The sequence below is a fragment of the Alligator mississippiensis genome, chromosome 2 (assembly GCF_030867095.1).
Source record: "Alligator mississippiensis isolate rAllMis1 chromosome 2, rAllMis1, whole genome shotgun sequence".
NCBI lineage: Eukaryota > Metazoa > Chordata > Crocodylia > Alligatoridae > Alligator > Alligator mississippiensis.
In genome coordinates this window covers 132,737,679-133,026,036 of record NC_081825.1, presented here as the reverse complement: position 1 = coordinate 133,026,036, position 288,358 = coordinate 132,737,679, and the positions used below count along the sequence as shown (strand labels likewise).

Here is a 288,358-nt window from a genome sequence, read left to right as displayed (position 1 = left end):
AGGAGGCTTCAATCACAGGGACCCCAGAGAGTGTGGGGTGCCCTAGCACCAAGAGGGCGCATTATTTGAATAGCGCCAGGGAAGGCGCAGCTCGCACGCCAGTGCGTGAGCGACTGGTGGCGAGGAGCGCGGCCAGCGGGTCACGGGCTCAACCGGTGGGTTGCAGACGGGGGACCGAGACCCCAGATTGCGTGCGGGGTACATAGACCCCAGCCCCAGAGAGGGGTGATTGAGCCCAAGTGGGGGCATAGGACTTATAGGGACCTGCAGCAGTGTGCGGGGACCCCGACGCCCAGGAGGGCGCAGCATACAGGGTGTATAGACCCAGCCCTAGGGAGGGGCATTTCTGAAGCCCCAGCGTGGGCGGGGCAAGCTCCCAGGACGGGGGCCATTTTGTAAGCCCAAGCAGGGCACAGCCAGATGCTAGTGAGGGCGCAGTTTATAGGGGCATAGACCCTGGCCCCAGAGAGGGGCGATTGAGCCCAGGTGGGCATAGGGAGCCCCAAAAAGGGGGCAGCATAGTGAGTCTCCAAAAGGGGGCAGAAGAGAGATGACAGCACTTACATCTGCGAGGCTTGGGCTGCGGTATTAGGGGAGGTTGGAGCCGCAGAGCGCCCCCCCGGCATCGGGGCATTATAATGGGCAGCCTCCTGCTAATTAATTAATTAACATCAAGATGTGGCAGGCGAGAAGGAGGGCGGTTGCCGCAGGAACAGGTGAGCGGGCCACAACTTGGCTCGGAAGCGATGCCTGTTACAGGCAGTAATGTTAGAGGCCATCAGTGAACACGCAGGAAGCCCACTGCTATGTGTAGTGCATACAATGAGTAGACAGCCTTGAAACCATTTACGATCTAAGTACAAGGCAAATGAGAGAGTTTCTCTCTGGTCTGCCCCAAGTTACTAAGGGCAGCTTTGCTCAGTCTATGTTTTTGCAAAGCAACGGGAAAAGTTACCCTCTGCTCTTCTAGAGCAGCAAGGCTGGATTTCCGGAAACAATTGGAGCCCAGAGCAGAAGTTGCTCAAGACTGGGGACCTGCAAATGATTTCTAGGGAGGAGGAAGTCTTATCAGAAGGTGGTGGGGTGGGAAGAGATTGTAAGAGGAGATATCACCAGAAAGAATCTTTGAAAACAAGTGAATAAGCACCTGATAGACAGCCAAGCTCTTATCTCAATATACCAGAACCTTCAAACAAAAGTACCATCATCAGAAGGTGCCCTTGACCTTCCAAGAGATTTGGATCAGGCCTCTTCTACATGCTAACCCAGAATCATTGAGCAATTTACTTTGTGAAGATGTTTCGTGTAATTCCCTGCCATTTTCTCAATCCCTGCCACCATGAATTTTAGGCCAAAGACTGATCAGTCATTACTTTATAATATGAAAAGTTGATCTCCCACATGCCCCATTTAACTGCAGTCACAGACCTGTGCGTGGTAAAATATGAACCACAACCTGACTGATAGCACTGGTCTAGCAGAGAGCAAAATGCATGTCCCTGAAGACAGACTTATTTTCCTTCATTCATTAGCTCATTCTTAGGAAGTAGACACAACTTCCTGTCTTTCCCTCTGAAAACCAGGCCCATACAAAGTGTCTCGAGTTAAGAACTGCAAAATCAAAAGCCCCCCCATACTGTTAGTTTTTGTGGAAAACATTAGCTTGGCATTTCTTCCTGTACCTGACTACACATAGAAAACACAGCTGGTGCTTGTTCTACCATCAATGAAATGTGCCTTCAACAGAGCTCTGTACTCAGGATCTTGGTGGTATGCCTTAGCCCCACCCCCACCCACCCAAGTTCTGGTCCTCCAACAACCCTAGGAGCTGGATGACCAAGCTCCACATTCAGCCCATGGGCTAAATCTTTGACACCCCAGCCTTAGAGGAAGAGTATAAGAAACAAAACATGAATAGAGTTATCCGTTCTCTGTCCTCTCCTCCCAACGATCAACAGGATAACATCTTTAACTCTTGTGTTGAACAGCCTCCTCCTCCCCCTGATGGCCCTGTCCTCCATAAATGTGTCTATCCAGTGGTCCACAAATGGGGTATCATGGCACAGGTGTCACCATCAGATGGAACTGCCCCACACATCTCATGGAGCCAGAAACCCCCCCAGCGAAAACACATGGATAAATGTCCAGGCTGCTGCACTCATTTCTCAACCTGCCTCCATATGAGGTGCATGGGACATTTCCACAAGGTGGTGGCAGCATCACCCAGGTTGAGACCACTGAAGTGAGCTGAGGCAGCACAAAAGTGGTTCTCAAATGGGGTCCCAGTAATTCAGAAAAATTATGGAGGGGTGCCCTGAACCTAAAAAGGCACTGAACCACTGGTCTAATCCCTTTTTTTAACCCAGTTTTCCAACTGGCCTCTACAATATCCTGTGGCAATGAGTTCTATGAGTTCATTTACTATAAACATAACAATAAGCCCAACATTTTCTGCCACTCCCTCACCAAAAAAAAATTCCCAGAATGAGCTTTCCATTTGGGGAGAAAGAACAGAGATTCCAGGAAAAAAGGCAGGACAGCCCAGTGGTAAGAACATGTGGTTGGGCAGTAGGAGACTTGGATTCAATTCCTTGTTCTGCCACAGGCTTCTTGTATGACATCAGGTAAGTCAATCAAGGCCATACTTTTAATGTGCATAACTTGCACAGATTTCATATTCACCGAGCATTACACAGCCCAGCAATATGGTCAGGGTAGGGTCAAGTAGGGTCAAGCCCTGCAGTATGTTAGATCCTACCGTGGATGGTTTCCAAACATTTCTTCTTTCCAAGACATGGAATAATCCCTTTAAACAGAAATTGCTCCTACACCTGCAGGATGGCAGGACCAGAAGGATCTCCCCATAGTAAATGATCAATGCTCTTGGACAAAAGAAATCCCATATGTCACTGGAATCTGTGAAAAGAAAGTCACAGCTGGGGTTGGCAAAAGGTCTTTGCATTCAATGAAAAACAGTTTATGGAGTCTCCTTCAGTACAGGGTACCTGCCTACCCAGAGCTCCAGCAAGGAAAGTAAAACAGGCAAAACAGCCCTTACCTTCAGGTGTTGGCTGATAGTCAGGACAAGAACCCCTTGTGTCCACCCTACAGGCTGCTCTGTCACTTGCAATTGGATGTGTGACATTTCAGCAGAGATATGAGGTTTTATGAGCTGGATCAGGGTTTTAGAAAAGGAGTCATCAACCTGTCAAGGAAAAAAGAAAAACAAGTCCAACCAGTCTCAGGGCTGTACTATCAAGCAAGGGAACAGTAAAAAGCTTAAATGTTTTTGTAAGAAAAATAACTTCCTTGTGCTGGCCAATCACAGCAAATAGGAAAGCAATGATGTCAATTCTCATTACAGAAAAAGCAGTGAGAATTTTCAAGAGGAATCTGTGGAGAACTACCAACCATTTGTCAGTGGAAACTGAAGGCAGTGCCCAAGAATATTGTCTGTGTTTTATTGCACATTGTTAGAGGTGGTTAGTCATCCTTTTGTTTATGCTGCTACTGGTCCTTTTGGTTGCAGAGCTAAAAAGCTTTGTAGAAGATAACTAATTCCAGGTTGTGAAAGCATTTTCTGCCACAAGGTGCTGCATTATGGACAACCGGAGCCATTTGGCACCAGAATGCCAGGTAAGAAAGAGGCTCTGGGATAATATGCAAACCCCTGCTGTGAAGGGAAAATGTCTCTTGAGCAAATCCATTACCCATTGTGCCATCATAATTATATTTGTGGCACTAGGTAGCAAAACAGAATTAACTTGTTCCAGGCACAGGATTATGGTCCTAAAGCCATTTCACCTCTGGCTGTAGTTTTGTCAGATTTCAGGGTCAGACTCAGTTGGTAATTAGATGGGAAACCTCTCCAGGAAACCCAGGAGAGGTCACCCTTTCCTCTGAGACTACATGGAACTTGTGTCTATGCACCTGTGGGGTTGGTTATAGAAGAAGCCAAGAAACTGATGTCCTGGCCTCTTGTCAGCACTAAGGGACAAGAGTAAAGGTTTTAGTTTTGATACCCTGGAGGAATTCAAGCCTTGGTAACCAGCTCCCTTCACCCTTGTGGCATCACTGTGTACATTAGACTTTTGCACCTCTTTGGTGCCACAGCAGCAAGGAGAGGACCCAAATATCAGGATGCCATTAGGTTGGGCCCTGCAGAGACAGAGACATCCCTTCTCAGTCTGACATTTTGCCATGTTTTACCCCACAGGCAGCTGCATTTCAGGTAGCAAGGTGTGATCGCTGTACATGCAATGTCAGATGCACTGAAGCTGTCACAGAGGTGCCAACCACATGTCTCAGTGCTGCCCAGGCCCCTACCTCCCAGGGGAGATTCCCCTCCCCTCCAAGGAATGACAGAAATCACTGTCACTCTCCTGTGGGCCTGCTGCTGTTGAGGGGGGTCACAGATTCTCCAGAGGAGCATTTGCATCAGACCCATAACATCATATAGTCTCTTGGATCATGGGTGACTGGTGCCTCCTGACTCTGGGGGCAGGAGGGGAGGGGGCACCAGCAGCTGATTGCTGACTGGGTGGTCCCCCAGCAGCCAGTCACCAACCCCAGAAGCTCCAGTGGCAAACCAGAAGTGCTGCTGGGAAAACTGGACATGCCGTCGGTGCTCCTCAGGGGGGGCACCAGCCACCGCTCCCCACTCCCCGGCTGGCAAGGGCCAATTTCAAGGGGGGCACATGTTCGACATGCCTCCCCCTATGCATCACCTGTGCCCTGAAGCCAGCCTCAGTGCAGCTTTTAGAAACCCTAAGAACCAACCTTTTAGTTTCTGACTCCCCCAGTTATCTGGGCTAGGTACAGAAGTTACACATAAACTGGTTTAGCTGATCAGAAACTGGTTTAAACCTGTAACAGAACATAAGTTCAGTGCACATAAACCAGTTTCAAAATGGCCGAAACTGGTTTAAGATAAACTGGGTTGAAAGTAGTATCACACTTAACTGATTTGGGTCAAACCAGTTTATCTGTCGTGGACCCTTTCCTAGTTTAAGTTAAATCAGTCCCCTAAGCATCCCAGCATGCTTTTTAGCCCTGGGCTGTGCAATCTGCTCTGATGGAGCAGGGCTGACCCTGCCTCCAGCTGCCAGCTGGGACTTTTCCATCCCCAGCAGCCAGGAACCAGGCAGATTCCTCTGCCCCAACCCCTCCTCTACTGGGGAATTGATCCAGCTCCCAGCTGAGGTGTGGGAGTTAAGCCCCCAATGCTGGCTTCCCACTTCTGCTGGGCATGGGGTGGGCATTTCCCCCACCACTCTTCCTCCTCAGCTGCCCCACAGGACCTGCCAGGCTGCAGGCTGCACTCACCCCACGCTGCAGCACAATCTGGAGTGGGGGAGTTACAGCCCAGGATGCCCCCACCCTCCTCCAGTGTCAGCCGTACTGCAGCCCTGCCATAGCCTGGTGGATGGAGCTGCCTGGGAGCCGCAGAGGGTGTGCCAAGCAGGGCTGATAGGTAGCAGGGGTGGCTCCAGCCATGCAGGGTGGGAGAACTTGCCCAACACCCTCAGGGAGCTTAGGGTTGGCCCAGTTCCCTGGCAGGGGCAGGGATGAGGTGCTGTGCTGCGCTGCAACTCTGCCCAGGAAGTGCCAGGCAACCCCGATGCTCTGACCACCCCCCCTTCCCCGCCAGGCAGCTCCAGCGAAGCAGCAGCACCAGGGGCCCTGCTTACTTTGCCGCTACTCCTGGGACACAGCAGGGGTCTGCAATGAGGATGGGAGAGGGAGGGGGAGGAAGCTGATACTTTTCCTCCCCACTCCCTTCTCAGCTGGTCCACCAGCCAAGCAGGGGGCATGGCTGGGTGATTGGCCCAGCTCAGGCAGGGGAGTAAAGACCCTACCACAGGCTTCCCCACAGCCGGGAGCCAGGCTGATCACCTGGCCATGCCCCCTGCTTGGCTGGTGGGCCAGCTGAGGAGGGAGTGGGGGAAAATGCTCCCTTCCCCCTGGCTTTGGACCCCAGCCAGGCTGTGCCCTGCACAGGAGGTGGAAAGCCCTCAGCAGGGGCCATTTTCCCCCCAACTCCCTCCTCAGTTGGGGGGGCTGCACTGTGGGTGTGAGCGGGGTGGGCAGTCAGAGTTACTGCAGACTGTGTGGGGCGAGAGGTGGCAATGGAGCTCAGAGGGGTGGCCATACCCCAAGCCCCCCTCCCTCCCCCCAGCACATTGCCACCACTCGCCCCACAGAGTTTGTTCTGCCCACCCTGCTCCCACCTGCCAGAAAGAGGCTTGCACTCCTTGGGAAACTATGACATGGGGTGCTGCCCCCATCACAGTCCCTGCCCCCTCCCCGCTGCAGGGGTGGAGGCAGGGCCAGAGGCCAGCCAGCATGGCCCCCTTAGGTGAGGGAGCAGGGAGGGGGGTTATTTCCGCCTTTCTTCTGGCATCTGGCAGAGGGGAAGGGAAGGGGCTTATACCTCTGTTTGCTCTATGCAGGGAGCGAGTAGCAGAGGTGGTGATCAGGGCTGGCAGACCCTGGCTGAGGCCCCCTGGGAGCAGAGGGGAGAATAAACCCTCTCCCTGCCCCCTCTGCCTCAGGGGGCCAAGCCCCTGTGCTTGCCACTGCTGCAGTGAGGGGGGTAGCTCCAGGCAAACCACGGCTCAGGTCTGTGCCCGTGGGACAGGGAAGGGGGAATTAAACACCCTCTGTGGCCGGTTTCTTGAGGCTGCTGCTGGGGCTGGCCACGCCACCCCCAGCACAGCTTCCCTGCAGCCCAAGGATGCACTAGCACCCCCCAGCTTCTGGCCTGAGCCATTGCAGGCATGTGCCTGCATTTCCTGGGTTAATAGTGAATGTCTATTCACTTACAAATTCTTCAATCTTTGTAGGTTAGACTAACCTACAAAGATTGAATCAATTTAGGCTCTGGCTTTTTGAATGTCTGTCCCTAGCCCTGGTGTGCCTACAAAGAGCTATCTTCTGGCTTTGCTCCTGGTGAGGGACTTTGCCTTTTCAAGAGAATGCAATGTACCCAAAATCACATACAGTGAAGCAGGCAACTCTTCTTAAATACAACTAAACTTTATTGGTCAACAATAATACAGCAGGAAGAGTCTTTGGGCCCCAAAACCTCTGTCAGGAAAAATAGTCCCTTGCTGTTTTCTCTCAAGTCTCTTTGACTCTTCTCCTCCTACCTCACACAGTCTCTCTTTTTTTCTCTTTTGTCTCTGGGAGTCTACATTTGTGAAGACCCTCTTTTTCTACTGTTCTCGTATAAAGTGACCTTCTGGCATAGAAACAGTGCAGAATCTCTTCAGGTGCTTATCTGAAGTCCACTTGATGTGTTAGCCTAGGCAAATTAGCTCTTTGCTGTTTGATGGCCCATGACCCACCAGTAGAGAACTTAGGCAGATTGCCATAGTTCTGGTTCCACAAACTACTAACCTGTTCCTTCCCCATGTTCAAGCTAATCAGGGAAATGGAGGCTTGCAACACAAATACATTTAGCTCTGGAGGCTTGCAACACAAATACATTTAGCCCAGAAATATTGCAACAAACCCATAGTCTGTCACAAAGGGCATAGGACAATGGTTAGTTTGCAACCTGGGCCGCACAGGAGTCTGGCCAGTGCAGGTAGACAAGGGGATGACCTGAACTGGAGCATCCCCCTTGTTCTCTGGCCATGTTCCCTTCCCTGTTAGCATCATGCATGGCTGCAAGCTTGCTTCCCTGAGGAGAGGGGATTGAAGCTGCTTTCTGTGCCACAACCTCCTTTTCCTGAAGGATGCACTGCTCCAGGGACTCATGCCTGTGCTAAAGCTGTTTTCTACTGATGTCACTCCAGCTGGAATCTGAGCCCTGGTTTGTAACTGGGGATGGAATATTCTGGGTGAAAGAGGTACGATGTATTTAAATCATGATCACTGGCTCTGCAAGTTCAGCAAATCATGCCTGACCAACTTGATTGCCTTTTATGATGAGATGACTGCCTCTGGGGATGCGGGAAGACCAGTGGATGTGATAGGCATTGACTTCTAGCAAGGCTTTTGGTATGGTCTCCCACGACATTCTCGCAAGCAAGCTAAAGAAGTACAAGTTGGATGAACGAACTGTAAGGTAGATAAAAAACTGGGTGGATCATTGGGATCAAAGGGTTGTAATCAATGGCTCAATGTCTAGTCAGCAGCTGGTATCAAGTGGAGTACCCCAGTGGTTGGTCCTGGGGTTGTTTTTTTTCAAGATCTTCATCAATGAGATGGGATGGAGTGCACCCTCAGTAAGTTTGCAGATGATACCAGGCTGGGGGGAGTAGTAGTTATGCTGAAGGGTAGAGCTAGGATTCAGAGAGACCTAGAGAAATTGGAGGATTGGGCCAAAAGAAAGCTCAGAGGTTCAATAAGGAAAAGTGCAAAGTCCTGCACTTAGGACAGAACAATCCTGTGCACCAGTACAGGCTGGGGACTGACGGGTTAAGCAGCATCTCTGCCGAAAAGGATCTGGAGGTTATGGTGGACAATAAGCTGAATAGGAGCCAACAACATGCCATTGTTGTGAAGGAGGCTAACAGCATACTAGGCTGCAATACTGGGAGTATTACCAACAGATCAAGGGAAGTGATTCTTCCCCTCTCTTTGGCACTAGTGAGGCCCTGTCTGGAGTACTGTGTCCAGTTTTGGGACCCCCACTACAGAAAGGATAATGTGCACAAATTGGAGACAGTCCAGTGAAGGCAATGAAAATGGTTAGAGGGCTAGGGAACATGACTTGTGAGGAGAGGCTGAGGGAACTGGGCTTATTTAGTCTGCAGAAGAGTAGATGAGAGGGGTTTTAATAGAAGCTTTCAACTACCTGACAGGTGGTTTCCAAGAGGATGGAGTTACACTGTTCTCAGTGGTGGCAGATGACAGAACAAGGAGCCATGGTCTCAAGTTGCAGCAAGGGATATTAGGAAAAGCTCTTTCACTAGGAGGATAGTAAAGCACTGGAACAGGTTACCCAGAGAGGTGGTGGAAGCTCTATTCCTGGAGGTTGTTAAGACATGGCTTGACAAAGCCCTGGCTGGGATGATCTAAGTGGGGATGGTCCTGCCTTGAGCAGGGGGTTGGACTAGTTGACCTCCTGAGGTCCCTTCCAACTCTAATTTTGTATGATTCCATGACCTGGTAGGATACACCCTGAAGGGAGCACCATGCTTTGGAAAGGGCAGGGGCAAAATGGCAACTGCAAGGAGAGTAGGTTATTACTTGCATCTAGTTATATAGCACAATCAGTGCTTACAGCAAATAAAACAGGCACAGGACACCAGACAAGAACAAGTCCCTGCCCCAATGACTGTACAGCTCTACCACCACAGACAGACATAGCTGGAATACATCATATAACGGGGGACTTCAGTGTTTATTGGAAGAAAGAAAGGATGATGCCATTAAAGATCAGATACAATGTTTTGAAAATTAGATTTACCTACCAGTCCTTTCTCCTTTCTAAGCTGGGACAAGGGTGATGTTTAGAATAATAAGCTCCCTAGATACTGATGCTCTCCTCTACCAGCTTCTTTGATTCCCAGACACTGAGAACAAAGGAGGAATGGCTTTGAAGAAATCAGACCTCAGGCACAACCCACATTCTGAAGGCAATAGAGCCAACAAAGGAAGACTCATTTAAGAACTAATTTAATTGAATTTAACAGAAGTGAATCACAACCTCGTATCTGCATATCATGGTTAATCACAACTGGCAACATCTCCTTGCTACACTTCCTGACTCTGTAATGTCACAGGTTGCAGGTGGAGCCACAACCATTCAGAGTCTGCAGGTAAACAACACAGGAAGCAACTCCATTTTATGGAAGAGATGGACTCAAGTACAGAGGCAGAAGGAGAGAGGCCTTCCTTAGCACATTCATTCCAGTTCAAACAAGTTGAGCGAAATTCTATCCACACAGTTCCTCCCAGCAAGATGCAACGCTTCAAGCACAATGTATCTTGCATGAATGCTGTAGCTGAACTTGCCCTTAGGCTGTGAAGCAAGTACCAAGTACTGGGCACTGAATACTGCTTTTTAATTAGTGTCAGGCACAGCATTCTCTTTGTTAGTGCTTTACGCTTTGATTTATATGCTGCCCTTCCCCCTAAAAAAGGGCTCAGGACGGATTACCATAGAAGACAAAAAATTATAGAAATGAGATAAAATATTAAAATAAAAGGGCACCACAAAAAATCCCCCCCCCCCCCAAATTCAAAGGCAATCCACCCCGCCCCCCCTGCTACTTCCCTGTCTCTGATTAAGGAAAGCACTCCCTCACCCAGACCAGCCTTGCTTCCCAACCCACATTTAATACCGCTGTAAAATAAAACAAAAATCCCCCTCCTCCCTTAATATTTCCCCCTGCTTCTACCCACTCCCACTCCCCTGCCTCACTCCTCTAGGTGATCCCCCCTTACTGTCTCTCCCTAGCCATACTCTGGCCCTCCCAAAGAGAGCCATGGCTGTCCCCCAAACCCAGTTCAGCTTTGGCTGGACATGATTCAGGTTTACTAGCGTGATTTACATTGGTTTTGCATACTGATGTGAATTACACAAGAAGCCTGAGTGAACAGATGAACAGCTGTCCAGTGTCACAACCCAAGGGTGTGATTTTTGTTTGTGTGTGCTTTGGCACCGCTGAATTATTTTCCCGCCGTTTGAAGCTTTCTTTGCAGGGTGCATTTCTTCTTTGCAGCACAGAAATGCACGTTGCAAGGAGTTCCCACCATTTGTATTTAAATTTGTGCCCCACTATTGGTCAGTTCTAAATTATTCCCACGTGGCCGCTAGCGATTGGCTTGCTGGCCGTATAAGAGGCTTGGGTGGTTTCCGCCCAAGTTGGAGAACTTCGAGCACACAGCAGAGTGCCTCTACGGAGATTTGACCTGAGGCTGGCTGATCGATAGACTGATCACCTATCGATTCTTCTCCCCGTTGCCGAGCGCAATCCTCGACGTATCCCTCTTCCCTGCGCGCAAAAAGTTCTACGGAGCCTCGACAACTTCGTGTGAGTCAGAATTTTGTCCAAGTCCTTAACATAGGGATTTAAGCGGAGCTTTACCTGGGAAACTGTCCAGCCTACACCGCGACCATCTACAGTGTAAGTAAACAATCTTGAATCAACCACTAAGCATCTGTGCCTAATTCTAGCGTGTCGCCTGCCTTCCCCGACCCGGCGTGTCCGGGCTGCTGGCCACAGCCCGCGGCGCGAAAAACGGGCCCTGGATCACTCCCAGCCCGCACATCCAGGAGCAGCTGCTTGAAATACATGCTATTATAGGACTTAATGACTAGGAGGCAGGAGATAGCTAATAGTCTGTTTGCCTTAAGCAAAGGGCTACCCAACAATGGAGGTACAGAAGCAACCTACTATTAGAGTACAACATACATCAGTGTACTTTTACTGGGTTTTCTGGGATTTTTTTAAATTCAAGGCACTCATAGAATGATAGAAAATTAGAGTTGGAAGGGTCCTCAGGAGGTCATCTAGTCCAACCCCCTGCTCAAGGCAGGATCATCCCCAACTAGAGCATTCCAGCCAGGGCTTTATCAAGCCGGGCCTTAAAAACCTTGAAGGATGGAATTTCTACCACCTCGCTAGGTAACTTCCTCCAGTGCTTTACCACCTTCCCAGTGAGAAAGTTTTTCCTAATATCCAACTTAAACCTCCCTTGCTGCAACTTGAGACCATTGCTCCTTGTTCTGTCATCTATCACTAGTGAAACCAGCCTACCTCCATCCTCTTCAGGACCACCCTTCAGGGAGTTAAAGGGTGTTATCAAATCCCCCTCAGTCTTCTCTTCTGCAAACTAAATAAACACAGTTCCCTCAGCCTCTCCTCATATGCGTCCCAGCCCCTGAACCATTTTTATTGCTTTCCAGTGGACTCTCTCCAACATGTCCACATCCTTTCTATAACATAGATGTTTTCACCTGTTCCTTTGGTGCTGAGACCAGTATAAAGGCTGGTTGCATCCAAGAAAATGTGTTGCATGTCCAAATCCTTTAATTGCATCTGGCCAATAAACTTTGGACTAAGGACTGACCTGCACATATATCTTAATCCTTTTCTGAAGAGCCATGTGATAATTCTGCCTGATGGTTTTTCCCTATGGGAGTTGAGGATGGTTCTTAAAAGAACCCAGGGCTGCAAACAGAGTCCTACATAGTACTTAGTGGTTCTGTGTTCTTTGCTGGGACTTTTGAATCAGAGGTGTAACAGGGAAGCTCTTTACCCTGGACAATGTAGCACACAGGACAATATGTGTGCTCTGCTGGCAGCTGAGGTGGCTGCTACTTTAGCACCACCCCTGTCTCAAGTGGGCACCCAGGTATCCTGTCACCCTTCTTTAGTTATACAGTCAAAATGAGGTGTCTGTATCGCCATTTAGGCATTTACTGCCTCTTGAAGGTCAGGCCACTAGTATGCAGCTGGCTCAGCATTGGGTAGGAGCCTACTGCTTTGGGGTCGAGAATGTTAGCTGGTGTGTTGTGAAGTTTGCCTTTTGCTGTCCTGTACTGGCTGCCATGGGAACTGCAAAGATTGGAGCAGTTTTTACTGTGCAAGTCTCCTGTCATTTTTAGATGCTTGGGACAAGCTGACATAGATTCATAGATTGTTAGGGGCTGGAAGGGACCTCACAAGATCGTCGGGTCCAGCCCTCTGCACTAGGCAGGAAAGACAACTGTGGTCAGGTGACCCCAGCAAGGTGACTGTCCAGTCTCCTCTTCAAGATTTCCAGGGTAGGCAATTGCACCACCTCTGGAGGGAACTTATTCCACAGTCTGGACACCCTAACTGTGAAGAAGTTTTTCCTAGTGTTAAGCTTGAAACAGTCTTCCATGCGTTTGTGGCCATTACGCCTGGTTTACCCCAAGGGTGCCCTGGTGAACAGTTGTTCGCCAAGCCCTTGATGTATTTCCCCTGATTTAGCAGTAAGCTGCTAACAAGTCCCTTTCAGCCGTCTCTTTTCTAGGCTGAAAAGGCCCAAGTCCCTCAGCCTTTCCTCGTATGGCTTGCCTTGCAAGTCTCTGATCATATGGGCAGCTCTTCTCTGGACTCTCTCAAGCTTCTCCACATCCTTCTTGAAGTGCAGCACCCAGAACTGGTCACAGTACTCCAGCTGTGGTCTCACCAGTGTCTAATGCTTGTTTTGCCTTGGATTTTCAAAGCAGCTCAAGGGATTTAGCCCCCCTCCCTCCTTTGTGTTCAATTCACTGAATTGTGAATAGTTGTGGAATAAGGTACTGCTGAACACAAGTGAGGTTAGCACTTGTTAGCCTACTCCTAGGCAAGTCAGAGACCTCTGAAGCTAGGGCAAAATAGGGTTCAAGTGGACTTGGGTGACAGACCTTGCCTACAGAGCAGAGAACCTACTAGACTCCAGACTAGCACCTACCATCCTTCTTCCTAAACCAAAAGCAGTGGAACCATGTTTGTACAGCACTGTTGGTGCACTGTCACCATAACTGAGAAGTACTCAATTAGTTTATCCAAAGCACCACACAGGCATGATTATATTCCCTGAGAAGTGGTGGAATCTCCATCCATGGAGGATTTTAAGACCCAGCTAGACAAAGACTTGGCTGGGATGATCTAGTGGGGGATGGTCCCGCTTTGAGCAGGTCACTAGATCACATTCTGATGTCCCTCCCAACTCTCATTTTCTATGATTCCTCCCAGTTTAAGAAACAGCCCATCCAGAGCAGCACAATGCAGGACACCATCACTCTGAAGTGCAGGGGGTTTATAGGGTAGACACAGCCAAAGTCACTTAGACACTGCTGCAAACATGAGTCTCAGGGTAATAATTGGACCAAGGAGTGAAGGCCATATAAAACTGGGGAAGTTTCTGATTGGCTTTGGCATGGTCTAGGAGCAGAAAATGTTCTAAGATGTTCTGTGAGTTGACAGTTGCTAGCTTCCAGGTGATTATTACTCAGACAGGAGTTGAAGACAATCACACTAAACAAGAAGGGATTTTTTTTTAAAACCATTTTTAATAACATTACACATGATACATTTTTACAGTAAATTTTAGACCACTCCTATATTCCCCCATTGATAGTACTGCAAAACATATCCCATTCTGTCTTTAGGTCAGACATTTATTCCTTTGACGAAATGTTCCAGCTCAGATACAAACTGTGGCTTTATAAAATGTGCAGCAAACAAGTCTCACCCAGCAAGTCAGTCAGTGCCTGAACTACATGGGTCTGGTACTCCTTGAGTGAACTTGGTTTCCTATATTTTCTCACAGGGCGGTCTCCACAAGAAGTAAATGTTCCCTTCCTGCTAAAAACAGGATTGCAAAGACTCACTTGGTTGCTTAATTTTAGGCACTGTGATATACTGCTTTGACTTTGCAGGGGCTACTCACCATCCTCAGTGTCTTTGCAGGACCAAGACCTTGGAACCCCAAACCAAAGCAACAGCCATTAGCAGGAGCTTTGCCATGAAAATAACATTAACCTTATTGCTCAAACTATACAATAAGGACCCATGATTAAAACTACTAAAGTGGGAAGCCTCACATTTCTGGTGTCCAACAGATGAAGTCCTGACCCTCACAGTTGCCATTGACTTTGCCTGGAGCAGTGGGGACTCGCATAGTGACCAGGAAAAAATCAGGCCCTAGGTGTTTCAGTCTGGGTGCTCAAAATGTTTGGTTCCTTTTTGAAACATTGACCTTGACCGTTTCATCCTTATACCTATGTGAATATTTAGTCTTTTGTAGAATGGCTTTCCGTGAGCCTATGAGTATGAAATATTTCAAAGATCAGTTTCTTGAAGGGACTCAACACAACCTCTAACTTTTGTGCCCAAAGGTGCAAAATTACAGGTGCAAATAAAAGGTTTTGGGCAGCTACTCACCTGTGCCCAGGAACCATGAAGTCTGGCATTTTCAAAGGACCAGAGGGCATCTAATTGTTCAGATAATACTGAAAGTCCCTAAAATTCAAATACCCAATTCCTTCTGGCTCCTTGAAAACCCTGGCTCAAACTACTTTGGATCACACTCTCAGAAAAGGTTCCCTACAGTAGGTTCACTATTCTAGTCAGATGTTGGCTTCCAGGAGAAGACTGAGATATACTCCTTGAATCTCAATTTCAAAACATCTGTAATATGTCACGTATTTCTTACTCTAAATTCTGCTGACAGAACCACAGTCACACAGATGGGCTGCACAAACTGGGCAACATAAAACCAAGCCAGCATAAAACCAAGCCCCCAAAACCATAAAACCATATCAGAACATGTGCTACATGGGCTGGAGGTCATTGTATTGTATGACGGAAGCCATCAAAGGAGTGTATTAAAGTGTCAGTGTCTTATTGCTACATCGTATGGAGAATATGATGCACCCTGAAGTTCTGGCCCTTCACTGAGACCTTTACTGTGTATAGAGATCTTTTGACTTGGGTGAGACTCCATACAAGTGGACCTTCCACCAGGGTTACAAAGCTGAAGTCCTAGTGTTGGTCCTGGATGAGGTAGCTGTTGACTGGTTGCACTGGACTGAATGAAGCTGTCAGTGATCTTGGCTTTTATTTCCTCTGATTTCTTTCTCTTCTGATCAAGTACATGGGGAGGGGCCACTGAGTCTGTGACATGCTAGATCTCTAGACAGTGACAGCTCACCTCATCACAGGGTATTGTTAAGGTGAGGTATCGGTAAACATCTGGTTAAGCCTTGGACATCCAGTGTACGGCACATATGCTCAGTGACTTGGGCTTGATTCTGCTGTTGAGTGGTGGGAAGGAGCTCAGCTCTGGTTAAGACTGGTGGATCTGGGCCACAAACTGGAGGGGTTTGGGTTTTTCAGAGTGTTAGTAATCAGATTTAGGTGGGAGAGCTGCAACCTCCATTCCAGTTCAGTGGCTGGCTGTGGGACACAGACTCTTCTTTGCTTCCTGATGGCAGGGAGGAAGAACTCTTTCCTGTGTCAGAGCTTCAATGTTCCTTTGACTCATGAGGTTGTTTTCTAGGTCTCATTTAATTTTCACAGTTCTGATAGGCTTTCAATGCCAGGGGTCGTCTTCTGTTTCTGGAGGAGTGCAACAGTCTAACACCCATGGCTGCTGGTTCACCACCAGCTCTGTGGTGAAGCAGTGCAGGCACTCAGCAGCTAGAGGGAAATACACTGTATTGAATTGCAACCAGACAAGTAATAAGAAAACTGCATTTATGGCTCCCTCAAGGGGAACTTCTTGTTGATTTAAAAAAAACCCCAAAAAACAGTAGCCAAAACAATTGATCACAATAGACAGTAAGCAGCAGCATGAGTAGAAACCTGGATTATTCTTCAGTGTCTGTTGGGAATGTATATTTTTTTTAAATGGCAAAGTCAAATGGAAGGGTTTGACTCTTTGCAATGTATTCTGAGAGTGTATGTTCTGCTCAAGTGGTAGCCCACAGTTATTCAGAGCTCTGCCTCCTCTCTGAATTTACTGGCATTAGGAAGACCACAAGTGAATCCAACAACAATCCAAAGGGCAACAAGACCTATGTACATTAAATAATATTTTGGTATTACAGGCTTGCATGGTCCTGCAGTTTTACTCACTTGGGATTTTATAGGCCAGTTTTGGAAGTAATCCAGTCCCGATAATAAGTCACTCGAGTGTAGACTCCGGGCTTGTTTGGTTTGGCACATTCATCTCCCCAGCTCACAATTCCCACAAGGTACCAGATGCCTCTAGAATCTGGAGTAACCAGTGGCCCACCAGAGTCACCCTGCAAGGTGAGAGAGAGAGAGAGAGAGAGAGAGAAAGGTGTAATTCAGCCAACAGGAACTGATAGCAAACTGGTGGATTTATCTGGATACTAGAGCAGCTGTCAAACCTAACCATTTGAATTCCATTAAGAGGAAAAGTAGCATTGCACTTGAGGACAAGCCTGCAGGTGGCTAAGTTATTTCTGGTATTTGCACACAACTTTGAGAGAAGAAAAGTACTACGTTCTCTAGCCTCAATGTATGAAGGATGGGCAGTGCCAATAAAGGGCATATATAATATGTCCTTCTGACCATTAGTGGTGGTGTCCTTTGGTGAAGTCCAAAAGACCCCATTTGCTGAATACAGGCAAGTCCCAGCTGTCTGTACCCACCCACTGCTGCCCTGGCAGCTTCTATATCATACAAACACAATGAGCACTATCAATGGCACTCACCAACACCTTAATGGGAGACAACCCAATTTCTATACACTAAAAAGAGTTTTGGCATGAAACCTAGGAATCCATTAAAATCCAGTTTTTAAATGAATGCCTTAATTTTCAAACCTGGCTATGCAAAATTAGTCATTTACATGTAGGCCCTGTTGTGGAATTGACCTGTTTTTCAGATCTATGCTAAATGTCCATAAACCCCAACGGGGCAATAGGGTGACCAGGTACCCAGTAGCTCTCTAAATCCAGCCACTTTTATTTTTGCCTCAATACAGATTTAGGACCAATGTCTTTCAAAGCTGTATGCTCCTAAATCCAGGTCCTATGTTCTTACCTAGCCAAGTAAATATGCAGCTGGATTTGCAAGACTGCCAGCACCCAACCAACTCCCACTGACTTTTAGAGGGGCAAGTGGATGATCAGGTGCCCTGAGTAAGGGCTAGGAACCTAAATTTAGGTGCACAGCTTTGATAATTTAACCTCAAGCCCTTTTGCCCATGGACTTTCTTCATAGGCTTTTGCATCTGTGAAAAAGGCATGATAATTCTTACTAAGATAGTTTATAGGAGCATCTAGAAAATTATAAGTGCTAGGTATCATTTAATTGTCATAATTATCTGAACTGAGTACATTTAGGTGAAATAAAATATATCTTCTCAAAGCAGTCAACCAGTCTGCAGAGTTCATTGCTGCAGACAGTCTGAGAAGGTCAAGTGCTTTAGCTGGAGGTATGAAAGGACTGGGGGTGTGTACAGAAGATGCTTTTTTGCCATTTAAAATGCTTTATTGCCATGACTTAACAGGAGTGCATGGCTTTGCAGAACTTTAAAAATGGGTACAGCACTTTAAATCAATCCTTGTTAAATGAGATATTAAATTTGAAGTGCTATATTTTACAGCACTTCAGCAATCTACAGCACGTTAAATAATTTCTGTATGCTGGTCAAATTTCTGACCATTGGAGAAGCCCCAGGAGGCTGTGAAGTGGCCCCTGCCTCCTAGCCTGAAAAGTGCAGGGAGGCTTAGAGCTCCTCCCTCCCCCACCAAACACTGTACTTCTATCATGTTTAGGAGTGCTTAACTTAATAGTGCTATAAAAAGTGCTCTAAATTACAGTGCTGTAAAATGTGCATGGAGCACTTCTGTGATTTTATGACTAGCAGTAAAATTTGTTGCTATGCATGCTTTAAAAATGGTAAACTCTTCTCATCTCAAGTTTGATCACCTGCAATGGCCAGGAACAAATGGTTTCTCAGTTATGGTATTATCAGATCAGATGGCATATAATGAGTGAAGCTGAGGGAATTCAGGATTTTCTTATGCAATTACAAACTTACTATATATTAGAGAGTCAATTACTTGAGCTAGCTGCATCCAGAACCCCTTTGTAAGATCAAACTGTTCAGTGAATGAAATGCACCTTTAGTGAACTTTTACACAGACAATATGCATACACACAGTTTTCCATGTATTGATTATTGCAATTTTTCCTAAGTTGTTAAACTGTTCTTTCTCTTTTAGTCACCATCACTAGCACTTATTCTACATGCCCCACAGGTTGGTGGCATGTTCTGTGTTCCTATATCTGAATGGTTCAAATAATTGACTTTCTACTGTACATTTTGTAGACTGAAAGTCCTTTGGGATGGGGCAGGGTTCAGTGTGTGTGTGTGTGTGTGTGTGTGTGTGTGTGTGTGGCGCGTGACCCAACAGGGCCATCTCTTCTCTGGGGCCATGGATACCTCCATAGTACCAATACCATAATACTAATAAAGTGATGTGCCAAAGCACTGAAGCATTAGCTTAACTGGTCCCATTTAAATCAGAGAGATGGTTACTGCCAACTCCAATGGGAGCAAAGTTAGGGCAGCACTAATATTCTTTCTCCCTGTACGCATACAGAGCTAACAGCTGGAGCTGATCCAGCGCGGGTGCTTCTACCCCATCACATAATGCATCCCAAGGAGAAAGACCACAGGAAAGTGAGTTGCTCAGGCATGAAGAACAATGAGTCCACTAAGTCATAGGCCTTTTTGCTGTGGCAGATGGGAAAGTCTTTAAGTATCTTCAGTAGATTATATCTATGCATGTCCATCTCAGACTCATGCCTAGGAAACTCTCTTTCACACCACACCTTCAGATATACCAACTCTTTCTCTCATATTACATATAAATATCATGCAGAGAGCCAGATCCTCAGCTGGTGAAAATCAGTATAAGATCATGAGAAGTCAAGAGAGCTATGCTAGTTTACACTGCTAAGAATTTGCTGCGTATCATTTTGTTTGCAACTGTCTGAGATATGTCCCATTTCTTTACAGTGGCACACGGCCTCTGATGTGGTCTTTTACTTATATCTTAACATCATCCCTGATCTCCACAACTAGGAGCTTATTCTGATTATTACCTTTGGAGAAGTAACCATTACTTACTCTAAAATTAACTCTTAAAAGCCTCCCCCTTCAGCCCACCTCCTGTCCCTAGCATTCAGGGTTCTGTGAATCAGTACTATGAGCTAGATCTGGATTTGTTTCATAGTTTCATAGTAGTAGTTGGTAGGGTCAGAAGGGACCTGAGCAGATCATCAAGTCCAACCCCCTGCCATGGGCAGGAAAGAGTACTGGGATCAACCTGGCAAGGTGTTCATCCAGCCTCCTCTTAAAGACCCCCAGGGTAGGAGCCAGCATCACTTCTCTTGGAAGTTGGTTCCAGATCCTAGCTGCCCTGACAGTGAAGTATCCTGATATCTAGCCTGAATCTGCCCTCTGCCAGCTTGTGACCGTTATTTCTAGTCACTCCTGGCAATGCTCGGGGGAACAGGGACGCCCCCAATGCCTGCTGGTCCCCCCTGACTAGTTTGTAAACAGCCAATAGATGTCCCCTCAGCCTTATCTTGTGGAGGCTGAACAGGTTCAGGTCCCATAGCATCAATAATGACTCCAAGATCCTTTTCTGCCTCTGCACTGACGAGAAGGGAGTTCCCCAGCCTGTAGGTATGCTGCTGGTTCTTCTCCCCAGGTTCAGTACCTTGCACTTGTCAGTGTTGAAACCCATCCTGTTCTCATCCGCCCACCCCTATAACCTGTCTAGCTCTGGATGCAGCCTATTCTTCCCTTCTAGCATGCCCACTTCCCCCCACATCTTAGTGTCGTCTGCAAATTTGAACAGGGTGCTTTCTACCCCCTCGTCCAAGTTGCTGGTGAAGATGTTGATGAGGACCGAGCCCTGTGGAACCCCATTGCCCACATCTCTCCAGGTTGAATAAAACCCGTCCACCACCACTCTCTGGGTGCGGCCCTCCAGCCAGTTAGTGACCCATTTGACTGTGTAGGTGTCGACACCACTGTCCCCTAGTTTTTTAATGAGAATGGGGTGAGAGACAGTGTCGAAGGCCTTCCTAAAGTCCAGAAAGACTACATCCACTGCTACACCTTCATCTAAGGATTTTGTGACCTGGATTTTGTTAGAGGGATCCTATTAAAATGTGTATGTTTGGAGAAGACTGGAAACAGGGAACGCCATTATTTCAGATACACTCATCAGTTCTCCCTCAGACTAGCTCTCAATGCTGTGATAAGACTTACCTGACATGCATCTATTTTCCCCTCCAAGTATCCTGCACACACCATCCCAGGTGTTATGGCTCCATTGTACACTTCCTCGCGGTTGCAGATGTTAGTGCCAATGATTTTCACTTCTGCTTGCCGTAGTTGATTAACGCTTTGACCTGCCATGAAAAAGTGGCTTCAGAACTTACAATTGGAATATATTAGCTAAGGGAAATGAGAAACAAGTAGCCAGGCTCTCAAAAAAGCCTCACTGGCCATATAGGTACCTAGGTGGGGTGGTACCCCATTGATGCTATGGGAAGATCATAACTTTTTCTTTTTGCTTCCCCAACTTCCACCTCCAACAAGATGCCATAGGTAAACCCTCCCCATTACTTTTTTAGCTTCACTTATTTAACATTAAGAGAGCAAAGGGATTTCTTGTGCTTGTTGACGGTGGAGGTTTCAGTTAACTTCATTAACTGTAGGAAGTTAATGAATATTAGTGACATCCTCAGGAAGGTTCAAAGACTCAATCAGAACATGAGCTTGAACAATCTAAGTACACAGCAAGAGACTAGCACTGAAATGCAGGTTTGGCCTCCAGTAGAGCCAGATTCATAGACATACTCTTAGGTTTAAACATGTGCTTAAGTCCCATTGACATCAACATAACTTCAAATTAAGCACGTGCTTCTGTGCTAAATTGGGTCCTGAATTTAGCTGAATTGCAACCAGACAGAAATTAAAGGAAGAAAACATCTATGGTAAGTCAACATACAGTTTACAGACGCTAGGTTGTCAAGAGATGATACCAAATACGAATGCAAAAGAAAAAGCAAAGAATAGAGGTCAACAGCTCAGGAATTAATGAAATCTGCTCAATCATTGTAACAGCAGAAGGAGCAATGAGCCAGAGTCCTTTCTTGTTCCTGTACAAGCAGTCTGCAGATCTATCATGTTCTGAACCATGCTGAAAAGCCAGATAAAATGTCATGTCCTGGGATGAACCACTGATGTATTATGTTCAAATATTAAGCTTTTCTGTCACATCAACAGAAAGAGACAGAATCTAGGAGGGAGGGAGGTAGCTATGTCAACCTAAAGTCAGGCAGAAAGTAGAGTAATTTTGCACCTTCTAACTAACTAAAGAAGAGATGTATAGCATATGCTTTCTTAAGCAGTGGGTTTTTGAAGATATCACCAGGCAGCACCTGAAGAAGTAAACCTGATGATTACAAAAGCTTATGCTATGCATTTCTGCTTTAGTCAGTCTAGAAGGTGCAAATCTAACCTGTCTTCTGACAGAATTTAAGGCCAGACAGGACAATTATGATGAGTGTCTGACCCTTTGTGTTGATCAGGCCATGGATTTCTACCTGATGGTCCCTGCATGGAAAGGAATAATTCTGTCCTACCAAAGAAATAACTACCATAGATACAAGAGTTAATGGTTGAGCTGAAACATCCCATTCAGAAAGACATCCCACCCTGATTGAAAAAAAATTGCAGATGATCAATTTACCATTTCTCCTGGTGGGCTGCCTTAGTGGCTAGTGAGCTACCAGGCAGATCAAATAAATAATGGTTTCATTTTGATGAGTGACTAAAAATGAACTAAAAATGTTAAACAGACAATGGGAGTTTTCTTTGGAAGGCAGGGAGACAGACACTCACCATCATCCCTCAAAGCTCCCCATCCTGTGACAAAACAGCTGGTGTTCTCTGGAAACACCTGCAATGGTTCTGGGAGGCAGACACTGTGTATTTCACTTGTGAAGGGCAGAGGAGTGGTGAGCTTCATGACAGCAATGTCATACTCGTGGTTATAAAGATAATCAGCATATTGTTCATGAACAATAATGCTCTGGATGGCTCTTCTCTCTTTAGGAGGTCTTCTCACAGTCCCAAAGCTGGCTGTCCACACACGAGGGTCCTTCACTCTAAGAAAGATTTGAGGTTAAGCTGGCAACATGCAGAGCCATATTTTCAAAAGAGCTCAGCTCCCAGGCAGGTGCCTAAATGCCACGATCAAGTGCATCAGGGAAATGCCCAGAGCAGAGAGGATGGCTAGAGCACTGCAGTGATCCAGGACACACCTAGGGAGAAGTTACCAGCTGCTGTAAGGTCAGAACAGACCTGGGACTCTCTGGCCAGCACTGAGTGCTGAACTGGTACCCAGCAGCCCAAGTTCTGGAGGGACAGAAAAATAAAATATAGCCTTTGCCCACCCATTTTGGGGGCCCCCACTCCCAAGTCCAAAGCAACCAGATCAGAAGGTCAGGACCCCGGAACATTTAACAGTCCAGTTTTGGTTCCAAATATCATAGGATCTAAGGAGTGAGACTGCACATGGTTCCTCGTGGCCATATCTCTCAGAGCCGGGGACTTACCCTCTGAAGCAGTGCGCTGCTGTTACAAGCCATGTGTTGCTGATGATTGATGCGCCACAGCGATGCATGCCGTTCAGCTGAATGCTGGCCTGCCATGGCCACTCCCCAGCCTGGGCAAGCCGGCCCCCTGTTATTCTTGCTACTCCCACAGATGACACCATCTGCATTCGTGTCCCGCAGCCTGCCAAAGAAAGGGTTGGCCTAACTTCTCCAAGTCAGAAAAAAACAAGCATTTCCTTTTTGAAGGCCCCCAACATAGTACACAGAAATAGGTGCTGGCATTTTGTTATATTACGGTCCTTATAAAAGAACAAATTTTGGATAAACAAAAGTTTAGGAAAAATACCACAACACTTGGCATTCAACCAAAGTCACACAGGAAGAGACCTTATATGCTCACATGCACACCACTCTGTAGCAAACATCATGGGCTAAAAAGGGCCCTGGCATCAGCAGTGTCCTAGGATTCAAAGCCTGACTTTTCCCTTGGAGATTGCTGGCACCAAGAGTGGAAGTGTCATTAACAATGTTTAGATGCTGCACTGTCATTCCACTGCTGGTAGAAAACCCTCCAGGAAACAGGGGAGACCTGGAATGAACAATGACAATTGGGACTATTCCCTGCTGTTGCCAGGGGAGTATGTCTATCACTGTGAGAAGGAATGATCCTGAGTTCAGAAGAAGCTTCATCAGTTGCTTCTTCAAGTGGGTGCCTGTCAGGTGCTAAGGAGGCTGCAGGAGGTGAGGTCACAGAGAGGACCAGAGTACATGCTAGAGGCAAAGAGGACTTCAGCACATTAGCACCTTCCAGGGACACCAGCATCTTAGGAGCTCTGGCCTGAGTAAGCAGAATCAAGGCCAGCATGAACTGTGCAAACACAGACCTTCATGGCTGGGCTTTCAGTGGAGTTCAGCTCCCATTTTAAGCAACTAAATGAAGATGATGGATTTTGGAGCACCCACTGGGATCCATGAGAACTGTGAGAGCTGCTAGCAACAGAGCTCTGGTGAAAAGGCAGCCATCAGCATCTGCCTGGGACACAGAACCAAGATTGACTCAAAGCCAAAGCCTTCTGTCATTCTTACGGGGACATTTAGAAGAGGAGCTCAGGGACTCCAGACTTGTTTTCTCTCACTAGATGATGATGGTTTGTGATAACATCCATGGAGCAAATCTTGTAATTGCCTGCAGATCTGAGGCAGCCAGGTCTGTCCAGGATGGATACTGTCCAGTCACACTTGGAACACTTCTCAAAAGTCAGAGTATAACATTTGTCAATGCAGCAGTGCTCCACAACATATCAGACAGAGCCAGGTGGGAACCAAGGCATCCTGGATGCCATAGCTAAGAGTTGAAAGATTTCAGTGATTTAGTGATGCTGTTGTCTGTCAAAATCAGTGTAAAAATGAAAGTCTGCGGATGATGGGAGATAGACCCTCCCTCCGCTGGCTGACCAACATACTTGGTAACTGTTGCCAAAAACCCCACCAGGAAATAAGACAAATTAGGTGCATGTAGAAAAGAAGGTGAATATACAGCTGCTGTAGCCAGTTTCAGCTACCCAAGGGAGTACTGTCATGGGCCAATACAGGCATTTGGAGCAGCAAGGAACAGCTGCATTCCACTGTAAGGATGAAATTGGATCATCCAAGGTCCGGGTAAGCAGGGAGATGGGTTCTGACTGCTTTTGAGAAAGACTATGCATGCAGTTCCAATGTTGGCATTGAAGACATACCAGCAGGTGGCATGTGGCTCTATATATTTGTATAGGCATGACAAAAACCCTTTTTCTCCCTCTCCCTCCTCACCAAAGTATGGTATTTTTGGTATTTTTGCCTAAATGGAAGCTAAAACTCACTGAATCAGTGCACAGCAGCCTCAATGAGCTTTTTATCAAGCCAACACCCTACGTACAAAACAAGAACAAAACAAATTGAGGGGAATGGGGAAACCCTTTACAACCCAGCAGAGAAATATACAAGCAAGAAGCCAAGTAACCAGGCACCACCTCTCATCTCAGCCAAATGGGTAGGGAGTCACTGGCCATTTCAGCTTCAGTGTAGCATGTTCAGTAGTGACATGACCTAGCAGCTTAGGCAGGAAGACAGGCAAATTTAGGCAGGTGACATGGTCCTGAGCAATTTTGGTATAAATATAATCAAGTACGTAGGGTGCTGGCTTGATAAAAAAGCTCATTGAGGCTGCTGTGCACTGATTCAGTGAGTTTTAGCTTCCATTTAGGCAAAAATACCATAAATTACAAGTGAATACAGAAGTACATTTCTTATACAAGAAATCAGGCAATTGAATTCTTAAGTCCTTGAGTCACTGGATACGAATGATGCAGGTTACATCTGTCACCAAAAGAGGTCATGATCTTCCTTCCCATGAGTATTAAAGCCTTGAATGTGCTTGGATACCATTATTAAACTCTGTACTATGACTGCATCTTCAAATAATAGGGCTTGGGGGCACTAATAATAAATATCAGCTTCAAAGGACTTTTGAGGTATGTTCTTATTGCAATTGGTATTATGCAATGCCTAGAAGTCCAACCTCAGACTGGGGCCCAGCTATGCAAATACAAAGGGAAAGACAATCTCTGCCCTGCAGTTTTCAGCTCGTATTAGAGACACAGGCAAAGTGTAGGATAAAACCAGTATATATAGTTATCCACATTCAACTAAGAGAGAACAGCTAATATATCAATCTAGCAGAGACCTAATCATACAATTATCTTTTAAAGTTGAGATGTAAGATCCATGGTGTGCACCCTTGAAAGCCTGCCTCTACCTTTTTGTAAAGAGTATGGGTCATTCACTAAAGCTGAGGTGAGCTCCACTGTGGACAATGACTACATGCCAGCCTCACCCCACAATCTCAGTGTGGAATCCTGTTAGCGATGCAAAGCCAGCACAGCTCTGAGAAAGTAAACTAGATACTTTTCAGACTTGTGCATCATCCACAGCACAGTCACTTTGAAAATCATCTTTTTCTTAGCACCCTGAGCACATCAAGAAATCATCAAGACCTAATAACTGTGGAACCCCACAATGCCACATCCCCAGCATCATTAAGAAATCACTTGTACTTACAGTTGTTGAGCAGGTTTTCACCACTTTCCCTTTTGACTCCTGAAATAAAAACAAAATGGGACATGGTTAGCATCTGCTTCTGGCCACAGTGGATTTCCTTTCAGTCCTGTCATGCATAAATAAACTCTGGTTGGATGCATCACAGAGTTCACAGATATGCAGTGATTAATTCTGGGGGGCTCGGGGGCACTGCTTACACATACACAGATATTTCCCCAGACTGGTCTAACTATCTTCATATTTGGTCTCTAACAGAACTAATAACAAGATACATTCATTTGTATTGCTTATATATTTGTGACTTATTGTTTAATATATGTTTTAGAGCCTGCATGATTAGAAAGCCATTAGTTGGTTTATTGGTAAGAGTAACCTGCTTGATTAGTCAATAGCCAGTGTCTGTACCCTGCTTGCAGTTAAGAAGCCTTGCTGAGAGGCTTTAAGAGATTTTAAACCCAAATGATAGCTGAGTGCATTACAAAGGACAAAACCATTGGCAGGGAAAGAGAGTTCATGCAGAAACTAATGATATTTCTTACCCCGTTTAATAGACTAAAAGAATAGCAGAGAAAATATTATTAGAATCCTATTTTCTGAAATAAGAAACCATATGTGAGGCGATATATATATATATTTTTTTTTTTTTAATTTTTTTTTTGCTGTCTCCTTTGACTATAACAATGAATAAGAAGGTATAATGGGTTCCATCCGCAATAGGCCATTATGGCTCCCTCTAGCAGCCTCTTCAAGGACTATTTTTTACTCTAGTTCACCAGGGCAATGTCCGGTCTTTGCCTCCCACATCAGATGTTGATTAATATAACTTTGGGAAGCAACTCTCAGACTACCAAAGTGACTTCTCTCTGCCTTGTTCATCGTTGGGACACCTCTGTCTGGCCCAATCTTTGACAAACTCTGATTATTTGCAAGGAAAGAAAGAAAATCATATGCAAAGGATGTAAATATTTCTGTCCTTCTTGACTAGACTAGGAGAGATAAGGCAGGATTCAGAACTGGGGGATTTATGTAGAAAGCTCTGAGAGGAATGTTGTACATTCATCAGATCAAGTCAGAGAAGACGCCCCAAGTCTGAGGGTAGAGAAGGGACACCAGGTAGACAAGCTGGGGGAATCACCAGTGAATATCAAGAAAATATATTTCAGTAGGAGTGTCTACACTAGACACTTTACTGTGCACTACACTAATGCACAATGCAGCAAAGTGTCACCGTCTACATGTGCACACCATTTGCTATGCAGTAAATCAGTCTATTGAGCAGTTAGCTACTACCTGTAAATATAGGTAGAAAACTAACTGTGCAGTAGATACTGTACAGTAATGAACTTGTAGATGCTGACTGAGAGCAAATTTGCTCCTAGTCAGCCCCAACACCAGGGGGCCAGAGGGGATGGGGAACTCCCCAGGTCCTGGCAGTGCTTAGCCCCCAGCTCCCTGCAGAAGCTGAGTAGTGCTGCAACAAGGTAGCCCTCTGTCCTCACCTGGGAGCTTCTGGGGCTCCTTCTCCCTCCTCCTGGGAGCTTCTGGGGCTCCTTCTGGCTGGGCAGAGATTTCCCTGAGCAGCTGAGGGCTGGCCAGGAGCTGTCCCCCAGAAGTAGGACAGCTCCTGGCCATGCCCCCAACTGCTTGGGTATTTCCCCAACCATCTGGGGGCTGACTGGGAGCTGGCCCAGAAGTGGGACAGCTCCCATCCAGTACCTCGCTGTGCAGAGAAGCCCCTCTGGGCACATGGCTTATACCCCTGTGCATGGGACCTTATAAATGACCTTATAACCTTGTAAATGAGTGTAGTTGGGAATCTGGCCCATTGACTTGAATGGAGCTCCAGCTAGTGTAAATTGGCATCGATCTGATCTGCATGAGTTTGCCTCACTTCTAGTTATAGTGTCCAGGCTTTAAGCCAAGGAGGAGATCATAGCTACTCATGCTGTTATTTTGAGAAGGAAGGAAGGAAGGAAGGAAGGAAGGAAGGAAGGAAGGAAGGAAGGAAGGAAGGAAGGAAGGAAGGAAGGAAGAACTCATATTTTGCACAGCCAAATGAAACATGCTTCCCCAAGAGAGGAAGAGTTTTAGGAACAATCATGGTGAAAGTTAAGCCTCAGATACTTGCTTGTGAGTTTGAAACTAGACGGATCAATTTCCAAGGACCCAGTGTATGTTTTCATCTGCGTATGCAGAACCTTGTTGACTCGCTCCTGGTTTCCTGCCTGGCTATCAGCTGAGACGAACTGAAACATCAACACAACCTGCGCCACCACTCCTGTAGGGTCTGGGCTGCAAAATGACAAGACAGAAAAGAAAGTAATTGACAGGTTTACCTTTTTGCCTTTGGTACCTACTTAGTTTTCATTATTTCCTCAAGTCCATATCCAAGGGCTGACAGCCTGATACATAATGGTGAAAGAAAGGATGAAAAAATTTCAGCAGGTAACAGATTTCATCTTCACTAACTCATACTAGCAAAACTGTTCGTGGGAGATCAGAAGAATCCTTCCATTAGCAAAGAAAGAAGCAAAGTATGGGGACAACCCAATGTGGTGCACCATTAGGTGCAACTCCATGTAAGCCATCATCAGTGGGTAACCAACAATGGCTGCAACAAGAGATCCATGACCAAACTTTTTAGCAAAGCCAGAAGCTCCTCATTAAGAAACCTTGGCCATCAATTAAAATACTTCATTCTGAGCCCTTTGAAATCATCAAATTATAGAAAATTAGGGTTGGAAAGACCTCAGGAGGCCATCTAGTCCATCCCTACCATCCACCCCCTCTCCCCCACTCAAAGCAGGACTATCTCCAACTAGATCAGTCCAGCCAGGGCTCTGTCAAAGCCGGACCATAAAAGCCTCGAAGGATGGAGATTTCATCACCTCTCTAGGCAACCCTTTCCAGTGCTTCACCACCCTCCTAGTGAGAAAGTTTTTTCCCAATATCCAACCTAAATTTCCCTTGCTGCAACTTGAAATGTCCAGCCTCCACCTCAAACACTTTGAAATAAAAATGTTTTTGGCATTCTTCCACCAGCCCAGTTTTTCCTTTTTTAGCTAACCTTATTAAAATCTTGGCTCCATTAGAATCATGGGATCTAGAAATGAGAAAAACCAGTTTCACCCAGATTGCCAAAAGATCTCATTGTCCAACAGCTTCAGTGTAGGCATCTATTTATTCACATGAGCCTTCTTTCTGTCCCCCCAGCACCACAGTATCCAAGCACAACACCATCTAATGTATTTATCCTTACAATATTCACTAGGGAAAGAATATGCTATGCCCCCTTTTTTACATCACAGGTACAGGGAGGGTAAATAGCAAGACTGGGAGCCTCTGGTGGAGCAGAGCTCCTAGATCTCCCAAGGTTCTAAACCAGTGCCTTCACTTCAAGAGAGCACCCTTCCTCTCAGAGGTCAGTACAGGGCAAAATTACCCTTTAATGCTGCTGTAGCACAGGGAACAGGTCAGCATTCAGAAACATAAGGCAAAGTTGCTATTCTCTACTCCACCTTTGAAGAAATAGAAGAAATCAATTCTTCTGTAACCACAGCAACACAGAGGCAGAGCAGCACAGAAACAAGGCCTCATCATCTTGCTATGCTCAGCATCATCCCAGAGTGAAAATTTAGCTACACATCCTATGTTGTTCGAGGGGAAGGAGGAGGTGGATGTTTCAGCCCATCTCTGCCTTTCATCTTACATACCTTAGACTGACCACTTGGGATGTGATGTACCTGTCCTTTAAAATGGAGGCTTCAAATGTCCTGGTAATCTGTCAAAGGGATAGAATGTGTTATACAAACGTATGCATAGTAATATCACATTTTCATTATGAGATGCTGGGTTTTAGGAGTAACCAGAATGAAGGGCAACTCAACTCCTGTACTCCATCCATTTCTGAACATCCATTCTGGATTCACTGTGTTTTAAGCCCAAAGGAGTCATTAGATCATCTAGGCTGACATTTTATGCATCTCTGGTACCTTTACATTGTAAAGCATATTGACTAAAGCATAACGTCCAGAAAAGCAGCCAGACATGACTTGATAAGCCAAGTGATCTACCATTTCCCTTGGGAGTTCTTTGTTTTTGTCTGTTTTTCTTTTTCTTTCCATTGGATAATCACCTTCGCTTTTTAAAAACGTGAACCTTATTTCTCATTTGAATTGTCAGGCTTCACTTTCCAGCAATTGATTCTTGCTTGGCATTTCTCCATTTGATTAATGAGTCCTTTACTACTCAGCATTTCCTCCCTACAAAGGGACCCAATACTCTTTAATCAAGTCTCCTCTTAATCTTCTTTCTGGTAAGATGAACAGACTGGGGTCTAAGTCTCTCGCTCAGGAAAATGTTCTCCAGTTTTTGAATCATTCTGATGACTCTGCCATACTCTATTCAACCTGCTCCAATCGTTCAACATTATCTTTAAAATCAGAGCACCAAACCACTACCTGAGTGCATGTCCATTTGGAGCCAGGTCAAAAGGGCAACGTTTCCAAAGAGCAGCAGCTCTTATGGTCTCTTTATTGTTACTTGTAGGCAAGTTGGGAACAATATGAAGTCACAAAACTTCTCCACCTTTACCATTGCATGAAGCAGTGTTAAAGCTTAAGCAGTTTCTCTACCTTAGTCTAGTCCCCAGATTGTCAACAAGTAAGAATTAGCACACAGCAACTTTTGAATGGGCTCTGAATGTGCCTGGGTCCACACCCTCATACTCTAGTAGTGATCTCAACAAGGCAGTGTGTGGAGTTAAAATCACCTCTATTATTATGACTATAAAAGTCAACCTTTTTTCCCTCTCCAGAAGAACAGTAAAAATTGCATTCTATGTGGGACTGACTTATCACAGTTCCCCAAAAATCCTGAATTTGTCCTTGCAGTTTTTTAATGCATGAAAATAAAAATAACAAGTCTGGGGGTGGGGGTGCAGATGCACGGGAGTGGGGGTTTTGAGGTTTTCTCTTAGTATTTTCTGTGCATTTAGCTCTCTGGGTCCCTTCCTTGATTACTTGACTCTGCTGTGGGAGTCTGTAAGGGAAACAGCACTTTGAGGGCTTTATCTATTAGACATCAACTCTTATTATTCAGAAAAAAAGTTGTTTTTCCTGAAATTCAACCTGAAAATGTGGGATAACTTGTAATCAGATCATTGCTATATTATATCACTGCAATATATAATGGAAACATTTAATGGCACCTCTGTTGAACCCCACTAGAAAACATTTTCATTCAATGATGATTCCCTGTTGATAGCACTTTTTGAGATGATCAGTTAACCAGTTTTTCATCTATTTAATATGTGCTTTAGTATTCTGTGCTTTTCAACATAATATTCTGTGTTTTTCAAAACAAAATATCTTGTGGTAATAAGTTAACAACTCAACCCCTCCCCTCCCCCCCCCCAAAAAACCCAACAACAACCCCCAAATCAAGTGTATTACATCGATGCAGTTTTTGATGTCCGTCTAGGAATGTGTACCTACCATTTTGTTACTGATATACTTAAGCCATGACAGACAGAAAACTTAGAGCATTCAAAATGCAGTTTAAAATGATAGCATACACATGTACATTCCCATTAAACCAGTGTAAACCCAGAAGAAGCCTTAGAAAAATGTACCTAGCAGCATTAGGTACCATTTTATTTCATTTAATGTTATAACATTCTGTCTCTTTAGCTTTCCTTATCTGTTTTTTTTCATTATCGTAACATTATAATACATTGCTTGCCAGCTTGTTTCCCCTTTGCCATGTGTTATATACTGCTATATATTTTCCAGTTTCTGTCTTCACTTCACACCTGAATCAAGCTGAGCTTTTAGTTTATACTGACCTATTTTTTCATTTTGGAATGGCAGCCTTTGGGCTATCTAATAAACTCTTTTTAGAAACGAACTCCCACTTTCCATTGACTTCTTTCTGTGAAAATATCTCCTCCCAATCAGTTTCATTCATGATTTTCCTTAGTTTTGGAAATTTGGCCCTTTTGAAGCACCAAGTAATTCTATTTCCTCAGAGACTTTTTGGCTTGCTCAGGTTAAATCTAATCAGATCATAAACACTGGCTTCAAGGCAAACATCAGCTTCCAGTTCCATGATTTATTCATCTTTTTTTCAAATCAAAGCAGGGTCTAAAGAAAGCCCCTTATGCCAGATACAACACCCTGGTTATTAGAAAGTTCTCTCTAATGTTTTAGAAACTCTAGTGATGATAGATTACAGGTTGCATGAATGTCACCCAACTGAAGACTTCCATAACACTATTCTTCTTTCTGTGCATTAGACAGTGGCCTATGGAAGTACTCATCTTGTTCTCTAGTTTAATTTGGTGGTCTATACTGCCACTTGGGGTTTGAAAATTAGCACATTGGTTCATACACATTCAAGGGTACACAATTCTGAGTTATCACCAAACTCTAGAACACGTACTGGTGTCTTTTAAAAATCCTGAAGATACCAGACACTAAAGCAGAGACTCATCCATGCAATGCATGTGCTCTACCACTGTGCTATTTCCCCATTGCTAAGGAGAGAACACAACTGTTGGTCAGTGGTTGCAGCACTCACCTGGGCTGTAGAAAACCCAGGCTCAATGTCTTAACACTCTCCCCTAATAGTCAAATTGATATTGAATTCAATGGAAGGTTGATGATGCCTAAATATTTCTGGGCCTCTTTTGTGTCATTTGTACATGGGGGAATAATATGACCACCAACCTACTTTACAGAGGTTTTGTGAGGATAAAAACATTGCAAAAACTGTGAGGCATTCAGATATACTTGTGTTGAGGGCCACATAAGTAGGTATCCTCCTTTCAGAGACATAATATCATTTTTTCTAACTGAGGTACAGACTTTAATTAATTAACTCTTGTGGCATCCCTGACAAGGGAGGGAATTATCATCCTCATCCTCATTTCATCCATTAGGAAAGTAAGGCACAAAGGGTTTGTTCTGTATAAGGTTATACACTAAGCAAACAGCAGAAGCAGGATTCAAAACGTGAATTTCCTGAGAGTCAGTTCAGTTCTTTGCTCAGAGAATCACTTTTCCCTCTGGGTACTGAGTATTCAGGCGTGGGGCATAACTGCACCTCAGTCTTACTTCCAGTCATGCTCTCAGAACACTCTATGGTGAAGAAGAAACATTTTGATTTACCAATCTCTCGATCTCTGTGCTCAGACGTCTAAATTCTTCTGAGGTTTGTTTTTCAAAGTCAGGGTGGTACTGGCGATTAGTGATTTTAAAGTTCGCAGTGTAATAGCGTTTCTCTTCTAAAGAGGAGGAGAGAAAAGGAAAGATTAATGCCTAATTACCTTTTGGAACCAAAAGGTCCTTGGTTCAGGTCCCATAGAAAACCCAACTCCAGGTCATAAGTACATAAAATACAAATGTGTACGCACAGATATTCAGTAGATGGGAGTAAGCAGTCGTCTGTATCATTTAGGCAGCTGATCATTGTCCACTCTGCCTGGACCCCAGCACAGATAGCCAAATGACACAGAAACAGAAGAGACAGGGACTTTGAATTTATACTTCAGACAAGCTAGCATGCCTTAAAATGTTCTTAGGGAACTTTTAATTAAATTCTTAACTAATATGGGACAGAAAAAGGGTCCAAAGTGTGTCCTAATGGGTGTTCTCCACACTGGACTGAATTTTATTTTTGGAACATAACATGAAGAATGCAGTAGTGAATCCCCAGCAACACTTACAGCACTTCTGTGTGGGGATCACAAGACTGTTGCACCTACCGTTGCTCAGAAAAAACACAAGCAGACCAATGACAAGTGCCAGAAATGCCAGTATTGAAAGAACGATAAGGGCTATCTTCCATGGCTCCAGACGCTTCATCTGTGTGTCCGAGTGGGTCAGCCTTGGAAGGGGTGGGAAAAAAGTAGATTTTTTAATACGTAAGACAACGAGCATTGGGTCAAATGGTTTACATGCCTGCTGTCATGCAGATTTATACTGGCCAGAGATCTGAACCTAACAGAGTTACATAGGTTTACATCAAGAATCTGATTCTTTCACCCTAGTAGAACTGTGATGATTCGCCTAGTCATTGGTTTAGCCCATTTACTCCCATGGAATTACATCAGCCAGCAATCAGGCCCAATCTTTTCCACTTTCCTCTCAGAAGAGGCATCAGTGATAGTGTGCATCCAAGGCCAAAAGGGTACACAGAGCATTTCCACTCCTAGAGCTAGAGACAGTTCCAGGAGTCTGCATCTCTACTCACAGAAGTGTTCTAGATGATAATGCTGAACCCAAAGGGCAGACAGGAAAGGCTGGTTTCTGCAACAGAGTCTTCAGATCACTCATGCCTATTAGTGACTTTTCTAATTAATTTTTTTAATTAAGTGCAACTTTGAATGGCATTTCAGCATGTGCCATGTTCACTCAGGTCTTTGGTCTTTTCCAAAATAATGTCCAACTGATTGCCATGGACATGACTACGTGACCTAAACTCAAGCAGGTATTGAGAAGACATAGGAAGGTCATGTGGCACAGCTGGAAGCTTTCAGTTAAATTCAGTTAGATCATAGGGTTCACACCTATAACATGGGCTTGCTGATCTCATCACTGGAGGTCACAGGAGGTCCCAAAAATAGCAAAATAACTGCCTTTTACACCCTAGGGCTTAGAAACACATGAGGGGTTGCAGGGATGGTGTGTAGAGAACCTTGTCCACTTGTCCCATTTCACTCTAGTTAAGATACCAAATTGGGGTCCTCCTAATATAAAAGGCAGGTATATCTGGACAGGTACAAGGACCCCTTGTACCTCTACAAAATTGGGCCCAGGCAAGATTGCAGCTTTCCCAATACCCTTAGTGATGCACATCACTGTGGGTAGCATATGGGGCCATGCCTCATCAGTGAACAAACACAACCAACTGCAGACAGAGGAGCAAGCAGCCCCAAGAAGGGAGTTGCAGCTACCTTAAAAAATCACTTTTAATGATTTTAATTGAGGAAGTGATGTTGCACCCACAGAGAGCAGAGGCCTTGTTTGGCATCCTCTCATGAAGGCACAGGATAATCCAGTTCATCAGCTTATCAAAAGTTCCCTTGTAGGGAGGTTTAAAGTGCCTGAGAAAAAAATGACTTCAGACATTTCAAAATTAATCCCAACCCCAGAGAAAAAAAAATCATCCAAAAGAGGAAGCTAGTCACAGGATAATAGCCTTTGGAATTGATTAAGAGCAAGAGCAAATTGATCATTATTTAGCATTTGGCTCTATCGTTAGTTACTTGTCTTGTGGTAGCCACTAGGCTCAGGACCCTGTTGTGCTTTGTGATGTATAAATGCAGAACAAAGAGATTGTTCTTGCCCCAACAAGGCTAAGTGCAATGTTACCTGTGAAATTCCCTCCCTATCTAGTGAATTTCTGGCAGATAGACATAGCCTGCCATGCAGAAGGAGGTTCTACAGCAGTAGGCAAAGCCTTCTGCCTCCTCTCTGAATGGAATTACTCAGAGTATACCTTGTCAGAGATTACTGCAGGTTTGCAGATGAACACAAACTTTACTTATGTATTAAAAATAATACCCTAAACTAAAGCCACAGATTCTTCCAAAAAGAGATATCCCCACTCCACGTGGTCAAAAGCTTTTTTTTCCTTGTTCCAAGGCCTCCCAGAGACAAATAACCCACTGAATGGAGCCTTGGCTCATCACTTATCATGAATTGCCTTGTCATATTAAAACCAGTTGATCAAGTAACAACAGAGAATTCAAGCATGCAAGTAGATTGGCAAAGTAGCTGGACCTACACAAAGTATTCAAAATCCCTCTCAGGCTTTAAAATGAGGATACTTTTGGTTAAAATGGAAAACTAAAGGAAGGATTCTAGTATCTGATCCAGTAAATACAGCTAGACAAGTAGGGCACCAACCGCAGGTGCCAACTTAGAGGGGGAAGATGATTGATTGTGCCTACTACCCAGAACACAAAAAATGCTGGTTATGCCTCTGATCAGATCCCTGGATATACTGGTCTCAATCCTGCAGGTAGGTGAGCTTCTATGTTCACATAAAACACCACTGACTTTAGTGGGACTCCAGTTTGCTTGTGTGCTGGGTCCAAGAGTCCTAAAGAATTCACTCAGCATTTATGAAGGTATAGCTCCTGGAGCGGCCACCGAGGACCAAAGTATCTCCCATCACATCCCCTTTTCTTAGGAGAAAATAGCAGAAGGCCTCTCGTTCAGATGAATTAGTTATCTGTGCATCTCAGCACGGAACTCACAAGCCCAGCCCCTGTGCTACTACAGCACATCAATTCCTCACAGACTTGAATGTATTTGCTTTCACAACATCCCTGGGAGGAAAGGAAGTGCTGCTACCTCATCCTACAAATGAAGCATGGATGTTACCAAAGTTCGTGTCAAGGGAGAGAACCAAACTTGAACCCTCCTAGTTCCTTCCTGGCACCCTAATCACTGTACTTGCCTTCCTCCTTCTTCATTCCCTCCCAGTGTTTCGTCATGCTTCAGAAACCTAACTCAGGATTCCTTGACTTGCTCACCTGTTACTAAAAGCTCTAAATCTGGCTCCCTTTGTTTGCCTCAGAAACGTAACTGAAGAGCTCCTTTGTTGCTTCTTCCTCAAACAGAAGTATTACTCTAATTTATGGGGCTCCTTTGTTCCCCAAGAATTCCCTCTTACTCAGGATACGCTCTGAATGTTAGATCAGAGTGTCATAACCCAATGATTTTTAGTGCCTTGGCACACTGGAATTTTCCTGCCACATGGAGCTTTCTTTGCACGGTGGATTTCTCAGCTGCAGAGAGAAAACCCCGGTGCAAAAGAGTTCCCGCCACCCGTATGCAAATTAGTGTCCCACCATTGGTCAATTCTAAATTATTCCTGTGTGGCAGCTAGCAATTGGCTCGCTAGCCGTATAAAAGGTTAGAGCAGTTTCTGCCCAAGTTGGAGGACTCAACAACCATCTCGTGGGGAACTCTAAGCGCGCTGTGGAACCTAGCAAACTCCGCGTGTATCTTAGAGGAGGACATAGGGGCCTGATCAGCTTCTAGCCACTCCCCGTCATAGTGGAAAATTTGACGTACCCCCGTGTGAAGCGCTCGTGGAGTCGTACATCGACGACTCATCTCGGTTCGGTTCGGAAGAGATCTCACTTGTGTTTATTTGTGTGCAACTGCAACTCAAGCAAGTTTCCTTCCTGCACTGTGACCATCGGCAGTGTAAGTAAAGCTTTCTTTGTAAAACCAATACGCTTCCGTGCCTAACTCTACTCCGTCGTGGAAAAACCCCATCTGACGGTCCGGGCTACTGGACATAGCCTCAGACCGCCCTCGGTCCCGACACAGAGAATAGCCTAGCATTTGCTCTTCAGAGCTACCTCCCTTAGCAGTAGCATAACTAGAGGTGAGAGAGAGGGTCACCTGCCCCAGGCACCAAGTTAGAAGGGATGGCAGAATTGTCCCCCACCCCTGCAGAGTCTGTGCCCAAGAAGCTTTTACTTGCCACTTTAAGAGTAACAAGCAGAGCACACATCAGCAGCACCTCAGTCAGGGACTATTTAGGAATTCCTGGCATGGGTAAGACTGCTGCCCCTACCCTGCTCTCAGAACCATGCCCCCCCCTCTGGGTTTGCCTCAGGCATCAACTCTGCTTGTTACTCCACTGTCTCTTAGCTTGGGAAAGGCCCTTGGTCCTACATTGCATTAGCAGCATTGTGGCCTGAGCTTAGAGCATTACAGATATTATTTAGCAGAACACATTGTACTTGAGGAGCTGTTTTGGAAAGTAAACCCTGGAATGGGGAAAATGAAGTGAAGTTGACTTCCGCTGGGTAGAACAACATCCACATGTCAGAAAAGGTATGAAGTCAAGCCTCCCAGCCAACACTTAGGTGGCCTCCCAGGAGGGGGTGTCAGGAACAAGTAAGGCTACATGGTAAAATCTCCACCCATAAGACAGGGAGCTTATGCAAGTGGAGAAACACAGAGGCACCTGATACAAATTAAAAAACAGTGTCAAGATTCTTGAATGGATAACTAGGGCAGAGGTTTAATGCTTCTACTAATGTTGTTGCCCTTAAGATTATTCTGCCTCCTTCCTCATTGAAAGATGGTTTCTCTCTTAAGTTAGGTTCTCACTTAAGTTAGGTCCAGAGTCTCTCCTGCAATGAGAGGTTCTTGAGAGGTGCAGGATGAGAAGGGTGAAAGTTACCCTTCTTCATTGATTCTGATTGAACTTTTGTTAGTGCCCACTTTGCTGTAGAGACTGAAGCACTTTAGGGACTGCTCTATTTTATGTGAGTTATACATGGTCTCTTTGGGCTCATATGCCAGGTATGAAATGGAAAAGTGCCTACTCCCTGTTCCCTCCCTACTCCACACAGGAGCATGAGCCACATCACTTTATATCAGCAACAATTCATGGTCAGAGCTACGATTTTGAAAAGGGGGATGCAGATGGTGTGGTGCACCACTGCCTATAACACATTTTTCTCCAGTTAAAAAGAAACTAGAAGCTTCATTGGTATCCTACTGAACTATCCTTTCTGATACAGACTATGTGGCTGCAGCTCAGTGGAGTATTTTGACAGGGTATAAGGCCTGTGCTAGTAAACCCTCCAGACACTATTGAAAATCTCCTCCATAGGGCTCCTCAGCCTACAACGAAGCATGTAAATACTGACTGGGAACTCAGTATTTGTGAAATTCAAGCCATTCATTTAGAAAAATGGACTAAAGAGCCTAGCTTCAAGCTTTATGGTTTACAACTCTGGGCCTTATCTACTGAACTGGGGCTGAGCTATGCTATAATGTTCAGCCTCTTCCTAGAAGGCAAGGATAGACTGGGGAGATGCCTATGACCCCAGATGGCCGGCCACCTCAAGGGACCTGAGCAGCAGAGCTGTAAGGGAGAAGGGGAGTCCTCCCAGAGTGAGATGGCTCTGCACTATCCAGCCAGAACAAACCAGTGGTAGAGAGAGTCACACAACAGTCCTACAGCCACAGACACATATTTACAGTGCCTGGCATGACCTCTGAAAGCCCATCAAACACTTCCAGATAGTTCAGAACATGACTGCCTCTCTCTAGGGTGGCATGCTATCTGCCCACATTCCTAGAAGCAAAGGTCTTCTTAAGGCAGGGCCCAAACAGTAGCTCAGAGCTGTTTCCTGAACATGGTGCTCATGTTGATTAGGAGTTCCCCATTTCCAGAGATAAGCTCTCCAGGAACACCAACAGTTATTCTTGGCAGCAGGAGATCATCGCTGCATTTCAAACCCCATTTTACTGTAACTAGATCTGGGCTGGGATTTTTCAACAAAATAGTTTTAGTCAGAACATGCTGATTGGTCAAAATCAAAACTTTGCGCAGCAGTGTACCAGTTGGGACTAAACTATTTTTCCCTACAGGAAAGGCTTCCAAAGTCCAGGGAAGACCTGCTGGTCAACATCAGAGAGAGTGAGAGACAGAGCAAGAGAAACCTACCCATCCTAGAGTCACTAATTGGCTGGTGCTAAGAGCACTCACTTGGGTGCAGTAGCATAACTAGGGTGAGGTAACTGGGACAGTTGCTTTGGGTGCTGACTTGGGGCTGGGAGGGGCAGAAAAAAGAAGCAGGTGCTGCCACAGCTACACAATCATGCAGGTAGCTGGACAGGAGCCAGAAGTTGCCACTGCCCCCATGTGTCACAGATGCTCTGGATGCCTGGCTGCCTTGTTACACCTCTGCTTGCGAGATCAGAAACTCAGATTCAAGACTTCATCCTGAAGCAGCACCAAGGGCTCTGACATCCCAGGGATGTGCCCTAACTACCAGACTTCAGACTTTTCTTCCTCTCTCCCTTTGAAAATTCTCATTTGATCCCTGTGTGGAACAAAAATATTTTTGAAATTTCAAAGGCTTTTCATGGGGGAAGAAAAAGTCATTCCCAGTCTGCTTTCCCTCTAACATGCACCTGGCTGCATTCACTTTGAGAGCCAGAGCTTATCAGAATGAATGGCAAACTTCTCCATGATCAGACTTTTACAATGCAGTGGAAAATGTCTGTTTTGGATCATGCGATCTGCAAGCAATTGGTGACGGAATCACTCCAGCAATTACTGTCCTAATTTAAAACAACCTTGTTTCCTGTATAAACAAAGTTCACCCACTCACGTATCAGCATCTGGCAAATTTCTGACATGGGCCTGTCCTAAGAAGCATTTACCAGGTTACTCAAAAGTACCAACAATTAGCCTCTTAGCTGGTAATCCTTCATTGCCATACATCCTGGAAAAACCATCTGATCTTTGAGGGCAGATCATGCTGCTTGCTTTGTGGAAAATGTTGCATTCCCTGGAGCTCAATGAGACAGGCAGAACCTGGTCACTGTGGTAAGGAACAATGCATAAATGAGCAAAATAATAATTTCTATCATCCTAACTCTTGCCAATGGATTTACTTACCCTGAAAGTATTAAATCAAGCCTATTACAAATACTACTAGTACAGTTGGCTGCCCAATAAAGTAATTAATTGGAAAACAGGTTCAACACAGCTTGGATAATTAAATGATTTCTGCATGCTTTGATGTTTTGGCTCTTTGCAAAAATGTGCACAGCCTTCCTCCCCCCTTTTCCCCATTGGCCAACCTCCAGCAGCTCTGGTGCTATTTTCAGTAGTAGTAACAACACAGAGGCCTGTCTATATGAACAACCAACTGTAAAGTGGTTACCGTGCAATCATTTAGTACTTGCTTAAGCAAGTATTAAATGACAGTACAGTAACCTGCATTACTGCGCAGTCTCATCACCACATGGTTAGTTTTAGCTGCTACTGTGCAGTAGCAATGAGCAACTGAGCAGCAGCTCATTGCTTCTGCACAGTAGCATTGGCATCACAGTTTGTTCCCAGCTATGCTACATCTTGTGTAGATGTGCCCAGAAGCAACTACGGGTCCCGCACTGCATGTAGAGGCTGACGATACTAGATTTAACCAAACCTAATGTAAGGGATGGTCCCTATCCCAAAGAGCATCCAGCCTATGCAAATAAGATTGACAGAGGTAGAAGACACAGCACCCCCATCTCTGAATTGGAGACAGGGATGAGACACAAATTTAGTGCATTGCCCCAAACCAGAGAGGGATGAGTGGCAGGACTAGAAATTGAGAAATTACCATTCTTTTTTGGGTAGGGTTCATGTATACCACACCATATCAAGGCTAATCAAGCCAAGTACTCAGAGCACACAGTTTCCTCCTCCTGAGGAAACTCTGGGGATCCAGACTCTGCCTAGAAGGCAAAGATAAACTGGATCCCCAGAGTTTGCCTAGAAGGCAAAGATGCCTATGACCCCAGATGGTCAGCTACCTCAAGGGACCTGTGCAGCAGAGCTGTAAGGGGCAGGGAGAGTCCTCCCAGTGTGAGATGGCCCTGCACTGTCCAGCCAAAACAAAACAACAGTAGAGAGTGTCACACAACAGTCCTACAGCCACAGACACATATTTACATTTGTTATAGACATCAACAAGTAGGTGCTAACTCTCACCAGGCATCGCAGGCTGACTTATTTCTTATGGGCTCCTCAGCAGAAGCAGGTTTAGCAGAAGCAGTGTGGAGGAAGGGTCAAGCTTTGCAGTTGCGTTCCAGAAGACAGACCCCTGCACAGGGCAGCTGAAGAGCCTCTGCAAGAAGCTGGCAAGCAGCAGGTATATGATGCCAGCAGCAGAGGAGGCAAAGATAAGAGATAAAAACAGAGGGAGGGGCAGAGTGGTAAAGACAAGGAAATGCCATTCCAATGTGATGTAGCAAAACAGGGAGAGCCAGTAGGGATGTGCAATAGGAGCAGAACAGGGAGCTAATAGGGCAATCCTGGCAGCTGTGCTTGGAAAGGACCAAGGAGGGAGAGATGTGGGTACTTGGGGACTGTACTGAGGGAGGCCACGGGGAGCGGAAGGAGAGCTTTGAATGTCTCCAGGTGGGAGGGAGGCATAACCTGAGCACTGCTACTGGAAGATACAGCAGTGTGATTTGGACATAGCCTGGGCATGTGTAGCAGAAATGAGGGAGGTAGTCTGAGATGACTCACTTTTTAAAAAATCCTATTGCAGATCTTGGCAAACTTCCCAACCCTTCAACTTCTCAGCAGTAAGAACAGAGGCTTTCATACCCAGATGGGTTCCTGGGGCTTCATGATTGTCCTCTGGAAGGAACGGATTAATAATGGTCATGACAGACCCAGACCACCACCCAGGAATAGGTGCAACCACTGCAATATATTGTGAACACCAGATACAGCAAGCACAGACTGAGGGTCTGTCATGCCCTCTGAAGCACTTCCTGCCATAGCAAGGATTTCTACCAGGAAGGAACCATTAACCTCTACTCCACCAGATGTACATTGCTGATCCAGCTAATCTGATTTTGCATGCCAATTCCTATAGGGTCTTGTGCTATTGAAATGCAGCTCCTGTATAGCCAAATTTCTACCCATCCCACCAATTTCCTATTACAGCAAAATGGCCACCCTATGAAACGGTGCTACAAGCTCAGCCTTGCTTCTGAGAGTCAGTCTGGGTGTCTTCCATCTGAGCATAACCACTTGAAATAAAGACTTCTGGCTAGTGTAGTAATTCAGCAGTAGTTCACCTCTTCAGTTGCCTTCTTCCTTTACTGGGAAACAGGATGCCTATGCTATGGAAGCTTGTCCTTTTTCCCTTGCCTGAGTTACCATGCATGTGAGACTCCCTCTGGACTTCCTGAATTCTGCAATTTTTATAATGCACTAATTCCCAAATCACACTCCATTTGTGGGCATGTTGCTTTTTTCAGCTACAGTCCCTACAGACAAATCTCAGCTGGATTGTCTTCATCCATCCAAGCATGAGGTGTAAAGACTCCCTGTTGCTCCAGTCATGGTGGATACGCAACACAGCCCTGACAGCATACATGGAGGCAATAATACAGAAATTTCCTAACAGCTGACAATTCATAAGCTGCACTTAAGAGAAATTCCCTAACTCATCACCATAAGCCTCAAGAGGCTATGTCATATCCTGCTGCTTAGAGCAAATGAAAATGTGGGGTTTTTGTTGGGAATCATAAAATGACAAGCAGTGTGAAGGCACCTTTCAGCTGCACTTAGCTTTCCCTTCACACAAAAGGCACAGGCTCCTTATAGATCAGTGATAGCTGGTGCCAAAAATAAGTACAGGAGCTGCATGTATCCTGCCGTCCCTCCCAACAGCTCCTCACTACTTGCCCCATGTAGTTTACACAGAACTACAGGAGGAAAGATTGAGACACTGGTAAGAATGCCCCAAGGCTTGGGAGAGAAGGGTGGAGGTCCCCAGGAAATGGAGGAAAAGCTGTTTTACCTCCTGCCCCTTTCCCAGTGAAAGTCTTGAATGCAGAAGTTAATCCCTTGCCTGTTATACAGTTCTCACCAGTGTCTATGTGCCCATGAGACTCACAAGTAACTTCTCTAGCAGTTTAGCATCTCCTATTTCTATCTGAAGGACAGCACAGGCTAAGAGGAGTGAAAAACCTAGATTAAAACATACCATTTCAATGGACCTACTCAATCCTGCTTTTGCTTCTTTGCAACACTGACTGAATGTCAAGCCCAGTCCACTTTCTGTTTTTTTCATGACAACAGCTGGTTGGTACTGACACAACCGAAGTTGCTTTCATGCAATAGTTTACAGAGCTGGTCAAAGAGTTTTCCAGTAGAATGTACTTCTTTCAGAAAATGCAGTCTCCAAAATGCTCTGCAGAATCATGTCAATCTTGATGAAAAATCTATTCAGAAAATAGTCTAAAGGAAGCAGTTCAATTTTTTTGCTTCAAAATGATATAATTAAATGTTATACTGCAAGAGCCAAAGTTAAACAAAATGTTTCCTTTTTAGGAGTTCTTCAAATTCTTCAACTTTCTTATATTTGGAACTAGATTTCAAGATGGAAGACTATCCCATGGGAAAGAAATTCCACTTGTTGCAGACTTGACTGTCTGACACTGCAAAACACCTCCCCTCTGACATGTTACCAACATAGCCCACATCACTGCCATGAAGGGATGTATCCCTTTCTGCAGGAATGCTGGTCCCAAAACAAGCAACTGGATTCAGAGAGGAACCGCTGTCACATTTTATCATTGGAGTTGTATTTTTACATCCTGTTTTGACACTGAACATTCCTTCCTGTTCCTCTCTAACCCTCCATGTCACAAGACAGCTACTTCTTTACCTTCCAAAATATGGCTGGGGCACAGGCTTTCCCAAATATGAACATTCTATAGCTGAGTATTATATTTTATTTTTAAATGGTATCAAGAAGTCATCGGTAAGGACTCTATTGCATTTAATGTCACCATTGTGTAAATATAACGCATAAAGGATGCTTCTGTTTCAAAGCACTTACAACCTAAATAGCCCATTGTGCATGCTCATCACTAAGATTGTATCAAGTTTGGCTCCAAAAGCATCTGCACACATGCTTGGGATTGGGATGAAGAGCTGGAAAGACCATAATACTGCAATCCATGATAAGCTTCCTCAAGGAGCAAAAGCCCATTTCCAGGATTCACAATCATCAGTAATGAGGCAACCCTGTTGTCCTTCACAGTAACTCACAGATATCCCTATTATTTCTCTCACCCAAGCTGTAAATTTCCAAAAGCTACAGCACTTTGCCAGTTATACCACCAGGCTTCAGGGAGTTCCACATCTTCCTCATCTGCATTACTGTTTGTACAACAGTTTCTGTGCAGGGTGTGTGTATATGAAACAGAGGTTTATTTTGCCCTAAATTGAAGCAGTGCATTTTTAAAAACATTGCTTCAATTTAGGGTGAAGTAAACTCCTGTGTCATGTACACCCGTGTCTTGCCTGCTTCTCTGGCAGTAGGAAGGGGAGGGCGAGCTGCTGGCAGGTGGAGTGGTCCCTGAGCTGGGAGGCAGGGGGAGGGGGCTGGTGCTTCCCTCCGTGGCAATGGTGATCCCCACCAGGTGGCACCCACCTGCAGGAACCCAGCTTGGGCAGTTCCAGGTGGCACCACAGCCGCAGAGGGAAGGACTGGGTCCCCGCACAACTCAGGCAGGCAGGTGGGGGCTCACTGCTTTTTTTTTTTTTCCCCTTTGGTGGAGCCTGCCTTCCCAGGCTGCTGCCAGGCTGCCTGCATGGGATGCCTGCAAAGCTCCTGAGCTGCACAGAGCCTGATGCTTCGCTCTGCGACTGTAGGGCAGCAAACTAAAACTCCTCAGAGGTGTTTTAGTTTGCTGTACCCCAAAATCATTTAAAGTGCATTACACCGCCGAATGTGCTACAGTCGCTGGAATTAATGTGCAATGTACCGCTGATGTGTGCAAACACTGATACCATTAAAGTGTTCCAAAAGCATGTAACTTGCTTTAAAGTGTTGTGCACACATCCCCCTCGTTTCGTCTACACAAGCTCTTGGGGTTATCCAAGAAATTTCTGTATTACAGATTATCCAAGAAATTCTGCTCCAGCCAATGAGATCTGGCAATGGAAATTTGGATTCCTCTAAGATTCTGGTCCAATCTGGGTGTTGTTGCATGGGGTCACTTCCTTAGTCTAGTGGTTAAGCCTTTCTTCCCACATGTAGCAAATGGTAGAAGAGCATTCAGCTTCTTGGACTTGTAGCTATCTCTACAGCTCCTGCCAGAGTCAGTTCCTTTGTAAGACCCTCTCATTTACTGCTTCCTCAAATCAAAAGGACTTTAAGAGGCTTTTCACAAAAGATCCTTGGACAGCGAAAAGAAAAGTTTGTAAAGAAAACATAAAACTTGGAGCTATTTCTCTTTCCATTTGATCTCTTAGCTTGGACTTACAGTTACTCTTTTTGTTAGTGTGTTTCTTTTTGGTCAAAATGCTGTTTAAACAATGTTATCTAGGGTTTTATATAGCATCCCTCACTGTGAGATATTTGGGTGCTTCATCTAATTGACTTTCTGTAGAAAAGAGACTTAAGCAACCTTAATTTGCGTTATATCAGTATTATCAGAGCAGGGAGGTTGTAGAATACCCTTCTAATAGAAGTAGCAAGGCCAAAAAATGAACTAGTCTTAACATGGAACTTGGCTGGTTTATGAACATATATATAGTGGTGTTTCATTTTAATCATAGAAAAATGTGGATTTGGGGTTATTTTTTTAAATCAGAGAAAATCAGGATCCTTGATGAGGAGGATGGAAATTTCTTGGTACACAAATACAGCAAAAGCAGTAAAAAGGTTTCTTGGTTTAAAAGGTCCCAGTTAAGTATAAGAAAAAGAATTGGAAGCACCTGCAAGGAGTTTGAGGCCTTGAGGAACATGATAACTTTACCCACACAAGTAGTTTAGCAAACCTGAAGCCAATCACATGCCCAAGAGTCAGCAGGGCAAAGCCTATGACCCGTCTCAGACTTTGATTCAGGGAGGTTTTATCATAGGCAGTTGTACCTCATGTTCATAAACCGGCCAAGTTCCATATTAAGACCAGCTCATTTTTTGACCTTGCTACTTGTATTAGAAGGCTATTCTACAACCTCCCTGCTCTGGTAATACTGATATAAAGCAAATTAAGGTCACTTAAGACTCTTTTCTATAGAAAGTCAATTAGATGAAGCACCCAAAATAAATAAATAAACACACACACACACACACACACACACACACACACACACACACACACACAGAGTAAAAGCTCTGTTATCCGGCATCCCCCAGTAATGGGGGATGCTGGATAACAAAATATGCCAGTTAACTGAGTGGCCCCGACCACCGCTTCTCCTGCCGCGTCTGGGGCATCCCTCCTGCAGCATCACTGTCCCTCCCACCGCATTGCCGCCCATCCTGCGGGCCCCGTGGGACAGGGAGGCTGCACAGCCGCGGCGGGCACTTCCAGTTTCACTTTATCTTACAAACCAGCATGTCAGTTAGTAGAGCATGCTGGCTTGTAAGATGCCAGATAGCGCAGCTTTTACTGTATATATAAGTGGTGTTTCATTTTAGTCATGGAAAAATGTGGATTTGGGGTTCCTTTTTTTAACAGAAAATTGGGAATTTTTTAAAATCAGAGCAAACTAGAATACGTGCTCATTGTGTTCCTGTCTTGCGTTTTTCCATAGCATGCAAATTCACTGTAATTCATTTGAAAGAGACTTGTCTGGAGTGAAATTAATTTTCGCTTTTTTATTCTTATAATAGAATTTTGTACAAAATCATTTTAAAACAAAAAAAATGTTTTTAAATAGCTGAAATTTCACCAAAATTGACAAATTTGAAATTGCAAGCTACCAACTCAGTCCTGGGTGTGAAAACCTTACAGGTGTACAAACCAGTTACTTTCAAGATAATGTTGAGTCTAATCCCCAACACAGAACTCATGTTCAAAAGGATTTCTTCCCTCCCCAAGAGATGACAACTGCTGTTCTCAAAGATGAGGTGGCCTCATCTTTGACACAAGTTCCCCTCAGAAATCTAACTTACCAGAATCTGAATATGGCTGCTTTCACAGTCTGATCCAAACCCTGTTATAACAGATAAAATATATCTCCCGATTGTTAAACTCCTTGAGTACAGTGTAAAGTGCTTGCCCTGGCTCATGCTTTGTACAAGTAGCTATCAATGGAATCTCGCTAGTCATTACTGTTCTACTTTAAAACAAACGTAGTTCGTACCTATGCAAACCTCCCCCACAAACATCAATTCGGCTGTGTGCATTTGACAAATAGCTCCCAGAGCCATTCAAGCCCAGAGAAGCAAGAAGCAAATCATCTGATTATTCAAGTGCAAAGACAATTTAGATAACCATCTGGTAACTCTCAGACCCAATCCATCATGAGGAAATAGTCTGACCACTAAAAAGTTATTTCAAAATGAAAAAAGTTAATATGTTCCCCACCAATAATGTTAATCTTATTGATAAATTTCACTTTGGTTTCATAAAGCAATGCGTCATCGAAACTGGTACATTCCCACAGGATGTATCACTTGACAAATCAGCCCTTTCTGACAGATAGATCTTTTGTTATAAACTGGGAGTCTCCTGTTTAAGATTAAAGGATGGTTTGTAAAAACACAGCTGCGTGAATACTTTTTTTGGTTCAGCTTCTTAAGCAAAAAGGCAAATCTGTTTCAATCAAAATGGAAGTTCTTTGGTGTCTCTCACCAGGCCAAATCAAAAGTTAAAAAATAAAAGCAAGCAAAACCTCATTCATTTGAGGGTCTATCTTTGTTTTCAACCCAAATCAAACTATTTATCTTTCATCTTGGAAATCTTTAAAAAAAATGCAAAGCGATGGGAAGCAGGGTTGGATTTGGATGCCATTTAAAACAGTGGGAGCCAACCTTTCTGGCAGCTATGCAACAAATTAGCCCCGATCCTCTTCTGCTGCCCAATTATGCTGCTCTGTTTTCTGCTGTCTGCCCTGTGCTCCATACCTGATCTGCTGCTCTTTCTGCATCCTTCCTTGTGCTCCCTGCCTCATTTGCTGCTTTACTATCTGTTTCCTGCCCTGCCCTGCCCTGCCCTGCCACCATGCCGCCTGTCCCCTCCCCAGTCTGCCACATACCCCACACAGAGGCTGTATGGGCCACTTGTGGCATGTGTACTGCAGGTTGGCCACCCCTGCTTAAAACATGGTAGCAGTGCTCCACCTTGTACCCAATAGCATAGATGTCACGGCACTTGCTCAGGACATGGGAGAATTAGGTTCAAGTCCCTTTTCTGTCAGAAGGATGTTGATCCCATAGGTCCAAACTGACAAAAGTATTTTATCTACTGAGTGGCAGGGCATTCTGGGATAACTCTCCTACTGGAACTGTTCAATATTTAAGGAATCTAAGCTATAGCTATGTTGGTGTAAGCACAGAGGCAGACAAAATATTTGGGTAGAGGTGATATATTTTATTAGACCAACTAAATAGTTGCAAAAAAGCTATTATTTACAAGCTTTCAGACACATACGTCCTTCATAAGGCCAAAAAAAAAGGAAATTAAAAATGGAGAGAGAAATGGTCAGAAAACTCAAGTATGAAAAAAGCCAGTCTTGGAAAGCTGTTCTGCAGGAACGCAAATTTAAAGGAGATGCAGGAAACAAAGGCAGGTTGTTTACCTGTGGGTATCAGATGTCAGGCAGGCTGGGCAGGCCATAAACTCAATGTAAAAAATGTAGTCCACGTTACTAAAATTGGCTTTTTTATTCTTCTTCATATTGTGAAGTTTCCATTTCAAATGGCAAAATGTGATATCTTCCATATTTCAGAAATCTAGGCTGTAGCCGTGTTGGTCTAAGCACAGAAGCAGACAAAATCTTTGGGTAGAGGAGATATTTTTTATTAGACTAACTAGATAGTTGCAAAAAGTTGTTATTTGCAAGCTTTTGGACACACACATTCTTCATCAGGCAAAAAAAATAAATGAAGAAATAAAGAAATGAAAAATGGATAAAGAAATTAAAGATGGTCAGAAAAATCTCAGGTATGAAAAAAGCCAGTCTTGGAAAGGTGTTCTGCAACTGTTTTGTCTGATGAAGGATGCGTATGTCCCCAAACTTGCAAATAACAACTTTTTTGCAACTATTTAGTTGGTCTACTCAAAGATTTTATCAGCTACTGGAACTCCTGCACTTCATACAAAATCATTAACAGTCATCAAGCCAGAGAGCATAGAAATAACTCCTGCATCTCATGTAGGGTCCTCCTCACTCTGAGGTGTAACAAACAATTCACAGTGTGGCACAGGCAATTCTGGCACCTTAGACAGCGGCCATGGCTATAGTTGCCATTCTTGCAGCCCTCAAAATAAGTACCTGGGGCTGGTGCCCCAACTGACTCCCCCACCTGGTTATACTACTGCACTCATCTCTGCTCGATGTTTGGAGCCAGATGGGCCACCAGATGCATGAATATGCCCCCTGCCATTCAGAAGGTCTAGTGTCCATCCTCCCAGGCAGGAAGGACTACATGTTTCCACCAGTGTTTAATGGTGGCCCAGGCCCTGATGCAGTAGCAGATGTGGGGAGCGATAACAGGATCTTCATCATCGTCCTCTCCCTTGGTCAGGTGCAGACTGGCAGCAATGGGGCAGAGGGCAGCAGCAGGGGCTGGAGGGATGGGTTCAGTCCTCCTCAAAGTGGCAATTGGTACTCGCAGGCCTGAGCCAGGCGGCAGACTCTAGCACCAGACCGGGTTTCCTGGACACAGTGCTGCTGCTGTGTCACCCACTGGCAGCTGGCCCAGAGGTTCAAGCAGGTCTGTTGGAGCACCCATACCACAGCGCAGGTGGCTGTGCAGTTCCCATCCAGGTCCAGCAAGTGCACAGCTATGGAGGCACAGGTCCTAGGGGGCAGATGCTATTACAGGTGGCAGTATGCCTCAACCAGGTACCAGTCCCCACAGCCAGACTGCTCCAGTGGGTACAGGGTGCAGGGGCCACTCTCTAAGTCAGTCCAGCTGGCCACTGCAGCCGTCCAGCTGGCACAGGGGACTAGTGTCCCCAGATACCAACTGGCCAAGTCTGAGAAGGTCCTGAGGGCAAGTAGCTCTGACCTGCTCACCAGGGCACCTTTTTATCCCTCTGAGGCCAGCACAGGGGATGGCTCCAGCCTCCAGCTCCCTGTACCTAAAGAGCTGGAAGGAGCAAGGCAAGGGCAGTTTGCCCAAAGTGGGACAAATTGTGCCACAATGAAGCTCATATTCAGACATGTGCACTGAGGCACAAATCACAGGCACAAATTTGTGCCACTGCAAACACCTCCCCGCATGTGTGGATGTGCCTTGAAAATCTGGTTTGCTCCACTCCCAGAAGAGGCCCATCTGCCAAAGCATAGGATAACGCAGCAAGGCGTATAAAATAATCTGTTCCTATCTTTGTCACAAACTTCTTGAGTGACCTCAGCAATCTCTTGCCCCATCACAAGGACAGGGACACCACCAGGCTGCCTCTCAGGTCTTCAGCTAAAGAGTGATACAAAATCTATTGCTCAGCTACCACCCTAAGAGCCACCTCATGACACAGAACAGTCTGTTAAAAAATGCAAGATTCCCAGATGATCACAGAATCATAGAATCATAGAAAGTTAGGTTTGGAAGGGACCTCAGGAGGTTATCTAATTCAACCCCCTGCTCAAAGCAGGACCATCCTCAACTAGATCATCCCAGCCAAAATTTTGTGTAGCCAGGTTTTGAAAGCCACCCATGATGGAGCTTCCACCACCACTCTGAGTAACCCGTTCCAGTGTTTTACTACTGTCTTAGTGAGAAAATTCTTCCTAATATCTAACCTAAACTTCCCTTGCTGCAACTTGAGACAGTTGCTCCTTGTTCTGTCATCTGTCAACACTGAAAACAGGCTAGCTCCATCCTCTTTTGAACCCCGCTTCAGGTCCTCTCCCAGTCTCCTCTTCTCTAGACTAAATAAGCCCAGTTCCCTCAGTCTTTCCTCATAAGTCATGTTCCCCAGCCCCCTCACCATTTTTGTTGCCCTCCACTAGACTCTCTCCGATTTGTCCACATCCTTTCTGTAGTGGGGGGCCCAAAACTGAACACAGTACTCCAGATGTGTCCTCACCATTGCTAAATAAAGGGGAATAATCACTTCCCTTGACCTACTGGCAACACACCTACCAATCCAGCCCAGTATGCTGTTAGCCTTCTTTGCAAGGGCACACTGCTGGCTCATATTCAGCTTATTGTCCACTGTAACCCCCAGGGCCTTTTCTGCAGAGCTGGTGCCCAGCCAGTCAGCCCCCAGCCTGTACTGGTGCAAGAAACTGTTCCATCCTAAGTACAGGACTTTGCACTTGTCTTTATTGAACCTCATGAGATTCATTTTTCCCAATCTGCCAATTTGTGTAGGTCACTCCGCATCCTAGCCCTAACCTCCAGCGTATCTACTACTCCCCTCAGCTTGGTGTCATCTGCAAACTTACTGAGGGTGCACTGTATGCCATCTTCCAGGTCATTGATTAAGACAATTAATAAAACCATCCCCAGGACCAACCCCTGGGGCACTCCACTTACTGGCTGCCAACTAGACATGGATCCATTGATTACTACGCTCTGAGCCTGATGCTCCAGCCAGTTTTCTAGCCATCTTACAGTCCATTCATCCAGCCCATACTTCCTTAGCTTCTCTGCAAGAATGTTGTGGAAGACCGTGTCAAAAGCCTTGCTAAAAATCAAGGTACACCACATCCACTGGTCTCCCCACATCCACAGAGCCAGTCATCTCATCATAGAAGGCAAACAGGTCGGTGAGGCATGACTTGCCCTTGGTGAACCCATGCTGACTGTTCCTAATTACTTTTTTATCCTCCAAGTGCTTAGAAATAGATTCCTTGAGGACCTGCTCCATGATTTTTCCAGGGATTGAGGTGAGGCTGACTGATCTGTGCTTCCCTGGATCCTCCTTTTCCCCTTTCTTAAAATGGGCACTATGTTTTCCCTTTTCTAATTATCTGGGACTTCTCCTGATTGCCATGAGTTTTCAATAATGATGTCCAATGGCTCTGCAATCACATCAGCCAGCTCCCTCAGCACCTTTGGGTGCATCCCATCTGGACCCATGGACTTGGACACGTCCAGCTTTTCTAAGTAGTCCCTAGCCTGTTCTTTCACCACTGAGGGCTGCTTACCTCCTCCCCAAACGGTGCTGCCCAGGAGTCTGGGAGCTGACCTTGCCTGTGAAGACTGAGGCAAAGAAGGCATTGAGCACTTCATCCTTTTCCGCATCCTCTGTCACAAGGTTGCCTCCCCGTTCAATAAGAGACCTACACTTTCCCTGATCCTCCTTTTGCTACTGACATACTTGTAGATACCTTTCTTGTTGCCATTCACATTCCTTGTTAGCTGCAACTCCAATTGTGCTTTGGCCTTCTGGTTTCATTCCTGCATGCCCGAGCAATGATCTTATATTCTTCCCTAGTTATTTGTCCAAGTTTCTACTTCTTGTAAGTTTCCTCTTTGTGATTTGGTTTACTGAAGTTCCCCGCTAAGCAAAGCTGGTCTTCTGCCATACTTGCTAGTCTTCCTGCGCACCAGAATGATTTGTTCCTGCACTCAAAGTCTGGCTTCCCGGGGGATCCTACCCATTGGTTCCCTGAGCAAGTTGAAGTCAGCTTTTCTGAAGTCCAGGGTCCTTACTCTGCTGCTCTCCATCCTTCCTTTCCTCAGGGTCCTGAACTCAATCATCTCATGGTCACTGCTGCCCAAGTTGCCATCCATTGCTACATTCCCCACCAATTCATCCCTATTTGTAAGCAGCAGGTCAAAAATAGCATGGCCCCTAGTTGGCTGCTCCAGCACTTGCAACAGGAAGTTGTACTCAATACTCTCCAAAAACTTCTTAGATTGCCTGCTCATTGCTGTATTGCCCTTCCAGCAGATGTCACAGTGATTTAAGTCCCCCATGAGAACCACGGCCTGTGATTGGGAAACTTCTGCTAGCTGTTTGAAGAAAGCCTCATCCACCACTTCCTCCTGGTTTGGTGGTCTATAGCTGATCCCCACCACAACATCACCCTCATTGCTTTCCCCTCTGACCCTAACCCAGATACTCCCAATAGGCTATCTCCAGCTTCATACTGGAGCTCTAAGCAATCATATGGCTCTTTTACATAAAGTGCAACTCCTCCTCTTCTCCCCTGTCCTTCCTGAACAGTTTGTATTCATCCATGACAGTGCTCCAGTCATGCGACCTATCCCACCAAGTCTCTGTTATTTCAATCACATCACAGCTCTGTGACTGCAAGGACTTCCATTTCTTCCTGCTTATATCCCAGGCTCCATGCATATGTGTACAGGCACCTGAGGTAACTAGTTGATTGTCCTGATTTGATATAACCTTCTTTAAAGGGATCAGAAAAGCAAACAAGTGTTTGTGCTCATTTACATTTTGTGATGAAGCAACTTGATCTCCCCACACCTTCCATCTCCCACAATGAGAGCAGGTGCCTTGCACGCACTTCTCTGCAGTTTCATCACATAGCCAGTAGGCACTTACAGCATGTCACCTGACCACATTCCCCTCAGATTTCTGCCCATGAACAAGCCAACGACACCCAACATCTTACCGCTTCCCAAACCCAAGCCACCTACTCCACAGAACAGCAAGACCACAGTATTTACCTAGAATGTTCTGACCTACTCTTCAGAAATCCATCCCTCTAACAAAGCTCTCACATCAACAGAAAAAAATATCTGCCTTGATGATGCCTGCTCTATGAAGGGAGGCTAGTAATAGGTCCAGGCTCAAAACCACCTCATTCAGCTGTCCATGAAGCACTGGACTAAAACAAGACCATATAAAGGGAGAACATGTGGGTGCAGAGTTAAACTTGTTGCAGTCCCTTAATCTTGCAATTCCATACTCTCATATGTTTATTCCTGTAGGTTTTTTCTATTGAAGCATCACACAAAATGGAACTAGTACTTCCCTTCTCTCACCCTTGGTCTGTCTTTTTTATTTAGATGGTAAGTTCTTTGATTTTTTTTAAACAAGCACTGTGCCTTATTAGGTGTTTGAGCAGACTAACAATGGAGACTTGATTTTGGTCTGTACCTCTAGAGCCAGTGGTCCCCAACCTTCACTGCCCCTTGTGAAATATCATAATTTATTCTTCCTGTCAACTTCCAGCTTAACTTTAAAATTCCAGTGGCTAAAAGCAATGTCAGAGAGTTTTGTGGGCAGCAGGCACCCTGCAAGATTGGGTGCCTATGCCATAGACAGAACTGGATATAAATAGTTATGGTTGTTTTAGCTCTGAAATTCCTTCTAACACTTGCTTCCTGCCAAGCTCCAATACTGTGCTTCAATACTGAAGAAACCAGTCACCCATAGCAATATACAGTACAAGGTTTGCCAGCATATGGCTTGGGAACTAACCTGAAAAGTAAGATGGAAATTTCTATATTTAAGTGCTGGGGGGTGGAGAGAAACCCTGCTTCAAGTGAAAATCTGAAATAGTGCAAAAAAATCTGATAAGAGTTTTGAAACAGGCTGAATTGGTGTCATACAGCTACACCCAGGATCAAATTGCTTTTATTCCATTATCACCTTTTAATATGCGGCAGGTAGTGATTCTTTGCTCAGTATTGACAGTCATGTGCATAGCAGCACCACTTCAAGTCAGTAGGAGTATTCATGGAGCAAGTGGTCCATAGTAGGCCAAGCTCCAAACTCCTTAATCATGAGGGCTTACATTTTACTCTGCAAGTAGATCCACTGGGATAAGTCAAGCTTCTCTGTGTTACGGGGCCATGCAATCTACATAAGGCAGTGGTCTCCAACCTTTTTAAGGTGAAGATCACTTTTTGAAGTAAAGGGCAATCCAGGATCTACTGCGCCCCAAGCTGGTCTTTGCACCCCAAGCCCTGCTGCACCTTGGGGCTTGGGGCACAAAACTCAGGGCACAAAGCCCAGTGCATAGCAGCAGCTGCCTTGCCCCACACACAGATTGGGGGGAACGTGCCCCCTGGGCTTTCACCAGGGTGCGTGCAACAGCAGGAGCCCAGGCTCCTACTCTCCCCAAACCCAGCCCAGCTGGGGCCCCACTCACCTGGTGGCAGGGAGCACAGAGAAGGATTGTCCCATTCACCCAACCCAGCCCTGGCAGCAGGGGATGCAGCTCAGCTCAGCCTTGTGCATCCTACTACTCCCAGACTGTGCCCTGACCACTCCCCACATGTGTCCCACCTCTCCCAATCACGGAGCTCCTGACAGCAGCCTCCCCCTAGACTGAAATCAACTGTCAGGGGCTCCCCAATTGATCAGTCAATCAGGATCGACCAACTGGTGATCACTGGCATAAGGGTATAAAACTCTGCTCCAGTACAAGTAACATATTATGCATTTGTCCCATTGACTGGGACTCAAGGGATTTGGCATGAGATGCTGCCCCACTCTTATATACATTCAAGTTATATGCTACTCCTCCAGGTATCCTGTATACCCCAGCTGGTTCTGTACCTCCTACAGTACCACTTAGAGTGAAAATGGTGCCAATATTTGACTATAGATCTGTCTACTTTTAAACCTTTGGAAACTAATTCAAACTGTAGAAAACTCCTCAGCCAGGGCATGTTATATATTGGATGGTTAAGCAGACTATCACCCCAGGAGCTGTTCATTGTGATCATCATTCCAGCGGAGGGATGGTGAGACAGTATGGTGCCAGGGCTGGTAAATTTCCAGGCAGATTTTGCAAGGAAGGGCTTCTCTGCAAAGGTCATGCTCCAATACACAGACTCACTCCAAGTACCATAAGCAATGCGTTTGTAGCCTTGAGGAGATCAATTACAACACAGCAAGGGTCTATGCAATGTGAATACAGGTACTGCAGTCTGGGTCTAAGCAGATCATTTAGGTGCACACAACGACCTCTCATATATCTGAGGATAACCTCATTTCAAAGGTTTCCCTGTGGCTCATAGAGGTGCACCAAAGTACATAAGGAGGGTCTCATACTCCATCGAGTGGGAGAGGACCAGGCTGGCACCCTTTAGGGGACCACCTCCCTTCCCCTTCACTTCTTGTGTCTGTACCTCATACTGCTGCCTGGCTCTGACACAACACTCATGGAAGGTCGTACAGACCAGCTCCTGGCTGGCAGCATACCACAGCACAGCACAGCACAGGGGCCACATGGGGAAAAGCACCAGGGATACAAGTGTTCATACCCACCCACTTCTATCTCCTCTCCCCTGCCCTCAGCTCCACCTGCTCCCATTCATAAATCTATCCATGCCTTCCCTAAGCAATGCATCCCTGGATCTTCCTATTGCAACACCACCACCTCCTTGTCATCCACAGCTCCTGGTCCTTTCCCCTACCTTTGCATTCCTTCCCATCTCCTGCAGGCCCCTACAGCTATATGGACCATAGGGATTAGCAAAGGAAAGCAAAATTGAACCATCACTCAGGCTGCCCCACAAACATGCAACAGCATCCTCAGTGGAAGAGGCAGGACTGCATTTATAATAGCACAGCACCACCCTGTCCTTAGGGTACAGAGGCCAGGGAATAGTGGGAGAAAATGACAGAGTTTCATGAAGAGAGCCAGCCACATGGTGAAGTGGCTGGTCTCCCACTCTCCTGTCATCTGCTGAATGTGACTTAGCAAAGATGAGCAAATGAGGGGACGGGGTGGGGGGACTAGCTATTCCCAGCCAAGTCTCAACTGTGGAAAGCAGCAAAACCCCAGAAAGTCACAGCTGCTGCTGCCTCTTTTAGTCCAAGTCTGCACTGTGCACCAGTGCTGCCTGAGCTCCCAGCCAGCAACAGCCCAACAGCAAAGCTGCACTTACCTCTGGATGCCAGTGAAGGTTAGGGCCAAGAAACCTTTCAGTCCAAGCTAGGTGCTGTTCTGAGCTTCACAAGCAGATGTGCAGCATCTCAGCATAGATTGGAGGTTTTATGGGCTGGATTAGGATAGGAAAAGGAGTCATGAACAAGTCAGACAAAACAAGTCCAACAAGTCTTGGTGACAGAAGCTTTACCTGCAGTATTGTTTCAGGGAAGGAATCATAACAAACAGTGCATCACGCCTTTCATCCAGGAATCCCAGTGCCTCCTGAAAGCATTAATTACACATGGCAACACCCCTCCATCACAATAGACTTGATATTTTTGTAAGGAAGCAAAACTAATTTCCTTCTCCTGGGCTAACGAGAACTAAACCAGAAATAAATGGGCAGCACCTAGTGAGGAGAACGACAAGGAAGAGTTAGGATCCTGCAGAGGTAACGTTGAGATTCAAGGCCAGATCCAGAGCTGATGTAAAATGACATGGTACCAAATGATTTTAGTGGAGTTATGTCAATTTACGTCAGGCAAGAGCGACTCCAATAAAGCGATGCAACTTTGCCAGCCAAAGGTATAGTTATACTGAAGTTAGTAGAAAATCAGCGATTAAGTTTAAGTCAGGTCTCAGAAAACTTTCTTTTATAAAGTTATAACCAATGCATGCAAATCACAGGGATCTGGATTTATAACTGTGTTGATTAAGTCATATTAACTAGCGGTCAATCAGCTTGAATTAAAAAAATGAGGACATATTTTAGACTAAGCTAACCTTTCTAAGCCTTTGCTGGTTGGCAGCTTTTTGTTCAACATCAAAAATGTTCACAGAACCACTGCATTTCCTAAAAAAGGAAAAATCAGACATGTATTCACATCTGGAAGTCAAGTGTTTGTTTCAAGAAGCAGAAAGAAAATATTCAACCTGAAAAACAACCTGGACGGAATGAAGATTTTCTTTGCTTTAGGTTGTAATCAAGTTTTCAGTGCTTTGGGGCCTGCCTTGGGGTCAAGGTACATCAGCTGAGGAATTTGCTGGTCTAGACAAACCTTGGATAAATAAAGCTCTTCCTGCTGGATTATATTAAACCAGTATCTCTCTCTGCTGTTAGGGTCACCATGTTGCTGTAGTAGCTATCTTTTTTTAGATATCATATTATAGAAATCTTAGATAAACTAAAAGAGCAAACACTCCATCCCGACCCCTTGGGATGCTTAAAAGTCCCAGAAAAGCAATCTCTGATGTGTTTAGCCTACTTCAGTGAACTGTATTCATTCTGTTCAAGATTTCCCCAGGAATTTCAAATGGACATTATATTCTGCTTCAAGCTATATTATAATTTCTGTCTGTTGTTAAACAGCTGTCAGTATCCAGCGGAGGCTGCATTCCTCCTGCAGCGATCAAGTGAATCTTTAAATACAAGTACATGGCCCAATTCCTTAGCTTTATTTGGTTAATACTCTTGTTACTCTATTGTCTTCAGAAGATTTATTCCCAATTACTCTCACTGCATGTGAATCAGCTCATAAACTGCAGTGTGGTTCTTCTTGGTGAAGATTGCTGGTTACACTGTATGTAAATCATTATTGGTGACAGAGAGAGCAGTGGCCTACAGGTAGATCTGTGGATTCATGGCTGCAGGTGACAGAGGAATTAGGATTATCCTTTGGGAGCCATAAGAGCCTCCACCTAATCAACAGAGAGAAAAAATGAGCAGACAGCACCCTGGAAAGGACACAGGGCAGGAAGTTGTTTTGGTGGATTCTGGGGATGCGACTTCCTTGCCCAAATAGGGACACTAAATTGATTATTTTATATCAGCTGAGCTCCTGGCAAAATCATACCAGCCAGGATGCTACTGGACACAAGCCTGGAGCATGGTGGTGGGTGATGACCCAGTGCATCTTGTATGCTGCTAAGAGCACTGGTGGTGTTTAAACCGTAATGGGCAAGATGTAGCAGGAGATAGTTCCATCTCTGGCACTGCTACTGATGAGCAGTGTGACCTCGGGCTGGTCATTTCACCTCTGACTGTGTCTGCTCCCATCTTCTAACTTTTCCTCTGTAAGGCAGCAGGACAGAATCAAACTAAACTGTCAAGCCTGGGATGAGCAGTGAGTGAATGAAACTCAGCTCCACACGTCATTCTGAGACAACACTGTGTGAGGAAATATCAAGCACCAAAATCCACAGTTAAACTTGAAGCTCCTGAAGACATGGGACACAAATTCCTTCTCATTCATGCCAGGTCTACATGAACATTAGCCTCTGTTGTTCCTGTGAGGTAACCTGACATGAAGAAGTTACTCAGAGTTCACAGACATTAGGGCTGGAAGGGACCTTGAAAGATCATCGAGTCCGAGAATCTAGCACGCTGCATGGCTATTTACAGGGTCCCGATCCCATTTCCATCTGCCCTACACCCTGGACAGTCCTACACTGGGTGTAAAACCCCAGGTTGATTCAACAGCTGTTTGAACCTACCCCACTCACAGGTATAAATGGATGTACGACAGCGGAAAGGACCAGGCCTGCATCCTTCCTTAGTAGATGTATGCTGTTAACCTTGTCCTGCTGCCTTTATCAATGTCTGTTATAGGTTTCATTACTTTGCCCATCAGATTTGATTGATTTTGAAAGAGAAGCAGAGAGAATGGGGCTGGCGGAAAGCTAGTAGGTGCTTGTTACTCTCGTAGACCCAGGGCGTTGCCACTTTTATACACGCTTCATTGGAACATTAGCAAAGAACAAAAGAAGAGGTGTCCGCAAGTGGAAAATGGACAGATAAACACACCCCTACCCTGGGGCAAAGCCAAGTATTTCCTGCTCTTCAATTCAGACGAGCTGCTTAAACTGAGGGCTCCCTGGGCTTGATTCTGCTTTCAAATGAAAGCAACTGGTGTTTTGCGATTGACTACAATAAGAGAAGGGGCAAGGTATTACAGAGATAGAGCAGACTATGCTCCAATTTCAATGGTGTGCACCAGAGGGACAAAACAAAGAGCTTTTCCTATTCTTGGGCAGCCTGTAACAAGGCCAGACCCTGGCTCCACTGAATGGTGACTGTGGTAAAACTCTTTAATTTCAATGCATCCAGAAGTTCATGCAAGGCATTTAGAAGAGGAGGGCAGAGGCTGGTCCCCGCAACCTGGCAATAAACAGTGAGTAAGCTACATCCTTTGCGCAGTGGCAGATGTGATCCCTGGATAAGCCAGGCGGTTCACAGAGGAACACCCTAAGGCAAAATTCCTCTGGGCACCCCTAGGGGTGGTGCCAATCTCCACCCAACCCAACACTGGGCTACGCCTCACAGTACAGGCAGATGAATAGCAAATCAAAAACAAAAAAGAGATGGGATTTAAGCCAGCAGGAGATCTCCAAACAAAGCAGCAGAAGGCTGCTAGCCTTCCTCAAAGCAAAAATTCCATCAGCTTCCCTTGAAGATGTAGGACTCAAGGATTCAGCATCCCCCAACAATTCTGGGCTGTAAAAACTAACAAAAAGAAAGGAAATTTAATAGGGTTTCAATTTATCAGGCAACTTCTCCAAACAGCCAGCATTTCTGGGCACATCTACATGAGACATTTACTATGCAGTTGACCAATTAACTGCGCAGGAAATGTTTCAGCATCTACACGTGAGTCCCTATTAGGGCACATGAAACTAATAAACTAATAAATAAAAGTCCTACTCTGCTGAGGAGTTTTTTCAGCTCAGCAGTGCACGTGTAGATGCTGCCCTGGCTAGCTGGGGCACAGGGCTAGCTGGCAGGCAGCCCCTGAGCTGAGGCACCCTGGGCCCCCGCCAGCTACTCCACAGTACATGGAGATGGGGAAGCAGCCAGCAGCCAGCCACCCTGAACTGGATGCTCCCCCATCTCCATGTGCCACTCTGTGGCTGGCTGGGGCACAGTGTGGCTCAGCACAGGGACTGCCTGCTACCTAGCCCCTGTGCTGAGGCACTGTGTGTCCCATCCAGCACCCTGGAGTACATGGAAAGTGCTCAGAATGGCCCTGGGCTGGCAAGCTGATCGTGCTTTGACAGGGCTCCAGGTGGCAGGCACGAACGAACTCCACAGCAATTTGCTTGGCAGTTTTTTATTCTTGGGCACACATTCAAATGGTGTGTCTAGAAGCAAAAAACTCTGGATAAATAAGCTCCATATTTTTTGGTCCATATTTATTGTACATGTAGACACACACTCTGCCAACTGCCTTCCAGGCTGTGATGAATCCTCAGTGCAATCCACTAACAAGAGTTATATTTCACAGGTCAGCAAGGAGTGCTGACCAGGGGGTTGCTTGCTGCCTCTCGGGGTGGGTGCCATAGAACTAGAAAGGGTTCAGAGATCTGCTACACATATTAGCAAGGGGCCTACACTGTTTTTATATGTGGAAGGACTGAAGAGGTTGTGGCAGTGTAACTTCAAAGGGATAATCGAGGGAAATGACAAACACACTAAGTAATGAATGGGTTAGAAAAGGTCTTTCGGTAACATTTTCTCTGTCTCATAAAAAAAAATGCTTAAGGGCTATTCAGCAAAATATTCCAGGTGGAGAATTTCTCCCTGAGAAAAGTTCATCAGGGAGTCTATCTGCGATAAGCTTGCGGAAGGTAAGATTCTGAATGACAGCCAGCATGGCTTTGTCGCGGGCAGGTCTTGTTTACCAACCTCATCTCCTTCTATGACCAGATAACTCGCCACCTGGACATGAGAGAGCAGGTTGACATTGTATACCTGACTTCCAAAAGGCCTTTGATCTAGTATCCCATGATGTCCTTGTGAGAAAATTGGAGGATTGTGGGCTTAACTCTGAGAAAGTCAGGTGGGTGAGAAACTGGCTGCAAGATAGGACCCAAAGAGTCCGTAGTGAACAGATCTGTGTTATCCTGGTGAGAAGTGGGCAGTGGCGTCCCACAGTTGTCAGTGCTTGGCCCAATACTTTTCAACTCTTTATTAACAATTTGAATGTGGGGGTGAAGAACTTGCTGACCAAGTTCGCAGACGACACCAAGTTATGGGGAAGCATAGTCATGCTTGAAGATAGGCTACAGATACAGGTGGACCTAGACAAGCTAGCAAGTTGGATGGATCAGAATCTGATTAAGTTCAACTCTGAGAAATGTAAAGTGCTCCACCTTGGAACGAGCAACCCCCAACACACTGACAGGCTTGGCAGCACCAAACTGACCAGCACCACGAATGAAAGGGGCCTGGGGATAATAATAGACCACAGTATGAACATAGGCCGGCAGTGCGATGCTGTAGCCAGCAAGGCAAATAATAATCTGGCATTTATCAATTGATTCATCTCCAGCAAAACCAAGATGGTGATTCTCCCACTCTACTCAGCACTGGTGAGACCACAGCTGGAGTACTGTGTTTAGTTCTGGGCACTTTAACAAGGAGATGGACAAGCTTGAGAGAGTCCAAAGAAGAGCCACCCATATGATCAGAGTCTAACATGACAAGCCATATGAGGAAAGGCTGAGGGATCTGGGACTCTTCAGCCTGAGGAAAAGAAGGCTGAGAGGGGACCTGGTAGCAGCTTACCACTACACTAAGTGAGTACATCAAGGGCTCAGTGAGCAACTGTTCACCACAGCACCCAAGGAGAAAACTAGAAGTGATGGCCAGAAACTCCTGGAAGACCGATTCAGGGTTAACATTAGGAAAAATGTCTTCACAGTCAGGGTGTCCAGACTGGAATAAGCTCCCTCCAGAGGTGGTGTTATCATCTACCCTGGAAATCTTCAAGAGGAGACTGGACAGTCACCATGCTGAGCTCATCTGACCCCCAGTTGTCTTTCCTACTTGGTACAGGGGGCTGGACTTGATGATTTTCCAAGGTTCCTTCCGGCCTTACTCTCTATGAATCTATGAATTCACAGATTACACACAGATTAGTAGAGATACTTTCATGCAATGTCATAAGATTGAGCTGTGCAGTGCATTGCCACACAAAGACAATGAGGTCATGAACAAGATCCAAAACAGGATAGGCTGCCTACTAGGGCTGTGCGAAATGGCACCATTCCGTTTCACCTTGAGTTTCGATGGTTTGATGGAACAGTGTTACGTATCAAATTTGATTTTGAGTCAAAACAGTTGTTCTGTTCTGTTCCATTCCATCTGTTTTGCGTTTTGCTGGGGATGGGCAGTCAACCCAGCTGGGCTGACTGCCCTTCCCCAACGCTAGATCCCACCTGGGGTGAGAGGCAGCCCAGCTGGGCTCCTTTCCTGTCCCCCATGATACATCACGCCGGGGGCAGGAGACAGCCCAGCTGGGCTGCTTTCCCATCCTCCACACTACATCACACCTCTGCTTGCTGTGGGGGGCTCCCATCTTTCTTGGAAACAACTGCTTTTTGCCAGTCTCAGACAGGACCTTGGTCTGTTCCCACCTACAAACTCCTATTTTTCTGAAATGGGCTTAAAACAAGGCAATCCATGTCATCTATGCAAGTCTGAGAATGGCAACCAGACTATTTGAAAGACTCCAACTTAGGCTGGAATTGTGACTGATGAAAGAGAGTGATGATCTTGCCTGGTACATCTGCACTGAGAAGGGAGTGAAGATGAAGTATTCTTTTACTCATTTATCTGGGTGACACTTAAATACACTGGGTTACACAGACAAAGTACAGAATGAAAGCACATTATTTGACATCTGGGATCAGGGGAACAAAGAATGACTCCATTCACTGATCTCTCAGAGACAAGGCGGATTTTACTCTCAGATATTTATGGTACTCTCTACAGATACATTTGTGGCATGAAAGACAGTAGGGGCTAGGATCTATATTAAGACTAATCAGAACAACATTGGTATAGCGCCTGCAACATATTCATATTATTAGGGATTTCAAATATATCTAAATACTGGGTAGCTATGGTTGTATTTACTCAAAACATGGCAGTATTTCCTTTGCTGAATTATGGAATCACATTCTTTGTACATGTACATGATTGTGTATAACAAAAGAAACAGTGTAAGCATATTATACAAGTTATAACAACAAAAAGGTAATAAAGTTGGAGTGTTATATTTCAAGATAAACGCTACCTTGACATTTCTAGTCAATTTTCTTTAGAAACTGTAGTTCTTAGATTTCATAATCTCATCAAAAGAATTGTTTTCCTGTACTTGTCTGTGCATGATCTTGGCCTTCTGTTGAGAAAAAAAAGCAAAAAACAAAAAAATACCCCTTTAAGTTGGAAGGAATATACAGATTTTTCAGAACAGTAGCTTAAAATTAAGTTTCTAGGCCATTATAAAGGATATTAAAATGAGGTTCCTAAAAATATCAGGTGAATTTTTAAGAAGTGTTGCACACCCCATGAGAATGGCCTTCTATGGCTTGCACAAGGTTCTTTGAGTAGATGTGATATCTTTTACTAGACCAACTGAGTAGTTGGAAAAAAGTTCTTTGCAAGCTTTCAGGTGCAATCACCCTTCTTCAGGCATGGGGAGTCTCTGCTGTTCTGAGATCTCCAAGGGGTTCCTTGGCGATCCAGTGAAGGAACTTCTGGGCAAGGAACCTTTCCTGCCTATGTCCTTAGACCAACATGGCCACAACCAAAACCCCAGCTTCTCTGGCTTAATTTTTCTAAAGAACTGAGTGTGTAACCAGAGTCTCCAGAGTATTTAGATGTGAAAAAATGTAGAAATGCCTTCTCTCTCCCTGGGGATTTCCACTTGTGATATATTCAAATGTGTCTCAGTGGATTAGACAGAATCATTTTAAAAAAGGGTTGGACCTCAGGTGGACATCTAGTCTAACCCCTTGTTCAAGCAGGATCATCTCTGATTAAGTCATCCCAGACATGTGTTTGTCTAAACTGCTCTTCAGAATTTCTTGGGATGAAAAATGTCCTCTCTGGATAACCTAATCCAGTGAGAAAGTTCTTCCTAATATAAGTTCTAAATTTCCCCTGATGCAATTTGAAATCATTGCTCCCAGTTCTGTCTCCTGTAGCTACAGAAAACTGTCTACTAGAGGTGTACAAAATGGGCCCTATTCGATTCGGATTCAGCCTGAATCGGGCACAGTGATTTGATTCGTTGATTTGGATCACTGTCCGCGTTTTGATTCGGCCGAATGGGAACCTGAAGATTCGATGCTGATTCGGAGAATCAGCAATTTGGATTTAGACACAGCTTTAAATGTTTTTTCTACATACCTTGAGGTACCAGTCATGGCTCGTGAATGCTGAGATGGTGGGGCAGATGGAGCATCCCACAGGAGTGTGGGGGGGGGGGCGCCCTGTGTGCTCAGCAGCAAACCCAGAAGTGGACTGGAAGTACTTCCGGTCCACTTCCGGATCCATCAGAGAGTGTACTGGGGGCCCCCCACACTCCCCCAGCTCAGTGATCTGCCACGGGGGGACCCCAGGTGCCCCCCCAGACCTAGGAGGCACCAGTTGCCGAACCAGAGGGTGTGGGGGCCCCCCCCGCATGCTCTCCAGTGGACCTGGAAGTGGGCCAGAAGTGCTTCTGGTCCACTTCTGGATCTGCTGCCAAGCACGCTGGGGAGCCCCCCGCACTCCTGTGGGAAGCTCCACGCAACCCAGCATCACAGCTTTCACAAGCCACCTGCTACCTAGACTTAGATAGAAAAAACATTTAAAGCTGTGTCTATGTCCGAATCTCTGAATCTTTCCGAATTACTCCGAATCAATTCAGAGGGTTCCAATTCAATTCAGAGAGATTAAAGGGTCCTCTGATTCGATTAGGATTCAGAGATTCAGCCACCGAATTGGGCCAAATCTCTGCTGAATTAAATCAGGGACTGAAGCTTTGCCCAGCCCTCCTGTCTACCTCCATACTCTCCATAACCATCCTTCATGTATTTGAACACTCTTATTAAATCTCAGGATTTCATCCTCCCACTGTACTCAGCCTTGGTGAGGCTGTAGCTGGAGTACTGCATCCAATTCTGGTCTCCACAATTTAAGGAGGATGCCAAGAAGCTTGAGAGAGTCCAGAGGAGAGCCACACACATGATCAGAGGGCAGGAGAACAGGCCTTATGATGAGAGGCTGAGAGCCATGGGACTCTTCAGCCTAGAAAAGCACAGGCTCAGGGGTGACCTGGTGGCTACCTATAAGTACATAAGGAGTGTGCATCAGGATCTGGGGGAATGTCTGTTCACCAGAGCACCCCAAGGGAAAACAAGGACTAACAGTCATAAACTCCTCCATGTCCATTTTAGGTTGGACATAAGGAAAAACTTCTCTACTGTCCCAGCCCCCAAGGCCTGGAATGGACTCCCTCCAGAACTCATGGAGGCACCTACTCTGGACTCATTCAAAAAATGTTTGAATGCTTATGTTGCTGGGATCCTTTGACCCTATTTGATTTCCTTCCGCTGGGGCAAGGGGCTGGACTTGATGATCTTCAAGGTCCCTTCCAGCCCTAATGTCTATGAATCTATGAAATCCCTCTTCAGTTTTCTCTTCTCCAGACAAATAATCCTAGTTCTTTAAGCCTATCCTCCTAAACCATATTTCCTAGACCTCTAATCATCCAAGGGGAGACCACAGGATGAAAGTTATATTCCCCTGCTCTGGCTTTCCTCAAATTTCATGTGGGATCCTCTTTGGCATATATGTCATTCTAAGAGAAGACTAATGCCTAATACCTACAGAGTTAACCTGTTGAGGAACCTTTACCAACCCCACAAGATACATAAATATATTTATGCAGAACACACCATGACTTTGTGCTGCTTTGGGTTTTTGGGGTTTTTTTCTGCATCTCAAATGTAGATTACATCCCTGTCTGGAATACAGGAACAGCAAGACTAGAGCTGTGTGAAGTTTTGGACTGTGACTCGGATTCGGAAAAGATTTGGATGATTCGGAGGCCGAATCTGTAAGTCCAAATCAAATTCCTAGCTGCTTTTGGCTTTCCAAAAGGATTCGGAAAAGATTCGGCGATTTGGAGGTATGTCTGTATGGGGAAACAGAAACTTAGAAGAGGGAAGGGGAGCAGTGCAGGGAAGGGAAGCAGGGGGGGGGAAAGACTGACATGTCTAGGTGGCCAGTGAGCAGGATTTCTCTCTGACTGCCCTTCCAATTACAGTGTCTGGGGGGAGGGACATAGAAACAGCATAAAAGCCTCTGTTTGCAGGCTTACTGTGCCTTTTGTGAGCTGTTTCTGTCTGAGCAACAAAATCAGCAAGGTACTGTGCTGCCTGGCTTGCATCATAGTCAGTCAATTGCAACTTGCCTGCTCCTTTTTGTTCTTAGAAAGGACTGGGTAGGATTTAGTTTAGCTTAGCTTATCTTAGCTTAGCTTAGAATCTCTCTACTTAATACTATACAATTCATTTCTTTCAATTGATATTTGCTCTCTTTTTTGTGCAAACTTAGAAAAAAGAAAGCTCAGTGTTTTCCCTGCCAGTGTGATCCATCACTGTGCAGGGAAGCACACAGATTGCATGCACACACTTATAATATACACACATAGAAGAAGAAAAATCAGATATTCATAGGAGAAGAAGAGAGATTATATATAGTCGTTATTAGTTATTAATATTATTATAGTTAGTTTACATAGAGACTGTAGACAATACAGAAGTCAGAGATTGAGACTAACACATAACTCAGGGTCTTAGAAGAAGGAGATATATCATTTTAGGTACACATTACAACACAGAAGAAGAACAAGAAGTACAGTAGTAGTCACACATTCACATTAATAGAACTTCACAGAAGAAGACACCATATATAGTTATTGATAATCAAAGAAGAGTCCAGTGCACACACACAACACAGAGGGAATAAAACACACAATAGAGTCACACTTCACATTCATAATTCATCGTAAATAATTACATCACAGCAGAGAAGTAGATGGACAGACAGCACACATTTTTACATAGTTCTTAATACTTATTATTACTGAATCAAACAACCAAAGAAGAGTCCAGTGCACACATGCACAGCACAGAGGAAATAAAACACAACACAAAAGGAGTGACATACACACACACACACACACACACACGTTGCAGCACAGGAAAGATTAATATGAAGCGTGCTAGAAAGGCAGGTGCCAGGTCTTCTGGCAGGGGAGGGAGAGAGGGTAAGGGGAGAGCTAGAGCTGCAAGCCCTCCCCCCAGCCAAACATAGACACATTCTCTTCCCAAACAGCCATGACACTTCTGCTGCCAGTGGAAGCAAGGAGGTGGGAGCAGTGTCTGCACCTGATGTCCCTGTACCTGCACCACCTCCCCTCAGTCCAGAAATAGGCACCAGCAGCAGAATCACTGTCTCCTCCACCACAATGTCATCTCTCAGTGTGAGCATCCCACTGCCAGAGGAGAAGCTGGAGCTGGAACCAGGGGACCTGAGCGCCCTGTCTCAAGCGATTCTGGGGACCAAGGGGAAATCAGAGTTTGTGCTCCACACCCCTCAAAGTTCCCCTAGACCCAGGTCTCCTCCAGAAAGCAGCACCTTGGAGGAGGTTGAAGTTGAGGTTGTGGAGGCAAGTGGCTCAGCTGAGGCAGCTCCTCCTGCTGTTGTACCTCAGCCTGCTGAGGGGTGGGATAAGGCAGCATCTTCACACTCAACACGGAAGTGGGTGAGTAGCGTAGTGTGGGAGCATTTTGAGCTGGCAGATGGTCCCAGGTTTGCTATCTGCCAGCACTGCTGAAGGCACATCAGCTGGGGCAAGGAGGTGAAACACTTCACCACCACAGCAATGCTGCTTCATCTCAGGAGGCAGCACCCTCTTGCCCTTCTTGTTGCTCAGCCTGGCACCAGTGCTAGTGTGCTGGAAAGGAAGTCCCCCACTCACTCCAAAGCCCCTGTTCCCCCAAAGCAGAGGCAGGCCAACCTGGAACAGTGGGGGAAAGGTGGACAGAAAGGGGGGCGAGTTGCAAAGGCGAGCAAGATCACCCAGACCATTGGGGCGATGCTTGCTCTGGACAGCCAGCCCTTCTCCCTAGTTGAGCAACTGGGGCTAGATGTCTCATAGCACTTCTGGCCCTTCTGGCCCCATCTTACCAAGTGCCTGAACGCACCACCTTTAGCAGGATGGTGGTGCGCTTCCTATATGAGGCATGTAGGGAGTACTTGAGGGAGGAGCTGTGCAAGGCAGGGCTGCAGGTAACCTTGCACTTCACCTCTGGCTTCTGGAGCAGCTGGGGTGGCAATCATGCCTAACTCTCCCTCACAGGGCACTGGTGCAATCAGTCAGGCCATCGGTGGGCTCTCCTCCAAGCTGAGGTGCTAGATGAGTCTCACATGGCAAGGGAGATTATGGGGACCATGAACTGAATGGTGCAGGGTTGGCTCATTGGGCAAGCTGAGCTCACCCACGGGTTCATGGTCACTGACAACAGGACCAATATGGTGAAGGCTGTCTAAGTTGGCATCCACTGTGTGGCACACAGGCTGCACCTCACAGTCAGGGATGCCTTGGAGGAGAAAAGGACTGCCGGTGATGTCGCTGTCACCACTACTGCTACAAGCCAAGTAATTTCAAAATGCAGGAAGGTGGTGGGCTACTTCCACCGCAGCATCAAGGGGGGCAAGATGCTGCAGGAGAAACAGGCAGAGCTGAGCATCCTACAGCACAAAATCATGCAGAATGTGGAGATTCGTAGAACTCCACATACCTGATGCTCGAAAGCCTGTTGGAGCAACAGAAGGCCATCCATGAGATGGCCTTGTTTGGGGAGATCAGGATCAGTGGCCCCTGAGCAGAGCTGAGTGGGGTACCATCTCCCAGATCTTGGTGGTCCTCAAGCTCTTCCTCGAGGCCACTGAGACTCTTAGTGCTGGTGCTGCCCTCCTTAGCCAGGTGATCCCCATAGTGAGGAAACTTGAGAATCAAATAGAGAAGTTCCAGGGGATCAGTGTTCCTGGCTGGGGCAAGCCGCTGTCACCAGACGTGCAGGCACTGGTGAGGTGGCTGAGGGAGGGCATCAGGAAATGGCTGGATCCCTTGCGGTCCAGTATGGTCCACATGATGGCGGGCATGTGCGACCCAAGGGTGAAGGGGAGCATTTGCACTGGCAGCACCAAAACTCTTGATCACTGGACGCAGATGCTGGTCAACAAAGTCAGGGAGGCCAAAGTACAGAGGCAAGGGGATGTGGAAGAGGGGAATCCATTTTCTCATGTCAGCATTCCCAGCATGAGCAGCGCCACTGACACCAGCACTGGCACCAGCACCAGCCAGTCTCCTCCACACCAGCCACTGCCAATGTGGGCCAAGGGCATGGCTTCAATGCTGGGGTCCAAACACTCCAGACCCCAGCCTCAGGCAGGTAGCACCGAGGCTTCAGTGGCTACCTGTCTCGCTTAGGATGTGGAGCCACTGGACTGTGACCCCTTGCCCTACTGGGCAAGCCACAGACAGATGTGGCAGGATCTGGCCACGGTTGCCTGACAACACCTGTCCTGTCCACCAACCAGTATTCCAAGTGAGAGGGTGTTCAGCATTTTTGGGGATGTTGTGACACCCCACCAAACCTGCTTGGATCCTGGTTTGGTGGAGCAGCTAGTGTTCTTGAAGGTGAACCTCCCGCTGCTGGGGTTCCCTAAGCTCCACCTGCAGACCGACTGAATGCCACCCCCCTCAATCTGTAACCACCAATTTCTTTAATTTTTTTTTAAAAACCAGGTAATGCCCCACTCTCGGCTGGAGGGGGCACTTACTGCATCACCAGCCAACAGGGGAAGAACAGCTGCCTACTGAGCTCACTTGCCTGCCAGGACGAACTTGGAAGTATGGGCTGGGGCTATGGGAAAGGAGGAGAACATAGGTCCTGGGCATGACCACTAAAACTGCACCCTGCCAGGGTAGGGAGGCCTGGTGGGACTGCTGGTGGTGTGGCAGCCCCATAAATGCTAGGACCAATGATCCCCTGGTGAAAGGCAGGTAGGAGGCGCTATAACCTCCAGCTAATGCACGCACACACAGAGTCCTGGCTGAGGGAAGCCCAGACCTGTCACGTCTTTGACAGGCCTGAGGCTTGTTGGTTGCAGTGCAGTTGTGAGGCTCCTGGTGAGCTCAGCTTAGCTGCCCAGGATGCCAGCTTTTGCATTGAAAAACCCTTTGTCAGGCTGTGGAAGTACCTGCAGTTGGTGTGTCTCCTGAACCTGGATGGAAGGAATAGTAAAGAAGCCAGGGGCTGGCCTGGCACACAATGCAGGCAAGAAAGCCAGTCAGTGAAAATGGAAATGGAGGTGTCAGGGGGTGAGGGACAGGCTGGGGGGATGGGGGGTGGAAGGTGGATGTAGCAGTGCAGGTAAAAGTGCAGAGGTGCCTGGGGTGCAGATGTCCGGCAGGTTGCAGTGTGTCAGAATTCCAATGTCTAATCTATATTGAGTCCACAAGGTTCTGTACCTAGGAGGCTGATGAAGTGACGTTCATAGGCCTGGCTGTGAAAAGTGGTTTGTAATTTGTTCCCTCTCAGGATCAGGCCTGAGAGCCTGGAGGCAGAGTGGTTTTTTGGTGAGGAATGTGCCCCCACAGGTAGTTAGGTTTTGTTGTCTTGGATAGATTCTGGTGTGCGGTTTGTGGGGGTACTGGAGATAGTTGGCAGGTTTTGTGTTTTGAGCTGTAGGAAGTTGGCTTCAGTTCTGGTTTCATAGTTTCATAGTTGGTAGGGTCAGAAGGGACCTGAGCAGATCATCAAGTCTGACCCCCTACCGTGGCAGGAAAGAGTACTGGGGTCAAATGACCCCAGCCAGGTGTTCATCCAGCTTCCTTTTAAAGACCCTCAGGGTAGGAGTCAGAGGTGCAGGGCCCCAGAAGCCACATTCCCCCTGCACCTATCTCCTTCACAACTGTCAGGCTTCGTGGCCACAGCAAGGTCTAGCAAGCCTCCAGTTTTCTCCCCGCTAGGCCTTAACACACACACACTTTCACCCATGTCATGAGTTTTGCTTGTCAGCAGCTTGAGGTGCATTTTCTCAGAAACCTCTGCATCTATCACCTTGAAACTTGGCAGGCTTGGTGGCCTCCACAGGGGCTTCCATCTCCGCAGTTTTCACCCCCCTGTGACTTAACACACGTGTTAAGAGTTTTGCTTTCAGGACTTTGAGATGCAGTTTCCCAGAAACCTCTGCACCTCTCTCCTTGAAGCTTGGCAGACTTCATGTTCTCAGCAGGGGCCACCACCCCTGCAGGTTTCATCTTAATCAGACAGAAAACAACAAAGTCATAGCTATTTCATTGATTCCCCATTATACCCTATGACCGAATCTCCTAATCGGCTTCAAATCAGCTCCAACATTTCAGAGCCAGTTCAGCCAAATCAAAGTGGAAAACCGATTTGGAGCTCTGAATCAAATCGCTGGCATCCAAATCAGCTGAATCCAAACCCAAATCGAATAGTTATTCGCGCAGGCCTAAGCAAGACTGCTCCAGGTAGATGCTTGCAAGAGGTGCAATGATAGCCCCTCACCAATAGGTGGCAGAGAACAAATGCCTCTTTGCGTATAGCTAACAGCTGCCCTGGGATAACTATGGACAAACAACATTCCTGTATAACTTACCCCCAGAAATAATCAAAGATAAAACTACAGTGATGCAACTCTACAGAGAATGAATTAGGCAACACTGCAGTTGGCATTTGAACCTTGAGCTATAAACAGAAGTGGACAGATAACCTAATGGTTGATTATATAGATAATCTAATGGTTGAAATAAACTAATGGTTGATTATATATAGCATAAATACTGTATGTCATGGGTCAGCAACCTACAGCCCCTAGGCTGGACCTAGCTTACAGAACCACTGGATCTGGCTCGTGGATGTGGGCCTTCATGGCATTTATGGGGGTGGGGGGGGAGGGTGCTGTGCCACTGTGGGGATAAGCAGCAGAAGTGTTAGCTGGTTCTAGCACCTGTTGACCCACCCACCACTGACCCAGAGTGGATCGTTCCAGTCTGTCACTAGAAAAGACTGCTTACCCTGCTGTTTGTCATATACCCTTGGAAAACTTGGCACCTAAAGAAGGGACTTTTGAAAATCTGAATCCATGGGAGCAGCTGGGTCTCTACCAAACATGAACAGTTTCACCTGACAATTGCAATTTCAAAGTCAGGTCAATTTTTCCAATACTCATATGTCAGCCCATTTTTCTAGAGACACTGGTAGACATTTAAAATAATTTCTGTATTAAATTTCTTCTTTTCTTTTTTCTTTTGGGGCTGTAGTTGTATTGAGGTTACCAGGGAATTAGTCTATTTTATTAATTAATTGCAAGAGGCGCATATACTATGAAACAAATGAAGCCAAAAATGGCACTTAAGCTGAAAAAAGGCTAACAATTATATTAATGAGTCATCAGGTAGATTTAAAAATAATGTGTTATGTAACATGGTAAATTTTATACAGCTTATGGCCCTAATTAGCCAACGAATTATCTTAAATCAGTGCAGCCACATTGTTCTTTGAAAGAAGCTGGGTTGAAACAGAGAAAAAACAGTTCTAACTTCCAAAATGTCTCTTATACTCAAATTGTGGGGACCAGGTCTTCAGTTTCTCTTAAGCACTTTTTGCTTCACTGGGAGGGGATGTAAAACTATCCCCTCTCAGCTTTTTTCCTTCTTTTGCCCTATTCTCTTTTTTAGTCCTATCTATTTGGGACTTATATCAGTTTTTAAAGCAGTATACTTAAAATATGTCCACCAGTTAGATATAATTACTTAGGTTTAACTTTAACCTAGACTTGTGGTTCTCAACCTTGTTAAACTTGAGGCACCCCTCGTTAGACTCAAGGCTCCCCTTGGAAAATACCAGCTCTTAGTGCTCACTCTTTTTATTAACTACAAAAAAAGCAATAGAATATTTTGTTGTTGTTGCAGAGAACTCAGGGCACGGACAGAAGTGAAAATTTTTCCCTGATCTGGCCCCTGAAAGTGCCCTACAGCCATAACCTAACACAAAAGCATGGTTGCAGAGAGCTTTAAAAGCACGTGATCCCACAACAATGTGAACCCTCATTACATGAGGATTCAGGTAAAGGCACTCCAAAGTGGAGCAGCTTCAGTATTTGCTTCTGCACACGCCAGGAGCAGGGCTTGGCTGATACAGCCCAGCCCTGTTCCCAGTGGGGGTTTTTTTAGAATAGGAGGAGGGAGGGGCAGGGAAAGAGGGAGCTCAGTCTGGGGGTTGCCCAGCTGGCACTGGAGGGTGGGGTGGGAGGATTGGAGCCTACTCCCATGGTGGGCGGCCTCCAACCCTCCCCCCCAATCCAGAGCAGGCTGGGGAAATCCCCAAACAGAGCTCCCTCCCCTGCCTTCTCCTCCTTCCATCCTGAGACAGTACCAGGGGACTGGGGGCTAAAGGAAGAGGCTGTAGAGATGCAGCCTCTCTTCCTGGATTGGCTTGAAATTGGAGCTTGATCCCCCACACTCCTGACCCAACAAGTAACATCTTTTGATTTGTGAAGGCTGTCTAACTGATGGCACTTCCTGTGAAGTGCCACGAGTTAGACTGGGGAGCTGCACTTCTGTCTGCACCCTCAGAGAGTATGACAAGTCTGAAAGCTTTCAACACTGTGGAGTCCTATTTAAAATATCTGGGTTTATCTTGTTGTGGCCCCCTGTTTGAGATTCACTGACCTAGACCAGTTGACTTAAACTATACCAAAAACAAACAACAGCAACAACAAAAACCTCCCAAAACCTGAATTTCAACCTAGGGTTTTTGCACTGCTTTAACTATCCATTTACATGTACACCTTACACCCATGAACATTGTCACACAGACAAAAATCCAGGCTATAAAAGGGATCTTGTTAAATCTGCTGCCTGGATCTAATTAAAATCCTTTAAAACACCAGTCAAGACAGAGCAATGGCACTTTAAGAGTACACATCAAAATAACTTTTGAAAGGCTTCCAAGTGAAATTCATTCAAGTACCAGGATTCTCTCTCCAGCCACAATTCCATCTCCCTCTCAAGGGAGTGGAGAGGTAGAGGGGACTGGGGCTGAAAAGCAGGATGGGAGTACTGAAGCAGCCAGGTCCGGAGAGTGAGATGCAGCAGCTGACTAACAAACTGCAGACTGTCCAGCCTGCTCTCCTCTCCTCCATGCATAAACAACAAAAACTTCAACACTTCAAAACAGCACCTCATTTAAAGAGAAAATATTTTGGAAGGCTTCAACTACTTTTGGAAATGTTTCCAAGGACACGTACATTAGGGCCATGTGAAATTTTGCTGCGTGTTTCATTTTGAAGCTGTTTCAATTTGTTTCGAGCTCAAAACAGCAAAATCAAAATGAAACAAAAGTCTTCAAAATAGCTTTGAAATGAAACAAGGGCACTCAAACATTTGGAAAGCTTTGAAACATTTTGAGTTTCAAAGCCAGGCTTGGCTTCAGTCCCGGTCCCAGCTGGCAGCAGCAGTCTCCTGTCATCTGGCACAGATCTGGGGTCTGTGCCACCTGGAAGGATTCTGGCATGACCCCCAGCCCTCTCAGGAGTGCGGGCCCCCAGATCCGCATGTCAGATGACAGCATGCTGTTGCTGCCAGCTGGGGTCAGTGGCAGCACCAATCTTCCAAGCGCTGGATGCGGGCTGTGCCCAGCATTGGTCCCAGCTGGCAGCAGCAGCCTCCTCTGATCCAGCAGGTAGATTGGGGGCTTGCCTGCACCCCCGGGAGGAGTCTGGCAGAGAACCACAGCCCTCCCAGGGATGCAGGCCCCCGATCTGCTTGCCGGATCACAGGAGGCTGCTCCTACTGGCTGGGGCCAGCGGCAGCACTAATCTTCCAGCACCGGTCCTAGGCAGCAGAAGCAGCCTCCTGTCATTTGGCAGGCAGATCAGAGGCCGTACCCCTGGGAGGAGTCCAGTGCAGCCCCACAGCCCTCCTGGAGGTGTAAACCCTCAGATTTGCCTGCCAGCTGACAGTAGACTGCCGCTGCCGGCAAGTGACAGTTTTGCTTGTCAGCATCTTGAGGTGCAGTTTCCCAGAAACCTCTGCACCTATCTCCTTGAAACCTGACTTGCTTCACGCCCTCAGAAGGGGCTACCACCCCTGTAAGTTCCATCCAAATCAGGCTAGAAATGATAAAGTTATAGGCAGTTTCATGCTTCCCCATTATAGCCTCTGGGCGATACATAGAAATAGCATCAAAACAGCAAAACATTTGACAAAACGAAATGGAACAGTGATTTTGAAACTAAACGAAACTCAAAACGAAACAGTGTTCCATTGAAATGTTGAAATGGAAGTCGAAGTGGAATGGTGCTGTTTTGCACAGCCCTAATGTACATGTTTCCAGCTGGTTCTTTCACAGAATCATAGAAAATGAGGGTTGGGAGGGACCTCAGGAGATCATCTAATCCAACCCCCTGCTCAAGGCAGGACCATCCCCAACTAGATCATCCCAGCCAAAGCTCTGTCTAACTGGTTCTTAAAAAACCTCCAAGGATGGTCTTTGCCTCAGTGTTCCTAAGTGAGGAACAGCACACGTGGGTCCCGCACGCACGTGTGCCCCTTTACCAACTGACTGACCAGAGGCGGCGGCGGCGGCGGCGGCGGCAGCAGCAGCAGCAGCAGAGGAATCGGCAGCGGGGGCAGCAGCAAGGTCGAGGAGGCGACGAGTGCTCGTCATAGGCAACTCCATCCTGAGAGGTACGGAAGGACCCATCTGTCGCCAGGACCCCTCAGCACAAGAGGTATGCTGCCTCCCTGGAGCAAAGATTCGGGATGTGACGGAGGTAATCCAGGCCAGGATCAAGCCCACCGATTACTACCCCATGGTCCTAGTCCGTGTGGGTACTAATGATGCGGCCAGGAGAACCCCTGATCACCTGATGGCGGACTACAGTGCTCTGGGTGGCGTGCTGAAGGAGTTCAGTGCACAGGTGGTATTCTCTTCCATCCTACCAGTTACTGGATGAGGAAGACGGCAGGAGAACTGCATCCGAGAAACCAACTGGTGGCTTCGGCAGTGGTGTCTCGAGGCAGGCTTCGGCTTCCTGGACAATGACCCGCACATCACGACGAGGGACATGCTCAGCTGGGATGGGCTTCACCTGTCCCCCAAAGGTAAGCGTGTGTTTTCTTCTAGGTTGGCGGATCTCCTCCAGTGGGCTTTAAACTAGGCTCATCGGGGGGAGGGGAGTACGAGGGCAGGGGAAGCTGTGGACCACCAAATCATGTGGCACCCACATGGACAGCCCAGCCTGAAGAAAGAGAGCATTGGAAACCTGAAAGCCATGGGGAGACCAGCACTATAGAACAGGTAAGAATCAAGAAGGTAAGAAACAATGGGCCCCTTGGGACTCGGAGCGGGGGGGCAGCAAAGGCACCAGTCGCAGGGCTCAAGTGCCTATATACTAATGCTAGGAGCATGAGGAACAAGCAGGATGAACTAGCACTCCTGCTTGCACTAAACACCTATGACTTAGTAGGGCTAACAGAAACCTGGTGGGATTCATCCCACGACTGGGCGATACATATTTAGGGCTATAGATTGTACAGAAAGGACAGGTCGGGGAAGAAAGGGGGGGGGTTGCACTTTATGTCAGTGAGCAATATACATCAACCCTCATCAAGACAGAATCCAAGGTTGAGGAAGTAGAAGGATTGTGGGTTAGGCTACATGGGGGGCAAGGAGAAAGGGATTTGGTGGTAGGGGTCTGCTACAGACCCCCACACCAAGGGGAAGAAATAGATGCGGGGCTCCTGAGGCAACTCTCGGAGACCATAAAAGCTAAAGAGGCGGTAGTCATGGGGGACCTAAACTACCCGGACATCTGCTGGGAGACGCAGACAGCACAGTCCCACCACTCACGCAGGTTTCTAACCTGTGTACAGGACCTCCACCTGACACAGGAGGTACATGGTCCCACTAGGGGGAATGCCATACTGGATCTGGTATTGGCAACAGGGGATGACATGGTAGGGGACCTCCAGATCGGTAGCCATTTGGGAGACAGTGATTACCTAATAATAGAATTCACCATAAGACGTTGAGTGGGTAAGGTAACTAGTAGGGTGATAGTGCTAGACTTTAGGAAAGCTGATCTCAATGAACTCAGGCGATTAGTCAAGGACGCACTGCAGAGTAGGAGTTTTGAAGGGATGGGAGCCCAAGAAGGGTGGCTGTGCCTTAAGGAAACGATCCTTCGGGCACAAAGCAAGACGATCCCCGAGCGAGGCAAAAGAGGGAAAGGGGCCAGGAGGCTTCCATGGCTGACCAGAGAAATCCAGGGCAGCCTAAGGGCCAAAAGGGGAGCACATAAAAAGTGGAAACAAGGTGAGATCACTAAAGATGAATATACCTCCTCTGCTCGTGCTTGTAGGGAGGCAGTTAGATGGGCCAAAGCTACCATGGAGCTGAGGATGGCATCCCAAGTAAAAGACAACAAGAAATTGATTTTTAGATATATAAGGAGTAAAAGGAAGGCCCAGGGAGGAATAGGACCCCTGCTAAATGGGCAGAAACAATTGGTGACGGACAGGGGGGACAAGGCTGAACTCCTCAACGAGTTCTTTGCCTCAGTGTTCCTAAGTGAGGGGCATGACAAGTCTCTCACTGGGGTTGTAGAGAGGCAGCAGCAAGGCGCCAGACTTCCATGCGTAGATCCTGAGATGGTGCAGTCACTTGGAAGAACTGGATGCCTTTAAGTTGGCAGGCCCGGATGAGCTCCATCTGAGGGTGCTGAAGGCACTGGCCGACATCATTGCAGAGCCACTGGCGGGAATATTCGAACGCTCGTGGCGCACGGGCCAAGTCCCGGAGGACTGGAAAAGGGCTAACGTGGTCCCCATTTTCAAAAAGGGGAGGAAGGAGGACCCGGGCAACTATAGGCCAGTCAGTCTCACCTCCATCCTTGGTAAAGTCTTTGAAAAAATTATCAAGGCTCACATTTGTGAGAGCCCAGCAGGGCAAATTATGCTGAGGGGAAACCAGCATGGGTTTGCGGTGGGCAGATCGTGCCTGACCAATCTAGTCTCTTTCTATGACCAGGTTACGAAACGCCTGGACACAGGAGGAGGGATGGATGTCGTACACTTAGACTTCAGGAAGGCCTTCGATACGGTATCCCACCCCATACTGGTGAACAAGTTAAGAGGCTGTGATGTGGATGACTACACAGTCCGGTGGGTGGCAAATTGGCTAGAGGGCCGCACCCAGAGAGTCGTGGTGGATGGGTCGGTCTCGACCTGGAAGGGTGTGGGCAGTGGGGTCCCGCAGGGCTCGGTCCTTGGACAGATACTCTTTAATGTCTTCATCAGTGACTTGGACGAGGGAGTCAAATGTACTCTGTCCAAGTTTGCAGATGACAGAAAGCTATGGGGAGAAGTGGACATGCCGGAGGGCAGGGAACAGCTGCAGGCAGACCTGGATAGGTTGGACAAGTGGGCAGAAAACAACAGGATGCAGTTCAACAAGGAGAAATGCAAAGTGCTGCACCTAGGGAGGAAAAATGTCCAGCACACCTACAGCCTAGGGAATGACCTGCTGGGTGGCACAGAGGTGGAAAGGGATCTTGGAGTCCTAGTGGACTCCAAGATGAACATGAGCCGGCAGTGTGACGAAGCCATCAAAAAAGCCAATGGCACTTTATCGTGCATCAGCAGATGCATGACGAATAGGTCCAAGGAGGTGATACTCCCCCTCTATCGGGCGCTGGTCAGACCGCAGTTGGAGTACTGCGTGCAATTCTGGGCGCCACACTTCAAGAAGGATGCGGATAACCTGGAGAGGGTCCAGAGAAGGGCAACTCGTATGGTCAAGGGCCTGCAGACCAAGTCCTACAAGGAGAGACTAGAGAAACTGGACCTTTTCAGCCTCCGCAAGAGAAGGTTGAGAGGCTATCTTGTGGCTGCCTATAAGTTCATCACGGGGGCACAGAAGGGAATTGGTGAGTATTTATTCACCAAGGCGCCCCCAAGGGTTACAAGAAACAATGGCCACAAGCTAGCAGAGAGCAGATTTAGATTGGACATCAGGAAGAACTTCTTCACAGTTAGAGTGGCCAGGGTCTGGAACGGGCTCCCAAGGGAGGTGGTGCTCTCCCCTACCCTGGGGGTCTTCAAGAGGAGGTTAGATGAGTATCTAGCTGAGCTCATCTAGACCCAGCACTCTTTCCTGCTTATGCAGGGGGTCGGACTCGATGATCTATTGAGGTCCCTTCCGACCCTAACATCTATGAATCTATGAATCTATGATGGAGCTTCCACCACCTCTCTGGGTAACCTGTTCCAGTGTTTTACTACCCTCCTAGTGAGAAAATCCTTCCTACTATCTAACCTAAACTTCCCTTGCTGCAACTTGAGACCATTGATCCTTATTCTGTCATCTGCCACCACTGAGAACAGTCTAGCTCCATCCTCATTTGAACCTCCCCTCAGATAGTTGAAGGCTGCTATTAAATCCCCTCTCAGTCTCCTCTTCTCTAGATTAAATAAGCCCAGTTCCCTCAGCCTCTCCTCGTAAGTCATGTCCCTCAGTCCCCTCACCATTTTTGTTGCCCTCTGCTAGACTCTCTCCAACTTGTCCCCTTCCTTTCTGTAAAGCAGGGTGGGGGGGGGGGGAAATTGAACGCAGTACACCAGATGTGTCCTCACCGGTGCTGAATAGAGGGAAATAATCACTTCCCTTGACCTACTGGCATCACACCTGACAGTGCAGTCCAGTATGCCATTAGCCTTCTTTGCAACAAGGGCACACTGTTTGCTCATATTCAGTTTATTGTGTTCTGTAACCTGCAAGTTACTTTTCTGCAGAGCTGCTGCCCAGCCAGTCAGCCCCCAGCCTGTACTGGTGCATGGGATTGTTCCATCCTAAGTGCAGGACTTTGCACTTGTCCTTGTTGTACCTCATAAGATTTCTTTTGGCCCAATCCTCCAATTTGTCTAGGTCACTCTGAATCCTCGCCCTACCCTCCAGCGTATTTACTACTTCCCCCAGCTTGGTGTCATCTGCAAGAGGGGTTAAATGTTTCATATGTTACTTCTCTCCACACCCTAACTCAGTCAGACTAGTTACTAGGACATGTCAAAACCCTAACGAATTATTTTATGGTCCTGTTTTTGTGGGGTAGTAAAATACACGTCAGGATCCGCACACATATAGTGCCAAGATACATCTGAAGTCCCACAGACTTGCATGGGTTTGCAGGCTTTGTTTAAGGACTTTCTAGACAGCATGGACCATAAATGCTGGATTTCTTGGTAGGGGGGGTTCTGAAATTTCCATCTCCTCTGCAGATATGTGTGCACTGGATGCACAGAGGAAAGACCCAAATCCTGTCTGCTGCAGCATACCCTGCAATATGCCAGCAAGACCAGAAAAACACCACACCCTGGATGTGGCAAAAGTCAGTGTTCTTGATGCCATGTTATGAAGCTAGCAAAGCCCACCCATTGGGATGGCACCGTGGCTTTCTGGTCCCTGGGCTCCTGTTTCAGAGAACATTTGAAGGAGCCTTCTTTTTTCCCAGTCAACATAATATGATACATGCACTTGCCTCTCAGGTTAATGTCAAATAGGGTTAAAGTTAGTGTGGCTTGCCTACACTGGTATAGAATCAGGCAGGCAACTGCATCTTAAATAGCTTGTGTTGGTATCATTTGGTATCAACACAATTGTTACATCTGGCTATACCTTCTGCCAGAATCTCTTGCCAGGGGAAGGGGTAAGAAATGGTGACAGAGAAGCAACAAAACTAGTAAAGAGACTCTCATTGAATACATACCCAAGTGGCTTTTAGGCCCGGTAAAAATAAACACTGTTATCTGTCACCTTGTGATCCTTCTGGTGGGTGTGTCTTCCAGGATCATGGATGCCTGCAAAAGGTTAAATATTCTTTATTCATTATCCTCATAGATTGCAACCATTTAGTTCCTCTCCCATCTTTACTAGCCTTAGAAGTCCCATTTCCCACATTATCCTGAAAGAAAAGTTGTACTGTCCCAATAAGCATACAGTATACTTCTTCTATTGTGTCTGGGCCACTGATCTATTACTGAACACCACCCCTCTTGTACCTAGCTACTGTTCCTTATTTAATTAAATCAGTTACCACAGTGCAAGGAGATCCCTATTAAGCAATATGGCTTATTAGAGGCAAGAAGAAGAGAGCAAAGGAAGACAGCCCCTTGTCCTGCACTCAAAGCTACAGTCTAGTGATGCAATGGCACAAGCAGCCACTGGACTAGAGGAGGCAGGACCGGGGTGCAGAGAGGACATGCAGGTCCCGAGGCAGCAGTAAATGCAGCTATGGACAACACTGGAGTAGGGAGCAGTAGGACATGGATGCCATTATTTCCATGCACACCCCCTCTCTCTGACTCACCAGCATCCCCTTGCACACATCTCCACTCCACACCCATGCTCAATGGCTCCCACTGGAAAAAGAACAGTTTAGATTTCATATGCTGCCAGTTGTGACATTAAATATGTCACCGTTTACATGCACACTTTTGTTGGGTTGTTAAAGTACAAGCAGTGCAGCAACAAATGCTTACAACAGGGACAAGGAAAATGCCGAGCAACTGCTAGAGCACAACTCATGAAGGCTATCCAGCACTAACAGGAAACATTGCACCAACCAGGAACATTGGTTGTGACCAGCTCCTATCCAAAATGGGACACTGGCACAAACATCAAAACTTCATGACCACATCTGAGGTATTCCTCAGAGCCAGGCAAGTTCTGCTCATGCCCAGAAAGAAAGCCGAATCTCACTGACCGGGTAGGAGATGGCTGTGTCCCAGACCCTGGAACTGACCTATGCCAAAAACCAACATTCAGCTGAGTACTGGGATCCATCATGAGTCAGCCCCAACCTGCCACATGTTCAATTTAAGGCATGATACAAATGAGCCACAAAGATATTCCACATATATTATCACACCATAAACTGGCTTTAATGCAGGGGTGGGCAATTATTTGGGCTGGAGGGCCACTTAAGGAGTTTTGGTGATCTATTGAGGGCTGAGGGGGTGGGAGGGGAGGGAGAGCAGGGTGCTGACCCAGCCTTGCCCCCCCATCACAGCTGTTTACACTGTTCAGCATGGTGAGGGGAAGGTGGGCTGGGGAGATGCCAATTGATCCTATCTGTCCCCAGGCCCGTCTGCCTTGCACCCACCGCTGGAGGCACTGGACAGAGTGGGTGGGCAGGTGGGTGGGTATGCGGGGTCTCCATGCAGAAAAGCCTAGGACCCCTTTAGGCAGGGTGTGCTTGGCCAGGCAGAAGGGATGGGTCTGTGGGAGGCAGGGAGCAGTGTCTGAAAGCAGGATGGGTAGGTAGTGTGGAATCAGAAAAAATAAATGCCTTAAACTTTGATCATTTGAGTTATAAGATGACATAACTGCTTTGTGGAGAATTGCTGGCTCTGTATAGTAGAACAGATAAGAGAAAGTGTTTGTTCTTTGTAACTCCTCTGCAACTGCTTCACTCACCACGGCCTTGAAGATAGCAAAAAGTATGTACAACTCTGATTTCCAGGTGTAAGAAGGAGGTTTGTGAACTAACCTTGCCTCCCCCATAAGTTCCCATCCTGATTACAGCAAAGAAGTAATGAAGTAATGTTATAGCTGCTTTTCATGTTAATTGCACTATATGATCATGTGAATTGTAAGCGACTGTTAAAAAGTATATAAGCCTCCTGATTTTGCTCTTGGGGGGGAACCCCTTCCAAGTGCTTGGGAAATCCATGTCACTTTGGAGTCCCCACTACAGCTGTAGTTTCTTTTGAATAAAAGCTTCTGCTGACCTGACCCAAAAGTATGCTGCGTGTGTTTCCACGACAATTCCTGGTGCCGTGACTCAGATCCAGAACACATGCTGAGGAAGGAGGACCGTGGACTGCCCCCCCCAAACTCCGAGGCGCCAAACTTGAGAGGTAAGAGACCTAATTCAAAATCTCTATTGGGGTTTCAGAGGAGGACTGCCTGTAGGCTCCCAACTTGGCCATGGTAACTGGATCTAAACCTTGTTAAAACAGGTCAGTCTGAACCTTACTGCCGGCTAAAATTTTCTGTCTGATAAAGGATCCAATTTTGTGTCTGGTAACGTACGTTTTAGGGAGAAACTGTTTGAAGCACCTTCATCCAACAGCACATTGGGCTTGTAGTTAATTAACTAAGGTGGTGTGGGGGAGGAGGTCTGGCTGACTGAATGTGTGTGTGTGTGTGTGTGTGTGTGTGTGTGTATTTAGAAAAATGAGCCACTGACCAGGTCTGGGACTAAGGCTGGGTCTAGCCACCCCGATTCTGCCTACAAAGGTAGCGTCAAAAGCAAGGGGGCCCAGCTGAAACCTTGTGACCCAGTGGACAGGGCGTCTGAGTGATTTTGTCTTTTCCAAACCCTTTGTCCCAGTAGCTTCTGCCGAGAGCAGAAGTGAAAGGATCCCTCTTGTGTTTCCCTCCCCATTTCCATTTTATGAGCCGGTGTTGGGTCAGAAGCCTTTTGTCTGGGCGGTGAAAAACTGCAGGCACTGAGCGGCCTGGACATCCTAAATAAGCCTCTCCTATGTCTCCCTGTGTGACCGAAAATGAGAACAGGTCAGTCTAAACAAGTTCCTGTCCCCCCTAAGGGGACTCCGGCGTACTTTATGTACACACACTATTCTCCCAAGGCTTGCAAGTACCTGGAAAAGTGGAACTGGTATACTAAAGGTGATCCCGTAAAGCAATTTCCACAGGAAGGAACATTTGATCAAGATAAAATAGTGCACTTAAGAGGGGCGTTAGAGTCCCGTGGATCCAAAACACCACAAAACCAGTGGGACGCATTCTTTTATTAGTATGATGAGATGTCCAAAAGGTGGACAGAATCTCAAACTAAAAAATCTAAAAAAACTCTCAAGATAAATTAAAACAGCAGTTAAAAGCTGTTCGGGAGAAATTGGCTGCTCCCCCAAATTACATGCCGGCCACCGCTCTGATGTATCCAGCATTGCCCGGGGCACCCCCACTGCGGGAGCCAGCAGAGGATATCCTTGACCTTTGTTCAAACCCTGCTCTCCTGGGACTCCCACATCAGCAACAACCAGTTCAACATCAGGCTGCAGCCCAGGCTAGTAACCCATTAGCTGAAGCTGCTTTGGTAAATTCATCCACGGAGCTTAATAGTCCAGACTCATCCACCATACCTGCCACTCAATCATCACCAGTATGGCAATTTACTCCTGGGTCACAACCCACCATAGGTGTATTTAAAAGAATGAGAATAGGCACGGAAAGATCTCCTATCAATCTTAGATCCCGAGCTGCACAAGTTTACCCCCTAAGGCAAATGCCAGGCATTTGGACAAAAATGCCTGGCACCAATGGACAAAATATAGTAACCGTGCATGCATCTTGGACTCCAGGTGATCTCTACAATTTAACTAAAAAATTCCCCAAAATCAGGGAAGACCCAGAAAAATTTCAGGAAGAATTGCAGACTGTTATAAATTGTTATAATCCAACATGGGCTAACATTAATCAGCTCATGCGATGCATTTTGCCCAAGGAAACTATGCTGCGTCTGTACGCTGCCTGTACTTAGCCAGATCAAAACCCAAGGACTGGCCAAGACTTTATTGACAAGAGAAATGCTTTGGTTCGGGCAGTTCTCACAATTTGCCCAAAAAAGGCAGACTGGACCAAAATAAATACCTGTAAACAAAACAAAAATGAACACCCCAGCGACTATTTGGAATGCCTCAAACAGGCATTTGAACGATATTCAGGAATGGATGACCCAGTCGGAAATGCTAAACAAGCAATAGTGGCAGCATTCGTCCAGGGACTTAACCCTAAAATTGCTGAGAAAATTCAAACAGCAATTATTGGCTGAGAAACTAAAGATTTGACTGAAGTCCTTGCTGCAGCTAACCATTTTCATAACAAATTGAAACAGTCCAAAGACAATGCCGAGTTTAAGTTAATGGCCTTACAGATTTCTCAGTTGCAGGGTCCAGGTAGAGAAAGGGGACGAAGACGGGGAAGGGGAGGCCTGGGTAGATTCAGGGGAAGAGATAGATCCTCGGGCCCACAAAAACCCAGGCTATGGGAACCAATGTCATTATTGCAAGCAAGAAGGACATTGGAAATCAGAATGCCCCAACCGCCCCGGCCAAGGACCCAGCCCCCAGCCCCCACCTCCTCTTCCTGTCAATTTTCCCAGTGTTGAATAGGACAGCCTGAGGGACAGTGACATCATCGCTCCTTTGCTTGCTACTGACCAATCTGGTCCCTTTGCTAAATGCCTTATTTCTGGTAAACCTGTCTCCATCTCTATTGGCCCTTTGTTTAAAAATCATGCCTTTCTTCTTAGCCCCTGTACACCTGTCAATCTTCTTGGAAAGGATTTGCTGTGTAAACTAGGATGTGTGATTTATTGTAGCCCAGATGGTGTTAACCTTCAGGTACCAGAACATAGGGAAACCGAGCTTGTGGCTTTGCTAACCCAGGAGTACTCTGATCCTGACACTTCCTACTTGCAAGAGGAACTGTTGGCACGAGTACCTCCACAGCTGTGGTCCACCCATGGGAATGAAGTGGGGCACATGCTGAGTGCTGAGCCAGTGAGTATCACCTTGAACCCTGCCAAGCCACTTCCTCGTGTCCTGCAGTACCCCATCTCAAAGGAAGCTGAGGAAGGGATCAAGCCTGTCATTTCCTCACTCCTTGAGCAAGGAATTATTGTCCCAATACGCTCCCCTTGTAACACACCTATCCTACCTGTCAAGAAACCTGGTAAAGATACTTATCGCTTTGTGTAAGACCTTCGAGCTGTAAATGCCGCTGTTTTACCTGCTTTTCCTGTGGTCCCTAACCCTGCCACTATTCTTTCCTGTATCCCTTCAGATGCTATATATTTCACAGTAGTGGACCTTTGTTCTGCTTTTTTCTCTATCCCCGTTCATAAGGATAGCCAGTATCTGTTTGCATTTACTTATCAAAAATTCCAATATACCTGGACAAGACTCCCTCAGGGATATACAGAGTCCCCCACCCTGTTTTCCCAGATCCTAAAAAAGGATTTGGATCTTATCATGCTCAAAAGGGGGGGTCCACCCTTGTTCAGTATATTAATGATCTGTTGTTAGCCTCACCCACTTTAGAGGCCTGTAAGCAAGATACTTTGACACTCCTCACAGCTTTAGCTCAGAAAGGCCACAAGGCCTCAAAATCTAAACTGCAGCTCTGTAAGTCTAAGGTACATTATTTAGGGCATGATATCTCAGCAGGAGAACGACACCTTTCCCCTAGTAGAGTTGAAGATATCCTCAACATTCCCAAACCTATGACTAAAAAACAGATGAGGGGATTCTTAGGTGCAACGGGTTATTGTAGACAGTGGATCCTAAGTTATGCTGCTTTTGCAAAACGCTTGCAAGCATTTACTCATGATACTCCCCGGAACCCCTCCCTTGGATTCCTGACCCTTAAGCAAGCCCTCACTGTTGCTCCCGCTGTTGGACTCCCTAATTATAAGTAACCCTTTACTTTGTTTTGTCATGAACGGGAAGGAATCGCTTTAAGATTACTGACTCAGCTGCATGGTGAAAAGCATTGCCCAATTGCGTATTACAGCTCTGCCCTTGATCCGGTAGCTGCAGGACTTCCTCCTTGCCTCCGTTCAGTTGCAGCTGCTGCCTTGTTAATTGAAAAGGCAGATTCTCTAGTTTTAAGATACTCTTTAACCATTGCAGTTCTACATGCTATGATGGCCCTTCTCCTCAAGGGCAAAACTCAGCACATTTCCAATTCCTGTCTTACTAAATATGAGAAACTTTTACCATCAGCTGCAAATGTAACCTTAAATCACTGTTCAATTCTGAATCCTGCATCACTTCTGCCAATCGCCTCTGATAGTAAGCCTCATGATTGCCTGTCTGTCACAACTCAATTGTTAACCCCTCGAACTAACCTCAAAGACATTCCTATCCCAAACTCTGACCTTGTTTTGTTTGTTGATGGTTCCTGTCTTAGAAATGATGCAGGCAAATTAGTTGCGAGATATGCAGTATGCACGCAGTATGCTGTTTTGGAAGCCTATTCTTTACCCCAAGCTCATTCTGCTCAAGTTGCTGAACTCATTGCTTTAACACGTGCTTGCATTCTTGCAAAAAAATCAAACCACAACCATTTATACTGACTATAAATATGCTTTTGGTGTTGCTCATGATTTTGGACAAATCTGGAAACAAAGAGGGTTCCTCACTTCATCAGGGACCCAAATCAGTCATGGTTGTTATGTAAAAGTGCTCTTAGAAGCTGTTCAATTGCCTTCTGCTATTGCTATTGTTAAATGCAAAGCTCATAAGAAACCCTTTAATGATGTCACACGAAGAAATGATCTGGCAGACCGTCCTGCCAGAAACGCAGCCCTTTTTGGCCCACAGGCTCCTAACTCTGTTCTTGTTTGTTTTTCAGCAGATCGGTCTCCTTTGGCTAGCCTTTCAAGTCTGGCCCTTCTTCAAAATCAGGCCCCAAAAAAGGAAATAGATGACTGGCTGCGTGAAGGATGTTCACTGTACCCCGACTCTCTCTGGCGCTCCCCGGACAGCCGCCTGGTGGCGCCTAGAGAGCTTTTGCCATATCTTGCTCATTTAACCCACTCTGTGGCCCATACGAGCAAAGGGGGAATGATTGCTACAGTACAAAGAAATTGGTTTGCCCCAAATTTTCCTTCCATGGCACAACAGTACTGTAGCTCCTGTCCCATCTGTTTAGCTCACAACATTGGGCAACGGGTAAAAACGATACCCGCAGCCCATCCCCCTCCATGGGGACCGTTTGTGAATCTGCAAATTGATTTCGTGCAGCTACCTAAGTGCTGTTCTTATGAGTACATTCTTGTTATTATTGATGTGTTCTCTGAATGGGTAGAAGCCAACCCATGCGTACATGCTGATTCCATCACTGTAGCGAAGAAATTGCTCAAAGAATTCATCCCTAGATTTGGATTGCCCCTCACAATAGATAGCAACCAAGGCACCCATTTCACAGAACAGATAATAAAAAACATCTGCCAAGCACTCAACATACAACGACACCTACACTGTAGTTATCATCCACAATCAAGTGGTGCTGTAGAACATAAAAACTCTGATTTGAAAACGCGCATTTCGAAGATTTGTGCTGAAACAGGCCTCAAATGGCCTGATGCGCTGCCCATTGCTCTTATGCACATTAGGAACACTGTTAACAGAAAACATGGCCTAACCCCTTATGAAATACTCATGGCATGACCCACGAGGATGCCAGCTACACCACCTGTTGCCCCACCAAACAGACCTACAATTAACTGATGAAACTGTACTAAATTATTGCAAGGCATTAATGAAGTATGCCAGGTCAGTTCATTCACAGGTCCAAGAAGCCTTACCTCAACCACTGGATGTTCCATCACAACCTCGAACCAGGAGATTGGGTCTACATAAAGGTCTATCAACGGAAAAACGCACTTCAACCCAGATGGAAGGGACCTTTCCAGGTACTTCTGACCACTAATTCTGCTGTTCATTGCCAAGGTCACCAAACGTGGACTCATGCCTCGCACTGCAAGAAGGTATCACCTCCATTGGACCCCGAAGCAGCTGAATTCCAACCAAGGTTGAAATCTTTCCCTGAGGCCAAGGACAAAGACCCTCAGGACCTCACTCAGGCAAGTGAGGAGCATCAGGGTGCAAGTGCTAGTAACCTCTCCCCTGAACCCAACACCTCAGCCCAGCTGGATTCATCAGTTGAAGAACGAAGATATCATCTCCAGCCTTGAAGAAAGTGAATGCTCACACTCGGAAGATCACCACCTCTATCAAGACCAAGAGCCGATGTTATCAGTCCTTTAAGTAACCTGAACCCAAAGGACGAAGAAAGACTTTGGCTGCCATCCTGGGTTTGGCTAGATAGCAGCCCAACATGGTCCATCCTATACGATGCATGTCAATTTAAAGTGCCGGATAAGGTAAAACACCTGTTCAGATTTGAGTACCCTTTCTGCCCCAGGCCTTTACTGGCTCTGCAGAAACAGGGCTCATAAAATCTTGCCCTAGAATTGGGTGGGGGCATACACTCTTAGATGTGTTATCCCTGGTTTCAAAATGTATAGTGCAATATATCTGGAACAAGTAAAAAATTTCAACAATCACATAAAAAGGGCGGTTAACCCCTTAGCTACCAGAAACACAGGGTTCCATCAATTTGTGAGACCCTTCATACTGTGGCTTGGAGTAAGAGAATTGGAATTAGCCATAATTAATGGTTCAGCCACAATGGAAGCTATGGGAAATGCCACTGCAGATGCAATTCAGGCTCTGCAAGAAGAGATCTCCCAGATCTCACAAGTAACTATACAATACCGCATAGCCCTAGATTACCTATTGGTATCCCAGGGAGGAGTATGTGCCTTAGTAAACTCCACCTGTTGTGTCTATGTCAACCAGGACATGCGAATAGAAACCGACATTCGTAAAATTCAAAATCAGTTAAGGGTCCTTACATCAAGTGGCCTCAAAAAAAAAATAAAATACTGACTGGGGTCTAGAAGAAATGTGGTCTTAGCTAACCTCCTGGCTCCCAGATTTTGGGGCCCTTGGCAAGAAAATCCTGTATAGAATATTGTTTTTCTTGATAGTTCCGACAATGTTTTATGTCTTAGTGCAACTGATCCTCTGCTGCTTGAAAGCCAGCAGAAGAAGCTTTCACAAAGCAAGAAAACCCATGGCAGAATCTAGAATAATGGTATTACAAAAGTGTGAGCAGATTAAAAGAAAACATGAAAGGCTGCATGACGAAATAGAGGGGCTCATGAGAATGGAAGTTTAAGGCTAAAGTGAGACTAAATAGTCTCAAAGGGGGACTGTGGAATCAGAAAAAATAAATGCCTTAAACTTTGATCATTTGAGTTATAAGATGACATAACTGCTTTGTGGAGAATTGCTGGCTCTGTATAGTAGAACAGATAAGAGAAAGTGTTTGTTCTTTGTAACTCCTCTGCAACTGCTTCACTCACCACGGCCTTGAAGATAGCAAAAAGTATGTACAACTCTGATTTCCAGGTGCAAGAAGGAGGTTTGTGAACTAACCTTGCCTCCCCTCATAAGTTCCCATCCTGATTACAGCAAAGAAGTAATGAAGAAATGTTATAGCCGCTTTTCATGCTAATTTCACTATATGATCACATGAGTTGTAAGCGACTGTTAAAAAGTATATAAGCCTCCTGATTTTGCTCTTGGGGGGGAACCCCTTCCAAGTGCTTGGGAAATCCATGTCACTTCGGAGTCCCCCCTACAACTGTAGTTTCTTTTGAATAAAAGCTTCTGCTGACCTGACCCAAAAGTATGCTGCGTGTGTTTCCACGACAGTAGGGTCAGGGCCAGGGCTAGGGCCAGGACCATGGGACAGTGAAAGCGAAGGGCTGGGGCCCAGGTCAGAGCCACATCTGCTCCCCACACATTCCTGGGATGGGCACCGGTTTCATAGGCAGGGAAAGGGAAGAGACCAGGTCCAGCAGTGGTGATACTAGCAGCGACAGTTGGAATGTGAGGACGAAAGTTACTGCTCCTCCTGGCCCTGTGGATGACAGCTGCTGGCATGCCCAAGAGCCGTGCATAAGGACAGGGCAAGCTGTGGTTCATGCCAGGCAGCACCTCCATGTCTGGGGGTAGTGGGACAGGCCACACGCAACAGCCTGGGCTATCCCCTACCCATGGGCTGGGTGGGGCTGAGGGACCCACTAATGGCTGGAAAAAAATCATTTGGGTGGGCCGGATTCAGCCCACAGGCCACAATTTGCCTACCCCTGCTTTAACATGTAGCCAGCTTACTATTTATGGTGTGATGAACACATTAATCTCATCTTAAATGTAACATGTGCCAGAATTCTTAGAAAAAAGAGGACTGTAAATACTTGCTTACTGTTTCGCAATAAAAGCTGCTGTTTAGTTCTTCTCATTCTCTTCTGGCCCTCTTTATTCAACTCAATAAACAATGTAACTGAAATGTTGCGAGAGGTGTGGGGGATAAGGATTCAGGTCCTTGCAGCAGGTCAGACATTGCAATCTTATCCCATGGCTATTCTGGAGGCATCTCTAGGTCTAGGTGCTCAGCTCTAGGAGACTGAGGTGAGGGAAGTGCTTGTCTGGCACTGAAGAGGCAGCTATCTCTGCCCCAGCACACCAGATTAGGTAGTTCATTTCTGGCATGTTCCAGCAGCTCCCAGCTGTTTACCAAGAATCCCTTTCTTTGGGCCCCTGGAAAATGCACAGGGCAAGTTATATGCCTAGTTCAGACCTGAGGATGGCAGAGAATGGAGGTATGCCTTGGGGTTCACCATTGCAATGCTGAGCAGAGCAACACCCAAGTACCTTTGAGGCTCTCAGCCTTACCAACTACCATTTCCTAGTCCCGGAATTCTTCTTGTGCTTCTCTAATCTCATCCCCAGCAAGAGACAACAAGGAGGCCACAAGCATGTCAGTTTGTTCATCCTGGCTAGGGACAGACATTTAAAATGCCTGAGCCTGAATTGATTCAATCTTTGCAGGTTAGTCTAACCTGGCTAGTCTAAATCAGTTTTGTAATCAGACAGACATTCCAGAAATACAGGCACATGCCTGCAGTAGCTCAGGCTAGATGCCAGGGGGTGCTATAGTAGCCCTCTCTTCCTTCAACAGCATGGAGCTGAGGGGGGTGTGGCCAGGCAGGAGTTTTGATTAGCCCAGCAAGGAATTGATAACACAGTTTAAGAAAATGGAGGGACATTACCAGCTACTTGTTGATTCTGCCTGTTCATTCTACCTGTTGATTCAGCACGGACTGTAGCCAGCATGTGGTCTGCTAGCTAATACACAGACACCTCTTCAACAAGGCAGAGGGGTGTGGGGAATTCCCGCTAAGCAGGGAGTGGGACTGAGGGGAAGGCAGGGGAGCTGCAGCCAGGGAGCAGAGGAGGGGGGCAGCCCTGCTGTGGAGTAGAGAGCCCCACCCAGCTCCGAGAGCATGCTGGGATGCTGGGGGACTCTGGTTTATCTTAAACCAGCAAGGGGTCTGGGACAGACATTGCACAAACTGGTTTGAGCCAAATCAGTTAAGTCTGATACTATGTTCAACCAGGTTTATCTCAAATAGGTTTCAGCCATTCTCAAACTGGTTTATGTGTACTGAACATCTGTTCTGTTACATGTTTAAACCAGTTTCTGATCACTTAAACCAGTTTATGTGTAATGTCTGTCCCTAGCCCCTTTGAAGAGGATTTTTCTTTCAATCCGTTTCCAAGCAGAGAGAAATGGGTTGGATTAAAGCAATACCCTTGAGGGAGGTACTAGATAGTTTCCCCAATCATAACAAGGGCTTATCTGTACCGAGATCCTTATACCAGCACATGCTGTCACAGTAGATGGTCTGCACTGACACTTAAGGAAACACCAACAAAGCAGGCTCTGCTAGAGTATCTGTACTGATGAAAGAACAATTCTGCATGAAGGGACTATAGGAGTCTATCCCATCCCATGCTGTTCCCTCAAAGGGTCCTATGCTATTTACAGCTACAATCTAGGGGCAAACTTAACAGAACCATTCTATGCTGCCCCCAGATAAGGGTTAGTGAATGGCTTCCCAGAAAATGGCATCCCCTTTACAGGTATCCCCTTTACATACATTCCACAGACAAGTCCTAAGCCTGCCAATGCTTTTACATGCTTAGCTTTATACATGTGAGGAGTCCCACTGAAGCCAACTGTCCTTTATCATCTCACACCATTTAATATTTATTTTAATGAATGCCCTACCATTTATCTCCCAAGTGACTCTCAGCAGTGTCCTGGAGATTTATATTTAATTCCTGGAGACTCCAGGGCAGTTCTGGAGGGTTGGCAACCCTATAAGGACCTATCCCACAGACTTTGCCATCACTCTGCACAAGAGTTATAGGGCTGTGTGAGCAAATGAAAGGAGAAGCATGGTAGGTAAGTGGCATTAGGCCTGGCCTACACACAGACATTGCACCTGTTTCTCTATATGGTTCTAAAAATCAACTTAGTTAAACTGGTACAAGCTAGTTCTATCAGTTTAAAACTGCCCATAGAAGATGACCTGGTGCCTTGAAACTTACCCACCCCTCTGAAGATCAGCTGAGCCAGGTTCAAAATGAATTAAGAGAATCCACATAAGGCTGCATGATGGTTAATTAAATTGTACACAATTGTTTAAACCAGTGCTGGTTTGTATATAGAGCAGGCTTTAGAAAAGGCATGCTGATAGCAGCAGAAGGCATTTTGAGGGCTGCTGACTCTGTCACTCCTGTGTTTGTCCCCCTCCCTACTCTTGCCCCAGAAGAATACACTGTTTTGGTTTGTTAACTGCATTGCTGAGTCAGACATTGTTTCTCCAGCTAAGCAGAGCCTCTATCACTGAGGATAATCCCAATACGCCCCATCCTATGAAGCCGCTGGGAGATGATTCATTGTTAAAACCTTTTGATGCTGTCAGTCTTTCCTCACTGAGAAACATATTTGTCCTGGATTTGTCCTGACTTGCAAAATGCTGAGCACTGAAAACTACATGAGCACCATGTTAATGCAGGGGTCAGCAATGTTTTAGCACAGGGGGCTGCTTTAAGAGACCTTAGCTCCAAACACTGGCCCTTTCCAACCTGGCCTGTGCCACCACAGCTGCAGTCACTATTCCCCATCATAGTGCTGTCACAGCAGCTTGTTCCTATTGCCCAGCTTTAGCATAAGTGAAGTCCCTGCCCATCCCCTATCCTGCCCCCCGACTCTGTAAGCCAATACAGTGACTCTGCAGATTCCATCTGGTCCATGGCCATAGTTTGCCAATCCCTGTGTTAATGTATCTATGTAGCAATCTGACACAGAGCTATTGAGACCTTAAGAAGACTAGGTGCCTCTCTCCAAAATCTCCTTTGACACACTCAGGTGTTCTTAACAATGGAACTACAGTTTGGCAATAGTTACAATAAGTACTACAGTTACAGATTAAACTTTTCCTGTTTTCTGATGGCCCAATTCTCCTTTAACTATGTAACAAGGAAATGCACAGAGTTAGAAATGGATACCAAGGAACAGGTCTACAAGTCAAGAGGAACAATTCATTCAAGCCAGCTGGAAGCTACAGTTTGATTCACACCTATGGATGATATGGTCCTTTCCCTTTATCACAACTGTTCATGTACATGTAGTTAGGCATATGCCTGCATGTTTGCAAGACTGAAGCCTGAATGGAGTGAACTGAAAACAAGCAAACAGAGATAAGAGTATCCCTCTACATAATTTCTTTAATTTGGAATCATCTCTGAAGTTATCTGTACCATGGGGAGTCTCCAAAAAAGGAGAGCAGTTTTTAAACTGCTAGTATCCCTTAAAGTAAATGCTCTGTAAAATTGCACTCAACTGTAGATGAATTTAAGGAATGCATTTCTATTGTAATGTGTGATATCAAACAACAAATAATAATAATCCAAGTCAGATAAAAATGATATTGCCAGATGCCCACTCCAGGCTGTGGAAGATGCTCAAAGTGGAGACTGAGGTGATGTTCAGTGGAATTCTTCCAGTCTTAAGAGAAGCAGAGCAAAGTCATGGCAAGATAATGAAAGGCATCTGACAAAGTGAACGTGGGTTCATGAAAGTTTGTGTTTATATATATTTTATTTAGTTAGTCTTTAAAGGTGCATATCTACCTTGCCTTCTGAAGATAATTGGGGAGAGGGGGGAATGAAGAGATGATTCAAGGAATCAGTCAACATCTGAAATCCTTCCTTTCTGAAACCATTGGGAACCATTCACAGAGAGGACTTTACCTGAGTATGTGTGAAAATAGCCTTCTGGGATCAAGACTTGCAGGACTGATAACAGCAATTTTAAGCTTTTAAAAAAAAACAGGGAGAAGTTTGGGAGAGACTCACAATCTCCACACCTGCTTTTAAGGGGCAGGAAACAGAAAAAATGGGATAAATAAGGATAAAGTAATGGAAACAAGAATATTGCAGGAGGGACAACAAAGAGAAGGCACTGATACTGAGGACAGTAGTGATCAGCTAGGTGATACACATCGAGAAGGGACCATTTTTAATCCAGCTAAGAAATCAGGGGTAGCATGTAATATTTATGAGTTCCCCTTTCAATCTATGGAATTATACTTTATAATATCACAACAAAAACTGATATCACCAGCTACTCTAAGTCAACCTTCCTATTATGCCTCAAGCCAAATGCATCTGATCAGTAGGCCTGTGCGAACAGGGAGGTATTTGATTCAGATTCTGATTCATCTGATTCAGAGGACAGTAATTTGATTCAGAGATTCAGAGCACTGTCCTGAATTGATGTGGTTGAATCAGCTTTGGAAGATTCAGCACTGATTCGGAGAGATTCAATGATTCAGATCGGCCGGGGAGAGACAGGCACAGCCGGGCAGCTGCAGGTTCTCTCACAGCTCCTCCAGTTGTGCATGCCTCTCCACGGGTGGGGGAGTCATGAGAAAATCCCCCATGGCTTCCCTGCCTGTCCCCATCCCCTACCCGGCCCAGGCCTAGTCCTGGCACTTCAAAAAAAATATTTTTTTTTAAAGAAAAAAGCCCCGTACTCACTGGCTGCAGCAGCAGCGATTGGGGCCTTTGGGCGCTCATGGCAGAGCACCCCCATGCAGCACGGGGCAGTGGGGGGGTAGCAGAGATCCCCCCCCCCACCCCCCGCCTGGCACCCGCGCAGCAGCTGTCGCATTGCACAGGTGCAGCACAGCTCGGCAGGGCGCTTTCCTCCCCCGCCTCCCCCAACCCCAACAGATTTACCAGCAGGAGGCAGCTGCCAGCTGCCTGTTTAGTCTATGGCTGAATCTCTGAATCAGCCGAATCTTTTCCAAAACTTTTCAAAATCAATTTGGAGTTTTTACTTGGTCTCCTGATTCAATTCAGATTTGGAGATTTGGTCCCTGAATCAGGCCAAATCTTCTCTGAATTGAATCATCTACCGAAGCTTCACACAGCTCTACTGATCAGTGCCTCAGGGATACCAACAGATTAAGTGACTGCGATGTTGCTTCCTGTGATGAGCAGTTTTGGAAAATGAGTGATTGGCTATCAGAAAAGAAAATCTGATGTTTTATGGACCAGTCCACAGTTCATATAACTAGTTTGACTGGAGAAGCAATATTTTGGACAATTATATTGGTACAAACCCAAATATAGATATAATTCTAGCATCAAAAGAGTATTTTATACTGGTATAACTTATTTCCCTTTGCATGCTGAAGTAAGGTACACTGGTATAAATCTCCTTTGTTCTGGAATAAAAAAAGTGTCTACTCTACGGCTTCTACCATTTTAACAATGCTGGCATAGCTAAAACAGTCTGAACACAGAGTAGCACAAGTCCTAGATCAGTGTCTATCATTAGTTAGCCTTTTACATGAGAATGGTGAACTGCTTATGGACAATGCACATTGCTGGAGGCTTTTCCACAGTGCTAGAGCACCTGGGTCCATATTGGCTGCAAGGCACTATCAGCCTGGGCAGCTCTATGCTTTTAATAAAAAATGGAAACCTCTTCATTTACCTGCACATATAACAAATGATCTTTAGGGGAGATCCTCTGGAAAATTTCACTTCAAAGTGATTTTTTAAAGCAAACTTCAGGCCCTGCAACCATTTATGTATGTGCTCCCATTTTATTCATAGGAATAGCTCCATGAACTTCAACAGAAGTAGGCTTCAACTAAGCTGAGGATTTCTGAAAATCCCATTTTACAAAAATGCCCCACATATTCAGGACAATAATTCTAGGTAGGGTGACAAGGACCACGTCTATATAAGACGCTACTGCACCATGGTTACTGCACATTTATTTAGTACTTGTATAAACAAGTACTTGAGTTACTGCACAGTAGCAGCTATGAATGCTTTTTTTGTGATGCTACTGAACAGTAACATCATGTCACAGTTTTTGCCAGGTGACAATATCAGGCTACTGTGCAGTCAGTGTCTTCTGTAGATGTGCTCAAGGAGCCAGGGTATCACAGAATAGCAGTGGGTAGTAGGGCTGTGCGAAACGGCACAGTTCCATTTTGACTTGTGTTTCAACGTTTTGATGGAACAGCGTTTTGTTTTGAATTTTGTTTCAATTTGAAACTGCTGTTCCATTTCATTTCATCTAAACAGTTTCACTGTTTCAATGCTGCTTTGATATTTTGCCCATAGGGTATTATGGGGAAGCTCAAAACAGCCTATAGCTTTGTCATTTCTGGCTTGATTTGGATGAAATTTGCAGGAATGGTAGCCCCTTCTCAGGGCATGAAGCTTCCAGCCACAGCTGGGTAAAAACTGCAGGCAAGCTAGCCCCTGCTGAGGCCACGAAGCCTGCCAAGTTTCAAGGAGATAGGTGCAGGAGTTTGGGGGAAACTGCACCTCAAGCTGTGAACAAGCAAAATTCATGACATGGGTGACACTGTATGTGTGTTAAGGTGCAACAGGGTGAAAACTGCAGGCATGCTAGCCCCTGCTGCAGTCACAAAGCCTGCCAGCTTTCAAGGAGATAGGTGCAGAGGGGTTCTGGGTTCTGGGGCCCTGCACCTCTAACTGCTGACAGGCAAAACTTGTGACATGGGTGGGTGACAACTGTGTGTATGTTAAGGTGCGCCCTCACTCAACTAACACCAGGGCAGGTAGCAGGGCAGTTCAAACAATGCTGCCTTTTATGCAGTTTTTCCATCCCTCCCCCAGAGCACTGGGATTGGAAGGGACCTCAGGGAATGACCACAGTCACTGGCCAGCTACACAGTCAATAATGAGAGCACTCCTTCCCCCCCACCTTTCCCCTCCCTCTCCTTACTTTAGTTTCTGTTTCCCTGCAGGCAAGCCCAGCTTGAGCCTCGAAACTCAAAACGTTAAAAAAATTTTGGAACGTTTCGACTTGCCTTGTTTTGTTTCAAGGCTGTTATGAAGCTCTCTGTTTCATTTTGATTTTGCTGTTTTGAGCTCGCAACAAGTTGAAACAGTGTTGAAATGAAACTGTCAGTGAAATTTTGCACAGCCCTAGTGGGTAAGCAAGAAGTGGGGAGACCAGCTTCCTCTCATAGGCCCAAGGCCAGGGATCAGCTGATGGTCTTGGTTTCTCCATCTGATTTCACTACCTAAATTGCTTTTTTTTAGGAGAAATAAAATTCATTCCTGAGGAGAAGGCACCACAATCCTGCTGCTGTCATGAGCAGTACTTGAGGCTTTGGCCAGCAGGTTGACCTACTTGCTTTACCTGGAGCCTCTTGGGTTTAATATTTGGGGAAAAGATATGGTGATGAAGGCTCAGGTGAAATACCAGCCTTACGGGAGTTACTGGGGCATGATATTAACCCATGTCTTTAAAAAAAGAGAGCCTGATTGCCAAAATGGATAGCAAACTAGCCAAGGGGATAAATTGTTAACTTGTTGTTGGTTTCTTCCCACATATGCAAATAAAATTATTGATGTAAGTGATTCAGAAAATATCCTCATATTTATAACATAATTCATGCTGGGTTTGTTTAATATGTATTTCCTCATTCCTTCTATTGAGAAAGCCAGTGCAAGCATAGAGGATCCATTTTTCCTTGTCAGGAGCCACTTCACCCCCAACTTACAGAAGTATTTACATACATATATATTCCAGACCCACTGTCTTCAGTGGGCGTTAGATACAGACTCAAAATCTTCTCTGAACTAGAGCCTCTTTCCTATGGAAGCTAAGTCCATGGGTTTTTTTTCAAGCTTTCAAGGTTGGTTATGTGATCAGAAAGTGCTCTGTCTGAGATTACCATTTACTCTGAAGTAACTTGCCTCTGCTTCTGGCTAAAAACTGAGCAGGCATACAGGGCACAGTCTTACACCAAAGTAAGTCACTCCATTGCAAGGCAATATGACCTTTGGAAAGTGTACAGTAATGTATATGCTGGTATAAGTCACACTGGCAGACTGGTGATGCATCAGCTCCTTTGTCAGCTTCCTCCTGAGGTAGTCATTTGCTAAATGTAAATGACCACCCTCTATTGCCAGATGCTGTAATAGTACTGATTGTGGACAGCCATCTTTATCAAGCTGGTCATGTACCCATTCCTCCCTACGGAGTAAAAGTCAGGGTAAAGTCAAATAATAATAATAGTTAGACAGCCTTTGAGGTCTCTTTTATCTAAACCCCTGCCCAAGTGCAGAATGTACTGTTCCTAAAACATCTCTCTTCAAAGCTCATCCAATCTCTTAGTAGAGTAAAATAAGAAGGGTAAATGTGTCACCCCATTTGCAACTTACTGCTGTAAGCAGCAACAATCTATTTCAAACATGTTGCCAACCTGACAAGTAGCGCGTGTAGCCACCATATTGGAACCCAAGATGGCTGCTGGGAATTCACATTTTAGTGAAAAGTTCAGGCCAATAGGGTTAGAAAAATAAATTCCAATGACAAAATCACCATTGCATGAACCAAGGAGATTAATTGTAATATTTTGGTCATGGTAGCCATATTAGATTCCAAGATGGCTGCCATAAATGTACAGTTTTGTTCATTACTAGGTACCCAAAAGGTTGGCAAAATTGCTACATCAACTCTGTTCTGTTTCAGATTACCTCAACATGAAAACCTCCAATGGAGATTGTCGACAAGAAATTTACCTTAAATAAATGTTACAATTTGGCTGATAGTATTGCCAAGTCCAGTGAAGCGTGGGAGGTACGACTTAGAATCTACAAGATGCACGATATGTCTCAAAATAGTTTCACAGTCAATGATTAGCCAAAGCACACCTGCTGGAATTGTGCAGGTAAGTGAGGCACTCATTCAATGTACGACAGTTGCTGAATTAAACACTTGTTACAGCAGTATTCCTGAAAGACTATCATGTTGTGTTAATCCTGCCCTGCCACATTTCAAAAGCCTCAAATGGCACCATTCTTACTACAGTTCTCTTACACATAAAGGACATATTGAGGGACTTAAGGAAGTCGCACATGGTAAAAGATAAAAGGAAAACCCTACCAACAATATCAAATGAAAAACACACTAGGACATCAAGAAGTAGATGACCTACTTCAGCAGTTCACTGAAGGATGTACATAGTCTGTCAGAAATGTTCTAATAAGAACAGACTTCGTCAAGAGTTGTTGTTTGAATCTACCAATGCAATACACAAGCTGGCAGAGAAGCATGAAATGTTATGTTGCCGAATTGGTGTTGAAGATTTAATAGCTGCTGAGGTATGTTGCCATCCTGAATGCAGGTGAGAGGAACAACCAAAGAACAAGTCTCTCATTCCCATTCTCATGGGGAAATTGTGCAAGAAGATATTCTTCTCTTTCTCCTGAAGCAAGAGCATGGCATCAAATGATTGGTGAACTAGACGCTGGTTTTGTCAGACTGAACAAACATTTGGAGATGTGGCCGATTCCGTTGTGCAAGGAACAAGACTATTAAGGACTCAAATTACTAGGCTTATCTGTAGAATCATTAGCATCAGATCTCTTAAGAAGTGAGGAGCTTCTTAAGGAATCATGCTAATGTTTCCAAAGTGAATGAGTGCTCACTGTTGGTAGTTTCGCTGATGGCCTTGTGTCACATTTTACAACTGCATTCACAGCAAGAAGACGAGGACACAAGAAAGCTCTTGGCAAACATGCAATTAGTCAGGGATACTCCTCTCTAGTATTCTCCTGCAAATACACCGATGTATTGGTCCTTCTTCTCTAGCATAATCTTGCGCCTAAGGTTTGGATGAAGAGAAGTGAACCAATAAGATTCATTCCAGTTCATGATATTGCGTCAGAATTGCATCAGAATTGCCTGAGCCAGTCTGTGCATCTCTAATTGGATTCCACAATGTCACCAGTTGTGACACCACCAGTCACTTCTGTGGTCACACCAAGAAATTACTTGGAAAGTATTCATTTAACATCCACATCTATTGGCAGGTCTAAGAAGTAGGCCTGATGTTGATAAGGATTTATACAGTTGTGTAGAAAAGTTATGTTACTATTTGAGCTGCCAACATGATAGATAGATAGATAGATAGATAGATAGATAGATAGATAGATAGATAGATAGATAGATAGATAGATAAAAATGTGTTGCCTTATTGAACATAACTCAAACAAGTAGGCTAGCCTGAGTTATGTTTCCAGTATTATAGGCTTGCTATGAAATTTGTAGTGAGAGAATTTGTGAGGTTTTATTATTAAAGTATTGTTTATTAGTTTTTTTAATTACACTGAGTTGATATATACATGCCAATTTGTTGGCCATATTGGAATCAAATATGGCTACCACAACAAAAATGTTACATGAAACCTAACTCAAGTGTTGGTGATACTTTAAATATCCTAATCTCTCCTGTCACACACAGCATGGAATAACACAAGAAGACTATGATGTTGGTCCTCTGCCCTGAGCAAATAGCCATTATTTGGGGACTTACATAGTTGTTTCCATTTAGATAGTGGAGGCATGAGTCAATTATGCTGTGTGTGTAGTTTGTTTCACTTGAAGAAAGAAAGAAGAAAGATACAAATTCTGTTTTCCTGAATAGCCGGCTATTTGCACAGAAATCTCAGCATCCACTAATCCAGCAAGCTCTGCAGTAAAGAAGCACTCTCCCTCCTTCCTCTAAGGGTAGGGTTACCATACATCTGGGTTTTCCTGAACATGTACTCTTTTTGGGTTTTGGAACCTTTGGTTCCAAGGCTGAAGTGATGGCAGGCACTGACTGCTGTCAGCACTGGTTGTCTAGAACATCAGAACAATGTATACATCAGGTTTCTCTTTTGAGTTAAGGCACTTTTCCATTTGTCCTGAGACAAAAACCCAGCCTCACAGGAGTCAATGGATAAGACTGCTAAGCTTGCCTTTTGTCTTCTCACCTTTCTTTGGAAAGGAGGTTAAGACTCTGGGAAAGAAATGCTTCTAGCTTCACTGGGCCTGCTCCAATACCCTGGGCCCTTCCTGACAGGAGAGAAGATTAAGGCTTGGCAAAGAACAGAGCTTGTAGATAATGTGTGAAATGAATACATAGCAGGCTGAGGACTGAGAGGGCTGCGGGACTGTGCTGGACTGTTTCTGTGGGGGGCATAGGCCTCTGGATCTGCACGCAGGTTGACAGCATGTTGCTGCTGCCAGCTGGGGCCATCATCAGCGCTGGGTTCATCTTAGCACTCAGCGTGGCTGTGCCGAGCAGACTCGGGTGCTAGCGCTGGCCCCAGCCAGCAGCAGCAGCATGGTGTCATCCCACACACAGATCTGGCGGCCAGTGCCCCTCAGGAGGGTTGTGGGACTGTGCCAGACTCCCTCCCAGAGGGCTGCTGGCCCCTGGATCTGCCTGCAGAATGACAGTAGGATGCTGCTGCTGGCTGGGACTGGCGATGGGTGCTGCCCATGCCAAGTGCCAGGAAGCCTGGTGCTGCCACTTTCCCCAGCCAGCAGTGGCAGCTTGCTGTCATCCCATGCGCAGATCTGGGGGCCCACTCTGTAGCAAGCCTGGCTTTGAAACTCTAAACATTTTGAGTGTCCTTGTTTCATTTCAAAGAGGTTTCAAAGCCTTTTGTTTCATTTTGATTTCACTGTTTTGAGCTCAAAACACATTGAAACAGCTTTGAAATGAAACACCCATCAATATTTCGCACAGCCCTACTAACTAGCAGCTTGGCCTTGCACAAATTCCTTATCATTAATATGTATGTTTCCCATAGAAAGCAAAGAAAAGAAGAGTTGGAATTCCAGCTTCTCTCCTGAACTGGCAGTGACCTGTGCTGACTGTCAGAACAGAAAGCTATTAGATTATGTTAAAAATACCTTTGGCTAGCTGACTACCAGGAAAAAACTATAGATCAGCCACAAAGCAGAAACTTACAGCCTCCAGCCCACCCACACATGCTACTTTACTCCTCATTTCAGCCTGCATGACCAGGCAACAGCTGTAGAAGCAGAGCTGGCCAAAACTTACAATTTTTACCTGGGGAATCTAGAAAGACTGACCATACATCAGCCTACCAAGCTGACCATAAAATCCCCTGCAGCCCAGCAGGAGAGCTGGCAGGGAGTCAGGCAGGTTTCCATCAAAACTGACAGGTTCCTGAACATAATAATAAGAAGCACCTAGCCAGGGTCATTTGACCCCAGCATCCTTTCCTGCCCATGTCAGGGGGTCGGACTTGATCTGCTCAGGTCCCTTCCGACCCTACCAACTATGAAACTATGAAATGGTACAGTTTTGACAAGTTTGTATTTCCCAGTGGATCACATTGTCTGAAAATTTCTGAACAGCTGTAGCCAGCAGCAGCTGTGTCACACCTCCTGAGAGCGCAGGGAAATCAAGGAGGAAAGTCTTATTGGGGTCACCATGTTTTTAGCTGCCCTAGCCTAAGCAAGGTTTGGAAAGCACCTGGCCCCTTCTATCAGAACCAAATAGTTGTATGCCTATGGCACAGTGGAACATTCCTTTGGTTTGATCCATAGTGGAACATTCTGCTGTCAATCATTCTGCATGCCTGTGCCATGGCGGAAAATTTGGATACATATGGCACAGGGAGAAACTAGGTCACAAGCAAAAAAGTAGGTCACAGTAGGAAAATTCCGCTATGTAACTATATGCCACAGTAATGGAAAGTTACAGCTTAGAAAAAGCTCCCGCCAAACTTTATGCAAACACGCACACCACCATTGGCCAGTTCCAAATTATTCATATTGGTGACTAGCGATTGGCTTGTTAGTCATATAAAAGTTAGATCAGTTTCCGCCCACGTTGGAGAACTCCTCATATTCCTCCAAGTTGGAGAGCGCATTGTTCTCCAGGTTGGAGCACTCCGCACACACCCCGGAGAAGAACTCAGAGAGCGAACTTGGAGAGCTCGAACTCCGTACTTATCTCTGAGAATACCTGGTGGACTGATCACCTACCAGGGGCTCCCCGTCAACGACCTACCCGATGTACCCCCACTTTGTCTTGCATGCTTGCTCAGCCGGTCACGGACGTCTCATCTCTCAGAAAGCTTTCATTTGTTCGGTTTGCAACTGTAACCTAAGTCAGTTTCTTCTTCCTGCGCTGTGTACACCGACGGCGTAAGTAAATAATTTCTTTGTTCAACCAACATGCCTCTGTGCCTAATTCCGCTCCATCGTTCAAAAAGTACCCACCTGCCATTTCGGGCTACTGGCCATAGCCCCGGCCTGCCACTCGACCGCCACATGGCGTCACGAACAGGATCAGGGGAAGACGTGATGGAGTCGGAACTAGTTAAAAACTGCCCATGGCGCAGTGGGGAGCACCTGACATCCGACTCGGATGAGCTATGGGTGCACATTGCCTATCATCAGGCAAGCGGGAGGAGTTCAGCCCCGGTCGCGGGTTACTTCTCCCTCAGAGGAGGAGAGGGAGTCGGAAAGGAGTGGGCCGCCCAACTGGGCCCGAGCTCTTTCGGGTGTGTTGTGAGCAGAAAAGGGTCGTGTACCGACCGCGGGACGAGAGAAAAGCTGTCCCTGGCCCGAGTAAAAGCAGGGGGTACGGCGAATCTGCACCCCACACAAGAGTTTGCACGCTGCAATCAGCATGTACGAGAGGGCGGGGAAGGAATATCCCCCGACAAGTTCAACTGTCCAGCCCTGACAACCCAGTCACGCAGCCAAGAACTGCTTGCTCAGCTTCGTAAAAGCTTAGAAGGGGAGGGCCACACTACAATAAGCGTGTTATTTCAAAAGGTAGCAGGGTTGTTGAGAGAAAACGCCAACCCAGAAATGCAATTACAAACAGCAAGCGTGGAGTCACTGGAGCAGGTGGCGGGGGGCTCTGAGCCAACGCTCGGAAATGGTGCCGGCCACATGGCGCCGCCACCAGAAAATGGCGCCGAGAAAAAAATGAGCCACCCGGAGGACCCGGAAAAGAAGGGCGGAGCCATAGAAGAACAGGCGGGACTCCACCCAGCAACCCCGCCCCAGGAGGTGACGTCACTCCCAACAGCCCCACCTCCTTATCACAGGGAGGAGGCAACGAGCAGGAAATTGTATCTAACCCTCCCACCAGATACAGTAACTATTTCAGCAGCCGCTCACCCTGTAGCGATAACCAAGCAAGTAACCAACCCGCAGGGTGCAACCACCACCACCTATCGCACTCGCAACAGGACTGAGCTACAGGAATTATATAAAGAATTAAAAGTGAAACTACAACTGGCATATAAACTAGGCTTCCGATATAATAAGAAGCCTCGACTGATCCTGCCAACTGGTCCGGGCCCCGGAGGCACTCACGCCTAGCAGCGCACTCCGGATAACACTGCAACCTGCCCCAACAAGCAACTACTCAAAGGGGGCATCTATAAACTATTCCAACCACTACGACATTATGTTTGTAGATGTACAAAAGACAATTTTATTGTTTTTAGTTTTCTTTGCTTTTAGCAGGCCCAGAACCTGAGACGCGCGGCGACAAGGGACCCGGCCCAGAGAGAGAGAGAAAAAACGCCGCCGCAGGCACCGAGGCCCAACGTGTGGCGTTACCATGACACCTACCGAAGTAACCTTGTTATCGTTCTAGGCCAAAGCCATAACTAACGGGCTCATCAACAGATAACCTCACCGTGTGCTTACGGTTCCTCCTTTTTCTGTTGATGGCCCCGTGTTTACACCCTTGGTTTACAAGATTGTCTTGTATATATTTGTTTTGTTTTGAAGCCTGTTCAAAACTTTACGCAGTGAAGCCAAGCCATAATGTTTTGAGTGGGAAGCTCTGAATTACTGAAAGAGAACAGCATTGGTAATCTGAAGGTTTGGGGGATGACGCAGAAAGGTCGGGTGTAGACAGAAGCATTGAATGAGAGAGAGAGAGAAGAGGGGAATTTTGCCTTTTTAGTTTGGTTTCAGAATTAAGTCTTGTTCTTAACTGGAACACGAGAGAGCACAAGAGGCAAATGTGAAGGCTTATTATTGTATGTCGTAGGTGGATGGAGGGCAGGAAGTGTTTGGTCAAATCATTGAGAGGAGAAGCAGGTAGTGATGCATGAAGCAAAGAAGTGAAGAAAGGCCGCTAATGACGGCATGGAAAATCAGTGTTCTAAGAGCTACAATTTAACTCAAGTATAATAAGAGCATAATGAAGTTACTCCACAATTATAGGAACCCTCCATATAGGGGGCATTAATCTAATACCCCACTCTCAGTTACCTTAGAAAATCGAATTAGAGAAAATTACATAAAATTAAGGGTAACAATTTGCTGCGTTTGAGTTAATTCAATTGTCAACGTCTTTAATTACCTTGTGTTTACCATTAATTGTAATAGCCATTATTGTATGTATGGGTTGTTGTATCTTACAGGTTGTTAAAGAGCGATTTGTTAAGCTATCTGCTTATGTATATACTCACTTGCCACCTGAATCCTGTAATGACGACGAGTGCCTGGATGAAAATTATCTATAACTAGAGCTCTTAACCCTTCTAACCCCTTTATTACCTTGATAATGCCTTTGGTTGCACTGGTATTTGCATATATGTTAGTTGTTGTTTTATGCAATACCTTAAGAACAAACTTGTATCAATATCGGGTTTTGTATATACTTGGTTACCATTTGAAAATCCTGAACGAGATGATGACGATGTGATCGGCTTATAAATAAAATAGTTCCAACTGTGCCATCGGCAAGGGGGCATGTCAGAACCAAATAGTTGTATGCCTATGGCACAGTGGAACATTCCTTTGGTTTGATCCATAGTGGAACATTCTGCTGTCAATCATTCTGCATGCCTGTGCCATAGTGGAAAATTTTGATACATATGGCACAGGGAGAAACTAGGTCACAAGCAAAAAAGTAGGTCACAGTAGGAAAATTCCGCTATGTAACTATATGCCACAGTAATGGAAAGTTACAGCTTAGAAAAAGCTCCCGCCAAACTTTATGCAAACACGCACACCACCATTGGCCAGTTCCAAATTATTCATATTGGTGACTAGCGATTGGCTTGTTAGTCATATAAAAGTTAGATCAGTTTCCGCCCACGTTGGAGAACTCCTCATATTCCTCCAGGTTGGAGAGCGCATTGTTCTCCAGGTTGGAGCACTCCACACACACCCCGGAGAAGGAGAACTCAGAGAGCGAACTTGGAGAGCTCAAACTCCGTACTTATCTCTGAGAATACCTGGTGGACTGATCACCTACCAGGGGCTCCCCATCAACGACCTACCCGATGTACCCCCACTTTGTCTTGCATGCTTGCTCAGCCGGTCATGGACATCTCATCTTTCAGAAAGCTTTCATTTGTTCGGTTTGCAACTGTAACCTAAGTCAGTTTCTTCTTCCTGTGCTGTGTACACTGACGGCGTAAGTAAATAATTTCTTTGTTCAACCAATACGCTTCTGTGCCTAATTCCGCTCCATCGTTCAAAAAGTACCCACCTGCCATTTCGGGCTACTGGCCATAGCCCTGGCCTGCCACTCGACCGCCACACCTTCCATCTAGTAGGGGTTTGAACTCACAGTCATGTGCAGTTATAGGCTGACAATATCAAAGGCCCTTCAAACATACTGTGCCAAGGAGTTTCAGTGGGGTTACTTTGTAGAGTAAGGTGCTAGTCACTCTGAGAACCGCTCACACTGTAAGCAATTCAGGGCAGGGACTATTGCTCTAATGTGTTTCCACAGCAGCTGGCACAGCGGGGTCCTGTCTATGACCGGGCCTCATGGGTGCTGCCAAAACAGAATCTGACACACAGGGAAAGGCTGAAACAAAAATGAATGTAGGAAAGGATTAATGTTAACAGAGCCTTTGTTGTCAACACAATTTCCACCCAAGTACAAGAAACCCCAAGATAGTAAGGAGAGTGGTACATCTCCTAAGGCAAGTATCAGTGTCTAACCTTTTCACCTATGTTATTAATTTATGCATCAGGATCAAACCAGGGTTTGAGTCTTACAATACTCCAGCTGCATAGAGCAGGGCCCAAGGAAGACACTAACATAGCCCCCAGGATAAAACCAAGCTTCGAAACAGCCTCAAAATGACATAAGGCAGTCGAAATTTTTGAAAGTTTCAGAATATTTTGAGTTTCGAAGCTGAAGCTGGGCTTGCCTTCAGGGAAACAGAAAGCAAGGAGGGGGAGGTGGAAGAAGGGAAAAGGACTTCTCTCATATTGACTGTATAGCTGGCTAGTGACTGTGATCCTTCCCTGAGGTCCCTTCCAATTCCAGTGCTCTGGGGGAGGGATGGAAAAACAGCATAAAAGGCAGCATTGTTTGAACTGGCCTGCTATCTGCCTTGGGGTCAGTTACTGAGCTGTCTTCCAGGAGCTCAGGAGCATCAGACAACAAAAGCTACTACTACCATTGATTTCCTACTTGCTAGCCTAGCAAGTGGGATTCTGCAATACCTTTTGTTTTCTTTCTAGACCCTTTTATTTTATTATTATATTCACTGATTTATTCTTTTCAATTTCATAATTATATTGCATATTATACTATAGAATTTATATAGGAAGACACACATACATTTATATATTTTTATTTTATTTAGTATATTGCAAGCATATTATAATATAGAATTTATATAGGAAAACACATATATACATCTATATATTTTTATAAAGACAAAACACTATGAAACACACCATGAAGCATGCTAGAAAGGCAGCTGGCAGGGAGGGGCAGAAGAGTAGGTAGAGGGAGAGCTGTAAGTCTCCCTTCTCCCCCATCCCCAACTGAGATGGAGCCTCTTTGCTACAACAAGCAGGCATGAGGCTTCCACTACTACAGGCAGCAAGGAGAGGGGATCAGTGCCAGTGCCACTGCCCATTTTACTTCCCATACTGAGCCTTCCAGTGCCAAAGGAAGAGCTGGATCTGGATCTGAGTGCCCTAGCAAGGGAAATTCTGGGGAAGGAGAGGGAATCATCTAAGTTTGTGCTCCACACCCCTCAAGTATCCCCTAGAGCCAGGTCTCCTTCCCCAGAAGGTACTTCAGAGGAGGCTGAGGTGGAGGTTGTAGAGGCAAGCAGCTCAGCTGAGCCTGCTCCTCCTGTTGCTATGCCTCTGCCTGCTGAGGAGCAGGAAATTGAAGCATCCACACATGCATCTGCACCCCAGAAGCAAGTGGGTAGTGTGGTCTGGGATCATTTTGAGCTGGCAGATGACCCCACATACAATATCTGTCTGCACTGCTGAGCCAAAACCAGCCAGGGCAGGAGAGCTAAACACATGAGCACCACCAGGATGCTGATGCATCTCCTAAGGCACCACCCCCTTGCACTTGCTCCTCCTCAGGCTGGCACCAGTGGGAGCATGCCCAAGGGGAATCCCCCTCTCGCTCCAAAGCCCCCATCCCCACAAAGCAGAGGTAGGCCACCCTGGAACAGTAGAGGAAAGGCAAACAGAAAGGGGGGCATGTTGCAAGGGCGAGTGAGATCACCCAGACCACTAGGGAGATTCTTGCTGTGGACGGCTGGCCCTTAGTCAAGCGGCCAGGGTTCAGGCAGCTCATGGTGCTCATGGCCCCATCCTACCAAATGCCTACACGTACCACCTTCAGCAGGATGGTGGTGCCCTCCCTAGATGAAGCATGCAGAGAGTACTTGAGGGAGGAGCTGCACAAGGCAGGTCCGCAGGTGGCCTTTCACTTCACCTTGGACATCTGGAGCAGCTGGAGTAGAGATCACGCCTACCTCTCCCTCACAGGGCACTGGTGTGACCAGTCAGGCCTTCAGTGGACTCTCCTTCATAGTTTCATAGTTAGTAGGGTCAGAAGGGACCTAAGCAGATCATCAAGTCTGACCCCTGGCCATGGGCAGGAAAGAATGCTGGTGTCAAACGACCCCAGCTAGGTGATTGTCTAGCCCCCTTTTGAAGACTCCCAGGGTAGGAGCGAGCACCACTTCCCTTGGAAGTTGGTTCCAGATCCTAGTCACCCTGACTGTGAAGTAGTGCCTCCTGATATCTAGCCTGAATCTACTCTTAGTCAACCTATGGCCATTATTCCTTGTTACTCCCGGTAGTGCTCGGGGGAACAGGAACTCTCCCATAGCCTGCTGGTCCCCCTTGGACAGTTTGTAGATGGCCACTAGATCCCCTCTCAGCCTTCTCTTGTGGAGGCTGAACAGGTTCAGGTCCCATAGCCTCCGCTCGTAGGGCCTGCCTTGCTGCCCCCTCATGGCCCTCCTCTGGACCCTCTTGATGCTGGCCACATCCCTCCTGAAGTGCGGCACCCAGAACTGGACACAGTACTCCAACTGCAGCCTGACCAGTATCACACAGTGGGGGAGGATCACCTCCTTGGACCTTCAAGCCAAGGTGATGGATGAGTCCCACATGACAAGGGAAATCATGGGCACCATGAACCGCTTGGTGCAGGGGTGGCTCATTGGGCAGAGTAAGCTCACCCATGGGTTCATGGTCACTGTTAATGGGGCCAATATGGTCAAGGCGATCCATGATGCCAACTTTGTTGGCATCTGCTGTGTGGCACACAAGTTCCACCTCATAGTGAGGGACAATTTGGAGAGGGACAGGGCTGCTGGTGACAGCACCAGCACCACGAGCAAGCTTATTTTAAAATGCAGGAAGGTGGCAGGCTACTTCCACTGGAGCATCAAGTGGGGCAAGATGCTGTGGGACAAACAGGCAGAGCTGAACATCCCATGCCACAAAATCATACAAGATGTGGAGACTTGGTGGAACTCCACATACCTGATGCTCAGGAGGCTGGTGGAGCAACAGAAGGCCATCCATGAGATGGCCTTGCTCAGGGAGGTTGGGATCAGCAGGCCCCTTAACAGAGCTGAGTGGGATACCATCTCCCAGATCTTGGTGGTCCTCAAGCTCTTCCTCAAGGCCACCAAGACCCTCAGCACTGGTGATGCCCTCCTTAGCCAGGTGATCCTTGTAATAAGAAAACTTCAGAGAAAAATGGAGACCTTCCAGAGGATCAGTGTTCCAAAACCTGAAATCAGTGGACAGAGGTGCTGGTGAAGAGAGAGTCAGGGAGGCAGAACAGTGGAGGTGGGGGGACATGGAAAAGAGGGATCCACTGTCCTATGGTAGCACGCCATCCACCAGCCAGGCTCCTCCTCCATCACAGGTGCTGCCAATGTGGGCCAAGGGCATGGCTTCCTTGGTGGGGTCCCCAGCATCAGGCAGGTAGCACTCAGGCCTTGGTGACTGCCTATCTTGCCGAGGATGTGGAGCCGCTGCTGTGCAACCCCTTGGCCTACAGGGCAAGCCACAGACAGATGTGGTCAGATGTGGCCATGGTTGCCTGGGAACACCTGTCCTGTCCACCAACCAGTGTTCCAAGCAAAAGGGTTTCAGCATTGCTAGCTACATAGCAACACCCCACTGCACCTGCTTGGATCCTGGTTTGGTGGAGCAGCTGGTGTTCCTCAAAGTGAACCTCCCACTGCAAGGGTTCCCCAAGCTCCAGGTGCAGACAGAGTGAATGCCACGCTCCTCACTCTGTCCACACCTATTTCCTTTCTTCATTTTTTTAAAAACCATTTAATGCTCTGCTCTCAAAGCTGGAGGGGGCATTCACTGCATCACCAGCCAGCAGGGGAACAACATGTCCCTGCTGAGCTTCTGTGCCAGGATGAACTTGGAGGTATGGGCTGGTGCTATGGGGAAGGAGGAGGCCTCAGGTCCTGGGCATGACCACACTAAAACTGCACTCTACCAGTGTCAGGAGGCCTGGTGGGATTCTGGCAGCGCAGCAGCCCCAGGAAATGCCAGGACCAAGGATCCCCCTGGTGAAAGGCCGGGAGGAGGTTCCATAACCCCCAGCCACCACACACACGCACACAGTCCTGGCTGGGGAAAGCCCAGACCTGTCATGTCTTTGACAGGCCTGAGGCTTGCTGGTTGCAGTGGAGTGGTTAAGCTCCAGGTGAGCTCAGCTTAGCTGCCTGGGTTTCATAGATTGTGAGGGGATGGAAGGGACCTCGCAAATCATCAGATCCAGCCAGCACCCCCCTCCCCACACCCCGGTCTAGGCAGGAAGACAACTGGGGTCAAGTGACCCAAGCAAGGTGACTGTCCAGTCTCCTCTTGAAAACCTCCAGAGTAGCTGACTGCACCACCTCTTGAGGGAGTTTATTCCACAGTCTAGACATCCTCAGAAGGGGCTACTACCATCCCTGCTGTTTTTATCCAAAACTGTCAAAAAATGACAAAGTTATAGGCAGTTTTGTGCTTCTCCATTATAATCTAAGGGTGAAACATCGAAACAGCTTTGACAAAACGAAATGGAACAGTGCTTTCAAAACAAAACAAAATCAAAATGATACACTGTCCCATTGAAACAGCAAAACAGAAGTCAAAATGAAATGGTGCTGTTTCGCACAGCCCTACTTGCTACAATTAATTGGTTAACATTTACAAAATGCTTTGAAGGCAAGATATGCTAGATAGGTTCTGAAGGAACTTAATAAAATAAGAGGGCAGTAAGTTGAAATGGATTGCTATAGGTCATATAATTAGAACCTGGCTGCAGGTTATTATTAATTATTATATTATTATATTAAAGAGCTTTGTAGATTTAAGAAAAGGATAATTAGACACCTGCGTTATGTAGCTATAAACAGCAGGCCAGTTCTCTGCTGACATCACTCCATTGGCATCAATGGAGAATTTAGCCCTGTAGCTGCAATGACTAGTAAAGACGCTCTCAGAAAACATGCTTCAGAGTATAAGGCAATCAGCCATCGTGGTAAGGAAAAAATTATTTTCAATGGGGCATAAATTCACCTTCTGCTTAGGAATGGTTTATGTAACCATCTTAAACAGCTGGCATTGCAGAAGCCAGAATCCTATACCAACTACCTGGACCAAAAGTTTGGTCGAGTTCCTTTACCTAGAGCTTAAAAGATTGCGATTCTGATGCAGCATGTTGTTTGCAACAAATGTTGTGCGTGTGTGAGTGCGCGTATTTATATAAAGGAAGTGGGCAAAGGGATGAATGAATTGACCACTCCTGAGTTTCCTTCCAGCCCTATATGCTATGCAAGGCCAAGGGGTCAAATTCTTCCTTGCAATTTTCCCTTAGCAGTGCTACACCAGGGATGAGTCTGACCCACTCCACTCAAAATCCTCAAAGTTGTTATAAGGTTCCCTTTGAAGTACAAGATCTGTAAAAGCTCTGGATCTCTCTCACCACCCCAGACAGTGACTTGTCTTGATCAGGCAAAGGTAATAATGTCAGTTTTGATAAACCGTGGAGCATCTGCTGTGTGGATATGTAGTCACTCAGGGCTAGGACTGGGTGAAAAGGACACCAGGAATCATTTTCTCAAGTGATCTAAGTTTGAGTTAGAGCATAGGGTTCCAGTAGAGCACAACACTTCTAATCTCAGAGGAAGTCAGGTCCCATCTGACATAGCAGGAAAGAATCATAATAATGTGCACCTGATGCTCACTGTGCAGTGTCCAGAATATTCTCTGAGAAACCAGCATCAAGTGGCCAAAGTTTGCAGGACAGAGTCAAGTATGTTGGTCAGGTACTTTCTCCTTACATAGGTCTTGCCTTCAGGCTTCGCTGCTCTTCCATTGCATCTTCTTTCCTATGGAATCAGACTTCTTGCTGCCTTGGTTTTACCCAGCTCACCACTCCCCTTGCACTGAGTGTGGGTTGTTACCACAAAAACAACATGTAATGCCTTCCAGCCATCTTTCCCCAGGCTCAGTTGCACCTTTGCTGCTTAAAATGTGCTTCCATATATATGGCTAAAGGGGTGGCTCTTCTTTAAAAAGTCTCTCTTTAAGATTCACGGTCCCTTCACAGACCGTGCATGGCTGGGAAGTGTCACTTGAATGGCTGCAGAATTTTCTGTCTGAGAGCTGGAGAAGGTTACCACCTGTCCCATTCTCTCTCACCAAAAAAAAAAAAAAAAAAGCTCTTAGACTGCCTTAGTATTTCCAGCAGTCACATGCTCCAAATCATATGACCTTTGGAAGTAATTCACCCACCTGGAGATGTAGACAGGCTTGACCCAGGTGAGGAAGGGCCCCAATTCCTTTAGAGCAGAGGTTCCCAAACTTTTTCTTATTGCATACCGCCTCCAGATTTACCAGCTGCCTGTGCACCCCTACCAGCATGTTCACATTTTAACCCCTTACAATGCCAAGTATTACTGTAATGAAAGTTAAATCTGCCATTACACAATCTATGAAGGATCTCTTCAGCCTTCACAAAAGACGTCTGAGGGGAGACCTTGTAGCTGCCTATAAGTTTATCAAGGGAGGACAACAGGGAATTGGTGATGTGCTATTTACCAGAGTGCCCCAGGGAGTAACTAGGAATAAAGAGTGCAAACTGGTGGAGAGGAGATTTAGGTTAGACATTAGGAAGAAATTTTTTTTACAGTAAGGGTGGCCAGAATCTGGAATGGGCTTCCAAGAGAGGTGGTGCTGTCACCTAACTTGGAGGTCTTCAAGAGGAGGGTCGATAGTCACCTGGCTGGGGTCGTCTGACCTCAGTCCTCTTTCCTGCCAGGGGCAGGGGGTCGGACACGATCATCCATTGTGGTCCCTTCCGACTCTACAATCTATGAATCTCCTGTATACCCCCCAGAAATGCCTTCCAAATTGTGGTACATGTACCCCTTAGGGTATGTGAACCCCTGCTTTAGAGGATCAGCTCCAAAACTGTTCTTCCTCTTTTTAGGTAAAGAGAGGACTAAAACATCCTCTCTCTTCTATTCCATAGCAGCTGTAAAGTTATAGCCTTAAGAACTACAAACAAAGTAATTTGTTTTCCTACAGTACTTACCACCAGTCCCATGGTGCAGATCTGTTTCTTGCAAACAGCTTTCAGGTTACCCTTCAGATAAGGTCACATGGCTCTGAGGTGGTCTACTGGGTAGCAGAGGAACTAAGAACCATACATGAGACCAGTATTAGGGTTTCTAACTCTTTTTGAATCTATTTTGTAAAGTATCTGGAACACCAATGTGCCCACGACACAACATGAACATGCCCGTGTACTTGTGTGTATCAGTTATGGATCACAGTGCACAGACTGTAAGACACCAGAGCACCAAATGAGACTTACAATGCAGGACAGCTGGGAACTCCTGGGCCCTCTAAGGACAGGAATAGTAACTGCCAACTTCAAGGTGGACAGGCTACTGCCTAACCTCCCAGGCCTCAATTAGTGGGCAGATGAAACAATTATACAGCTTAAGTAAATGAGCACATCCTGGCTCAGCTGATTCCATTGTAACTATGTTGTCTGGCCACTCTAGCACATGGCAAGTGGAACATGAAACTGGAATAATTTACATGGTTTCATTCAGGGTAGAGGAGCAGAGAGATGAGGTGTGCTCATTAGCATTAAGTTCCCCTCCTTTGTAAAGTGGTAAAATCATACATCAGTCTACATAAAGATGACAGAAAAATCTGGTGAAGATACAATTCTAATAGCACTTATATCAATGGCTTATACTCTTCCCAGTGGGTTTCAGTGCAGAGCTTCATTTTCCTCATCTTAGCAATGGCCATGTGTATGTGGCATTTGATAGTGTTGAACATTTAATTAGTTCTGAGGAATTTACCTTCCCCCCCCCGCACTGAAAAATGTTTTTTATATGCAAATTTGGAAGAAGCAAAGGACTTCAAAAATATGCCAAATTTCAACATTAAAATTTGACAGAATTTTAAAAATAGTTTCAGATGTTTTATTTAAAGAATATCAGAGCTATATTTTGGCTTGCAATGATTTTTAGTTTTGAATACTTTCTTTATATTTTTTTTAAGCTCAAAATTCAACTGACCCAAAACATTTTTTTATTTTCTCATTTTTTAATTGTTTTTCTTGTGAACAGAATGCTTTTTATTTCAAAATCACTTGCAGCTCCCCTCCCCCCTCCCCTGCAAAAACTGAAAAAAACCCAACAACAACAAAACACCCAAATACGCCTGTCCATCTGTGCTGCTGACCTGCATTAAAATGCTACAGGAAAGAATGAAAAAAAATGCAGAGATAGATGCATTACTTCCTCTCAGACTGAATTTGGAGAACTACAATAGGAACCTATACACAGAAGACGATTCTCGAGTAAGAAGGGACCACTGTTGAACCACTAACACCCTGTCAGAAGTGATGAAAATCTAACAATGGTTTGTGGTTCATGTTTTGGTTTTAAAGACAGCTAAAGAGAACATAAAAGGAAAAAAAAAGAGGAAATTAAAAAAGTGCTCAGAGTCATTAAAGTAAACTAATTAAGCTATTTTAATGGAGTCATAGAAGGTATCTATAGGACTCACCGAAAAAGGAACTAGGAAAGGAAAATGTTATGTACCAAACAGGGCACATCTACACGAGATGTTTACTGCAGTTGCCGAATTAGCACTGCAGCAAACATCTCAATGTCTACACGTGTGACCCTATTAGGCCACAGGAAGTTAATAAACTCCACAAGTACTCTCCTGCTGTATTCTTGTGCGCAGCAATGCCTGTGTAGATGCTGACAAGGCTGGCTGGACACAAGAGTGCTTCAGCGCGGGGGCTGCCTGCTGGCTAGCCCCAAACTGAAGCACCCTTGTGCCCCTGTCAGCCCCTCCATCGCATGTTAAGCTGGGTTGGAGAAGGATAGCAAAGGGTAAATGTAGCAGCATTTTAAATAATGGACCCACGTGAACAGAATGGGAAGAGCTGCCTGGCAGAGACAGAGTTTGTCCCAGAGGGGACATTGTAGGCTCTGAGGGGAAGCGAAGCTCTTTTGGAAGCAGCCCTGTTGGAAGTGGGAGGGGTGACGTAACCCCAGCAAAGTTTTGAAATAGAGCTGTTAGAAAAAGCCTGGGAAGGTCCCTGGGCTGGGATTGGCTGAGAGGCTTGGGTAAAATGGGCAAGCAGTTTTCCCGTAGGAGAGAACAAGAGAGAGAGAGGGGCTGAGAGACAGGCTGGAGACCAGATCCAAAGTCTCAACACAGTGGTCTCTCGGAGAGCCCCTGGGAGTGCTGCAGCAGAGGCTGAAATGGGAGTGATACAGCATCCAGTTCTCTCGCCTGGAGGCTGCTGTGGCAGAATCAGGCAGGGACTGCTCGTGTGGCGACTCCAAGCCTGTGAAGACCTGACTGCAGCCGGTGTGGCTGGGTGAGCACAGCAGAGTTGGGGCGGGGGGGGGGAGCTGCTGGAGTCTGCCCTAGTTTCCCTGATGGGCGAGGGGCCCCAAGGGCAGGCAGAGCCCAGGGAGGGGCTGTGTTTGCCAGGGCTGTGAAGGACAGGAGGGTTGCTACAGCCTGCAACCCAGACACTGCTCCCAGCAGAGCCGGGGAAGGGGGTCAAAGGCAGGGGAAAGTTGTCTTGCAGGAACTGCAGAGGAGTCGCCGCGTGCTGCCTGGAGGCCACTTGCTGCCCAGAGACCCCAGGAGCACAGAGACAGACACCAGTGCCAAGGAGTTTCCACAGACCACATACAGGGACAGACAGCCCCGCTCCCTGAGATACCCTGCCAGTGGCAGTGCACACAGGATGCCTAGTACACTGTGTGCAAGTGAGAGACTGTGTAAATAAATTCTTGAGGGTTTATTAGTTGGTATATCCTTGTGCTTATTTAATGATTATTTATGTTGTAAATAATTAAATCTTGTAAATAGTTTGAGAATCGTCTGCAAGGGTGCTTGATAAGGGAAGGCTCTGCACTTGGGGGCACTGCAGCAACTTGCTACTGGGTACCCCAGGATCCCATTATTCAGGTGAGGGTGCATGTAATGTCGTGCCCAGGGTTACATTAAAAAAAAAAAAACCCACCACAAAAACAACCCCAAAACCCCACACTGCTCCCTTGCAGCCCAGAGAACAGCTAAATGTGTGGTATGTGGCACTGCAGACATTAAGCTGGGTTGGAGCAATCCCAGGCTGGCAAGTTGACCCCCCACCTCCCCCCCACCAGGTCCCTTGCCAGCATAGGCTTCTCTGACCTGGCTCAAATATGCTGTGGTCCCAGGTGCATGTTCAAACAGCATACCTAGGAGCAATAAACTCCAGCGTGATATCTGCTGGAGTTTGTTCCACATTAATTGCACTTGTAGATGTGCCCACAGCAATCTTTCAAGGTGCAAAGCATTAGCCTACACCAAGACAAAACAGAAAATAGAACTATGAAGAAGTGAAAGGCTGACAAAGATGAGCAGAGGTGAACTGGAAACCTAAAGATTAAATGTACAAAAGAGCCCCCCCAACAAACCAGCAATCCTGAAAGCTATAGGAAAGCCATATGATCAAGGAGAAATCAAGTGGACCTATGCCCTGCTGCCACTTGCCCAGCTGGGCGGGGGGTGATGCAGGCACAGCTCACTCCTGATGGAGGGGGCAAGTGGCAGCAGGGCATTGCCCCTGCTCCCAGCACTGCTGCACACTCATCCCGCCCCCCCCCTGGCTGGGCAAGCGGTGGCAGTGCCCGCATCCTGCACCCTGGCTGGGCAGCTTGTCCTAGCTCTAGCCCCAATCCCTTCCTCCCCCATGCCCTTTCCCTCCCCCCTCTGCCCACCACAGACATACCAGCTGGAAGCCACTGTGCCCATGTAACCTGGGCAGTACTCCAAAAAGGTACCCCCTCTCCAATTGAAGGGATCAAAGCAGGTGCACAAGCACTGTGGGAGGTGTAGGGACTCTCCTCCCCCTATAGAGCAGAGCCAGACCACCACTGGGGACTTAACCATATACCTTTTAATGAGGGAACAATACTGGGAACATAACAGGCATAATCAGGGGGTATAGTGGGCCCTACAATGCCCCAAGGGGCAGGATTCAACAAAGGTTAGACACTTACAATCATTGACAAAAGACAGGGTTAACAAAATATAAAACAAACAGCAAAGCAAACAATACTGGTTGGGGAAATATAAAAAGGCACAAAATACAAAATGTCAAAAGGACAAAGAAATATAGGGCCTAGGTACCTGGAAAGGGAGAAAGGGGGAAAAACACAATAGCCCCTTTCCACTGCAAGAAGAATTTTTCCTTGTTAGTTCACTCACCCCAAGTCACCAAAGCTAGAACTTGAATCTCCCATGTGGTAGGCAGAAACACTGCCACACAGCCACCAGTGCTAGTACTACTCCAAGCTGCTAGGGGTCTTGACCTTGCTGGAGCCCTGGCCTCACGTCGAGCTCCCTGGTCTCTGATTGGAGGAGCTAGAAGCTGAGCTGGGAACCCCTCAGGTCGCTGCTCAGATCCTTGCTAAAGCAGGAAGCCTCTCCTGCTGGCCACAGCCTCTTGTAGGGGATCCTGGAGCCCAGCAGGAAGCCTCTCTTGCCAACCAGACGCGGTGCTGCTGAAGGTCCAACTGCTGCCTGCAGGTCCTGCTCCTTCAGGCTCTTCTGTGGCAACTGCTTCCGCCCCACTGGCTCAACTCTTGCCAGCTCTTTGAAGCTCCTTCCTCATGGTCCCTCGCTGGTCTCCCCTCCCCCCCTCAAGTCAGCCATACTGCCCCTTTTATCCCCCTCCAGGTGACCCAAGGGGCCAACCAGGGGACATGAGGGGTTTGTCTCTGGAGCCTGATTGGGGGGGAAAGGGAATCCCAAGTACTCCAATCATCTTTTACCCCTTTCAAAACCCCTGGGCTAGGTCACTGCCAGCTAGCCTGTCACACCCAGCATGGTGAGGACTGCTGCCTGTTTAGTCTATGGCTGAATCTCTGAAGCAGCGCCAAATGCATTTGGACCTTTAACTGGTCTCTCGACTCTATTCGGAGATTCAGCCACCAAATTGGACCAAATCTCCTCTGAATTGAATTGGCTACCGAAGCTTCATACAGCCCTATTGGCCGATGTGATTGCAAAGCCACTGGCCATTATATTTGAAAACACTTGACAACTGGAAAAGGTCTCAGATGATTGGAAAGGGCTAAAAATAGTGCCCATCTTCAAAAAAAAATGGAAGAAGGAGGATCCAGGAAACTACAGGCCAGTCAGCCTCACCTCAGTCCCTAGAAAAATCATGGAGCAGGACCTCAAAGAACCTATTTCTAAGCACTTGAAGGAGAAGGTGATTACTTAGGAACAATCAGCATGGATTCAACAAGGGCAAGTCATGCCTGACCAACCCGATTGCCTTCTATGATGACATGACTGGCTCTGTGGATGTGGGAAGAGTAATGGACATGATATACCTTGACTTTCACAAGGCTTTTGACATAGTCTCCCACAACATTCTTGTAAGCAAGCTAAGGAAGTACAGGTTGGATGAGTGGACTGTAAGGTAGGTAGAAAGCTGGCTGGATCATCAGGCTCAAAAGGTAGTAATCAATGGCTTAATGTCTAATTGGCATCTGGTATCAAGTAGAGCACCTCAGGGGTCAGTTCTGGGGCTGGTTTTGTGCAATATTTTTCATCAGTGACCTAGGAGATGGGATGGAGTGCACTCTCTGCAAGTTTCCAGATGACACCAATCTGGGGGGAGTAGTAGATACACTGGAGGTAGGGCTAGGTTTCACAGAGACATAGACAAATTGGAGGATTGGACCAAAACAAATCTCATGCTATTCAGCAAGGACAAATGCAAAGTCCTGTACTTAAGACAGAACCATGCACCAGTACAGGCTAGGTACCAACTGGCTAAGCAGCAGCTCTGCAAAAAAGGACCTGGAGGTTACAGTGGACAATAAGTTGAATATGAGCCAACAGTGTACCCTTGTTGCCAAGAAGGCTAATGGTATACTGGGCTGCATTAATAGGAGCATTGCCAGCAGATTGAGGGAAGTGATTCTTCCCTTCTATTCAGCACTGGTGAGGCCACATCTGCAGTACTGTGCCCAGTTTTGGGCCCTTCACCGTAGAAAGGATGTGGACAAACTGGAGAGCCAAGAGCAGGGGGCAACAAAGATAGTTAGGGGGCTAGGGCACGTTACTTGTGAGGAGAGGCTGTGGGAACTGGGCTTATTTCATCTGCAAAAAAAGATGGTGGGGGGGGCGGGATTTAATAGCACCCTTCAACTCCCTGAAGGATGGTTATAATTAGAGAACTGAGTTAGATTGTTCTCAGTGGTGGCAGATGACAGAACAAAGAGGAATGGTCTCAAGTTTCAGCACGGGAAGCTTAGGTTAGATACCAAGAAAAAACTCACTAGGAGGGTAGTATTGTACTGGAATGGGTTACCCAGAAAGGTTGTTAAATCTCTGTCCTTAGAGATTTTCAAGACCTTGCTAGAAAAAGCATTGGCTGGGATGATATAGTTAGGGATGGTCCTGCTTTGAGCAGGAGGTTGGACAAGATGACCTCCTACCTTAATTTTATGTTATTCTGAGCCAGTACTCAGCTGTGACTTTGAAAGTTTACAGACGTGCACACCAAAGCTGTACTGGTTTAAAGTGCCAACTACTGTGCAAGAAACACTTCCTGTAGTCACCCAAGTATGTTACCCAAAGGTTCTGGTGGCAGCATGGCCTGTAACTCCACAAAACTCTTTGGATGACATACTAGCTCCACATCAGGTATGACTCATTCCCATAGTTACAAAGCAAGCTATTGCTCACAAAAGCCTGGCACTGCTGGAAGTGTTTCTATGTCAGGGTCAGTGGAGGTGAGCTGTACCAGGCTGACTTGTTTTGGCATGGGTTTTGCAATGTTTTGTAGAGAGAAGCAAGAGGAGAAGGGAAAGGAGAAGCAGAGCTGCAGTGGTAATCTTCAGAAGCAGCAGTACTCTGATAGACAAGGCATGGAGATCCAAATCCAAGAAGAAACTGTACTAATATTCTTAATATTAGAGCAATATGGAAAAGTGTGATGAGCAGGCATCTCAGGTCGAAAGTTCTGATAAACTACAGATGTGCATGTCCTCTCTCCTAACCTCAACATTATCCCTTCAAGACCTCCCATATTTTCACATCTGATCATTTTGTGCATTCTCTTCCCCTGTAACACAGGGCAACACAAGACATACATCACACAAGGACTCCAGTCCAGTTCTGCTGGCTCTCTCCTGCTACCTGGAATGTGCAGGCTGCCTCCTTATGGCCACCCAACATGCTTCCCTACTGCTGAAGAATCTTTCCCCAAGCCTCTTCCATATGGTACATGCTTCCCCCAAACTGTTTCTTTTACTAACTTGCTGAAAGTGCAAATCTAGATGGAGTTTCCCATGGCAGAATAAGGAGGGTCTCACCTCAGCTGACTGTCCCAGTGACACGCCTATAGAAGAGGAGAATATGCATGGCTATATTTGATGGGATCAACAACATAGGGCCAGATTTCCAACAACCTAGACTCCTAAATCATATTTAGAGACAGGCCCCTATTCAGCAAAGCATTTAAACACCTGCAATGGTGAATCTTTGGCTCAAAATTCTGGTCTTGAGAAAAGTCAATGGTAAAGTGCCTATTCACTGCAAGAAGATCATAGTTTTATAGTACCTGCTCTGACCACTAGTAGCAGTTCTAGTAGGGAGGCTGCTGACCTCTTCCTTCTCCATACCATCATTGCTTTTTATTCCCTATTACCTCTCCTTATAGCTGTCCCCTACCGGGACTTGGCCAGAGATGCACTGGAAGTTGGTTGCTTCAGCTTCTAAGAGATATCAATCTGAGCAAGCCTTCCTACTTAGATACAGGTTGCATCATCCCCACACTTCTCTTTGCTGGTGCTAGAACCAAAGTGCCAAGTGTATCTCCCCGCCAACACCAGACTTCCTGCCCACACTCTAATCAGAAGTTTCCATCCCAAATTGTGTGTGTGCTTATTACACTATTGATGACTAGTATTGTGGCAGCACCAAGGGACCCCAGGACCCTAGAATGCTGGGCACTATGTAAACATAGTTATTAATATATCTTCAGCAGAAAATTACCAGAGATCATGGTATATCTTTTCATTCATCCATAGATACATCCTTTCATCCAAAAGATAGATCCGTCATTGCAGCAGTGTAACTGGGGGGGGGGGGGGGGGGGTGTCAGAGGGGCACTAGCCCCTAGTGCCAACTTAAGGAAGGTAACAAAATGATGCCTCCTGTCCCTTCCCCTCCCCTCTTAGCTCCACCCCCACCCCAGAGTCTTTGACATAGCTGGAACAGCTATGCCCCCTCTGGCCATAGGAGCCAAGCTGGAGAAACCCACGCTGTTGGAGCTGTGGGCTAGGACACAGCAAGAGCAGCCCTGCACGGCTCAGCCCTAGAAGCCATTTTGGAAAAGCCTGGCCACAAGATCCGGGCACAGAGACATGGCAAGAGTAGCAGGGATCTTTGATTTCCTGAAGCAGGCAAGATCCTCCTATGGTCAGGAACCACAGGGCTGCTCCTGCTGTGTCCTGATGCCCAACTCCTACAGTTGGGAGCATTAGTTTTTTCCAGATAAGGTAAAAGAGAGGTCATCACTGCTGCTGCCACCACCACCAAAATTTATAGTTATGCCTATACATCCTATCTACTCAGTGTATGTTCTGGCTGTATCTGGAGGTCTCCCTGTCTACCATTTTTCCTTAGCCTGTGATGAAACTGTCCATCTTAAGCCTCTGTGCACAGGCAACATATCATTCATGGTAGTAAAAGAGATCAATATTGTTCATGGCATGCAAGCTTCACTTATGATCTTTACCCAGGATCCTCACTAAGCCTATAGCACAGTTGATCAGTTATATCTAGTAAGTAAAATAATATATTATTTCCCTCATCGTATGTATTCTTACAGGGCATAGTCATTCCATCACTAAAAATTCAGAGTCCCTGCTTTGAATCCAGACTGAGAAATTATGACTTTAGGAATCTCAGCCTATGACAAACATGAATAAGGAGCAGAATAAAACCAAAAAAACAAACAACTTTGTTTGGCAAATAAAAAACCCCATCATTCACCGAGTCTCTAACACATGGGACAACATGCAGGGGCAGAAGAGGAGACAGAAAGCTGCTCAGCTGGAATTGCAGTCAAGTGAACACTTCACTGGTTTAATTAAGAGTAAGCATGGCACTGCAATGAAAGTGACCCTGCAGCATCACAGCTCTTAAGTACCTGCTCCATTTAAAATAAATGCTTAATTCCCATCAGCTTCAGAGTCTTAAGCACACACTTGAGTGCTGTTCTGTGGGATAAAGTCAAGAAAGCATTCTGTTCTGAGGTTTTCTGGCATAGGTGGACAAATTCTTAAAGCTCCATCTCTTTCACGTGGCACTGAAGCAAATCCACCAGCGAGATGGTAAACAGAGAGCAGCATTGTTAGCTCTTGCAAGTTGATTGCAAATGAAGTTTAGTTACAGCTCTAGCTATCAGACATGTTATTACCAGAGAATTTTAGCTTTAATTTCAAAGAGAGGGCATTTCTTGACCTCAGTAGCACAGGAAAGCTTGGAAACTGAGCCTTAAAATGTTCCAAAACCAAAAAGACAAATTAAAAGACCTTTATGTTTTTAAAGCCCCATGAGTTTTAATCCAGTGCTACAATTTTGGGAAATCTGGCCCATGATTTTAAAAACCTGCAAAAATGATAAAAATGATAGATAGGCAATAGAGATACCTGGCAGGGTCACTTCAAGAAACATGTGAAACCTGGACTGATTTGGATGTAGGACATGGCAGGAACCTGTTAAAGGAGATAGTGAAATAATTGTTTCATAGCTCTGGAGTTTAAACTAGTTCTAAAACCAAAATGGCATCATAATGTAAAAATGTGGTGTGATACACTGCTAACAACAGTGATTCAAACAGAAATCAAGGTCCAAGAGGCAGGCTAAAACATGCATTGCAAGAAAAATGTGTATTGTGTTAGCAGTGAGATCATGTTCTCTCACATTGGAGAAATCGGAGACCTCCGTGACCGCAACACCAGAGCATAGTTTCTTCTGGGTTCTGAATAGGGGATTCAGTTTCTTATCCCCTGTGGATATTTAGGAAAGGGAGGAAAGAAGTTGTTAATCATACAGATTCTACAGATTTCACAATTGTTAAAGAAAGGTCTTGTTTCTTAAAAAGGTGCTTCTTCCCTTGTCTGGTGCACAGCCATTTCCACAAAAGTGATGCTTTCAGGCAACAAGACATACCGAGTATTGTCAACCTCACATTCACAAAGTAGCTATTAGCAACAGCAGTCATCAAGAGGATCATAATAGCTACTCCTTTCACAGACCCCTGTGGCCCTGGGAAGACAGGTTATAAAACATGTAATCTAGTTCCCACAGGGCATAAAATACAGAAAATCTGACTGTGTTCCTCAGGGACAGTCAGAAACTAACTTCTCATTACAAAAAATACTTTAAAAGAGAAACGGAAATGACTGTTATCACCGATTCATTCATTTACGTGACTTCATACCCCAGCCAGAAGTGAATAGGGATAGTAATTATTGTGTCTTTGTTTAACATTAAGGGCCAAATCCCCAGCTGGTGCAAATCAATATCATTGAACTATGCCCAAGAAACATCATGAAAAGTGATTGACACATATTGCAGGTCTCTATGACCTGCCCATCTATGTATATGGAGCCAGAAATCTGACTCAAGAAATGTCTGAGACTATTACATTCTGTACACATTAACATGTTGATGACAAAATATATGGCAGACAGTGTTATTTTGCTATAATTCACATGGTTTCAACAGGAAAAAAAAGAAACTTGTTACAGTATGTACACAAAGAGGTGCGTGTGTGTTGCAGAACTGTGATAAACTGTTTTTATCCAGTTCTACATCTTTGCCTTGATCCATCTCTGCAGGGATTGTCTAATCATGCATTGGGGAAGATGACATTTTTTTAAAACAATAAGCTTGTCAAATCAATGTTTCCTGTTTTCCCCAAAGAAAGAAAACATACCACCCTGCCCCAAAGTTATATGGGACCAAGTGACAATATTCAGTCCTGATCCAGTGACAGATTTCAGATCCGATTCCACCCTTGACAGCTGAAAACTGGGCAAAAAGATTTTTAGAGGGTCCTTAGTACCCAGTGGCATTTGTTCTTATCAGTGGGGAGTGATGGATTTGAATTTTTTTGAAAATTTCAGTGCCTTAAAGGTTGCTCTTTTGTGCTCACTGAAGTTCTTCTGGAAATTCCACTCTTGGATTCTGTGCATTTGGAAAGAAAAGAACCCCAGCTTTTTACCGGGGGAAAAAAAGACTAAAATTTTAAAGTGTTGCATTTCCATCATATCATTGAAGAGTCAGTCTGACGGTTATTGAAAAGGACATTTGTTCCTTTGAGGAGGTGATCATCTTCTGTGTGGGCTTCCAGTCTTGAGAAATCACAGCCATCTGAGCACACCAATTCCTTTTGATTACATATATTTGCCCCACTTTGTGGGATAGAGACAAGCAATATTGTTTCTATGTCTGAACATGTATTTTTGTCGCTAGCAAATACACTCCTTGGCTATTGTTAGATGACATTTGCCTATTTTTGGATAGCTGGCCCAACCTAAACCTATTATTATTATTAAATAGGATCCATGATGCTACCATTTAGCCACCTACTCATGTTAATCCTGTTTTTTTTTCACCTCAGACAGGTTGTGCTAGACAGTCTCTTTGCATCATGAAGGATGATTATCTCTGCATATTCTGATCTCACATACTTGTATGTACATCCATAACTATGTATTTCCAACAGATGTGGCGTCTTTTAAATCAAGAACATTAGCTTCAATCAAGCATGGAGGGTGAAGGTCATAGTATGGATGGTTATATTGTACTCCCACTTCACTCTAGGCCCAGCAGAAGAAAACAAAGTTAACAGAGTATTAGCAGTCAGTATCACTTTTGGAATCAATGCCCAATACATCTCCTCCAAACATCAATACTGCATAAACCTAGTTCTTGACAGGTTTAATTAGCAATCAGACCACAATGCAGCAAAACAAAGCTTTTAAGCCTGCATCTAATAGTCTACACAATACATTACTGCTCTTAGGATCTTCTGAACACAGATTGGAGGTTATCTGCAGCAGTTATTCCTCACTCTGGAGCTCCCTCTCTCTTGAGGTCTTGCAGAGCTCAAACCTGGAAACCTTTCAGAAGCACTGTAAGACCTTCCTATTTGGCCAGGAATTTGCAAACAAAGCTAGGCTGGGATATTGATTAGGGGAGTTTCAGTTTCATACTGATGCTTTAGTTTTCCTCTTATAAATTGTTCTCTTGTTCATTCTCCCATTTTACAAGTTATTCTGTCCTTTTATTGTAAGGTGCCCTGAGCCTTTGTTGGGAAGGGTGCATATAAATCAAGTCAAATAAATCAGTAATAAATAGATGCCCACAAGCAATACCTTTGTCTCCCCTGTTTACCTGTGGTATATTATAAGTTTCCCTCCATAGGGCACATCTACACACGCAAGCACATGCGCTTGCAGCAACTCAAATAGAAGCAGTGCAAATTTGAGCTGGTGCTCTTTGCCTCAGGGCACATGCCCGGACATGCACTTTGTTGTGGAGCAAATTGTGCCACTTGGGACAAAGTAACCCTGCCTGGCTCTTCCTGGATCTGCTGCTGAGGGAGCTAGAGCCCAGGGCCAGCATCTGTGCTGTCCCCAGCAGTATAAAAAGCTGTCCTGTCCCCATCAGTACAAAAAGCTGCTCTGTCAAGTAGCTCAGGGCTACTCACTCTCAGGAGCTTCTGGGGCTCAGCCAATCGGTACCTGGGGACACTACCCCTTGTGCCAGCTGGACTGCTGCAGCAGCCCTGAGAGTTCCCTGCATCCTCTACCCACTGCAGCAATCTGGCAGTGGGGGCTGCTGCCTGGCTGTGACCTGCTGTGCACCTGCCAGACCCAGATAAAACATCTGCTCCTCTGGGCCAGCTGCCAGCAGGCTGTGGCTACAGAGTTAGCCTTTGTACAGCACTACTGCCATGTGTGCCCCCTGCCTGGCCATCTGGGCAGCTATCGCCCAGAAGATGTTCCAGGTGTGGTGGCCTGCTTTGAACTGTCAATGCATGTCCTCCTGGCCCCAATTAGCCAGGAGGTCAGACACAGTCAGCTGGGTCTGAGGTGCCAACTCTGAGCAGGCTCCTCTGCCTGGGTCCTGCCACTAGCCTCCCTAGTAGGAATTCTGGTGTTCCCTATTGAAAAACTGAAAAATCCCTGATAAAAGAGATCCCAAAGTCATTCTGTAAAATACCCCAAAATCCATGTTCCTCCACAATTAAAACAAAAGAGCACTATCGAGAGAGTCAGAGAGACAGCGATCAGTTGGGCAATGTTTATTGATATATCTACAGTGTTAAAGCAATTTGGAAGACTACCAGTGTCTCTATCATAATAATAATAATAAAGTGAATTCTAAATACATGTTTCACGAATTCATGAATGCATGAATATATGTTTTGCTGTCCCCCATAGAGGCCACAACACCCCCACACAGGGGCCATGTGCCCCACCCCTGCTTGCTCCCCCAACCCCCTGGATTGCTGCCTTGCCAGCAGGGGGTGGGGCCAGGCTCCTGCAGTCCCCCACAATGGCTACCCCACCCAACCCCATCCCCCTGCTTCCCTAGACCTCCCCCCCAATGGCTGCCCCGCTTGGCCCCATCCCTCACTTGCACCCCCAGCCCCCGATACCTGCCCTCCCAATCCCAGCCTCTGGCACTTAAAAAAAAAAAAAAAAAAAGAAGCCTCTACTCACCCAGCAGGGGCTGTAGGGGCTCTGGGACCTCCTGGCAGAGCCCACCCCAGCAGTACAGGGCAGCGGGGGGCAGCAGAGACTGGGCTGGGGCTGTCACCCTGCTCCGCGCTGTGTTGGGGGGGGGAGCCCTAGTCACCCTGACAGCAGCTGGAGCTGCCGGTAAGTGCTGAGGGGGGAAGGGATTGGGGAGCTGGGGGAGTGGGTGGGGCCAGCAGGGGTCCCTCTATGGTCCCCTCCCCACTCCTCCAGCCCCCTCCCCCCCCCCCGACTCCTTACTTACCTTCAGTGGAGCCTGGGTCCAGCTGCCTGCAGCTGGCATGCTGCCTGTCCTCAGGGGCAGGCAGTGTGCTTCAGCACCAGGATGAGGGCCAACCACAGACAGCCAGAGCATCTCTGTGAAGGACCCCACTTCCAGTTGCCTCAGGGCATGGTTTGGGACCATGACCTGCCCTGCTTTTATCCTTTATAGGGTTTTTTGACCCCTAGATATCCAGGGGTCTAATTTGGCCCCATGCTGTAAATTTGCAGCGCGAGGAACATTTTCTCAATCTTGCACATGCCTCTTGCAGCATCTCAAAGGGGTTTGAGGCACTGCAAGAAGCATGCGTGTGCTCATCTGGACTCACCCATAGGGTGTTTAGAGGCCATGAGGCAGGAAGTGGATTAACGTAAATGTTCTTGTGGCCCCTTTGGAAAAAAAAAAAATTATATATATACACATCTAGATATAGATCTAGATTTTGTTCCCCCCCAAAGGGGCCAAATGTCCCTGGGGAACCAAACGTCCATGCTTGTGTGGACACAGCCTGTGACTTCAGAAACAGGTGCTTAAAATTAAACAGCAGCTTAAGCATTGAATTTATTTGGGTCCATAACAAACCCAATTTGGGAGGTCAAGCCAACAATATAGATGAGTTTCAAACCCCTCCCACAGCCCAGCATAGAACTTGTTTGTGAAAGATAAGCTTATGGATAGCCTTAAGAGTAGGGCATGATGCACTGCCCCCAGGGACTGGTAAACCAACTTGAACTTTGGGACCAACCTCCCACCCAAAAAGAAAAAAACAAACAAACCCCAGAACACCCCACCACACCCAAAGTAATGCACACAAAACACAATTTAAAGAATATACCCAACTCATTTTTGCCTGTGTAAGAACAGATACTTCTTGCCCATCAAAACCCCAAAACCCAATTGTGCCCCATATTATAAAATGGGTCCTGACATTCTTTTGTTGAAATGTAGTCATTGGAAAGTATTAAGTATTTTTTTAAGTTACAGCAAGCAAAATCCAATGGTTCAGATGGATATGTGGTTGAAATTTTGCACCAAATATGAATTACTGCCATCTTTTGGTCAGGCATGGGACTGTTTTAAGAAATATAATAAGCTGCAGTTACAAGCTAGTATAATGTTGGGTAATTTCCAGTGATGGGATCCCATTCTATGGCTCAAGGTAGAAATATTCACATATGCTTAAGGAATTAATTGTGCTGATCAATTTAGAGTCCAAGTCCTTCATGTGGCCTCCATGCACCCAAGCATAAATGATTGGTCTTGTATTTGGAATTTTTTTTTTTTAAACATTGTGCTATAATTCAGCATTTCTCAACCTGTGGGTCACAAGAGTATATGAAACAGTTGTGAACAAACTTTAAAAAATGGATCAAAATACTTTAAAAATTGATTCTCCATTAAAGGATAAAAAAATGTGGGAAACTGTGGCCTTTCCCTTGCAAGCTAGTAGAGTTCCAGCCTGCAAAGGGCTGCTTGGGGCCCCTCCTTGCCCCCCCACACACCCACCCCATGCCCCATACACTACAGGGCTGGGGGTGGCAGGCAGCAAGTCGGGAGTGAGGGGCACCGAGTTGGGACTCGCCATCTGTGTTTACAAATGGGTCCTGGTACAAAAAAGGTTGAGAACCACTGCTATAAAAATCAATACAACTGAACTTCCAAAACATAGGTCACCTGAGGACTAAAATATTCACAGCCCCCAAATCTTTCAATGCAATTGAAAGAGATAAATCAAGCCTGTGATTATCTTAACATTTTTCCTGTACAACTATTTCAGGAGGGGTGTGATTTATTTAAATAAAATCGTATGAACAAAAAAAGCCCTCCATATACAAAGGTGGCTTATGGTTCTCTATTTGTTCCCTTTCCTGTATGGAAATAAACTGAACTAGAATAAGCACTTTCAAACTAGCAACTGTATCCCCTCTAGGGACTTGAACTGTGTTAGAGAGAAGAACCTGGAGAAAGAGATACAATCATGTGTGTGCAGACAAGTGATTAGAGGCAACTTCCAGAGGATACAATTAATCATCTGTCATGGATCATCTTCCCCAGAAGCAACAAGAGATGCTGAGCCCAAAATGATAACATTTACAGTAAATTACATGGTTAAAATATATAGTCATTAGAGATAAAGATGTATTTTCATCAGGATTCTGGAACATGAAGCTGCTCTCAAAAGGTCCAGTTACTTGCTGGAAGTCACAAGGAGAATGAGAGTTTGGAACCCAGCTTTTCACATAACAGGCATAAAATTGGGCTTCTAACTGCTGTAAATAACAGGCTGGATTTTCAATGGTACAAAGCATTCAAGAGCTCCTAGCAAAGTCAGTGGGAGCTGATGGCTATATCACCTTAAAATACATATAATCAATTAGTTAGGTGCTTAAATAAAGGTCTTCAGAGGGGAGATTTTTCAAAAGCATATGAAATAGCTAATTGTTAGTAAAGCCAGTATTGTATACAGCTGGGAAGATGCTTATGAAAATCTCTGTGGAAGACCCTAAAAAAATCTTAAGCTTGAAAGACTCAAATTATTTTCCTGTCTTTGAACTGGGAGTGTAAAATAAAAAGAAGTGATGTAGCCATGATGATCCAGAAACTATGCAAAAGGCAAGGATTTCTTAGGGTGATAGCTTTTATTGGACCAGCTGTATAGCTGGGATCAAACTAGTCTTGCATTTGAAAGTTTATCTAACTTTATTGGACCAACTGTGTAGTTGGGATAAAGAGAAATCCTTGCCTCTCATGTTTCTTGCCACTCCATTACGTGTGCGATTTTGGCCCACATAATTGCTTATACTGGGAATGTCTCTATAGTGCAGTGCAACAGCAGAGATACCCAAGTTAGTCCACAATAAGCTAGCTTTACAATCAGGGGCAGCATAACTCGCCACACTACTTAAACCCCTTAGCCCTACTGAAAAACAGTCAGAGTCATTTAGCCCAGGAGTGCCCTATTGCCAGTTATGTAGGCTTTTGGTACCCAAGTTGGTTCTAGTTTCTCAGCTGAAAGGAATGGCACAAGGTATTATTTACTATATATGGTTTTGAGACTGAAAGAAAGGAGGAGCTGAAATCAGAGTTACTTAACAATCTGGAACCTGCCTACCAATTTACCAGAACTCCGGGTGTTACACAATGTTTCTAAAGGACAAGGGTTAATTCAAGATAAACATCACAGGGGTGGGTCCCAGAGTGTTGATTAAGCTACAGGAAAGCAAGTGCCAAGCCATCCATTCAGAAAAGATTTAACCGAGCCAAACTCACACAAGAAATATGTTGACAAATTCAGAGAGGAAGAAGATGCATTTGAAACTTCCCATGACTATGAAATACACAATGACAAAAACACAAAACCCCCAGGACATGACCCTTTCCTCCTGTCCTCTTCCTCTCTGTGACTTTTCCTTTACACTTGATGAAACAAGACTAAAATATTTGATGGTTCTATAGTCCCATGATCTACCTAGGCAAATACATGAAGCCAGGACTTTCCAAAATGCTTATGAGAACCAGGCACACAACTCCTATTGAAACTTGGCTTTCAGAGGGAGTTAGAACATAACTCAACAGATGAGGTGGACCAAATTTTCAACCTAGTATTAGTAAAATTCAAGTTTGTTCCAACAATTTACAGGTACAAGTAGCTATATAGACAAAGACACATGTACTAGATCCCACCATGTTTGGAAAGGTCTTCTGAATGGTGATTTTGAAGCCAAGAGAAAGAAGATTTGGAAACATAGGGTGAGATTACATATTACAATTATATCATATTAAGAACACTTAAATTTTAGGTGGCCACACATTAAAGGCTCATTGACAAGAGCTAAGGGTTCTTGTCTTAAAGTTATGCCATTTCAGTTGAAAGTTATCCTTGAGCTGTGCTTCTTAACTTGAGTTAAGTTAATGTCTGACTGCTCACCTGAGATAAAACCACTAATTTGCAGTCATCCAGTATCCTAGGAGGCATTTCTCCCAGGTGGACTAAGTATCATCCAGGATTCTGCAGCCCTGGCCAGACAGCGGGGAACAGCCAGGCATGGGTGGGTGAGGAGGAAGGGAAAAGGAGTGAAGCAAGGAAGGAAAGCATGAGGAAGGGGCGGGTGGGGAGCTGTCCAGCTGCTGTATCCCAACCACAAATCATCTCCTCCACTACCAGTTTGCCCCCCCGACACTCTAGTTATGCCCCCCCCCATCAGCCCCATCACACCCAAATCACTTCCCTTTTGCCCTGATCAGCTGGAGAGCGGCAGAGATGCTGGTGGGGGATTCCCCCTCCCTGCCTGTTCCTGGGATCCCTGAAGACCATGCTGCCCCTGCATGCCCGGATCCTGCCTCCACCAGGCCCTGCAAGTGAATTGGAGGCAGGGGTTAAGGGGGTGGGTGGGGGTCAAGGAGCTGCTAGGCAGCTGTGGAGCCCAGTTAAAGCTGGATCTGGATGCACAGGAGTGGCACAGACTGCAGGGAGCAGACAGGGAGGAGGAACCCCCCTTTCCCCACCCAGTTGCTTTTGTCACCACTGCTTTTGGGCTGACAAGACAGCAACCTGGGGAGTGGCAGGGCAAACTGGGGTGTGAGGAGGTGATCTGGGAGTGAATGGAGGGCTGCAGGGTGTTTTGGAGTGGGGAGGAAGGGAGTGATACTATTGACATGGGGGTCCCTTACCCAGCTCTTCCCCAGACTATACAGGTTTCCCTTGCTTTATGCAGTACATGCATTCCCAGAAAACTGCACATACACTTGAATTTGCAGAAAGAGAACCCAGTTTATAAGGTAACAAATAGGAATACATTCCCACAGCAGTGTGGGAGGGAGAGGGGCACAGCCCAAGCGGCATCCAGGCAGGTGGTGTCAACTGCTCCTGGGGCTGCAGCAGGGACCAAAGCAGAGGCAACTGTCAGTGGGTATGGGGCACAGGATGTGGGAGTGCGGCTCTTGCTGCTACATGCATCCCAGAAGGGCTGTGGGGATGATGTGATAGGCTATTCCCAGAGGACATGCACCCCTGGATCTCTGCGCGGGATGAGGGCAGGTTGCCACTGCAGGCTGAAGCCAGTGGGGGCAGTGGCGGCACTAGGAGGGGAGGTTTGGGTAAATTTTGGGGTGGCTGCAGCCCCCCTGCCACCCACCCCAAGTGCAGCGCAGCCCAGCCCCCTGCCAGGAAGAGCTCAGTGCCACCATTGTCCCCAGCCCACAGCAGCAGCCTGCCCTTGTCCCATGCACAGTTCCAGGGGCACATCCCCACCCTCCCCTGGGAAGAGCCCTGTGCAGCCCCTCAGCGTGTGCATAGCAGCAAGAGTTGTGCCACCCTGTCCTGCACCCCCGCACCCACTGTCAGTTCCCTCCACTTTGCTCCCTGCTGCAGCCCCGGGAGCAGCTGGAGCCACCTGCCTGCAGCTGCTGGCCTGCACCACACCCCTTCCCCCACCCCTTCTCCTACAGACTTACCTTGCATTTAATGAATTTACCTCACATATAATGAATTTTGGGTGTAAAAAGGGTCATTACATAAGAGCAAATTCACATATACAAAACCTACATAAAGCAAGGGAAACCTGGTTTGTGGCTAGAGCTGCTGAGCAGGGAAGGTATGGAGAAGACTTGCAGCCCCTAGCCACATCCCTGCTCACCAGCCCTCTAGCACCAGGTCTAAGTTGTGCACTTTAGAGAGGGTATTAACCCTGAACTTGTGACTGATCACCAGGAATCCTAGTTTTCAGCGGGGAGAAAAGGTGGCAAAAATCTAACACATAAAAATCCACATTTTTCCGTGACCTACCAGAAGCACAGTGGCATCCCACAGCAAGTGATGTTATTTCTGCTCTTTTTGGGTGCATCTACATATGTGCTTTAATGTGCGTTAGCCTATTTTAATGCACATTAAAGCATCACAAAAAAAGGGCACTTTTAATGATTCACATTAAAATAGGCTAATGTAGCTTTTTCTAGTATCTCATAATGGAGGTACTAAATTTAAAATAGTACTAAATAAAAAGAGCAAAAATGTCACCTCTCACTTTTGATACTGCTATGCTTTCAGTAAGCCATGGAAAAACTGTGGATTCTTCAGATTTCCATGGTGAACTAAAAACTAGGGTCCCTACTGATCACTAGCACTAGTTAACCTTAATGCGGACTACACTGTAGAGTTAAGAAGTGTTAATTTGAAGGAATATTAATCTCGCACACAGTGTAAAGAGGATGGAAAGAGAAAGGGGACTATAGAGTGGAGAAGGGGGAAGACAAAACGTGCCATTCCCTGAAACCCTTCTTTAAAAGTAATTCAAGCTGGGCTTCCAAAAGGATGAACCCAGGGTCAACAGTGCCTTGGAAAGCACTTGCCCCATGAATCTAGGATGTAGACTGTAGTTAATGTTGGTGTGATGGCATGGCATGTGATGACTTGCAAGAGCTAGCCTAGAAGAAGTTCCTCTAAGCATCAGGCCTGATTCTCCTCTCCCTTCCCTCAGCTTTAGGTGGCACAGCAAAGTAGGGATTCCCTCTCATCCTCCCTTAGACAGGCACAATTGAGACTACAGCTATGCACCAACCTTGGCAAAGTAGAAAATAGGTCTCTTCTTCCAGGTGCCTACCAGCTCTTCCAGCCTTTGTAGAGGAAATGGAACTGCCTTCACCAGCTTCCTTTGGAGCAGCTAGCACTGCAGCAAGGACTGGCCCAGAACAGCCCCTGTTCTCAGACAATTATAAGCCCAACACCTGCATCCATACAAGACACAAGGAGGATGGTGTCTATGACATTCCTATTCCTAGAATCTTCTTGAAGGGCTTGATTCTCAGATGGCATGAGCAGACTACAGTGGAGCTATTCCGATTTAGACCAATTGAGGATCTGACTCACTAAGTTATGCCAACAAGGAATCTGCACCAGAATCTAGGGATGCCTGTAGATTTGCAGGGATGCTGCTCTGACATGCTCTAATTACAGCACGTCAGAGCAGAGTCAACTGAGTCTGCTGGAATGTGCCAATTAGCACACTCCAGAAGCCGCCACGTCTTATGTATTCAGCATCCCCATGCTTCAAAATGGTGGCTAGGGCGCTTTAATTAAAGTTCATTTGACGAGCTTTAGTTAAAGTGCAGCCACCATCATTTTGAAGCATGGGGATGCTGAATACATGAGACACTGCAAGTGCTTTAATTAAAACGGCTCCAGGAGCCGCTCTAATTAAAGCGTCCCCCCTCTCCCCACACCCAAGCACATGTAAAGACGTCCTAGAGTACTGCAGATACTCTACATTTGTATTACTCCATTGACCTGAATGGAATGACAGCAGAAAACTTGGCCCACTGCATTCCTTATTAGGTTTTCAATGGCAACTAATACACTGTACATTTTTTATTTTTTGTACAAGGAAGAAGCATACAGAACTTAGTTCGTAATCTCCCTGCAGCAGGGACTGCCCTTTTACATAGCATTTTACTATGCCCAGTACAATGGGGTTGACTTAAATCAGGAATCCTTGGGACTATTGTGACACAAATTATCATATTTCTTGCATACAGCACATCCCCCAAAGTTAGCATCCCAAAACTGGGGAAGCTGACTTTTTACTTGGGGTTGGAAGCACCCCAATTAGATTCCTGCTCCACAGTAGAGCAGCTGTAGTATTACTGTTCAGGCATCTGAGAGACCCAATTGACCTAATTGAAGCTCATTGTTCTTCACTCCACAGTGAAACTAACCTTTCTTGGGGCAATTTTGCAGTCTATTCCTGCTCCATTTCACAGACTCTTTAGTTGTTTTTAAAATAATAGATCCACCCACAGGGAAAAGTCTTAAGCAGTGGCTAAAGATTTAGCTTTAGTTGGCAAGAAAGGGAGGATGAGTCAGTTGACAATTAGGCTGTATCCCTGCTCCATGCAACCATAGCCAAGGAAAAATCATTTCTCTTCATTCTGCCTCTCAGAATGAAGTTATTTATTATATGCAGGGGTGTATGGTATGCAGACAGACAGACAGAAATAAATAAGAACAACTTGCACGTGAGGGCCTTGTCACATGGTAATTTTGGGTGGCTCCTGGAGCTCTTAACCCCTGGACTGCCTGCACATTAACACCTTAAAGTGGTTCTAAGCACTCATTATGTGGCTCAAAGTTACACCACTCCAGGGCAGGATTATCTCTGATCCATACTACCCAATTCCTGTTCCATTGAGGTGTGGCCACTCCCTACAGAAGTGCTGCCCAAATTGAAATCTTTCAGTATCCTAGGATCTCTCACACCCCTGCCTGTATAGCAGGGATAGAAGCCTGTCCTGGCTCACTAGCTCTTTAGTGGCAACTCACAGCTATAGCACCTAGTCCTGCCTCTGCTCACCAGGCCCCTAGTGGCAAGTCACAGCTCTGCAAGTAGGGAACAGTCAGAGCAGGTTTCAAGAATAAAGATGTAACTGTTCCAAATTCCAAGCTAGCACTAACACAGATCAACATGCACGTGGCTCAGCGTGAGGTGCAACAAGACCCTAACAACATAAGAAGGTTTGGGATACTTCTTATATTTCCCCACTTCAAGTAGTTTCATTAACATGAGACAATAGACTAGATTTTTGACTGGATTCAATGAATACACCTATACTGAAATTAATTCTTAGCATAGCCCCAATGCATACAATGGCCAGTAAGTGTTTCAGCAGCTTTTGACCTAAATGTATGTGTGATAACACATCTTTGGAAGATGAAAAGATCTTCCAAGTTATTTTATCTTTGATATCTCTGCCATATCCTGGGCGTAACATGGCGTGACAAAATCTCCAACTTCGCTGTTCTGGAACGGACCAAGATATCAAGTATGTTCTTGTTCCCGAGACAGAGATGCTCCCATTGGTTAGGGCACGTGAATTGTATGAGCCATGGCCAAATCCTCAAGGACATACTCTACAGTGAGCCGGCCACTGGCAAACATCAACTTGGACAGCCCAAACTCCATTTTGTTGACGTCTGCAAGAAAAATATTCATGATCTCAGCATTAATGGCCAATGCTGGGAATCAATCACTTTGGACCACTGTGAGTGAAAAGCTGCCATGAGGCAGGGCCTGCATTGCTTCAAGCTGGAAAGGGTCAATGATGGGCTACAGAAAAAGTGTGAGAGGCAGGCAAAACAAAATGGTACTCAGCATGCCAGTGCAAGCTCAACCAAGTTTCTATGTGCAACTTGCCAGAGGATCTGCCCGTCATGCATTGGACTCCCCAACCACTCAAGGAGCTGTAGTGGTACCTGGTAACCTAATAAAGGTGCAATCTCCAGGATCTCCTGAGATGAATGGCTTCCAATGATGAACACATCTTTGCATCAGCTAAACATAAGTTCAAGAACAAAGTGACTGGCATCTGGGCTGAATTAATACATTATGGGTTATTTATTTAGGGAAAGAGTTTGTTAACACTCTCTGTTAATTAAGTTCCAGATAAAAATATAAGGCTATCTTTAAAGACTACAGGTGTCCAAATGCTATTGATTCTGGTAATGTGATTTAGTGGATTACTGCTTTAACAAATGCAAGAATCCATACCTAAACAAAACTCTTAATTACCCTGGTAGAAGATTAAGTAAGATAGTCCTTACAAAATTCCAGTGACAATGTATAAAAGAGTTTGGTAACATGTCGAATACCAGGTGTATCAAGCTTACCCAGCCCTGTAGGCTGGATGGAGGTCACTGGGCCAGTTTATGAGATGGCTCAGGCCATGCCAGAGCTAGCACACAGGACTGGCCAACATAGGCACCTTGGACTGACTGAACTGACACCCCCTTCTTCCTCCCCCTGCCCCCCATGCTGCATGCAGTGCCTATGGCACCAGTTCCAGCCTTCATACCAGACCAGCTCCAGAAGCTGCATGTGGTGCATGGGATTGGTCTGAGACTCACAGACTGAATAATAGGGCTCCATAGGCCAGGTCTAGCCAACAAGCTGCATGTTTGACACCCCTGTCCTCAACTATAGACTCACTCCTGTCCAAATGCTGCTGCTAAACTATGATTTCCCCGACTAAAGATTGTAGAGAATAAAGTTAGTTGGGCTTCTAAATAAGCTGCATAATTATAAGCATGTTGAACACTTATCACATTTTTCTGCAGTCAAAGGACTTGCTGAGGCTGAGCTGTTTTGGAAAAAATAAATAGATAAATAAATAAATAAATAAAAATCAGGCCCCTTCTTTACTGAAGTATTTAACTTTCTATTAGGAACCCTTCACCCCAAAAACACTTGGCCTCAACAGCTCATTCAGGTACAATCTGCAACCAACTAAAGATATTGGACCAGTTGTTCAAATACAGACTTCTAATTCTACATCTGTGAATTGCAGGTGAAGATAACTACAGAACAATTTAGGCCATTAGATGTGTAAGCACCTGCATGCACCCATTGGTTCTCTATACTCAAGAGCAGTAACATAACAAGGGGTGGGTGAGCAGGGCATGAGACCTGGGCACTGACTTAGAGAAAGCGCCAGAATGTGGTCCTACAGGGAGTCTGTGCTGAGGCAACAGCTGCAGCCCTGTGCCACTCCTCTAGCAGCAATAGTTGGGACAGGCAGGTCATGCCATGGCAGCAGCAGCAAGGGACTCTGAGTCCCTAGGGTAGTTAAAGCTTCCCCCTTCTCCATGCTCCAGCAGAGTTTTTTTCCAAGAAAGAAATCTTGGCAGTTACACCTCTGTTCAAGAGACCCTAGTTGCTCCAGGAAATAACTTCCCTATGCAATTATTTTTGCCCAAGGATAGTAGAAACCAAAATAAAAACCTGACTTAATGCCAGGTTGAAAATCTAAGCAGAACTAAGAACATGCCACATCTAGCAAGTGTTCTAAAGCTTTGCACAAGCCAGCTCTGATAAGTATATTTCACAAAAAGGAAGCAGATTTTAACCAAAGCATCCTACTGGGAACAGAGGAGCACAAAGCATCCTGATCTAATTGGCTTTTCTAAAGTCACAAGCAATGCTGGCATGTAAAAAATTTAAGATTGTGTTAAGCAATGAAACAGTTAAGCGAGTGGTGTAGTTGTGGAAATGGCAGCTAGGGAGCTTTAACTAAAGCTTGTTTGACACCATTTTGAAGCATGGTGATGCTAAATACACAAGATGTGGAGTCTGTGGGAGCATGCTAATTAGCACACTCCAACAGACTTGATGAATCAAGTCTGCTCCAACATGCGGTAATTACAGTGCCTCAAAGCAATGTCCCCATACATCTACAGGCAACCTACATGCCTTGCCTATAGAGGCAAGAAGGAACATGATTGAGATGGGTTTTCTTACTGTTATAAGATTTGTGATAAATAGAAGTGATATAATTACTAGCATCCTGAACGTCAGGCCTCATTGTGCCTCCTCTCAATCCCCAGATCCAACCTGCTCCTTGGTTACTAAAAAAGATTGAGGAAAAGCTTAAAATCAGAAGGGATTGATAAGGATGGCAAAGAAAGTAGGCTTACATGGTGTGGGAAATCATATTAACTATGAGATATTCAAAGGAGCTCAGCTCCCAATGAAGCACCAAAACATGCATCTGATTATCAGGAAGATGCTTGATGCTGAGTCCTTTTCAAAAAAATCTGTCAGGAAAGGCACATCTAGACAAGTGCTTAAGTGTGGTTTGTGGCACCTCAAAGCTGTTTGAGGTGCCACAAACCACACGCAGCACATATGCACCCACTTGCTGCACTGCTAATTTGCAGTGTGGCACCAAAATCTGACCCTGGGACATCCTGGTGTCAAAAAAGTCTGAGTGGGGAGGGGGGCAGCACATGTGGCTGCAGCATGCACTGGCAGAAAGGGAGCCTGGCTCTGGCTGACAGCTAGGCTCCAAACAGCCAGCTCCGCACCATTGCCAGCCCAGGAGGCTCCCAGAACCCCAGGCAAGGCTGCTGGAGCGAGCACAGATGTTGGTCCCACCCCCAGCCTCCTTTACCCTACCTACAATTTGCCACACAACAGAGTACATGTGTAGGGGTGTGCCCTGGGGCAAAAAGCAGCAGCACAAATATGTGCTGCTGCTCTTTGTGCCACGGGAAACATGCACCCTTGCACATGCATGCTCATCTGGATGCTCCCCAAGAATCAGCACCTGAGCTGCTGCTTTTTGAGGGAGTCAGACCCTTAATCAAGGTTTTTAAATAGGAGCTAAGCCCTTTTGAATGTCTGTGCCCTGTTATGGATACCAACAACTTGAAAAAATCTGGCCCTCATGACTGGATTTACACACTATTCCCCTGCAACTATGTACAGGCCAATTTCTGAAGGCTGAGCAGACAGTCAACACTCAATTTCCATGGTATTTTGGGTAGCTGGATTAAAGTCAGAAGAGTTATGATTGTCTGTACTATGTGGGAAGCAGGCCCTGTACGTTTTTTGTGGAGATTCTATGCCTTAAGGTAGCTCAGTGAAGATTTCAATAAGATTTCTGGGATGAACAATCTTTAAGAAAACTAAACGATAGCCAAACCTTTCAGGCCGATTATCCCCCTGGATAAAGACAGGCATAACCCCTTGTGTTACCTTTCCTATTCAAGTCACATTTAATAAGATGTTCACAATTTTGGGTGAGATTGTAATATACTCACAGCACTGGACATAGTCTGCTCCAACTGAAGCTAACAGATTCCTGTTGATGTCCATAGGAGCACAGTTCAAACAGCATCAAGCACTACTGAAAATCCCAACCTCTGAATCTTCATTCAGATAATCCCAGCCTTGTTAAAAACACAACTTAAATAATACAAGTAGCATACTATTACCAAGATGAGCCTGACTGTCTGAGAGAAGGAAAGGTAAGCACAAGTGAAAGTGAAGAGAAGAGTTGGAGTGTTGTTGTAGCCATGATGGTCCAGGAAATATGTATTTATTTTATTAATTAGATGTTTACCCTGCCCTACCCAAAAAGCTCAGGTGATCTCTTTTTTTGGACCCACTGCATAACTGAGAGATGTTAGACAAGGTTTCAGACACAAAAGGACCTGGAAAGGTATATGAGCTAGCTCCCCAGTCTGCTGTAGGCTGATCAGAGAATCCTAATGCAGAAGGAACACAGCCCTTCCCAGCTGGGTGATGTATTGGATCCACAGGATAGTTTTACCTGGCAGTACTGGCACCCAGCTGAAAGTCACTTAAGTAAGTTGAACACAAGAGTGGTTCTCAACTGGGGAACAGCCATGCTGAAAAAAGTTGGAGATGGAGCCCTGACTCTGAAGATTACAGTCACGTGGCTCAACGTGAGGTGCAACAAGTTGGAGATGGAGCCCTGTCTTCCCCACTGTAGTAGAGGGGAAGACAGTGAGGCAGTACGTGACCTAAAGGAGGGCATCAGCTTTGATATTTTTGTTTGTCTCTCACTCCACATACCCCGTAATACTGGGGTATGAGACATTCAGCACAGCTTCGCTCTTGCATGGACTTTGTAAGAGAACGCACTCTGGCTTTCCCAGGAAGTCTATTCAACTGAACAAGTGAGCAAAACTATTACAGTATAAGCAGATGATTACAAATAAAAGGACAGAGGTTAAGCAGAGATCTTGTGCTCTGTAGCCTCAGAAATAAAAGGCAGAAATCATCCCCAACTGCAGAATTGCCCTTTTTTGCTTTCTAGAAACCTAAATTCATGGGGAAAAAAAACAACCCATTTCCTTCTTTTGTACACCATCCCCTCCACACACACACTACTGTTATTTCTGGCATCAATTTACTGAAACACCAGTCTGGTTGACTTGTATTAGCAGCGCCATCTAGTGGAACTTTTCTTTTGTTGGGATACTGTTTCACTTCATGGTCTATTAAGGCAAGAATGAATGAACAGTGATCTGATATCAGCTGCAGAAAGACACAAAAACTTGTGGCAAAACACTTCACCCTTCGTGGACACTATATCGCTGACCTCAGGATTGCTGTTCTCAGGCAAAAAAACATTTTTTTTAAATAGTTTGAATGGGAAATTGTGGAACAAGAAATCATCCACAAATTGGATTGTGTTAAGCATGATTTAAGCAGGGACTATGGATTCTTATCTTATTACCTGACTTAGCTTTTTTGACCCCCTTTGTTTCTATGGGTTTATACTGCTCCTTTTCTTTGCTCTCCTAGCACTGCCCCTTCCCCCCCCCCCCGCTTTCTCTCTTCCACCACCTTCTCCTTGTCTTTTGTATTCTAATTTCTCTCTCCTTATACTCTGCTTTCTGCATGTCCTTTCACATCATCTGATGAAGTGAATGCAGGTTCATGAAGCCTTGCACTCTTAATCTATATTTTATTTAGTCTATAAAAGGTGCATATCTACCCTGCCTTCTGACTGATTTCAGACTAATGTGGCTAACTGCCTCTCACTATTAAAACAAGGTCATTGTGTTTATCTAGGACTTAACTGAAGCTGTACCTTCCCAGGACTGAGGAAGGGCAGTATGTTCCCAAAAGGTCATCTAACATCTCTCCCAAATACTGTGTTGGCCCCATAAAAAGATATAACAAACAGAAGTTGCTTCTCATATTTCCTGGACCATTGCAGCTAAGACAAATCTATTAGAAGCACAGGAAAAATAAGTCTCAAGAACAATAATGGGATGTGAAATGATATATAGGTGCATATTCCCCATTGTATATGGATGGAAATTACACCAGGATCACAGAGAAGACAGACGTGCAGCTAGCCCAGGGTAGTTCACAGTAGCTAGGTATACCTCACTTTCCTCCTACATGGCAGGGAAATAGATAAAAAGAGCCTGTTTGCTCTAAGGAAACAGCTACCCCAGGAAGAACGCAGACAAAAACCTGAACTGGGTGCAATTATCCCAGTTCAGGGGCCTGCATTTTCCTTTCACTTCTTCAAAAAACCTTAATGTAAGACAAGAGTGTGAATGTATGTAAATAATATTCCAAAACACGTATTTCCTAGGGAAAAAATAATGCTGAAAGCCCAAGCAAAGGATACAAGAGTAGCACAAGGTAAAAAGTACATAGTTGCAAGCTAGAGTTCCTACTATCTTACCTAGAGTAGATCAACAGCAACCTCCACCGCTACTTCTGATTTTCCCACTTTTAAAGTAAAGAAAAAAGTACAGCCCACTGCTCTGTCTAGTTTACTGAGATTACGCTCCTCTTCTGGGGGCTCACTTATTCACACAGTCCTATCCACCTTAACACTAAAAAGTCTCAGCGTTCATCAATGGACTCCCCTGTTTGCAACAACCCTCCCAGGCCCAGCAGTCCATCACACCTCTTGCCAGAATTTTACACCTGCCCTTTCTTGTAGAAAACATAAGCATGATGAATAAAGTAACCTCCTTCCCTCAAACCACCTTCATGACCAATAAAGTAACCTCCTTCCCTCAAACAGTGAAACCTCCATCATTAGCTCCCCCCTACCTAAAGGTGCAGGAAAATTTCTCTCTGAATCAAGTGGCTCTTATGTTACTGAGTCTCTCATAGTCAGGTTACAATCAACATAACACACCGGCTTGGGTCTGAGTCACTAAATCCTGACACCCACTTCCTTCACCTGAAGAGTGGTATGCACAGCAGAGGTGAGTGAGGCATGGCTTTGTGGAGGCAGTCTGCAGGGTTGGTCAGGCTCTACTTTGGCAGGGCACTGAAGAAGGCACTTTTCCATGTTTTAAATCTTTCTTCTATCATTCTGTGGTCATGCCCAGTCACATCCCATAGCTCAAGGGAATACAAAGCTCTGCTGGAATACAGAGGGGGTAGAGATCTGCCATTGGGAGTAGAACATCCTTCACAGCCCTTCCATGCAAGTCAGCTCTCCTAGCCCACCTCTGCCAGCTGCCATAGAAATTTCTCTGGGAGTAGGCAAGGGTGTGGACACATGTGACAACTGAACTGTGCTGAAGCACCAGCAATTGGAAATTGGTTTGCAAGTGCTGAACAGAAACTGTGAGTCTTAAGGAAGGATGAGGAAAAAAAATACTGTTGAGGCAGGGTGGGTAGGGGCTCACCTTGTGGTGCATCTGGGACGATGGAACAGGATGTTGTTCTGAGGTGTGCAGAGTGTCTTCTCCAGTGGTATATGGTTGCCATCACTTTTTATGTACAGACTGCAGGAGCTTGTGTAGCTCAGGTACATTTAGGGGTATGCCCTGTCCGCAGGTGGAAGGGATGGGGTGGTAACACAGGATTAAAGTGAGAGGGCCCTGGAGTCAGTGGCATGGAGGCAGGGTGCTTGGTCTCTAAGGGTAATCCCTGCTGAGGGTCCCCAGGTTCTAGGATTTCTGCAGCCATGTTTGCCTGGACCTCTCCTTCAGGAGTGATGGGTCTTGGGCTGTAGTGGAACTTGGAGGGGTACCACTCATCACTGTTTGAGTCAGTCTATTCCCCCTGCAGGGGTAGGCAAACAGGCATCCTTTTGTTTAGACCAGGTCCGTTGCTTAGGTCAAGGGGATCTATGAGGATGTTCTAGCTCAGAGGGCCTGGTACTAACCAATTTATTAATAGGTAGTAACAGATTGCAGTGCAGTATTTGGGGGCATCCAGGCCTGGTTGTTGGGGCCACTTTATATACAGGTAAGTCTTTTATTTTCTTGGATACTACATGGGGCTTGGTTCTTCAGCAATCTGTGATTTTATGTCTCCCAGTTAGGCTTAGATTCCTCAACTAAAGCCTGTCTTTGGGGCTTAGTCCTTCCTCCCTGACTTGGGCATCATAATTTCATTTGTGTCTTAATTGGTTATGGCTCGTTAGGTTTCTAGCCAAGTGGTAGGCCTGCCTCAGTTTTCCTTCAGTTGTTGGGCATATTGCTCATGTGATAAGTGCTGTTTCTACCCTTGCAGCAGATCTGTACGAAGCTGAGGCTGCCTCCTAAACATGAGGAAGTAGAGGCTTAACCCAGTAGCATCATTTCTCATTGATTTGTAGGCATGCATAAAAAAAGACAGATGTTGGCCCCATGCAAGTTCCCCTCTAAGCCGTGCATGTGTGCAGCCATGCACAATAAAAAAATCTTGCTGCACAGTAACTTTTTAATGCCCTGTACCCACCTGGAGAGAAGGTGGGCTGCAGCTTCCTGGAAACTTTGGGTGCTGCTCTTGGAGCACGGGAGAGGCACCAGGTCCGGCATGGGACACTTACTGGTAGTAAGTTATTGCTCGGCTGCGTGGGGGCCACTCCGCTCCACTCCACAACACACTGGCATCCCCATGGGGAGGAAGAGTGATGTGGGGCAGGCAGCGGCTCCTCCCCGAGGTGAGGTGGGGGTAGGGATGGGGGCTGGGGCTGGGGTTGGGGCAGAGCTGGACATCCAGTGGGCTCTGGAGAACTACTCCACTCCCCAGCCCCTTCAGGCGAGCTGAGCCCTGAGCCCCGATGCCATGTGCCTCCTCGCTGCCTGGTCTAACCAGCAGCAGAAGGCACATGGCACTATGCCACTTTCAAAGGCTGCAGCAAGGCACAGAGGTGGGGAATGAGGGAGGTGGGTATTATGTGCAGGCTGGAATATGGTTATTTCCAAGCTTTGAGGGTTGCTATTGAAAACTGGGATCAATTTGGGGCCAACCCTGGATTATCATCCACAAGTAAGCATGGAAAAAGAAATGTGCAGGAGTAGCTATTTATTTGCCAGCCTGGGTGTTGGAGGGGGGCTGTCTCCCTTCTCTCCTTTACTTATTGATATTACCATTGGTAATAAATGAAAAGCTATAGTATCATCTTTTGTTGTTATACTGTGGGGTGGACCGAAGCGGTGCGTGCCGAAATGGGGAGATAGGACCAACTCAGAAACAGACCAAAGCAGCACACTCGCAGATCGTTACAACTTGGAGGGAACATTGGCCCCGTGATGCCTTTTGTTCCTGTCTTAGGGTCCCCAGCATGTTCAGTAGCCTTTTGTTGAATCTTTCGGGTTGGGGATCCCCATGTGGGTGATAGGGAGTTGTACGGGATTTCTGTATCTTTGTCATAGTCAGTACCTTTTTGAGTAACTTGCTTTCAAAATCCCTGCCCTGATCAGAATGTAAGAAGGCAAGCAGTTTAAAGGTGGAGAAATACTTTGTCACGGGGAGTCCTGCAGGAGGGCCGTGATCTCCTCAAGGCCCCCTTCCCGTGCCAAGTTGGTCCAAAAGAGCACCCTCACTTCTTGCCCGCCACATCTTTGATGGAGATTAAATGTATGGGAGGCTGCCTTACGTCCCCTTGGACACAGGTTGCTGTAATATCTGCCCTGTGGACTCTTGAACCCCTTATGGGTCCCGCTCTGCAATGGCTGCTTCAGGGGTACCCTAGCCTTATGGGCTATGCATGGCTCCAACCATCCCTTTACCATGCCCCAAGCTTCACAGCTGGAATAGATGTTGTACGGTCCAGGTCTACACCCTCTCTGGCGCTCAGGCTCTCTGCAGCCTTGTCTCTCTCCGCACCCCCTCTCTGGCACTTCTCAGAGCCCCCCCCCCCCCCCCCCCCGGGGCTCTCCCTCAATAACGCCACCGCCCCCCCCCCCCCGGGGCTCTCCCACAATAACGCCGTGCCCCCCCCAGGCTCTCCCACAATACCCCACCCCACCCGGGGCTCTTCCACAATAACGCCGCCACGGCCCCGCTCCCGGGGCTCTCCCACAATAACACCGCTGCCCCCCCTGGGGCTCACCACACCCACACTGGGGCTTCTCAGCAACACCCCCTCTCCCTGGGACTTCTCAACTGCCCCTCTCTCTGGGGCTGGGGTCAATGCACCCTGAATGCTGCACCTCACCGGCATCTGATAAGCTGGCATGCTCCATTAACCGGGAGGGGCGGAGGAATGCCCCAGACACAGCGTGAGAAGCAGCAGCCGGGACCACTCAATTAGCCAGCATATTTTGTTATCCGGCATCCCCCATTCCCAGGGGAACTGAGCTTTTACTGTACTTGGTAAAGTACTGCCTCCAGACTGGATAAACTGGTGTCAGTGTGAAGGATGAAAGGTTGTTAGGATTTGGATATGTCAATACGGGGGCATTAGTGAGATATTTAATAAGTTTTTGGAAAGTTTTCTTACACTGCTCATTTTATTTTGGTTTAAAAGGCTGGGTGGGACTCTTTACCCCCCCCATTTTGGAGTGCTCTGGCTTCTTTCGGTTGCGGGAAGCCTTTCCCGTCTGATATCCCCGGGTGAGGTGATTCAGTAGCCAGGCAATACGTGGCATAGTCCCGCACAAATCTCCCATAGAATCCTGTGAATCCTAAAAATTGTTTTAGCTCTTGATAGTTCATGGGTCTAGGCCAAGTGTTCACAGAGTGGACTATGTTCAGGTCAGTACTAATCTCCTGTTGGGATACAATATGTTTTACATATTTTATTGAGGTCTGGTAAAACTGGCACTTGTTGATGGTCAGCTTGAGGCCTGCAACTTCTAACTGGCCAAGTATCATGTTCCTTTAACACAATAAGGTCCTCCCAAACACAATAAAGTCATCTAGGTACACGAGCACTTGGGTGAGATGTATATCCCTGACCACCTGTTCTATCAATCTTTGGAAGCTGGAACACCCAAAATATTTTAAGGTATTTTTTTTAACTGGAAGAAGCCCAACGGGCAAATGCATGCGTTTTTTTCTTTGTCCGCCTCTCTGAGGGGAATCTGGTAATATCTGTTCCTCAGGTCTAACATAGAAAACTATTTACTGCCTCTAAGGCAATCTAGCACACTTTACAGTTAATACGTATGTGGAGTTTTTCATTTTTCTTCCTTACGATGACAATGGGCAAGGTGTAGGGACTTTTCGACTCAGCGATTATCCCATGGTCGAGCAGTTTTTACAGGTGGCGCGCGACCTCTCCTATTTCGGCCAGTGGGATGTGGCAAGACCATTTCTGAAACGGTCGGGGATCACTGAGGCAAATTTGGTGTTCCACCCCCATAGCCTTCCCCACATCCCATTCATGGAGAGAAAAAACCCCAGTCCTGTGCTATAGCTTCTTTTGCAGCTGCTCTTTTCAGGCTTCAGGTGTAGGGGAATTCCTGAAATAAAACCGCTTGGGGTTTATCAGTGGGGATCTAGGTTGGTTAGTCGAGGCTACTACCTTCACCTCCCTAACAGTGGCTAACCGCTGACTGGGGTGGACCACCACCTTCTGCATCGAGGGATTCACCACCATGATGGTGACGTGCTCTTGGGCCAGCCCCTCAGGAGCAAACAATCCATCAGGCACCTCCAACACTCGAGATCCCTTCCCACAGGGGAGAGCTTCAACCGCCATGGCCTTAGCTTCTGGGGACCCTTCAGCCCAACTGCAGGCAATGGGTAGGGCTCTGTGCCTCTTAACAGGGATCCTTTGGGGCCTTTTCCCCCACAAACTGTAATTCCCTTAAAATGGGGGATCTTTTTTTGTGTTTCTCCATTCATACCTAGCATAGGCCTTGGAATACAGAGCATACACTCTTAGTTGTTTCCTATAGTTTGGGCCCGCCTGCTGTTTACACTACTGGGTCAATACTTGGAAAATGCGAGAGTTAGTCCTTATAATAAGTCCTCTGGCTTCCACCCTGGGTCTGGACACACCAAGGCAATGGTCACCATTTCTTTATCGGTTCCCACCACAGACATAGGGAAACAAATTTTAATTTTAATATACCTGTGATATGGATACAGATTTTCACTAAGGTCACACAAACTCAACCCAGACAAGGGGAACAATGGTAAATGGTTGAAATGAGCTTTATACATTGATTTAAACAAAATGTTCACCTGAGACCCACTGTCCAATATTGCAGTACAGGGGTGTTCATTGACCTTTACAGGAACTTCAGTCTGGGGACCTATTAGCCCTTCAGGTATTGCACTCCTGGTTGCAGCTCGGGAGTTGGACAAGGCCCAGGGTGTCCCCTGTTCCGTCTCTTCCTCGTTCCCTGGTCCCAATAGGAATTTTAACCTTTGAAAGACCCTGTCAAGGTTTTCAGGCCCTGAGCACCCTCTCGCCATGCGACCATATTCCCCACACGTATAACATAGTCCCACAGCCTTGGATCGGTTCCTCACTCGGGAGGGACCCTGGAGGTCTCGATCACTTTTGGGGGGCTTTTTGGGAATTGTTCCAGTGATAGCGGTGGCCAGAACTGGAAGGGAGGGTTCTTCTTTTATTTTATGGGGTAGCTCCTCTTGGGGAGCTATAGCCATCACCCTACTTACCGGTCCTCGGTAAACCTAAGGTTCCTTGGGGGGCCACATGGCTTCCCGCAGTTGGAGGATTTTTTTCTTTTCTCATACCTCCCTCATAAGCTGGGCAAACCCCAGGTGGGTTGCTCTTTCACCCAGTCAGGTTTAGATCCCTTACACATTTTCCTTTTATTTGCTTCAGGAGTTCTGCCCCTGAAGTTTGGCAGACTTGCCATGCTGCAGTCCACAGTCTGGTCGGGGAGCTTCTCTCCCCCTCCCTTTGGGAAAGGGGCAGTGTCTGCTTTCATAGATTCATAGATTCATAGATGTTAGAGTCGGAAGGGACCTCAATAGATCATCGAGTCCGACCCCCTGCATAGGCAGGAAAGAGTGCTGGGTCTAGATGACCCCAGCTAGATACTCATCTAACCTCCTCTTGAAGACCCCCAGGGTAGGGGAGAGCACCACCTCCCTTGGGAGCCCGTTCCAGACCTTGGCCACTCTAACTGTGAAGAAGGTCTTCCTAATGTCCACTCTAAATCTGCTCTCTGCTAGCTTATGGCCATTATTTCTTGTAACCCCTGGGGGCGCCTTGGTGAATAAATACTCACCAATCCCCTTCTGTGCCCCCGTGATGAACTTATAGGCAGCCACAAGGTCGCCTCTCAACCTTCTCTTGCGGAGGCTGAAAAGGTCCAGTTTCTCTAGTCTCTCCTCATAGGGCTTGGTCTGCAGGCCCTTAACCATATGAGTGGCCCTTCTCTGGACCCTCTCCAGGTTATCCGCATCCTTCTTGAAGTGTGGTGCCCAGAATTGCACGCAGTACTCCAACTGCAGTCTGACCAGCGCCCGATAGAGGGGAAGTATCACCTCCTTGGACCTATTCGTCATGCATCTGCTGATGCACGATAAAGTGCCATTGGCTTTTTTGATGGCTTCGTCACACTGCCGACTCATGTTCATCTTCGAGTCCACTAGGACTCCAAGATCCCTTTCCACCTCTGTGCCACCCAGCAGGTCATTTCCTAGGCTGTAGGTGTCCTGGACATTTTTCCTCCCTAGGTGCAGCACTTTGCATGTCTCCTTGTTGAACTGCATTCTGTTGTTTTCTGCCCACTTGTCCAACCTGTCCAGGTCTCCTTGCAGCTGTTCCCTGCCCTCCGGCGTGTCCACTTCTCCCCATAGCTTTGTGTCATCTGCAAACTTGGACAGAGTACATTTCACTCCCTCGTCCAAGTCGCTGATGAAGACATTAAAGAGTATCGGTCCAAGGACCGAGCCCTGCGGGACCCCACTTCCCACACCCTTCCAGGTCGAAACTGACCCATCCACCACGACTCTCTGGGTACGACCCTCCAGCCAATTCGCCACCCACAGGACTGTGTAGTCATCCAAGTCACAGCCTCTTAACTTGTTCACCAGTATGGGGTGGGATACCGTATCGAAGGCCTTCCTGAAGTCTAAGTATACGACATCCACCCCTCCTCCTGTGTCCAGGCGTTTCGTAACCTGGTCATAAAAAGAGACTAGATTGGTCAGGCACGATCTGCCTGCCATGAACCCGTGCTGGTTTCCCCTCAGCATAATTTGTCCTGCTGGGCTCTCACAAATGTGAGCCTTGATAATTTTTTCAAAGACTTTGCCAAGGATGGAGGTGAGACTGACTGGCCTATAGTTGCCCGGGTCCTCCTTCCTCCCCTTTTTGAAAATGGGGACCACGTTGGCCCTTTTCCAGTCCTCCGGGACTTGGCCTGTGCACCACGAGCGTTCGAATATTCCCGCCAGTGGCTCAGCAATGATGTCGGCCAGTGCCTTCAGCACCCTTGGATGGAGCTCATCCGGGCCTGCCGACTTAAAAGCATCCAGTTCTTCCAAGTGACTCTGCACCATCTCAGGGTCTACGCATCAAAGTCTGGCGCCTTGCTGCTGCCTCTCTACAACCCCAGTGAGAGACTTGTCGCGTCCCTCGCTTAGGAAGGGAAGCGAGGGGCTTCCCCTAGCTTCTTTCTGATTGGTGGATTTGCTTGAGGAGTCTCGAGCCCCTGGACACATTGGAGCTTGACTGGGTAAGTTTGTCACTCCTGTGTGCTCTGGAAAGCCAAGGCTAGCAAGCCAGCCTCCAGATTCCAAAGGTGAGGCAGAAAACACAACTCGGCTTCGTGCTCGGTGGCAAAAACCCAGAAAAGTTTATTGTCGTCAGACAGCGCACCAGTTAGTTTGATTAACTGTCAGTCCAGCTTAGTGAAGCTTGTACATGACAGGTAGAGACACTGTAAGGTATCCACGCTCCTCTAGGTCTCTACGAGGGACAGCTCCCACAACCCTTGTATTCATACTTGCATGCTCTCCCCATCTTGTGCTAATTCATTTTTCTCTTTCTCTCTCTCTCTAATTGTTCATTTCTACTTCTTTTGTTAGCCAAGTTTTCGCACTTGTGCTTGTTATCTGTCCCATTAATGAGTTCTTCTTTTTTGGCTGCTGCTTTCATACTCCCTGCAGTGTCTTTTTGCTCATTAGTGTGTGTTTTTTTTCTTTTTCTTACTGGGTTGTCCAGCCGTCATGAGGCCCCTTTCTCCCAGAATACAGCTTGCTAAAGCTCTGCATAACTGATGAAGCACCCCTGGACTTTCACTGCATTTTAACCAGGGAACAGCTTTGTATGTTTTGAAAAAGTATTTTATCTAACCAAGGGCATAGAGTAGGTTGTTTAGGCTGGGGGAGATTGCTTGTTGCTTAGTTGCTGATTGCTGGCTCGCTAGAAGGAAAAGCTGTATCAACAAAGTTCTAGAGCTGGAAGGGGGGTTACTTGCGGGGGAGCTGGAGGGGGCGTTATTTGTTGGGCTTGCTATACATTTCATCACATCAGCAAGTTTAACCTGTTACGTAGCTATATAAGGCAGACGCCCACTGGGGTGGGTGTGCTTGCTTTGCAAACGATTGCCAAGCACCACTTTTTGCACAGAAATAAAGATTAAGTTGGATCCTTCACCCCTGTGTGTTTATTGGCACAAGCACACCGGGCACGAACTCACTGTCCTTTGGGGACAACAATTTCTGGCGACCCAGATGGGACTCTAGCTGACTGCCTTGCCCGGTCCACCTCTTCGGCTCCAGCAACAACTGTGGACGGCGCGAGGGCCAGGTGCCACCGATCTTATTTGTCGGAGGTCTGACCGTCTCCTGGTTGCCTGACGGAGTCAGGGAGGGGCACAACAGCGCAACGCTCGAAGGACCAACTTAATCAGGTGGGGCGAGGGAGGTTTCAACGGACTGGTGAGTACTTCTTTCCATATTTTGGGCAGGTTGGGAAAGAGACGGCTTTGAAAGTTCCGACCGTGTAGACACCCTAGGCGAGTGAGATCGGGTGGCAGCCCCATGAACTCCCTTTAATCAGTTTGGTTCTGAGGCTGAGCGGCGGTCGCCGTCCAGTAGTTGGATAATGGGAAGTAACCAGTCTAAGATTCCACCCTGCAGTCCCTTAGGATGCATTTTGAAAAATTGGCCAAAGTTTGGAAGTGACCCTATGACAAAACAACAGATGATTCGGTATTGCAATACATGTTGGCCACAGTACAAACTTGCGGATGGTGCAGCCTGGCCGGAGAATGGGTCTTTGGATTATAACACAATCTTGCAGTTACAGTTGTTTTGTAGGCGCCAAGGGAAGTGAGATGAGATGCTTTATGTAGAGGCATATATGACTTTGTATAGGGATGAGGTTACACAGAAGTTGTGTGGGATATTTAGGGGAAGTGGGGTAATGGCTTTATGGGGGGTCACCACAGTATGTCTAAAGGAGCCGGAGGAGGAAGACGTGCAGTTGCTAATTGTTCCCATGGCTCCCCCGTCTCATCCTGTGAGCCATGCGTCACCACAGGGGACTTTCACTGCACCTGTAACGGCTCGTCAGGGACTCCCAGCTGGCTCATCCAGTCTGTCGTCCCCCACCTCCCCTGACAGCCTTGGGTTGCCGTCCCCGGGTCTGGCGGATGCGGGTGGTAGCAATCTGGTGGTAGAAGGGACTGTAGGAGATGAGGCGTTTAGCCCTGTGGCGAGTCGCTTACGATCAGGGGCCCAACCAGTAGTTCAGGCCCCTTTACAACAAGCGGTGGGTCCTGAGGGTGAACCAGTTTTTGTCCATGTGCCATTTAGCACGGCAGACTTGATAAATTGGAAACAGTCCGTGGGCCAATATCGCCAGAATCCAGAGGCAATGGCCCAGTTGTTCTCTACTACTTTCCTCACCCACCAACCAAACTGGATAGATATTCAGGCCTTACTGGCCGCTCTTCTGACTCCAGAAAAAAAGAGGTTGGCCTTAGAGAAAGCACGCACGATAGCACAGCAGCGTCACCCAGCCGGTGAGGTAGATGAACTTTGCCCTAAGAAAAATCAAGACTGGGATCCCAACACCCGAGGGGTCCGGAAGGAGTTAGAGCTGTATCGGGAGTTTGTGCTGGCTGCTCTCCGGGAGGCTATCCCCAAGCAAAAAAATTTGTCTAAATTGTATGAAGTGCGGCAGGGTCCGACGGAGGATCCATCCAGTTTTTATGGGAGGTTATGCGAGGTAGCCAGACAGTGGACGGATTTAGATCCGGAGCTGCCAGAAAATGCCAAGATGTTTAACACACTGTTTATAGGACAGTCAGCCCCAGATATTAGAAAAAAACTACAGAAGACTGAAGGAGCAGCTGGAATGAGCATCAGCCAAATGATTGAGATTGCTTATAAAGTATACTCCAACAGAGATCAGGTTAAGGAGAAAAAGGGAGATAAGAGAATAAAGGCACAGGCGTCGTTATAAGCATCGTTGTTGGCAGCGGCAATTGTAGATCAGAGGAGTCGGGGACGAGGCAGGGGAAGTAGAGGGCATAGAGGAGGCGTGGGCTATGCTCCGGGAGGCTACGGTCAGGGTCCCAGGCTGGGACCTAATCAGTGTGCTATTTGCAAGCAGGAAGGGCATTGGAAAAATGAGTACCCCAAGAGGGAGAAGAAGAGATGAGAGGAGGAAGAAAGATTGTTGATGTTGGATGGTTCTGACCAGGAGTGACGGGGACCGGGGGCTAACACTGAAGTAATCTCTGTCTCCCTGGACGAGCCCCTGGTTAAAATGCAAGTAGGGGGAGAACTTATTGACTTTCTAGTAGATAGTGGAGCCACGCATTCAGTTGTAACTAATTTTAAAGGACCCTTATCAAAAACCAAGATCCCCATAATTGGAGCCACCAGCCAGCGGACGTATCGTCCTTTTGTGCCACCCATGGAATGCAAATTGGGAGGAAAGAAAGTGTCTCATCAGTTCCTGTATATGCCTGAGTGCCCCATACCTTTGTTTGGGAGGGATTTGCTGTGCAAATTGCAGGCCCAATTGATCTTTTCGGAGGGGAAAATTACTATGAAGATACCAACTGAGGAAGCCTGGAAGGCTCAGGTGTGTCTCCTATTGCAGGAGGGGAAGGAAGGGAGAATTCCCGCAGAAGTAGAAGATGCTGTAGTACCATGGGTATGGGCGGGAGAGAAGCCAGGAAGAGCCAAACTGGCCACCCCTGTAAGCATTGATTTAAAGCTGGGAATTACCCCGCCCAGGGTGCCACAGTATCGATTGAAAATAGAAGTTTGGAAAGGCCTGGAACCATTGATAAAGAGATTCCTTAAATATGGTTTACTTCGGGAGTGTCAATCATCTTTCAATTCCCCCATTTTGCCTGTAAAAAAACCCCACAGTAATGAGTATCGTTTTGCGCAGGACCTCAGAGCCATGAACAAGGTCACGGTGACCCTTCATCCGGTGGTAAAGGACCCTTATACTTTGCTGACTACTTTGTCTGCAGAGGAACAGTGGTTTACAGTCCTGGACCTAAAAGATGCCTTCTTTTGCATCCCACTTGAAAGAGACAGCCAAGAGATTTCTGCATTCGAGTGGGAAGACCCGAATACTAGGAGAAAAACCCAGTTGTGCTGGACAGTTTTGCCTCAGGGTTTTAAGAACAGTCCCACTATTTTCAGCACTGCCTTAAGTACCGACCTTCAGAAGTGGGACAAAGGGACATCAGGAACCCTGTTACAGTATGTGGACGATTTGTTAATTGCAGCAAAACGAGGGAAGAGTGCCACCTGCTGACCGTAAGTTTACTAAACTTCCTGGGACAGGTTGGATACCAAGTATCTTGAAAGAAAGCCGAGATAACAGAAAAAAGGGTACGATATTTGGGATTTGACATCTCACAAGGCCAGAGGATGTTGGGCCCTGAAAGAAGAGAGGCCATCTGTTGGATGGCAGTCCCAAAGACCAAGAGACAGTTGCGAGGCTTTTTAGGAATGGCAGGATTCTGCCGGATCTGGATCCCCAATTTTGGACTAATAGCCAAGGCTCTTTATGAGGCCACTACTGGTAGTGAGGGAGATTTGCAATGGACGGCAGAATGCCGAAAGAGCTTTGACACTATCAAACAGGCCCTTATGACAGCGCCGGCCCTGGGCCTACCCGATCTGAGTAAACCATTTCAACTTTATGTACATGAACGCCAAGGAGTAGCATCAGGAGTGCTGACCCAGTACTTAGGTAGCTGGAAAAGAGCAGTGGCCTACTTCTCCAAACAATTGGATCCCACGAGTTTGGGATGGCCGGCCAGCCTGCGAGCAGTGGCAGCTACCACTATGCTGGTAAAGGAATCTAAGAAACTTACTTTAGGACAACCAATGACTGTGTATACCCCACATTCAGTGCTGACGGTGATGAATGCAAAGGGAGAAACCTGGCTTTCCCCTGGACGAATGGCTAAGTACCAGGCGACTCTCCTAGATCAAGGAGACATCCAGTTGCAAACCTCTAGTACCCTGAACCCAGCTACGTTGATGCCATTGGAACAGGACGAAGGATTACAGCACGATTGCATTGAAACTATTGAGAGTGCGTATGCTAGCCGGCCGGATCTTAAAGATGCCCCACTACCTAATGCAGACCTTGAATTCTACACAGATGGAAGCAGCTTCATGGACAATGGAACCCGAAAGGCGGGATACGCCGTGGTTACATCATGGGATACCATGGAAGCAAACGCCTTGCCTCCAAATACCTCTGCACAGAGAGCTGAGCTTATTGCGCTGACCCGAGCTCTCCATTTGGCAAAAGGAAAGATAGCCACTATATACACGGATTCGAAGTACGCCTTTGGAGTCTTACACACCCACGGAGCTATATGGAAAGAGAGAGGACTCTTAACGGCAAGTAAAAGCCCAGTAAAGCATGGAACAGAGATCCTGAAATTACTTGAAGCCGTGATGGAACCACTAGAGGTAGCTGTGGTGCACTGTAAGGCCCATCAAAAGGGAGATGCTGACGTTATTAAAGGAAATCGACGAGCAGATGCTGCGGCGAAGAAGGCAGCTATAGGACAAGTTCAGGAGACTCAAATGTTGGCATTGATGCCTCAGGTAGTGTTACCTGAGGAACCTCCCAAATATACTGAAAAAGAGAACCAACTCGCAGAGAAATTGGGAAGCAAAGAACAACAAGATGGATGGTGGGTTTTGCCTGAGGGACAAGTCCTGATGCCAAAACTGATTCTTAGCAAAGTGCTCCAAGAGTGCCACCAGAGCACCCATATGGGAGCTGACGCCATGACCCAAGGTCTCCAAAGAATTGTAGTGGGGCCTAAGATGAGAAAAACAGCAGAACAAATAGTGCGTAGATGCCCTTTCTGTTGTGCCAACAATCCTAAGATTTCCCCCAAACCTCCGCCAGGAGCAGGAAGGCAAGGACTATTAGCAGGAGAATGTTGGCAGATAGATTTCTCTGAAGTTCCCAGGAAGAGACAGTACAAATACCTGTTAGTGCTCGTGGACACTGTGACTGGATGGACTGAGGCCTTCCCGTGCCAAACCAACCAAGCAAAAGAAGTGGTCCGGGTGATGCTAAAAGAAATGATTCCACGATTTGGAATCCCAGAGGGATTAGCCTCGGATCGAGGGCCACACTTTGTGTCAGAAGTGACCCAGGCAGTTTCCCGGGCTCTGGGGATACAACGGGACCTTCACACAGCATGGAAACCTCAGTCAAGTGGACAGGTGGAATGAATGAATCAGACTCTAAAAAGACAGCTGGCTAAACTCTGCCAAGAGACTCAGCTGAAATGGCCCGAAGCTCTGCCTCTTGCCTTGCTTAGAGTGCGCATAGCTCCTAGAGCTAAATTGGGAGTTAGTCCATTTGAATTAATGTATGGCAAGCCATATCCTAAGAATCCAGTGGTGACGCATGGGAGTCAAATACATGTAAAAGGGGAAGGTTGGGTAAAAGATTATTTGTATTCTTTGTCTGCTGTATTATCTTCTCTCCACAGGTATGTCCAGGAACGACTTCCACTCCCTCTAGATACACCAGTCCACAAGTTCCAGATCGGAGACGAAGTGCTGGTCCGGACGTGGAAAGACGAGCCGCTTCAGCCCAGGTGGAAAGGACCGTAGCCTGTGATTCTCACCACTCACGCTGCAGTAAAAGTTCAGGGGGTAAAGCCGTGGATACACTACACGCGGGTGAAGGCCGCACCAGAAGTACCACCGGCAGAAGTGGCTGAGAGTGTCGCACCGGAAGCCGACACAAACGGACACCGTTGGACAGCAGAGCCAGTAGTACTTAAATTTCTGTTTAAACGTCAACCATGTGGAAAGTAGTTCTTTGCATAGGTGTAATGTTTCTAGAGTCTAAGGGGTTGGTGCATCAAAGGTTCGATAAGAGTCAAAATGTGTGGGTTCATTTGGCAAAGGACGTATTAAATGTCACTCATTTTTGTTTGGCAGGTGGAATATCGGTTGATGATATTTTCACGTCATGCCTTATAGGGGTGCCCACTCCAATGGAAGCACTCCGGAATCAGACTTGGTTCACATCTGGGGGAATAGGAGGGCCAATCAATTACACTAACAACTCCATGTGGGGAACCATTACCACAGAAAGAAACGCTAGTAGCTTTGAAATAGATTTGTTGACAGTCACCTCCCCTGGTAACACCAGCTGTGCCAATTTTGTGAACTGTACCCAAGCTTGCAAAAGCCTAACCAAAGAAACGAAAATTTTCAATTGCTCAGACATGACTAATGTATCATGCAACTACGTTCATGTCATATTACCCTGGGGGTGGTTCCTCCTTTGTGGGAAGACTGCCTATTCATATATCCCAGCCAATGCCACAGGAGGCCCTTGTGCTCTAGGCCGGTTGACTGTCTGGCTACCAGGTATGCCTAAGACCTCTAGTAAGCATCACCGGAGAGGTTCGAAGGTGCTAGATGAATCCCGTGATAGTGACATAAACCTCCTGAGTGAGGCCAAGGTAGTGTCCTTAGCAGTTTTCCTAGTAGGGGTGCCAGGCCTAGCAGTGGACGTTGAGAGGCAGCTTGGTAAGGTGGCCTGTGCCCTCGCAAAGTGCCTAATTACAACTTCACAGGCCCTAGCTGCCCTCAGTATTGAAATGAAAGAGCTAAGAGGAGCTACTCTGCAAAATAGAGCAGCCATAGATTACCTGTTGCTGAGGCATAACCACGGATGTGAAGAGTTCGAGGGAATGTGTTGTTTTAATTTGACAGATAACTCCGAGTTGATAGAGTCAAAAGTGCAGAAGTTAAAAAAGGTTCTGTCCCACATTAAGCAAGGGGAAGGGTTCGACTTCTCATGGCTTACTTCTTGGCTTCCTAATTTTTCATGGCTTAAGCAAATTTTCCTATTAATTGTGGCAAGTATGTGTATTTTCTTGATAATCTGTTGTGGGATACAGTGTGCGCCAATGTGTTGTGAGGTACTCAAGAAATCAATTTCTTCCCCCGTTCACCGCGTGATGTTTGTAAAATCATCAGTTACAAACCCGATCCAAAATAATCGGGAGGAAGTGAAGAGATTTCTGGAGATGAGAAAGATAGTCGAGGACTACGGGCTTTTTTCATAAAGGCCATAGCCTCGAAGCGGGGATTTGATGAAGCACCCCTGGACTTTCACTGCATTTTAACCAGGGAACAGCTTTGTATGTTTTGAAAAAGTATTTTATCTAACCAAGGGCATAGAGTAGGTTGTTTAGGCTGGGGGAGATTGCTTGTTGCATAGTTGCTGATTGCTGGCCTCACTAGAAAGAAAAGCTGTATCAACAAAGTTCCGGAGCTGGAAGGGGGGTTACTTGGGGGGGAGTTGGAGGGGGGGTTAGTTGCTGGGCTTGCTATACATTTCATCACATCAGCAAGTTTAACCTGTTACGTAGCTATATAAGGCAGACACCCACTGGGGTGGGTGTGCTTGCTTTGCAAACGATTGCCAAGCACCACTTTCTGCGCAGAAATAAAGATTAAGTTGGATCCTTCACCCCTGTGTGTTTATTGGCACAAGCGCACCGGGCACGAACTCACTGTCCTTTGGGGACAACATAACTACAGCCTTGCACAACCCAAAACAGCTCCACACAGCCTCTCATTCCCAAACCAGCACCATGCTCCTTCCTCACCTTGGATGGCTGCACATTTTCCTTCCTTGCTTCTCCCCAGAGCCATCCCCGAGGTGGATCCAAGGGGTGGGGGTGCAGTGGTGCAGTTGCACCCCCCCCTCCCCTTTTAATTCCTGCTCCACTGAAAGTTTAAAACCAACTACCTGGCAGTGACAGCAGCATTTCTGTTCAGGCAGCAGTGAGGGAGTCAACCAACTTCATGGCTCCTTGTAATTAATGTACCTGACTCTTTGTAAACTCTTCCTTTCATAGGTGTTAACCACCTTCTTTCCATTTTTTAAGGGCCAGGATATCCCACCCATCAGGCTAGCCTTCCTTTGACAAGTCAGCTGACTGTTAGCTGCTTCTCTAGTCCCTACTTCACAGCCCTGCCAAATGGTTTTGACTCCACCTACAAACATTCACTCAGTGGCAGAAAGAACCAGGGGAGCTCGGGCAGCTCACTCAAGACGCTCAGGAAGGCTAGCTCTCGTTTTCCAATTCTGAAGAGGGGGAAAAAAAGACGCCCATTTAATTGTAACTACAAAACAAAACCACATTTGCTTAGTGTCACGGAGCTGGTGGAGTTTTTCTACGTGGTAAAGGACAGAGCAAATTCAGGTTTTGTTGGTCCATTCATCCTATTGGTTTCTGCTTCAATTTAAACTGAACACTAGTGCCCCAAGGGTATTAGTAAAGCCGCTAGCTTCTTAAATGCAGAAAAATTATGTGTTGCCTTCAATGGCCGGAGACACCTCACCATGTGCACCACCTCTATTCAACACCCTAGGTCTGCCCCAGCGTTGCCAGGTCTTCAATATGAAATTAGCTCAAAATTATCGTTTTTGCTGAAAAATTATTATACACAGAAAGATATGCAAATAAGTGTACAAATGAACATGTAAATAAGTCTTCTTCTTTACTTTATATTGCTCACTATAACTCCCCAGTCAGAGAGTGAGAAGTGGGTCATCAAAGTTGAGGCATTTATTTATTTCAAGACAAGCTGTCCTAAAAAAGTGCTGACCACAAGCCTGAAATATGGTTAAAACTCCCTGAGAGTGACTTGGGCTTTGCATATGCTGCATCAGTGAGCTACCTCAAAAATTATCAGACTTTTTGAACACTTTTACTATTATTGATTATACATGGCAGGAAGGTTGAAGTGATCCTACAAATACAATCGTACCGTACACCTAGCAACACTGCACCCCTCCCCGTTTCGCGCGTGCGCAGCTTCCACAGCTTCCCACAGGTCTGCAGGCTCCGCACAGTCCGCGCCTCGTCCCGTCCCGCCCCGCCCCTCTCCGCCCCCCAGCAGTGACTGCAACTCGAAGGGGGAGGATGATTCCAAGCCCCGCCCCCCGCGCGCCCAGCTACAGGAGAAGCCACGTGATGAGCGTAGCGGTAATGCCCCGCCCTCCTACGCCTTCCGCGAGCGGGCGGACGCGATGACATCAGCGGTTTCGGCATTCTGGCACGACGCCCCACCCCCCCACCTCCTCACCGCCCAGCCCTGCTGCGGGCGTGCGCGCGCGGTGACGTCAGGGCCCGGCGTTGTGACGCGTGGAGCGTAAACAAAGCGGTGCATGATGGGTAGAAGGGGAGGTGGGGGAATTGTTCCGCCCAGGAAGCAGCCTCCATTTTAGGGCCCCGGCGGCTCCCGCGACCTAGGCCTGGCTCCGAGGCCCCGAGCCCCGGCGGCGGGATGGCGGCGGACAGCCGGGAGGAGCAGGGTACAAGTGCGGCGGCGGGCCCGGGCAGGGGGGGTTGGGATGTGTCATTGGCGCCGCTTTTGTAAGTCCCTGGGGCGGCATCCGGCCTGGTGCGCAGTGCGGGGGTCTGTAGAGGAGGTCCCCACCACGGCACCAAACCGCGTTTCTCTCTTTTTTTTTTTTTAATTCCCCATCTCGGATGGCGGCAGCGGGCGATGAGGCCGCTGCTCTCACTTCCTGAGCGGGTCGGTGTGGGCCTCTCGTCCTCTGCACATACCTACTCTAAGAAACATTTGTAGAAGAAATCCGAAGTCTTAGTGACAGCTGTCAGATCAAGATTGGTAGGGCGAAAGAGAGCTCTTCAGTCTGGTGTGTTAAGTCATGGGGCGGATCATATCTATCTACTCCAAAAATAAATAAATAAATAAAGCAGTTGACTTCATTCAGTGGGCTAGAGGCGATATCTTGGACTGACTAGATGGTTGCAAAAAAAAATCCCAAAACTCTTTCTTTGCAAGCTTTTGGGGGCACATGCCCTTCCTCAGGCATAGGGGAATGCAAAGATTGCAAAATTTCTCCCAGGTAGAAATGAAAATTCATATTTCACAGGAGGGCAATGTAAGATCTCTTGCCTGGAAAAGTTCATTTTTCATTTTCTGCAAATTAGGCTCCAGTAAAAGTTGGAGCAGTGTATTTACCCCAAAGGTGTCTGTTGGCAAGCAGGGTGTTGAGTTATGCTTCTTTCTCGTTACAGTGTTTAATTGCAGTAGAATTTGTCATTAGCATTATTTTATACAGCTCCCAGGCTCTAAGGAAAGGTGTGGTTGGTATCATGCTTGGTCAGTAGTCCTGAGCTCTGGTATGTGTAGTTCAGGTCACCTGCAAAGGGTATCTTCAACATGACATAAAACCATTTTTTTAAGCTCCCTGTCTCTGATAACAGGACAGCCAGATAATAGGACTGTTATTGTCATTTCTTTAACCGATTGGTATGTTAGCAGTGTTTAATTTTGACAGCTATGCATACTCTTTAACCATGGGGTTTCTTACAAAGTGGAGAAGTTGGTAGTAAAACTAGTTTTAATTCTGAAATCCTTTATGAGGCTTTTGTTTTCAGGTCTTTCCCATAGGACTCACTGAACATACAAAAAGTGGGAAGGTATTTTAAAAGTGTAAGAGTAAGATGTGATTCAGTCTCAAGTTTAGTTATTAAAGTCTCTGCAACTGTCTAAGACTGGACAAACCTCTGAGCTCTTATAATTTCTTCCAGCTCTACTTGGAATCTGAGAGATGCTTATGTCTTGCACCAGAACATAGGGTGGGGGGTCATACATTTATTTGTGTTTTTGAGAAACACGTGATAAAAGTGGTTAGGGTATAAATAATTTTGTTGTTTAGTTGCATGTGTCATTAATAGAAGAACTATTTTGTTATAAAGCACAAGATGCAGGAAGGAAGGAATGGTTTGAAGAAAACTGAGATGATGTTGGAATGGATTTGCATTTGACTGTATGGACTACACTTTGAATTTACTTACAATACAGACTTTAGGTCTGTACATGTCAAACATGAGGTGCTGTTCATTCCGAATATGGTGAGAGGTTGCTTAGTATGGGTTTTTTCTCTGAAACTAGGGTTCTGGAAAATTCTCACTTTGTTCTGAAGTTGATGAGCTTTTATTTTTTTCTTTCTTCCCTTTATGTCTTGATCTTTCAAAATGCTGCTGAAACGGCTGCAGTGGGGTGACAGGGAGGGGGTTTACCCTAGTCGCTCTCCTTTTCAGCACCCGCTTTCTGCTACTATGTGACATGGCCCTGTCTGGTATGCAGAAAAGTCATGGGCTTGTGCCCACATAGGATGGGTTTCCACCCCTGTTGTGACAGGCCAACCCAGTATGCGGCAACTGATTTTTCCAGACACTTGGAAAAAATAAGCAGAGATGGAAGAATTCAGAACAAGTGCTCCAGGGGAGATGGGGGACAGAGCAGAGCACATAGGGCAGATTGGGCAATGCCCACTGGCCCTCAGATGAGTCCAAGGAGCCAGTGGATGCTGCCCAGTGATACTCTGCACACAGATGTGAGCAGACCAGGAACAGACCAGTTAGTTACTTTCAAGGGATATGAGCTTGAAAGACTGTAAACCCCCTCTTAGAAATGGAGGCCACTGAGAAAGTAACTAATTTCATGGGATAAACGAAATGCAAAATGGGGATGGGAGTGAGTGTCAGAGGTTCAGAACAAGTGCACTGTGGGGAAAGGACACCGAGCAGAGCACACCAGCCAATGTCCATTCACCCTGGGTTGAGTCCAGAGAGCTAATGGACACTGTCTAGTGAAACTGTCCAGGGATGTGAACAGACCAGAGACAGAAAAGCAGTTCTACAGTCCCTAAGAGTCTCTGTCTTGCCCCCCCCCCCCCCAAGCTTCCTTCCTGGCTAAGTAGATCACTAGGTTGGACAAGGCCATGAGAAGATTGCCCAGGAGGTCTCAGTATTTGGGCCCATGGACAGAGACAGAGTGTTTCTTTCAAGGGATCATGGACCATTGCCTGCCAAGGAGAACTATAAGCTTCACTTGCAAAGGGAGGCCACTGAGAAAGTAATGGCTAATTTCTTGGGACAAAGGAAAGACTAAACAGGGATGGGAGTGATGGTCAGAGGTTCAGAATGAGTGCACCAAGGGCCAATACTGAGCAGAGCACACCAACCTGTGCTCATTAACCCTCAGACAAGTCCAAGACTGCAGGCCTCATTCCTCTCACTGCTCCATACATGTTTCTGGGTGGAGCACCAATGGGTGGCATCCACCGGCTCCTTGGATGCCTTTGAGGACTGGTAGGCATGGCCCAGGGGGCTCTGCTCGGTGTTTCTCTCAGTAGCACTCATTCTCATGTTTTGACCCTTTGACTGACACGACACTCCCACCCTGTTTTTTGACTTTGTTGTCTCAAGAAATTTAGTTGTATGTTTCACCCATCGGCCCCACGTAGTAGGGGCTATTAGTTAGCTACATGGGCCTTAAGACCCATGTTAACTTGAAGGACGCAAATAGATTGACAAGTCCAAGGAGCCAGTGGACGCTGCCCTATGAAATTCCTATCCCTTGTCCAGTCATGTCTCCAGGAAGAAAGTGTCTTTGCAATCCCTGGGGGTCTCCCTTGCCAGAACCTCCCTGTTGGTCAGGTAGTTCTCTAGATTGGCTAGGGCCAGGAGGTGGGTCCCTGGGATGTGGTGGGGCCACAGGTGGGGAGGGTGTAAATGAAAATGTGTGGGGCATAGTGCAGCCAGAACTTCAGCAGGAGGTCCTGAAGGAGGTAGTGAAGGGGCTGGAGGCTGGCACACTCCAGGTAGACATGCGTCTGGGACTTCCTCTGCTCATAGAAGAAGCAAGTGTCGGGGTGTCCTTGAAATATGCCATGTGTAACATGGGCTTTTTCATTTGCAATTCCAGAACCTGGGCCAAATCCTATCAAAGTAGAGCTATAAGCCCCCACTGGTAAAGGGAGCCACTAAGGGCCCATCACTGATCACTTATGGTAAATAAAAGACAAAGTAGGAATGGGAGTGAAGGTCAGAAGTTTAAAACAAGTGCTCCAAGGGGGGGACATCAAAAATATCACATAGGACAGTGCCCCCTGGCTCTTAAACGTGTCAAAGGAGCCAGTGGACACTGCCTGGTGAATGGACCAGGGACAGAAAAACAGCCCTGCAGTCCCTGAGAGTCCCCCAAGCCAGAGCTTTCTTTCTGCTCGGATAGATTGTTAACTTGGCTAGGGTCAAGAGGGTGTTGACCAGGAGGTCTATGGACTTGGTGGGGCTGTGGATGGGAAGTGCATAAATGAAAAGTTGGAGGAAGTGGTGCAGCCAGAACCTCAGCAGAAAGTTCTAGCAAAGGCAGTGAAAGGGCTGCAGGTTAGTGAGAATGGAGAGGGAAAATTCAGTTTCATGTCTCAGAGCAGTTTTCTGATCTGCTTCCCTTGAAACTCTGAGCGGAAAAAAGGAAACGTATTGACATTGCGCACTTGAGTATCTTCAATTCAGTTTGAAATGCAGGTAGGAAAGCATTTTCTTCCAATGGACAGTTTCCTAATCTGGATTCCTTTGCATAGTGACATTGCAAAAAAAAAAGTATTAGTGACGGTTGGTTTGGTATTATGCAAATATATGTCTATCAAACCTGCTTTAAGAAACATTTGCATAATAAATACAAAGTCTTAGTTACAACTGTAAAATGTATTCAGGTTCAGTAGCACTAAAAGGAGCTTTTAAATCTGGGTTGTTAAATCATTTGACATATCAATATGCACTAAAAAAAACTAAACATTTTGACTTGCATCGGAATTTGCCATTAGTGCTATTTTATATAACTATATAGAAGGTGTGGTGTTGGTATCATGCTTGGTCCATAGTCCTGAGCTCTGGTATTTGTAGCTCAGGTCACCTGCAAAGAGTATCTTCAACATGACACAAAACCATTTTTTTTAAACTCCCTGTCTCTGATAACAGGACAGCCAGATAATAGAACTGTTATTATCATTTCTTTAACTGACTGGTATGTCAGCAGTTTTTAATTTCTACAGATATGCATACTTTTTAACCATGGGGCTTCTTACAAAGTAGAGAAGTTGGTGGTAAAACTAGTTTTAATTTTTAAATCCTTTATGAGGCTTTTGTTTTCAGGTCTTTCCCATAGGACTCACTGAACATACAAGAAGTGGGAGAGTATTTTTAGAAGTGTGAAAGTAAAATGTGATTCAGTCTCAAGTTTAGTTATTAAAGTCTCTGCAACTGTCTAAGACCGGACAAACCTCCGAGCTCTTATAATTCTTCCAGCTTTGCTTGGAATCTGAGAGATGTTTGTCTTGCACCAGAACATAGGGTGGAGAGTCATACATTTATTTGTGCTTTTGAGAAACGTGATAAAAGTGGTTATGGTACAGATAATTTTGTTTAGTTGCATGTGTCATTAACAGAAGAACGATTTTGTTATAAAGCACAAGATGCAGGAAGGAAGGAATAGTTTAAAGAAAATTCAGAAGATGCGATGGATTGCATTTGACTATATGGACTACACTTTGAATTTACTTACAATACAGACTATAGGTCTGTACATGGCAGACATGAGGTGCTATTCATTCAGAATCTGGCAAGAGGTTGTTTAGCATAGTTTTTTTTCCCCCTGAAACTAGGATTCTGGAAAAGCCTCACTTTGTTCTGCTGAAGTTGATGGGCTAATGTGTTTGTTTTCCTCTCCCTCTCCCCCCCCTTGATCTTTCGAAATGCTGCTGAAACGTCTACTGTTTCAGTGTGCAACTAGATGGCTGTTTTAGTCTTGAAACGTGGAATTTAGCCTTCAGTGCCCAATTTGGATGGGGACATAGGAATTGGAATACCAGTGTTATTCAGAGAATAAGTGTGTGGCTATTGTTGGATTATCCAGGGTGGACTTGAATCATGTTTATAAATTACTAATTTAAATTGGCAAGCTAAAAACACTTCATTTTATTTTAAATCATCATTTCTAACCTTTGTTGCCATTTGTGCTGTTGTTATTCCCCATTCCTAGTTGAGTCTCATTTAATTGCTAGCCATTAAAACATACTGCTTTGCAACTAGATCAGTGTTTCCCAAACTGTTGGTGTTGCAACCCCAAATGGGGTCGCAACACCAGCAGTTTGGGTCGAGATAAACAGGGATCCTGCAGCTCTCTGCAAGTAAGTCTAAGGAAACAGGGGGGAGGGGAAGGGGTGGCGCATAGGCAGCATGACCCGGGGTGGGGGCAGGGTGACATGTCCTGCTCCCTCAGCAGGCCATGGGGCTTCAATGGGCTGGACTAGCTCCAGGGCTGGAGCTACCTCTGTGGGCAGGATCCAGCATGGGAAGCAGTGCTGTACCATCATGGCCACCAAGGTGAGGCACAGCAGTTGTGCCCCCACTGCTGCCAGGTAGGTAGGGGGCTCCTCAGCTTGGCAGCCATGGCGTCACGACACTCCCACTCGTACCAGGTCCTGCCTGCTGTGCCTCAGAGCCCCACAGGGGAGGACAGCAGAACGGAGAGCCTCAAACCTGCATCCGGCAGCCTGCATCCTCTGTCCTCCCTCCCTCCCTATGGGCTCCATTCCAGCTGTGCTGCCTGCAGGGGAGGGGAGGGACCCGGGCTCCTCCCTCTGCTCTTGCCACAGCAGTCACCACAGTCGGGCCTTGGGTGCTGAGGTGGGAGGGTGGGGGATGGCAGGGGGCGCTGGGCCCTGTCACTGAGGCGTGTGGGGGGGGCATGGGTTGGGAGCGGGGGGGGCCAGAGGGCTGTGGGTGGGGAGTGTGTGGCACCTGGTGGGGTGGGGGCTGGAGATTTGGAGTGATGGGTCATGCTGAGGAAAAGTCGCATCTGTGTGACTTATCGTAGATTTATTCAGAGTGTTAATTTTTCCTTTTTTTATTTTGTTGCAAAACAGTGAATAATATTCATATTTATTAGATCGCTTTTTTAATCTGTTATTTGTGCTGAGCTGTATTTGGTTGGAAATTTGAATTTTAAAAGCCTGGAGAACTAGCATTTTAAATTTTTTAGGTAAATAAGCTGTTAGTTGTGCTGGATATATAATGAAAAAAACATGTTTTGGTAGGCTTAAAATGAATTTGTTCAAACAGGCAGTGTTAACTGTAGTTAATGAATTAAACTGATTGTTTGTGGTCAACATCCCGGTGTTTTTTGGGGTTTGGGTTGGCTTTTTTTTTTTTTTTTTAACCCTGTTAGATCTCACCTGTGTGTTTCACTTTTACTCATACATTGGAAGAGGACAGCAAGCTTATCTGACTATTTTCTAAATTCCTAATTGATTTTTTCAGTTTTGAATGAACTTGTTTTATTAAACAGAGCTAAATAAAATTAAGAAAATCACTTTGAGAAGAAGAGGCCATAGTTGTCAAAAGCTGGTTTATTCCTTCAGCAAACCAGATTCAGGCCTTAGCCAGTGATTTCTGTGATTTTCATAGCTTGCTACCCAAATTTTGTAACCTGATCAAACATACAGAATTTGATTTTATTTTTTGTGGAGGTGCACTGATGCATCAGTCCGGTATCAGATCAGTACCGATATAAAGAAAATTTGCTGTATCCGATATCAGCCTGATGGGGCCGATAATTTGGCCAGTAAATGCTCGTGCTGTGCACAGCCACAGTGCAGCACTCGGGCAGCAAGGAGCACAGCTGACATCTTGGAGGGCTGCCTCTAGCTGGTAAGTCCGGTATGTAAAAGGGGAGGGGAGGGGCATGGGGGGTGGGGGGCAGTTCAATGCCCCCCGTGGTGAGGGAGGGGGCAGGGTCAGGCGCTGCCCAGGAGTGGGGGGCGGTGGCCGCTCCTACCGCTGCTTGCACCCCAGGAGGGCATGGGGGATGAGGGGGCGTGTGCCCCCTAGATGTGCATGGGGTGGGGCGGGCTGCAGCTGGGGCTGCGTGGGGCTCTTCTTGGCAGGGGCTGGACTCAAAGCAGGTGCCGATGGCACTGGGAGGCTGCTGCATCCACCCCAAATTCCAACACAGCTCAGTTCCCAGCACTGCTGCTGCCCGGCACTGCCCCATCTCTTACTGGCACATGAGTAGAGGCAGGGTGTTGAGTCGGGGCTGTGCTGAGTGGCTGGTGACAGCGGTGCTGGGAATGGAGCTGCGGGGAAATTTGGGGTGGATGCAGCCTCCTCCCACCACCATGGGGGCCCACTCTGAGCCCAGCCCCCGCTGAGAAGAGCCCTGCATGGCTCTAGCTGCAGCCTACATAACCCCATGCAGATCCGGGGGACACATGCCCCTCATGCCCTCCCAGTGTGCAAGCAGGAGCCACCTTCCCCTGCCCCGCCCCTCCTGAATTGCGGCCTCCCACCCCGCGTTGGCAGAGCCTGCCACTGTCCCCTTCCTCATCGCTGGGGGCATTGATCTGCTCCCCCATGCCCCTTCCCTCCCCCTTTCACCACACCAGACTTACCAGCTGGAGGTGGCTGTATTGGAAATCAGATTGGTATCGGCCAATATGCCTTCTTAAATATTGGCTATCAGCCAAAAATCTCTATTGGTGCACCCCTAATTTTTTGTTGTTATTATCATTCAAATGATTTTTAGAGTAAGTTAGATCTTAGGGTAGCACGTTATAGTTTCATGTTTGACTGGGGGGGGGGGTGTGGTTTACATACTTATATTTTAAAAATAAATGTAAGTGTAAATGATATTTATTTTGCATAAAGCTATAGCTTGGCATGTCCCTGCATTGAGCGTGGTGCATGCTCTGAAAAGAGATCATGTTAGTTTGACCCAGTTTACACAACGTCTGTATAGATTGCACTTCAGTGGGGCTTTTTGGCAGTTTTATCTAATAGCTCATTGTCCAGAGGGGGGGTGGCCCCTGCCACTGCATGCGTCCCAAGGGGAGGCATGCGCCCCCCTGGATTTGTGCGCAGGGTGGAGGCAGGCTGCCTGCTGTAGGCTTGGGACCAGGGCAGCACCAGCCTCTCCCCAGTGTTGGGGCTGGGCTCAGAGCCAACAAGTGGGGTGGGCTCAGCTGTGCAGGGTGAATGCCAGTGGCACTGGGAGGGGCGGCTCCAGGGAGATAAGGTGAATGTTGGCATAGCGATAGTGCCCAAACGGGGCCCTTGCAACGCCCCTGCTCAGGGCACTCAGCTCTGCTGCTTTTCCCTCAGGAGCCCTACCCTAGCCACATATCCCCTGCCTGCTCTGCAGTGGGGGGCTCTTGGAAACTGATCAGTACATAAATATTTTGGTCTCTGCACCTGACTGTGGTTAAACCATTCATACTTTGTGCACTTGGTGGCTTGCTTCAGGCACAAGGTGGAATATCTGGTTGCAAGATTCAGCTGTAAGATGTATCTTATCTTCTATACCTCCTGGGGCAGATATCCGTGAGTGACAGTGAGGAGCTGGGCAAAGCATGCTACATGCTACCAAAAGGAAACCTTTTGAATTATCTTCCCTGGAACTAGCACAATGAATGTCACAGCTCTTGATTCTTTTACAGTAAGGAATCTAGTGGTCTGGTCACTTTTTAGTAACAGCAGCAAGACCACCTGCCTTTGAACTCCTCCTCAGACTCATAAAAAAAGCAGGGCTGTTTTGTTAGCAACTTACTATTTCCCTGGTTGTTAGCCTAAGGCCCAGAATCTGTCTTTTTTTGTCAACAGCTATGCCACAGAAGTCAGATGAACTTTGACCATATAATGCCCATATTCAAACTTTGGTTCTCTTATTCTTTCACTAACTTTTGTTGATGCTTCACACTGAAGTTATAGGAAAAAAATTGGAAACCTATTGTTTCATTGGACTGTCAATGTCTTGGTATGCTTATTAACACTGTACACATTCCAACTGGCTATAAACAGTCATTGTTTTAGGGAACGACTTCAGCTGGATTGTCAGTAGTATTTGTGACTTTGTGTGTTTTTTCTTTTTTTCTCCCCAGATGGTGAACTGAATGTTCTGGATGACATTTTAACTGATGCTCCTGACCAAGATGATGAGCTGTATAACCCTGATAGTGAACAAGATAAAAATGAAAAAAAGGGTAGGTGGTTATTCCTCGGAGATGCCATTGTAAAAAAGTAATTTACCAAATTTTACTGTACACAGATTATTATAGTCGGCAAACAACAATAGAGTCCGTTGAAGATTTTGTGCTTCAACAATATAATCTAACCTCAAAATTCCATTTAGTTCTGCGTATCAAGAATACATGTTCAGTGTTGGCATTCTTCAAATAAACCTCATTAGAAAGTCATTTATGTAAATAAACTTATTTTCCCCTAGTAAACCAAGGCAAGCTGCAGAGCAAGGTAGTTCTGAATTCCAGTTGTTCAGTGGCTCGTGTGGCCTTGGGCTGGGCCCTAATCTTTGCATTTCAAATTCCCCTATCTTACAACACTTATCAACACAAACCTGCCTGAGAAACTGGTGGATATTGTAACAGACTATTGATTGGGGGGGGGGAAAAAATTTTAAAAAATGATAGTCACTAAGCTTACTTCAAGGAAGAGTAATACCACTTGCTGGGGCAGGGGGAGGGGAGTTTTTTACTTTGTTTTTACCTGTTATGTAAAATAACTGATTTTTTTGTTGTTGATTAATTTAAGGATCAAAAAGAAAAAATGACAGGATGGAGACTGCTGAAAGCAAAAGACAAAAGCCATCGGTGCATTCATCAAGGCAAATGATTCTAAAGCCACCTAGTTCATCAGTTAGCAATAATAAGAGGATAGTGAGTACAAAAGGAAAGCCTGTAGCAGAGTACAAGACAGAGGAATATCAGAGGTCTGACAGAAGCAAGCGTCCAGATGGTGATCGAAAGGCACGCGTGTCAAGTGGCAGTACAAGGGAGCTTTATAAAGGGCAACCTGAAAAAACTTGCATGAGGAAGAGAGATGTTGACAGGAGGGCAAAGTCCTCTACGCCAGATGGTTCAGAGGTAGTAAAAGTTTTTGCAGCCGTAGAAATAAAGCAGTTCTTTGAGACATTCATAAGGCACGTTCTCTTGGGACTATGTGTGTATCCTAATAATGTTTTATGACTCCTGATTCTCTTTTTCTTTAAACATCAGAGAATTAGGCATGATGTGGACAGAAGGCAAAGCAGATCCAGCCATTCTTCTAAAGAAGAGGTGAACTCTGAGGAATATGGTTCAGATCATGAGACTGGCAGCAGCGGCTCCTCTGATCAAGGAAATACAGAGAATGAGGAAGAAGGAATGGAGGAAGAGGAAGATGAGGAAGGAGAGGAGGATGAGGAGGTGGAAGAAGATGGGGAAGAGGACGAAGAGGAATATGAACAAGATGAAAGAGATCAGAAGGAGGGAAATGATTATGACACTCGAAGTGAAGCCAGTGATTCTGATTCTGAATCTGCATCCTTCACAGATGGGTCAGTCAGATCTGGTTCTGGCTCAGATGCATCAGGTAAATCCTTTCTTAGAATAGTTGTAGATAAGACTTTCCCTGTTTTAAAATCTGTTAATATTTCAGATTTAACATTTGTTTTTGACTCAGGCTTTTCCTTTGGTTTTTGGCTGGTGTTTCTAAAGGGAACCTAAGCTTTGAGCCTGAGGCAGGACAGTGGAACACTTCTGACTTGCGCTAAGGCTTGTCTGGAAGTCTGTTACCACTACAGGATCAAATTATTGTAGATCAACTTTGTTATCGTTTTTCTATTTTTAACACCCAAAACTGTTGTAATCAACAACTTTTGGTGCTTCTCCGTGCAAAGCTTCACTTGAATGTAAACAGTTGATGGGAAAGATATTCAGTATAAATCTAGATGTATGGCTAGGTAGTCAGGTTAATACACTAGCTTTTGCCTTTGGAGAAATGGTTACTACAGTACATCTTTGGTTGTTGAATCCCTTTGGAAAGCACTTTCTGAAGTCTTTTGGATAGCTGAACTGGTTCAGATAAGTGAAATTGCAGCATGTTGTAGGGAGTTATGCATGCTAACACACAATACATAATGCAAAACCATACAGACTTGATAGTGCAGGTGTTAAATACAGTAGATGTTAAAAAGAGTTTGTTACAAAACCAATACTAACAAATTGGTAAAACAAAGTTGCTGTTCAAATAATGGAAGATGTGCTGTCCAGTATGGCCAGTTCATATGTAATTGTCTCATTTTAGAGATCTGCCACACAATTTGGAAAGACCAGGAATCAAGAGGAGCCTGTAACTAGGCAAATGGGGAGAATGGGACTGCAACGAGTCCCATAACAGCTCTTTGCAATTGCGCACTGTGCCTGATTCTCACCTATCCTACTGGTGCTTTGCTTCATGAATACAAATTGTCCACAGAATTTCAAATAGCCTTTTTGGTCAAGTGTAGACATATGTGTTTATCCTAGTATGAATAGACTTGAAGGTTAGATCAAATCTTGAAAAAAATATTCTAATATGACTTAGGCTCGCTAAATAGAGCATATCATCACATTAGCTTTGGATTTGGTAAAAAGACAACAAAACAATCCTGTTAGATTCCTATCCTGTAGCTTCCTTATTTGAAAGATGCATAGATGGTTCTTCTAAATAACTTGGATGCAGGTAAGGTGAACCAGCCTTGATATTTGGAGTCTAGAGCAACTCTAGAAGGGGAAGCTGTAATTACTTTTTAAATGCTATGAAGTAATAATTTGACTCTTTGAAGGGGCTGGGGAAGGGGGTCACTATTTACCATGTGCCACAGTGTTTTGTTTTCATTCCTATTACTGCTTGACTAATTTTTCTTGAACTTGTGAAGCAGTGTTACAGATCATGGTATAATTCCTATTAAGTATGTCACTGAAAATTTGGCTAACACATTGGAGAGATGAACTAAAATACTCCAAACTCAATGAATTACTTATGTATCTTTGCATAGAATTCTCAAACATTTGGTGTTTGTTTTTCCTTCATGAGCTTAGTTTTTGTGAATTGGTGGCAGTACCTCTTAAGTGTCATATTTTTGGGGAAGTGTTAGCATAGTAACTAAACTTTTCTTGTAAAAGCCAAATATCAGTCTTGTCATTGTGGATACAGTTTGCCTACTGCCAGTACTTTCATCTCAGCTTTATCTTCTGGTGTGTGACGCTTACAATACTACTACTATTTGTTTTCTGGGGTTTTTAGATGAGAAAAAGAAGGAAAGGAAGAGAGCTAGAGGTATCTCTCCAATTGTTTTTGATAGAAGTGGAAGTTCTGCATCAGAATCTTATGCAGGTATTCTTTCTTTTTGTTGCTTGTCATACTGACTGACTCTGACTCTTAATGTGATACCTAAGAGAAATGTAACTGGCTGTAGAAATACGTGGGGTATGTAGTTTGATTATTTGGTATTTGATTTCTGGCATGTTCTGTGTGGATAATTTTGGGGGAAGTAGGCATCTTGTTTAATGCTATTTTGTTGCTTAAGTGGAATTTTCACTTTTTTTTTTTTTCCAAACTTGGAAGATGATGATTCAGTGACTAGTTTTCTGAGTAGGAAACTGTTCAGATAATAAATATGAAAAACCAAACCCAAACCAAACTTCCCAAAAAATCAAAACAAAACACTCGTGCACATTGACCAGTATTTTTTGTGTGTGTGGGTGCGCGCCAGGAAGAATAATTTGTCATGAATGAAAATTGTATGTGACAAGGCTGTAGAAATTGTATATTATCTCTATTAAGGCTCAATCTGAACAAATGTACTTTGGCTAAACACAGGTTCAGAAAAGAAGCATGAGAAATTATCATCTTCCGTTCGTGCTGTCCAAAAAGGTATCATTTAAATTTGAATTTTTAATGCATGCCCCATCACATGCCATTGTCTGTTTATTCATTAAGTTGCGTCAAAATGGTAATGTTCCAATATAAATCAATTTGAATGCTTGATTGTTGCGGGTATAAACAGCGATGCATCTCCATCTTGATTTACTTCTGCACATCTTTAAAGAGCTGCACAGACATCAATCAGATTCTCTTGCAGAAGCAACAAAGCAGAAAAGAGATGCTTGTACTTGAGAAAGGAAACTTTTTTTTTAAATAGGTACTCTCATCAAAGCCTAATTATACAAATGTTTTGCAGTACCTCTGACACTATAAGCCAGAGTGCAAGTATATTGGAACCTTACTGAAATATTGATTTATTTTTTTAATAATAATAATCTTTGTGTGTGTGATGTATTAAAACTTTATTTACTTATTTATTTTTAAGAAAAGCTTGGCATTGTATGCTCCGTGGCTTAGATTTCAGCGTTCAGGCTGGGGGTGGGGGAAGGGGCTTGACTCCTGATCTAGGTGTAGATCAGGAGGGATAAATTTGTCTTAAAAAACCTATGCCCACATTTTGAAGGAAAAACTTCAAAAGTTAAACTTCAGCTTATTTGGAATTTTTTTTCAGACCAAACCAGTAAACTTAAATATATTCTCCAAGATGCAAGATTTTTTCTCATCAAGAGTAACAACCATGAAAATGTCTCACTTGCCAAAGCCAAGGTATGTTTAAACCAGCTTGGAAACTGATTTATTAAGAAACTTGCTATGTTTGGGGAATGAAGCATACTATCATCCAGATTTTCTTTTGTGCTGAGTAGGTCTTGGCTCAGGAGAATGTGGAGCTCTTGTTTGCTTCATAATTATCTAAGTGAGGTTCTGGCCCCACCCAGTGCAAATTAGAGTAGCCCCTTGACTGTCCTTAATTTATGCCATCTGGCTGTAGATTCTGAGGATCAGACTAAGTGATTTCCTTGAGGTCCTTTCTAACCTATTCATGGCTGCCTACACAGGTGCTTGGGGATGGGGGTGTCTTAATTAGAGTCTCTCCCAGAGAGCCACTCTAATTAAAATGCCTCGCTGTCACGTGTATTAAGGCCCCCTCATTTTAAATTAATTAGGTGTAGATAAAGTACCCCCACGGTCATTTTAAAATGTATAGGGGATTATATATGTGATGGCAAGGCAATGCCGGAGTGTTCTAATTAAAATGTGAACCAGCATGTGTATATATACAGACGCTGATTCTGTTCCTGAGAAGTGAAGCAATATTTTTCCCACTGCAGAGACTCCTTAAACTGAGAGGGTAGCTGGTGTGACAGTGGCATCACAGTAAGCTCAGCTGATGTTGAATGTTGTACTTCTGCAATGATAAACTTCACTAGGAAGCTGCAGCCAGATTCTGGTTTCTGAGTATTCCTGAATCTAAGCTATTGGTCTTTAGTAACAATTTGTTCCAAAATATGGGTACAGAGGAATTGGAAGGCTATTTTCAGTAACATTTGAGTTGCTACAAGAAATTTGCATATCAAAAAGATGTGGTTTCTACATCTGAAATACATGGTACACTGTCAGAATTTTTTGAACTCGGCTAAGTATCCAGTGTCTAATTTTTGGTTACTAAATATACTAGGCAAATGCACAGTTCCTGTACTGTTAAATGTTCCTAGTATGTCAATGTAGTTCCTGTACTGATAAATGTTCCTAGTGTGTCAGTTTCAGTTGATTTTTGAGGGTTTCTCATGTATTCAGATACTGTAGATTTCAATTACCCTTTGAATTCTTTGGTTACTTGCCCTATATTTAGGTGTACAATAGATGCTTCAAGCTCCAAAACAATAAAATTTGGGTTGAAACTAACTTAAACTAGATGCTCCAAATCAGAAATTGGGATGTCTAGAACACTGAAGCTTAGCTTTTCCTGTTTAGCAGCTTTTCTTGCCTGATAAGTTTATTTAACAGAAATCAATTGTAATTCTGCTTGGATTATAGTGTAATGTGTCTGGCAGGAGGAAAGGACTGTTCCCAAAGAAATTGTTTGCGCCTTGTTAATGCTTTCCATGAGAAGGACACTTTTGTGTCATTGTATGTGTGTGTGTCCATCTACGTGTGTTCTCCATTTAATTGCAGAGCAGGTGTACCTCATTTGGCTGGATTGTTTATTCTTGAAAGTAGAATCTTTACTATTGTGGTTTCTGAATCCATCAGTTGCTTTGAGACTTCCATATATCCCTTAAAAGGCAATTCATATTCCACCCTGTTATGACAGATAAGTCAGGGGAGCACAGAAATATCTGCGATGTGGTTGTATTTTCTGCTTAAAGCTGCATATCAAAGTTATTGTGGGTCCTGTTTCTGGCTAAAAAGTAGTGCTACCATAGTGGTATCTGAGCCACCTTTTTGCTTACAGAGGATGAATAGGCCATTTGTATTTTCATGTTGAGTTAGCAGTAATTTGGAAAGAATCTAAGAAAACATTGTTGCAGCATTATCCAGTTAGGGTAGGGCAGGTATCTTTTTTGAAAATCATGCTAAAACAGATTGAAGAGGTAAACACACGTTCAACAGTGCTTAAAATTTAAAATGGTTTAGTTATGCATGTTACTTGTGGGCCTGGTCTGAAGCTGCAGGTGAGTACACAGTACTTTTTTGTTTTATAAAGTCCCTTTGTGTTCATCTTACATGGAAGAGGGGAGGAAAAAAAGAAAAGTCATTTTTAATGTCTTCATTCTCCATGTTGGAGTTGGCAACAGCGTGTTCATCCATTATTATTTAGAGTTGTTATGTTGTCCCTCTGTGTACATCCTTCAGTGACTTGGGGACAAGCTAGTATCTTCAGTGTGCACTACTTGTTCACTGAAGTATGCAGTGAAAACCAATTTGCAGACTAGCCATTCCTCTTGCAGTATTCTTTAGCTTCCCTCTTCCCATGTTGGCAAATCTTGTGATTTTTTTTTTTTTCTTGTGAATTTTCTGGTTAGGGTTTGAGGCTTTAAGTACAACACCAAGTCACACAATTTATATGGTAATCTCATACTTAATTTTTACAATAAAGCTTCAAGCTGTCATGGCTGTAGAGAAAAGCATAAAGATACATAAGTGTGTCTTAAAGGCTCAAACCTGAAGCCAAAGAGAAAATGAATGGTTTGTGAAAGCTGACTTTTTTGTAACTTTTTGAACAGTTGGCTGGAGAACTAGTCACTGTCAATCTAGAGACATAGATTGCCCTCATTACTTATTCCTAAAACACTAGGATTATTACTTGCTACCTTTTTAAATACATTTTAAATTTAATACAGCTGCTTGTAGTGATTAACCAATGTACATTTCCCTTATTCTTTTGATAGGGCGTGTGGTCAACTCTTCCAGTAAACGAAAAGAAGCTCAATGCTGCATTTCGATCAGCAAGGAGTGTTATCTTAATATTCTCAGTGAGAGAGAGTGGTAAATTCCAAGGTAAGTGAAGGTGACATTTGGCTGTAAAATTAGGTTTTTCTGTTGTTACAATGTGTGTTGATTGCTTTTTTTTCTTTTAGGGTTTGCAAGGCTCTCATCTGAATCCCATCATGGCGGATCACCTATACACTGGGTGCTGCCTGCAGGAATGAATGCAAAAATGTTGGGAGGAGTCTTTAAAATTGACTGGATTTGCAGGCAAGTGATTTTGTTCATTTAAAAGTTTTTGTACTGTGTCCAAAAAGGTATTTCAATTCCATTTGTTTTTCTAACCATCGTTTTAGGACTGGTTTTTTGACTAGGTTGCTTTGAAAATTCAGCTCTGGTTGAGAGAGAGGGCTCTATTTTACTGGCTTTGGGATTTATTCCCATAAGTGAGACTGCTGTAGCAATTTTTTTTTTTTTTTTTTTTTGCATTGACTCTTAACGGTTGTAAATGAGGAATTTCATGTGTTTCACGTTTTTCACTGGCTTAACATGCTGAGAGTACAAACTGGCATTTGTTCCCAACTATCATGTAACGCTTCTTCTCTTAAAATGACTGTTCGTTTTGAGATTCTGGTCTGTCAGCCCTGGAGAACAAAAAATAATGAAAGGGGAGGGTTTTTTTTATGATTTTGGAGAGCTGTCCTTAATCAGATCTGTCAGGTTTTGGCTAAGTAAATAAAATGCAGCTGCCTCAGAATAAATAAAGTCCAAATTGGGAGGGATAGAAAATATATCTTAGGATGTGGACATGACACATTTATACAGCGATGCAACTTATTAGTCCACCCATCAGTATAAATTATATTAGTGTCTGAGTAGACAGTCCTCCCAAGATAGCTACCTACAATAGTTGTATAACAGTGTTTTTCCACTAAGTGGCAGGGAGCAAGTAGTGATTACTTCCATTGAACAAACAGCTACCCCAAGACAAATTGACTAGAGGTGTCAATACACGAATATATTTTACTGGCACATAGGTATAGCTATCTCATTTTGTGCCTTTATTCAGAATGGAGTGACTTAACGTAAATGTATCATGCTCACAGCTTTGGATGGAATAAATGTTCCTATTGCATGTGAAATGCTAGGAACCTGTAGGGACCACCTAGGAGGTGTCTTAAAACTAACACTTGCAACCCAGGGTACCAAGTTTATTGGTTAATTGTAGGAGTATGTTTCTTCTAAGGGATTCTTTATAAAACTAAATCAGTAGTTTAACATTTCCCCAGGTAAATCTAGGTAGTTGTATTCACTGACATTCTGATTGTCACAGTTTGTTGGTGTTAAAGATAGAGAGAAGTCTTATCTTTGTGTGTGGTGTGAAATAACAGAGGGTAGGCTTTTTGAAGTTGTGCTGAGTCTCAAGTTTGTATAAGTATGGCAAAACAGAATTTTGATTCTTGTATGAATTTTGATTCTATACAAATTTGTTGCCTTTATAGAATAGGCTTGCTTATCATGAACTGCATAATGCCAAATTAAAAATACCAGAATTAAAAAAAAGTTCTTGAGATACTAATTTTTAAAATATTAATTCAGGGTCCTGTCATAGCGCAAAGAGTTATACATTTGTACTGATGCAATGTTCTGTTTTATGCATTTTTACAAGAAGACAAAACCATAAATGATACCACTTGCATATTTAGGCGTGAATTACCCTTCACTAAATCTGCTCACCTGACCAATCCTTGGAATGAACATAAACCAGTAAAGATTGGACGCGATGGACAGGTTTGTTAATTTTTAAACATTGTCTTTATTTCTACTAGTAAAACAAAAATAATGAGTAGAAAATGTAGTCGGAGGTTTGAAAACTTTTGGATTCTTGTACCGTTTGAGTTCTTGCGGTATAGATTTTATTGGTAAGAGCGTATGTCAGCAAATTTGATTTCTTACAACACTGGTGAGAGCAGTGCAGGAAAAAAACAACACATTAAGTCGCATCACAATGGCTCAGACTTGCAGCACCTGATGAAAACTAGCTTTTTATAACAGATGGTCACTAACATTTTCTATTATGTTCTCAATCCAGAAAGAGCCCATATGTTAGAGCATTGTGCTTTTGAGTTTGTTTTGAACAGTTTTATTTGCTGGATTTGGCATAAACTGGGGGGGGGAGGGGGTCGAGGGGTGATACAGATTCTGTTATTGTATTTACACCTTTTAAACGGAAGCTAATGATTCAGCTATACATACTGTAATTCGGTTAAATGGACACTGTCAACTCCAGTAATGACGGCTGTGTAAAAATACTTTCCAAGATCAGCATAAACTATCTGGAAAAAAACCAACTCTTCTGCATAGTATTTTTAACAGGAAGGTGGGAGTGATACCCCTTGAAGTTAAGATGGATCTAGACACTGCAGTTGTCTGGAGAACAGGGGGGAAAAAAAGTAATTTTAAAGGATGCAAATATGACTAAACATGTTTTTATATGCCAGTGACTTTGAACAGTGAAAGTGAGTTTTTAATTTTGGTTAAAATTACTTGAAGGAAATTTAACTGGTTATTGTTGACAGTTTCCATTTAAATGGTTAAGAAATGTGTTTTACATTTTTTTTCTGTCCACTTAACTACATATAGCATTGCAGTCAAGCCTCTTTACAGTGCTTATATGAAGTGCTGAAGCTTTTGGAGGGAATATTCCAGAATACTGGTAATGTGTAATTAAAACATGTCCCAAGTTAGCTGTCCATTCTGCAGCTTGCTACTAAAACCACAGTATACAATATCTAGACAAATTAAAAGCACCTTCTGAACCAACCTACGGTTCTTCCACTGAGTTTGGAGAATGCTTAATTGTGCATAACCTAACTGTATATCCCTGCACGTGGATTCTTGTCCACATAATCCAGACTCTTTAGGTGGTGCTGACTGTGTTTCTTAATTGATCACAAATTTGTATGCATTTTTTAATTGGTTATGAAACGCTCCTCCCACTTTCACTTAGTAAAGCAGCAGCCTGACTTGAATGTCTTCAGGAACATATTGTCCCAGCGTAAGATGATTCTGTGAATATGTTAATTAGACCCCACAGAGTAAAAGGTAACCTAACTGTGATGTGCTCTCAGTTTCTAGTGATATTGAAGCCTCTTCAAAGTGGTGGTGTTTCTGTGTCTTGGGAAAGTAATTAATGGGAAGTGTTCCCTGTCTTCAGCTTGTCGATCACTGTTCAACTTCTAACCAATTCTAGGAAATTGAGCCTGAATGTGGAACCCAGCTTTGTCTCCTATTCCCTCCTGATGAAAGTATTGACTTGTATCAAGTCATTCATAAAATGAGGCACAAGAGAAGAATGCATTCACAGCCCCGATCAAGAGGACGTCCATCCCGTCGAGAACCAGTCCGGGATGTGGGAAGGTTAGAAACGTTCTTTGGACTGATAGTAGGCACATGTATCAGAATAACGTGATGGAGGAATGTGATTCGTCAAAAGCTTTCCCTGCGATAAAGAAGAGAGAAAATCCTCAAATCAAGCTGCATGGACGAGTTTGTGGCTTCATTGAGGATTTCACATTGTCCCCCGGTCTGTCATTTTTCAAGAGGAAAATGGGGATCTTTGCTTTTGCAGAAAAAAGTTCTTAAAATAAAGTGCTCTAGTTTAGACTAGATCTTTAATGCAGATAATGCACCATGTAATGCTAGTGATAGGTTAAGCTTGGATTTCTTATGAGCAGGCTAGATGGAGGAAGAGGAAGTCTTTATATGCCAAAATGTTTTAATATCTTGTAAAAGCCTTTTCTTTCAGGTGTATCTCTGGATAAGCCTTATCAAATATGGGACTTTTATAAGGATCACTTATAATTTTTCAGAAGATGCCGCCTCATTTTGAGGATAAAATATTTAAATTATCTTGATATTCAAGAGGAGCATTATTGGGACTGTTTCAAATTGTTTCACCGTGATGTGTTAACCCCATTGCCAAATATTCTCTAACATGTAACCACTGAATTCACACATCTTGCTGAGCTTCTGAAAACAGTAGGTTCTTTCCAAAGGGAAGCAAGTGGCCCTTGGAGACCCGGCAACAAACCAAAAAGAATGGCTGTTGCTGTGTCTGCTATACAACCTTTCCAGATGCTGGCAGTACTCGTGGACTTAAAATGTTTTTACAGGATCGACATGGTTATTGATCACTGCTTTATGAACTTAACAGCATTTACCAGAAAAAGGGGGTATAACTTGGTACAGAGTTGGAGAAGTCTTTGCAAAGAACTGATATAAGCCCTTCTACCAATCACCTTTTCCCTGTCTAGCCACTTTGCATACAGATAAATCTAAAGTTTTTTTTCTGCTAAAGACTGATGCATGGTTTGGGCTGAAACCTTTGGTTAAGTTTCCTCTTTGTGGAAACATCCTGTGGTAGGTACAGATACCCAACAAGAGTCCCCATTTCCTTGAGCTTAAAAAGGACACTGTAACGAGTAGGTAGGAGGACACCTGGCAGCGCCCCCCTTTTTTGGCTTTAAAGGACTGAGCACCAAGATGGCTTTTGAAGTTAAGCTAAGAGGTTTCCAGTGCAATAAAGTATTTACCAGTGAAGGTTTTGCAATGGACTGCAAACTATACATATAACACCACCACACCTTCTCAAGCCTGCCAGGGCCTCCATTTATGTTTGTGGCTTACAGCTTAAAGTCAGTAGTTGGACTACTAAATGAACTGTTACTATCATATTTTATACCGGTCGTAAATGCACTCTCAAAACTACAAGAAAGCGGTATGTTTATTCTTTACACCAGCTTTTATTTTTTTTCTTAATCTGATTTTGCTGTAGATGCAACTGCTTTGTTCTTGGGTTTTTTGCTCAGAGGGTGAGGAATCTGCTCTCCTTTTTAACAAAAAAAATCAGTTACCGGGGTAAAGCGGACTTTAAAAAATGAGGGAGGAGGGAGGGAGGAAAAAAGATTATCTACTAAACAAACTTAGTAAAATGGATTGTTTATTATAGTTATTTAATGGGTATGGTTGCAAAGCAGTTAATAGATTTAAAGAAACATAAGATTTGGCATAAATACTTATTTGTTGATGAAAAGCTTGTTTTTACATAAGGTTTTGAAACATTCATATTGAACAGTGATGGGTAGTTTTATGTTATTTATCTTGGTAGAATAGAAACTAATAACCAGTTTTGTATCTTACAATGAGCTTAGTGATGTATGGAGCTAGTCTTAAGATTGTCTTCTTCATTGTGAGTGAAGTTCTTGGATATTATTTAACACTTCAGTAATGAAGCAGTTCTCTTTAGAAGGGAGCTTTTGTTTTCTCATTTATTAGGAAGCGTAAAAGTTTGGGATTAATCTTTACTCAAAGGCACTGATTGAATAATAATATTTAAAAGTACCTCTTGCCGTTAGCAGGTTAGGAAGATAATGGTGGAAGAGGTATTATGCAAGGCATACATGACTTTATTTAAAAATACGTCCAGGAAGATTTTCATTTTACAAAGAATTGTCTGCCCTGTAGCTAGAAATTTAGCAAAATTTTTATGTTAAATGGAAAAGATGCTTTATTCTTGCAAATGAGACCAACTGTATTTATATTTGTAGAAACTGATTTAGTAATCAGAGTTAGCCTTTTTGTCTATTTTTTCTAGGATAGATTAAGATGGAATGTGGAAAATGTAATGTTAAAGTGTAAATTAAGAGTTCGTTTTGTTTTAGCTTCTTAAATAATCTCTTTGGATATTAAGGGATAGTTGAATAAAATTCCTCTTACTGAGAACATCTGTTAAGAACGATAAAGTAATGGTAAAGGATTACTAGATATCTAACTAGATCAGAATATCATTTATGGTGATTTGAAGTTAAAACTTGTTTCTTTAGATAGTTTGAAACCATAACTGAAGTGGACTGAGTTCTGCCCACCTTGAGCCAGAGATCCTGGGCGGCCTGTGGGGCTTTCTCCAGGAAAGTATGCTGCTCTGAAGAATGCTCCAAACAAGCTTGTTTAATCTCTGATATCTAATTTGTGTAGGCGTCGACCAGAGGATTATGATATTCATAACAGCAGAAAGAAACCAAGGATTGACTATCCCCCTGAGTTTCACCAAAGACCAGGTTAATATCTTATTATGAAGATACACGTGTACAGCTGTGCAAGTGTTTATAATACTACAGAATTTTGAAATATTAAAGATATAACAGGTGTTTATTATGTGGCTGGGGTTTGAGTAAGACTTCTGAAAATCACTTGGCACTAGTTTAATTTTCTTCTCATTGAAATCAGTAGTAAAACTTGTTGTTTTTGGTGGGGAGCTGAGTTAGGCCAGTGCTTTTGAAAATCCCTCTCTGAACATAACAGAAATTACTGAAGTCTTACACTAGTTGGACAATAGAAAATTAAAGTTAAAAAAGTACATTTATGTGGTACCTGGTGCTATGTGCCTGTTCAGTGTTTCATGTTACAGGATTGTTAAAGGTAGTAGATGCTAATTGCTCACTTCCAAGAATCTACTATGGCTATAATGATCTGCTTTCCTTTGGAATATCATCATATCTTTTGCTTTTAATTTTCCAAGCATTTCCCACCACAGAGCAGTTGTCTAAGAAGCCTAGTTTTGGAGCAGCCCAGATTTGGTGTTTGAACATGCAGTTAGTTGGTAGAGGCCATCACCAGGGAGTCAGTTACATGACACTGGTCTTCAAGCACTTCCAAGTAGATCAGTAAAATAGTTCTAACCTTCATCTGCACAGATGTTTTCTCTGTACTACACAAGCCTATACAAGTGTATCCATCCTCTTTGTTACTGCATTATTACTTCAAGCATCAAAGAAATTGTGAAGTCTGTTGCATTATTTTGTGAGCCTTTTTGAAACTGGAAGTAATAGCAGTATGTACAAGGACACACCTGTGAGGAAAGGCCCAATGGAAGGGTACATTCTAATGAAGGACTATGGGTTTTAAAGATTGTTGCCATGCTGCGTTGAAGTTGTTTGATAACGCTGCTTGATGTTTGAACAGGGTATATAAAGGATCCCAGGTATCCAGAAGTAGACAGGTAAGATGTGTTCCTATTCTTTTATTTGATGCCGTAGTAACTTGTTGGTATGAATAACTTGGATTTAGTTTTACGCATTTTATTCCCAACAGACGATTTTCAGGAGTTCGCCGAGATGTGTTTTTAAATGGGGTGAGTTAGTGCCCACCTGTTTTGGTTGTGGGGGAGGGGTTGTTATTTTTAGCATAATGTTCAGTGCTTTCAGAGCTGTTAGCAGTCACTAACACTTCTGTCTTTCTTTTCAGTCCTACAATGATTACGTGAGGGAATTCCACAACATGGGACCACCGCCACCCTGGCAAGGAATGGTTTGTATTTTCTTAAGCTTCAGTTATTCCCTTGAATGAGCCCACTTTTTTTTTTTTTTTTTAATCCTTTGGACCTGTTTATTATATCCTGACCCATCCTACTGCTCGCTCAAATACTGCATATTTTTGCTGTGGTATGTACATTGAATATGCAAAAAAACCTGAGATTGAGTTGGGTGAACTACATGTGTAAAGAGAGCATGTGTAAAAGTTTTAGCTAATAGTGATAAATGTACTGTTAACATTTCAGAGGCTGCGGTGACAGCATAAGACCTAAGGCAGTAGTAATCCTTTCAGCTTGAGTGCATGGAAGCCATAACATTTGAGGAAAATTCTATTTTTAAATAAAGCCAAAGAATGTGAAGAATGTCCACACCCTTCTCTCCTTGCCCTGAATCCCTGGATTCAGATCACTAACTGGCCTTCGTATCAGACCCGCAAGCAGGAAAACAAAATGTATCAAAAAGGAAACAGGCCTCTGTGGTGCATTGGAAGGCTGTCTCCCATGGGGAAGATGATTGGCTTGGGCAGTGGAACATCTTAAGGAAGCAGAGTGTATTTGGCATCAGAACTTGGGTAAAGCCATGGCTGTATGGCGGCAGCAGCAGCTATTTGATTAGGTTATCTCTCTACTCAGGTGAGGGCACATGCCAGCAAAATCCAGTTAACTCGTTTGCTACTCAAAACATGCCCCTTTTTGTTCTGCTGGTTGGTGGTTGGCAATATTTTGCGCTTACTGATGAATACATATTTCTGGTTATGTAGCTCCTTGCATTCTGACTCTGGATGTCATCATGTATGACTTTTTTAGTAACAGATTTTTGAATATATGGCTGCCTTTATTGTAGCTCTTGCATGAGAGAAAGGGATGCCTGCTATAGATGTTGTGATTTGTTCTCCTTCGCTGGAACCCTTCTCCCTCCCCACACAAAAAAGATAAAATCCCCAAATTGAAGGAGAATCACAGCAACTAGGTCTGGCAGACTGCAGAGAGGAGCATTCTTCAGACATCACTAAACCTACTGACACCCATTTCCCCCTTTCCCATTTCTCCACCAACCCCTCTTTATCCCCCCTTCTCCCCCTCAGGTCAGCCAAATACTTGTCATAAAATTCAGCTACCCCATCCAGTTCGGCTAGAAGTTGCACTGTGAGCCAAATAGTGCTCCTCTGCGTGAAGGACCTTGCTGACATGTTGGAATGAAATTGAGGGGGGTGAGGGCAAGAGGGAGAAAGGAGAAGTGGTCAGGTGGCTTTTCAGTTTTAAAGAAAAATTTGGCTGCTGTCACTGGAGCAGGTTTATTTGTCATGTAGAACAAGTTTGATGCTCTTACTGCAATTTATTCTGATTCAAGTCAGTGTAATGAATGGATTATTTGCCAGTGAAGACTCTCACTTATGCTAAAATATTCTTGTCTACACGCAGAATAGAACTGGCTAATTAATGAAAGCTGAGGTGATTATGATACTACATGTCAGTGCTTTGGAGCTATACCTAAAACACTTGGTGCTGGTAGTTTAGGGGGGAAATGTCTCAAGGATCCTGCTACAATTTATAGTGCATCCAGCCATACTTCCTGTGCATTGTAAATGTTCTAAGACATTATCTACCTGTGGGTGAAAAATCTGCTTGGATAGCATTTTTCCTGGCTTTAAGTGCTGTTTGTTCTCTGCTTTGGAGCATTTGATAAACATGCTGTACTTTCCTTGCAGCCACCATATCCAGGTCTGGAACAGCCTCCCCATCACCCTTACTATCAGCACCATGCTCCTCCGCCTCAAGCTCACCCTCCCTACTCGGGACACCACCCGGTACCGCACGAAGCAAGATACCGAGACAAGCGAGTAGTAAGTGTACGTACTGGTGGGGGGAGAAAGAGATTGTATGGCAGAAGTAGGAGTAGCAGGAATTCCAGGGATGCCAGCAGCTTAAACCCATGAGGGTTCTGAAAACCTTGGCCTTAAGGTAAGGCTTCTAAATGCATTTTTGTAAGTCTGGTCATCCAGGTGAAAAAGACTTGAAAATCCCCTCTATGAGATGTAGCAATACAAAAATCCCAGCATTTCTTTCTACAGATCAGTGGCTATTTTTCTTTGTTGATCTTTTTGAAGAAGTTTCTGATTAGGGTCTAGTCTTATTGAGGACTGAGGGGTGGTTTCCAGGACTGTCAAGTTTGTCCCCTGCGTTCACAGCCATTTATCTAAGGATATCCCAAAATAGATACTTCAGACTGTTGCACGTAACTACAAGCACAAACCAGGAAATACCATGAACATCCTACTATGTGCTGTAGCTAAGCACAGGGAAGACGAGCCACTGCCAGGGCTTTGGGGTATTGCCCGATATGCTCAGAGATTCCCAGGAAAAGCAGTGGCCAATGCAATAATAGGAAGCACCCTTTCCACCACCCGCCATACTTACCAGTCCGACCTAGAGGGAAAATCCCAGATTACTACTTGACTTTCCATATTCAGTTATAAGTGCGACCCTGACCTGTTGGTGTTATTGCTTGTAATGCTGTGTTTCTGATCATTTACCCTTCACTGTTGGTAGAAAACGGGTCCTTGTAGCAGTGCTCAGTGTTGTACAGTAACCCAAATACTCTAGACAAGAGTAGGTTCATAGGACGCGTGAATGCTTGGTTCCCTGGGGACAAATAGCAGCGGCACAACTTGCACCTTGTCCCCAGGGATCGCCTGTGCCATGTGCTCTTTGGCAAATGGCAAGTTGCCTCGGGTAGGGTAGGATAGGGTAGCGAAGGCTGGGGCCTGCACACCTGGGGGCCTCCCGGGGCTGCAGCTGTGGCAATGCCACATGGAGCCTGGCTGGCAGCAGAACATGGCTCTGGATGGCCCAGCTCCTCTTTTCAGCAGCACGTACTGCCTGAACATATATCTAGGTGTCAAAAAACCAGGGCAGTGCACAATTGGGCAACGTGCCCTTGCAGTGCCGAGAACACCGGACTATGCAGTATGTGGCACTGTAAATGTGTTTGCAGCACCACATCCCACATGACCGCATTCATCTGGATGTGCATATACGGGCTAATTTTGGGGGACCTGGCTTTTGGTTCTCTTAGCAGTGGAATTAGAGCTTCACTTTCTGCTGTGTGGTGAAACACATTGAGAAGACAGAATCATAGATAACCTCCTGAAGTCTCTTCCAGCCTTTTATAATCCAGCCCCCTGCTCCAGGCAGGGTCATCCTTGTCTAAACTAGCTCATCCAAACATTTGTCTAACCTCTTTAAGAACTTTTAAGGATGGGGGTTCCTTATCCTCCAAGTCAGGGGTTTTCAACCTTTTTGGGTCAGTGTACCCCTGACAGCCTAACATGGGGGGGTGGCACACAGCTGAATGCAGAGTGGTGGCAGCTGCTGCATGCAAATTTCCCCTACCCCCCCTGTATCCAGCCAGGCAGGCAGCACCTGCACAGCAGCGTGAGATCATACGTGGCAGTGCTTCATCCCTGTCTGCCTGTGTGTACCCCCTAAGGCCTTCTCAAGTACCCCCAGGAGGACATGTATCCCCAGTTGACAACACCTGCTCTAAGTAATCTGTTCTAATGCTTAACTACTATCCCAGTGAGAGAGTTCTTCCTTTATATTCAGTCTAAATTTTGCTTGTTGCAATTTAAGATGGTTACTCCTTATTCTTCCCCCTCTGTCACCTTCCTTTAAAATGGGGGCGGCCAACCTGTGGTATGCATGCTACAAGTGGCACAGGCAGCCTCTGTGTGGCACAGGGCAGACTGGGGAGGAGGGAGCATAGGGCAAGGAGCAAAAGGCAGAGCCAACAGATCAGGCAAGGGAAGGGTATTAGAGTGGTACTCGGGAAGGATGTGTAGGGCTCACCTTGCAATACAATTGTCAAAAAGGTTGATTTTTTCCCCCCCCTCCCCCCCCCCCCCCCCCACCGCTATCTAAACATCCTTCAAGTATTTGAAGACTGTTAATAGATTCCGCCTCAGTCCTCTCTAGGCTAAATAATCCCAGTTCTTCCAGCCTGTCCTTGGAAATCACATTTTCTAGACCTCTAACCTTTCCTTTTATTTTTTTCCCCCTTTTTGTTGCTTTCCCCTGGGTTCTTTCTAATTTGTTTATGAATCAAGGGGTTTTTTGTGATTAAACCAACTATATTGTGCAACAGCTCTCCTCACTATCTTTTGGGGATCCAAATGCCCTTCCTTGGGTGTGAGAGTCAGATGCAGGCTGAGCTCAATATCAGGGGGAAGCTTCCATTTAAACACAAACTGGAGGGATGGAGTGCTGTGAACTAGGAGTGAAGATGTGTTATAAGGATCCATTATGAGACAAGTGCATTATAATAAGCAGTCTAGTTTGGGGCAGTGGGACCATTCAAGAAGGAAAGGTATTTGTTATTTCCTATGAAGTACAGGGAGGCTGGTAGAAGTTTTTGTTAGGTGGTAGTGAGCCATGAAGCCCCTGTCTATTAAATTTGTAATTGGACAGTAAAAAAAAAAAAATAATTCTGAATTTTAATTTTGTCCATATCTTCCTTGAAGTGTGATTCTCAAACTGAACACAGCCCTGCAGGTGAGGTCTCGTCAGTGCTGACTAGAGTAGGTGAATCATTTCCACTCTGTTGCCAGCAACACTTCTGTTAATATACCCCAGCAAGCTGTTGTAGCGAGAGCACACTGATGGCTTATATCCAACTTCTGGTCCACAATAATCCCAGTCTGGTTTTATGCTTGTGACTGTGCAGTCCTAAGTACAAGGCTTTGTCCTCATTTGAATTCTACTCAATAAATTTCAGACCTTTTTCTGGTTTATGAAGGTCCTTTTAAATCTTAATCCTGACTTCAAAAGTATGTGCAACTTCATCCAGTTTGGTGTCATCTGCAGACTTGCTAAGCATGCACTTGAGGCTGTGCTCCAACTCCATAAATGAAGATATTAAAAAGTATCAGATAGTGTTTTGAAGGCAGGTGGGAAGAAGAACTGATAAGAGGCACAATAAATTGTGCTAGAATGCCACATTACCTTTTGATCTTGGTCTTCCAGGAGCCCCTAAGTACATAGCCAGTATTAGCTAATTGTGTGGGCAAATGAAATGGTTCGGGTAGTCAGAATGGAAAACAAACTAACTAAAACTGTTCTCCTTTTCACAGCATGATTATGATATGAGGGTAGATGACTTTCTGCGGCGCACACAAGCAGTTGTCAGTGGTCGGAGAAGCAGACCTCGGGAGAGAGACCGCGAACGGGAACGTGACCGTCCCAGGGATAACAGAAGAGACAGAGAACGTGATAGAGGGCGTGATCGGGACAGGGAGAGAGAAAGGATTTGTGACCGGGACAGAGACAGAGGAGAAAGGGGCAGATATAGAAGATAATCCTTCTGGAGCTAGTGGTCATTTGAAACAACAACAGCAAAGCTTGTATTTTTTGTGTGTGTTTACAAGTAGTAACTTTTATTTTCAGCTGTCTCAAGTTCATTGTGTAGAAGGATTGATGACCCTCTTTGTTCCAAGCATGCAGTAAACTTTGAACTGGAAGAAAAAAAGCCAAAAAATGCACACAGTTGACGTTTTTATTGGAGCAGAATGGGAAGCAGTTAAGAATGTAGATATTGGTTCATTCTCAATAAGTGTTCATCTACTTAGTGACTTCATCCTAGGTTTGTTTGGGGTTTTTTTAATACTGATGGATAACTGCCATAATATATTCTTTTTTTGCTTTGTTTTCTTAAATGTAGTTTCACATGGTTCATTGGAAAAAATGCTGCTATCAAGTATGCAGATATTGAAGTATGATTTGACTGTATGGCAGTGTTGTAGCAGCCTTGTTTTTCTGTTTTGTTTTTTTTTTTTTTAACCTCTGTAAAGTCAAGTGTTTTTTTTTTTTCTCTTCCCAGTCTTCAGTAATGAAAGCAATATTAAGAAGACACTATTGATATCTAATTTTTAACCTTTTTAAAAGAATCTTCCTGTGTTCAGTAATATTTTGGTCAAACCTCTTGTCCTAGCCTTTCTCCTCTCCAAAATGTACACATTGCTTGGAATGTCCACTATTCGCGTGTGTGAAACCAGAAAATATTGCTGTACTCTACATTGCTACCATTTTTTTTATAAAATAAATTGGTAACTATTGAAACTTTTAGTTTGGCTTCCAACAGTTTTCTGAGGGCAGGCTTGTGTTCAAAAAGGGTACCTTCCACCTGGAAGGAATACTTTGCTTTTGAGTAGGGGGGAATTTCTGAATAACAACAACAGCAACAAAAATTAATTGTAATGGGGGATGAGCTTGGGTAGGCTCATGTTCCCAGCCCCCTGTTCTACTGCAGTTCAACCCATAAGCTTTGCTGCACATGGATCATTGGAGTATTTTTGTTTTGTTCTAATGGCTACCTAACTAGTAACTATCAAAAGGGATGGCAGCTCTGCATTTAGTTTTTACCAGAACAGCTCTGTAAGTACCGTGCCTTTAGTATGGGATCTGTTTGTCCATTATTGATTCATTGTATCAGCCTCTATGTTGCATTACTTGTATGATGTCCAGACCCCAGTGTCCCTTGTAGTACAGTTGCCAGAGCCAAAAAACTTTAAGGGCATGCTCATTCTGAAGTGTACAAACTCACCTGTATTTCTATACTTAGCATACTTTAGCAGGGATAACAGGATAATATTTCAGAGACCACTATGTGTTCCAGCTCTTGAATGGAACAAATTTTTCAGTTGAATTTGCAGTAGTAAATGATGGGAAAGCAGCTTCAGCTTCAAAATTTACTGGAAAAGCTTTCTTGCATGTATTTCCATAGCAGGAGCTTGGCTTTCAGATGCGAGTACTGTAGTCTGTCTTCACTAATTCTTAACATTATCTCCTGATTTATAGAAACCTTCTACCAAACCTGCCATCTACTCCTCCATCTTTGCTGTGTTCTGTAACAAAGCCCCACTATCATACTTTGAGGGACCACACAAAGACGCAACTCTGTACTGTGCAGAACTGCATGTGTTGAAGGTTACTGTGAAAACTTATGCAATATTGTTTGATACCTGTGACAAAATGCATTAATCTAACCATTGCATTTTATACTAAATGTGTACCTCTGTATGCATTAAATACAATCACTTTGACCCTCAAAAATAGGAATCACTTTTATTAAACCATCACAAGGAATTAAACACTCATTACAGAGCACTTCAGAATAATCTACTAGGCAATGAATATTTGGTTAGCAGAAGCTCAGCCCATGGAAAAGGGGTTCATTCAATAAACGTTGTATTGCATGATGTATATAACTTCTCACATTCCTTTAGGCTGGGCACCAATTCAAAGATCTTCCTGTAGGGCTAGGGTAAAGATAATGGGCTTTAAGTGACTAGGCTCTTTGTAGGTTCTCATTGTTGACACTTTTGCACAAAATTGCCACCCAGTCAGATCTAGAAGCTTAATTTTGATACTTGCATAGAAGTGTACAGCCAAAGCTTTGGAAATGTGTACATATGTAGTGTTGTCTTCCATGGTTTTCATTGTGCAGCTATGCATCTGCCTTTGGGTGCAAAGTATCAACTGGCCCATGGAGCTCCCTACAGATCTGAAAACACAGCAGCATGTTAAGTAGTGGCAGTGTTAATAACCATTAATCCCAGAGCTTCTGAAATTACTTGCCCTGCTGCCAAATTTTTGCCCTTACTTGCCACTTGCCCTGCGCTGAATTACCAGGTCCATAGTGTGTTCTGTGGGTTGGATCCAAGTTATGGAGCTGCATCACCTGCCTGTAGTGCAAGCTGTTGCTGCTGCTGCCAGCCCTGTGGCCCAGGTGACATGCCCTGCACTCCAGATCCATCCCACAGGGCCAGATAAGTTAGACAACAGAACTGTAGTGCTATTGGACTTGTCCAATTTCTGTGTGCTCCAGTGTAGCCACTGTGGTTTTCTTCATATGTCTCCTCTGGCTGCTAGTTTGCCATTTGAGTTCCACAGTTTTAGCCAAGCACTGAGCTTGTAGCTTGAGAACAGATTTTTCAGCCCCATACTTCTAAGGTTTTTAAAAGGAAAAATCTGAGCATCTCAAGTCATGGTCATCTCAACCAATTAAAGCCATGAAAAGTGAGAGGGGGAGCAAACAAAGTTAAGTATCTTTGTTTTCGTAGCTGCGTGGTCTGCAGCCTGATATAAAAGTTTGCTTCTACAAGACCTAATTTGCAGTAGAGCTATGTAACAAGTATGCAAATCAAAGCACATTTAGAGGCACTCGTAAAAGCTACATAGTGGCTTATTGTAGCACCTGCGTAATACTAAAAACCCAAAGTTCTTGATCTGTCCAGATTGTCATCTTTGCGAATTGGCTTGCCTTCATGGTGGTTAGCAGAACATCTGACAATTTATAGAGCTGGGGACTTTAAGCAATAATGCAATAATTTTGAAAGTCCTCCAGTGTAATTTCTGCAGCTAATGGTAGTCTTTGGAAGTTGCCAGAGTGGGTGATTTGATCCTTCTACTGCAGACCAGCTAACCTAGAAGTGGCTGGAGACATCTGCTAAGTAGCATTTAGGGAAGGCCAATCTGCAGCTCGAGTGACACACACAGCCTCTGTGCATGGTATATGGCAGATCAGGGAGAGGGGCAGGCATCACAATGGCAGATGGGGCATGGAGCAGAAAGAGCATCAACCTAAGGTCATCTGCCCTGAAAAGTAGGACCCCAGGGAAAGATAAAGTTCTGCAGTGGTAAGACCCCCTACCACCACCACCCCAAGTCCCTTGTAGCTCATATGAAAGCCCAGCCTGGAGTCCCTCTTCCCTTGTGTGCTTCAGTTTGATCTTTCTCTGCATAGGCTTCCTTGGAGACTGAGAACTTGCTTCTGTCGGTTAAAATGGAGGAGATCCTATGCAAGTAAAAGCCTACTTTTACTACTGAGCCCTCTGTGGTGGTGACACTCTATGGATGAAGAATTGCTGTTCTTTAATTTGTTTGAAGGTTGTGGTGGTAACGCTGCCATTTCTAGGGACCCTACTCCCTGTTCATGCCTAATGGGAATTCCCATAGCAATAATCCTTCATCCCTAGGCATTAAAATCAGGGTAAAATTTCACTGTGCTTTGGGAAGGCTTTGAGGTGAACCAAGAGGAAATCTTCCATAGCAAAGATTTGGGACTAAACCCATTTAAAGGCCCACTCTGTAGGTGGTGTAAACAGTCATAGCTCTGTTGGCTTTAATGGCCCCTTGCTGATTCATGCTAGCTGTGGATCAAGCCCCATCTTCTCAGAAGAGAAGCTGCTGCCACTAGAAATCAAACTACCCATATTTGTATTAGCAACTAGTTCACCAGTATCAAGGGGTTGGGTAAGCTAGATAACATCCCACAACACTGGGGGAGTTCTGAATTCTGCAGTCTCTCAATAGCACTTGCCTCTACAACTGGCTGTGGGGACAATACTCTGGTTAGTCAGGGTGGAGAGAGAAGGTCTGGGCCCCCAGAGGCGAGTCCAGCTTTTGCAGATCACAGAAAACCAAAATAATGGCAACCCAGCTCAGAAAGGAAGCACATAGCTCAGAGGAAAATGGGATAGTAGAGGAAAACAGGAGCTGTCATAGGAACTTCCGTGCCAGTCTTGAAATCATTCATTCCCACCCTAGGAGCTATGACCAATGCTTACCAGAATGGGCTGCATTCTTTGGCTGGGATTTGCCAAAGTTTCTAAGTGAAGTGGCTGCCCAAACTCCACAGCAGTGAGGCACCTATTTCTATTCAGCTAGCGAGAAATCCCTAGATCTTCACTGAGGTCTCTCAGTAAATTGTATTTTGTCTATTAAAGCTGTCCCCCAGGCAGCTCCCACTGAGGACAGAGAAAGATCTTGGGTGCTCAGTACTTAGGAAACAGGGAAGTTGGAAGCTTGGATAGAGGCTCAGGTATCTCACTGCACATTCATTCTCCAAGCCTTGGCCTTTCTAGTAGGCATCTTATACAGGTAGCCAGCTTGCAGCACAAGTGGTATGGGCAACCTGTGTGTGTGTGGCACACAGCAGACTGGGGAGGGGACAGAGCACAGTTGGTCAGGGCAGATAGGTCAGGGAAATGATAGCAGGGAGCAGAGCAGCAGATAGGGCAGGAGAAGGGGGTCGCAATGGCACTCAAGGAGGGCCTGGGCTTAATTTGTAGCACACCTGCCCAAAAGGTTGGCCCCCCCCCCACTGTTTTAAGATACATGGGCGACTGGTGGCACCTTAGTCAGGGGGGGCATGTGCCCCCCAGTGACCAGTCAGCGACCAGTGCGGGGAGCCCTTCCGCAGCCAATCTTGCCGACCGGGGGCGGGTTCCCCCATGGCCGTGGCACTCTCAGAAGTGGCTGCGGCACTCCCACTCCCCAGCTGGCACTCACAGGGGGGCACCAGCACTCCTGCCTGCCTCCCTACCCATCACCTAAGTGGGAAGCATCACCTGTTGGGGGGTGCACTGGCACCCCCATGCACCCTCTACGCATCGCCACTGCTAAGACACCTGAGCTGAACTCCCTACCTGGGCAGTGCCTGTCTTTCCAGGAACTGCACTGCCTGGGACAGATCTAGAGATGCATTTTGGCACAGGATAAGTTGAGGATAGCTGGGCGGGTGAATCTACAGTGATCCCTTCATTTGGATACAAGCATGAAGGGCCATAGGAGAGTTTGGGTTTCATCCTTGTAAAAAGATACAGAAAAAAGTAAAAAAATTCTAGCAGCAATCATTATATTATAAAGCCCTGCATAATCAACCACAGGGTTTCTGATTGGTGGCTCAGCTAAGGATCTGCCTTTACTCAAACCAAAAGGAAATTACTGTAAACATCATTTAGGCTAAGTGAGCAGCTTTCCTAATGTCACTTCACCAGAAGGTGGCCTCAGTTCCTTAAGTGCACCAGTACATGCCTCACTGCAGACCCATGAGTGATCCCACTGACTTACATGCTTCCTTAAGTGCCTTGCTGAATCTGGGACTTACAAGAGAGACTGAAGCAGCCAATGGGAAGGGCATATCTATTCCGTTTTCCTCTTCCTGACAATCCTACCACATTTCTTACAGCAAAATAAGCAGCACTTGACAGCGATGAAAAGAGTCACTGTGGCACAGGTGAGCAAGAACGCCAGGACATCCAGGCAGTGGTACTGGTACCAAGTGAGCTGGTGAGCTGCTGGTCTCAAGTGCTTTGCTCCTTTGTGTCTCATAACAAATTCAATCCAGAAGACAGCTCGGTCCAGAGGTTTCACAAGCTGGTCATGGTGAATCTGTGACAACCGTATGGCATTTTCCTTATAGCTGAAAGAATGGGAGCAAACAGCGTTGTGGTTAATTCTGAAACAGCCTTTCCTCCCCTGAGCACAGATATGTGGGCAGACTGGCCAGGTTTCTCAGTTCTGAACATACGAGCTAGCCCCAAGATGTTATTTTTGCCAGATTAACCCAGCTTCTTCAGCTGTTCTGGCAGCAAGTTTTGAAAATCCAGCTGGATCTATTATATTATTCACAAGGAAATATTACATCTGAGAAGACCATCTGCAGGGTTTCCCTCATGATTTTGGTGTTTCTTAGTCTGAGACAGACAGATGTTCCCCCGTTTGAGTCATTAAGGGCAGGGAAAGCAAGCTGCATGGATCCTGACTGAGTAGGAAGCCGAGACAACCTGTCACAAGCTGACTAACCCAGGAGTTTGCCCATACAACAGACCAATAGGGAAGTGACTAGAAGTAACTCTACTCTAACTGGGCATGTCTACACATGTACATGCGCCTAAACTTAATGCACCTTTGCTTAAGGTGCATTAAGGGAATTAGCTGTGCGTCTACAAACGAATGTGCTAATGCAGATTCAGGGACATTAAATTTAGTCGTGAATAGCTGAGTTACATTAGCACACGTGCAGACGCGCTAATGCGCATTAGCATGGTGTGTACCCATTAACGTACACCATGTTAATGCGCATTAGCATATCTACACATGTGCTAGTGCAACTTAGCTATTCATGCATAAATTTAATACTTGCTTTATGCAGGTATCAGATTTAGACTCACATATTCTTAAATGGCCATTTTTAAGGCACATTAAGGGTGTGCATGTGTAGACACATGCCCTTAATGCACCTTAAAAATGGCAATTTTAGGCTAAGCCCACTTAAAAGAGGCACATGTAGATGCACCCACCCAGCCCAAAAAGGAAGCAGAAAACACTGCTGCTCCAGGACCTCTTCATGGGTGCCTTTCTCCAAAAAGGAGAGATGGTAGGTGGTCCAAAGATACTGAGATGGAATACACGTGCCTTGTTTTGTTGGTGCAATACAGGTATTGGAAAGCTGGTGGGTCCCAGCGTTCAGTACTTTGGATGAGAGATCTCCTGGGGTGCAGACAGGCATATACATTTGAAACATTTCAAACAGCTTCGAAAACAATTTGAAACATTTCCAAACAGCTAGCATATAGATGTACAGTTGGGAAAAAATGCTTCCAGGCAGGACAAAAATGTACTTGGAGGGAACAGTTACAATTTTGTACCATTTAGCTTCCACCTTATATCTGTACATGTAGGTTGATTTTCCAGCATTCCCCACCGCAATATTCTCTTCCCCATGCCCATTCTCCCCATGCCCTCACGGTTGCAGCCTTTCCCTTCCCTTTCCCCTCCACTACTGCTAGCACACTGGGATGTCCTGCTGAAGCAGGGAGCACCTCCATTCCCTTGGTCAGGCCAGGAGACCCTGGAATCAGAGACTATGCACCTCTGCTGGAATTGAGAGACTCCACAATGTGGGGAGGGGGAGAGAGGAGCTACAGCTCCTGCAGAGCCACACTGAGAGTCCGCTCCATGCCCCCAGCCTTGTGGAAGTGAAGCCTCAGGTGGCCACAACCCCCTGTTGCACCCCCTGGCTGGAGACCACACTGGTGCATGGAGCAGCAGAGATGTTGAAGTGTTCCAGCCAGGAGAGACAACGGGGGTGAGGGGGTGGGGGGGGTGTCTATCTGTCAATCCATGGCTGAAACACTCCATTTTTGTTAAACTTTTCAAACCTTGTTATACAGTAATGTGAAAGGTTTCAAACATTGCATCTGTCCACTCTCTCAGAAGTGGAAGCTAGTGGGGCATCTCGCATCAACAGCATGGAGCTTAAACAGCCTGGTCCCATTCCCCTAAGCAGAGATTGAACTCACGTGAAGTTGTTAACGACCATGTTCACTGCATCAACTAGGTCTTGGGCTTTCATCGTGTTAAAATCCAGCTCAACTGCCATCCCCTTGGCCCTCATGTGAGCAATGTTGTCAGGCTGGTCAGCAAATATGGGAATGCCAACCATGGGCACCCCATGGTAAATAGCTTCATAGATCCCATTGGTTCCACCATGAGTGATGAAGGCTTTTGTCTTGGCATGGCCTGGAAGGACAGAAGTTTGGAGGAACAATTATGGCAGGAAGACTCAGACTCCAGAAAGCGAAGTAACTATTTGTTGCTAACTGGGAAAGGACTGTTTGAAGAGGGAATAGTTCTGACAGCTCTCAAAGAGCAGTTCAGATGAACAATGGCTCTCTTCCCAGCATTTGTGTTTGCATGGCTGTACAGCAGTAATCAAGCCCGAGTCACCTCTCTGCTTCTCCAGTTTAGCCCAGTGAAACTCCAGCCTCAGTGTTATGTGGGGTGCTCTCCTTTGCATTTGCTCTAGTTTTTCTCTCTCTCAGTATTCTGTTCCATGAAACCTCTCCCTACTCTCACACATGCAATCAAACACTGAGTAGCACGGTACCAGGGGTAAACCAATGCTTCTACTCCCTGGTTTTGCACGGTGCTCCTTCAGGACACAAAGCTGAGGACAAGCGTGGCCATTCTCATGACTGGGAACCCAAAGCTAATATCTTTGGTTCACTCTTGCACTCACTTGCTTCTTGCTGGCACCAGGTGAAGGGCACCCCCATTGATCTGCACTGATCTCAGCACCAGGCAGCCTGGCTATATTCTCCATTGTGCTTGTACGACCAATCCCACTGGGGCCGCCAGGCACTTCTGGATTTGTACAGCTAGAGCAAGGATTCCAAACCAAGGTGCCACGGCATCCTGTTAGGTGTGCAAACTGTTAGGTGTGCAAACTGTTAGGTGTGCACACATGATTCCCAAGATAAACCCAGAGATTCCAAATAGAAATCCATAGGTGTGATCTTTCTGAGTTCTTAGTGACAGACAAAACTGCTCTATTACTGCTCTGTAGTCCTGTTAGGCCAGATGACTAAATTCCCCACCGATATCTAACACCTACTAATAGGGCATGGCCACAGTCAGGTTCCAATTTATGGATAAAGTTCCAGAAATGGGTGACCCCCATATGAGTGTCCTGCCTCCTCTCATGTTCCTGGTGGCACATGGAGGGCATGCCTGTGTGGAAAATAAAAGCTGTCTGTTTCCAAGGGGTGCCTCAAATCTATTCAGGGGGCACCTTGAGTATAAAAAGGTTGAGAGCCACTGAACTAAAGAAATACATTTTTCATACTGAAAGGACTAAGCCCTGCTGTTGGAAGCTGTTAGAGACAAACCACACTGATGAACCAGTTACTAGAAAGAGAAAGGTCCCTAGAGTACATTACCTGGGCAGTCCGACTTTGCCATCATGAAATGTGATCAATTTTGCATCAGTGTTTTTCTCTAAATAACTAAGCATTCAATATCTTGGACACAATGGTGACTTCTGGGTTACTTCATGTGAAAGTGAGGACACATTAAGTGCATGATTTGTTTGTATGATGCACAGTCTAATCTTTTTTGCTGCAAATGGAAACAGTATGGGAGGGAGCCTATGAAAGCTCTGACACAATCAAACTCTCACCGAGCAGATCATTTTGAGGTATCCAGTCATAAATTCTAGTGTTGGTTCCTAAAGTTTCTGGTTTCTTTCCCTTGTACCTCCAAAGAACCTAGAACAAAAATATGTAAAGATAAAGGTATTGTAGTTCCACTTGCAATAAATGTGATTTTGGGCCTGAGCCAAAGCCCAGCAGAGTCTGAAAGTGTCATTCCTATGACTTCAAACAATTTGGGATCAGGTTCTTGTTTTTTCAAGTGTCTTTGAGCTGCCTCAGTGATCAACACATCTCCTTTACAAGATGCTCCTCAGTGTTGGATGGGAAAGTACCTGCCAGTGCTTCTGTTGAAAAAAGTGAAAGAATGCTAGACTTTCTTCTCAGTGGTCACTGAGGGCTCAAACTTTCTTCCTTGGAAATATGTCCACTTTCAAACTGGGCCACATAATATTACCTGCTAGGCAATGAAGTTTGAAAACTGGGGGCTCGGGCTTGTAGGGATTCTCTAGCAATGCTCCTGGTCCCATCTAAAACTGACCTTCTGCGGAAGCTGGCTGAGGGCTGTAGCAATCATGTTATTTTTCTCATCAGTCAGGTTGTGAATCATTGAGCCCAGAGAAAACACCACGATGCCATGTTCCCCTGAACTCTGGACAAATTCTTCCATTTCCTGTAAAGAGTTTTAAAAAAAGCCTTTTTATTTATTTTGTAAAGAAGCAGCACCCTATAGTGCTATTGAAGCAGGGACAATATACTCAACATAAATATACCATGCAACCTGAGTAGTTTGATGTATAGCTAACACTTGATCTACTTAGATTATCGAAGGGAGGCAAGAAGATAAATTTGATCATTGTGTGTGGGCGCGTCTACACGAGACGCTAAAAGCGCAGTAGACTAATTCTACTGTGCATTAGCACATAACAGTGAAAGCCATGTTAATGTGCTAATGCACAGTAAAATTAGTCTACTGTGCATTACTGTCACCTAAAAGACGCACACCAGCGCTACTGTGCAGTATTGCCAATTACAGCGCATGAAGTTAGTACCTGTTATTACAAGTAAACTTGTAGTAAACTTGTAGTAAAGTAATAAACTTGTAAAGTTTATTACAAGTAAACTTGTAGTAAACTTAAGGCACATGTAGATGTACCCTACAAGTACTTACATGGGAAAAAGGTTTCTGATAGGGAGCTCCTATTCTAGCTCAGTGATTCTCAACCAACCAAGGCACCCTGGGGTGCCTTGAGATCCTTTTACGTATCCCACAGAGTGCCACACAATAGGTTTCCACACAAGATTCACAAGATAAACCCAAAGATCCTGACCTGTTGTGGTCTTTCCAAGTTATTTACAATAGAAGAATTGCTCTATTATTTTTCTGTAGTTCAAAAAGGAGTGAAAACTAAAGCTGGCCTTTTCCAAGGGGTGTTTTGAGATTATTGGGAGGTACCTTGAGACTATTAAGGACTGCCTTGAGTCTATCGAGGGGTGTCTTGATTCTAGAAAGGTTGAGAACCATTGCTCTGATAGTCGTAATAGAATCTAATGTCTGGATTTAAAAATAAAAGATTCTGTAGGTGGCTGATTTGAAAAGCACCTTAAAATCTTCACTTGTTACTAATAGATGTCTACAGCTGCACTAGATTATAAGAAATGAATGAACTCTCTCATTCCTATCTGGTACAAGGTGGAATTAGTGTTAGGAAAGGTTCAGAACAGCAGCGCTGTCTCTCCAAATAATGCCACCCGTCAGGATAATGCGCCTAAAGGCTTGAAAAGCAGACCTGAAATTAAAGAACAAGCAGGATAGATCCTCCATTGATCTACACATCAGTGTGGTTCCACCCATTTCACAAGGCACAAACCTTTGCCTTTCACTGCTCCAGGAGAAGTTACTTAAGACACAGCTGAAAGCAAGACTTGCAGCATCTTCTCTGACTCAGCAGCATCCTCTGTGACTCCCCAAAGCTGCTGCTTTATCAATGTTAATCATTCATTTCTGTATTCCCAGTAGTGGGGCACATGTCACATCAATTAGAGTGAACAGATCTGTTTGGAAGCACAGACCATGGCTTCTCCCTACATCTACCATCTGAAATACAGGAACCCTGGCCAGATGCCTAAATTCGCCACTGAGATCTAACATCTACTAACAGGGCATGGCCACAGTCAGGTTCAGATTTATGGATAAAGTTCCAGAAATGGGTGACCTCAAATGAGAGTGTCCTGCCTTCTCTCATGTTCCTGGTGGCACATGGAGGGCATGCTTGTGTGGTGCCATGTTCAGGTTCATTTATTGATTTATTTGATTTCTAGGTGTAGAGTGGCTTTCAATAAAGTACCAAAGTAAAGTATATATTTATACAGTATTGAGCATGTTGAGCATGTTGGGTCTGGACTGTTTAGGACTTAATAGGTGAAGACCAACACTTTGAACTGAACCCAGAAGATCACTGGAAGCCAGTGCAGGCTCTGGAGCACTGGAGAAATGTGCTCCCAGTAATCCATCCCTGTCACAAGGTGGGTCACCAAGTTCTGCACCAGCTGCAGCTACCAGTTGGTCTCCAAGGGTAACTCCACAAAGAGCACATGGCAGTAGTCTAGCCTTGAACTTTCAAGAGCATGAAGGATGGTGAACAGATCCATATTTTATAGAAAGGCTGCAGCCTTCTCACCAGGTAGATTTGGTGAAAGGTGCTCCTAGCCCCTGCTGTGATGTGAGAATCCAGGTGCAGCAGAGGACCCAGGAGCACTCCAAGGCTCTGAACCTAAGTGACAAAAGGAGGTGGAACCCCATTGTGGCAAAAATGTTTCATGATCCCTTATTATCACTACACAAAGGGCCTCACAGCTGAGAACTGTAATCTCACTACACAAAGGGCCTCACAGCTGAAAACTGTAAGTTGTTTCTTTTTCTCTTCTTTCTTCCTGTATTAAATAAGCAGTAGCATAGTAAGGAACAGTCTGAACAAATGTTACACAAAGATTAGTTACTGCTTGCTTTGCACATAAATTTTGCAACCCTTGTTACTTGCCCGTTTTAGAACTATGCATGTACTAAACTTTGCAAAAAACTGTAGCCAATTACAGATTGCCACAATGGAATCTTGTTCATGAGAGCTATAAAAATGTAACTTCGGGCGTGGCTAGGGGTCAACTTTGTTTTGAGCACTTAGCTCCGTTGTCGAACTTGTTTGCAAACAATAAACTCGAGTTGGACCCAGCCTGAGTGTGTAACTCTCTCCTTGAGGTAAATTGAACAAAGCCTCCGGGGGCACGAAACTAGCAATTTGTGCAACACCATCAGTGATGGGTGTCCCAATCCCAGCAAGGCATGAGGTCTGCCCACCACCATGATCTTTGTCTTCTCTGGATTCAGCTTCAATTGCTTCACCCACATCCAATCCCCAACTGCTGCCAGGCACTAGATAAGGATCTAGACTGGAGGCTTGGGTCAGATGTGAGAAAGATTGGAGTTGGGTGTCATCAGCATACTAATGAAATCTTACTCCAAATCTCTCATCCAATGGTCTCAGATACATTTTGAACAGGAGGGGCAACAAGATGGAACACTGGGTGACCTCTCAGAAAGGTCCCAAGGTTCAAGAAGTATGGCCCACAGATCCCATACACGTGACTATAGCCCTTCTGGCTATCCATGTGGCAGCCCAGGGGCACAGCAGCAGCATTGCCTAGGGGTACCCCATTGAAATCCAGCAGCAGATACCTATATCCAAGGGCAAGACACCACCATTCCTCCATCACCTCACAGCAGCAATAAGGGCCACTCCATCGTAAGACTTGTCTCCTTAGATCTAAACGATATGTAAGCCTCTTGGCTGCATGAAGAAGGGTCTTCAATACGGCTACGTGAAATTTCTCCAGGTGTTTCGTTTTGAAGCTGTTTTGATGCATTTCAAGCTTGAAACAGTGAAATTGAACTGAAACAAAAGCCTTTGAAACAGCTTGCAAATGAAAAAAGGGCACTCAAAACATTTCAAATTTTGAAACATTTCAAGTTTTGAAGTTGGGCTCACTTGGCTTCAGTGCTGGTCCCAGCCGGCAGCAGCAGGCTCCTGTCACCCAGTGCAGATCCGAGGGCCGCACCCCCTGGGAGGATTCTGGCACATCCCCCAACCCTCTCAGGGGTGCAGGCCCCAGGATCTGCGTGCCAGATGACAGCATGCTGTTGCTGCTGACTGGGGCCAGCAGCAGCACCAATCTTCCTGGCACCGGGTGTGGGCTGCGCCCAGCGCCAGTCCCAGCAGGCAGCAGCAGCCTCCTGTGATCTGGCAAGCAGATCAGGGGCCTGCACTCCTGGGAGGAGTGTGGCAGAGCCCTTCTCGGGGTGTGGGTGGGCCTCCAATCTGCCTGCCAGATGACAGGAGGCTGCTGGCAAATGACAGGAGTTTTGCTTGTCAACACCTTGAGGTGCAGTTTCCCAGAACCCTCTGCACCTATCTCCTTGAAACTTGGCAGGCTCCATGCCCTCAGAAGGGGCTACCATTTCTGCAAGTTTCATCTGAATCAGGCAAGAAATGACAAAGTTATAGGTGGTTTTGTGCTTCTCCATTATAGCCTGTGTGTGAAACATCGAAAGCGTTGAAATGGCGAAACAGTTTCGAAGAAATGAAATGGAACAGTGTGTTTGAAATGAAACAAAATTCGAAATGAAACACTGTTCCATTGAAACACAGGTTGAAGCAGAATGGTGCTGTTTCGCACAGACCTAGTCTTCAGCATGTCCTTGGGAACTTACAATCCCACCAGGTGAAGTCACTGCAGTGAAACTCAGTTGGTATACAATCTGCCACCTCCCTGGCTCCCTGTAGCTGGTTAATGGAAACAAGCCAGCTAGGGAAGGTTCACTGGACATATCCAAAGGCTTTGTAGCAAAGGTAAGCAATGCAAACACATAGCTTAGGAGTTGGCAACCTCCAGCACACATGCTAGAGCATGGCACATGAAGCCATTTTGCTTGGCATGCGTACCTCCAGGTAAACAGCCTCAAGGCTTGTGTGTACCTGCTGCTGACAAGGAGCAAGACCAGGGCTGCTTGCAGCCTCCCCGCAACCCGCTGCAAGCAGCCCAGGCTCCATGGTGGGTGGCAGGGGCCTGCCCAGAACCTGGGCCAGGTGTGGCAGGCAGTCGGGAGGCTGTAAGTAGCTGCACCAGGGTCCACAGGAAATGATGGGTGTACACACACCTCAGGGCGGAAAGTGGGGAAAAGATATCAGATCAGGCATCAAAAGACCCTCAAGACAGCAAGGTCACTAGCTCCTTTGGAGAATCTCAGCCTCCATTTTTACTATGCTGCTAATCTAATCTATCACACTTAGATTAGCAGCATAGGATGTGCTTTTCATAGGATAGTCCATCATTTAAATTGACACTGGCTGTTATTTGCTTTCTAAAGGCAGTTAAAGCTTGTGCATAACTAAAAACATGATTGGTGATAGCACTCTGGCTTCACATTTTCTTAAACTGAGCACCAGATTAACTAGCACTACACTTTAACTATTGACTCCCTACCAAGCAGGTGAGTCATTGACTATAGGCCAGAATCTACAGTCTAAAGCATCATAGGTTGGGAGCTGGCCCTGTGTTTTCAATCAGGAATGGGGTATTTGGCTTTGTAGTAATAAGTAGCACTAAAGTTCTCCTTTCCAAAACTTCCATTGTTCTCAGTGACCTGTCTTGGGGTACTGAGCCCACAGTCAAAGAGCACAGAAAGGAATAGTCACATTTTGGCTAGGCAGACAAACAGCATGATGATGGAGAGAATCAGGGTACCTCAGGTAATGGCTTCGCAGGCTGGCAGTGGAGTCCCCCAACAAACTCAAAGTTGGGCAGGTATGGGCGAGGAAATTCAAAGTCCCAGTATGTTCGGATCAACCACATCTCTGCTTTCCCCATTGTTTCACACAGTGTGGTGGGCCTTCCTGCAGGCAAAAGAGAAGCCCATATTAGCAATTGTCTTATTCTTTCTGGAGTGGAGGCTACAAGCCCTGAATTTAAGATCTGGAAATTCTGGCCACTGTTATGAAGCAGTGAAGTTTAGCATTTTAGGCTTAGGGGATCTATTCTTCTACCAGCTTCTGTGTGACTTCTGATGGCTAGAAAATGGTATTTAGAGGTTTGCATTTAGGAATTGGTTTGTAGGTAGGTAGATACTGTATTAGAACAATGGTCCAGGGGGACAGCAAGGGTTGTAGCAAGAAACCGTTTTTTGCCTGCCCCACCCCCTCCAATGTGAAGCCCCTCCATATGGCAAAAAGCCCCTTTTGCAGTATTTGCCCCCTTTTGGGTATTCTTTCTCTTTTATACCTTTTCTTCCTTCCTCCCTCTTCTATTATATTATTATTATTATTTTTATATAAGGTGTACTTGTAATAAAAATATAGTTTGTAGACGCTCTTCTGCATCAGTACGTTATCCCCCCTCCACCCTCCCTTGTATTTGGTCTATTTGTTGTATGTGCCATGGCATTTCACCCTTTTATGTTTTATATTCTGTGCTTTTTAACTTTGTAACAAATGTACTTCAAGTTTAAAAGTAAGTTGTACTATGTAACAGTGTTAGCAAGGGCGGGAATCAAACCACAGCTTCTTTGTATGGATTGGGTCCCTGAATGAATCTTGATTGATTGCATAACACAGTAACTAGATAGGATAATAAGTGAATGAGCGGCAATTAACACCTACAAAACCACAAACTAAGGAGAGGAAAGGATGAATACAGAGCCAGGAACTCCCTGAAACTTCACTGTTAAAGGTACAGAAGCCCAGGTTTGAACTAATCACAGCAGTGAATTAATCAAATTTCATCAACGGACTTCCAAGACTGCATGTACCTGTGGACGTGACCCCTGGGGCTGACAGCTGCCATCCAGCAACCACCAAGGGGGATGTCCCACGAGGTCAACAGTCCCTGGATTGAGTAAGCCCGAAAATTGGGGAGTCACCAAAGTCTGCCAGAGAGGGATAAAAAGCAGCAAAGAATGACCCCCAATGGTGCCCTCTCTGACCTGACCAGCACCCTGCCTTCCCAGGCAGAGCCAGCTGGCAACCCCCTTCTGAAGCCACATGGCACTGAAAGAAGCCTCGACTGGCCATCAACAGTGGACTCCAGCGCTTGGAGATAGGTATATCTTGACATCGGTACTGAATGTTCATAGCTAGCTACTGTGAGTGTGTGTGTGAGTGAATGTATGTGTGTTTGAGGGGATCAGCCCCAAAATTTATGATCTGACTTTTGCATCCGTCTAATCAACTAGAATTTTATGATGATCCTGTGAGTTGGTCCTTTGTAGCCAACAGGGTTAACTGGTTTCTAAAAGCCTGTTTGTGACAAAGGTTCACAGCCTTCAAGGCAGATACCGTGTCAGAGGCCAACGGACAATCAGGTTGGGAAACTTGAACAGTATTCCCTTAACAAAAGATATGCTTGCCACATGGTCACTGTGAACTAGACAAGACGCAGAGCCTTCGGGATTTCTGGTTTTGGTAGATGGAACAAATTAGGAGGCCGGGGCATACCCAAATTAAGACACCAGTAAGTGGCCAAATTAAGATGTCTGCATGTGATGGGTTTGAAAACAAAGGAATATGCTGACAGAACAGAATGTGGGCAGTATGATGACCACAGGGAAGCCACTCAATGGTATCTGGAAATGAAGAGTCATCAGAGGAGAAAAAGGATACAAAAGGAGGGACTTCAGAGAAGCAAAAGGTCCCCAAGGGGAGAACACAAGGCAACCATGGGCAGAGGGCGCACCACTAGCCCAACTCACCCAACCCACTGTGGGGAGAGGGAAGTGGGGGTTGGTCCTTGACCTCCAGGCTGCTGACATCTGACATTCAAGAAAGAACCACAGGGTGAAGCTCATATATTGACCACATGTACCATCTCTCTGTGAACCCCAGGACTGGTAAATATATAATGGGGGGGGGGGGTAGGATTTGTCTGTCTTATCTGCATTACACTTATCTGCTCTCACTGTGTATCAGTAACATTTACCTAGTATCAAATGGAAGAGGTTGTGGTCAGTCTGAGAATTCAGGTCCGCCCAGAATAAGGTATCTGGGTCATAAATCCACTGCCAACAACTTCTGGCAAGTTGCCTCAGCTCTGTTCCTCTTGAGACCCTGTGACTATCTTGTGAATTTAGGTTTGACCATGAGAGTGACTCTCAACCACGGTGCCTTTTAAGATCCTTTTAAGGGCATTGCAGTGCCCAGACCCTGAGGGAAGTACTCTTCTCTTCCCATCTGGCCACCTGTGCCCACCCCAGCATCCTGTGGACAAGAGATACCCATGGCTGCTCCTCTGGGGACTCCTGCTGTGGCTCTCCTAGTCCCCATTCCAGCAACAACCATGATCTGAGCAGCATGGTCTGCCACAGGCAGGCAGGCAGACATGGTAATGGAACCATGCTTGTCAGGGTGGCTTGTTGCCCCTGTTCCTCGCTCACTCCCAGGGCTATTTGGAGGAGTTGTGGGGGTATTGGCTCCAGTCTCCAACATGCCAGATCCCAGCGGAGCAGCTCCTTGTCCCCTCAGGTATAGACAGGGGCAGAGAGATGGAAAGAGCAGGGCATGATGGATTTAGATGCAGACCCCACTGCCCTTACCTGGCACCAGCTAGATCAGTGGTTCTCAACTAAGGTGCCACTAAATTCAAGCAAGGTATGGAGAGGTGCTTGCCCCAAAGCCAAAAATGTTGAGAACCACCAGTTGACAGGCATACAGTATCAGTTAGAATAGCACAGCTTCTGTGTACAGACAATCATGTCCAGTTTTAAACAAATTAACTAGATCAGTTTGACAGGAGTCTGTCTGCATCAGCTCAGCCTACATATGTAAGAGCATCTTCACACAGAGTTGCACTGGTTTAGCTAAACCAATATAAACTTACACCCTTGCTTAAGCTGATTCATATGTGTATGTAGATCAGGCCTTTGGCCAGGGGTGGGCAAAATATGGCCCGCAGGCTGGATCCAGCCCACAAGGCCATTCTATCTGGCCTGTGGGGCCTCTAAAAAATTTAGAAAATTAATATTTATCTGCCCTTGGTTCCTGTAAAAAATGACAGGAACCAAGGGAAGTAGGACCCAGGGGAAGCCTGGTGGGCTCCCACAACAGCAGGGCCTGCCCAGCCCCGCCCCCCAGCTGGAAGTCCCAGCAGGGGCTTCTGACCTGGGACCACATGGCTGTCCTGGCCAGAATGGCAGGTAAGGATGTGTGGGGGGGGGGGGGGGGAGGGGACAGGGGAGGACCCCGGTGAAAAGCTGAGCGCAAGGGGGGAAAAGCAGCCCCTCGCCTGCCTCATGGCCAGTACCCCACGCTGCAGCTGCTTGCAGCCCACATGGAACTGCCTGTGCCTGCTCCAGACAGACTTGCATGGGCTGCGAGCACCTGGAGCAGGGAGCACCAGCCATGGGGTGGGCTAGGGGCCACTTTTCCCCGTGCTCAGCACCAGCTTCTTCCCTGTCAGCAAGCAGGGGTTGGGGCTGTGTGCTGACCCCTGCCTGTACCATGGGGCTGGGGGGCACTGGGTGTGAGTGGGCACAGGAGCCAGTGGCAGCACAGGGCCCCCACTGGTGTCCCAGGGCCGACGGGGTGCAGAGCAGGGTTGCAAGAGTGCAGGGTCCCAGCTGGCAGGGGCTCTATGGAGCCGAACCAGCTCCCCTCTCTCCCTGCTGGTGCAGCCCAGCCCGGCTCCACAGACCCCTGCCAGCCTGCGCCCAGCTTTGGGCCTCACCGGTGCTGGCCCTGGGACACTAGTCCCAAGATGGTGACCAGGGGGCAGGGCACCTGTCAAGGGGCAGGGCTACCCATGCGGCCCTTGACATCCTGCCAAAACTGGGTAAGTGGTCCTCCGCCCGAAATAATTGCCCACCCCTGCCTTGGACAGTAAGCATGTCAGGGTAGGAACTGCTTTTCAGTGTTCAACACAGTGAGGCCTGAGGCCATTACTAGTAAACTTTGCTAGGTATTTCAATTCCTGATTAGAACAAACAAAGTTGCCTTTTGTCAGCCCTTTGTCACATCATGTTCAGAGTTGGTTAACTGGATTTTCTCACCACCATTATGGCAAGATACAGCTTGACAGGGCAAGGTGCTGCCTCACATAATTAAAGGGTGGGAATGTCAAGGTTACCTAAGAAAGCAGAAAATATAACTCCCTAGGAGACGTTAAACTGCATCCCTTACACTGAGCAAAGAGGCTCTCCACTGTACAGGGCTTTAAAAATAACAAAGTGACTTGAAACACAGTTAAAAAGCATCTCTAACCCCTTTAATGTTGTAGTGGACTGTAATATTGAATGTTATGTACTGTAATGTTGTAATGTGAACTACAGCTCTCAGAAGCTTCCAGGGGACTGGAGAAATGAACCATAACATGCATTACAATTCCCAGAAGGGGACGAGAGGAAGCAGGAAAGCAGCAATGGAGCATGGGACCCGTGGCTGAGAGAGACACATGGCCGGAGACTTGGAAGGATCAGCAGAACCAGGCTAGGAGCTGCAGCAGGGCTCAGACGTGGGAGCCCTGGCAGACAGCAACAAAGCATTTTGGGATCAGAGGTTTGTTGGGAGTTCCTCTGGAGTTGTGGGAGGGTTTAAGGTTTTTCAAGTGTATATACCACAGTATTAGTGTTCCCTACATGCTACCTGTTCTTGAGTGATTTTACCCTAGGGTCATTTTTTACTACCTGTTACCTAGTGTTGCCAGCCTTGGCCGTTCTCAAAAGGCCTAGGCTAAGCTGCAGGACTGAAGCTAAACAGAAGCCTCAAAGGCTGTTTTTGAGTAACTGCAGTGTGAATCTTTGCAAATGTAACTGCTAACTTGGTCAGCAAGCAAAGGAAACCACCAAAACCAATTAAACAAAGCACAAGGCCCAAAAGGAGATAAGGGAAGACCATACATTAAATAATCCATATATACGATATCATAGCTTCATCTTAAAGTAGTAGTAGTACTACTTGATTGATGTAACCAAATGTATTAGCTGTTATTTTGCTATAATAGATACATTTTTTTAAATGTTTAGATAATTTGTACAAAGAAAAGCAGCTTTGTCAAAAAAGACAGTAAAGTAAGGTAAAGAAGAAACAGGAACCACATTCCACAATGGGGAAGAGAAGGAAATAAGAAACCCTCCTTCTTTCCCAAGGATATTTTCCAACTAATTGACACCTTCCATGTCCACAAGAGATCTGATTCAGTCCAGTTCCAAATGTTTCAGTGAAACAAATAAATATAAATCAAACCAATCAGAGATCATTTATTAAAATATTAAAACCAGCCATGCATAAATATTGGGCATAGGCTGGAGGGAAATTCTGAGAATTCAGCAAATTCAACAAAACCTGCTACCAATCTGCATGCCACCCACCTCCCACCTCTTGAGTCTCCTCAGCTGGTATAGGTGAGAATATATGTTGTGCTGTCACAGGTCACCAGATAGACTTTGGGATAAATGTTTGTTTTCATGTTCTAAAGTGCAAGCAAATAAAAGATTGGGCTGTAGACCTGTTTCTGCTTCTTTTTTCATTAGCCTACCCACAAGTTGCCTATGATCTGGGTAACACTGGATCCTAAGTGTCTGTACATTAATATCAATGTTTATTCATCTATGTCTGTCCCTTTCCCCCTAGCCCGTTGGCTTGTGACCCTAATCCGCAGCTACCCTATATAAAAGTGGGAATTTCCCTTGCCAGCTCCCTGTGCCAATTCCTGGAGATGCAGGGATCAGTACAATGTGATACCCCTAAAAAAAACGTGCTTCTGAAATGTTCACACTGGGAAACCACAGACTCTTGGTGAATCTCTTGTACAACCTGCAGCAAAAGATATGGTAGAGTCAATTCTTATGGATGAAGCTGAAGCCAATTCTTTATCTAACTAGAGGGAGTAAGGATAGTTCAAGACATGCTGGTCTAGCAAAGGAAATGCTCAAAGAAGGCATAAGCCACAGTACATTCTTTGCACTGCACTTAGGTAAGAGGACTAATGTCACTAATGTTGCTCATATCCTTAGGTCTGCAAGGTTTGAACTAGGAAAGGAAGTTAGAGGGAAGCTCTGTTCGGTAAAGCTGTAACGAGGCATGATGGTCCTAATTTTTAGCTGACAAAGGATATTTAATATACCAAACAGCACAGAGAAAACAAACTACTCCAGTGTGTACTCTGATGCACCATGGGGAATGACTGGAAGCTTGTAAGTGGTTTGGTTAAAAAACAAACAAAACAAAAAAAAACTGATGCCAGAGGCTAAATTCATGTTCCACAGTGCTCATCATAAGGCCTGATATACCTGTCAGTCTGAGAGTTGTTCCAGATCTGATTAGCGAGGCAGGGTGGTTTCAATAAAGCACAAGCAACAGACTTCTGCTTGTTTTTACTTTCATGCAACAAAACGGGAAGCAATCACCAAAAGTCTCTTCTCCACTGAAAACTGATGGTTATTGCATAGGGAGGGGTTGATTCATCTCTTGGAACTCCACTTGGAGGTACAATTTGCTCTGGCGATTTTAGTTTTGAATGTATCAGATCCTTTGCAGATGAGTTACAGCTTTCAAGAACTAGCCTATGAGAGGTAGCTAGCCGTGTTAGTCTGTAAATCAGTCAGAAGGCAGGATAGACTGGGACTTTTACAGACTAATTAAATACAGATTTATAGAGAGCACAAGTTTTCATGAATGCAAGTTCACTTCATCAGATGTGAAAGGAGTAATTAGAATACAATAGGTGAGAAACCAGGAGGGAGGGGGAGTGCTAGCCTATTTTAGCTCACTTATTTACAACTCCCAGCATCATTTTGCAAGAACTGAAAATGACACCATTTAAACATTCAATACAGAACAAGGACCATGGTAAACAAACTGTAGTCTGTAGCAGAAAAAGAAAAGGGAAATTGCCAATTAGTCCCTGTCTTGGAAAATGTCCTAATTGAAGCTTAACAGAAGCTTTATCCTGACCTAATTGCTGTCATGAGATTACACGGCTTAAATCTGATCATCACATTTGATAAATGCTTTCCCAGAAGCTGAATGATCAGGGCTCAGGAGAAGACACTCTAGATGGAAAAGAGATGATTGAATTGCTATGGTGGTGGATTCAAGCTCAGTTTAATGAAGTACAGGCCAGTGATTCTGGGTTGAAAGAGAGAAGATTAACCTGATAACGGACCGAGTTTGGAAGTGTCCAGTACCCTCCAGCACTGTATATCTCTGACAAACTGTGCTTTCTTCACCAATCATCATTTAACACAAGTGTAGAATGAACCTCAGAGTAGAACTACACTTTTGATAAAACTTACCTATGTGTTACATGGTCTAAGGCAACTGTGTTCTGATAAGAAAGTGTTCTTTTCTCATTACTGGCACTTTGTTCCCTCTTGTCCAAGAGCTACTTACACTATTTTGCATTTCTCTTGATCTACTTTTTACCAGAAGGTAAGTAAAGTTTGGCTCATGTTTAAGTGTAATCCAGAAAAGAATCACCTGAGATGATGAACTAATGGGACAAGTTATGCCACTAATGTCATTTGGCTGTATACCAAAGAAGACCCAAACATCATTTTGACATAGAATCATTTCACGTCCTTTGGTGGCTGCTTCATTGTGTTCCCTTCAGGTTTTCTATCCCAATTTGACACGTCTAAAAAGAATGTTAGAATTGAACACCATGCATGTGTGGTGTTTGTTTTCCTCTGTTGAGTCTGGAAATAATTAACCTTTGGGAAGGTTACAACGACGTCTGTACAATAAGAACAAATTTTGCACGTGGTACTTCAAATGCTATGTTTTTATGAAGGTAGTATATGCACCAGTAAAATCTGGGATCTTTTGCTATATATGCTCCAGTCCTAACTAGCTGCTGTAACACTGGCTGTCATTAGAAATGGGGTCAGGGGATGGGAGAAGAGTAATTCTACTGGGTGTAGTCGATTACTCTCCTAGACGTTAGACAGGTATGAAGGTAAAGGAGTCTCCTGCTGGGCAGTTCATAATCCTGCCTATTTGCTTTTATTTTTGCATAGGCACAGCTTGGAAAGCATATCATGATTGATGATGCATCTCAACAAGTTGTCAAGACTACAGTGTCACCATACTTAGCTAGGCCAAGGGTTATACCTAAGAGGGCTAATACTGCTTCCCCACATTTTTAAAATGCTCTGATATCTCCAGATAAAAACAGTCAATATTGTTGTTAGTCATACTTTTTGTGGCTATGTGAGTAAGGCTGAGGAGCTCTGGTTTAGGGTTAACTGTCAGCTATGGCGTAGACCCCCGGGGCCTGAGCTTCTATCTGATGTAAAGCAACCAACTTGCAGAAAGCAAAATTCTGAGCACTGTCCCAGTTACTCCATAGACCCCCAGAAGCAAAGGCAGTTCTCATCACTTCCAAAGCTGGTTCTTGAAGCTGCACTGTTACAGTCAGGGCAATTATCTCTGCTCAGCAGCAAAGTTAATGAGCTCAGGTATGTTATTGTGTGAACACAGCTCTGCTGCTTCCTGTTCATGGGGTTGTCAGCAAAAGTAACATATAACCCTGTTCTTGCAGTACCAAACAAAATCACGCTGAGTCTGTTCAGGAGATGCAGCAGGCACTGCCTTGCCCTGATCCAGGTCTAACTTTCCAAAATCAGGGCAAAAGTCTTGTTTTATGGAGTCCTTAGGGAACCTGAAATTTGGAACTGTCTTGGGAACAATGGGCAGCTTTAATTGGATGCCTTGCTCTTGATCGTGGAGCACTTTTACTTACACTTCGAGGGAAAGCAGATTGTGAATGTGCCACTAGGTTAGCCCTGAAGCCTGCACATACAAGTATTTAAATTAGATGTTTCACTGGGAAGTTTTAAAGACCACCTGTGGCTGTGTCCAATTTTCAAATGGTAACTGACCACCAGATTCACAAAGGTTTTTTCAGTAGTTGCACCTTTGTAAATCTGGCCCACTGTTGCTTTTGACAGCAGGACGTCACCTCACTTGAAAAATCTACCCATTTGACTTCAGCGTGAATGTGAAGCACGCGTGTAATCTTTGTAGCCTGTCGAATCAGGGGGCTAAGGTTGAAAGCAGGACTTAAACTGAATGCAGGGCTATCACATAGCCTGTCTCTCACCCATCGATGATTCAATCTACATTTTCACTGACTACCTGTCTTGTATGCATACCAGCCCAGCCGCTGGCTTTACTTTTCACTCTATCCAGGAAGAGCACACACCAACTGCTGAAACTTCCTTAGCCTGACAAAGGGGTTTTGAACCCGAAAGGTTGCTTAATAATTATTTTCCAACTATTTGGGTTGGTCTAATAAAAGATATCAGATTCACCCAAGGAACCTTGTCGGGCTATCACATATTATTGCACTTGCAACACACAAGCCCATAGAAAAACAAAAGAATTTAAGGAAATCCCAAATCTCATTGTCTGCATCATGCACATTCTTATGTAGATAGAAAAACTTTAATTTTAATTCAGGTCCTACTCCTGGGCCCCAAATCAGGAAAAGATTAAAGCATGTGCTTCCTTGCAATGTGCCCACGTGACCACTTTCCAAACATTTAAGCTATCTCTACGCTGCAAACAAAAGGAACAACTGCAATCTTAAAAAGACTAGTTCAGATCCGGATAGCAGAATAGCCATGACAACAAACAAATGCATTTAACCCAGCCAGTGGCGGGGGTCCTGGGAGTGCTTGACAGTCCGTGGTGTTGTGACTTCCTTAATACCCCCACTAGCTAGGTTACAGTTTCAGGGGGAATGACTGATTCTTAAATATCCCTCAGGTTGTTTTTTTTCTTGCAGTACTGTGCAAGACTGTGAAGCTCAGTAAGGTCAGGACTACAGAGTTTTATAAGTAAATTATCCATATTTAGAGAAAGGTGAAAAGTAAACAAGGGGCATGAAGAGAAAGAGAAAATGACATGCAGCACCATCTGATCACCCTTACAAATGACAGGAGAAAACTTGTTCAAGAAATGCTTGAGCCAGATATTCCACTCTCAACAGGGAAGGATCTAGGATTTTGAAAAAGGACCTGCCAATTGTGTGATGTATTGTCACATGTCATAACACAACACATATTTTTCTCTAATTAAGAAGAAACTAAAAGCTTTACTAATACAGGAGGGGCTTGGGGCTACATAATTCAGTTAAAGATTGAAGGAAAAAAATATATAACTTTATTGGAAGGTGCATTCATTTCCTATATTATATAAAAACAAAACAAACCAAAACACAAAATAAAAAAAATCCAAAATTTTTCATTAGTCCTGAAGTCAATTAAAAATTAAATATGCATCTCTTACTCAGATTCATAGAACAAAATCTAGCCTTCTTCAGCCTCTTGACGGTACACCCAATACTTCACTGACAGTTTTTCCACACTGGAGTGATCACCTGAGTTAATATTTTCAAACTCCAGTTAATGTTTGTAGATAGAGCTAACATTAGCCTTGCAGAGCTGTAAAATAAAAGCAGTATTGCCAGGAGCAGCCAACAGACAGCAAAATGAAAGAAGAAAGGATAGTGGATTATCAAGACCATTAAAAAGAAGAGAGGATTGTTAATACCCCTGGAGTGAAGAAAGGAAGGAATCAGGTAGATTATAATGAGTCATTAAGTAAATCGACTCCTTCAGCATTGCCCAGATAGAAACACTGTTTTAAAATCTGGGGTAGAAGAAGAAGTGGGGGGGATATTAACTATATCACTGCACCTGCCAATTCTGGATCTGCCCTGGCTGCCACAAATTGAGGTATCTTTCTTGATGTGGATGGAACTATGTCAGATTAGACCAGATAAGACCTGTCCCTTGTTTTTTATCTGTATCCCTTTAAGACATAAAGAACTCTGCATGGGTGTTGATTAAGAAATGATGGGCCTGAATCATTACACCATGGCACATTCATAGTGACTGCAAATGTGTTATTATGTAAACTTTCATTTTAAAAGGAAACAACTACTATGGAGTGGAGAGAGTCAATCTGAGGAGCTGGGGCTCTCGCTGGGAGAATTTTAGGGAGTGTTAGCTAGGTCTTTTTCTTTTGCCTCATTATTCATAATTAGTTGCATAAATAAATCCACATTTGGTGCTAGATCCAAAGCAAATGAATTAAATGAAGACCACCCTCCCACCCCCGCCCAGGGACTTCAATGGGTTTTATCTGGCCCCAAGTGTAGATGAGAAGGAAAAAAGAAAACAAATCAGATCTCAGTTTGTGGGACCTCCCAGCTATATTTCAAACTGCAAAATTCCTCAATCAAGGGGAAGAGCTGATGCAATGCTTAATTAACAGCTTTCAGCACTGAAGACTGGAGACCGGTGTCTAAAAGCTGCCAGCAAGTCCATTTAGAAAATGGGAGCTTTAAGACCCAAGAGCCTGAGGACAAATCAAGTGCCAAGGGACTCAACTATGTGGTGTTCTTCACCAAACAACAAAGACAAATCTATACACACACATGCCACTACCGGAAGTTATGTGAGACACTGGTGCTCTTGCCATCTTTAAATCCTGTTCTGAAATGCTCAAAATGCTACAAGACATCTGGGACACAGCTCTGAAGGTGATACTGAGACAGAACCATCCCCTGTGTAACTCCGTTGCCTTAAACCAAGTTACACCAGAGACGAATCTGCTTGCCTGTGGGAAGGACTTTGGCTACAAATGACTCCAACCCCTGCTACAGAGCATAGGTGACTCATGGGGGGGCGGGCACGTGCCCCTCCGACAAGGCCACCGCCACTGCTGCTGGCAGCACCCATGGAAGCTTGCTAGCTCTGGCCCTGCTGCCGCTGCCTGCAGGAGTTTGCCAGCTCTGGCCCCTCTGCCGACACCGCTGGCAGCACCTATGGGTGCTCCCCCAGACTTGGGAGGCACCAGTTGCCCATGCTACAGAGGCTTCTGTCTTCAAAGCTGAGAGGCTAAAGCCAGGGAGAGTAAAATCCAATTCCCATTGTAGGCACCTCAGCTTGGGGCCTGGTCTTAGCGGGACTGAGCATTCAACAGCTCCTGTTGGAGTGTTAGTGGGGGCCTACCTTTTAGGGCTTCTGATCACCGCCAGCTCCAGTCAAAGCCAGAGGGTGCTGTAGGCACTTGGTCTTTCAGAGGGCTCCAGCTCTGGAAGGGCAGGTGAGTAATATTTCTGAAAAACCAGGCAACAGAGGCCCTAAGCTGGACTCAGTTTCCACCCTTCAGAGCTCCATTAAAAAAAAAAATCTTGACCTGTGCAGTGACTCCAGTAACTATCTTACCTAAGACGTTGCTGTAATACTGATTCCACTCATCCTCCCAAAAATATAGGTACAGTGCATCATTGTATAGGTACAGCAGGAAGTTAGTCAGCCTCTCCAAGAAGGACATCCTGTCCGTCAGTTCCCCTGTGCTAGCTGGCACATAAGAAGGTGGGGCTGGAATCCCTCCACAAAGGCGCTCCAGGGTGTTCCCTTCGGAGAACCGAAAGGTATAGACAAAGGGGATTTCAAGCACCTCTGCTACCAGCTCACCCCCAGGAGCAAGAGGGTCGGAGATTAACACATCAAACCCTCCATGACGCAACTTCGTTATCAGCTTGGGGTTCAGCACAAAGCCATCGCAGGTCTGCTTTGACATCTTGGTGAAGGTGGTCATCATTTGTCGTATTTTCACCAGGGCCTCCCAGTGGGAGAGGTGGGGCTTCTCGTACAGGCACAGGCTCAGGAAGTCTTGCAGCACTGTCTTCACGGTCTCCTTTGTGAAGGGCACTTTGAGGACCTCAAAGTCAAAGGGGGAGGTGGGGTCATCGTAATCAATGAGCAATGTTGCTGATGGCACCAGCACAGTCACGTCGTGGCCCCGCAGGATGAGTTCTCCCAGTATCATTTTTAAGTTGATCCAATGGCTGGCATCAGTGGGCCAAACAAGGACCTTCCCGCAGGATCCCGAGTGCCAGAAGCACATCTGAACACAGAGCAGTAGAGGAAACCACCTTGCCAGCATCCTGACTGCTTCTGACTGCCAGCTCATTTCTGACTGAGCTGAACTTGGTCCTGCAGTTCAGAGAGTAGCAAGTCTTGGAACAGCCCACAAAGATTAGACACAGCAAGTTCCAATCTTGATAAGAGGGCATGTCCGTTTACAATATACCATATAAGGGAAAGGCATCACAGCTACCACTGCCTGGCTCAAATTACTTAAGATTCTCTTACATGAGCTGGAGGCAGCTCTGCAGAAATGCAACCCATTTGCATCTTGTGTTAGACTCGTAGTGTAATGCAAGGAGCATTTTTTAGATCTGCGTGTATTGCAACATAAGCTCCAGCCCTCAGTCCACGGTGCATCTTTCTGATGACTTCAGCACATCTCAGCTCAGTCCTTTAGTAATGGCATCTGTTCCTTTGTCATTGTAAGAACTGCTTTCTCACTCAGGAGCCATGCATTTTGCTGACTTGTTCGTGGTTTGTGGCTGATGGCTGGTTAATTCTACAGATATAGTTGGCACTTGGGATGAGCAGACACTTCGTAATGGATGCTAATGCTCTGGAATTAGGCACCTCAGTGACATGGCATTGTTTCTCCATGAACTCGGAGGAAAGGAGTAGTGACTGAGGCAGACCTGGGGGGGGGGGCTGGTAAACATGGTCGGTATTTCCAGGGAGTGTGACAGCAGGAAACAAGTAGGCAGAGGATGTTGCTGGGCTGGCCATCACACTGCACCAGCTTCTGCCTCTCTTGCTATGTTGCACTTGGTCCCTGAGTGAAGTGCTGTTCAAGTGCTTTGCCATTTCTTTCTTAGGTGTGGGGGAGGACAGTAGTGCCTCTGTGTCCCCCTGGCCACACAGAATCATAGAAAGTTAGGGTTGGAAGGGACCTCAGGAGGTCACCTAGTCCAACCCCCTGCTCAGAGCAGGACCATCCCCAACTAGATCATCCCAGCCAAAGCTTTGTCTAGCCGGGTTTTGAAAACCTCCAGGGATGAAGCTTCCACCACATCTCTGGGTAACCTGTTCCAGTGTTTTACTACCTTCCCAGTGAGAAAATTCTTCCTAATTTCCAGCCTAAACTTCCCACGTTGCAACTTGAGACCACTGATCCTTGTTCTGTCATCTGTCACCACTGAGAATAGCCTAGTTCCATCCTCTTTCAAACCCCTTCAGGTAGTTGAAGACTGCTATTAAGTCTCCTCTTCTCTAGACTAATAAGCCCAGTTCCCCCACTCTTTCCTCATAAGTCATGTCCCCCACGCACTGAACCATTTTTGTTGCCCTCCTCTGGATTCTCTCCAATTTGTCCACATCTTTTCTGTAGCGGGGGGCCCAAAACTGAACACCACCCAACACATAACGCCTGTTTGCTTCTTCCAAGACAGAGGGAAGGGACAGAAGGTTTCTTGAACAGTTCTGGTGGCAAGGGGCAGACTCCCACAGATTGGAGTGAGCTCACTAGCTGTGGGTAGATCCCAGGGTATCAGTGTGAGTCTTTGGTGATCCTAGTGGAAGCCCTAGACTTCCAGCGTCCATACTGCCTCCAAGTTCCTCCAAGCAGTTTTATCACTATTGGGTTGTTTTTCCTTGGGAAAGTCTGCAGGCTGATGGCAAGGAATTCCAGATGACTCCAGGCTTTTGCACAGGCAAATCTCTGACCTACACAGAGCCCTTTTCAGGCTGCCAGGGGATGGATAAGATGGCTGTGAGGAGTCAGGGATCTATGTACACAGACTAGGGCTTGGGTCACTGTGTTATTCTTCCATGGGAATGTTTCTATTACCACTATCCCCAACCTGCCCTAGTCACTGACCACTGGACAATATGAAGCCCACACCTCTGCATTCAGTGCAGAAAGTGAGTCCGTTGGTGCAGGTAGGTCATGGAGTAGGCACTGCCTGCACAGCCTTGAATGCTGGAGCCCGCTTTCATCATTAAGAGGAAGTTTGGCCTGGAGCCAGATGTCTCTGCTAAAATGTGTGTTTTGTTCTGTATTTCGGGACAGGCCTTTCTTGATCAAGTCATTTAGGCCCTGGGGAAGTATCCATTCCCCGAACAGTTATCTAGCAGACATCTGTCCACTGGCTTCCTTACCTTGCCCAAGACAAATGTTGCGTACATGAGGCTTGGTCCACGAGACTCGGATAAAAGCCAAACACAACCAGTTTCACTTGCCTCTGTCATAATGCCTACAAATCACACCTGCCAGGCATTGCTTAGCCAAATGGCAGGTTGAGACTTCTTTCTCTTGGCTAAGCTCAGTTGGGCTTGCTGTGATCCCATTTTCCCAAGCCTCTTTCTTAGTCCATTTTTATAGGCTTGTCTGCATGCCTTTTGCTTGTCTTCCATGCAAATTGCAAACTTTCGTTGTCTTTTTTGTTGCATGTCTAGAGGTGCTGAGCAGAGTGGGATATCAAGGGGAGATTGTGTGTGTGGCCATCATTGAAGCAAACCATAATCATAGAATAACCTTTTAAGTATTTTTGAAAATCCCTGTCCCTCCCCCCATTTAGAATTCTCTTTTCCCTTTATTCATTAGACAAATAGAAGTGATAATAACCAGTGACTTTATAACAGTAGCTTTGTTTAAATGTAATCATTGTTAGTCAGTGTACTTGAAAGCAATGTAAGTCTATTGAGCCAGGGAAAGTAAACCTCCTTATCTCCAGGTGAATAAGGGGAACGGTTAGTCTTTTCACTGGGATTTATTAGCATTGTTTATAATGCAGTAGCCCCGGGAGGTGGCCCTAGTTGGTGGAGAACCACAGGACAACAGTCTCTGCCCCAAGCAACTCACAGCCTCAGAAGACAAAACTAGATGTATTTTTTTAACAGCCCTTTTGGTATCTTTGTCATTGGGAAGTTAATGAACTACACCTTCATTACATGATGTACAAAATCTCCTTGTTTCAATAGCACCACTAATACTTGGTCCATTCAGGTATTCACCCCGATAATTCCTTAATTTGGGCACAATAAGATACATACTGTGAAAACAATGACAAATTAGGACCTGATTTTTTCTTTTTTCTGCCAGCCCCAGAAGCTGTATTTAGGGTCACTATATGTCCAGTACTAAACAATGCGACACCTGTCGGGGAGACACCTAACTCCCCATCCACAGCCCCCGGCCCTCACACCCAACCTGCAGCCCCCCCATCCCTGCTGCCCCTTACTTCTGACCTGCAGTCCCTGGCCCTGCCAGTGCCCCTCACACCTGACCCACAGTCCCTTGTGCCCTCCCCCCCTCCCCCCCCAGCTATGCTGGTGCCCTTCAATCCCAACCTGCAGCCCCCCCATCCTTGCTGCTGCCCCTCGCTCCAGACCCACAGACCCCTGGCCTTGCCAGTACCCCTCATGCCCAACCTGCAGTCCTTCACCCCCCCAGGCCATGCTGGTGCCACTCACTCCCAACCTGCATCCCCTTGCTCCCCCTAGCCCTGCAGGAGGGGGCCCCCAGCTGCCCCTGTCCCAACTGGGCTGGAGCACGGCAGCTCCAATTCATGCAGGTGACAGCGAAGCGAGTCTGGCCCCAGTACAGAAGAGAGGATGCCTGTGGCACCCCCTGCTCTGGGCTGGGGCTTGCACACCATACCAGCTGGCCTAGCTACGCTCCCCCCTCCCCCGGGCACCATCTCCTGGGGCCGCCTGGCCCATGGGAGCATGGGCACCAGTCCAGCCACAGAGCTCCCCTCTGCCTTCAAAGGGCCCTCCCGCCCCTTTCTCCTACTGGAGGGGAAGGCGCCTCCACAGCCCTGCTGCAGCCCCGGTGCCCAGACAGCTTCCCCCAGCACTGTCCCTGCCTCCAGTCACCCTCCTTCCACTCCTGTCAGTGGAGCAGAGCAAAATCCCAAACATTGGTTCCTATTTCAAAAAACCGCAAGAACAGAGATCAGAAGATTCAAAAAAGAGGACATGTCTGGGAAAACCCAGATGTATAGTAACCCTGCTGTATATGCTCAGCTTGAAAACAAGGCCTCAAATGTTTTACCTCTCTTGTAATGTTGGAAAAGAACCTATGATCCAAAGAGAAAGACTGTATCAATTCACTATGAATGGTTAATTACTCTGAAAATGCTTACCTACTCCAAACTATCTCATTATATTTCTGTTACAGTAGCACCCAAAAGCCTCAGTGGAGCTGTAGAAGCACGCAGCATGAGACACTTCACACCCTGACTACCATGCTCTACCTTCTACCAGACTTCAGAGTGACACAGATAATCACCTCTGTTTACACCATGAGAATCAGAACAGACTCAACAGACAAAGGCTAGGAGAAAGGATGATGCCTGTCTCCATTTTACAGACAGGAAACAGAGGCAGAAAGAGCTGAAGTGACTTGCCCAAGGTCATGCAGGGAGTCTGGGTCAGAGAAGCCTAGACTGCCTAGACCAGGACTTTATCTGCATGTCAGGGCGGCTACCAGTTGGGCTGCCTCATAGAACCATGTGGGAAGAAACTGATTCTATGATCTGGGGTCCCGCTTTCCTTGCCATGGAGGGGAATGATCCATGGCCAAGAAATGCAATATCTGTGCATTTCAGCTCACAGAGTTTCCCAAGACCTGTCCCTTTCCCAATCAACTGACAGGCGGTCAACAAACTGCCACAGCTGAGTTCCAAGCCTGGGTGTTTTCTTCTCATTTCTGCTTTCTGTATGCAACAGGCTGTGACAGAGCCAGAAACTTCACAAGGAAATCTGTCCTCGTGATCCTTCCTGCCCAGATTTTCTAAGTCAGGCAATGCCCATCACAGGCACTGAATCAACATTCATGTGGCGAGCTTTCCCCATCACCAGTGTTTTTCTACAGGAATGGACATATGCACTGGCAAAGCACCAGTCCTGGGGAAGATCAGGATATAAAATGGAAGCAAAGAGCATTGGTACAGGTGCTAACAGCAATTAGCTCCCAGTTGTCATGATTTTGTGCTTCCACACAGTGTCTGTGGGTGGAATTGGTGTCGGTGTCAGTGCAAAACAAAACCCAGGAACTAGGATAGACATTACGAGGGAGTTGAAACTTGGGAGAGAAACTGAGGGGAAGCAAAGAACAATGGAGATAATAAGAAGGGGCTAACAACTGGTTAGAAACTATTTACAATTAGGTGTCTCAGGTCTGCCAAAATGGGCCCTGGTTCAGAGCTGCAGAGAAGAGAATCTCTGCTGTCTATTGAGAGCCTAGGGCCTTGTGGGGTGAAACATTAGGCTGGTGTGGAAGCTGGAAGGGTCAGCTTTGGTTTCCCGAAGGAGCTGCTCTCCCTGCTCTTGTGGAGTAAATGAAGCCAGTAATACCACTGCCACCATGCTGTTGACTCAAGAAGGATGTGTTCTCCGGGCCCTGAAGCACATAAGTGACTACATCTCCATGTGAAAGTTGCTGGGAGGGAAAGGGTGTTCACAGCACATGGCAGGGTGCCAGTAGTCAGACACTATCTACGGCACTACTTGGTCCATAACATCCATCACAGAGCACTACAATTCCTACTCCAATCAGACATCACCACTGATGAGGTCCACGGTCTCCTCTGTAACAGGCATCTTTTTCCCAGCTGAAGCTTGTGCATCTCTCCCTGGCCACACCCTTGGTCTTCTTGGTGACCCTGCACGCCACTTTCCTCATCTGCCTCATGCCTTGCTTCATAGCCTCCACACAAGTCCTCACACTTCTCCATCTCTTTCTTCCAGGCCACTAAAGCCTTTGCATGCCTCTTAAGAGGAGTCTACCAGCTCTTTCCTGCTCCTCTTCATCTCATGACCCTCTTGAGCCTGCTGCAGCTGCTGATCCTGGAAGGCAGGAACTATAACAAGTTGCCTTTGTTCCATTCTCAGCATTAGAGTTTAAAAAACCCCACCTCTCTGAAGCTCCTGGGGTGCCATTGCCAAAGCCCCTTCGCAGCCCTGGGAGTCCCTGGTGATGGCAGGTTCTCTCACAGGCCCTGAACACCTAGGAAAATTTCTTGGACAAACCAGGCCAGGGGAAAGGAGCAGAGGTTAGTGTTTGGCTTTTCCAGGAGAGTCAGTGAGCCATGCACCACTTCCAGTTTCCAGGATGTGCATCCAAGAGGAATTTGCAGGGTGAAGGGTGCGGAGTGAACCTGAGAACTGGCATAGGAGGTTTAACACAATCCATGCAGCCAACCTCTGCAAGAGGCAGCAAGAGGGGAAGGGAGCCCATGTGGAAGACATCTTTGGACATGTTCTGGACAGGTTGGTAATACACAGGGACAGCATGACACAAAAAGCACACACATTCACTACAATCACCCCCAACTTGGATACGGAGGGGATCTTTGTTGGTGGCAGGGTGACTGGCAGGCAGTCTGCTGGTGAGGGCTGCATCAATCCAGGCCAGGTCTCTGCATCTACAGGTCCTCAGTGGTCTCCTCAAAATGTTTTCCCACAAACAGGTCCTGGGTCTCTGGGACCTACTCACCCATGGTCTCCTCCACATCAATGATATCTGTCTTATCCAAGCTGCCAGCAGAATAAACCCCAAAGTGTTGTTCGATTTGGAAATCCATAGCCAAGACCCTGTGAGCTCCCTATAAAGAGCTGTGGCACTTTTGGCAGCTTTGTACTGCTATTTGAGGTCCTTCACCCTGGCCTTACACTACTTCCCATCTTGCTGTTGGCTCCGACCAGCCACCTGCTTGGAAATGGTGTTGCATTGTCTTGGTTCTGAAGACTACTGGTTGTGGCCTGTTGCACCTTTTCCTACAAACAAAAGGGTGGTGAGGTTATAGACCACTTCACAGCACTGGCTGCTAGAACAGCAGGCCAGAGCTAGCCTCTTTGGCAAAGGTACTGAATAGTCTTAAAGGAGAAGAGAGGTGACATGGGGAGGAACTTCCAAAAGAGAGTCCCAATCTTTAGAGCATTCAAGCAAAAAAGGAGATTCTGGCCTTATGCCAGATTTTAAAGGGCGAGGTCTCATCCATGGTCTCAAAGCAGAAGGCTGACCAAGTGGCCAGTTGAGAGAACTGCAGTGCAGTGTAGCATATCACTCAGCTAAATCAAAGAGGAGCTGCTAACATACAGACACACTTGAAACATGTGTGATTTATTCCTAGTTCATTCAAGGCTACATTTGTCACAGACAGAGTGAAGCTAAACCACTTGCAGGGTTGGCATTAGAGGCAGCAGCTTTATTGAACCAGCACGAGATGATTATGTATAGCTGGAGTGATTTATTTGTTCAAGCCCCATCACAGAGGTGTGAGCAATATGCACAGAGGGTTCAATTCATGCCCTCATCTTCCTTTCATTGTGCCCTTTCCATAGCTTCTAACATGGCATAAAGAGAAAGTTAGCAATTCAGGAAATCTAAAGGTTCACACTCCTTGCTGAGACAATTGTAACCAAGTCAATGGTAATGGGTCAAAGCAGAATTTCTGTTAAAGGTATTTTATGGCTCCCATCACCAGTGTCTGGATGCCTCAGGCTCTTCATGTTTGTTCACACAACCCTGCAAAACAGTGCAGTGCTCTTGTTCCTATCATAGAGACAGGCCTATTTGTTATACAGGCACTGTGGGCCTAGGACCACCAGGAAAAACCAGCCAGCATTCACTGCCCCTCAAACATATCCAGGGAGCCTGCGGACATTGTCCATTGAAACTCATGGGAGACATGCTCAGAAGGAAGGCAAGGAGAAAGGGATTTGGTGGTAGGGGTCTGCTACAGACCCCCACATCAAGGGGCAGAAATAGATGCAGGGCTCCTGAGGCAGCTCTCAGAGGCCATAAAAGCTAAAGAGGCAGTAGTCATGGGGGACCTAAACTACCCAGAAATCTGCTGGGAGACACAGACGGCAAAGTCCCACTGCTCACGCAGGTTTCTAACCTGTGTACAGGACCTCCACCTGACACAGGAGGTACATGGTCCCACTAGGGGGAATGCCATACTGGATCTGGTATTGGCAACGGGGGATGACATGGTAGGGGACCTACAGATTGGTAGCCATCTGAGGGACAGTGATCACCTAATAATAGAATTCACCATAAGACGTCGAGTGGGTAAGGTAACTAGTAGGGTGAAAGTACTAGACTTTAGGAAAGCTGATTTAAATGAACTCAGGCGATTAGTCAAGGACGCACTGCAGAGTAGGAGTTTTGAAATGATGGGAGCCCAAGAAGGGTGGCTGTGCCTTAAGGAAACGATCCTTTGGGCACAAAGCGAGACAATCCCCGTGCGGGGTAAAAGAGGGAAAGGGGCCAGGAGGCTTCCCTGGCTGACCGCAGAAATCCAGGTCAGCCTAAGGGCCAAAAGGGGAGCACACAAAAAGTGGAAACAAGGAGAGATCACCAAAGACGAATATACCTCCTCTGCTCGTGCTTGTAGGGAGGCAGTTAGACGGGCCAAAGCTACCATGGAGCTGAGGATGGCATCCCAAGTAAAGGACAACAAGAAATTGTTTTTTAGATATATAAGGAGTAAAAGGAAGGCCCAGGGAGGAATAGGACCCCTGCTAAATGGGCAGAAACAATTGGTGACAGACAGGGGGGACAAGGCTGAACTCCTCAATGAGTTCTTTGCCTCAGTGTTCCTAAGTGAGGGACACAACAAGTCTCTCACTGGGGTTGTAGAGAGGCAGCAGCAAGGCGCCAGACTACCATGCGTAGACCCTGAGATGGTGCAGAGTCACTTGGAAGAACTGGATGCCTTTAAGTCGGCAGGCCCGGATGAGCTCCATCCGAGGGTGCTGAAGGCACTGGCCGACATCATTGCAGAGCCACTGGCAGGAATATTCGAACGCTCGTGGCGCACGGGCCAAGTCCCGGAGGACTGGAAAAGGGCCAATGTGGTCCCCATTTTCAAGAAGGGGAGGAAGGAGGACCTGGGCAACTATAGGCCAGTCAGTCTCACCTCCATCCTTGGCAAAATCTTTGAAAAAATTATCAAGGCTCACATATGCGAGAGCCCGGCAGGACAAATTATGCTAAGGGGAAACCAGCACAGGTTCGTGGCAGGCAGATCGTGCCTGACCAATCTAGTCTCTTTTTATGACCAGGTTACGAAACACCTGGACACAGGAGGAGGGGTGGATGTTGTATACTTAGATTTCAGGAAGGCCTTCGGTACGGTATCCCACCTCATACTGGTGAACAAGTTAAGAGGCTGTGACTTGGATGACTACACAGTCCGGTGGGTGGCGAATTGGCTGGAGGGTTGCACCCAGAGAATCGTGGTGGATGGGTCGGCTTTGACCTGGAAGGGTGTGGGCAGTGGGGTCCAGCAGGGCTCGGTCCTTGGACCGATACTCTTTAATGTCTTCATCAGTGACTTGGACGTGGGAGTGAAATGTACTCTGTCCAAGTTTGCAGATGACACAAAGCTATGGGGAGATGTGGACACGCCGGAGGGCAGGGAACAGCTGCAAGCAGACCTGGACAAGTGGGCAGAAAACAACAGAATGCAGTTCAACAAGGAGAAATGCAAAGTGCTGCACCTAGGGAGGAAAAATGTCCAGCACACCTACAGCCTAGGGAATGACCTGCTGGGTGGCATGGAAGTGGAAAGGGATCTTGGAGTCCTAGTGGACTCTAAGATGAACATGAGTCGGCAGTGTGACGAAGCCATCAGAAAAGCCAATGGCACTTTATCGTGCATCAGCAGATGCATGACGAATAGGTCCAAGGAGGTGATACTTCCCCTCTATCAGGCGCTGGTCAGACCGCAGTTGGAGTACTGCGTGCAATTCTGGGCGCTGCAATTCAAGAGGGATGCGGATAACCTGGAGAGGGTCCAGAGAAGGGCCACTCGTATGGTTAAGGGCCTGCAGACCAAGCCCTATGAGGAGAGACTAGAGAAACTGGACCTTTTCAGCCTCCGCAAGAGAAGGTTGAGAGGCGACCTTGTGACTGCCTATAAGTTCATCACGGGGGCACAGAAGGGAATTGGTGAGTATTTATTCACCAAGGCGCCCCCGGGGGTTACAAGAAATAATGGCCACAAGCTAGCAGAGAGCAGATTTAGATTGGACATTAGGAAGAACTTCTTCACAGTTCGAGTGACCAAGGTCTGGAACGGGCTCCCAAGGGAGGTGGTGCTCTCCCCTACCCTGGGGGTCTTCAAGAGGAGGTTAGATGAGTATCTAGCTGGGGTCATCTAGACCCAGCACTCTTTCCTGATTATGCAGGGGGTCGGACTCGATGATCTATTGAGGTCCCTTCCGACCCTAACGTCTATGAATCTATGAAAGCACACAGCTCAGAGAAAGGAAAACAGCCCCACCATGGCCTGGGCTCTCCCCGGCCAGCACAGAAAACTGAAGCCTAGAGGATTTAAACTCTGGTCAGTGCTCAGTTTTGCATTGACTCCATTAGAGATGCAATTCTTCCACCGAAGCAGCAATACCTGTACAATACCTATGCATTTGTGTCAGCAAAACCATGTGCTTCCCAGATTACCTTATTCTTACTTCCCCTGAGCAAAATAAGCCATCCCACTAAAAGCAGTTTTGCTGGTATAGCTGTATATTGGGTCAGATCACAGGCCTCACTAATGATGCTATAGCATCAGAAATGGATATTGCTGGCTTGGCTTTGCGCCCATCTGAGATTCATTCTTTCCTATTGGAAATAAGTGGCTGTATTACTCACTTCCAAGATGAGGCTGTTGACATGAGGAAAACAAAGCTTTGTCTTAGAATTATCAAGTGAAAATGCTGTTCCTGCAAGTCAGAAAGGGTCCTGGTGCCAGGAATCAATTAGTGAGGCATGAAGTGATGAGGGACCCAGCACTGAGACACAAGGCAGTGAGGGTCCTGGTGCAGATGCACCCAATACTGAGACAAGGAGTGGCGGGGGTCCAAGCAGGGGGGCAGGCGGCCAAGGAGGCAAGCGCTGGGGGCCCCCCAGAGGAGCAAGTGATGGGGAGAAGCAGGTGGGGGAAGAGGCAAGTGGAAGGGAGCATGAACGACGCGTGCCCCCGGCAGTTGGGGGGGCACGGCGACAGCGGGAGCACAGCGGCAGTAAGCAGGAGCTCCCACAGACGCCGCCAGCACTGTTGGCAGTGGGGGCGGGGAGTGATGAGCGCCAACCAGGGGTCGGCAACCACCTGCAGACACCGCCAGCGGTGGCAGGATGGCAAGCAGAGCCTTTTTGTAGAGGGTGCACTACCACGATCAGAGGGTGCACATGCACCCCCTATGTGTCACCCCTGGAGGGGAGACAACATGTTGTGGGGGCAAGGGCTAAGGGCCACGGTCAAGCTGTCTGCCTTCCCTTCACTTGCTTCCCTGTTGCTTCCCTACCACTGCTTTCCTGCTGCAGCAGTTAAGGGGTAGATACATTTAAGACAATCCTCCTATAATTAGATTCCAAATATGAAAAATTATAACAAATTTATAGTTAGGGCTAGTAAAGGGACTAAGAATATGGAGTAAAGGTGGCCCCGCTGCTCAGTTTCCAGCGATGGAGTCCCAAAGGGCCCATGTTGATGGCAGGGGAGTGCAAGTGATAAATGCACTAATACCCATACTGCTGCTACTTGCCCCACCACCCCCGCTGCTGCTGCTTGCTTGGCTGCTGCCACTGGGCCTGGATCAAGCCTAGGAGGATAATCAAGTTTGACACCCCTGAGCTACATTAGTCTAGCTTTACATTGGTATATAGCTGTGGTCCCCTTCGCCACAGAGGGATAGCTAAGGCAATACACCTTTTTGTGCACAACTTCTAATGGCCTTCTCTGGGATCACATAGGAAATCTGTAGCAGAGCAGAAAGTTGAAACCAGGTGCCCCAAGACCCAAGCTAATCCCCCTGACCATTGGACAGCATTTCCTTTCTCCAAACTTGGTCTTACATTTTGTGTTACTTCATAGACATAACTGAGGCCAACAAGAGCTGCCTTACCTAAAACATCACTGTAGAACTGATTCCGTTCTCTCCAGAAAACCTGGTGAAACAAAACATCATGGAGGGTGTAAAAGAGTTCATTCTTCATCCTCTCCATAAAGGACATGTGGTCTGTCAGGCCACTTACACTGGCAGGAGCATATGAAGCTACGGCTGGGATTCCCCCCACAGTTCCGCTCTACTGTGTTGCTGGTAGAGAAGTGGAAAGTGTATATGAAAGGGATGCCGAGCTGTTCTGCCACTAGATCAGAGCAAGGGAAAATGGGATCTGCCAAGACCACTTTAAAGGCAGCCCCTCTAAGCTTCTTCATCCACTCCTTGTTCCCCATGAGCTCCTTACAAATCAGTTTGCTTCTGGATATGAACTCAGACGCAATGTCAAACAGCCTGGAACAGTAGTCCCAGTAGGAAACCCTAGACATTTTGTAGTGGTGCATCTGGAGGAAGTCTTCTGTTAGGGATATCATTTCCTCCTTGGTGATTGGCACCATAATCATCTCAAAGCTTAAAGGGGAAGACTTGGTTGGATCAACAGTCTGAAAGCACAAAGGCAGCAGCACTGTCACCTCATGGCCCCGGGCTATGAGCTCTTGCAAAAGGGACTTAATATTGATCCAGTGGCTGTTGAACTTGTTCTTTTAAACATATATAAGAAAGAGCTAAGTTTTTCACATTTCTGAAGTGTAGACTTTAAGAACAACACCAAAAATCATGAGAGTTGGTAACACTGTTCCCCTTCAGGAGCCTGGTGAGCCTCCCTTTGGTATTTTATCAGGACAGTGTTAGTGAACACACATGTAACTACTAGGGCTCTGCGACGCTTCGGGTAGTGATTCGATTCAGAGGAGATTCGGACTGATTCAGTGGCCAAATCTCCAAATCCGAATTGAATCAGGGGACCAGTTAAAAAGTCTAAATCAATCTGAAGCTCTCTGAATCTTCAGAAAAGATTCAGACAGCTTTGAATCGATTCGGACAGTCCCCAGTGGCTGCAGCATGGAGCTGCAGCCGGACTAGGAGTTAGTAAGTAGGGGTGGGGACCATGGGGGGACCCCTGCCAGGCCCCATCCCCTACCTGCTCCCCCAGCCTCCCTGACCCCCACCCGCTCCCCCAGCCCCCCCACGGCTGCCCCAGCTCCTGGTGCTTTAAAAAAAAAGCCTCGACTCACTGGGTGCTGCTGGGTGGGGGGCCATTCCCACTGCCCCACACCATGTGGGGGCTCTGCATGAGCCCGCCAACCAACCTCCTCCCCTCCCCAACAGCTGCCCAGCCCAGTTCTGGCCCTTTAAGAAAAAAAAATACTGAGAAAAACCCCGGGACTCACCAGCTCCTGCAGTGACCTCGGGGCTTCAGGGGGCTCATGTGGCAGGGGCCAGCAGTGGGCAGTGGGGATCGGCCCCTGCTGGGCACAAACGGTGAGTCCCAGGGTTTTTCTCGCTTTTTCTTTTCTTAAAGGGCTGGAGCTGGGGTGGGCGGGGCAGCCATGTCGGGGGCTGGGACAGTGGGGGGGGATCAAGGGGATTATGCAGAGCCCCCCATGCAGTGGGGGGCAGTGGGGATTGCACCCTGCTCGGCAGTGATTTGGGGCTTTTTTTTTTCCCAAGTGCCGGGAGCTGGGGCCAGCGGGGCAGCCATTGCCAGGCTAGGAGAGCAGGTAGGGGATGGGCCTGGGTGATTCAGAGATTTGGCAGCAGCTCAGTCTCTGAATCAGATTCGGCTGAATCAAATCGGGACAGTGATTCGAATCACTGAATCAAATCACTGTCCCCCAAATCAGCTGAATCCGAATCCGAAGCGAATACTAGCCGCTTTGCACAGGCCTAGTAACTACCAGTATAGCCTATGGGCAAAACGTTGAAACAGTGAAACTTTTCGAAGAAATGAAACGGAACAGCAATTTCGAATTGAAACGAAATTCTAAACGAAATGCTGTTCCATCAAAACAGAATGGTGCCGTTTCACACAGCCCTAATAAATAAAACAAAGAGCTGTCCATGCTAAACTGGAACCCAGTTGCTATGGGAAACACCAAATTTGATAGCACCTAATTAGCTCCGTAGTTACCAAGGAGGACACATGTTTCATTTGTGGTTACCTTTAGGTTTCCAACGAAATCAGGGGCTTCAATATTTTTAAAAGATAAAACGGAAATAGAATGATTATTGCTCAAAATAAAGCTATCTGGGAGATGGTTTTCTTATCCCAGGAAGTTTTTCTGTATTTTGAATATTTTTTTTCAACTTACACTGGGAAGAATGATCAAATTCTTATAATTTTCTGCAAACTACTTAACAACAATTTTATTTTATTTTATTTTATAAAATAAAATGGTTTGGGTCAGCCAAAATGTTTCACTTTGACTTCGGCCTCTTTGTTTTTGTGTACTGCAAATAGCTGCAAATGGGTACATTTTTAATTTGTTTGTGAAGCAATTTCAAAAGGCATTTAACAACCAAATTTTGTACAATATAATATTGCCTTGCTTCCAACGTCCTAAATCCAGCAGCGTGCTGTGTGGTTGGCTTGCAAAAACTCACTTTTATTGGTGCCTCCAACCTGATGTTTCTCCCTTCCCCCAGCAGAATGGCTAGCCCCCTCGTGACATACATGAATCATTGGCATTCATCTGCCAAGCCCCATCCAGACTCTTTAGCAACCTGCTATCAGAGCTCTTAACTAGCCAAGGACTAAACATCACAAAGGCACAAACAGCAGTATACAAGTGCAATTAAAATAAGGCTGGCCTGGCTTTTACAAGAAGCACTGCAGCATTGTACAGCAAGGATCCAAACAATCTACAGTGTTTTAACAGTAGAATGTAAAACTTATCTAAAAAAAGAAATTGCTTTTTTTTATGCAGCACATAGTTAACCTATGGAACTCATTATCACAGGAGGTTATAAAGGCAGATGGCATAGCCAGGTTCAAGAGGGGACTAGACAAATTCATGGATGATAGATTCATTAATACAGTGGCTCTCAACCTTTTAAGACTCAAGGCAGCCCTCATAAAATGCCAACTTTTAGTTCTAACTCATTTTTTTACTATAGAAAAAAATAATAGAGACATTTTTCTGTTGCAAAGAACTCAGAAAGCCCATAGCAGGTCAGAATGCATTGAACACTATGGATTCCTCTTTGAAATCGCTGGGTTTACCCTGTGAATTATGTTTGCATACCCAACAGTGCTGTCTTGGCGTAGCACCCTGCAGTACCCTTGAAAGGATCTTAAGGTAACTCAGGGTGCCCTAGCATATGGCAATAACAATAATAATAATAATAATGCACTATAGGCCCTAGAGTCCCTTGGCTGCCTCCACTATCTTCATCTATTCCCCTCTATTGTGTGCCCTTGTCTTTCAGTCATCCACATTTAATTTCTGTATGTCTGACACTACAATATCCAGTCATTGTTGTCCTGATTGACAATCACTACACTAATAGCTACAAAATAGAACAGTCCAGGGTGTATCCTCTGGCACCTTTAAACTAATGGTGCTGTATGCCAGGAGGGTATGAGAAGAGAGAGGGTATGATAGAGAGAAATCACTCTAGATATACCCCATTCATATCCTCTTCTTGTCATCCACTCGTCCTATTATTGAGGACAGGATACTGAGTTCAAAGGTCCATTGGTCTACCCATTGGTCTAACCCAGTATGGTACTTCTTATGTTCATTTGGACCCTGTTCATACTCAAGTCCTCTTCACTGAGCAGGTCAACAGTCTGGTCTTCTGACATGCCATCACTAAACCTTGGGTCCTGCTCAGCTGGAAAGCTTGCATTTCACTTAGAATCCCATGGGATTCTTTCCATCCACCTCTAGTTTGTTCACTCCTGAGCTGCCCTCACATCTTGAAGAGATCCCAGTCTCCACCACTTGCTACACGTCCTTCACTAGAATGGACCATGTTTGACCTAGACCACGGAAATGCTGAAGGGGATGGGGGACAGAGGTCAATATGGATTCACTGGACATGCCTTGAAGCAGGACACTCATTTCCCCCCCATTTCCACCTGTTTAGACCAATGGAATCCCACTGTCTACAGGTACTCCTGAGTTATATCAGTGTCAGAGAAAAATATTTGTCACTGGCTTTAAATGTCTTCTTGAAGTCTTAGCTCACCCAAAAGACACAGAGACCTTTGAGTATTTTTCCCTGCTTCCAACTCATATACGAGTTTCCTCTCCAGTGAAAACTACCTCGCCAGGGCCACATTTTCAGCTTGTGTAAACCAGTGCTGCTCCACTAAAGTCAGTTTACACCATTTAAGGTCCACCCCTGTACAAAGTTCAATCACTAGGCCATCTTATATCACCCACTGACTTCATGTGCAGGGTTGGGTACTTATTGAAACTCACCCAATATACGACTGTAATAGGAATCCCATTCCTTCCAAACCAGGAGCTGCAGTATGTCATGCATGAAGTAAAGCAATAGGTTTTGAGTCCTCTCCAGGAAGGACATCTTTTCCTGTAGCTGGGAAGTGGCAGCTGGTACATAAGAAGGAGGAGCTAGCACTTGACCACACAGCCTCTCAAATGCAAACCCTGGAGAAAACCTTAGGGTGAAGATAAAGGGGAGTCTCAGCATCACCGCCAACAGCTCACCGCAGGGGATTACTGGATCCGTGAGGAGGATGTCATAGTGGGATGAGTGCAGTTTTTCCAGCAGCTTCCTGTTTTTTACTGCCCCATTGCATATCTGTCTGTGCAAGGTAGTAATGCTCCGAGAAAGGCTTCTCATTGTGCTGTGCATCTGCCAGAAGGAGAGCTGAGATTTTTCAAAGATCCAAAACCAGAGGAATCTCTCCCACAGTGCCTGCAGCTCACCAGCAGTAAAGTTGATTTCGAGGGTTTCAAAATGAAGAGCAGAAGTCGAAGTTGCATTGACAGAAAGGGATGCTGAATGGACCAACACTGTGATGTTATGACCCCTGCCCACCAGTTCCTCAGCCACTATCTTCAGATTCCTCCAATGACTGTACTCAGCAGGCCAAACAAGTACATTCCCAGGGCACGAGCTCTTAGCCAGCAAAGAGAGGCAAAGAAATATTTTGCTGATGCATGCCAGAGATAGCATAGCTGCAGCAGCTGAGGATGGGCAGGGGCTGCCTTTATGCAGGAGCCTGCCTTTCAGGAGTAAGTCATAAAAAATTCATCCTATCAGTAACAAACCCTCTGTGTTTTATTCATCAGCTTTCTGCTTCTGGAAAACCTGAACAGGAGTTGTACTCAACATGGAATGAACAAATACCAGAGTCCTCCTTATCAGAAGTTAATGGCAGCTCATACTGGGAGCTTGCTGTTCTCTGTGATTTCTAAAATCAGGGAGATTTTCAAAGGTGCAAATAGGAGTTCAAAACCCAAATGCCACTGACTTTCAGTGAGAGTAACAGGTCTGATTTGCAGAGTATCCAACCAGGCAGGTAGGTGTCTATAAACCCCACTAGGCACATAAGCAATTAGGCATCTAGGCTAGAGACAGACATTCAAAAAGCTGGAGCCTGAATTGATTCAATCTTTGTAGGTTAATCTAACCTGCCTAGATGGAAACAATTTGCAAGTGAATAAACATTCAGGAAATGCAGCCACATACCTGCAGTGGCTCAAGCCTGGGGCCCGGGGGTACTAGAGCTGCCCTCAGCTGCTGGGAAGCTGTGCTGGGGGGTCATGGAAGCCCCAGCAGGAGCCTCAAGTGAACTGGCCAGGGAGAGGGTTTAATTTCCCCCCACTCCCTGTCCCACGGGTACGGACCCGGTCCAGGGTCAGCACTCCCCCCTTGCTGCTGCAGCTGCATGGTGAGACGCTGGGTGGCATGGCCCTTTGAGGCAGAGGGGGCAGGGAGAGGGGTTAATCCCCACTCTGCCCCCAGAGGACCATAGCCGGGGTCTGCCAGCCCTGATCACTGCTGCCGCCAATCGTTCCCTGCACAGGGCAAGCAGCAGAATAAGCCCTCTCCCTGCCCCCTCTGCCAGACACCAGAGGGAGGGGGGAATAACTCCCCCTCCCTGCATCCCTGCCTAAGGGGGCCATGCCAGTCAGCCTCTAGCCATGCCCATGCTGCTGGAGTGATGAGGGGGCAGGGACCCTGATGGGGGCAGCAGCCCTTTTTCATGGTGTCCCGGGACCTGCAAGCCTCTTCCCGGTGGGGGGCTGCACTGTGAGGCAGTCAGAGCTGCCATAGACTGCGCAGGGCAAGCAGCAGCAGTGCTAGGCAAAGCTTGGGGGGCTAAGGCCACCCCTCTCAGCCCCAGTGCTTCCACTTGCCCTACACAGGGTGCAGCAGCTCTGACCACTCTACTCTTGCCTGCAGCACAGCCCTCCCCTGTTGCCAGGAAAAGGCTGCCAGGAAGAGGTTTGAGCTCCTGGAAAACCATGAAAGGGGGTGCTGCCCCCATCAGGGTTGCTCCCTCCTCGCTGCTCCAGTGGTATGGCCCCTTTGGGGAAGAGGGCAGGAAGCGGGGTTATTTCCCCCACCCTCCAGTGTCTGGCAGAGGGGGCAGGGAGGGGACTTATTCCACTGCTCACCCCACACAGGGAGTGATTGGTGACGGTGGCAGTCAGGGCAGGCAGACCCCAGCTGCAGTGCCCCGGGGACAGAGTGGGAAATAAACCCCTTTCCTGCCCCCTTTGCCTCAGGGGACATGCCAGATGGCATCTGGCCATGTCCCTGCCCCTGCAGTGGCAAAGGGGGAGCACCAGGTGGACCCTGGTTCGAGTCCATGCTGGTGGGACAGGGAGGGGGGAATTAAACCCCCTCCCTGGCCAGTTCACTTGAAGCTACTGTTGGGGCTGGCCATGCCCACACTGCTGGTGCAGCAAGCAAAGAAATGCCTGGCAGGGGTCTGTGCTAGTGGGACAGGGGAGGGAGAAGAATAAATCTCTGCTCCCTTCACCTTAGGGCAGCTGGCATCTGGCCACACCTCCACCTCTGCCAGTCCCTGCTCTGGCTAAGCAGTAGAGGGGCCGGGACAGAGGGCCAGAGCAGCCCTGCTCTGCTGCAGCAGAGAGCACAGCCCTGCCCAGGCCTGCAGAGCATGCTGGGATGCTGAAGGACTCTGGTTTAAGTGAAACCAGGAAAGGGTCTGAGACAGAAGATGCATAAACCGGTTTGAGCTCAGTCAGTTCAGTCTAATACTACAGTCAACCAGGTTTATCTCAAACCACATTCGGCCATTTTGAAACTGGTTTATGTGCACTGAACTTATGTTCTGTTACAGTTTAAAACCTGTTTCTGATCACTTAAACCGGTTTGTGTGTAACTTCTGTCCCTAGCCCTAATGTCTGCTGGCTTCTTGCCTGTTGAAAAGGCATCTACCCTGCATTATTAAGTACTTAAATACTTTCTAAATTCAACCCTTTACACCTTACCTTGCCCTTCTGCTTTCAAAAAGCTTTTCCACATTCTGTGCTTTTCAATATATAATAGTCCACTGCAATGCAAAGAGTGTAAACTACTGTGATGAAAGGAAAGTAAGAGCTGAAAAGACACAGACCAAGCTCTTGATTTTGGAACTGGACTGCAGGGGCATGCATTGGTATAAGTGGATCTTCACATGGGCACAAAAGTTTGCATGTGCACATCGGTTTGCAGGATTGTTTTAGGTCAAGTCCACCCTGCAAGCTTTGTGTCACAACTATGAGCACTTTTGCTGATATACTTTCTTCTTTGGCAGGTGGTATAACTCTGCTGGCAAAAGAACCCTTTTTTGTAAGCATGTGTCTCTACTAGGCAGTTTTGCTGGTGTTGTTATAATAGACTTGGTAGTATAGAGCCCTTAGTTTTGGATTTCAGCTAGCTCTTACTTTCTGCAGCTGTCTCTGGGGTCCTGGTTCTATTTTGGTGTTACTCCTGCTGGTTTACACTTTCAGTTCCCTGAAGATCTAGGGGTTAGATTTTCTAAAATAGTCTCAAAAGGGGCTACATTTTCAAATGTGTTCAGCACATAACAGCTCAATGTAGCATCCAGGGGATGGTTTTCAAACAAGGGGGCAACCAACATGCTGAGACAGTCTGGCCCTCTCAAGAATAGGAAAAAAATAAGCTATACCTGAAGAGTGAATTTCTAGACAGTTATTTTTCACCATAGGTAACAATAACAAACATACATATATGACCTGGGTTAAACTTACAGCTCCAATGAAAGCATTTACTCTACCTCTTTATTGGTTTGTCAGAAAAAGGGATATTAGAAGTGGCAGTAAAAGGGTACCCACAGAGCATCCTCACCAGTAGTGTAACTAGGGTGGGGTGAGAGGGGCACCAGCCTTGGGTGCCAACTTAGAGGGGGCAGCAGAATTGACCCATGCCCCTATGAGACTTTCCACAACACATGGAGCCCTGCATAACCCAGCCGGAGGGTCCTCAGAGAGCTCAGAGCGCTGCCAGTCCATGCTATTGAAGCAGCAGCAGTAGCAGTGACCATTCAAATGAGGAGTATCTGGGCAGGTAAGATTCCTCCCCTCCCCCTCCCCCTCCTACCAACTGTTGGGGCTCAGTGTAAAATTTCTCTCCCACCACCCCCGGTGCTGAGAGAGCTTCTGTTGCCTCTGCTCCCCACCACCTGCATTTCAGGTTTGGAGCATGTGGATGAGCAGTGGGTGGGCAAAGTTTACTTCTTGGCAGCAAGCTCAAGAACAGGATGGAGCTAGTGTTCCTGAGCTGCTTGGCAGGGGTTGCACAGGAAGTCTGCAGCGAAGATGGGTACTGAACCCAAACCTCCTGAGTGTCCTGCCAGTACATCAGGCAGAAGACCTTCTTGCACTTGTGACCACCCAGCTTGGTTACTCAGATTCATTATTTTACTTAGTAATGAAATCACAAACCCCAAAACAACTCTGAAAGCTATAGAACGCAGCAACCAACCATTCAGTAAAATGGGTGGCCCTTAACATGTTGCTTTTTTGCTCTAACTACTGCAGCAGCTCCCCCATGTATTTATTTCTTACTTGTGGAATAAAGGTATTGCCAAGACAGTGAAATTGAATTGTTTACCAACCTTTCAAGACATCTCTTATAAAAAGGGATGTCTATACTAGTGGGGGGCCCAGTGAGAATGCCTTCACTTAGACTTGGTCCTGGTTAACTCCATGTTTGGACACTCTTATTCAGGAATAAGAGAGCTTTGCATCTACCATCTCCTGCACACCAAGAGCCAACATGACACTAGCCCCACATTGGCTGGCTCTATGCACTGCACACAGCAAACTGGGAAGGAGACAGGCAGCACAGCAGTAGATAGGGCAGGGAGCAGAAAGCTGAGCAACAAATCGAGCAAGGGAAGGGGATTACCACGGCACTTAGGGAAGGCACAAATCTTAATTTGTTTCATATCTGTCAAAACGGCTGGACCCCACTGCTGTAGACAATCCCTTTTATAAGACATGTATGCTGCCCCTATATGCCACTAGGTGACAGTAATGTATCGTAGACAGGTCTTGAATGTCTGGTAAACCATACAATCCCATTGTCCAGACAATCCTTTTATTTCACAATTAAGAGATAAGTCCATTTCACTGTGAGAAGACAAAAGCTTCTGAACCCTGTCCAACTATAACACTTATTGTTTGCCAAGTTGTATTACTTAGGGTCTGCCATTACCACTTGATAGTATTGTTTGGCTTCTTCTTTCCTCTTTCATTCTCATTCCTTTCTTCCCAAAGAAATCTGACAGCTATTGTAATGGAATAGCAATGGGAAGCTGAGGCGAGTCGCATGATACCCTGTACTCTCAATAATAACATTTAATTTTCCTGAGGAATTAAGGGCTTGATCCTGCAGAAGTACTCAAGTTCAATGAGCGTCTGAGTTCAACGAAAGCTGAAGGTACGCAGCACTTGCAGGTTCCAAGCCAAAAGGCTCCACAGAACTAACTACCACTGATTGCATGTAATTAATACCCAAGTCAATTATTATTGCAGCCAAACAAATTAGCTCAATCAACAGTTCCCAATAATTCAGAACAAAGCCTTTGTGTGAACTGAAATCTCAATACTCTGTTTATTTCGGGTCACAATGTACACAAACATAATATGTTTTGAAAAGGGAGGATTGGTTTTAAATAACCAGTGATGCAAGCATGGGACCTGTTACAAAGCTGCTATTGATTTCAGTATTCCAGCTGAGAACGTCTAAATATTCCTCTGACTCACCAGGCCAACTTGCCATGAGCATGATGTGCATTAGGCATATTGGAAAGAAAGGTCAGAATGCATTTTACTTCAGCCTTTCATTTATGTCTGATCTGTGGAACTGACAGAGACAATTTGAATGCCATTTCTGGTTACAGCAAGAAAGGATTATCACATCCTCTATTCTGCATAGCATAAGCCAAATCATTTCACCCAGTTACACCTGTATCGCACTTTCTACGATAGAAGAGGTTTCAAGCTAATATATCTTGCTATTTGGGAGAAAAGGGTTTATACTCTGGGATTTATTAGGGGATTATTCAAGAAGGAAAGAATTCATGTTTGAGAAAATTACAAGAGTAACCACTTCATAGTTAAAGTAACAAGATGTTTCTAAAAAAACCCTAAAGCTGGCTCCTTCTAAGAACTGGGAAGGTGGGCAGGGGCCAAGACAGGCTTTGTAGGAAAAGTCTGAAGTCAGTTAACAAGGGGTTCCACAATCTACTCCTGGAAAAGAAACTATTTTGTGTTTCATCCCACTGAAGGAGCCATGGCACATCTATCCTTCCATTACCAAGACCTAATGCCTAGAACCACAAAGAGAACTGATCACATAAAATCAAAAAAGCTAATGGCCTTCTTTTTGGACTTATGGAAAGGATATAGGGTACACTGAAGATGTCAGACTAGAAGGTCTAGCCCAATGGTCCTTTCTGTATTCAACCATGGCTCTATGCCATAAGAGCATTATGCTCAGATTCCCAGCTGAGGATATGTCACCTACATTGCAGTTAAAGGGAAGTAGAGTTTGTATAGGCACACCTGAGCTAGTTTTAAATTGAGCTAGCATGGATACCAAAACCAGTGAAGTTGTGACAGCCTGGGGTTTCATGCAAGAACCTGGTTAATACTCAGGTAGTTGGCCTGTGCTGACTTCACTGCAAGCAGTGCCTGAGTTAGCTAGTTTGAAGCTAGTTTGGGCATGTCTAGATATGATGCTTCCAAACATTTGATTGCAATGTAAACCCATCTAATATTTAGTTTCAGCTCCCCACTGAGCCTAACAAGAGGCACAGGGGGGATTTGCCAAATGGTATACTTCCTTGCTTGTCAGGTAGGTCCCAGTGGATATGGCCATTGGCAGCAGGGGGCAAGTAAGGGCAGTGCAACACCTCAACTGGCTAGTTTGAAGCTAGTTTGGACATGTCTACATGCCTCCACCACAGCAAGCCCCTGCTGTGGCTGCTTGCCCCACTGCCACTACCTCATGCCTCAAGCTGGATCTGGCCCATGAGGAGTCCTGTGGTTTATATTTGGCCCGAGGCATGAAGTGAGAGTGACACTTCTACCTAGAAGATAGGGGACATATGAAGTTAACTGAAAACCACATAGGCTAGGTACAGACAATCAAAAAGCCAGAGGCTGAATCAATTCAGTCTTTGCAGGTTAGTCTAAACTGCATGGATTAAATTGAAACAGAAGTGAACAGACATTTACCTTTGATTGAGGCAATGCAGCCATATGCCTGCAGTGGCTTAGGCCAGAAGCCAGGGGGTGATGGAGCATGGCTCTCTGGCTGTGTGTTCAGTTCCTCTTCCTGCTGCCCCAAGGTCTCTGGGATTTGCAGTCCAGTATTACAGCAGCAAGACTCTGCAAGGGTGTTCATCACTTTCTCTTCCTGCATCCAGATGCCTCTGGGAGTTGTAGTCCACAGTTGCAGCCAGCAGTAAGTTTAAGCAGGGGAAGGGATTTAACCCCCCTCCCTGGCCCCAGATTCCAGCCCATGTGTGCCGGGAGGGGGGAGGAGGGGAAGTTCCCTCTTTCCCCCTGCTAGACTAGGCTGCATCCCCAGCCAGGCTTGCCCCCACCCACCCCTTGTCAGCCAGCCCTCACTGCTCCACCTAGGGAGCAGAGGGGCAAGGCCAACCCTGCTCTTTGGAGCAGACAGCACAGCCCAGCCCAGGGCTGCAAGGCATGCTGGGGGACTGTGCTTTAACTTGAACCAGGAAGGGGTCTGGGACAGAAGTTTCATAAACTGGTTTGACCCAAATCAGTTAAGTCTGATACTACATTCAACCAGGTTTATCTTAAACCAGTTTTGGCCATTTTGAAACTGGTTTATGTGCACTGAGCTTCTGGTCTGTTATGAATATAAACCAGTTTCTGATCACCTAAACCCCTTTATGTGAACATGTGTCCCTAGCCATATGCTCTCTTCTGGAACTGCTGATAAGAGAACCCTAATCCCATCTGCTCCCTTGTTTTAAGGCTTTATAGTAGTCTTTAATTACACAATTAGGCACTATTTGTTCTAATGGACCCTTGCCTCATTGATAGCACAGGAGGTACAGAAGGAGACAAGATGTGGTAATGGCACTATGCTGGAACATAACAGACTGGAGTCCTGTTCCTACCTCTGACTCAACAGTGTGATGTTGAACAAAACTCAATTATGATACGGTACATGATCAAGGGGACTGGATTAATGTTGCATGAGGCAACTTTAATTGTGGCACTAGATAACTTTTGAGCATTTGACTTTGGAAACTTCACATTCTGGAACACATTTTTTTTTCTATGCAACAGCACTTAAGACTTTAAATAACCATGAGAATACAAACAAAAGGGTCGAAGGCTTACCTAGAATTTTACTGTAGTACAAGTCCCATTCTCCCCAGTAGCTTTGAAAAACATAGTCCTGGAGGTAGTAAGACACTATGTTTTTTATTCTTTCACCAAATGACAAGTTGTCAGTAAGTTCAGACAAGGCTGCAGGTGCATACGAAGGCGGGGAGGGCATCTTTCCACAATGTCTCTCCACTGTTGAGGCTGGTGAGAACCGCAGAGAATACACAAAGGGAATTCCCAGTTTGACAGCAAGAAGGTCACCACAGAGAGTCACCGGGTCAGACAGAAGCAGGTCATACTTGCTCCTCTTCAGCTGTGCCATGAAGTCATGATTGCCTAGCACGCCATCACACATTTGTCTGTTTAAATCATGCCATTTCTTGACCTGCTTTCCCAGTTCCTTATAAAACCTCCAGAAAGTGAACGTAGTAGGTTTGTTATCCAGCCACAATCCTATTATTCCTTTGATCAAGGATTCAATGTGGCTCTTGGTAAAGGGTATAGAGTATATCTCAAACTTCTCAGCTGACTCAGCTTTGGGTTTGATAAAAAGAGAAGCGTTCGACACAAGGATGGTGACATTGTGATCTCGTTTTATCAGTTCCTGTATAATGATCTTAATGTTTAACCAGTGACTGGCCTCTGTAGGCCAGATCAGCACATTTCCACAGGAGACAATTCCTATAAATGCGAACTGAAATGCTATAAATTGGAGGTGCTTCTTGCATACAAGGTTTGTGGCTGCAATAGAAGCCATTGTGGGGTTTGTGATTAGGTAGGCAGGTATTTTCCACTCTTAACAAGATCCTATGGAATCACGCCTGGCCCAGAGCTCCTAAGGAGGAACAGGCTACTTCTCCAGACAAAGGGTATTGCATAAATACATAGTGTAGGTGATGACTCCACGAGTGCATATGCAACTAAGGCCTCTGCATTGAAAAAAAAAAAAAAGGATACAGCATTTTTTCTTTGTTTCACACTCTCCCTTCCACATTCACCCCTGTGCAAAAGGTCTGCAGAAGCCCTAACTACTATTCAAGTCCTCAAAATAGCGCTTCTGCCTCAGTCCTACATGCAGGGATGTCATTCGCCCCTTTGGTTTTACTTGTCTACTTTATAATATCCTCTAAAAAAACATATTTATTATAGAAACAATGATAAGTATGGGATGTCTGAAGTTGCTTCCACATGGGTAGATATGTTAGGGAACGAATGATGCTTTACCTTCTGCTACTCTTCACAAGTTTATCACACGTATTACCACAGTTGGGGCCAACCTTTTTAGTTGATGTGCCACAAATTAACCCTGTACCTTTCTTGAGTGCCACTTTAATTTCCGTCTTTAACCCAATCTGCTGTTTTCTGTTCTATACCCTGTACTCTCTGCCAGAACTCCCGCTCTGCTTTCTTCCCCCTGCCCTATCTGCTGCTGTGCTGCCTGTCCCCTTCCTGATCTGTCATGTGTCACACACAAAGACTGCCTGTGCCATTTGTGACACTCGTGTCACAGGTTGGCCACCCTGAATTATCATGTCTTTCTTTAAAAAGTTAGCTTTTCTAATTATATTGTTCCTGTTACTGTACCTACCACACTTGGCATTTTATTTACACTAATGTTTCTGATATTTATAGTGCCAACCTGACCTTTATGTTAACTTTTAATTTAATTTATTTTTTGGTCTGGGAATTTCCTCCTTTTTTGGAAGAAAAGGAAGCTGAGACGCTCTTGACAGCCAACTGTCAGATGGCACTGTTACATATAGTGTTAGGAGATCTGTTTGCCGGATGGCATGCTGAAGAGAGGTTTCTTGTCCTTGGGGAACCTGTGAAGTTGGATGCAGGATCATGCCAAATAAGCCAGGGGCCTTGTGTTGGAAGGGCTGGAGGTGCTAAATAAGGCCTTCTTAAATGGGAAGGTGGTCGAGGCCAATAACAGTTATCTATTCTAGGTCACAGAATCATAGAAAATTTGGGCTGGAAGGGACCTCAAGAGGTCATCTAGCCCAACCTCCTGCTCAAAGCAGGACCAGCCCCAACTATATCATCCCAACCAAGGTCTAGGCCAGGTCTTCAAAACCTCCAAGGATGGAGATGCCACAGCCTTTCTGGGTACCATGCTCCAGTGCTTTACTACCCTCCTAGTGAGAAAGCTTTTCCTAATATCTAACTTAAATTTTCCTTGCTGAGACCATTGCTCCTTCTTCCATTATCTGTCACCACTGAGAACAGTCTAGCTCCATCCTCTTTGGAACCACCCTTCAGGTAGTTGAAGGCTGCTATTAAATCCCCTCTCAGTCTTCTCTTCTCCAGACTAAATAAGCCCAGTTCCCCCAGTCTCTCCTCACAAGACATGTGCCCCAGCCCCCTAACAATTTTCACTGCCCTCCACTAGACTCTCTCCAATTTGTCCACATCCTTTCTATTGTGGGGGGCCCAAAACTGGACACACTACTCTAGATGTGACCTCACCAGTGCTGAATAGAGGGGAATAATCACTTCCCTCATTCAGCTGGCAAAGCTCCTACTAATGCAGCCCAGTATGCTATTAGCCTTCTTCACAACAGGGGTGCACTGTTGGCTCATATTCAGCTTATTGTCCACTATAACACTTACGCCCTTTTTTGCAGAGCTGCTGCTTGGACAATCAGTCCCCAGCCTGTCCTGGTGCATGGGATTGTTCCATCCTAAGTGAAGGACATTTGCACTTGTCCTTACTGAACCTCATGATATTTGTTTTGGCCCAATCCTCCAATTTGTCTAGGTCTCTCTGAATCCTAGCTCTACCCTCCAGTGTATCTACTAGGTCTGTTGGGGAGGCTTCCCCTGCCCTGGCTTCCAGCTCTGTGGAAGTTTGGCCCATGTAGCAAGAACAAGAGGCTGGAGTTTGCCCCTCCACTGAACCTTACTAGAATCAGCAAAACTGTGATGGGCTTGGGAGGAGCGCACTTTTCTTGTCTGGTGGAGGAACACTGGGAGAAGCTGGGGTGAGAATGTTTAGTCCTCCCCAAAAATGAACAGCAACATCTGTGTTACAAGGTCTCTACTCCCACAGCTGCCCTAACTCACACTCTTCCCTTTTAGCTACCTGAAGGACAGCTGGACATAAGAGATCCATCTCCACCCTACTCACTGAAAGGCTGTCTATCTGGCAATACACCCAACATAGTTGTGCTCCACTGAATCTCACACCCTTCTCAGCATCAGCAAACCCTTGTGAATACAGGCAGTCCTCGACTTACACCGTTTAGAGTTGCAACATTTTACAATTACAATGTTTATAAATTGACACCCTGTTTCAACTTTCTGATGTCAGTTTCGACTTTACAACACTTGATCTGACACCAAGCCATGACAGCAAATAAGTTTGCTGCGTCACCCATCTCCCTGGAGAACATCTGTCCAAACTTCCTTGGACACTTTCTTTAAGAAAGCAGACAAGACTCCAGAAAAACCTGTAGCCAGGACTCCTGAGAAGACTCCAGCCAAGAACCCTTCAAAAAATCCAACCAAGAGCCCTTCAAAAAGTCTAGCAGTCTCCTCAAAGATGTCCTTCCAAATCAACATGATTGCTATTTACAATATAAATACATTAATGTAGCTGTATTACTCATCTATAATTGATCAACTACAAAATTCTGGAGTATTTTTGGTGAAAATAGTGTATCGGATCTTGGTTCGGTAACCAATCCCCCATTTATAACGTTGTCTCCTATGGGAAAATCAGTTCCGAGTTACAACATTTCGACTTACGATTCAGTTTTCAGGAACCAATTGTGTCATAAGTCTAAGGACTGCCTGTATAAATTCAAGTGCCTAACTTTAGGTGCTCAAATTTGGAAGAGTTGGCCTTTGTCAGAGTCAAGATTTTTTTCAACTGATAGCAATTCCCAAATCCTCGAATCTGAGGTAAATTAAGAGTTTGTTCTGAAAGAGTAAACTGTGTCCCAAGCCTAAGTCATTCTGACTGTTGCCTTAATAAAAATGCCTAGGTCTTTAACTGAACAAGTAGTTTTTCAATTCCTACCAGTTAGGCAGGCATCTGGATCTTACCACCAAAAATTTAACATTGAGTCAACCCATGCATGAGTTTTCATTAGCTAATTTTACCAGCATGCACTAACTGTTCTGGGAGAGCTCTTCACATGGATACTCTATTCTATAATAAAAGATGCTATATTCTGGAATAATAAGTGTGCGCACAAGCTACATGATTTACCATGGAAGAAGTGATTCTTACTCCAGAACAAAGTGTGCACATTATCCCTGTGGGGGGTGGGGGGGAGTTACAAGGAGCTATTCAGACCAATTTAGCCATGTAGGCAAACCCATGCTTACAAGCTTTTCCCCATCTATCAAAAAAGCATGATTCTCAGGCTTCTGTCTTGTACCAGATCCACACAAAGATATCCACAAGCACTTACGCAGTTGCAAGATCAAGGTTTCGTTTACTTAACTGTTGTTATTATTATTATTCCTACTACTACCACTACTAGTATTTAGATTTAGATCCTACTGCTGTAAAACAATATAAAATTTATAATCAGTTAAACAAAACATGAGACACAAATTCCTCATAGCAAAATGCAAAATCATGAAAATATTTCTTACCGAGCACAACCTCCTAATAGAGACAGATATACTTAGACATTTTTTTCTTCATACTAAAATGCAGTTTGCCACGCCAACATACAGTATTCCCCATCGCATGCTCTCTCCTGTTGCTACCTACTTGATCTTTCCCTTGGTGAGAGCACTTGTGTATGAAGCAAAGAGAGCTTAAATAAGCTCCACTTGGAACAGAGCTCTTAAATGGATAGAGAGTAATATGATATGGAACCATCACATGCTTCAATGGGGTTATTTGCAGGAATTATTTAATCACCATGTTATGCTCCATTGACTAAAAGGTCAAGATTAACTCCATGGGTGGGAACATTGTCCTTGTATTACAGGTGTTTGTCAAAGCCAAGGGCTCAGTTGCCAGTACCAGAGCTAGGTTTTCAGAAGAGCCCAGTTCAATTTAGACACTTAAAACAGTGCCAGATTCTCAAATGGGCATGGCTGCTATGGCTCCCATCAAGACTCATGAAAATTTTCTGGGTGCTGAGACTTTTTAAAACACTGGGCATTTCATTCAGGTGTCTAAACAAGAGTTGTGATCTTCATAAAATCTGACCCTTAAATAATAGCTTCATTTTCCATGCATTCAGTAGTTCCCAAGACAGTCAAGAGAGACACCGCTACCCACCATTCATATTCTACAATTTACAGAAAAACTGAACAGTATCTCACAGCTCCCACTGACTTTGTTGGCAGCCCCTGGGTCCTCAGTACTTTTGAAAATCAAAATGTTTATGAATCAACCTAGGCAGGAATCTAGCTGCATATCCCCAGTTTTTAAAATGTTGTCCTTAGTGTATCATATATCAATCTCAACTTTTTTTTAAGCCTCAGAGTATTGGGGTAATTCTATCATTAAAGCAGGCCAGTAAAGTGATCATGGGGCAAGATTTTCAACATTATTTTAGTTTTTATCTATGCAGGTTTTACAAGTATAACCTAAGCTTTTAAAAGGATAGTTATACCAGTACACTCTTCATATAGATCAGCGATTCTCAACAAGGGTACCTTGAGTTCTTTTCAGGGGTGCTATGCAATGTTAGCACTGTTAGGTACGCAAACACGATCATAAGATAAAGAGAGGGTGTGTCCCCACAAGCGGGAATGTTCCCCAGGGACAACTAACGGTGGCACCAATATGTTCCCCAGGACATATTCCACATAGTGGTGCCACCACTAGTTGTCCCTGGGGAACGCACCTGCATGCCCATTTTGGCATGTGTTAAGTTGCCCTGGGATGGGGTAGGGGAGACTGGGACCAGCACCTGGCCTGGCCCCAGCAGCCTGACCTGGGGGCCTCTCAGGGAAGCAACAGCGGTGATCCAGGCACACAGAGCCTGGGCAGCAGCCGGAGCATGACTCTGGCTGGCCAGGCTCCAGTTCTGGACAGCGCAAACTGCTGCCATATGAGCCACCCCACTTTTCTCTGGCATGGGTTTTTTTTACACCAGGATCTCCCAGTGTCAAAAAACCCCACTGCACTGCAAATTAGCAGTGTGGCAAATGCCTGCACGTGCAATGCTTGCGGTTTGCCATGCTGTAGACTGGTCTGTAGTGCCACAAACTGCAAGTGCACACTCGTTTAGATGCACACAGAGATTTCAAATAGGAAACCATGATGTTAAAAGCATTCTGACCTGCTGTGGGAATTTTAAGTTCTCTGCAACAGGAAACTTGTCCTTTTATTTTTTTGATAGTCAAAAAACAAGTTAGAACTAAAAGTGGGTGCCTTAAGTCTAAAGAGGTGTGCCTTGAGTCCAAAAAGTTTGAGAACAGCTGATATAGACACTTATATTCTGGAATCATGGTGTCTTCTGAGGTTAGTTTTGTTTGCTTCAAGTAAAGCTAAAGTGAGAAAAAGCCTTCTTGGATGTTAGGAAGAGTTTCCACATAAGAAACAGTATCTGTTTCAGTGTACCTGGTAAACCTTTTCTAGGTAGACAAGTCCCAAGAGAATTAGAAGCATAAACCCTTCTCACAATCAGTGTTGTATTACTAAATCCTTTAGGTGCTTTTGAAATTCTCCCTTATAATAAATCTCTCTCTGGAAAACAGAGCTGCTTCTAATAGACCTAAAAGGTTTTGAATTCCAATATTCTTAATGATCACACCTTAAAGGTGCTAATCAAGTTTCTCCTAATCCAAAAAGATGAAAAAAGATCTTTTAAGAGGATCAGTGGATGAAGTTTAGTTTAGTCTTGGTCAGCAAACAAAAAAAGAGAAAAGCGGATTTGAAAGCTGTCATGTTTCTGTGGATATCAGACCTGTTTCCCAGTTCTAGTGTTACAAGGTTTAAATATAGAAATCTATATATTCCCAACTGTGTTTAGCAGCTACAGGTTTTTCAGGGTCATAAAAAGTTAGGACATTCAGAGTTATGTTTCCCACACCAACCTATGAACCTGGAGCCCAAGCTAAATTTTTAAAGTGGAGGCTTAAGTTCTGAACTGGGGTTTTCCTCCAGCTGACATTTCTGTTTTATTCCCTAAAACAGTTTTATGTCATCGAAAGCTGAAAAGATTCTGAACAACTGGAAAAAAAAAAAATCTTCAGCCAACATTACTGCCAAAAAACGTTGAAGTTTTCCTTTAATTATTCAGGAAAAGCAGCTTCTGGACTGAAGATAGCTAGGTGAAATATAAGTTCCATGATCATCTTTTCATTGAGGAAATGATCAGATAAAGAAACCAAAGATCTATAATTTAAATGCTCATTGACTTCTAACGATGAGCACCGGTAATTGCTGAAGCCTATAAAATTTGCCTCAAATTGAAATATCTGCAGTGGCATGTGTGTTACTGTGCAGTAAAATGCAAGATTATGCTTTTATGCTAATAGGCACAAGTCATGCCCAGTCTAGGGTGCTGTCTAACCTGGAAATTTGTCATAACTTCCGCAACTGCTGGCCAGCCACTGGTGTATGTGAACCAGCGCAAGACTACTGGTGCTTCCCAGACTTGTATTGGTAGAGCTATGCTTGGTGTGCAGCATGAAACCTCACACCAGCAACCTATCCCAAATTGTGTAAGAATATGCGATGGGAAATACCATTGTGCATGTGAATTACAGGATTTCAAGGAAGTTATGCTGATGCTCAACAGCCAAGGAGCTAGCCTTCTCCTTTCATACTCTGAGGACATGTCCAAACAGGTGTGCAGATGCAGTATGTGGTGTCACACAATGCATGCACTGCACACGCAGGTGGTCCCCACGCAGCTCATTTGCAGTGCAGGCGGGGAGGGGGGAGTAGACATCAGGAGAAAAGGAGGTGTCAGAAAGCCCTACACCTAAAAAAAAAAGCAGGGCGGCACACGTGGCAGCAGCACACACCACCTGAAACCCAAGCCCGGCCACCTGGAGCCACACTCCAGCTGCCAGCCAAGCTCCGTGCTGCAGGACTGCTGTGGCTGCAGCCCCCAGAGGCCCCCAGGTAAGGTGTTGGTCCTGGCCTCCCCTAGTCTACCCAGGGCAACATGCTGCACACCAGAGCATGCATGTATGGGGGTTCCCCGGGGACAAATAGCAGCGGTATATATTGTGCCACTGCTGTTTGTCCCTGGGGAAACATACATTCCCACTTTTGGGGCGTGCCCTGAGATGTTACTTTCAGAAAAATCTCTCACAGGTTAACTCAATGGCATTTCTCCAAGTTTTGTTTGTTTAAAATCAAATTTTCACTAGTTCTTTTTATTGCCATTCCGGCGCTGTGGAGATAGCTTTACGTGCAAGTGCACAGACACTGGTGTTGTTCGCATCGGGGATCTTGCCAATCTGCAATGGAAAAACAAACAACAATAAAAGAAATGGGTGCAATTCTCTCTGCCTTGTAATAGGTGTTCCTCTTCAACCACCAGGTGGAACCACTTAGGGCAGGGGGGATGTTTGGGTAGGTCTACTGTGAGATACCTTGGCTGAGACTTTTCAACTGTCAACTCACAGCTGTGTCTAAAATTAACGTGGCTTAGGTATCCAAATCCCCTAAGCAGCTCTGAAACCCTCATTCCTCATATATGCAAATGCTGAGACTAGATGGGCAAATTTCATGGATTCACTCTATGAAAGTGGCTACCAAACCTGTTGTGATTTATGGAGCTGGTTACAGGCAAATGCTTGTGCTTTCCAGGACCTATGGATGAATGTTTCTTCTTCTAACTGATCTGTACTTGACAAAACTCTCAAACTGCCCATTTTGAATAAATAAATAAATAATCCCATTTTGAATAAATAAGCCCATTTTGAGTAAATAAATAAATAATTATGATGTCATAGGGATAACGGAGACCTGGTGGGACTCCACCCATGACTGGACCACGGGTATAGATGGCTATACCCTGTATAGGAGGGATCATGTAGATAGAAGGGGTGGGGGTGTAGCTTTCTACGTTAAGGAAAGCTACACGTCCCTGCAAGCCGATATTGGCAACCAGGGTGGACGACTGGAGACCCTCTGGGTTAAAATCCATGGGGAACATGGCACAGGGGACACAATGGTGGGAGTCTACTACAGACCTCCCACCCAAAGTCCTGAGCTTGACCAGGAGTTTGCCCGGGAACTGGTTGAGGCCGCATGCTCCAGGACCATGGTTGTCATTGGTGACTTCAATTACCTGGACATCTCGTGGGAGGATCACTCAGCAAAATCCGAGCAGTCGCAAAGCTTCCTCTCATTCGTGGATGACTTCTACCTGACTCAAGAAGTCTACGGGCCAACGAGAGGCAAAGCACTGCTCGACCTGGTACCGGCTACTGGGGATAACCTAGTCGGCAACCTAGTGATCGATGGGAAGCTGGGTGACAGCGACCATGAGCTGATCACCTTCACCATCTGCTGAAAAGCTGGCAAGTCAGTCAGCAACACATAAGTCCTTGACTTCAGGAAAGCCAACTGTGACAAGCTCAGGAAGCTTGTCAGTGGGGCCCTAAGGGACCATGACCCCAGGGAGAGGGGAGTTCAAGAAGAGCGGTTGCTCCTCAAGGGAGCGATCCTCAATGCACAAGCTAAGTCTATTCCATCTCGGAGGAAAGGCAGCAAGAGGGACAGCAGCCCCCCTGGCTCTCCAGGGACCTAGCAGACCTCTTGAGGCTAAAAAGAAAGGCCTACAAAGGATGGAGGATGGGAGTCACCTCCAAGGAGGATTATTCTGCACTGGTCCGGTCCTGCAGGGAGCATACCAGGAAAGCCAAGGCTGCAACTGAACTCCAACTAGCTTTGAGCATCAAGGACAATAAAAAGTCCTTTTTCAGATATGTGGGGAGCCGGAGGAAAAGCAGGGGCAACATTGGACCCCTGATGAACCAGATAGGGCAACTGACAACTGACGCCCAGGAAAAAGCCAACCTATTAAATGGGTACTTTGCGTCGGTCTTTCATCAGTCCCATGGGACGCCCGTGCCCACTACGGGACAGGGAAGTCCGGATAAGGGTGATCCCCTGCCCTGCATTAATGCTGACCTCGTGAAGGAACATCTTGAGAAGCTGGACACCTTCAAGTCAGCCGGCCCTGACAATCTACACCCCAGGGTACTCAAGGAGCTGGCGAGCATCATAGCCCAGCCTCTAGCACGGATCTTTGAAAACTCTTGGCGCTCTGGTGTAGTGCCTGAGACTGGAAGAAGGCCAATGTGGTGCCTATCTTCAAGAAAGGGAGGAAAGTGGATCCAGCTAACTATAGACCCATCAGCCTGACTTCTATCCCAGGGAAGATCTTAGAAAAGTTTATTAAAGAGGCCATCCTTAATGGACTGGCCGACGCCAACATCTTAAGGGATAGCCAGCATGGGTTTGTCACGGGTAGGTCTTGCTTGACCAATCTCAGTTCCTTCTATGACCAGGTGACCTATCACCTGGACAAGGGAGATGAGATTGATGTCATATATCTTGACTTGAAAAAAGCCTTCAATCTGGTGTCCCATGATCACCTCTTGGCGAAACTGGCCAATTGTCGCCTTGGGTCCACCACAATCCACTGGCTGGAAAATTGGCTCCGTGGTCGGACCCAGAGGGTAGTAATTGATGAAAGTCACTCATGGTGTCCTGTGACCAGTGGGGTCCCCCAAGGCTCTGTCCTTGGACCCATATTGTTCAACGTCTTCATTAACAATGTGGATACTGGAGTCAGACGCGGACTGGCCAAGTTCACCGATGACACCAAACTTTGGGGCAAAGCATCCACACCAGAAGACAGGCGGGTGATCCAGGCTGACCTGGACAGGCTCAGCAAGTGGGCGGACAAGAATCTGATGGTGTTCAATACCGATAAATGCAAGGTTCTCCACCTTGGAAAGAAAAACCCGCAGCATCCTTATAGGCTCGGCAGCGCTATGCTGGCTAGCACTATGGAAGAAAGAGACTTGGGGGTCATCATTGACCACAAGATGAACATGAGCCTGCAATGCGATGCTGCGGCTAGTAAAGCGACCAAAACGCCAGCTTGCATCCATAGATGCTTCTCAAGCAAATCCCGGGACGTCATTCTCCCCTTGTACTCGGCCTTGGTGAGGCCGCAGCTGGAGTACTGCATCCAGTTTTGGGCTCCACGATTCAAAAAGGATGTGGAGAAGCTTGAGAGAGTCACGCGCATGATCAGAGGTCAGGGAAGCAGACCCTACGATGACAGGCTGAGAGCCATGGGGCTCTTTAGCCTAGAAAAGCGCAGGCTCAGGGGTGATCTGATGGCCACCTATAAGTTTATTAGGGGTGACCACCAGTACCTGGGGAAACATTTGTTCACCAGAGCGCCCCAGGGGATGACAAGGTTGAGCGGTTATAAACTACTACAAGACCGTTTCAGGCTGGACATAAGGAAGAATTTCTTTACTGTCCAAGCCCCCAAGGTCTGGAACAGCCTGCCACCAGAGGTGGTTCAAGCGCCTACATTGAACACCTTCAAGAGCAAACTGGATGCTCATCTTGCTGGGATCCTATGACTGCAGCTGACTTCCTGCCCTTTGGGCAGGGGGCTGGACTCGATGATCTTCCGAGGTCCCTTCCAGCCCTAATGTCTATGAAATCTACTGAGGAACTAGAAAAGGATAAAGTACTGGTAGGGAAATACCAGCTAACTGGTATAATTCAGGTCATTCTAAAGGCAGGAAAAATTGACTCTTCAGAAATAAATCAACCATAATAATAATGACTAATATACATAATTTTTAAGTGGGCAAAAGGGAAGAGGTTGATATCATATATTTGGACTTTAAAAAAGCCTTTGACCTGGTGTCCCATGATGTCCTCATGGAAAAGCTGAGCAACTGCGGCCTAGACTATTCCACAGTCCAATGGCGGGGAACTGGCTCCAAAGTCGGACCCAGAGAGTATGGAACTGAATGAACATGGCACTCAGGGAGTAGTGGCGTCCCCAAGGCTCTGTTTTTGGACTTGTACTCTTTAACATCTTTATAAATGATCTGGACACACATGTCAGAAGTGGACTGGCTAAGTTCGCTGATGACACCGAACTTTGGTGAAGAGTATCCACAGTTAAGGATAGGCTGGTGATCCAGGCTGACCTCGACAGGCTTGCAAGGTGGGCAGATGAAAACCTGATGGCATTCAATGCAGAGAAATGCAAGGTGCTCCACCTCAGGGGAAAAAAGCCCGCATTACACTTATAGGCTCAGCAGCGTTACACTCACTAACACCATGACCGAAAGAGACGTAGGGGTCGTGATTGACCACAAGATGAATATGAGCCATCAGGGCAATACCACAGCTGGCAAAGCGAACAAAACTCTGGTTTGCATCTACCAATCCATCTTAAGCAAGACCCAAGATGTCATCCTCCCACTGTATTTGGCCTTGGTGAGGTCACAGCTAGAGTACTGCATCCAATTTTGGGCTCTACAATGTAGGAAGGATGTAGAGAAGGTTGAAAGAGTCCAGAGAAGAGCCACGTGCATGATCAGAGGGCAGGAAAACAGTCCTTATGAAGAGAAGCTGTGAGCTATGGGACTCTTCGGCCTGGAGAAGAAAAGGCTCAGGGGTGACTTGGTGGCAGCCCATAAGTACATAAGGGGTGTGCATCAGGATCTGGGAAAATGCTTGTTCACCAGAGCACCCAAGGGATGACAAGGTCCAATGGTCACAAACTCCTGCAAAACCGGTTTAGTCTAGACATAAGGAAAAACTTCTTTACTGTCTGAGCCCCCAAGGTGCTGGAACAGATCCCCCCCAGAGGTGGTGCAAGTCCCTACTGTGGACACTTTTAAGAAACATGTGGACGCTTATCTTGCTGGGATCCTTTAACCCTAACTGACTTCCGGTTCCTTGGGCAGGGAGCTGGACCTGATCTTATGAGATCCCTTCCAGCCCTGAAGTCTATGAAATCTTGAAAGCAATTAAGTAATTGGATACATTTATTTTATTTCTATTTCTAATTTAGTACTAATTTCAGAAAAAATAACGCTATTGCCTAATGCCACTGAGCTCATTAGGTTTGTACAGCAGTTGCCTTTTTCACCATTTAAAGCACTTTATTGCCATGACTTAACAGAAGTAGATGGCTTTACAGCACTTTAAAAATGGGTACAGCACTTTAAATTAAACCTTGTTAAATGAGGTATTAAATTTGAAGCACCGAATTTTACAGCACTTTAGCAACCAACAGCACTTGAAATAACTTCTGTATGCTGGTCAAATTTCTCACCAGTGGAGAAGCCCCAGGAGGCTGCGGAGCACTCCCTGCCTCATAGCCTAGAAAGTGCAGGGAGGCTCCAAGGCCCTTCCCCTCCCCCCCCCCCCCCCCAACACCGTACTTCTGTCATGTTTAAAAGCACTGTAACTTTATAGTGCTATAAAAAGTGGTCTAAATTACAGTGCTGTAAAATGTGCATAATGTGCATGGAGCACTTCTGCACACACCCATAAATAATCCTAACATAACCAATCCCCACTTTGCCAACATTTAAGTAAATTCAGTCTGTTATTTAGGCCTCAGTTAAAAATTCAATCTATCAGAATGCAGAGGGCTTGGCAATACAGTCCAAAAATTTTATTAACTCGACCTATTTCAGACAACTGGGGAGCCCCAAAACCCTGCCCTATTTCCAATCTCCAGATCAAGGGACAAGAGACAAGAGTTCATCACCTACCAAACTCATGCACTTGGTAGCTAGGACCTTTAGCCTTATAGGCCTTTAAGGACCTAAATCAGTATTTTGGCTTGCACCTAGAAGCTAGTCAAGTTGTGAAGAACCATTATAACTTAATGCCCTCAACCCTGCCATGCCAGCTTACTGCCTTTACACACAGCTGAGACTGAGTGTCACCAGACTAAGTAGCATTTGTAACTTATCATGAGTCTTTTGATATTTTATGTTCAGCCTAAAGCCACAGTTCCTGCTGTCAAATGATTAGATGAGAATCTCTATTTGTATGTATTTCTTTATTTAATTTCCAGCATGGTAGCAGCTAAAAAAAACCTGAAAACAAAATCCATGACAGGTACTAGAAATCCCTGAAAGCAAAATCAAAAGTACCTTATATTTATTATTACTTTCAAATCTTGAATTTGCATTGCTGCATTCTGCTTCCATACAGTACATTATAACAATCCACTTACAAGCATATCTACACACCACTGTTACTGCCCCAGGCAGTGACTTGCCTAAAGCAGTTGGGCAGGGGTGTCTGCATACTTCTCCAGGCTGAAGAAAAGCAAGGAGGAGGCCATGATGTGCCTGAGGGACGGAGAGGGAGCAGAGCACCGGATGAAGGATGGCATGCTAGCAATGGTGGCTGCCTTCTACCAGGAGCTCTATGCCAAAAGGCCGGTAGACCTGGAGGCCATGCAGCTGTGCCTGTGAAGCCTCACCCAGACCCTCAGGGAGGCTGAACAGCAGCAGCTGGAGGAGGACTGGACACTGGAGGAACTCGAGAGGACCCTCCGGAGTTTCAAAAACGGTAGGACTCCTGGGTCGGACAGCCTGCCCGCCCAAGGAATTTTACCTGACCTTCTGGGACCTGGTAGGCCCGGACCTGCTGGAGCTCTTTCGAGAGCATCTGCGGGAGGGCCAGCCGGGTACAGGGATAGACCTGGCAGAGAGACACTTAGCATAGGATCTTCCAACCCCACCGCCACAGCGGGTAAACAGCCTGTGACAGCGAAGAGGATACAGAGATGACTGGATCTGAGGACAGCTGTACCGACATCAACAACAGCAGCAAGTCCTCCAGCAGGAGCCAGAGCAACAGTGACATGGACAAGGGATGATCTAAGTTTGTGATCCCGTCATCGGAGTGGGGATGAAGGGAGTCTGGTTTGAGAGACCAGTGGACTTGTACGTGGGTGCACGGGTGCGAATACTGTAATGCTTTTGGGTGGCCAGCAGGCCTTTGTACGGATGCACGGTTGCGGATTTTGTGACAGGTTTATGGTTTTCCCTTTGGTGTATGACTAGGAGTGTAGATATATATATACATTTTATGTATATATAGAGATATATTTTTCTAATAAACCCCACCAATAGGCTCAGGTCTCACTGGCCTGTGCATTAATTTGCATATGGCTGAGGAACAGGTATTCAACCCTTTAATGGAGTAGGTTCATAGCATAGAAATAATGAAAGTCTCCAAAGAAGATAGCAGCATAGTTCCTCCCAAAATGATCCTGGTATGTTGGTTCAATACTCCCTCTAGCAAGGTTACCCGTTCACTTACAGATTCTCTCATCTACATCCTGACCACATCCAACTCTTCCTGTGAGACCCCAACAACCCCTGATACCAACAGTAGATGTCAGCATCTAGATTCTGTACCTCTTGATTTTTTTCATATTCAGATTAGATGCCTTTCAGCAGAACATGCTTTAGTCAAACCCAATTTACACATTAACCAAATATAAGGTAGTGGACTCAAAAGGTGCATCCTTATGAGCACTCACGTGCAGTTTATAGTGCCTCAAAGCTGTCTGAGGGACCGCACACCACATGGGGCACCTATGCATTGTACTGTTAGTTTGCAGGGCAGCAGTTTTGGGGTTGTTGTTTGTTTTTTTTACACTGAGAGATCCTGGTATCAAAAAAAACATCTGCTGAAAAAAGTGGCATGGTGCACATGGCAACAGTATGCACTACCAGAAACCAGAGCCTGGCAAGCCAGAGCCACACTCTGGCTGCTGGCCAGGCTCTGAGAGACTGGCTTGGCACCACTGCTGCCCCAGGAGGCCCCTAGGACTCTAAATAAGGCTGCCGAGGCCAGCACAGATGCTGGCCCCAGTCTCCCCTGTAGATACAGGTACTAGAAAAACAGGACATTAACTAATGCGCTATACTTCACATATAGACACTGACTGGGAGCAAATTGCTCCTGGTGAATCTAGGCAGCAGGGGGTCAAAGGGGATGGGGAGAGCTGTCCTGGCTCAGTGGGATGCTGTCTTCCAGCCAAGTGGAGATTGGGACGCAACCCAGCTACCAGGCATCTGCCTCCCAGCCGCATGGAGATCCTGATCTCCACATGATCAGGACAGCTATTCCAGCCACATGGAGATTGGGACAGGTCCCAATCTCCACATGGCTGGGAGGCAGCTTCCCAGCAACTGGGACAGTTCTCCCCCACCCTGTGGAGATCCAGGCCAGACCCCAGGGGCCCTGCCAGCCCAGGTCTGACACCTGGAGAAACCTGGACCTCCCCCTGGCTGCTGCAGGGGGGCACAGCAAGGCAGGTCCTCTTAAATTTTCTGTTCAGAAAATTCAGGCATGTTAATTGCACACATAGATACACCCATACAGGGATACCTGGGTTAAGTTTAATGGTCCACCGTACCTAAGAGGTACAATAAAACATGGTCTAAAGGCCATTCTGGCCTTAAAAAGTCAGTGAAGCTACAAATTCATAGATTTCATAGACATTAGGGCTGGAAGGGACCTCAGAAGATCATCAAGTCCAGTCCCCTGCCCCAGAGGCAGGAAGTCAGCTGTGATCATAGGATCCCAGCAAGATAAACATCCAGATTTCTCTTGAAGGCATTCAAAGTAGGTGCTTGAACCACCTCCAGTGGCAGGCTTTTCCAGACCTTGGGGGGGTCAGACAGTAAAGAAGTTCTCCCTTATGTCCAGCCTGAAACGGTTTTGGAGTTTATAACCGCTCGAACTTGTCATCCCTTGGGGTGCTCTGGTGAACAGACATTCTCCCAGATGCTGGTGAACACCCCTTATAAACTTATAGGTGGCCATCAGATCACCCCTGAGCCTGCACTTTTCTAGGCTGAAGAGTCCCATAACTCTCAGCCTCTCGTCATAAGGTCTGTTTTCCTGACCTCTGATCATGCATGTGGTTCTTCTCTAGACTCTCTCAAGCTTCTCCACATCCTTTTTGAATTGTGGAGCCCAAAACTGGATGCAGTACTCCAGCTGCAGCCTCACCAAGGCTGAATACAACAGGAGAATGACATCCTGGGATTTGCTTGAGAAGCATCTATGGATGCAAGCCAGCATTTTGCTCGCTTTAGTAGCAGCCACATCACATTGAGAGCTCATGTTCATCTTGTGGTCAATCATGACCCCCAAGTCCCTTTCATCCTTAGTGCTAGCCAGCGTAGCACTGCTGAGTCTATAAGCATGCTGCAGATTTTTCCTCCTAAGGTAGAGAACCTTGCATTTTTTGGTGCTAAATACCAACAGGTTCTCACCCGCCCATTTCCTGAGCCTGTCAAGGTCAGTCTGGATCGCCCTCCTGTCCTCAGGTGTGGATGCTTTACCCCAGAGTTTGGTATCACCAGTGAAGTTGGCCAGTCTGCTTCTGATACCAATGTCTACATCATTAATGAAGATGTTGAACAAAATAGGTCCAAGGACAAATACAAAAATGTTTTGTTATACAAATTGCATGTGTTTCTAAATAGGTGGCTGATGATACAACAAACTTATAGCTTTCTTTCAACCCAATTCATCCAATCTACAGAAAACTTGCTACTGCATTAACTTCCTAAAATTTTAGACTAAATGAGAAGGTCAGAGGTAGACTGATGTTAAGCCTTATCACAGGAAAATTCTGGCAAAAATAAAAAAATAAATTCTACTTACTTTTTTGTTGCTGCTCGCTCAGGGATCCTCCTAAACATCTCAGCGTCTTGTGGGGGCAAAGTCTTGCCCTTTGCCACTGGGATTTCATGGTGTGAGGTTTGTACCTGGGCTTCAGTACATAAGCGGGATGAACGCCATTTTTTTCCCAGGGGTATTTCAACATATGAGGTCTGCACATGTGCCTCAGTAAAGATAGAGGGTGGCGATTTCAATTCCAGCTTCTCCTTTGACTCTTCATTCAACTTCTTGGCTTCTTGCATTTCAGTCTTGGGGGTGGGCAGAGCCAATTCTTCCTCTTCTGTTATTTCAAGCCAGGAGGTTTTGCCTTGGATCTCAGTGTGCAAGAGGGAAGGAGACTCCTCTTTCATCTCTGGTAAGCCAAGCTCAGAGGTCTGTTCCTGGACCTCAGTTTGTGGTGGAGAAGAAAACTCCTTCCTTTCCTTTGGTAATGGTGGCCTGGAGGATTCCCTTTGTATTTGAGTCTGTGACAGCAAAGGAGACTTCTCTTTTGTCTCTGGTAACCCAAGACAGGAGGTTTGCACCTGGGCGTCAGCTTGCAGTTGTGATGAATGCCACTTACTGCCTACTGGTATTTCAACAAATAAGGTTTGTGTCTGAACCTCAGTTAGTCTGGGGGAAATGGGTCTCTCTTCTGATAGTGCTAGGGATGCACTGTCTTCCATCTCACGTAGATCAAGGTACAAAATTTTCAACTGATTGCCAGTTTGGAGTGGGGTAGGGAGAAGCTCCTCTGCTTCTGGAATTGCAAGCCTGGATGTTTGCACCTGGGCCTCAGTTTGTGAACGGGGAAGGGAAGCTTCTTCTACTCTTGTTAGTACAAGATTGGAGGTTTGCATCTGGGCTTCAGTTTGTGACAGGAACAAAGGCTTCTCCTCTGCTCCTGCTAATGCAAGCTTTGAATTTTGCACCTGAGCTTCAGTTTGCAAGTGTAAAGAAAGCTTCTTTGGTAACTCCTGGTTTAATCTTTGTGTTTGGCTCTCAGTTTGGGACAGGGGAGAAAGTCTCTCCAATAAGTCAAAGCCTGAAGTTTGCACTGGGGCCTCAGCTTGTAGTCGTGACATACTCCACTTGGTTCCTGCTGAGATTTCTATATTTGATGTTTGTACAGCTGCTTCTGCTAGAGCTGTAGGGACAGGCTCTTCTTCCACAAGTATATGAGCCTCTTCTTCCTCTGATTCTGCTATTGAAAGGTTTGAGGTTTGCACTTGGACATCAGTTTCTGATGGTAAAAGCTCTTTTTCTTCTGTTAATGCAAGATGTGAGGTCTGCACCTGGGCTTCTGTTTGTAAAACAAAAGAAAGCTTCTTCAATGACTCGTGGCTTGAGGTCTGCACTTGGGCTTCTGTTTGCAAAACAGAAGAAAGCTTCTTCAATGACTCGTGGCTTGAGGTCTGCACTTGGGCTTCTGTTTGCAAAACAGAAGAAAGCTTCTTCAATGACTCGTGGCTTGAGGTTTGCACCTGGGCTTCCATTTGCAGTCGTGATGAACGCCACTTATTTCCTGCTGGTATTTCTACATACAAAGTTTGCACTGCAGCTTCAACATGCAATGGAAACAAAGTCTTCACCCTTGTATCTGGCCATTCAAGATCTGAAATTTCTACCTCGGTCCCAGTTTCTAAGGGGTAGAATGTCTCTTCCTCTGGTATTGTAAGAGCTGATGTTTGTACTTCCACCTCTGTTTGTGATGCAATTTCTTCTTCTGATAGGTCAAGATCTGAGGTTTGCATGTAAGCTTCAATGTTCAGCCTTGACCAACGCCACTTATCTTCAGGTGGTATTTCAACAAAAGATGTTTGCACTTCGACATCAGTTTGAGAGGACAATGAAGTCTCCTCTCCAGATAATTCCAGGTATGAGGTTTGTACCTGGGCCTCAGTTTCAAAAGCCAATGAAATCTCCTCTTCTGGTAATTCAATATTTGAGGTCTGCACCTGGGCTTCAGTTTGTATTCGTGACCATCGCCACTTATTTCCCTCTGGAATTTCAACATAGGAGGTTTGTATCTGGGCATCAGCATTTAATGCATCTTCTTCATCTTGCTATAAAAGACAGAAAACTAAACTCACTATAAACGCAGCCCTATATTTTTCCAAATAAAAGGGAAAGTTTCATAGCTAGCTATACTGCTCCTTCATTCCTATTTACCTAGTCTGGTTAGTACCCCACACAAGCCAATACAGTAAAGCACATTCAAAGAAATGTAGTGAGCATGTTTATTATTACCCTGAAATAGAATAGTTTTTTGATAGCATACTGTTAACAATAATTTAGATTATTAAGAAATATTAGCTTTGCAGCTAAATACAAGGCATAACCTGTGGCCTAGCAATACCGCTAACCACAAGGCAGAATAATAGCTAAACTTTTGCTTGTGTCAAGTAATCATTTTAACTGTGTTAAGCATTTTCTAAATAAAATGCAGCAAGTAAATCTGTGTCTGTGTGCTGAAAAATCAGCTACAGCAAAAAGCAAGAAAAAGACAAAGAAGCCATTGTTCTAAGTACAGTAATCGTGTCCTTAAAAAATATCTACTACTGTGCAAGTTTTTACTAACCTATCATAATGTTACTGTTACTTAACTTTTAGCTTTTAGAAAGTGCTAGTTCAGCTTAATAGAAATATGCTGTTCTGAAGATCTGTGAAGCACCGCCCAAGTATTGCTTTTTGTTAACCCTGTAGTCTTGCCTTGTTGTAAAAAATATAAAAAAAATGCCCCACCCTTTAAGGGGGGCCATTTTACCTCTTTGCTGGCTTAAAAGTCATTGCTCGAGCAAATATACTGCGGTAAAACTTTACCCGTGTTGTCTAGTTCCTATACAGCTAGACAACAAACTCCAGGGAGTTTTCTCCCACCACAGAAACTGACAGGACATTATTCCCAGGCAGGCTATTAGTGCTGTTTTAGTCACGGAGCAGCATAACACAAGGCAATGTCTTGGTCAGCTGATGGGGAAAAAAAAAAAAAAAATCAAGTGAAGGCAATGGTCATTCTTCATGCCAAAGAAATGCATAAGTATCAAACTGCTCATCAGGTGGGTTTCCCTATAATGCTAGGGAGAAAAAAGCCTACTGAATTTAAATGGGGCAAGGACTTCCTACCTACATTGGCTCTTTTCAAAACATCAACATGAATTTGTGTCAGGCCAGCTTCTGATTTCCATGCTCCACTTTGAATATCACTTTCTCTGGAAGTACCCCCATTGATTTTGGAAAGTTACCTGCAAAGTAAGGTCCTATTCAGTGGGTGCTTCTACACAAGATGTTTACTGCAGAGTACATTAATTAGCTCCACTGTAAACATCTCACGTCTACACAAGCGGCCCTATTAGGCCATAAGAAACTAATTAACTATACTGCTTTGGAGTTTACTCGTGCGCAGCAGCACATGTGTAGACAGTGACTGCCTGGGGACTACCTCTACAACGGAGCACCCTTGTGCCCCAGCCAGCCCATCTGTAGCAAGTTGAGCCAAGTCAGAGCAGCCCCAAGTTGACAGGCTGGCCCCTCAGGCCTTGTACCAGCTAGAGCTGCTCCAACCTGGCTCGATGTGCTTTGGTCCTGGGTGCAAGTTTAAACAGCGTGGCCAGGGGCAATAAACTCTGATACATGTTGTGCCAGAGTTTATTGCTGCATGCTAACAGCATGTGTGAGCAACAGTGTAGGAATATAACTCTTAATAGTTTGTCACGAATTTATTACCTTATGGATAACCTAAAGATCAAGTTCAAATGTCTTTTTGAGGCCTCATGGCTTGCATAACTAGTGTGGTAAAGGCAGATCACTTTCTGCAGTCAGCAACATACAGTGAAGTGATGTGTCTGGTATCATAATTAATCAAGTACCCATTTACAGTACAGCTGACTGGGGGAAGCCTTTGGTACATGTCACAGAGTCAAAGACTCCTAGGGTTGGATGGGACCTCAGGGTTCCTCTCATCCAGGGGAGCAAAGATATGGCCCACAGAGTCCAATCATCCAGCCCACAGCAGTGCCTATGGGTCTCAGACTGGCTCCTCCCACAGCATGCTCCAGACTGGCCTTACATGTTATGTACAGTATGCACACTGCACATGGCACATGGGGCCGGAGCTGGCCCATGCACTCTATGCAAGGCCAATCTGTGGCATGCTGTATATGGTCCAGGGTGTGTAGGGTATGGGGTCAATCTGGGGCACATGGTGCATATGGTGATTGGAGCTGGTCCAGGGCACATGCTGTAAGTGGCACCCAAACCAGATCAGCTCTTCATTCTGGATCTGGCTTACAGGTGGGCCTGTGGACCTGCTGACCACTGTGCAGGGGGAAGTGAGGGGAAGGGAAGTCTTACCTGCTCATGCGGTCTGCACAGTAGAGGCAACTGCTACTGCTGCTGTCATAGCAGCTCCTGGTGCTCTGTTCACTGGTCCCCACCCCAGATATACTACTGAGTACAGGGCTGCACCTGCTATGGCAAAGACTCCCATGAGAGTGAGCACCATTCTGCTTGCCCCCCAGACACATTGCTGGGTGTGGGGATACCCCTGCCATAGCAAAGACTTCCAAGGGTAAAGGGGGGATTCTGGTGTCACCTCAGAATTGGCACCTAGGGCTTGCTGTGCCTTGCTCACTCCCCCAGTCATGCTACTGCTTAAGGCCAGACTTTCGGAAGAATCTGAGCTCTTGGTTAAGCACTGGAACAAAATGAGCAGATTTTCAAAACTGCTCAGCACCAAGCAGCTCCTCTTAAGGACTTTGAAAAGCTTTCAGCAATTGCCTGTTGCAGTCCTCGCTGCTGTCAGTGCTACAACTCCACTGCCATAGAAATCACTCACATTCCTAATAGCAATGTGAAAATCTTACCATTCCAATTAGGTATCTCACAAAGGAGCTCTGGATTGCTAACTTCTCTCTGTGTCTTATTTTTGTCTGAAAATATGGCCCTTAGGTTTTTTGTTGACAAAACCCAATCAATTGCTGCAGGTGTTCATGAAACACCTGTGACTCAGAACTAAAAATGATTCAGCATAGGGTTTGCACCTTCTTGTGAGGAATGCCAGTGCCGTGCTGGTAGGACTCCATGGACAAAACAGGATGCCTCTTCTATTTCCTCCCTAATTTAAAAAGTCACGGAAGTCATGCAATTGCTGTAACAGTCACAGTGCTGTGACTTCATGTTCTAAGATGTCTCTTGCAGGAATGCAGATCTGCAGGGTGAATGCAGATTTCAAGTTAAACACTTGCACAAATCATCTTGCATATTTCTGTCTTGTCCTGCCATTCCAGCAGATGAGTAACTTGATGCTAATGTATTTCTTTTGCATACATCATGGCCACAGCCATTTGTTTTCTTTGTCCCACACGCACCTACACAAAATAGGGTCAGGCATTTTTTAATCAAAGGGTGCTCCAGACTGTGTCTGCAGTTACCAAAATAAATTCAACAGGTTGGCAGTAAACAAGATTCTATTTGCAGTGCACTCAATCCATGTAATTATCATCCAGTAACACATGCCACAGGACACTTATTTATTTGACAGGACAAGTGATTAAAGCTATAATTCCTCACAGCAGGTCCCTCAACTCATGCCAATATTTACCTGTTTTATTTCTTCTGGCTCCTTTTCAGGCACCTCTGGCAAAACACTGCTTATACTGATACTGCAATACAGGATGGGACAGAGGGATTTAGAGCTTGTTAAACTGCCAGCAATGTTATAATTAATTAATAAGATCAAGTAATACCTAATACTCAAATACACAAGGAAGTACTTTTATATGGAAAGGAAATGATTCATGACAAAGCTTCTAGCTATTTTAAGATGACTTAAAACAAACATCTGTCCTTCATGCTTTGGCACAAACAGGGATTGTAACTTTAATGCATTGTGTGTTTTCTTCCTTGCCACCACCTTATCGTCTTCCAGTCTTTCCCTAACCCATTCTTCACATCCCCTACAAATCTCTTTTTTCAGACTCTGGGTAGGTAACTGGTAAGCTGAGACCTAAGCTTTTTGATAGGATCATAAGAAAATAGGACTGGAAGGGTCCTTTCTGAGGTCATCTAGTTCAAATCCTCTCAGGGCAGGACAAGCCATCCCAGTCAAATGTCTGGCCAACCTGCTCTTGAAAATTTCCAAGAACAGAGATTTCATAATTTCTCTAGGTAGCCTGTTCCAATGCTTAACCACCCTCATAGTCAGAATGCTCTTCCTACTCTCCAAATTTACATTTTCTTTGCTGCAGTTTAAGGCTATTGCTTCTAACCCTGGCCCCTCATAGGTGGATCCAGGATTTTAAAAGGTCATGTGGGAGAACTGACTGGTGCTACAAGGGTGGCTGTAGCCTCAACCCCTTCCCACCAGGGCAGGAAATCCCCAAATCAGGTAAAAATCCCTACTCTGCTCACCAACCTCCGAACCCTCCAGCTCTCCATGCAGCCCTGCTAGGATGGGGCAGGAGCAGCTCTAGAGCTTCTCCACCCAGTCAGTTGGGAGCAGTGGCAGCAGTGAAGTGGGGAATGGGAGGGGAGGGAAATTGCCGCTGAGCACAGAAGGAAAGGGAAGAATGCTAAAAGTTGGGTATAGGCTAGGTTCTTACCTACTTTGGGGACTTTAAAAAAGGCCCTGTCTGCTGCACCTGCAGTACAGTCCAAAAGGTGGGCTGCAACCATGCCACCATACCCACTCTGAATCCAATGTCCCATAAAGCTACAGAGAAAGTTCTATGCCCAACTTATAATTGCCCTTAAGATATTTGAAAATTGTTACCAAATCCCACCTCAGTCTTCTCTTCTTCAGACTAAGTAACACTAGTTCTTTCAGACTTTCCTCATATGTCTTGCTTCCCAGGCTACAAATAATTGTTATTGATCTGTGCTGAACTCTTTCCAATCTGACCACATCCTTCTTGAATTGTGGGACCCTGAACACTACTCCAGGTGTTGAATCCATACTGATTGTTCCTGAGTGATCACCTTGTTTTCCTCTAGTTGCTTCACAATAGATTTTCTGAAGACATGCACCTGTTCCATGATCTTCCCAGGTCCTGAAATCAGGCTGACTGATCTGCAGTACTCCAGATCCTCCTACTTCCATTTCTTAAAGATGGGCACAATCTTTCCCCTTTTTCAGTCATCCAGAACCTCACCTGACCTCCATGAGTTCTCAAGAGGATAGACAATACCTCATCGAATTCATTCAGAATCCTAGGTTGCATCCCATCCAGCCCTACCAACTTGGAAGCACACAACTGCTCTAAGTAATCCCTGACCTGTTCTTCTATTAGTCTGGGCTATTTATCTCATTCACCTGGTAGCTACCTCTGTTTATGAAGGCTGAAGCAAAAAAAAAAGGCATTAAATACTTCAGCCTTCTCTGCACCATCTATAACTAGGTAGCTTTATACTCTTAGTAAGGGACCAATGCTTTCCTGGATTTTCCTCTTGCTTCTGACATAGTTGGAGAATCCTTTTTTGTCTTTAATAACCCTTGCCAGTTGCATCTCAAATCATGTTTGACCTTCTTGATTTTCTCTTTGCATGCCCAGGAACTTAGAGCACCTGTGTGGGTCAATATATCTGACCATTTGGCAGTTGGATGAGAGTTATGTTGCCAGTGTAGTCAGAAAACCTGTGGGTTACTAGATTACCCAGCACTACTGGAACGAATGTCCCAAAGCAGACAGGGACACAACTGCTGGATTCAGGCAGTGTTGTTACCAGTGGACTGCAGGCAGAAAAGAAGCCGCTGACTTTAAGGAGAGACAAAAACTTGCTGAACATGACTGGGAACCAATCTTATTCTATTCAGGGGACTCGATTCTGTCTGAGGGAGGCTCAAAGCTCACAATACAAGGCAAGTAAAGTCATCCCCAAGCTTCTCCTGCCCTTTCAATGCTGAGGGCAGGGAAGGGGGAGCTCAGAGTTGGTACCAGGCTCTCCCCCCAGCTTTCCCTCAGCTGTTCAGGGGCTGGAGCTGACTGCATCTCACAATGTCTTTCAGGAGCTGGCTGCTCTCCACAGACATTTGGGGGTGTACAACACAGATGGGACAGGGACAGTGCCCCTGGGATGGGGGTAAGCGCTGCTCTGAAGGCTAGGCTTGTGGAGGGCTGGCATTCCGTGAGCTCACCCCAGCCTGTGCCGCAGCCTCCCTCACGCATCCAGCAGGAGGGATGGGGCTAGCCTGACCCTACAGCAAGCCCTTGTGGCCAGCAGGGCTTTGTGGGTGCCAACACTGTTCGCATGGAGGATGCCTCTTCTTCCTCAAGGCACCTATGAAGGTGGAGCTGCTTGAGATGCGGCAGCCAGATGCCGCAGGATCTTGCTGCTGCAAGACTGAAGGGACACAATATGTGTGTGTTTCGGGGGGATGAAGACTAAGTCAAGGTGAAACAGTCAGAGAGAAGGACCACCCTTGAGCCTTTGTCTCCATCCTGTCCCTGGGGGGGAAGAAAAGAGGATATATGGGTAAAGCTATCTCCAGTCTGTTTGGGCCACTCTTTCCCCATCTGGAGGTGCCTCCTCTGTCTCCCTGAAACATGCCATTGTCAGCACTGCAATAACTGCACCTACCTTAGTGTCTTAGGATTGCTTTAATAGCTGATGCCTATATCATTGTCTCCAATGTAGGGCCTCTAATTTGGGACAGAGTCAGCCCTGAGCTCATCAGTTTGCATATAAAACCAGGGCCCTGGTGATAAAGGTTTTGGAACCCATAGGCCTCACTAAACCAAACTATGATTTTATCTTCATGGTGTACTGCAGGAAACAACGACACCCCATGCTTTTCCTGAGGTGACTGGAATTGAGAGGCTTTAGGAAAAAAGCTTCTGATGTTATGGACTAGAAAGAATACGGCTGTTATTGGGTCAGGCTGAACTCTTGTATGTAACTGTTGGCATCGTATATGACCTGCGAGTGGTGAACAAGAGCATGTTATAAAGAATAATGCCTAGAAGTACCGTGCTTTAGTTCCGTTACTATTTATTCTAGACAAAATTGCTGCCAGACCAATTTGTGGTCTTATTTAGTATCAAAACAGATGGTGCCAATTACAAAAAGTACAGGACTACAATACAGTTTGGATGCCAAAGGGAATAAACAACATGCTCTAATTACAATTTCTTCCTTGCTTCATTTCTTAAAATGTTGCAATATAATAAGGGCATATTTTAAACCATGGAACTAATGAGCTGTGGCTAATCTTCATTCTGATCATGTTGTTGATATGTTGCACCTTTTACCTTGTCTTTTCATTTGTTTTTCATCTGTATTAGACTTTGGTATAAGGACTGGGTCTGCCCATGTGTTTACAGTGCCTAGAACACTATAATAAGTAATAAATCCAAAAAGGTCATATTGAGTGATAATTCCTCTACTCCAAAGACTCTAATACATGAAGTCCCTGGGGGTCAGTATGGTTTCTTCTCCTTTTCCACAATGACTGCACAGGTAATGGAGTGAGATGATACACTGTGTTGCCAACAACAAGTTCAGATAACATAGTTCAAGTCTACCTTTTCAACCAGCACTGAGATGTGAGAGATGAAGTTGGTGGCATATGAGACACTCATACACAGTTTCTCATGGGAGAATGACATATGAATAAATACTATCTGACTTAAATTCAATCCAGGTCAGACTGAGGTAATATTAACTCAACAGTGATCATTTTGAGGAGCTGCTCAGCCACAGAAACTGGTCCTCTACTAAACTTGTAAAATGTGGAACAAGGGCAATTCTTTCCTACTAAAAGACTTATCTTCTTTCCCCCCTTCCCCCCAGGGCTATAGGCTGGCTTCAGAAACCCATAAAGCCTACAGCTGAGTCGGTTCCTTAAAAACAAAAATATGGCTTACCTTCTGGAAGATACAGTTTCTGAAGCACCAGCACAGCAAAAGTACTGCTTCCAGCTCCCTTTAAAATACAACAGCAAAAGAATGAAGACAAGTGTTTACCTTCCATTTTATTGATCCCAGTGTACCATAGACCTGGGAAAGCTATTGAGTTGAACTCCAACTCTAAATTAGTTTTAAAAACCTAAAACACTGGTTATGACAGCCAACTGTCTTTCTTAGACAGTATTTACAAGACCCCCACCTTTGGAATAGTGGGTGCCCAGATGCAGACAGTGCTGTGACTTGAAAAGCCATTTTTACCATGTGCTCATTTAAACCAGTGTCACTCACACCAGGCCTAAAATAGTTAAGTCAGAGTACAGCTACTGCTTCCTCGCACTGCTAGTGTGACAGAATCTTCTTTTTTTTAAGCCAAGGTCAGAAATGAACATTTTGAATATCGCTAATTCTGCTAAATCAGAGCAGTGAGAAGAGTGAGTGGGCAAAGGTGGGGGAACAGCCACAGCTGGTCCATCCACAAACAATTTCCCCTGCCTTGCAAAATTCAGGTCTCATCTGGCCTTCTGTCATTTCTGTCTTGTTTTCCTCCATCTGTCATTTTATGCCCTTTCCTCAATGCCAGTTGTACAAAGCCATCCCCTTTGCCATTTTACTATTACTGTCATGCAAGATGAGGCAAGAGAAAGTTGTACCTGATATGTTATTGCCTCACATTTCATGCATGGGATAGCTTTGGGAGTTGGTAATATGATGGTCTAAAACTTCCCACAGAGTATGTAAGAGTATAATATTATAACGAGATAGTTCTCAGAGGAATAAGTGATGGAGGGCCTGCATTTTGATCTGATCGAACATTATGCACCCATGCATCAGTGCCTGGTGCAAAATCCAGAGCTTTGCTGATCTGCTCAGGGGGCTTCAGAGGACTGGGACACACTGAAGGATCCTCACAGCCTCCTACTCCAAGCCACCAGCAATTTCTCACGCATTGTTGTACAGCAGAAGTAGCAAATAGTAGGAGACTACAAATGGGTACAGAGCCAGAACAGCTTGTTCAACCTCAGGAGGACAAAGTGAAGCTGACCGACAGCCACGTATCTTGGCAGTACTCAGCTTATTAAAATTTCCCTTGGGATTAAATGCCACAAATGCACCCAGGGAAGCGTCTCCCTGAAAGAAAGCAGGCTGTTGTTTCTTGACAGACCCAAGCACTTTCTTGCCTCTGGTCACAGGCCCGGGGAATTCCAGGTGAGGACTCAAGCTCCCCCATCTTTGCCAAGCTTTCATGACACTGGGCACTGATGCAGTGGGGCCCTACTCTATGGGAACGTACCCTTTGCAGTAAAGGGCATATTACTCTGCGATGGTACCAAAAGCCCCTTTTTGCCAATAGCAGTGTCTGCATTGTGGGCTGCAAGCCCACATATCACACCATCCCCTAGAAAGCAGTGCCTGCGCTCGAGTGGAATAGCAGGGATGTCAAAGGTCAGAGCTGAACTGCTGGGCGATGTGGCAAAAGTTCAGAGCTTTGGCCTGCGCTGTTCGTGGCTCTTGCTAGTACCACGAGTCCTTCAGCTCTACAGGCATTAAAACTGAATGAACAGTGAGCCGGCCTGCTCATGCACCACCTTGGCTGGTCCCACTTTGAGGCCACCCTCCTGGCCTGCCCTGCCCGACTGCAATGCTACACCCATGAAGGTCTTTGACTCACAAAGGGTGAGGAGCAGAGCAGAGGGAGAGAGCGTGCCCACAACCGGGCCCTAGACCTACCCCCGATGGGGGCAGGTCCCTCTGCCACCCTAGGCTGTGCCCTGCAAGGCCCTGGGCTTGCCCCGGGGTAGGGGCCCGCCCGCCTGCCTCTCACCTTTCTTCTCCCCCATTGCACCAGCCTGGGCCCCTTGCTGGCCGGGCAGCCGGTGGGGGGCGCTGCAGCCCCACGCACTGCCCCCCCTCCCTGCCCCCGGCGGGACAAGAATGACGCCACGGCGAGGCTTTTCTGACGTCACCGGGGCACCCATTGACGTTACAGCACAGGGCGGGGCCTCCCCCCTTCCCTGCCTGCATTGTCCCTGCTGGCAGGGACAATGCCGCGCCACCTCACCGTCCCGGGGCTGGAGCCTGGGCTCCGCGCCCCCTCCTCCTTCAGGGCAGAGCAAATCGGGAGAGCCCGCGGCGGGAGCGGTGGTGTGTGGGGGCTCCGCCACTGCAGCGTCCCCCGGCAAGTGCAGCTGGAGCTCCCCGCGCTCAAGGTCTTCCACTGAGGGAGGCTGCAGCGCGGCGTGCGGGCCCCGCGCACTGTCCCTGCCGCAGACCCGCCGGAGGGTTTTTCCCAAGCCCGTGTGGTACTGACGGCACAACAAGAGCCCCGGGTCCGGCTTGCAGCAAGGGAAGCTTAGGTTAGACATTAGGAAGGATTTTCTCACTATGGGCATCGGTACATATGGTTCTTAAAGCAGCGGGCGCTTTGGGGTGGTCCTGCTTTGAGCAGGGGGTTGGACTAGATGTGACCTCCTGAGATCCCTTCCAACCCTCATGTTCTCTAATTACCCCCAACTCACTCTGAGAGGTGTTGCTACTACATTTTGTAGCATCATCTGTGAATACAGTAGAGCACCCCTAATGCTATTATTATGCATGATTCATAGGATCCTATGCCCTGACATCATCAGGTGAAGCCCTGGGGAAGGATTCACTTGAAGTGCAAGGGCACTCACTTTTATTATTGTTTATTATTGGCAGCATCTGCCTCGCCAGAAAATCCAGACGTGATTTTAGGATCAGGAATATTCACAGGAGTTTAGTGCCATTTCCAGAACAGTTCCCCGGGGGAGGGGGGGGCGCAGTGCTGCAGCCTTGGAGGGAAATGTAAAAATGTAGCATTTTAAATAGTAGTTTGCAAAATAAAGTCCTGTAATAAAAACATATTATTTTCCAGTCATCTGTTCAACATTCATACTAAGACATTCTTAGTATAAGAAAGTTACAGATGTGATTCTGCAGTCCTGTCTCATGTTGAGTAGCGCTTATTCATAAATGTCCCACGGTATCCCTGGCGCCTTCTCTCTCATGTAGACACACACACTTGCATATATTCACCTTGGAGGAGAAAATTTAAGAAAAAGCCACAAGTAGGACACACCACACACACACATACATACACTTGCAGATATTCACTTTGGGGGAGAGAATTTTAGAAGCAACAAATAAGACACACACCACACACACAGACAACACACACACGCACACCCTACACTTGCAGATTTTCACCTTGAGGGAGAGAATTTAAGAAGAAGCTGCAAGTAGGACAGAGACCACACACACATATACATTTGCACATGTTTGCCTTGGGGGAGAGAATTTTAGAAGCCAAAAATAGGACACACACACAGAGACAAAACACATGCACGCCACATCTGCTTGCAGATATTCACCTTGGGGGAGAGAATTTTAGAAGAAGCCACGAATAGGAGCTGTTACTAACACTAATGAATGAGATATGTCAAACATCACGGAGATAGACTGGGTAACAGAACCTGGTAAGACTACCCTCCTCAGCTGAGTAAATGCTACTACATTTAGGTGAGGTTTGCAAAATCTAGTCCTGCGGTAGCATATATTGGATCAAGGATGGAGAGGTGATTTCAGAGAGGGTACTGCAAACTGGATCACAAGATGAGGCACTTAAAAGAGAACAGGTGGCCCATCTCATAGTCGCTATTATGAGTCTGCTGTCCCTGTGGAAATTACCATACTTAATGAATGGTGTGTAGTTACATTAATGAACTTGCAAGTCAAGAGAATTTATTTCTCTTGACAAGAGAATTTATTTCTAGTGCTCCTCTGAAGCACTAATTGGATAAAAGCTCAACATAGGCCCATTCCCAGATGGTGCTGAGCACTCTCCAGTCCTACTAGGTGCTACATGTAAGACGAGCCAATCTGCCTTTCAGTCTCACAGCTTAAGTTGTTTTTCCCATATTCTGTGGACAGAGGTCATCAACTAAAGTACAGTTAAATTAATGAACTTGCAAGTCAAGAGAATTTATTTCTCCAGACAATGCCACCACCTTCCATTGTTCTTAATTTCCTCTCCCTAGCACCTCCTAGCCAGCAAGCTACTCAAACACTTAGTTTTTGCTCCCTTCCCATTCCCCTCCTTGTAATATCTATTGAGTGAGTTACAGGCTTCACCTCACTGGAGGCTTTAGTCCTCTGGGTGAGTCTTGATTCACTTCCCAATAATGCAAAATTAAAGTCTGGTTATTGCACACACTAATTTAATCTGCTAACACTGGTAACAGTGGCAATGCAAATGTTTTACCAGGGGCTTCACCATTCTGGAGAATACAAACTCTACAGAGACCAGGGGCCCATGCTCCATTTGCCAACATGTGTTAAAGACCATGTTCCTGGATCTTTAGTATGGTTGTTATGTGTATTTCTAAATTAATCTATCATCCTTTTTCCAGTGTAAACATACCCTGTGGAAGAAGCTGTAAAGGACCAACCAAGTTCTCTATCAACTGCAGTTCTCCAATTACTGCTTTACAGTTTTGGTGGAACACACTGTAGTGGCTGAAAGCCGTGGAATCTTCTTCATTGGAGGTTTTCAGAAGAAGGCTGGATACACATTGGACAGGGATGATTTAGAAGTAGCATTCCTGCATTTGTGCAGGGGGTTACAGCAGATGACCTATAAGCTCCCTTCCAACTATGATTCTGATTCCATAAATCAGCCCCTGTGTGCCTATGTTACTTCATTGTCAAATTTGAATCTGGGTCCAAGCTCACGGTGAAACTGTCCAGGCTAGTATTGCGGTGCTTAAAATTTACAGGACAAAATCAGATGTGTTTTCATGGGAGGTAATTAGGGAATGAGTCTTCTGGCTATTCAGAGCTCATATAAGGAATCCCAGACACTCAGAACAATTTCCCACTTCTCAGTGTTATTACACCCAGGTGCAGGTGCCCCAACACTTCAGATCCAAGCCTCTGTTCTGCAGAGACATTTCCAAGTGTACAGCCCATCTTTTCAAGGAAGAAGGAGGGAAAAGAAAAAAAAATGCTGCTGCCACAGGAAACTCCAGAGAACCATGGATTAGCTTCATGACGTTGAGCATCCAGGTACATCAGACCTCTGTTCGGAACCGCAGGGTGGTCCCAGCCATCTTCCTCTCATAGTCTGCATTGAATCTCTCATTCTGGGCCACAGTAAAGCGATTCTTCCAGTCACCAGCAATCCCTGAGATGAGAAAGAGACAATGAAGGAAAAAGCAGAGGCTCACATGAGGCAAAGGGTCTGCTGGTGGAGGAAACTGCAATAGAGAAGAAATTCATGGAGTGAGGAAGGGCTTGGCTCTGACCTCAGTGGCACTCTTCTATGTAACCCAACAGATTTACACAGCTGTAATGGAGAGGGAAATTTAACTCTAGGGCTATTGAACAGACACAATAGCCGGACAATAGCCACAATATTCCATACACCAGGCCCAGAACTGTAGCTCACTAAATGGAGCACTAATCCGATAAAAGCTCGCCCCTTCCCAGATGGTGCTGGGCACCCTCCAGTCCTACTAGGTGCTACATGTAAGATAAGCCAATCTGCCTTTCAGTCTCACAGCTTAAGTTTTTTTCCCCATATTCTGTGGACAGAGGTCATCAAGTAAAATCCCACTATTCATGGTAGATATTTTTACAGTGATTTTTTTTCATCAAAAGATTTTCTAACAATTAGCTTTGAATTGGAAAGAAGTCATTCAGAAATTGATTAACTAAAATATCATAGTGATCAAGTTTGCAATGGGGTTTTTTTTAATAGTTTGGGAGCTCTAGGCAAAAGCCAGAGAAAGCAAATATGTAACACAGACTCCTGATCATTTGACTTATACCGGAAATTGTAATAATCATAATTTTCCCCAGCTCACATGCATTGCATATTGATTTTTTCATATGTAGTTTTGTTATGGAAATGATTTCTTCTCAGCTTTGTGAATGATATGAGGAATATAATTATTATGGTCCTTATATTATTATTATTAGGACCAATCAAGAATGGGGAGTCATATCCACCATGCATCCATAGAGTAGTAAATGGTCTCTCTTCCAAAAGGTTTGCACTTCATTATCCTCTCCCTATTCTACACTTCTCCTTCACCTCCCCTCCCAATTGTTCTGTCTTTTTAGTTTTCTCAGATGACTCCCCTTGAGACTTTGGCCCACATACTTCTTTTTCTTTTTCTAGTGAATATGGTTTTTGACACAGATACCAGACAGAGACCTGCAGTTCTACCACCACATTTTTTTAGAGAACTGAACTCCTGTTTAGCTGCCTGTAGAAAGCAACCAGACTTTGATAAATATTTTTCACTCTCAGAGGGAATAGCTGCATGCAGTGCACATCTGAAAAATCTATCCAGTTAGTGTAGGTGCCTCTCTGGGAGCAGAGCCCTCCTGAAAAACTGTCTGTATCTCCTTCATTCATGAATCACCATGGACTAAGCAGGCAGAGTATGGTTTGGTGACCAGACCCATTCATTTCTCTCTGTCTCTGATGAGAAAGGGATTGCAAATTAGTGCCTAATGTCATAAAATTTAAGGATACCAGCTCTTCTTCATTAGGAACCAAAAGTGTCACCAGTTTGTTTCTTAAAAGCCAATGAAGATGGACCAGATAAAAACACATCCACCTTCACAGGTAGTGCAGGGGGGAGGACTAGATAAGAAAGCATCTGCCTATGACAACTGAAGAAAATAAAGGGTTGTGGTACCCATGCAGATCTTCACCTTTGCGCATGAAGGGGGAAATGGCTTGGTCCATCAGGGCACTTGGGACCACCTTGTAATTAGTGCTGGGGTTTTCCTTCATCACTTCAAAGGATGTGTGATGAACGATACTATCCAGAACCTCCTCCATCAGGTCCTTCCCCAGGAACTGCATCACCTTCCGAATTTCACGCTTTGGGTCCTACAGGAAGACAGGCAATGCTTCATTCAGAGAGAGTATAGTGGGACCTAACTGCTTACACAGTCAGGTGATCATCAGTGTCACCAAACCAGAAGGCAAAGGAAGCCTAGGACTTCCTCAGGATGCTAGCAACCTAAAATCTTCTGTGGTGTCCAAACAAGCCATTCATAAAGACAACTAATCAACCTTGTACCCAACTCCTGCACCCTCTTCAAAATAAGAAAACTAACAGCTGGCATAGCCATTCCATGTCTCCATCTCCAGAGTTAGCACATTGCATAGGCAATATTGTATGATCATTGACATTCCCTAGTTTTTGATTGGTTGAGTTCACGCCCTCAGTAATGTTTTTTTAATATAGTTTATGTGTATATTGGGGGGAGCGAGAGAGAGAGAGATCACAGCTGGTTTTTCATTCAACAGTACCCTTGCTTTAGTTAGACAGTGTTGCAGACGGCCATTTTGGAGGGTGCCTGGTTCCATCCTTATCTTCCCCAGCGAGCACCAGAACTCGTAGGGTGAGATCATCAACTGGATAAGGATCTGTTCTTTAACACCAAAGTATTGCAGAACCCCAGGGATTAAAGTTTGAGATCCAACTCCAGCATACCCTCAGAATCAGACACTTTTAAATGGGGAGTACAAATCTTACAGTGATTAATCATGAGTTCAAGGGTGTACCCTACACATGGATGCCTATCCCAATCACTTTGATATGGAAATCTTAACAGGAGCAGACTTCTATGAGGTTTTTAGTACTACCTGCTTTCTCCTTTATTGGAAATGCCACTGGAGAAACCTTCTGGGGAGTATTTCAGTGTTTCTAATTGCTTCACAGCCAATACTAGGAGATACACAGTGGAAATGAAGAAAACAAAAATAACTGTACCCTTTCAGATCCCTATCAAAGATCTGACTTGGGGTCAAAGTGAAGAGCGATGCCCTTCAAGAACAGTTCCCCTCCCCTTATTCAAATCCTTCCTCAACTTCCCACTGTTCTTCCTGCCCCTTCCTAAAGAAGTCATTTGTCCTATCTGCACCTCAGTTCATTTGAGATGTTATGGGCAGCCTCTCTCTTTGTGAGCCTCTCTCTTTGTGTGCCTCTCTCAGTTCTAAAAGATAATCATGCTTCTGTAGGTCACATATGTGAAATGGATATTTTCAAAATTATACGGTAATGGGTGCATATTAGTACTCAAGTTAGAAAGCATGTGTCTGTTCACTTTTTCTCCCAACATGATTGCCCTCCTGCCTCCTCCTGCTGTACAGAATCTGGTCCATACCACAATCCCTTCTTTTCTTAGAAACCCTTCTAAAGGAAAGAGAGTAAGTGGGGAAGAAGTTCAGATTTAGGCTCACAGATTGGGCATGATATTAACATCAACCAAAGCATTTATATCACCTGACTCTTTTACCCATGAGGAACGTGACCACACCCACAGACAAGTTATCCCAGGATAGCAGGCACACTGCTCTTTGGAAGGGTTATAGTTGCCATCTCACCTCTTTCATGTCCTCATAGAACAAGTAGAGAATGGGATGATCCTGCCTCTTCTCCCACCAGCCTTTCACGTGTTCATACCAGGAACCAAAAGCAACTATACTTGGAGACAGAGGTATTAAAATACCATTAGAGAAAGAGTATATTAAGGGGTAGGGGAGAGGGCAAACTCTCTGCTGGAGTAACTGTCGAAGTTCATTGTGCACACATATATCCAAAACCATGTGTAAATCTGGTGTCTATACAGAAATGCCCAGTTCTGCTCATTTGCACACATTCAGGCAAGTTCGTTGCCTTGCTGGCTCCAGTGTTGGGTTATAATCTTTATCTATTTGTCCATGACTAGAACAGAAACTAGATAATAACTAATATTGTGTGACTACAACTTAGCTTTGGTCTCTGGCTGATGTTGGCGCATAATGAGTCAGGTGCATGGAGCTAAATCCTTGAGTGGGGTAAACTGGCATCCTTTCATTTTAATCTATAGGTACAAATCAGTAAGGCCACTTTGAAATCAAATGGGCCAACTTCTCAACTGGCATAAATGACCCTGGGTCCTGTCAAGTCAATGTAGCTATGCTGATTTACAATAGCTGAGACTTTGCCCTTAGGTTGTACTCATAAAACATCTGAGTCAGTGTATCCCCTGGTATGTGGATTCCCCTGAAATTGTGTTCTGTGAAGGGAAGCAAAGATTGAATGAAGGCTATTCAAACCAACTGTTATAGGAGGAAAATTCCCTTCCTCAGATCCCCTCAAATTCCTAGGGAATCAAAGGAATGGTTAAAGCACACAGCATGGATATTTCTAGCAAGAAGCAGAAGCTCATCTGGGTAATTCACCTACAGCTGCAGGTCCCTTTCCTTTACATTTCAAGCAATAGCAGTTTAATCATCTGGGAGCACAAATTCACGACAGACACCAAGCTCACCTTTGCCTGCCATGTATTTATCAAGGTATTCTTCCCAACTCCCAGGGTGTGGATGCATCTTGTTCATCAGGTCAAAATGGTAAAAGGAGACAGCTACATCTTTGGCATTCCGGGCTACATAGATCACCTGGGGCAGGGGGAGGAGACGAATCAGTGTTGCCTCTGCAACTTACAAGGGCTCTAGAAGTGGATTGTCAAAGGACCCTCTTTTGGAACCTTTAGGCTTCTGTCAAAATCCCAGCCCTACTGCCAGGGATATCTCAGCTGTGGCTCTTGGCCCCAACGAAGGCCATCAAGTGTGAGGGTGCCCCTGAACACTGTGAGGCAGGGCACCAGAGTGTCAAGGACTGGGCACCGAACTGGAAGCAGATAATCCTGGCTTTCATCTGAGTTTTTCTATTGCATTCTTCTGTGCTCTTAGGTGGTTACCTCTTCTCTGCCTCTCTTTTTGTTATAGGGACAAAGCAAAAACATACATTTCTGTCTTTGTAACTCAGTGGCCCCTGGCTCTGAAAGGCAGAACCCTGTGGAATAAATTTTCTCTTCAATGCAGCAGCCAGCATCTAGATTGTACACCCAAGCCACATCCCAAGCATATCCAAGTACTAAATGACTGTACAGTAACTGGCATTACTACACAGTAGCATCCCCACATGGCTTTGTGGTGATGCTGACTACACAGTAGTTCATTACTATTGCGCAGTAGCTTGTTACAATTCATGCCACACGATGCTACTGTGCAGTAGTAATGAGCTACTGAGCAGTGTCTCATGTAGAGGCAGCCCCATAGTCATACCTGCTCCCTTTAGTGTCAAACATATGCTGCTTCTGCTAGTACTTCAACTTGACCTGAAGAGCTACAATGGCTTGGGAGGAGGGAGCTGGACTACACTTTAGCGTTTGCATCAGGACACAGAATGGGGAACTGAGTAGCACTTTTGGAACCACATTCCACCTTTGGGGAAGTCTGGGAAACTCAGATGAAAACAATGCAGTGATCCAGGGAATCACAGTATACCCCCATCAGCCTTTTCTCTAGTAGGCCTGAGATTACTGCAGCTGGTTACCTTGCAGCCATTCTCCCAGAAGGACTTGGGAAGAAGATGGACTGGGATATGGGTCTTCACCAAGCGAGGAGACGGCATCTTGGACAGTTGCTCTGTACCTATGAAGTAGAATTTCAAAAGATAATTCCTGAGTAGAGACACAGCAGTAAAGGTAACATTTTCAAAGGCACCTCAGTGACTGAGCAGCTTAAGATGCCTTTTCAAAAGGAACTGAAGCAAATGTCTCACTGAAGGTGAAGAACTGAACCCACATCTCCAGACCAGTGCTTTGTCTACAAACCTACCTTTCCTCTCCTAACCTGTAAGTCTGCATTAAGTTGCTGATCCATGTGTTTGCACTCCTGCAGCACTAATGCCAGACTTACCTGCTGGCATTTCTCCAGGGACAGCAAATTCCAGCATGGGCACTCTGTTGACGATTGCATCACGCTTGCATTTTTCAGCATTACCATTGCTCAGAATCATGTCCACAATTTCACTCATCCATGTGGTGCCTGGAAGCCAGACATGAGAAGAAAATGTCAGTCAAGTATATGGTTCACTTATTCAGAAATAGAGAGGAAAGGGCCCGATACTGTCTCAGCCATCCTAGATAACCGCAGTCATGGTCATTTAGTCCACTGAGCTAGTATCTTCTGTATTCTGGCTGCTTCTCATGTATTAGCTTGAGGGTGGGGAGTGATGGGATCTCATTAGTTTGTCAGAAAACACTACAGTGTGATAGCTTTCTCAAACAGTCACCCTGGGAAAGCACCATGGGCAATCCAGATGAGTCCGGGGTCCAAGTGAACGGGGTGGATTCTAATGGTTGATTGGCCGGGAGGGTGCTACACATCACACTGGAGAGGCTCTGACATATTAACACTAGCAGCAGCTGTGAATCAGTGGAGCTGGTTTTCTCTCTCAAATTGAGAACCAGGTGGGGCTCGAAGGCATATCTGTCAACATTTCCAGCACCAGGCTTCACATGCTGCTTTGGCCTGTAATCATTAAAGCCATGATAACTCACCAGACTTGGGGTATGTGGCTATCACAATGTCCTCAGGCCTGCTCTGGAAGTTGTCAATTCTTTCCCAATTGAAAGAAAATGCATAAACCATTGGGATGTCATGGACTAGCCCCCAGTCCTGCCGAAGGTAACTTTCTAGATGAGACATCCTGCCAGGGGTAAAATGTAATAGGATGTAACCAGAGTGTAATCAGAACAGAAACAAGAAGGGAGAGCAGCTAGGTGAGATGATTATTCATTTACCCAGTATTTCCAAATGCTGAGAGGAGCATGGTAAGATGCTTCTTTTATTGCAGTCAGTTGCTCATCTCTGCTCTCACTGGTTAAGAGAGAGAGAGAGGGAGAGAGAGAGAGGGAGAGAGAGAGAGTGTGTGTGTGTGTCCTCAGCTATTAAAAGCAGGGGCAGCAATGACATTTCCATTCTACACCATATTTTCTAACTCCAGTTTTTCATTACAATGCCTTATGAAAGAGGCCATAGTTCAGCTTTCTTACCCTTTAATTTCTTTGATACAATCTTTTTCAGGTCTCTCCTCTCAAAAGCAAACAGCATTTCTCACAATAAAATAATAGCACTTTTCCACGGTGCCAAGGTAACTATTACTAAAGGCTGGAAAGGGGCAAAGGAACCAATCAATGCAAGAGGCTGAACCCATTGGGTGTTCTCCTGTGGTAGAGGTCAAGTGTAAATAATCAAGGGCATAAATTATGGTTACTGAGAGGGAGGAGGGTCATATGGTAAAGGTACAAGACTGGGACTCAGAAGACCTGGAGTCTGTTTTCCTATGTGTCGCTGACCCCTAATGTAGATCATAAATTCTTGTGTACAGCCCAGCGGAGCTGTGAATTAAGTGAAGTTCTCAGATACTACCTAGGTAGAAGTAGCACAAATTATTTACTATAACACAATCTGTGATCTTAAGGTTCGTTTCCACACCCCTCTGTGAAGATGCAGGTTTGCAAACTAACTCTTGGTATGGTACAGCTATAACGAACAGCTGGATAGGGCTGCAGAGGTGCACCATCTCTTTGCTGTGGTTTTTATTTCAAAAGGTGTCATTTCTCTGATCAGCTGCTTAAGACCACAGATGACATGAACTCCACTTTCTGAAGTGAAAGCCAGAGTAGAGGACTTCACAGCTGATCCTTCATTCAGCAACCCTTTGCCCATGCAATGTGTGGCAAATCCTTCCTACACGAAAAATCTGTCTGCAGTGGTATAACAACACTTCTTACAAGAGATAGCTTTACTTTGTGCAGGCTGCTTCTTAGCGCTTTCACCAAGGGAAAATGAATGACAGTACTTTTTCACAGGCTCACTACTTCCATATAACTGGAGTGAAGTTTACTTCAGCACAAACCTAACAGCCAAATTAGGTCAGTGAGGTGTACTCTTTCACCCTAGATATGCATGGCCTGGAGTGACTTATTGCTCCAGACTCAAAGGAAGAGGAAGGGCTCTAGTGAGGCCTAGTACCTAGGCACATGCACATTCATGGCCCAAGAGAGGACAACACAAAGTGCTTTGAAAAATTCTCACTACAGATTATATAATCCAAGTTTCAAAATTATTACTAATTTGTAAATAAAGAATAACCAATTAGCCAATAAAGCAACATTCTCAGCTGTAATTTAGCATATCACATTCTATTTTCCTGCACCCAGAATGGGTTGATAATAAAATGATTAGCTATGCAGATGTGATGAGCAGTGCAGAAAGTCTATAAGCAATATGATCAGAAGAATACACAGTACTTCCCTTCCCTCATTGCAAAACAAATGTTAAATAAGCAAATATTAGTAGGGAAACCACACTAGTGAAAATTAGTGATAACTACAGCTGATCCTGTTGGCAGGTATATTTGTGTAATAGGTCAAGAGCTGCCTTTGAAGCACTCTTGAATGATTAGCTATTAAAACGCTTATCTTCTCCTGAAATCTGTAAATGGCAGCAACAAGCAGGACTTACTTTCCTCTGAAAAGAGCAAATAAAGAATAGTTTAGCTTCTGGTCAAAAAATACCAAGATGTAGAAGCTCCTGAGCACATAGAGAAAGTCAAACAGAAAGAGAGAGAGAGAGAGAGAGAGAGAGAGAGAGGCTAGAAATTAGGAACCAATTCACCATTTTGAATCTTAAATTCACATAAATCAGCAGAAAATTCATACAGTCCTGGCCCCTTCCCAAAACATCAGCTTGGACCCCACAACTCTGACCCATCCAGATGCCCCAGACTACATTGCAACACAAAGTAAAGCCCCTTCCATCTGACAAATCCATTTTATGACATACGCTCATCTCCTTCCCCTGGGCACCCAGCTCCCCTTACAAAGTCTTACAAGGGGGAACTCCAGAGACTGTGCTGTGCAGGCTTGCAACACCAGAATATTCAATCTCATATTTTACCCTGAAAGCCCAGGCCTCTTCCTGGGTTTAGACCCAGCCTCTTCAAGAGATGCTGCTCAGAGAACTGCTCTGCTCTTCAGTCTAGTGACAGCAGAGATGGCAAACTTCTGGCAACAGCAGTGCAGACTGTCAAAGCTTCTCAGTTACCTTTCTCTTCCTGTGGTGTTTCTCTCTTGGGGAGAAAGAAAAGCTGTGTACAAAGCAGTAAGATTTCTACAAGGAGAGGGAGGGATTGGGCAGGTCCCTAGGAACAGCAAGAAATTCTTTTGGAGCACAGCCAAGGAAACAAAAGGTCCCAGTTACATAAGCCATGGGTTAGAATAGGAGGAGCCTAGGAAAAAAGAAAAGTTGGGCTGTGGGCCAGCAAAGAACAAATCCAGCTTGTCAGGAAGCTGTCAAACGAGTTCAGCTGAGAAAAAACAAGAGCTGGACTCACTGGGTTTCCAAGGCTGCTCCACGTTGAGGGGTGAGGAGTGTATGTTTTCTCTGGGGAGCCACGGGGGTTGTTGCAGGTCACATTACAAAACTAAAAGGACATCATCTTTTCCCAGAGACTGTTGGGATGAATGTAGTAGGAGTCTGAGTCAGATTTGCAGCTTGTAGGCTGGTGTGTCTGTGCAGGGTACGTGAAAGAGATTTTCAAGGAGAGGATGTACTAGCTGTGGACGCACTATCTGCATCTGGTTCTTAGAGCTGATCTTTCCGTTGTGTGTGAACCCAAAGCAATGGCTGGTTCTGGCAAATCCTGAAATCTCTGGGGCAAAACATGCCAGGGTCAGCTCAGTTTTTCTCCTAGATAGTTAATATGAACTGAAGCCATGTCATACTATGCCAGGCATCTGTGCCTTCATACACTGTACTGCTCTATACAAAGTCCTTCCCAAACTGGAACCACTAAAGCCATATTTTCATAGGACTGTGAGTACACTAGTTAGTATGAGGGTGAGTTAAACTGTGTGCTCTCTTCAGCAGTGCTAATTACCTTGCCTGAACTTCCATGATGACAAGGCTATGCAATGATGTGAGAATCCCAGCTCTCATTCAAAAACAAAGTAGCCAGTTCAATTGGTCACA

At 45.7% G+C, this 288,358-nt stretch overlaps 5 protein-coding genes, 1 long non-coding RNA gene and 1 pseudogene across 19 annotated transcripts; 3 read left to right on the top strand and 4 right to left on the bottom strand.

Annotated features, from left to right (window-relative positions):
* Positions 1-13,974: 13,974 nt before the first annotated feature.
* On the bottom strand, positions 13,975-58,331 carry LOC102566916 (transmembrane protease serine 11E). The gene is made up of 12 exons (XM_059721303.1): positions 58,254-58,331; positions 57,487-57,600; positions 33,958-34,079; positions 33,362-33,477; positions 29,906-29,973; positions 28,321-28,484; positions 26,193-26,231; positions 23,097-23,277; positions 22,381-22,646; positions 20,740-20,882; positions 16,554-16,723; positions 13,975-16,115 (listed from the first exon to the last, which is right to left on the bottom strand). The coding sequence occupies exons 3-11, from the start codon at positions 34,055-34,057 to the stop codon at positions 16,562-16,564; spliced, it is 1,239 nt and encodes a 412-aa protein (XP_059577286.1). The 5' UTR covers positions 34,058-34,079; positions 57,487-57,600; positions 58,254-58,331; the 3' UTR covers positions 13,975-16,115; positions 16,554-16,561.
* Positions 58,332-83,454: 25,123 nt separating this feature from the next.
* LOC132248597 (uncharacterized) lies at positions 83,455-92,372 on the top strand. Its single transcript, XR_009459880.1, has 2 exons — positions 83,455-84,322; positions 88,848-92,372. It is a non-coding gene; the product is annotated as an uncharacterized LOC132248597 (long non-coding RNA).
* Positions 92,373-154,213: 61,841 nt separating this feature from the next.
* On the top strand, positions 154,214-161,672 carry LOC132248596 (syncytin-A-like). Its single transcript, XM_059722178.1, has 2 exons — positions 154,214-154,603; positions 159,670-161,672. Exon 2 carries the CDS (start codon positions 159,988-159,990, stop codon positions 161,263-161,265), a length of 1,278 nt encoding a protein of 425 aa, XP_059578161.1. The 5' UTR covers positions 154,214-154,603; positions 159,670-159,987; the 3' UTR covers positions 161,266-161,672.
* A 1,713-nt stretch (positions 161,673-163,385) lies between these two features.
* YTHDC1 (YTH N6-methyladenosine RNA binding protein C1) lies at positions 163,386-193,648 on the top strand. 7 transcript variants are annotated; one of them, XM_014601511.3, is made up of 17 exons: positions 163,386-163,526; positions 172,968-173,069; positions 173,635-173,966; positions 174,099-174,453; positions 176,149-176,238; positions 176,725-176,778; positions 177,401-177,495; positions 180,120-180,228; positions 180,309-180,426; positions 181,863-181,947; positions 183,410-183,576; positions 186,193-186,275; positions 187,180-187,216; positions 187,285-187,348; positions 187,462-187,524; positions 189,238-189,372; positions 192,658-193,648. In XM_014601511.3, exons 1-17 carry the CDS (start codon positions 163,499-163,501, stop codon positions 192,880-192,882), a joined length of 2,142 nt encoding a protein of 713 aa, XP_014456997.1. In that variant the 5' UTR covers positions 163,386-163,498; the 3' UTR covers positions 192,883-193,648. The 7 variants fall into 7 exon arrangements, with proteins under 7 accessions (XP_014456997.1, XP_006268543.1, XP_014456946.1 ...); XM_006268481.4 differs by having other exon boundaries at positions 163,387-163,526; positions 187,309-187,348; XM_014601460.3 differs by having other exon boundaries at positions 163,387-163,526; positions 189,238-189,378.
* Positions 193,649-194,633: 985 nt separating this feature from the next.
* On the bottom strand, positions 194,634-271,984 carry LOC102568629 (UDP-glucuronosyltransferase 2C1). 4 transcript variants are annotated; one of them, XM_059722177.1, is made up of 6 exons: positions 237,508-238,271; positions 208,099-208,247; positions 202,841-202,972; positions 202,329-202,416; positions 200,671-200,890; positions 194,634-198,788 (listed from the first exon to the last, which is right to left on the bottom strand). In XM_059722177.1, exons 1-6 carry the CDS (start codon positions 238,226-238,228, stop codon positions 198,509-198,511), a joined length of 1,590 nt encoding a protein of 529 aa, XP_059578160.1. In that variant the 5' UTR covers positions 238,229-238,271; the 3' UTR covers positions 194,634-198,508. The 4 variants fall into 4 exon arrangements, with proteins under 4 accessions (XP_059578160.1, XP_006268540.2, XP_059578159.1 ...); XM_006268478.4 differs by lacking the exon at positions 237,508-238,271 and adding an exon at positions 220,577-221,348; XM_059722176.1 differs by lacking the exons at positions 194,634-198,788; positions 200,671-200,890; positions 202,329-202,416; ... (1 more) ...; positions 208,099-208,247; positions 237,508-238,271 and adding exons at positions 246,662-246,836; positions 263,549-265,611; positions 269,148-269,208; positions 270,328-271,984.
* LOC109286306 (UDP-glucuronosyltransferase 2C1-like) lies at positions 232,266-236,885 on the bottom strand (annotated as a pseudogene).
* Positions 271,985-277,668: 5,684 nt separating the features above from the next.
* LOC102568398 (sulfotransferase 1B1) lies at positions 277,669-287,538 on the bottom strand. Of its 5 annotated transcripts, none has more exons than XM_019500136.2 (9): positions 287,432-287,524; positions 285,124-285,199; positions 284,881-285,029; positions 284,237-284,365; positions 283,872-283,969; positions 282,805-282,931; positions 281,876-281,970; positions 280,192-280,372; positions 277,669-278,650 (listed from the first exon to the last, which is right to left on the bottom strand). In XM_019500136.2, exons 2-9 carry the CDS (start codon positions 285,150-285,152, stop codon positions 278,538-278,540), a joined length of 921 nt encoding a protein of 306 aa, XP_019355681.1. In that variant the 5' UTR covers positions 285,153-285,199; positions 287,432-287,524; the 3' UTR covers positions 277,669-278,537. The 5 variants fall into 5 exon arrangements, with proteins under 5 accessions (XP_019355681.1, XP_006268539.1, XP_019355683.1 ...); XM_019500137.2 differs by having other exon boundaries at positions 278,538-278,650; positions 280,176-280,372; positions 287,432-287,528; XM_006268477.3 differs by lacking the exon at positions 285,124-285,199 and having other exon boundaries at positions 287,432-287,538.
* Between the last annotated feature and the right edge of the window lie 820 nt (positions 287,539-288,358).

Bases quoted from the DNA above. Each gene is read 5' to 3' on its own strand.
- LOC102566916 (XM_059721303.1), bottom strand. From the start codon at position 34,057: ATGAAGCGTCTGGAGCCATGGAAGATAGCCCTTATCGTTCTTTCAATA. The intron at 28,485-29,905 runs GTATGTAAGATG...GTCATTTTGCAG, and splicing joins TCCCAAGTGGTCAGTCTAAG to CCCAGACCCTACAGGAGTGG. The intron at 20,883-22,380 runs GTGAGTGTCTGT...TTTTCATGGCAG, and splicing joins GGGAGCTTTGAGGGATGATG to GTCAAAGCGTTAATCAACTA.
- LOC132248596 (XM_059722178.1), top strand. From the start codon at position 159,988: ATGTGGAAAGTAGTTCTTTGCATAGGTGTAATGTTTCTAGAGTCTAAG.
- YTHDC1 (XM_014601460.3), top strand. From the start codon at position 163,499: ATGGCGGCGGACAGCCGGGAGGAGCAGG. The intron at 163,527-172,967 runs GTACAAGTGCGG...TTTTCTCCCCAG, and splicing joins GGACAGCCGGGAGGAGCAGG to ATGGTGAACTGAATGTTCTG. The intron at 187,349-187,461 runs GTGAGTTAGTGC...CTTTCTTTTCAG, and splicing joins GAGATGTGTTTTTAAATGGG to TCCTACAATGATTACGTGAG.
- LOC102568629 (XM_059722175.1), bottom strand. From the start codon at position 270,644: ATGGAAGTAGGAGGATCTGGAGTACTGCAGATCAGTCAGCCTGATTTC. The intron at 269,209-270,327 runs GTGGGATTTGGT...CCTGTATTGCAG, and splicing joins CTGAAGAAGAGAAGACTGAG to TATCAGTATAAGCAGTGTTT. The intron at 254,299-263,548 runs GTAAGTAGAATT...TTTCCATTGCAG, and splicing joins GAGCGAGCAGCAACAAAAAA to ATTGGCAAGATCCCCGATGC.
- LOC102568398 (XM_019500136.2), bottom strand. From the start codon at position 285,152: ATGCTCCTCTCAGCATTTGGAAATACTGG. The intron at 285,030-285,123 runs GTAAATGAATAA...TACCCCTGGCAG, and splicing joins TCAGCATTTGGAAATACTGG to GATGTCTCATCTAGAAAGTT. The intron at 278,651-280,191 runs GTGAAGATCTGC...TTCTCATCTCAG, and splicing joins TTCCCCCTTCATGCGCAAAG to GGATTGCTGGTGACTGGAAG.